Raw genomic sequence first — 288358 nt, forward strand, 5'->3', positions numbered from 1 at the left:
AGCTCTTAACCTCTACGCCATCAGGGTTTCCTGAAGCACAACAAGGGCGTAATAAATAGGGGCTAGATGAGTGAGGAAAGGAATGAAAGAAGAACTGAATGGCATTTTCCTGTGAGGTATGCGAAGAGCAAGGGCCAACAGGGAGTGAGTGACGTTGTTTCAGAACTAACTTCCACCCAGAGCTGGTAGCTCAGAACTGCCAGGTAGTGAGGTCACAGTGTCTAACGAACCCCACACCTCTGCAAAAAGGGGTGCAGGCATGTGGTCCAACTCTTGCCCAGACAGAAGGACTCCCCAGTCTGGGGCAAGACAATAGGGGCCCACCTCCTCTACAAGGGTCTCAGTGACCTAAGTGGATGTTGGGAGGTTTTGGGGGGGCTGTGGTCCCTATGAGTCAGAATTGACTCGATGGCAATGGGTTTGGGTTTTTGGTTTGGGAGAAGAGTGATGCTTTTTCCTTTTCCCCCACCAACCCAGACACCCTTGGATCTTCACTTCTGTCTTTTGGTTAGACTTCCTCCGGGCTTTCTCATCTCTCCTCCTGGTGAGCTACCAGGGGCTGGATTCCTGGTCCCCATCTCGGCACCTGAAAAGTGCCCAGTAAATGTTCCATGAGTGAACGAAATAAAGTAATGAAGAATTGAGGGGGTGAGGTGGGGGAAGAGAATCTTTCCATCCTTAGGACTTGTCCCCAAGGATCCAGAAGGCCACATTTGCATACAAATAATTGATATTCTAATTACAAATCATTCGTATTGATTTATTAAGCAGATCCCCTAAGGATCTGTGGAAGATAATTAGATTCCGAGCTCCTTAGGGTAAGGACGGCATATTTACCTCATTGTTCTTTCTCGGCAGAGTGAGGCAGAGGAACTACGTGATAAATGTTTGATGAGCCAAAGAGTGAGCATGGTCTTAATTGTGGGGAGAGTTTATAGGGTCCCCGCAGATCATTTCCAGTGCATTGGAGGGGAGGGACTGCACAACTCCTCTTCTCCCCAAGTCCTGGTGACCTTCCATCATGCAAACTTAACTCATGGAGCAGACATTCATGGAGGAACACATTGGCCAAGCACTGGGGACTGAGATACAAAAGACAGCAGCCCCCAGTCCCTCTGGTCCAGCCTGGGTACAAAGCAAAGGAAGACAGAGTCTCGAGTGGCCTTTCCAGGGACCAGCCCCGCCCCCCATCATCTCTGTCTGCCCCTCCCCACGCCACCTCAAACAAATAAAAATAATTCATAAAAAAAGATTATGCAAACTGTAAGTAAAAGCACGGTTAGAAAACTTTGCTGTTTTCATTGATGCGTGGAAAACTCCTTTGTTCTGTGAACGCAGCTAAGATTCCCCCCACTGTCTCTCTGATGGGTCAGCCACCCCCAAGGTCCTCCTAGAAATTATGTGGTCTCCACTGGTCACAGGGTCTGAAGAAAAGATGACTCCCCTGCAGCCGAACCTTGCGGGGGAGGGGCTGGGGAGATGGGAGGGAAGGAGAGAGGAGGGGGCAGTGGGGCAGGGTGGGGGCCAGTGAGGGAGGGAGGGGCAGTGAGGCAGGGTGGGGGCCAGCGAGGGAGGCAGGGAGCAAGGGGCAGTGGGGCAAGGTAGGGGGCCAGCGAGGGGGGCAGGGAGCAGGGGGCAGTGCGGGGGTGGGGCCAGCGAGGGATGCAGGGAGCAGGGGGCAGTGGGGCAGGGGAGGCTGTTCACTGGCATTTCCAAGGAGTTTGGTTTCTTGATTTAAAACATTTTTCTGCCCCTACTTCCGGGAAAGCTTCAGGCCATGGATTCTCAAGTGACTGTCTCGACTTTGCCTTTTGAGCTGGGGGAAAAATACAAGGAGCAGTAAAATATGTAAAGTAAATGCAGTGTTCTCATGAAATCCAAATTGTGGCCGTGGGCTCTGTCTTTTGACGCTGGGGAAAAGGAACACAGGCTTTAGCTATTACCTTGTCTAGGGTGGCGGGGGCGGGTAGGGGGGCTGCCTGCCTGAGTCACCACCTGCCCTTGGTGACTCAGCAATGCACCGGGTGTGTGGCCTGGGCAAGCTCCTTACGCTGTAGTCTGTGCCCTCCAGCCAGAGACCACTGGGAAGACACTTCTTGTTGGACACCTTGGGCTTATCATCATTGCAGTGGGGGAAAACGCATACTTGTGGGGGGTGTCAGTTAGAGGGTTTTAGAAAGCATTTCGGATATGATTTGGGCTGTGGTAAGTGATATGATATGGGGGAGGGTTAAGGACAAGGGGCTTTGCTCTGGATCAGATGCTATCAGGATAATTGGGTATGTAGGAAGACTAGAGGGAGGCTCCAATCCTCAGCCCCATCAGTCTGACCTACTGTGCTGGTGGCTTGCGTGTTGCTATGCTGCTAGAAGCTATGCCACCAGTATTTCAAATACCAGTAGGGTCACCCATGGTGGACAGGTTTCAGCAGAGCTTCCAGAAGAAAGGTCTGGAGATTTACTTCTGAATATCAGACAGAGAAAACCCTATGGAGCACAGTGGTCCAATCTCATGGTGCATGGGGTCACAGTGAGTCAGAGCAGACTGGACAGAATTGACTCAACAGCAAGGATCAACAGAGCAAGGCTAAAGCTGTTATCAGTAGAGCAGCAGCCATCAGTCTGATTAGCCAGGAGAGGTGATGTTTGCTCATTTTGGGGGTTTGGACAGTGTTCTGGTTTTTGTCTGGGCTCATGACATGACTGTGGAGTGGTCTTGTTTGTATCTTGATTTATCCCATTCACAGAGTGGCCTGGTCTGATGTGGCTGTCCTGTGACATTGCTTCTGTTCAACAGGAGAGAGAACACGACAGCCCTGCAGATAGCACCAGGCCAGCTCTTGAGTGTCAGGGGCTGTTTTTGTCTTTCTCACTGTCTATGCCCTAGTCTCCTCATCTGTAAGATAGGCATAATAAACATCTTCGCTTCTTGGGTTTTGGTAGGTATTCGGTGGACGAGTGCAAGTAAAGTTCTTAGCTCTGAGGGCCTGGCGCTTGGTGAGCCCTCAATAAAATATTAACTCATGGAGTCTCGTTATCTCACCAGAGAGACCTGGCCTTTGCCCTTGGCTACTGGGAGGTGATCTCTGTTGTTGTTAGTGGTGGTCAAGTTGGCCCTGCATTGGCAATTCCCAGCTAATGCACCTCATGGGCAGCTACCACCTGTCTGTTGGTGGAGGGTTGCGTGTTGCTATGATGCTGAGCAGTCTTCAGCGAAGCTTCCAGGCTAAGATGGACTAGGAAGAAAGGCCTGGTCATCTCTTCTATAAATTAGCCAATGAAAGCCCTATGGATCATAATGGTCCCATCCTCAACTGATCGTGGGGATGGCACAGGGCCGGGCAGCATTTTGTTCCATTGTGCATGGGTTCGCCATGCGTTGAAGGCTGACTTGATGGTAGTTAACGAGAAGAAGAATAGCAAATGGAAAATGTAGTGAATACCTTCTGTTATTTCCTGCTATGGAGAAGGTCTCACAAAGATCATCACCCGCCCCCCTCAGAAGATCAATTTCCTCCCACAGTGGAATTGATTTGTGCTGTGACGATGCCTGGAGTGCCCTAACCCCATTGCTGTTGACTCGATTCTCACCAGAGCAGCCCCATGTGACAGAGTAGAACTGCCCCATTGGGTTTCCTAGGCTGTGATCTTTACAGGAGCAGATCACTGGGTCTTTCTCCTGCAGAGCTGCTGGTTGGGTTTGAACCACCAACCTTTCAATTAGCAGCTGAGTGCTTAACCATATATGAGTGTTTTACTTTTTTTTTCCTAATAATTTTTATTGAGGTTTAAATGAATGTTTACAAATCAAGTCAGACTGTCACATATAAGCTTATATACACCTTACTGCATACTCCCACTTACTCTCCCCCTAATGAGTCAGCCCTTCCAGTCTCTCCTTTCGTGACAATTTTGTCAGTTTCTAACCCTCTCTACCCTCCTATCTCCCCTCCAGACAGGAGATGCCAACACAGTCTCAAGTGTCCACCTGATACAAGTAGCTCACTCTTCATCAGCATCTCTCTCCAACCCACTGTCCAGTCCCTTCCATGTCTGATGAGTTGTCTTCGGGAATGGTTCCTGTCCTGTGCCAACAGAAGGTTTGGGGACTATGACCGCTGGGATTCCTCTAGTCTCAGTCAGACCATTAAGTATGGTCTCTTTATGCGAATTTGGGGTCTGCATCCCACTGATCTCCTGCTCCCTCAGGGGTTGTTTTGCTCTTTTTTTTTTTTTTTAACAACACTGTTATAAAAACATAAAGACAAGCTTTGTGTATTTTTTTAAGGCTGTAATGTAGAAATAGGAGTCCCTGGGTGGTGCAAAGGGCTAAGCACTGGGCTGCTAACCAAAAAGTTGGTGGTTCAAACTCATCCAAAGCACCTCAGAAGAAAGGCCTGGCCATCTGTTTCTGAAAGGTGATGGCCATTGAAAATCCTACGTAGCACAGCTCTGTTCTAACACACATGGGGTCACCATGAGTCTGAATCGACTAGATGGCAATTGGTTTTTATAGAAACAATAAAGAAGTCCCAAACGAGCCACAGGGAGAGAAAAAGGAAGCTCTCAATGTGTGTGGTTTTGTAACAGGTAGCCGTATGCTAGGAACCAATAGTGGACTATAAATGTTTGTTATAGGTGTGATGAATAATATGGATTTATACAGCTTGACTGTTTGCAATCATTAGCTAGTCACCGTTGTTGTTGCTGCTAGGGGTAGCCACATAAAATCTGTCATTACCATTTAGCAAATAAAATCACACATGAGCTCACAGAGGAGGCAGCCAAAGTGTAACCGCATTCACTAAGTCATCTGAATACAAAGCAATGTGTTCAGGCTGCCTTGGAGCTCTCGTTAAAAACGAGTCCTGATACCCTGAGACCAGAAGAGCTAGATGGTGCCCGGCTACCACTACTGACTGTTCTGATCAAGGCCACAATAGATGGATCCTGTTAGAATGGGAGAAAAATGTGGAAAAGAACTCAAATTCTTTTCAAAAAGTCCATACTTAATGAACCATTTGAGACTAGAGGACTCCCCGAGACTATTGCTCTGAGATACTCCATTACCCTTAAGCTGAAGCTACCCCGAGACCACCTTTTAGCTGAATCACTGATTAGTTCATAAAATAAATAATATCACCCTTAAGTGCTGCGCCCCTTTAAAAAGTCATCTATATGAGACCAAATGGTCAACAGTTGCTCCAAAACAAATGTGAGAAGGTAAGGGGGCAGCAAAACTAGATTGCTGGAAACAGAGCAACCAGAAGTAATGAGAACATTGACACACTGTGAAAAGTATAACCAATGTCACTGAACAATTTGTGTAGAAATTGTTAAATGGGAACCCAGTTTACTGTGTAAACTTTCACCAAAAACACAACAAAATATTTTTTTTTTTTAAAAAAAGTGACATTTCGTTCATTTCAGAGGTAATCCCAGGTAAACAGCATTTCATCCCACTTCTTGAAATGTTCAAGATTTCTCGATCACTTAAATCAGCACAGCGCTGAACCCAGCCCACGCCAAAGAGCAGGCAGCCATATCTTTTGGGGGAGAGTTTGATATACACAATACCCATTGCCGTCGAATTGATTCCCACTCCTGGCGACCGCATGTATTACAGAGTACAACTGTTTTCTGTAATCTTTTACAGAAGCGGTTCAGTAGTCCCTTCTTCCTCGGCGCCACTGGGTGTGTTTGAACCACCAACCTTTTGGATAGTGGATAAGCACAAATAATTCGTGCCACCCAGGGACATTGATATACACAATAATCACCTTCACATAGTTTCTATAGGAAACTTGCCGTCCTCTCCATTCCCACAAGGTCGTAAACATGTCGTTTATAAAAACTGCCACTTGGACACCTACACCCATGTCTCCTATTACATTCTGAAGGAGATTTCTTTTGGGGAGAAGAAATTTAAGAATAAGGAGCCCTGGGAGTATAGTGGTTAAGTGCTCAGCTGCCAACTGAAAGGTCAGTGGTTTGAACCCACCAGCCGCTCCGTGGGAGAAAGATGTGGCAGTCTGCTTCTGTAAAGATTAAACCCAGCGAGTCGCCTTGGAAACCCTATGGGGCAGTTCTGCTCTGTTCTATAGGGTCGCTGAGAGTTGGAACTGGGTTTGGTTTGTTTTTTTTAATTTAAGTACAAAGAGCCCTGGCAGCGCAACAGTTAAGCACTCAGCTGCTAACCAAAAGATTGAAGGTTCAAGTCCTCTCAGTGGCTCTGCGGAAGAAAAGGCCTTACAATCTGCTCCTGTAAAGATTACAGCCTAGGAAAACATATGGGCCAGTTCTACTCCATCACATGGGGTCACCATCAGTCAGAATGGACTTGATGGCACCCAACAACAACAATTTAAGAACAGAGAAAGGAAACCCACAGGGATCCTACTTCCTTTCCTAACATGGAATTATCATCTTTGAAATAGAAAAATAAACTCAAGCAAAACATTCTTGGTGAGACATTTTTATAATTCGATGCCCTGAGTCTGAAAAACAAACTGGCTCAAGAACAATCCACCCAGTTGGGGAATTGTACAAGCTGCAGTCAGTGTCTGCTTTTTCTCCCCTTGGACTATGGATGTGTTCTCATTTATATGCAAAGAAGACATGACCTGACCCATCCTCGGAGCAGATTACTGAGATTCTAATGTTGGTGATAGTATACCACCCTGCGCAGGTTCTGGGCACTAATACTGCATGTCAACCTCAAGCTTACATTCACGACCTCACAATTTTCTTCTTAAAAAACGCCCTTTTCCTAATGGAGTGAGTCCTCGTAGCTTTCCCATTCCAGTTGTCGGAGGTTTTAGTTAGCACAGGCCTGCATGTCCACTCTACGCTGTGTTAATACAGGGAAATTGGGTCCCCTGGTTCTTTTGTCTCTAGCCCCCTTCATACCTGCATCTCAGGTTACATAGTCTTCATGAGAATTCCCTCAAAGGTGGTCTCTGGATTCTTATGTGGTATCCTGGAAAATGCTGAAAATAAAACATCTAAATGGTTAAAATCATCATTAACAAACTGATTCATTTTGACCAGTAGTCAGCTGTAAAAAAAATTTTTTTTTCCTCTGACAAGCTCTGCTAGTGATCCCTCTAAAAGGGAAAAAAGAAGTGATAACCAAATGCCAGAAGGCGGGTGATTTGAGCCCATCCAGAGGCGCTTCGGGAGATAGACCTGGCAATCTTGAAAACCCTATGAAAGAGTTTTACTCTATACCCATGGGGTCGCCATGAGTCAGAATCGACTGGAGGGCAACTCACAACAACAATAAACCTAATGCTCTTGGTGGGTCCTAGAAGTCTTAGATGTTTGGCTTCCCGACCAATACTGACATGTTAAACGGAGAACCATGCTGTAGGCCAGTATTATTACAAGCCAAACAACTAAAACTTTAAAAGGTGCTACATATTATTTTCTAATTTACCATCTCAATGGAAATCTGGCTGTTAAATGCTAATGGGGGAAAAAATCTGCCATAAACTTTGAGGTGGTTTCAAAACATGGATCTATAATTTAGTTCTTATATGCTCGAAGGCAAGCAGCCAGTTGCTTGTAGAAAAACAAAGTTGTTCCGTGTATGCACGTAGAATGTCCCTGTTAGTTTTGAGCGTGCGCTAATTTATTTCTTCCTTTTTGGCACAGAGTTCTGTTCTTCCTCTTGGCATCTGTGAATGAGACTGGCTTTCTCAATAATACTATTTTGACAGGCCATGGAGTAATATTATCCTCTTTAACATATCATTATTTATACCTCCTCTTTCTTCTAAGAGGATTTAGGGCAGGTTAAAAAGATATGTCAAATAAAAAACAAAACAAAAACTAAACCCATTGCTCTCACAGCGATTTCGACTCATGGTGACCCAATAGGCTACAGAGTAGGACTACTCCATAGGGCTTTCTTGTTTTATTTTGTTGTTGCTGAGAACATACACAGCAGAACACACGTGAAGTCAACCATTTCTACACATACAACTCAGTGACACCGATTACAGTCTTCTAGTTGTGCAGCCATTCTCACCCTCCTTCTCCACGTTGTTCTTCCACTGTTAACACAAACTCACCGCCCCCTGTGCATCCTATCTAACTTCCGGAGATGCTGTTGTCAGTTTGATCCCATATAGATAGTTCTTAATAGACCACAATGCTCAAGGCATTCTTTTTCTTTTTTTTTTAAATTGTGTTTTAGGTGAAAGTTTACAGCTCAAGTTAATTTCTTATGCAAAATTTATACACATATTGTTTTGTGTCATTAGTTGCAATCCCCACACTGTGATAGCACACTCCGCCTTTCTACTCTGGGTTTCCTGTGTCCATTGAACCAGTTCCTGTCCCTTCCTGCCTTCTCATTCTGTCTCCAGACAGAAGCCGCCCATTTGGTCTCCTACATTTGATTGAAATAAGAAGCACACTCCTCAAGTGTATTATTTTTTGTTTTATAGTCCTGTTTAATCTGTCTAAAGAGTGGGCTTCAGGAATGGTTTCAGTTCTGGGTTAACAGAGCATCCAGGGTTTCCTCCAGTCTCTGTCAGACCATTAAGTCTGGTCTTTCTACGGAATTTGAGCTCTGCTCTGCACTCTTCTCCCACTCCGTCTGGGACTGTCTGTTGTGTTCCCCGTCAGGGCGGTCATTGGTGGTAGCCAGGCACCATCTAGTTCTTCTGTTTGCAGGCTGGTAGAGCCTCCGGTTTATGTGGTCCTTTAGTATCTTGGGCTAACATTTAACTTGTATCTTTGGTTTTCTTCATTCTTCTTTGCTTCAAGTAGGATGGGACCAATTGATGCATCTTAGATGGACACTGGGAAGTTTTTAAGACCTCAGATGCCACTCATGAAAGTGGGATGCAGAACATTTTCTTCATAAACTTTGTTATGACCTAGATGTCCCCCAAAACTATGGTCCCCAGGACCCAGCCCTAGCTACTCTGTTCCTCAAAGTGTTTGGATATGTCCAGGAAACTTCTTAGCTTTTGCTTTAGTCTAGTTGCGCTGACTTCCCCTGCATTGTGTGTCGTTCTTCTTTCACTGAAGTCGATCCTTGTCTACTACCTAGTTAGTGATTGCACCTCCCCTTCCCTCCCAACCCTCGTAACCATCAAAGAATGCTTTTTTTCTGTGTTTAAACCTTACCCTGAGTTCTTATAACAGTGGTCTCATACAATATTTGTCCTTTTGTGACTAATTTCACTCATCTATACTGTAAGAAGTTTCATAGATTCATCATTGTTCTTTATCATTGCATAGTATTCCGTTACGTGTATGTACCACAATTTGTTTATTCATTCATCTGTTGAGGGGCACCTAGGTTGTTTCCCTCTTTTTGCTATTGTGAATAATCCTGCAACGAACATGGGCATGTATATGTCTTTTCATGTGGCGGCTCTTATTTCTCTAGGATATATTCTTAGGAGTGGTATTGCTGGATTGTATAGTATTTCTAACTTTTTAAGGAAGCGCCATATTGTTTTCCATATGTTTACCTTCCCACCAGCAGTGCATAAGAGTTCCAATCTCCCCGTAACCTCTCCAACATTTGTTATTTTCTGGATTTTTTAAAAAAAATTACTACCTGTAATGTTGGGGTAAGATGGTATCTCATTGTAGTTTTGATTTGCGTTTCTCTAATGGCTAATGATCACGAGCACGTCTTTATATGTCTGTTAGCCACCTGAATGTCGTCTTTGGTGAAGTGTCTGTTCATATCCTTTGCTCCTTTTTAAATTCGGTTGTCTTTTTGTTGTTGAGGTGTTGCAGTATCTTGCAGATTTTAGAGATTAGAACCCTATTGGATATGTCGTAGCCAAATGTTTTTCCCCCAGTATGTAGGTTCTCTTTTAATTCTTTTGGTAAAATCTTTTGATGAGCGTGTTTGATTTTTAGGAGCTCCCAGTTACCTAGTTTCTCTTCTGGTGTTTGTGCATTGTTAGTTATGGTTTATATACTATTTATGCCATGTATTAGAGCTCCTAGCTTTGTCCCTATTTTTTCTTCCATGATCTTTACCATGTTAGATTTTATATTTAGGTCTTTGATCCATTTTGAGTTAGTTTTTATACATGGAGTGAGGTATGGGTCTGGTTTCATTTTTTTGCAGATGGATATTCAGTTATGTCAGCACCATTTACTAAAGAGACTGTCTTTTTCCTATTTAATGGACTTTGGGCCTTTGTCAAATATCAGCTGCTCATAGGTGGATGATTATACATCTGGGATCTCAATTCTGTTCCAGTGGACTATGTAACTGTTGTTGTACCAGTACCACCTTGTTTTGACTACCATGGTGGTATAATAGGTTCTAAAATCAGGTGGTGTGAGGCCTCCCACTTTGTTCTTCTTCAGTAATGCTTTACTTATCTGGGGCCTTTTCCCTTTTCATATTAAGTTGGTGATTTTTTTCCCTATCGCATTAAAAATGCCATTGGGATTTGGATCGGGATTGCATTGTATCTGTAGCTTGCTTTGGTTAGAATAGACATTTTCACAATGTTGAGTCTTGCTATCCATGAGCATGGTATGTTTTCCACTTGTGTAGGTCTGTTTTGGTTTCTTGCAGTAGTGTCTTGTAGTTTTCTTTGTACAGGTCTTTTAAATCTCTGGATAGATTTATTCCTAAGTACTTTATCTTCCTGGGGGTTATTATAAGTGGTATTGATTTGATGATTTCCTTTTCAAAGTTCTCTTTGTTGGTGTAGAGAAATCCAACTGATTTTTGTATGTTTATTTTGTATCCTGATACTTTGCTGAAATCTTCTATTAGTTCTAGTGGTTTTCTTGTGGATTCTTTGCAGTTTTCTGTGTAAGGCAGACCTTCGTTACTTGTTAAGCTATTGTTTGGTTTTAAGAAGACTTTAGGGTATATTTTGGTTTTAAGTTTTAAAGATTATCTCAGGACAATAGTTTCAGGGGCTCATCTAGCTTCTGTGACTCCAGAAAGTCTGGATTCCATGAGAATTTTAAATTCTGTGCTGCACTTTCTCCTTTTTGATCAAGACTCTTCTACAGAATCTTCGATCAAAATGTTCAGTAATGGTAACCAGGCACCATCCAGGTCTTCTGGTCTCCCGGCAAAGGGGGCAGTTGTTCTTGGAGGCAATTAGCTACATGTTCCATTTCCTCCTCCTATTCCTGACTCTCCTTCTTCCTCTGTTGTTCCAGGTGAATAAAGACCAATTGTCATGCATTGGATGGTCACTTGCAAACTTTTAAGATCCCAGACACACATTGAACTAGGAGGTAGAACAGAAACACTAATCACATTAGTAGGCCAATTAACTGGGATGTCCCATGACACTATGACCCTGAAACTTCCAAACCAAGGAGCCAAATCCATGAGGTATTTGGTTGTACCTAAGCAGCCTCAGCAGCAAATCTTCTTTTGGATAATCAATAATCATCCCTTTTCCCCTCCCTCCCACGTCTGGTAACCACTAATAAACTTGGGTCTGTATACACTTGCCTGTTCTTGTCTTTTTATATAAGTGGGGTCATACAATATTTGCCCTTTTCTGATCGACTTATTTCACTCAGCATAATGTCTTCAAGCTTCATCCTTATTGTAGCATGTATCAAGACTTCATTTCTTTTCTTGGCTGAGTAGTATTCCATTGTATGTTTTGTACCACACTTTATTTATCCATTCATCCACTGATGGACATTTAGGTTGTTTCCACCTTTTGGCTATTGTGAATAGTGCTGCAATGAACATTCACGTATTAGTATCTGTTTGAGTCTCTGCTTTCTTTTGGGTCTACACCTAGAAGTGGAATTGCTGGGTCATATGGTAGTTCAATTTTTTAAGGATCTATAGGGTTTTCTTGGCTGTAATCTTTACAGAGCATGGAGCCCTGGTGGTGCGGTGATAAAGAGCTTGGCTGCTAACCAAAAGGTAAGCAGTTCAAATCCACCAGCTGCTCCTTAGAAACCCTGTGCGGCAGCTCTACGCCATTCTACAGGGTTGCTGAGTTGGAATCAACTCGACAGCAAGATTTAGTTTTTTAGGTTAGTTTCTATTAGTGTAATTCAGCCTCTTTTATTTGTTGATTTAGTTATCTGTATTTTCTTTTTTAGGATGATATATACATAAATTCATTTTTTAAATGGTATTTTCTTTTCTGTGAATTGCCCTTTCATGTAACGGGTCCTTTTATTTTCCTTTCTGAGGGTTGTTCTTTTGCTTTGTAGCCATCCTTCATAGACTATGGATAGTAATCTGCTCTGCTCTGTGTGTAGCAAACATTTCCCCTCAGTTCTGGGCTCATCTTTCAACTTCTTTTATGGTCTTAGTTGGATTTGGTCTTATCTATTAAATTTTCAGGTAGCCAAATATGCCAATCTCTTCCTGTATGGCTTCTATGCCTATCCTCAACACAGTAGGTGGGGTGATCCTTTCAAAACATTGGGTTCCAGTCAGTAGAAGCCAAAGTCCTTAAGTGTGGTAGACTCTCATTGGGCTCTCCCTCTCATTCGGAGCGCCCTTTCATGGGGACCTCACTAGGTCCTCCCTTTTACTGGAATGCCCCTCTTATGGGGATCTTGTTGAGATACCCTTCTCATGGGGCACTCACACTGGGCTCTCCCTGTCACTCAGACCTTGCTGTCATTGGGACCTCTCATTGGGATTTTACTGGCACCTGTGCTCAGCGGGAGCTCACTTATCCTAGCACCGAGCTAGCACATTTGCACCTCAAGGTGTTTGCACTGCTCTTCCCTCTGCCTGGGGTGATCTTCCCTCTGATTGGACTCTTGAAAAGCTGGACTGACTTCTCACATGACTAGGAAGATCTGGAGACTTGACTCTTCTGGGATTTCAGGACTCATCATGTAGTTACCCTCCTGCATGAAGGAGAAGTTTTCTTGAAGCAATCACAGGACCTCACACCTTCCTCTGGTCCTAGCCCTCTTTGGCAGTCCTCTGCCCTCAGGACCTTTGGCCGCTTACCACCTCCCATACCCCAGTGTTAATTGACTACACGAAGAAAACAGGTACTTTCCTCCCTCCCAGTTTGTGAAGAATTTAAAGAGCAGATTTGTGGCACCTTCTATCATGCTCTCCCATCTTTCCGCTTTCCCTTCTTCCTTCCCCACTAGTCTCTGCTTGTTACTGCCATAGGCTTCTCCATGGCTCCCCATGGACCCACCTGACACATGGCTGCAGTTCCTGTTTAGGGCTCAGCCAATGTCATGTTCTCTCAGACAGGCTGGCTGTTCCAGCGAACTGTGTCATTTGGAGTATCACGTTTGCTGACCGTGCTTTCGTGCACATGAATGGCAGCTGCCACTTCTGACTTCTGTATGCCACAAATGGCATTATGGGATTCCAGAGATAAGGTCAACCCTCTGATAGAAATACTGGCATCTTTGCCGAAATTCCCAAAATAATGGGAAGTTTTTCTTCCATGAACCACGACACCTTGCTGCTCCTTTCTTAGGGGGGAAGCAGCAGTCTCGAGATGGTCATTGGTGGCACCGTTCCCCATCTTAAATATTGAATGCTACGAAGAGGGATGTCATGGACTGAATTGCTTCAACTTGGCTAGGCCATGATTCCCAGTATTGTGTGGTTGTCCAGCGTTTTGTCATCTGAAGTGATTTTTCTATGTGTTGTAAATCGTACCTTTAGGATGTTAATGAGGTAAGATTAGAAGCAGTTATGTTAATGAGGCAGGACTCAATCTACAATATTAGGTTGTGTCTTAAGCCAATCTCTTCTGAGATATAAAAGAGAGAAGTGAGCAGAAAGATATGGGGACCTCATATCACCAAGAAAGCAATGCTGAGAACAGAGCATGTCCTTTGGACCTGGGGTCCCCACGCTGAGAAGCTCCAAGTCCAGGCAAGATTGATGATAAGGTCCTTCCTCCACAGCCGACAGAGAAAGCAAGCCTTCCTTCGGAGCTGACGCCCTAAATTTGGACTTTTTTTTTTTTTTTTAGCCTACTATACCGTGAGAGAATAAACTTCTGTTTGTCAAAGCCATCTACTTGCGGTATTTCTGTTATAGCAGAACTACGTGACTAAGACAAGGGAGGGGGAGCTGTGTAAGATAAAGGTGCAGTAAGCTGGGGAGGCTGGTTCAACTGATATAAACACCATGTTACTCGCCAGAATCTATAGCTATCAAAGCTCTGGTACTTCAGTTGTCAAAACTCATTTTGAAGTGACTTTGAAATATTGGGCTGAGGAAAACATGTGATGAAGGATATCACAAGGGAAACCATTTGAGAGGCCAAGGCATGTATTTGTAAACATAGCATTTTATTAATAAAATGTTTACACCCTTTCTTACAGCACCACAAATTTTGTAGTGATTTAGCATGTTATACTCTATAAAAGTTTATTATAGAATATTTAGGCTAAAATAATAGAGTTTAAAGTATGCCAAATCAACCTTCATTTGCAAACTATCTATATAATCAGCATAAGTATAAAAAGAAAAATCTTACAAGAATCAAAAGGTCTAGTTTTCTTCTGTCAGCATCTACGAACAATACAGGTATCATATGATTTACAGAGACTTAGGTCCAGCCCAAGGTTAAGACTGCAAAAATAACATCTTCAAACATCCATATAAGCTTGGCAAACCATCATTACAATATTTCATCACAGGTAATCAGGCGATGTATCATGCAGTGAAGCCACGGGTATAAATTTGGGCTGTTTATAGTGCTACGAAGCAGCCAAAACTGTAAGCAACTTAATTTTATTTTTTCATAATAGAAGCTATTATCAAAAGGCACAAATGTCTTACTCCTTGCATCAGGTCTTGAAAAGGCATAGAAATAAGAATTGCTGGTACGACAACTTAGCTTTTTTAACATCTAGGCTCATCTCCGTAGAGGTTTCTCTCCAAGATTTTTGATTTGGATTTTTACCCACTGTAACAAATGCTCTATTACAAACTAAGTGATGTTCTAACACTTTAGCCAACAGTCAAAAATTGCTCTGTAAGTCAGGCATGTTACCATGGTAACCTCATGGTTCCCGTTCCCCCTCTGAAACTATGGGAATGCCTCACCTAAAGGTCGTCTTTCCGGTTTCTGACTATGCTCGTGCGTCCTGACTCTCAAGCTGGGTGCAGTGGGCAAACCCTACAGCTCGGGCTCGGGTAAGACGGCATGGGAAGGAAGGTCAAGGGCTGGGGGCACGCATCTTTAAGGGAGAGTCCACGTGAATGTTCAGCAAGGAGCAATAAGCCAAGAAGTCGGCTTCACTCACAGAGGCGGCAAGACATAAATTCCCAAGAATGTCAGAGGAGTGACGGACAATTATGTGCGTGACTCACAAAGTGAAATGATGGGAAGATTGAGCCGAGTAAGAGCGCAAAAGAATTTTCTAGGGTAACGCAGCTCTGTCTACATGACACAAGTGGTTGGAAACAGTCGCTGTCTGCCCCTCCTTGAGCTGACGGGTCAAGAGAAAAATCTGAAACCTTCCGTCTATCTGTGGGACGACGGTCTGTAGGTTACGTAATAATCTCCTATGCAAAATAAGCCAGGGTAAGCAAATCCAAGAGCTGCTTTCGAAATTTTCTAGGGGGTACAACTGATTGTTCAAGTATACATTTCCTTACAAATTAACAATGGACAAATGATACTAGGATTAAAGCCTAAAGGAAAGGCGGACGCGGCTGTGGGCAGGGAGGGCTGACAAGGCTCTGACGTGGGAGTGGGGTGTGGGGCTGCCCGCAGGGCCCTCCTGTCAGTGGGATGCCTCACTCCAGCTGGGTGGCTGGTGGGCTCGGGACTCCCCTTGGGATATGAGGCCTGCCCAGCTTTTACATAACATGGCAGAAGATGCCATGAGAATTTCTTGAAAGTTCCAGCTCTCAGTAAAGATAATTGGCCCTGTGCATAAAGTGCTATTTGAAAGGTGATTTTCCCTAAGGTCCTGCACAAAGCAATTTGATTTACAAGGATAAGGCCCTGGACCAACAAGTGGCATCACTGAAACTGGCCTGTTTTGTTTGTTGCACGATTAAGGAGCACGTCCGGGTCACAGTCTAAAGCTGTCAATTAAGAGCCCCCTTCAAATAAATCATTAGTCTCCTAGGACTGCCCATTAATTGGCTGATAGAACTCGGCACTTGGATTCCTGTTTGTGGAAAGCTACCCAGAATTCTGTTTGTTCCAGTTATGAAGTATTTTGATAAGGCACTGGGTACCATACAGATCTAAAAACAAACAAATGAAAAAGTTTTTTGTTCTATTTGTCAGGCTCATGGTTTTAATTTCAGCATCTGTTGACGGCATAGCCTAACCTTCCTGCTACCTAAAATGTATCATAAAAGGAGGAGATGGAAGGTTTCAGATTTTTCTTTTTATTAAAGTTCCGAATCCTTTTGTTTTGAAGCCAGAAATACTCTAGCACATCTCTAATCGATTATACTCCAAAAGGAAAGCACACAGATTATTAGTTATTTCCGAGGGTACAAACCATCAAATTAAACTTGACCTGTACTACCAGAAGTCCTTCTAGACTTGGAGAGTAAAGAGTTTTCCTGTAAGCTAAGAGAATCCCGGAGAACAAATAGAAATACGCAGTCTTGGTTCTATTTATTCACTTTCCTCATCATCTAATGAATCTTCATCACAATAGGCTTCTCACTTTTCAGTCTCTTACATTAAAAAAATGGAGGCTCCTGAAAGATGGAATGCCCTTTTGGTATCTTTTAGACTTTCAATTTCCACATAAAACAGGACAAATGCCCCAGAATTCGATGAATGTTTCTTGTAAATCGGATCTTCAAATTGCCTGGATTTCTATTACTGGAAGGGAAGACCAGCAACTCTGCCGTCGAGAGAAATGGGCAGAGGTTGTATCTTTAAGTCCGAAAATAAATTCCCCACCCCCAACTCCTAAACTACACAGTATAATGTTTATCTCCTGGATAAATGTGTTGCCTGAAACTATTTTTTATCATAGTACCTAAGCTATGGAGTTTAGAAAATCTGCTAAACATTCCCTTGAATCATTTATTTTTTGATGAACCCAGCTAACTGAAGGCAGGTAACAGCTTGCCCCTGGAAGGGACATTCCATTTCTTCCTTTAAAGGGTTGTTTGTTTTGGGTTAAGTGTTAAGAGGTAGAGTGTCTCTTGAACTCAAACAGTAAACAGTCATGCTGCTAGTCCCTTTGAAGTAAATTTAAATAACGATGCATTTCACAGGTTCACATACTCTGTCACTTAACCTTCCTTATGTTGCTAGAGAGTGCCCTTGAGTAGATTCCACTCATTGTGACCCCGTATGACAGATCAGAACTACCCCTTAGGGTTTCCTAGGCTGTACTCCTTATGGGAGATCAACAGGTTCTTCTCCCGTGGCGCCCCTGGTGGGTTTGAACCACTGACCTTTTAGTTAGTGCTGGAGTGCTTAACTGTTGTGCCACCAGGGCTCCTTACCTTCCCTTATAGAGCTAAGCATTTCCTCATGGAGCCAGGTACCTACGGCCCACCCAGTGGGTTTGGAGAAGAGGACCAGCCTGGGCTTGTGGGCTGCCAATTCCCCCGCTCCCAAATGCTCTCAAGTGGGTGCGCTGGATAGATGAGTGGTGAGGGACTTGCAATCACTCTTCTCCAGAAGGAAAGGCTCGGTGTATCACTCACACAGGCTCCAGCAAAGGCATCTGGAAGTTGAGGAGGCGCATCTGTTATCTCTACACCACACTGTGCGCCCCCATGTCATGCTAAGAGCCCCCAAGTCAATTCTCATGTGTTCTGAAGAAGTGAGGGGGAAAATGCTGTGAAGAATTTATAGATTACTTCTTTTGCAACTCATGCTCAGAATATAGAACAGCAATGAACAAATGCCTTTCCCAGCTCTGAGGCTGATGTACCTGTTAATACAGAAAAATATGAATTAAACCTGCTGATGGAAGAGCCCATTCGAACAGAATGCAGAAAGACACAGATATCCTGCTCTAACATCTCCGTAACAGCCACGGAATCATTACCCCAGGACATTTCCATCAGCACTCTCGGAGTTTAACAGACTCTCTTATACCTATTTTCCTCCATGAGAACAGAAAAGACATAAACAGCGAGATTTAGGAGAATTTCTGAAATTAAATGTGGTTTTCTTTCCCTTTATGTGTCTAAAAATAAGAAGAACTGACAACCAGCCCGTGTGAAGATCAATCAATCAAGCCTCTGATACCCAAGCGTGGGTCCATGGTCACGGGTGGCTTCCAGAAAAGTGTGCGCACAGTGGGAAGTCACTTCACACAAAATCATCAACGGGTAACAAGAAAGCAGATTACTTTAAAAGGAACTGAACGTTCCAGCCACGATGTGAGGCGTGTGTCCTGCTGTGAGGGACGAGCAGGTGACAGCGGTTCCACTTGGATCCAGAAGGGCTGGCAGTAGGTACTTCTCCCCAATCACTTCTTAAAGAGCGTGTAAAATGAAGGGCACTTCATCAGACTCTCACTTTATGTTCTTTAAATCACCAAATTATAGTTAATTAGTTAACGCATCATCAGAAAACACTTGGGTGAAAGGAGAGTTCTGGAGACCGACGGTTTCTGGGATTAGACACCTAAAAAGAGCTCATTTCAATTTCTCGGAAAGGAATCCATACATACTTGTGGCCAGTTCATGACTCTTCTCTTCACAGTCCCGAAAGTTTTATTAAAAATGGCCCTGCGTCATGAGGGAACCAAAAGATGATTTTTGAAAATAGATTTCTTGAAAATTTATTCCTTTGAAATCTAGCTTTCTCTTACAATAAAAAAATAACAATAAAGAAAATATGAAATGTGTACGAGATTATGGCTTAGTCAAGTTAATAATCCAAAGTGTTTTCAAAACAAAACACTGCTTCTGACTTGAACATTCATCTTTGTATTTTAGAAACAAACAAAATAAATGAAGACATTTTCGGCCCTGTTTCCGATGAGTATGGGGTTATGGAACGGAGATGGCAGTACTTTTAAGTGCTGCAAAGATCACCCCAAGAAGCCAGGCCGTATCCATCTAATGTGGTGATGAAAAGGAGGGGAGGAGAGAGAGGCCCCAGAATGCCTGAGGAATGAGGGTGTGGCGAAGCTGTCGGGCATCCATTCTGTTGGAAAAACCCATGGCCATGACAAAACAGGATCACTGTCAGCCTGTGGAGGGGGCGTGAGGGATTGTGAAGAAGAACCAGTTGCAATTGGCTTAAGAGATCTGCCCACATTGGGCAAGACGTAGCATGGATGCCACAGTAAGATGAGAGAGAATCAGATGCCTTCCTGTGGAGATGTGGCTCGGAAGCACCTTGCCCTTCCGTGGACAACCAAGACACCAAGAAGCCAGCATCACCCATGTGTTTGATGGAAAAAATGTGAAGGTCACAGGCCAGCGCTGACTCTTGGTAAAATAAGACAGAAAGGCCCATGCTGGCATCCTCTCTGCATCGACCTCTGTTTGTGTCTTGGTGTCGTGGCAAGGGAGGCCCTATGGTGGGAATGCTAGGGACACACCATGGTGATGGCAGTGCCCCATGCATCTCTATATAATGAGAGAAAGTCAAACCACCTCAGGTGCAAAGAGCCCAGTCCTTCGAAGCCTATCTTTTCCCCTCAAGCTTGCTCACCGATGTTAGGACAGAAACAAGGTGCTGGGGGTGGGGGGTGGGGTGGGGGGGAGCAGGGGTAGGGGTTGGGGGTCCACATGTATGTTAAACAGCGACATTAGAACTCTCACTGACCACATCCTTTCTGTTTGATTTCAGTAAGAAAGAAATTTCAAGTGCTTGAGATACACAACAGGGAAACAAACGGGAATGTATTTTATTTGAGTTATAACTTTCCCATTAAAATCTATCCCCATCAGGTGGGGGAGGGGGGCGCAGAGAAAGAACACTTATTTGTAAAAGTTTTGACTGTTCAGTTTAAGGATAGCTCTGAAAACACTATTTAGTTTGAAATTCAAGCTGTTTCATTTCCTATTTAATCTTGTAAATTTCCTTCCCTTACAATACTCAGGTTGGAAGGGTGCCAGATTAGACCAGGAACAAATTTTCACCAACTTCACTTCAGTGCTTTATTTTTAGATTATCTTAAAAACCTCATTAGGCTCCCTGAGGGAAAAGAGTGTTAACCATTAAGGGGCAGGAGAAAATAGAGTAAACTGAAAGATAAGCTCAGTTGGTAATGAGGAAAGACCCCTTAAAACAGTCGGACTGAGGTCACTGTGAGAGAGAAAAGAAACTTAGAACCAAGGCCGGGGAGCTGGCTCGGGTGGGAGCTTCCCCTTTTGCCCTGGGGCTAGTGAGGACCGGTCAGGCTCGTCAGGGGGCGCACGTCTTTATCACGACCTCCAGGTGGGAGCTGGGGGTCCAGAGGAACCTCTAAAGACTGGCACCGAAGGCTCGATGCCGCTGCACACGTGGACCTGCAGGGCACACAGGGCAGGCTGGGCAACAGGCGGGCACGTCGAGACGGGGTGCAAGACCACATGAAGCGCCGGGTGAAACTCTGAATTCATTAAAGTATTTACACAATTTATAACACTTTAAGCACTGGTCTCATAAATATAGACTACAACTTTATATATGCTCAGCAACAGAAAATGCTTTTCCCCACCAAAATGTTTGGATTAAATAAAAAATGGACAGCATTTACACTGCTTTCTCCACCCACCTCCCCTTTTTTTTTTTAACTATTGCCAGTCAGTTTAGAACATAGGAAATTCTATTTCTTCCAGACAGGTTCTCTGCCACCGTCACCATGAGCGCTTAGTTAAGAAAGTGCCAATAAAGTTTGGTGACTCGTACGTGACAAGGTCGAGTGCAAACCTAGGGTGAGCTGCCTATCTGGCTGTGGTTGTTAATTACTGTCTGCATTGCTGGCCAATACTGTCAACGAAAAGTGCGTTAGAGATGGTCGGGGAGGGGTGAAATCTTTTCCATCCGTCCTATAAATGGCCCATTTTAGCTTCAAATAGTAACTGCCATTTCTCCACTTTCAACAGACAGCCTACCACATTTTAAATAGTACAACTCCCTAAAACAGTGGCAATGAGAATCCAAGGAAATTATCATCTCCACAAGGTCTTTTTTACCCCCCCGAAAAACCACGAAAGTGCTAATTTTCCCTTTACAAATGGAACATAAAATCTTGATTACAAAACTACTCAACAATTTAATCCTATCGTCCATACGATGATACGCTCCTTTCCAGCAAGGTCAAATACCAACGATGTTGTCCTTTTGCACACCAGAGGTTCTTTACAGAAGTCCACAGACTGAAATATCATTGCTGCAGTCACCAAGAGAACAGAACTGGTCCATTTCTGTGAATCCTTTTTGCACGAAGAAGACCCAAGACTGGCCAGGTGAAAACCTGTGGCAGGGACCCCAACCCTCCTGCTAAGGACCACCTACTTCCTCATCAAGTCTGAGTGGCTGAGGCTCGGTCAGCAGCAGCTTCGCTTCGCCTCTGAAGGCTGCCTTCGGAGTTTGAAGCCCTTACTGCCAGATGGCGGGTTGGCGTCAGTGGATGGAATTCTTCGACCTAAACCAAGGCGAGAGGGGGGAAGGGAGTGAATTTTAACTTTCTGAATCTGTTCATTCTCAGTCACAACAATTTTGTACATACAATTTGATGTGTTTCGTTTAAAAAAATAAATAAAAATTTTATTTTGGAATAATTTTTAGATTTACTGGCAAGTTGCAAAGATAATATAGAGAGTTCCTGTGTACCCCTTACCCAGTTTCCCCTAAGGTTAACATCTTGTATTTCCATGGGATGGCTGTCAAAATGAAGAATTTAACCATGGCACATTGCTATTATCTAAGCTCCAGGCTTTATTTGATGTCACCAGTGTTTCCATCAATGCCTTGTTTCTGTTCCAGGATTACATTGCATTTAATAAAAACATTTCAATTAAAAAATTGCATGTTAGAAACATTTTGTTTTGAATAAGTAACACATACACATGTTAAAAACAAATTTGACTGCCTTCTCTGCCATGAGACCAGAAGAACTGGATGGTGCCCAGCTACCACTACTGAATGTTAAGATCAAAGACACCATGGAAGAATTTTTGATCCAAAGGGAGAAAATGCAGAACAGAGTTCCAAATTCTCATGGAATCCAGACTTTCTGGAGTCAGGGAGGCTGGATGAACCCTTGAAACTACTGCCCTGAGATTATCTTTAAACCTTCAACCTTCAACCACAAACACCCGCTGAAGTCTCCTTTAAACTGAACAGTAGTTTAGCTTAATTTGTAAAGAATGTCTGCCTTGAGCATTGTGCTCTTTTAAGATTTATCTATATGGATCAAACTGACAACTGCAACTTGAAAGGCTACATAGGAAGCTTAGGGGACAGTGAGCTTATGTTAACGCAGGAGGAACAACGGGTGAGAAATGGTTGCACAACTTGATGAATGTAATCAATGTCACTGAATTGTACATGAAGAAACCATTGAACTGGTGTACGTCCTGCCATGTGTATTCTCAACAATAAAAACACAAAAAACCAAATTCAAGCAGTACACACCTGTTTCTGCCACAGGCAACCACTGGGGTCCATTTCCTGAGCAGTGTTGTAGAGGTAGGTATGCAGAAACACACACGTGTGCACACGTATCCCCACCCCCCCTTCTTAAAACCCCAATGGGAGCCAACTCTATGTACTGCTCTTTGCCTTGATGTTTTCACGTAACACTTCTTTGGGGTTGATTCCCTGTAAGTATGTGCAAAGCTGCCACATCCTTTTTAATAGTTCTATAGCACTACACTGTAGAGTTCACCATAACCTATTCGACACTTCCCTTATTGATGGGTATTTAGTTTGACGCCAATACTTTGATGTTATTAACAATGATGCAAACGATAGCCTTGGACATCTATCTTTGTGAACCTGCGAGTGTACGTGTATGGGATAAACGGGCAGAGTGGGGTAGCTGGTCACGCTATTCTACACCTGGGTGTTTATCTGACTCATATGTTGTACTCCCAGGGGCTGTCTAGCACAAATGCAAGAAGGGCGGGCCATTTAAATTTTGACAGATGCTGCCAAATGGCTCTCTGAAGAGGCTGTGCCACTTTATTCTTCAAATGACAATGTATGAGAATGAACAGGTTTCACTTTATTGCTCTGTGAAGCATAATGTCAATTTCGAGAGGAACCTTAAAATCACCTGTCCACCTACCTGGCTGATGACTCGAGAACTGCTTCTCCTCAAAGGCTCTCAGACCCCTCTACTTCCTGACTCTCTCCAAGGTCTCTGACACTGAAATCAGCCAGGGCATCAGATCCCTCACTACACACTCGTTTACCAGACTGTCTCCCGCGCATTGACATATGCTCTTGGAGGGGAGATCCTAGCTCTCCATCTCTGTGTTTTCAGTACCTAAGAGCACAGTACCTGGCATGGAGATATTTTATAAACATTAAATGATATGACACAGGCATCCTGGAAATGACTGAGGCTAGGACAGCGTCTTTGCTGACTCTTAGGCCCTTGGCCTCTGACCCCTACCCACACCATCCGAGCAGTCTGCAAACCCTCATGGGTCGTGCAAAGCCTGGTTTCTACAGAGACTAGAAACGTGCTCCCTAGTAGGTCAAACAGCTGTTTTCCCAATGCTGAGAGATCCTGCTGTGGATAATTACAAATATATTTAAAAGCTTTACTGAAGCTTTCTTATTTCAAATTTCTCAATACTGGATACTGAAAATATACAGCTGGCATTATAGAGGCATTGTTGGAATTTGACTTAAAAAAGCTGGGAACTACTAAAACTTCTAGAAGGAAGAAGAGGAGAACATCTCATGACTCGGGAGCAGGCCATGATTTCTCAAACAGGAACAAAAAGTGCCAACTGCAAAGGGAAACAGGGATAAACTGGACTATATTAAGATGAAAACCTTTAGTTCATCATAAAAACTAAAAGTCAAGTCACAGAGTAGAAGGTATTTCCGATCCACAAGGAACTCACATCTAAACAATAGAAAGAACTAGAGAACACTGAAGAAAAGGCACATAACCCATTAGGAAAGCAGGCAAAAGATGTTAACAGGCGCTTCGCCAAGAAGCATATCCAGGTACCACATAAATGAAAATAAATGCATGGAAAGGCACTCAAGCTGAGGAACGGTCCTGGAAATACAGATCTCCTGATCTAGTGCCACCTACCCACCAGGTGGGCGCAGCCAGCATTCTCACACACCACTGGGGTGAGTGGGAGCTGGTGGAACCACTTGGAAAACTGTGAGGCAATACTCCTGGGTATAACTATACCTGACAAAAATGTGTTCATATGTTCACCAAAGGACACGAACCAGAATATTCAGGGCAGTACTATTTATAGCAGCTCCAAACTAGAAACAACCACCCAAAGACTTATCCATGGCAGAATGGATTAATACTTTGTGGCTACTGTGTCCCCCTGCCCATTGGGGGTTGTGTGTGTGGGTGTGTGTCTGTCTTACACACACACGCACACACACACTCTACAGCGGTAAGAATCAATCGCCTGCAGCTACATGCAATGATATGAACCTCACAAATGTAAAGTAGAGACGAAAGCAGCCAGAAACAGTATGCCTCTAAAAAAAAGTGCAAAACCAATCTGAAGACTGAGCCACTGCGATGCTGGTGACCCCTGGGGGGTAAGGGGCACAAGGGAGGCTCCTGAGGGTACGATTATAGGCATGTATTCAGTTTGTGAAAATTCATCAAGCTTTGTATTTTGATACGTGCACTTTTCTGTAAGGATATTACAGTAATAAAAAGTGAGCGTGCCAGACACTGTGCTGATGCACCTTTATAACATCCAGTGAACAATAAACCATTAACATCTCTCTACACTGCTCTAACCTTTGCTGATAGACATTTTTTATTTTTCAGTTGACGTGAATACATACATCCTAGTCTTCACATGAGGAGTTTCACTGTTGGTATGTTCGCCACCTTCCTGTTTTTAATACTGCTGTTGCAAAGAACATTTTGTTAATGGGGAGAACTTTAACACACTCAGGACATCACACACTTGGGGGTACTGTCACTTGAACTATAATCACTTCCCAACAGGCTTTCATATGTGGCCTTTCAAGAATCCATCTGGTTAACTATTTTATCAACTAGCAAGGCAGTAAATAGCATGACTTTTTAATACTGAAATGAAGGGGTCGGACTCGAGTTCGCAAACCCGCAGTCCACTGGCCCTATCTGGCTGGTGAATGGGTTCTGTACTCCTGCACGACTCTGAGAACGTCTGAGTTAGTGGCTACATGTAAACAACAGGGGCATGTTACATAAATATCCAGATTTCTGGATTCCCTGAATAAATGAACTAAAAACATGAAAATAAAACAAAACCAACCAAGCACCATCCCCCAGCAATCTGACCACCAGGGGTACACACTCCAGTGGGGCCCTGACTGGCTGGAGCTGGGCGTGCACCTGCAGGTGTCAGGGTCCCCTGTGCAGTCTGCCGATTCTGAGTCCCAGCACTTGCCCTGGCCAGTTCCACTCATGGCCCCCTGCCTGGCCCTGGTGGACACTGAGCTTGTGCCCCTTTGTCGATGTGGTGGCCAATAGCCCTTCCAGCTGCAATAATCTCCACTCTCGACCAAATGGTGCATCCCAATGAGCAAGCCCACCGAGTCCTGCTGGCAGCTCGCTCCCCACAGGGAGAGCCCAAAGTCTGGTAACTTAAACCCTAAATCCCTGCATGTCCTGCTCCATCAGATCTCAGCTCCGCAGAGGGCCCCCCTCCCCGCATCAGCCTGCAGACACTCTTCATCTCGTCCTCTGTGGCTTTCTTCATTGCCCTCAGCACTATCTGAAATGACCTTCTGTACTGCCAAGCTTCCTGTCTGCCTCAGTGCAGTGTGTGCTCCAGAGAGCCGGGCTACGTCTATCTGGTTCACGGCTGTCTCCCCTGAGCCTGGAACTGATCTCTTGATGAATTCGAATGAAATGACTTAACACAGATACACTCTGTAGAGGATCCCAAAGGCAGCTTCCTCCCACCAGCATCACAGTACTACCACAGAAAGGGGGGAGGGGGGTGGGAAAGGAGCTCTGACCTTTCCTCTGGCGTCGTGCTGAGATCTGAGGTTCTCCTTACTATGGAATTACATCTGCATGCTATTTCTCTTTATTTATTCTGCTCATTTTCAATGACTCTGGACAACTAATTGAAGCATATTTAAAGGCAGGAAGAGGGAGAGATGGCAGCTTCTGTGACCAAAGGCCTTGTACATTATTTAGTCAGTAACCAGTCTTCACAGAAGGGCCATACTGCCAGTCAGCAGCTCACCAGCAATTACAGCATGACAGCAAGTGGCTGTTCCTCTTCCATTCTCATGTCTTATTCTACTGAGGACAGTATCAGACTAGCCTCCTCTAAGCAAGGCGAGGATTCTAAGCAGCAAGACGGTGGCTCTGCACAGAGGAAACCTGCCAGGCACAGAGATACTCACTAATTTCTATAAAGAGTTCATTTATGTTTATCGCATTTTTTGCGCTGGTCTCTACAAAGACTGCGTGGATGGAGTCAGCGTAGTCCTTGGCATCTCTCTCCATGACTTCTCTGGAAGACAACAATTGCAAATCAGAAACTTCACCTGCCAAGACCTCAAGGTTGTCCCCACCTACCTAGTAATTAACCAGATTTACGACACCACTGCCACAATTAACCTGCAAAACTCAGCACGGCCAGCTAGGTGGCCAAAGGACGATCAAAAAAAAAAGGGGGTTTCTTTCCCTCCAAAAGTATTCCCTCTCCCTTCACCCAAGTTAGCAGATATCTACTATTTAGTTAGGATTCTCCCACCCCCACCCAATCTCTGGTAACTATCAAAGAACGTTCCTGTCAGTGTGAAAACTTTTCCTTGACTTTTTTAATAGTGGTTTCATACAATATTTGTCCTCTTGTGGTTGATTTATTGCACTCAGCATAATGTCCTCCAGGTCCATCCCTGTTGTGAGATTCCTCCAAAAGTAAAACCCTTGCTTTGGGAACCATGTAGGTGATCCAGGGAAATGGCTGAATAACGGCCTTTCCTCACTTAAGCATCCTAAGCCATGGGAGGCTGGGGCGACACTCTCTTGATAGCGTCAAGTGTTCGGAGACCAGCATCTGAACAAATCACATGCCTCTCCATGGACAGCGTGTAATGAGCCCCAAGTGCCCGAAGTCTCCATTTTAGTTTAAAACTTCAGAGCTCAAACCGTAAAACAAAAAGGAATTTTTCAACGTCAGAGATCAAATAAAAGGGAGATGCTTATACTGGATATTTCCCAGGGAGAGAAGGAACACCTCATTGGCGCTGTTACCTCCTGCTCTGATACCTGCCTGACATCGATAAGATCGCACTTATTTCCGGCAATGGCCACTACGATGTCAGGTGGGCCATGCTGCCGCAGCTCTTTCACCCAGTTCTTTAAGGTTGAAAATGTTTCCTGTAAGACAACGGAGGAAAGCAACTGCAGACATAAGCAACCAGAGGAGGGTTTGTAAAACAGCTGAAAGAAAACTCTGGATGGTCTTACTTCCTTTGTGATGTCATAGACAATTATAGCTGCCGCTGACCCTCGGTAATACATGGGTGCTAAGGCACGGAACTGTGGAGAAGGGGGAAAAATAAACAACAAAATTAGGAAAACTGGTTAAATATGTTTGTCATTAGACTTTGAAGCCCATTATCCCTGAACAAAAAGGTAATGTTTCTCTTAATCCAAAGAAGATGACACGATGCTTTAAAGCAAATGAACCAGTAATTACTAAAGGCAAACTTTTAATGTGACACTGAAATGTCTCTCAGAAGGAGTTCAGAATACAGTTTTATAGGAATTAAATATGGTGCTATAAACAACTGTTTCAGCTAAAAAGGCTTTTTAATTGAACTCAGTGTTATAATTCCCAAATTCATTTGTTCAATAGTCCTTTAAACTTTGGCTCCCCAAACTATCACTGAGATAAAAATAATGCCTCCAATCGTTCTCCAGAGAAGTGGATGCATTTGGGTGTCGTAAAGATAACCTTGTAATCTAAATGCTGATTGTACTACAGAAATGAATACACATTTACATTCACTACTTGGATGAGTTTGCAACTTGCTTTTTTGATATCTCCTCGAGTGCAGCATTTCCCCAAATGCTGGGTACATAGCTCATTCCATTTATATGAATTTAACTCTGTTCACGCAGCTCTTTCCCAATCAATCACCTATGCCCCTCACTCCTGCCCCAACACACACAAAAGGGAGGGACGAGAAGGAAAAGGAGAGAAAGAACAATTTCAGTAGCAAGGGTGGTTTAGCCGGCCATTGCTCTGGACAACAGTATGAGATGCAAAACAGAAGCTTTCTGCTCGCTCAGCCTCAGTTCCTGGGCGGGTACCTATCGTGGTGTGAGCCCCTCACCCGCCAAATGTGAAGCCAACATTTAAAGGCAAGGACTTTATCTACACTTGATCTTCGTCTTACACACCCACTTTGAAAGCAACTCCTGTGCATACGGGACACCCTGTACTCCTGTCCTGATCTTAGCTCCTGTGGCCTACCCCCAAAGTCAGGTAGGAATTGTCACACAGGTGACCATTTGCTCCACAGTACAGCCAGTATACTTCTTATCCAGTGAGGTTAACCTTTTGGCTTTTAGACCTTCATGTTAATCTCAGCTTTACAAAAGACAGGGAAATGAGTTTAAGCGCCACGAGGGAAGACAGCATTTAGCTTACCTACCAGTTTACTGCAGGGCCTAGCTCCATACCTGACGCACTGAGGTATTCGATCTACATTCGGTGAATAAATGGATAAAAACCGTGTAAGCACGGGGTCATGTCAAACCAAACGCCGGATTCACACATCTTATTAGACTTCGTGAGAAAAATCCCTGCTTCTGAGGTGAAAGCCTGCCAACTTCCAATAACGTGATGTTAGGTTTTAGAGAGAAGAAAACAAAACAAAAATAAAGACTGTAAGCAAGAGAGAGCACTCCAGAAAAGGAAGCTACCATCATTAGGAGAAATAGACTTAGAGTCCTGGATTATCAACTTCCGTAGGGTAAGAGAAAACGAGACAGGAGTGTATGGACAGCACAAAGGTTATGGTACTAGATTTCGTTTTTGATGCACTTACACTGGGAATGCCCTTTACAAGGTCTTGGACTTTTTTTTTGTTTTGTTTTAAGCATTCAGAGTTGTAAGGTGAAATTCACAGAGAGAAATGCAAAGGTCTTAAGTCTACAACTTGATGGAGTTACACATCCACGTAACGTTACTGCCATTCCACCAGGATGTAAAACACTTCGCTCACAAGGTGTACGACACCACTACAATGACTTATATTCATATACACTTCCATCCTCCTACTGCTTGGATTATGCACCTCGTTATCTCCGATGACAGTCCTTGTCTTCAAGACTAAGTTAACAACCACAACAGCTGTCTTTTGCATACCATCTGCCTAGAATACCTTTTTCTGTTCTCTTCTTTTCGACCTCTGTTTTTACATTTAAGGTGATCCTCTTAAAACCAGCATATAGTTGGGTCTTGCTTTTTGATCCAGTCTGACCATCTCTGCCTTTGAAGTGGAATGTTCATTTCTTTGATACCTAGGGTAGTTCCTGGTATATACTGTTTGGCTTAGCCATTCCATTTTTTTTTTTTTAACTCCTCTGTTCTTCATTTCCTCTCCTGTGTTAACTGAGTATTTCCTCTATTGGCTTTTGAGCCATAGCTTCCAATATTACTTTTCAAGTGGCGGCCCTTGTATCTACAATACACATTTTTATTAGTCTCAGAGTTTAGGCTGCCCTACTTCTTCATGTAAAACATAAGAACTTTGCAAGAATCAAATTCCATCCTTCGTACACTGTTGTCACGTATTTTAAACCTACATACACTACACAAAATCCAAAATCAAACCCACTGCCATTGAGTTGATGCCGACTCATAGCGTCCCTAAAAACTCTATAACCCAGTGCTACATACAACCTTTGTATTAGCCAGTTGTCTTTAAAATGAGAAGGAAAAAATACAGTTTTTCATATTTACTCTTTACAGTGGTTATTATTCCTATGGATCTGAGTTACCATCTGGTGTCATTTTCCTTTGGAGCCCTGGTGATGCATTGGTTAAGAGCTGGGCTGCTAGCCAAAGAGTTGGCAGTTCAAACTTGGAAACCCTATGGGGCAGGTCTACTCCGCCCTATAGGGTCACTATGAGTTGGAATTGACTCAACAGCAATGGGTTTGGTTTGGTTTTTTGTTCATTTGCCTTCTACCTGGAAATTTTTCATTGCCTTTCTTGTAATGCGGGGACTGCTGCTGCTGCTGAATTCTCTTAGCTTTTGGTTTTCCAAAAAGGTTACTGACTTCACGTTTGAAGGATAATTCTGACTTTTTTTTTTTTTTTTTTTTGCTTTGAGCACTTTAAAGATGTTGCTCCACTGCTATCTGGCCTCCATTGTTTCTGTGTTAAGTTAACCTTCATCCATACTGTTGTTTCCCTGTATACAATGTTTTGTATCTCTGGCTGCTTTTTAGTATTTTCTCTTTATCTTTGGTTTTTACAAGTCTGACTATGATGTGCCTAGATGAGGTTTTCTTTGTGTTTATTTTGCTTGGGTTTGTGAGCTGATGTTTCACCAAGTTTGGGTAAACATCAGCCATTCATTTTTGAAATATCTTGCTTTCTGTTCTTTTCTCTTCATGACTTCTGGGTCTCCAATTATACGTGTCAGACTCTCTGAATTTGTCCTTACCGTACTGAGTGGGGCTCTGTCCACGCTCCCACTCTTCTTCCCTGTGTCCTTCTGGCCGGCTAACCTGCTCCGTCAGGTGTCTGGAGAACGTTCCTCTCGGACACTGCGGCCCGCAGTCTCCGCATTTCCACTTGATTCTCTTAGTTTCTGCTTCTCTGCAGGATTCTCCATCTGTTAAGACTGCTTTTCCTTTAAATTTCTGAACATATTTAAATTTTTTGCTTTAAATTCTTTTGAGCCTGCCAATTCCAACATCTGGGTCACCTTGGGGTTTGTCTCTATCCACTGGCTCACACTTTCCTCTTTTTTTTTTTTATAATGACTTTTATTAAGCTTCAAGTGAACGTTTACAAATCCAATCAGTCTGTCACATATAAGTTTACATACATCTCACTCCCTACTCCCACTTACTCTCCCCGTCTTGAGTCAGCCCTTTCAGTCTCTCCTTTCTTGACAATTTTGCCGGCTTCCCTCTCTCTCTATCCTCCCATCCCCCCTCCAGACAAGAGTTGCCAACACAATCTCAAGTGTACACCTGATATAATTAGCTCACTCTTCATCAGCGTCTCTCTCCCACCCGCTGACCAGTCCCTTTCATGTCTGATGAGTTGTCTTCAGGGATGGTTCCTGTCCTGTGTCAACAGAAGGTCTGGAGAGCATGACCGCCGGGATTCCTCCAGTCTCAGTCAGACCATTAAGTTTGGTCTTCTTATGAGAATTTGGGGTCTGCATCCCACTGCTCTCCTGCTCCCTCAGGGGTCCTCTGCTGAGCTCCCTGTCAGGGCAGTCATCGATTGTGGCCGGGCACCAACTAGTTCTTCTGGTCTCAGGATGATGTAGGTCTCTGGTTCATGTGGCCCTTTCTGTCTCTTGGGCTCTTAGTTGTCATGTGGGCTTGGTGTTCTTCATTTTCCTTTGCTCCAGGTGGGTTGAGACCAATTGCTGCATCTTAGATGGCTGCTTGTTAGCATTTAAGACCCCAGACGCCACATTTCAAAGTGGGATGCAGAATGATTTCATAATAGAATTATTTTGCCAATTGACTTAGAAGTCCCCGCAAACCATGTTCCCCAGACCCCCGCGCTTGCTCCGCTGAGCTTTGAAGCATTCATTTTATCCCGGAAACTTCTTTGCTTTTGGTCCAGTCCAATTGAGCTGACCTTCCATGTATTGAGTGTTGTCTTTCCCTTCACCTAAAGCAGTTCTTATCTACTGATTAATCAATAAAAAAACCCTCTCCCACCCTCCCTCCCTCCCCCCCTCGTAACCACAAAAGTATGTGTTCTTCTCAGGTTTACTATTTCTCAAGATCTTATAATAGTGGTCTTATACAGTATTTGTCCTTTTGCCTCTGACTCATTTCGCTCAGCATAATGCCTTCCAGGTTCCTCCACTTTCCTCTTTTTTTTATATGTGTAGTAATTTTGACTGTAAACTGGCCATTGTGGATGATACGCTGTGGACTCTTTTCTGTTACCTTCTCTGAAGAGTGTTAAATTACTGGCTCATCACCCTGAAGACCCGTTTTACACATTTTTAGGGTAGGTTTATTTGGGTTTGCCCTTAGTCCTAGGACATGGTCTCTATTCCTAAGGCATGGCCCTTTTGAGGTTTTAACAGAATGCTCAAAGTGACCCAATCTCCAGGAACATGGCAGGATTCAAGCTCCACACTCCATCCCTTCTGTCGGAAGCAGCAGCTGAAATCTCTGTCCAGCTGTTGCTTTGTGCTGGGTTCCTTAACACCTCATCCGTGCATGTGCAACTCAGGACTCAGCCAAAAGCTTGAGGGGGATGTACAGATTTTGGGGGTCCTCTGGCTCCCTCCTTTCTTGGATTTGCCTCTTCTTTTTCCAGATGCTCTAGCAGCCCCAACTCTGCCCTCAAATACCTCCAGCTAGAAAGACAGGTTTTCTTCTTCAGTTCTAGTAGCCTGAGCCACATATACTAGGGTGTGCCCATTGAGGAAAAGCTGTATAAACGTGGATCTCGCCCAGTTTAATTCCTTTCTTTAGTCCCTGACTACATCTGGTTGTTCAGCAGTACCTTCAAAAAGTGTTTTAATATTATAACCAGTTTATATATAGTTGTTACATATGGGTGGGTTAGTGGCAATGGAACTCTTTCCATGTCTTTGCGGTAAAAAGAAAGGAGGTGGCAGCATATGAAGAGACTCCAAGGATGTCAGCACGTATCAGGCTCCAAATCTAGCTCTCAATCAAGGGTTGCAAACCTTTTCTGTAAAATGCCCAAAAAACCAAACCCATTGCTGTTGAGTTGATTCTGACTCATAGTGACCCTACAGGACAGAGCAGAGTTGCCCCCACAGGGTTTCTAATGCTGTAATCTTTATGAAAGCTAGTAGGTCCGAACTGCCAACCTTTCGGTTAGCAGCTAAGTGTTTAACCGTTGTTCCACCATGGCTCCTTTGTAAAAGGCCAGGGAGTAAGTACTATAACATTGTGAACAAATCTGTCTCGGAAGAAGTACAGCCAGAATGCTCCTTAGAAGCAAAGATGGCGAGACTTCGTCTCCCTTACTTTAGACATGTTATCAGGAGGGACCATTCCCTGGAGAAGGACATCATGCTTGGTAAAGCAGAGGGTCAGTGAAAAAGAGGAAAACCCTCAATGAGATGGATTAACACACTGGCTGCTACAATGGGCTCAAACACAGCAATGATACTAAGGATGTCACAGGACCAAGCAGTGCTTCATTCTGCTGTACACAGGGTTGCTATGAGTAGGAACCAATTCAATGGAACCTAAGAACAACAGAAAATACTTTAGGCTTTATGGGTCATATGTTCTTAGTTTCAACTACTTATCTCTATTAACTGCTATTGTACTCAACTGCTATTGTAGCGTGAAAGCAGCCATAGACAATATGTCAACAAGTAAGTGTGGCTGTGGTCCGATAAAACTTTATTTACCAGAACAGGCAGTGGGCTGGATTTGGCCTGTGGGCCACAGTTTGCCAACCTCAGCTTTAGATGATACTAAGCTACTACACTTCTGATTTTAGAAACAAGCACAATTCCTTACATGACTACTGTGACAGTAAATGCATCTGTGCCATCCTGGTGCTGTGGCCTCTGTGGAGATGGTCATCAGGAGAAAGCACATTACCACTCAGGGACAGACATCTGCGAGCACCAGATGCTTATAAAGCCTTCTTTTAGATCTCCATGTACATGTGGGGAGTACCTGAAATGCTTTCTGCTACATTTATGGTGTATTTACAGCACTTAATTACGCACGGTCCTGTAACTGGCTCAGCGCTTAGTGACGGATAACTGGCGGTGGAAAAAGGTTGCGTAAAATGAATTCATTTGGGATAGCAAATAATAGGGACCGAACAGTCTGACAAAGGGTCTATCTTGAGAAAATAAATGTAAAATCATGAAAACAAGTTTCATTTTATCTGGTATTTGGGAAAAAAAACAACAAAAAAAAAGGTTTATAATTGCAACCAGGAGCTAGTTATTGGGATGGAGACTGAATCAAAGCTGGCTGGTACTTTGGCTGTGATCCTTCTGATGGAGCTGTATGCCAGCACAATGTGATATCTTCCATCTCATGTTTGACTTGCACGGCCGCATCATAAAAAGGGTCATTTTTACACAAATATTTGAGGACTCCATCAATTTTCCTTCGGTCTCTCTTCATCCTTTCATACGCAAATCATCCTTTTCTGAAGCACTTATGCCATCATTCTGATGATAATAAGATCCTTGCCATCAAAGGCTTTTGCATGACATTTGAGAAGTTCTCCAAAATCACTTTTAACGACTTAATGACTTCACTTTGTAATCAATTTTAACTAGACCATCAGGAAGACAACCCACCTGTTGAAACTATATGCAGCAACAGATGCTAGGGTTAAAAGGGGAGGATGCTGAAAAAAAAAAAGATCATCAAAAAGGGATCTCATTTTGTGATGACTTCTGGCTCCATAGTAAGTCTCTTGCTTACAGAGAACTGAAATGATAAATACCAAATACCAGAAAATTGTAATTTGAGGCATGCAATACTCACATGGCATGAGTAGGTAGAGGATCTGTCTTTATCTCTGCCAAAGAAGTTGACGAATCTACTGGCATCACTACTGTATGCCAGTGGCTGAGAGCAGAGACGTGAGGGAGACAGAACCTGCCCCTCAAGGAGCTCACAGTCTAACAAAGACAGACAAGTAAGGAAACAGGAGACAATCCTGTGGATGAGGACAATCAAAGTCTGCTCAGGGTACAAAGGTCTACCCCACTCATTGATTCATCCAACCAGTATGTGAGTATCAGGTCTATGTCAAGCACTGTGCTAGACTCTGGTAATACAGCTGTGAACAATACAGATGTGGTCTCACTCTCCAAGTTTACCATCTGGTGGGAGTGACCACTGATACACAGGGAAGAAGACAGATACCTAATGTAACTGGCGATAACTGTCCAGAGAGAAATGAATACGGGGCAGTGATGGAGAATGAACCGGGGGGTCTGCTTAGACATGGTGGGCCAGAGCAAACTCTGAGGCTATCAGGTCATCAGGGAGCCAGCTGGCCAGGTGCAAGTGGAGGGAAGAGTTTTCCAGAGAGAGGAAACGCCACATATGAGAAGGGCTGACTGGAGAGGACCTGATGTCTGAGGAGCTGGGTGGGGCCGGAGGGGCTAGACTCTCTGGGTCAGAGGGTGGATGGCATGGGAGGGCACTGAGGGGAGAGGCTTTTGAGGCCACTGCTCAGGGCTGGGCTGTGATGAGAGGGGCGGGGGAAGTTGTGGAAGGGTTGTTGCCGTTAGGTCCCGGTCAAGTCGGTTCCGACTCATAGTGACCCCACGCACAACAGAATAAAACACTGCTTGGTCCTGCGCCATCCTCATAATCGTTGTTATGCTTGAGCTCATTGTTGCAGCCACTATGTCAATCCACCTCATTGAGGGTCTTCCTCTTTTCTGTTGACCCTGTACTTTGCCAAGCATGATGTCCTTCTCCAGGGACTGATCCCTCCTGACAACATGTCCAAAGTATGTAAGATGCAGTCTCGCCATCCTTGCTTCCAAGGAGCATTCTGGTTGTGCTTCTTCCAGGACAGATTTGTTCGTTCTTTTGGCAGTCCATGGTATATTCAATATTCTTCGCCAACACCACAATTCAAAGACGTCAATTCTTCTTCAGTCTTCCTTATTCGCTGTCTAGCTTTCACATGCATCTGGTGCTACTGAAAATACCATGGCTTGGGTCAGGTGCACCTTAGTCTTCAAGGTGACATCTTTGCTTTTCAACACTTTAAAGAGGTCCTTTGCAGCAAATTTGCCCAATGTGGTGCATCGTTTGATTTCTTGACTGCTACTTCCATGGCTCTTGGTTGTGGATCCAAGTAAAATGAAATCCTTGACAACTTCAATCCTTTCTCCATTTATCATGATGTTGCTCATTGGTCCAGTTGTGAGGATTTTTGTTTTCTTTATGTTGAGGTGCGATCCATACTGAAGGCTGTGGCCTTTGATCTTCATTAGTAAGTGCTTCAGGTCCTCTTCACTTAGCAAGCAAGGTTGTATCATCTGCATAACACAGGTTGTTAATGAGTCTTCCTCCAATCCTGATGCCCCATTCTTCTTCATATAGTCCAGCTTCTCGGATTATTTGCTCAGCATACAGATTGAATAGGTATGGTGAAAGGATACAACCCTGGCGCACACCTTTCCCGACTTTAAACCAATCAGTATCTCCTTGTTCTGTCTGAACGACCACCTCTTGATCTATGTAAAAGTTCCTCATGAGCACAATTAAGTGTTCTGGAATTCCCATTCTTCCCAACGTTAGCCATAATTTGTTATGATCCACACAGTCGAATGCCTTTGTATAGTCAATAAAACACAGGTAAACATCCTTCTGGTATTCTCTGCTTTCAGCCAGGATCCATCTGACATCAGCAATGATATCCCTGGTTCCATGTCCTCTTCTGAAACCGGCCTGAATTTCTGGCAGTTCCCTGTCGATATACTGCTGCAGCCGTTTTTGAATGATCTTCACCAAATTTTGCTTGCATGTGATATTAATAATATTGTTCGATAATTTCCACATGTGGTTGGATCACCTTTCTTGGGAATAGGCATAAATATGGATCTTTTCCAGTCAGTTGGCCAGGAAGCCGTCTTCCATATTTCTTGGCACAGACGAGTGACCACCTCCAGCACTACATCTGTTTGTTGAAACATCTCAATTGAGATGCTGTCAATTCCTGGAGCCTTGCTTTTCACCAATGCCTTCAGAGCAGCTTGGACTTCCTTCCTTCATCGTGGAAGGGTACTGGCAGGAAAATGACCTTGTCTAGTGTATGCTCCCCAAGGATTCCTCTGAGTCCTGTGAGGAGAGGGGACATTCCAAGGCCAGGGGAAGGGAAGGCAAGAAAAATAGTTAAAAGGCTACAGGAGTGAGTTATAGGCAGCTAGGAGCAAGGTGCTGGTAGTGGACGCAGAGAAAAGGCTGCTGGTAGTGGACACAGAGAGAAAGGAACGTACCCGAGACATATTTAGAAAGGAGGAGGGCTTAGAGTGAGGGAGCTGTCAAAGCTGACCTCCGGATCCACGGGTGGCAGTGTGGTCCCCTATCTGAGAACAGCAGGGATGGCTAGGAAAGCCCCCTTGAAGTCAAACAGAGGTGGGCTCTGAAGGCTACATATGAGTTTTCTAGGCCAAAGAAAGGATCGTAGGGAGGCAATCAAGGCCAAGGGGACACTACATACAAGGGGATGAGGGTGAGAAAATGTACTGCCTGCTTGGGGAACGACGGGCAGGTGAGCACGGGAGGGCAAACAGGCAGGCGGTACACACAGCGCTGAGGCAGGCACACTCAGAGCCTTGAATGCTGCACCCAAGACATACTGGTGGTCCTTGAGCCAGGACCAGCTCATAGCTGCATCTGGTATGGCTCTCCTGGCATTTCAAACACTTTGTGATTGGCTGTCAGATTTAAAATGAGGAGCATTTACTGAGATCCAGGCCTTGAGCTTTTCTTAAACGTTGCAGTCTGGCAGCCCTGGATGTGTGCTCTTGCCTGGCAACAAGAGGGTGCAGTGAGTGCTCCTCAGCTGGTGCTCCCATCTCAGCGCCCCCACACCCTGCTCCCCGGGCAGCTCTCCTTTGGCCCAGGCTGCCCACCTGTCTCCACTCCCTGCCAGGTTAGGCATCTCCCCTGCAAGCCCTGTGCTAAGTGCATCTTAGAGCTACGAGTCCTGGTGCAGAATCAATCAGAAGTGGGAAAACACGAGGCCGGCCAACCAGTTAATTACAAAACTTAACAGGCTCCTGCTATTCTCCTCGCAGTATGGGAGAGGCACAAACCCTGGTGTCATTATTCTCTTTTCATGTTCTTGAAAAAAGGTGTTATACATCACCGTGTATCCCAGCGAATGGTTCTGCTTTAAAGTGTAATGGGCTCTGTCTTACAGCATGATTCTTTACGATGCAGGTGTTGTGGTAGCATCTGCGATGTGTGAGGGGGTAACTGAAACTTGGCATTTAGTGGAAAGGCCCATATATTACTGGCCTAAGAGCCACACTGGTGGTGGTGTGGTTAAGTGCTGCGGCTGCTAACCAAAGGGTCAGCAGTTCAAATCTACCAGGTGCTCCTTGGAAACTCTATGGGGCAGTTCTACTCTGTTCTATAGGGTCTCTATCAGTCGGAATCGACTCCACGGCACAGGGTTTGGTTTTTTTTTTTTTTAAGAGCCACACAAGTTCTTGGCTAACAGGGCAGACCTCAGGGCTGCAGCTACAGGTAACATTCAGGATGACTCTGTGGGAAGCAACCCTTCTGAAGGACAAAGAGTGATGACCACTGAGTCTAGCCGTCCCAAATGCTCCATCTCACAGGCACAGCCCAACCCGAGAAGAGGGCAGCAGGTGAAGGTAACCGGATGCATCTCAGATGAGCAATGGGGCTTGGGGCATGGCATCTGGTGTTCACAAAATGGGGGACACCAAACACAGCAAGCCGGAGACGTTTAATCTGTACAAACGTGTGGTGTCTGCATCTAGGGCAACAGTGCCGTAATGGCTGGTTTTGTTTCCCTTCATTTTTCTGCAATGATTCTTGTCAGACTTTATGCCGCGTGCAGCATCTAGGCTGTCTTAGATAAGACCGTGATGACAATTTTCCTGATTACTGCTGGTTTACTTTTAAGAGCTGAAGATAGCCCTGGGCATCTATCAGCTGTTCTGTTCTGATAGTGCTGCTTGAGAACAAAACTAAAAGGCAGTTAAATGATGAGGTGGCTGCCAAGTGCCCCTGGGGGTCGGACTCAGTGTCCAGAGGGAAGGGAGGCAGCAGCACAGGGCTGTTCCCTTTCCTGCCCCTGGGGCCCTTCCTATCTGGGGGCATCACTGAATCCCATTCCGCACTGTGCTGCTGCGGCCCAAGCCTCATTTATGGTTCGGGCCCTTCCTCAAGCAGATAACCATCTTGGACAATTTTATCATTGGGCATTTATTAAGTACCTATTGCAGGGCACCATGTTAGCTCATCCATTTCACTTAAACCTCAAACTTTATATGCTGTTAAGCTCCTTCTTTAGCTTTTAAAAGGCAGCTATAGATGAGATGTGCTTCACTCTCCCTTTCTACCACGACTTCTTTGATGTTGTAGCTGAAGAACAGACCCCATCACACACCACGCTCTGAGCAGGGCTGGATGGGGCCCATTAGCCAGCACTTACTTTAAGATGCTAAAACGTATAAAAACATCCTCAATGCCCATGATCACTTTCTCCATCAGTGGACTCTGAGGCTCTAATTGAAAAGAAAAAGGCTGGCCTACGCAAATGGAAATAGATGTGTCTCTGGCACATACAACAGGAATAAGGAACGAGAAGACGCAAGGGATGCCGACAGCTCAGTTGGAGCCTTAATTGGGGCCTCAGAAAAACACGTAGTAAATTAAAGAGTGACTTACTCGTTCTTGTCCAGCCGTATCCCAGATTAGGAATTTATGTAGCTCATTTTGGTACTGGACAGTCTTGGTCATAAAAGATGCCCTATAAAGAGAGACCTAAATGATCAGAACACAAGGACTGAAAGCACACGTCCAGCCCCAGCTAGAAACATCCCTTAGATGTAATGCTGACACTCCCAGCTCCACACCACATCCTAACTGTGCTCCTCTCCGGAGTACTGGTGGGATGTTTGGGCGTTGGCTGCACGTTCCACGTCACTGAAGCAGCAGCACATCCACCCAATGCAAAAAAGGGAGAAGTCTCTGGCTTCCGACTGCCTGAGCTCGGCGTCAAAAGAACCAAGAGGTATTCTGGTAATCCAGGTGTTGCCCTCCCTTGTGAAATTAAAACAAACAAAAACAACCCGTTGCTGTTGAGTAGATGCCGATTCACAGTGACCCTATGGTACAGAGTAGAACTGCCCCACAGGGTTTCCAAGGCTGTCACCTTTACAGGAGCAGACTGCTACATCTTTCTCCTGGGGAGTGGCTGGCGTGTTCAAATTACCAACCTTATGGTTAGTAGCCACCAGGGCTCCTTTTCGTAAAATACAGAAGCTGTTATTTAAGAAGATGTCAAAATGGGGAAAGTTTCCAAACAAGCTTTGTGTCCAGGCTGTGTGTGCACTGGTGAAAATCATTAAGCCATTTGTGTTTGTCCTCCCTGCACTCCCCAGTCACATGTACATAAACAGCTGAGTAGGAGCTGGTGTCAGGCTGTCAGGCTGAAGTTCACAAAATTAAGATTCTAAACAAAGAGAAGGGAGACGGTGGAGAGGCAGCCACGGCTGCACCAAGGTGAACTGATTCACTGGCAGCACCCACCTCTGGTCTTTAGGAACGGAAAAGGCCTTGCAGCGGGGGCCCACAGCAGACCCAGGTCCTTGCCAAGTCCCGGGATGGGGGAGGGGAGAGGAGTGATGGTACACAGGCCACGCTGGTCACCTGGACGGGCCCAGGGTACTTGGAAGGCAGGGTTCCTATGCTTTTTCGGGTTCCATACTTTTTGGAGGTGTTCCAGTGAGATCCCCCAATCTGGCCTATTCTCTGAGGAGCTCTGATGGCCCATTATGCATACTTGGAGCTCCAGGGGCTGGTGCAGGTTCAAGTATCCTGCCTAGGGGCTGACCCAGCTACTGGAGTACCTTCCACTCCCCACCTTGCCCGCAGAGCAGTCTCCTGGGAAGTCTTCTGACTCCGAGTCTCCTCAGTGCATCCCAGGCTGGCTTGTAGAGCCTGGGAGTAACTACACGGTCTTTCCTACTGGGTAATGAGCCCTCTGGGGCCAGGCCAACCTGTGCTCTTGGAATCACGCCCCATCACACCCATGAGGACATGGAACTCAATGGCTAGGCATTTTCAGATATGCTGAACACTTGCTTTCGTTGAAATTCAAGTACAGATAACATAGTCTTTAAGAAAGTGTAAGTTAAAATCAACAGAACGACTTTTTGAAGACTCACTGAGCTTAGGTAAGTATCAGAGTCTTAAGTTTTGAAAACTTAAACTCTGAGACAATGAATTCCTGGCAGTACCGATATAAACTAATGGCTTAGCGAGCAGCCTCCAAAATGGAAGCTGCAACGAGGAGGGGAAGATGAGTTAGGAGGCAAGATGACACTTACTGGAAAGCAATATTTACTGGGTATTTATTTACTAGAAACTTCCCCCTCGGTGCCCTCAGTAAAGTGCTATGTGCACAGAAGGTGCTCGATAAGTGGTTATTCTATCAAGAACTTCTGGCAACTCACCACTAGGATTAAATCAGGATGGGCAACAAGGCTTCTCACTTAGGAAAGACCTAAGCATTCAAAAAACATTGCTTATTGTGAGGACTAAATGGGAAGATGTATGTGAAAGTGCTTTGCAAATTGTAAAGCACTATACCTATACAAGGTATTATTATTATTATTTAAAGGCAGCTCCAGGAAATGTTTTTAGCTTAGACTTTGCAATTAGTCCTAAAAGCTTGCAACTAAACTCTCCATCAATTATGGCTGTGGTGTTACACTTAAGAGTGACAACAGGCATCCAACAGAAGCCTATTAACACAGCCAGTGCATCCAACACATCCATTTCGGCTACACACAGGATAAGAAAAAAATCTGCTTCAAGTAGACAAAAAGCAGAGGAAGGTATATGCAACAATTAGGAAATTTTTGTTAGAGGGTTACAACTCACTCAAGTTCAGCCTACCTGTCGACCATTTCCCCTTTAAGGAAAACGAAGATTCATTACTCAGGCAGGAGAAATGAAAACAAAATGGCAGCTGCAACGCAATGACAGTTTCCTTAAGGATTAAACCTGGATTCCTGTCTCTGACCCTCCACTCATCCTTCTGCTTTCCCACCTCATCATTCTCACCACACCTCCTTTCTCCCTACAATGAGGTCTTCTTGTGCCCTAAGCTTTCTTTGGGGGTCCATGTCTATGTCTGTTGGCTTCTTCTCCTTTCGTCACCAATATCACTGCCCCCATAAGCAGTTCGTTAGGAGTATTGTCTGCCCATCTGTCTCTACCACCTAGAAAAGACCCAAGCCACCATTTGACCTGCTTTCCCTATCCAATGGTGGAGTCGCTACCTGCTGGAGGAAGTTACCAAGCATGTGGAGTGAAGACGCTGTCCACCCTCGGCTGGGACGGGCTCTTAGACATTCTCCCATTCTACACAGCGATGACTCCACACTCCCACCACTCCTTTCCAGCTCCCTACCACCTCCCGCTACCCTCCTTTTGGGGGCAACAGCTTGTTTCAGTCTTCTCAGAGAAAACAAAGATTATAAGCCCTAGGTCCCTCAACGTGCTCCCCATGCCAATCCTCCCAACTGCAGAATAAACAGATTTCCAGTCACACTGGCCGTGATTCCACCTGACTCTGGCTAAGCCAGAGATGTCTTATCTTTGGTTCATTCGACACTGCTGCCCTGGTTGATGACCTCAGTGCATACTGCACGGGCCACTGTAGTAGACAAACTGATCTCCTCCCCCAGTCTCACATCCTTCCAGTTGTCCCTATACCTGCTGGTCCTTTTTCTTGGATGCTTTCCACTGGCTCTCCCCTGGCCAGATGCTCCTCATTTTTCAAGTCTCAGCTCAAATGTCAACAATCGCAGAAGTCTGTGCTGCCCACCCAGCTTCATTCCAACATATCGCCCCGCTTCTGTCTTCAAAGTCCGTCCCACAATTCCTGACTAGCTTATTTATGGCTCACTGGTTCAATGTCTAACTCAACTTTGAGAAATATAAGCTCCATGAGGGAAGAGACCTTGCTGTATTCCTCCTCTGTAATAGGGTGGCTTCCTCATTTCTCGCCTCCTTGTAGCCTACGACTCTTACAAAACATCCACCATGGTGACTCCAAGTTATTTCGCTTTCTGTTATTCCAGTAGTTCTAGGGCGTCTTGGATAAACACTTCCCGAAGCATGAAAAGAAAAACTATGGGAGTGCAGGTCCAGAGCTCTTTAACGGTAGCCAGGTGTGTGGCCTCTAGGGTATGAGAGATGTGGTTCAACTAGCAGGGCTGACTATGCCCAGGGAATGTCCTTCCTGTCCCCTCCTGCTCAGCTACCAGCTCTAAACCCCACCCTTGCCAACAAGCAACAGGAAAATTCCATAAGTTACAACTGAAGGTCACTGTGTTTATCCATCACTCAGAATTCTTCTAAGAAGTCTTGCAGTACTTTCCTCTTTGAGGGTCTCTTTTTGCCACCCACTTACATGTTGAATCCAGTCCCATCTTGGATGGCCATGGTGAGATGACCACTACTCCCTTCCTCCCATATTCTCCTGAGCCTCAAAATGTCTCTTTATAGTAGCAATTGTCTTTGGTGATTTTTGAGAGACTTTGAACTCTCAGCCTATCACACTTGTGAGAACCACTTCCTCCTCCCTCAGCATTTGGGATCCAGTTCTTCTCTGCAGAAAATGCCTGGACTCCGGGGTTTGACTCAGCAGGGGTACTGCCCGTTGTCCTTCCCTGATGGCATCCGGCCTCTTCTGAGATCTGGGCTAGTCCTGGGGCAGAAGGCCGCCTTCACTACCAGCAATCCCTTCCCGTAGCTTCAGGGTCTTATCTGCTGAGGATAGCACATTCTGCATTTGGCTGACTTTAGACAAGCTAGATACCTCATCACCATTTCAAATTTAACTTGGTGAAGGCAGGACTCATTTTTATTACCCACCCTCCACTGTCCCTCACTCCAAGTTCTCAATCATAGTACATTATGTCTACCTTCCACATAACAGAAACTGATCCATAACTATTCTTTGTTCTTTCTTGCTTGCATCCAATTTTGCAGTAGAGCTGTCTGGTTCTTCATTTTACATTTAATCTACACTTGAACCTCAACCCCTGACATAAATTCATAAATGGGACCTAATCTTTGAGCGGGACTACTACAATTTTTTCCCTTCCCTTGTCACTCCAACTCTAGGATCACTTCTTTAATGTTCGAGTTAAAATGACGTGGAAGGTCTGATAACTTCAATATCTTGCTTTCTGAAAAACAGGCAATGGCTTCCTGCCATCCAAATGATACATTTTTATTTTCCAGCCTGCTGTTTACTTGTCTGATAACCTTATTTTTCACTACTAAACCATCTCTCTTCCCTCTGCCTAGGCAGATCTTATTACCTCTTTAATCTAAAATCCCTACCAGCATTATTTCCTAAAGCTAGAATGCCTTTCATATACTACTCCATTTTTCATGACATTCTAAAAATACGACTTCAACGTGCACCAAGCAGTCACGATCTTTGGGCAGAGTACGTGTCCCCAATGAAAATACTCGCCCACAAGGTGTCGTAACATTTTCCTTTAACTGCAGTGCACTTGTTAGTTCTCTTGGAGCGTAGGTGCACTCTGACGGCTCATCCCAGTACCTTTCTTGACCAAAAACCCTTTTCTTTGGAGGGCACAGGGGATGCTGTCACTCTCACAATGATATCATACCCATTTGAGGATGAACAACTCAGTCCATTTTAACATTAATGAAGGAGCACAATTTTTAAAGAACCCCTTGCGGTGGAGTTGATTCCGACTCATAGCGACTCTATATGGCAGAGTAGAATTGTCCCATAGGATTTCCAAGGCTGTGATCTTTACAGAAGCGGACTGCCACATCTTTCTCCTGCAGAGATGGCTGGTGGGTTTGAACCACCAACGTTTAGGTCATCTGTCGAGCGCTTAACCACTGTGCCACCAAGGTTCCTATAATGTCTGTTGTTGTTGTTAGGTGCTGTTGAGTCAGTTCTGACTCATAGTGACCTTATGTACAGCAGAATGAAACAATGCTCAGTTCTGTGCCATCCTCACATCTGTTGCTATGTTTGAGTCCACTCTTACAGCCACTGTATCAATTGATCTCATGGAAGGTGTTCTCTTTCACTGACCCTCTACCAAGCATGATGTCCTTCTCCAGGGACTGGTTCCTCCTGATGGCATGTCCAAAGTACGTGAGACAAAGTCTTGCCATCCTTGCTTCCAGGGAGCACTCCTGCCTGTTCTTCTTCCAAGACAGATGGTTTGTTCTTCTAGCAGTCTACAGTATATTCAATATTCTTTGCCAAGACCATAATTTAAAGGCATCAGTTCTTTGGTCTTCTTTATCCATTTTCCAGCTTTCACATGCATAGGAGGAGACTGAAAATATCATGGCTTGAGTCAGGCGCACCTTAGTCCTCAAAGTGACATCTTTGCTTTTGAATACTTTAAAGAGGTCTTTTGCAGAAGATTTGCCCAACGCAATGCATCTTTTGATTTCTTGACTGCTGCTTCCACAGGTGTTGATTGTGGATCCAAGTAAAATGAAATCCTTGACAACTTCAATCTTTTCTCCATTCATCACAATGTTCCTTATTGGTCTAGTTCTGAGAGTTTTTTTTTTTCTTCTTCTTTATGTTGAGGTGTAATCCATACTGAAGACTGTGGTCTTTGATCTTCATCAGTAAGTGCTTCAAGTCTTCTTCATTTTCACCAAACTACGTTGTGTTGTCTGCATACAGCAGGTTGTTAATGAGTCCTCCTCCAATCCTGATGCCCCGTGCTTCTTCATATAGTCCAGGCTCTTGGCTTATCTGCTCAAGGTACAGACTGAAGAGGTATGGTGAAAGGATACAACCCTGATGCATAACTTTCCTGACTTTAAAACAGACAGTATCCCCTTGTTCTGTTCAAATGACTGCCTCTTGATCTTTGTACAGGTTCCTCATGAGTACAATTAAGTGTTACAGAATTCCCATTCTCTGCAATGTTATCCATAATTTGTTATGTATGATCCACACAGCTGAATGCCTTAACATAGTCAATAAAACACAGGTAAACATCTTTCTGGTATTTCAGGCAAGATCCATCTGACATCAGCAATGATATCCCTGGTTCCACATACTCTTCTAAATCTGGCTTGAATTTCTGGCAGTTTCCTGTCGATATACTGCTGCAGCCGCTTTTGAATGATCTTCAGCAAAATTTTGCTTGCGTGTGGTATTAACGATATTGTTCAATAACTTCCATGTTCAGTTGGATCATCTTTCTTGGGAATACACATAAATATGGGTCTCTTCCAATTGGTTGGCCAGACAGCTATCTTTCAAATTTCTTGGCCTCGATGAACATGTACTTCCAGCACTGCATCTGTTTGTTAAAACATCTCAATTGGTATTCCGTCAATTCCTGGAGCCTTTTTTTTTTGCCAATGCCTTCAGTGCAGCTTGGACTTCTTTCTTCAGTACCATCGGTTCTTGATCATGTTACCTTCTCAAATGGTTGAATGTCCACCAATTCTTTTTGTTTTAGTGACTCTGTGCATTTCTTCCACCTTCTTTTTTTTTTTTAATTAATTTTTATTAAGCTTCAAGTGAACATTTACCATTCCAATCAGTCTGTCACATGTAGGTTTACATACATCATACTCCCTTCTCCCACTTGCTCTCCCCCTATTGAGTCAGCCCTTTCAGTCTCTCGTTTCGTGCCAATTTTGCCATCTTCCCTCTCTCTCTATCTTCCCATCCCCCCTCCAGTCAAGAGTTGCCAACACACTCTCCAGTGTCCACCTAATTTAATTGGCTCACTCTTCAACAGCATCTCTCTCCCCCCCGCTGACCAGTCCTTTTCATGCCTGATGAGTTGTCTTCGGGGATGGTTCCTGTCCTGTGCCATCAGAAGTTCTGGGGAGCATTGTCTCTGGGATTCCTCTAGTCGCATTCCTATCATTAGGTATAGTCTTTTTATGAGAATTTGGGGTCTGTATCCCATTGGCCTCCTGCTCCCTCAGGAGTTGTCTGTTGTGCTCCCTAGCAGGGCAGACATCAATTGTGGCCGGGCACCAACTAGTTTTTCTGGTCTCAGGATAATGTAGGTCTCTGGTTCATGTGGCCCTCTTCCATCTTCTTTTGATGTTTCCTGTGTTGTTTAATATTTTCCCTGTAGAATCCTTCAGTATTGCAACTCAAAGCTTGAATTTTTTCTTTGGTTCTTTCAGCTTGAGAAATGCTGAGTGTGTTCTTCCCTTTTGGTGCTCTAGCTCTAGCTCTTTGCACATGTCATCATAATACTTTGTCTTCTCAAGCCGCCCTTTGAAATCTTCTGTTCAGCTCTCTTACTTCATCATTTTTTCCTTTTGCTTTAGTTACTTGACATTCAAGAGCAAGTTTCAGAGTCTCTTCTGACATCCATTTTGGTCTTTTCTTTCTCTCTTGTCTTTTTAATAAACTCTTGCTTTCTTCACATATGATGTCCTTGATGTCATTCCACAACTCATCTGGTCTTTGGTCATTAGTGCTGAACTTTTCAAATCTATTCTTGAGATGGTCTCTAAATTCAGGTGGTACTTTCGCTCAGGTCGTACTTTGGCTCTTGTGGACTTGTTCTAATTTTCTTCAGTTTCAACTTGAATTGCATATGAGTAGTTGATGGTCTGATCTGCAGTCAGCCCCTGGCCTTGTTCTGACTGATGATATCGAGGTTTTCCATCGTCTCTTTCCACAGATGTAGTTGATTTGATTCTTGTGTATTCCATGTGGCAAGGTCCACATATATAGTTGCCGTTTATGTTGCTGAATAAAGGTATCTGCAGTGAAGAAGTCGTTGGCCTTGCAAAATTCTATCATGCGATCTCTGGCATCGTTTCTATCACCAAGGCCATATTTTCCAACTACTGATCCTTCTTTGTTTCCAACTTTCACATTCCAATCGACGTTAATTATAAGTGCATCCTGATTACATGCTTGATCAATTTCAGACTGCAGAAGTTGGTAAAAATCTTCAGTTTCTTCATCTTTGGCCTTAGTGGTTGGTGCATAAATTTCAATAATGGTCACATTAACTAGTCTTCCTTGTATGTGGATGGATATTATCCTATCACTGACAGCAATGTACTTTAGGACAGATCTTGAAATGTTCTTTTTGACGATGAATACAATGCCATTCCTCTTCAAGTTGTCATTCCCGGCATAGTAGACCGTATGATTTCCTGATTCCGGATGACCAAAACCAGTCCATTTCATCTTACTAATGCCTACGATATCAATGTTTATGTGTTCCATTGCAGTTTTGATGACTTCCAATTTTTCTAGATTCATACTTTGTACATTCCAGGTCCCAATTATTGACAGACGTTTGCAGCTGTTTCTTCTCATTTTGAGTGGTGCCACACCTGCAAATGAAGGCCTCAAAAACTTGACTCCATCCATGTCATAAAGGTTGACTCTAAGGGGGCAGCTCTCTCCTAGTCGTATTTGGAGTGCCTTCCAGCCTGAGGGGCTCATCTTCCAGCACTGTATCAGACAATGTTCCACTGCCATTGGTAAGGTTTTTAATGACTAATTCTTTTCAGAATTAGACCACCAGTTTCTTAGCCTAGACGTTCAGCTGAAACCTGTCCACCATGGGTGACCCTGCTGGTATTTGAATATTGTGGCACAGCTTCCAGCATCACAGCAACACACAAGCCCCCACAGTACAACAAACTGACAGACAAGTGTGGGGAGGGCAATGGAGAGTGACCAAAAGAAGGTAAAAGTGTTGGAGATTCAATCTTTGAAAGAAGAAAATCTCAAACAGGAAGAAGTGCATTTATAAGGTTTTTTCCTGAGGGCATCACCAGTCTACAGTGCTGGATGGCTAGAAGTCAAACCGAAAACCAGTCCTACTGGCTGAAAGTATCAGAGGATGAGATTCAGGGCCACCAGTGTGGCTGGAAATAGAGGAGGATGTCCTGAAAGGAAGGTAGCTACAAATATGTACACAACTCCTCTCAAATTCACAGTTGGCTCCAAAACTGCACATGCTGGGGGGGGGGGGGGACTTGATGGAGTCCAATAGACAGTAAGAGCAGAAACACTGAAAAAAGTTGAGCAGAGACTTTAGTTGCCACTAACTACAGGCGAGAAAGAATTGGGAGTTTGAATCCTGACAAGTTACAGTGGTCAGTGAATGTTTTGGGTGAATACCCAGGTAGTCATACCTACCTCATCCCAAGACTAAGACAATGTCCCAAGACTAAGGATTTACCATAAGGCTAAAGGCAACACTCCAGCACATCTATTCTAACAACGTGTAACACCAAGCTCCCGCTACTTCAAGGTGATAAGCCTGTAATTTAACTTTGTTACAACAAAACTCAGTACTCTTCAGCAGAAGAGAACTTAAAATCTCTAAAACATATCATCTGTACAATCCAATATAAAATTAAAAAATGACTAGATATACAAACAAATGGAACCCAAAGTCAAAAGAAAAAACAGTAAATAGCAACAAATTCCAAGATAACCTAGATGTTGGAATTCGCAGCCTAGGATTTAAAAGCAGCTATTATAAATATGGAGTCCCTGGGTGGTACAAATGATTAACATGTTTGGCTGCTAACTGAGCAGATGTAGGTTTGAGTCCACCCAGAGGCATCTCAGAAGAAAGGCCTGGTGATCTATTTCCAAGAAACCAGCCACTGAAAACCCTATGAAGCATAGTTCTACACTGACACACATGAGGTAGCCATGAATGGGAATATACTGGATGGTAACTGGTATTATAATCAGGACTTAATGAAGAAAACAGTCATATTGAGTGAAAAGACAGGGAATCTACACAGAGAAATATAAAATATAAAAAAAAAATCAAATGGAAATTCTAGAATTAAGAACAGTGCTTAAAGTGAAAAAAAATTTACTAGATGTGCTTAAGAGAAGACTAGAGACAGCAGAAGGAAGGGTCAGTTGGACTAAAAGACAGATCAATAGCAATTATGAGATTCTAAGAACAGAGAGAGAAAGATGAAAGCCAAACAAAACAAAATAGAGACTCAGTGACTCAGGATAATAGCTAGTGGTCTTATATATGTGTAATTGGAAACCTGTAAGTATAATAAGAGAATGAGGCAGAAAAAATATTTAAAGAAATAATGACCGAAAATGCCCCAAATTTTGTTAAAAATGATCAAATTTCAGATTCAAAAGTTCAATGAACCTGGAGTATATTACACAACTAGCATAACAAATTGCTAAAATTGAAAGATAAGGAGAGGATCTTAAAAGCAGCTGGCGAATAAAAAGATACAGGGGACAACGATAAGGATGATGACAGGCTACTCAACAGAAACAATGGAGGCCAAAAACAACATATAACGTTATTTAAAGTGCTGTAAGAAAAAAACAAACAAAAGAACCCCCTGCCCCCCAAATCTACACTGAGCAAAAATATCCTTCAAAAGTGAGGATAAAATAAAGACATATTCAGGTAAACAAAACTGAGGAACTGGTCACTAGTAGGTATGAATACCCCATGCAACTGTCAGTGTATTGTACTGTGGTGGCTTGCATCTTGCTGTGACACTAGGGGCTATGCCACCGGTATTTCAAATACCAGCAAGGTCACCCATGGTGGACAGGTTTCAGTGGAGCTTCCAGACTAAGAAAGATTAGGAAAGAGGACCTAGCGGTCTGCTTCTAAAAAACTGGCCAGTGAAAACCTTATAAATAGCAGAGGAACACTGTCTGATATACTGCTTGAAGATGAGCCCATCAGGTTGGAAGGCACTCAAATGAGGACTGGGGAAGAGCTGCCTCCTCAAAGTAGAGTCGTCCTTAATGATGTGGATGGAGTCAAGCTTTCGGGAAGTTCATCTGCCAATGTGGCACCACTCGAAATGATAAGAAACAGCTGTAAACATCCATTAATAATCAGAAACCGGGATATAAGAAGCATGAATCTAGGAAAATTGGAAGCCATCAAGAATGAAATGGAACACATAAAGATTGATGTCCTAGGCACTAGTGAGCTGAAAAGGAATGGTACTGGCCATTTTGAATCAGACAATCATATAGTCTACTATGCCAGGAATGATAAATTAAAGAGCAATCGTGTCTCATTCATCGTCAAGATCTACCCTGAAGTACAGTGATGGGATGATATCCACATGCATACAAGGAAGAGCTAGTTAAACAGGACTATTATTCAAATTTATACACCAGTCACTAATGCCAAAGATGAGGAAATCAAAGATTTTTACCAACCTCTGCAGTCTGAAATGGATCAAACATGCACTCAAGATGCATTCCTAATTACTGGTGATTGGAATGCAAAAGTTGGGAACGAAGAAGAAGGATCAATAGTTGGAAAATACAGCCTTGATGACAAAAACCACACCAGAGAATGCATGACAGAATTTTATAAGACCAAAGACTTATTCACTGCAAATATCTTTTTTTCAACAACATAAATGGTGATTACACATGTGAGCCTCAGACATGAATGAAATCAAATACATCTGTGGAAAGAGATGATGGAAAATCTCAATATTAGTCAGAACAAGGACAGGGGCTGACTGCGGAAGAGATCATTAATTGCTCATACGTGAGTTCAAGCTGAAGCTGAAGAAAATTAAAACAAGTCCAAGACCCTTGCCATCAAGTCGATTCCAACTCATAGCAACCTTATAAGACAAAATAGAACTGCCCCATAGGGTTTCCAAGGAGCAACTGGTAGATTTGAAGTGCTGACCTTTTGATGCAGCCAAGCTCTTAACCACTGTCCCACCAGGTCTCTATGTCCAGAGAACCAAAATACAACTTTTGGTATATCCCTCATGAATTTGGAGGCCATCTTAAGAATAGATTTGACTAACTGAACACTAATGACTGAAGACCAGACGAGTTGTCAGATGACATGATACATGAAGAAAGGTCATTAAAAAGATAGGAAAAAGAAAAGACCAAAATGGATGTCAGAAGAAACTCTGCAATTTGCCCCTCAACATAGAGTAGTTAAAGCAAATGGAAGAAATGATGAAGTAAAAGAGCTGAACAGAAGATTTCAAAGGGCAGCTCAAGAAGACAAAGTATTATAATGAAACGTGCAAAGACCTGGAGTTAGAAAACCAAAAGGGAAGAATGAGCTCAGCATTTCTCAAGCTGAAAGAACTGAAGAGAAAATTCAAGCCTTGAGTTGCAGAAGTGAAGGATTCTACGGGGAAAATATTAAATGACCAAGGAAGCATCAAAAGAAGAAGGAAGGAATACAGAGTCACTATACCAAAAAGAATGGGTCAACGTTCAACCATTTCAGGAGGTAGCATACGATCAGGAACCGATGGTACTGAAGCAACAGGCCCAAGCTGCACTGAAGGCACTGGCGAAAAACAAGGCTCCAAGAATTGATGGAACACCAGTTGAGGTGTTTCAACAAATGGATGCAGCACTGGAGTTGCTCGCTCATCTATGCCAAGAAGTTTGGAAGACAGCTACCTGGCCAACCAACTAGAAGAGATCCATATTTGTGCCCCTTCCAAAGCAAGATGATCCAACTGAATGCAGAAATTATTGAACAGTACCATTAATATCAGACACAACTAAAATTTTGCTGAAGATCATTCAAAAATCAGTTGCTATAGTATGCTGACAGGGGACTACCAGAAATTCAAGCCAGATTCAGCAGAAGATGTGGAACAAGGGACATCACTGTTGATGTCAGATAGATCTTGGCTGAAAGCAGAGAATACCAGAAAGATGTTTACCTGTGTTTTAATGACTAGAAAAGGCATTTGACTGTGTGGATCATAACAAATTATGGATAACATTGTGAAGAATGGGAATTCCAGAACACTTACTTGTGCTCTTGTGGAACCTACACATACACAGAGAGGTAGTCATTCAAACAGAATAAAGGGAAACTGCATGGTTTAAAGTCAGGAAAGGTGTGCGTCAGGGTTGTATATTTTTACTATACTTACTTGATCTGTGTGCTGACCAAGTAATCAGAGAAGCTGGACTATATGAAAAAAGAATGGGGCAAAAGGATTGCAAGAAGACTTATTAACAACTATGCAGATGACATAACCTTTCTTGCTGAAAGTGAAGAGGACTTGAAGCACTTAATGATGAAGATCGAACATAAAAACATGAAAAGATCGAACATAAAAAACACACACACACAAAAATCCTCACAAGTGGTCCAAGAAGCAAAATCATGATAAACAAAGAAAATACTGAAGTTGTCAAGCAATTCATTTTACCTGGATCCACAATCAATGCCCACAGAAGCAGCAGTCAAGAAGTCAAATGACATACTGCATTGGGAAATTTGCTGCAAAAGATCTCTTTGAAATGTAAAAAACAAAGGTGTCACTTTGAGGACTAAGGTGCACCCGCCTGAAGCTATGATATTTTCAGTTGCCTTATATGTATGTGAAAGCTGGGCTATGAACAAGGAACACCAAAGAAGAATTGATGTCTTTGAATTACGGTGTTGGCAAAGAATATTGAATATACTATGGGCTACTGAAGAACGAAGAACAAGTAATTCTGTCTTGGAAGAAGTACAGCCACAGCGCTCCTCGAATGGCAAGATAGTCACACTTTCATCTCAGGTACTTTGGACATGTTATCAGAAGTGACCGGTCCCTGGAGAAGGACATCATTCTTGGTAAGGCAGAGGGTCAGTGAAGAGGATGACCCTTAACGAGATGGACTGACACAGCGGCTGCAATGATGGGCTCAAACTTAGTAACAATTGTGAAGATGCGCAGGACCAGGTTCTGTTGTACATGGGGTTGCGGTGAGCTGGAACTGACTCCACAGCACCCAGCAACAACAGCAACAACAGATCCGAATACAGGAAATGCTAAAAGCAGGTCTTCAGGCTGAAGGGAAATGACAGCAGATGAAAACTCAATTCCACAGCAAGGAATGAAAAAGCAGTGGAAATGGTAATACGTGTGTAACATAAAATGGAATTATTTCTGCTCCTCCTCTTTTCTTCCTGCCCTGAATAATTATTAAAGTCCAAATCCACCATTAGGTATTCACAGTGTGGTGGGTGTTCATGGTTTGGAAGGTTAGCATGGGAAGCCTTGGTGGACCAAGATAGGCTGACAAAGGTTGAAAAAGTAGAGTGTCCACACGGGGAAAGTAAGGCAATTGGGTGTGGACTATAGAGTTGTGCAGAATGAAGAGGGAATCAACAATTATGGTTGTTGTTGTCAGTGTTGTATTTTTTTTTTTTTGTATTAAAATCAGTTGTCTTTTAAAGAAATTAGGGAAAAAGAATGTTTTATAATGAGATAGTTATCTTTTTTTAACAAACAATTACCAATTTACAGAAACATTCCAAGTACAATACAAAGGATTTATTTTTCCTCAAACACCTGAGAAAAGTTGCAAATACAAAATCTATTTCTCCCGAACCATTTTATAGTAAGCTGCCAAAATGTCTCATCATCCCTGAATGCTCATGTGCATTTCCTAAAAGCAAGGACATTCTCCTACATAAGCAGAATTAAGATCCACAGAATTTTTGACAAAGGCGCCAAGGCTATTCAACGGGCAAAGGAAAGTCTTTGAACAAATGATGCTAGGACAACTGGATCAACACTTGGGAAAATAATGAACCTCACACTACAGAGAAAAACTAATTTGAGATGGATCAAAAAAACAAATGTAAAACTAATACTGTGAAGATCTTAGAAGAAAACACAGAGGACATCTTTGACACTTTAGGGCAAGCAGAGATTTTTTTTAGAGAGGACAAAGAGAGCATGAAACAAATGAAGCAAAATTGACAGAATGGATTTCATGAAATTTAAAACTCCCCCTCATCAAAAGATATCATTAAGAAAATGAAAAGGGAAGTCACAGACTAGGAGAAAAGTCACAATACATATATCTGAAAAAGGACATACAGCTGGAATATGCAAAGACTTCCTATAGATCAGTAAGAAATAAGAACAAAAAAAGAAAAAAGATTAAAAATGGCCAACTTGAATACTGACTTAATGAAAGATAAACGACAAATAAGAACATGCAAAGATGCTCAACATTATTAGTCATCTGGGAAATGCAAATTAAAAAAAATAAGACACTACTTACTACATCCACAGACTGACCAGTTACACAGGCCGAGTAATGCATGTGGTGAGGGCTGCAGAGCAACTAGAACCGTACACATTGCCAGAGGGAGGGCAAATGACACAACCACTTTGGACAAAGTGTTCGGCGACTTCTGAACTGGCAATTCTACTTCTGGTTATTTACTCAAAGGAAATAAAAAACATATGTCCACAAAATGAGTTGTAAAAAGAATTTCATACCGTCTTTATTCATATACTGGCAACAACCCGGACATCTATAACCAGGAAAATAGATAAACAAATTGTGGTATAATCATTTAAGAAAATATTACTCAGCTAAAAAAACAACATAAAAAACAACTATGATACATGCAGCAACATGGCTGAACCTCCAAAACAATGCTTTGTTGTGAAGTATACACAAAAGTATATACTGTATTATTCCATTTACGTAAAACTCAAGAATAGGCAAATTCATCTATAGTAACTGAAATCACAACAGTCATTGCTTATGGAGAGTAGGGATTCACAGAAGCGGGGCATCAGGGAATTTTCTGAGGTGATGGAAACGTCTGGATCTTGAGCAGGGTGGTGGTTATACAAAATATGCTTTATCAAAACCAAATCATAAGCTGCTTACAACAGACCCAGCTTCAATAAAAAGATACAGAAAGGTTAAGAACAAGAGAATGGGAAAAGACACGCTGTGCAAATACTACCAAAGGAAATCGTGCTATTACGCTGATAATAAGACAAATTAGACTTCAAGGCAAAAGTGTTCCCAGAGATAAAGAATACATTTCAAAGTGTTATAAGATTTATCAGCAAGATATAACACTCTAAATTTGTCAGTTCCTAGTGTAGCTGCAGAATATTAAAGCAAAATCAACAGAATTAAAAAGAGAAATAGACAAATACATAATCATAGTTGGAGATTTTAACCTACTTTCGCTTAGTAACTGATGGATTTAGGTAGGCCAAAAAATCAGCACGGATAACAGAAAAATTGAACAACAAAATTAATAAATTTAACCTAACACTATTCGTAGAACACGACACCTAACAGTTGCAGAGTATACGATCTTTTCAAATACACCTGAAACACTGACCGAAATTGACCATAACCTTGGCCATATAATAAGTTCGTGTCAGATTTCAAAGGATTTAAATCATGTAATATATGTTCTTCCATCTCGATATAATTATGTCAGAAATCATTAACAAAAAGATAACTATAAAATTTCTCATATGACTAGATGGTGCCCTGACAGGGAACACAACAGGGAACCCCTGACGGGGCAGGAGAGCAGTGGGATGCAGATCTCAAATTCTAGTAAAAAGACCAGACTTAATGGTCTGACTGAGACTAGAAGGACTCCAGAGGTCATGGTCCCCACACCTTCTGTTAGCCCAAGACAGGTACCATTCCCTGGACCATGGGATAGGAAATGATATTGGTGAAGAGTGAGCTTCCTGGATCAAGCAGACACATGAGACTATGTGGGGAGCTCCTGTCTGGAGGGGAGATGAGAAGGCAGAGGTGGTCAGAAGTTGGCTGAATGGACAGGAAAATAAAGGGTGGAAAGAAGGAGTGTGCTGTCTCATTAGGAGTAGAGAAACCAGAAATATATAGCAAGGTATATATAAATTTTTGTATGAGAGACTGACTTGATTTGTAAACGCTCACTGAAAGCACACACACACAAAAAAAATTTCCCATCTGTTCGGAAACTTAGAAACACACATCTGAGTGATGCTTGGATTAATGATTAATCATAATAGAAATCGCATCTATTAATCATAATAGAATATGCAAAAGCATTCAATTGTGGGGATCATAACAAATTATGGATAAGACTTTGAAGAATGGGAATTCCAGAAGACTTAACTGTGTTCATGAGGAACTTGTACATAGACCAAGAGGCAGTCATTCAAACAGAAGAGGGGGGATAGCACGTGGTTTAAAGCGGGAAAGGTGTGCATCAGGGTTGTATCCTTTCACCATACTTATTCAATCTGTATGCTGAGCAAATAATCCGAGAAGCTGGACTATATGAAGAAGAATGCGGCATCAGGATCGGAGGAGGACTCATCAACAACCTGCAATATGCCGATGACACAACTTTGCTGAAAGTGAAGAGGACTTAAGCACTTACTGATGAAGACCAAGGACCACGGCCTTCAGTATGGATTGTACCTCAATGTAAAGAAAAGAAAAATCCTCACAACTGGACCAATAAGCAACATCATGATAAATGGAGAAAGGATTGAAGTTGTCAAGGATTTCATTTTACTTGGATCCACAAGCAGTAGTCAAAAAATCAAAGGACATATTGCATTGAGCGAATCTGCTGCAAAAGACCTCTTCAAAGTGTTCAAAAGCAAAGTTGTCACTTTGAGAATTAAGATGCATCTTTTTCAATCACCTCCTATGCATGTGAATGCTGGACAACGAATAAGGAGGACCGAAGAAGAACTGATGCCTCTGAATTACGATGCTGGCGAAGAATACTGAATACACCATGGACTGCCAGAAGAACAAAGAAATCTGTCTTGGAAGAAGTATAGGCAGATGTTCCTCAGAAGCAAGGATGGTGAGACTTCGTCTCACATACTCTGGACATATTATCAGGAAGGACCAGTCTCTGGAGAAGGATATCATCCTTGGTAAAGTAAGAGGGTCAGTGAAAAAGAGGAAGACCCTCAATGAGATGGACTCACACAGTGGCTGCAACAATGGGCTCAAGCATAACAACTGTGAGGGTGGTGCAGGACAGGGCAGTGTTTGTTCTGCTGTACACAGGGTCACTATGAGTTGGAACCAACTTGACGGCACCTAACAACAACAATCATAATAGAAATAAATATTTTGAACTGAATAATAATGAAACAGCACTATATAAAAACTTGTTGGATCCAGCAAGAGCCATGCTGAAGGTTATAAAATATAAAAAGAACTGAAAAGAGTGAAAATCAATGATACAACTATCTCAAGAAGCTAGAAAAAGAACAGCACACTGAACCCAAGTAAGGAAGAACAGAATTAATAAAGAGAAGAGAAGAAATTAATGCAATGGATAAATATACCATAGAATTGATCAAAGACAAAAATAATATAATTAAAATTAGAAATGAAAAAGGACAGCAGTATAGAATCTTAACATATTTAGGCCAATAAATTTGAAAATGTGTATGAAAGAGTAAAAGTCCCTTGGGAAAAAAAGCACACATACACACACACACACACAACCAAAACACTAGCAAAACTGATAGAAATAGAAAAATCTTAGGATGAATAATTTATAACATGGAAGAAACTGAATCCTCATTCAACACCACTAACAAGGACAACCTGGAGCCCAGATGGCATCACTAGTGAAGTTTACTAAGCATTTAAGAAGAAATCTGCACAATTTTACACAAACTCTTCCACAGAAGAGTCAACTCATTCTATGAGGTAAGCATAAGTTTCATACCAAACTTGACATGAACACTGAAAGGAGGATTATATGACATTCTCACTTACAAACGTACACAAAAATCCTAAATGTAATAGCAAAACTAACCCCAGTGATATGTCAAAAGAATATCACCTCACAATTAAGTGGATTTATTCTATGAAAATGCAACAATGCAATTACCCACACTGAGAGTATAAGAAAGAATAATTACGTGATCATCCCAATAGATGTAGAAAATTCTTTTTACCAAATTCAACACTTACTAATGGGAAAACAAAACAAAACAAAACCCCTCTCAGCAAATGACAAAAAGAAGGGCATTCCTATAATGTGATAATGGTGTGTACAAAACACTGCAAACATTATTTAATGATAATATAGTGAAAGCTTTCTTGCTGAAGTTAGAATAAGATAAGAACTCCCACTATCATTGTTTCTATTTGGCATTGTACTGGAGATCTTACTCACCCAATAAAACAAAAGTAAAAAAATTTAAGGATTGTGAATAAAGACACAGGAGAGCCTGGGTGGTGCCAAGGGTTCAGTGCTCAATCACTAGTGGCAAGGCTGGCTGCTGGAACTCATGCAGAGGCTTCCTGGCAGACAGGCCTGGCAAGCTGCTTCTGAAAGGTGCAGTTCTCTGCACGCATGGGGTTACCAGGAGTCGGAATCGGCTCGCCGGCAGCTAACAACAACAGGAAAGGCAGATTTAAAAAAAAAAAAACAGTCATTCCCAGACGGTATAAAAGGGTATCTATAAAACCCAAGAGGATCCACATACATGAGCTGCATGGATTAGTGAGTTAACTCGGCCAGGTCACTGGACACAAGCACAACTAAAACACAAACAAACAAAACGCAGCCCTGTATACCAGCAACAAACAAAAAGAAAACAAAAAGGTCTAAACAGTACCATTTATCAAATTAACAGCAAAAAAAAAAAAAAAAGCATTAAAAACATCAAGTTTCTTGGAATAAATCTAAAGAAAGATGTGCAAGACCACTACACAGAGAAGTAAAACACAAACACAGAAATGAAGCCTAGGAAGCACAAGGATAATCTATGTTCGCAGATTGGAAGGTTCAATGTTATAAAGAGGCCATTCCTCTCCAAACCAATCTGTAAAGCCAATGCAATCCAAATCAAAAACACACTTGGGCTATAGAAAAAAATCAAGTACTGATATATGCTACTGCTTAGACAAACCTCAAAAACGTTACTGTAGGGAAAGAAGCCAGACAAGAGAGGTCCGTATTGTATGGTTCCACTTGTATGGAATATTCAGAATAGGTAAATCAAGAGAGATAGTAAGTGGGTTGATGGGTGCCAGGGGCTGGAGAAGGGAGAAGGCAAGATAATTGCTCAATGGGTATTGCTGCTTGGTGCTGTTCAATTGATTTTCAACTCATAGCAATCCCATGTGACACAGCAGAGCTGCCCCATGGGGTTTTGCAGGCTGTAATCTTTACGGGATGAGCCCTAGTTAGGTGCTCAGCTGCCAACCAAAGGTCGGTGATTAGAACCCACCAGTCACTTCGTGGGAGAAAGATATGGCAGTCTACTTCCATAAAGATAACAGCTTTGGAAACCCTACAGGGCTTTATTCTGTTTATTCTTTCCTACAGGGTCGCTATGAGTTGGAACTGACTCAGGGGCCAAGAGGTTTGGTTTTTGTAATCTTCACGGGAGCAGATGGCCAGGTTTTTTCTCGGAGCTGTTGGGTGGGTTCAAACTATCTTCTGGTTAGCAGTCAAGCATTTTAGCCATTGCGCCACCAAGGCTCCTGCTTAATGGGTGCTGGGTGTTATTTTGGGGTGATAACAAAGTTTTGGAATTAGAGGGAGCAGTTGTGTAACAGTTTGTGTACTAAATGCCTCTGAGTTGTTCAGGCTGAAACAGTTAATTTTATGTTATGGGACATTCACCTCAATAAAAACCAAACAGTGGGGATGAGTGCGTTGGTGTGTGAAAATGGATAAGATGATTTTTAACGTTTATATACAAATTCGACAGGCCAAGAACAGCCATGACACTCTTGAAGAATACTGCAAACTCACACCACTGTACAATGAGGACTTATTCCAAAGATAAAGAAATGAAGAAACTGTGATACGGTCATGAAACAAAAAACCCAGCACTGTCGAGTTGATTCCAACTCACAGCAACCCTATAGGACAGGGCAGAACTGCCCCATAGAGCTTCCAAGGAGCACCTGGTGGATTTGAACTGCTGACCGTTTGGCTAGCAGCTGTAGCACTTAACTACTATGCCACCACGGTTTCCGATACAGGCTAGAGAAAAAAGGCTAATAGTCTCTTTAAAGACCAATGACTGTGTAAAAAAAAAAAAAAAAAAAGTAATATTAAGGATTTTGTAACATATTTCATAGAGGTAAAACAACTGACGATAGCATTAAGGACAGGAGAAGGGAAATGGATGTGTACTCTTGGAAGCTTCCTATATTCTATATGAAACAGTATACTATTTAAAGGTAGACTAGTCAATTAAAGACTATGTAAACCCTAGTATCTTAGTTATCTAGTGCTGCTGTAACAGAAATACCATAAGTGGGTGGCTTTAAAGAACAGAAATTTATTCTCTTACCATTTAGGATGCTAGAAGCCCAAATTCAGTTTGCAGGCTCCAGGAAAAGGCTTTCTCTCTCTGTGGGCTCTGGAGGAACATCCCTGTCTCTTTAAGCTTGTGCTCCTGGGTGACCTTCATGTGCCTTGGCATCTCTTTGCCCCCATCTCTTGCTTTCTTGATCATTTGTTTAATCTCTTATACCTCAAAAGAGACTCACTCAAGACACACCCTACACTAATACTGTCATTAACATAACAAAGAAAACCCATTCTCAGATGGGATTATAACCACAAGTATATGGATTAAGATTTACAACACATATTTTGAGGGGGACACAATGCAATCCATAACACCTGGGGGTACCCACTAAAATAACAGAATAAAATAATAGAAAAAAGTAGACCTAACAAGCCAGTACCCAAGGAAAACCCACTGCCATCAAGTTGATTCCGACTCATAGAGGCCCTGTAGGACAAAGTAGAACTGCCCCATGGGGTTTCCAAGGTTGTGAATCTTTACCGAAGCAGACTGCCATATCTTTCTCTCGCAAAGTGGCTGTTAGGCTCGAACCGCCGACCTTTCAGTTAGCAGCTGAGTGCTTTAAACACTGTATCATGAGGGCCCTTAACAAGCTAGTAGTGGAGATAAAATGGAATCATTTACATGGGACAAATTAAAAAAAAAAAAAAAAGATGGTAGATTTAAACCAAACTATATATTTTCTTTTTTTATATAATTATAATAAATAAAAATGACCTAAACCAGTGCTATATTCAGAACTTTCTGCAATAAGGACTGAAATGTAGCTAGTGGGCTGAGGAAATGAATTTTAAATTAAAACTTAAACAGCTTCCCGTGGCTAGCAGCAACTGTATTGGACAGCACAGGTCTAGGCACTCCAATTTAAAGGCAGATTACATTGAAAAGCTGTCTACAAGAAACCCATTTTAAAATCTATAGATACAAATAGATTAAACAAATTGATGGAAAAAGATATGCAGACACTAACCAACAGAAAGCTGAGAGAGCCTATATTAATATCAGACAAAGTAGAATTCAGAACCAGGACTGTTACCAGAGAAAAGACAAATTTCATGATGGCAAAGGGGTCAAGATGTTAAAAAAAGACAAAAATGCTACATGCACATACACACCTAATAATAAAGCTTCAAAATTGATGAATTAAAAACTGCTGCAACTAAAAAGAAAAAAAAAGACAAATCCTCAATTAGGGTTGGATTTCAAACATCCCTCTCACTGCAAATAAGAGAAAAAAAACCAGTAAAGATATAGAAGACACGACAATGCTATCAACCAAGTTGACTTATTTAACATTTATATCATACTCTTCACAAATGTGTCAGAACACATGTTCTTTTCAAGTGCACACAGGACATTTACAAAGACAGACAATTTTTTTTAAAGCAAATGTCAAATGTAAAAGGTTTGAAATAATACTATGTTCTCTGACCATGGGTTAAACCAGAATTCAATAATAAAAAAATCTCTGGAAAACTCCAAATAATTGAAAATTAGAAAACATACTTCTAAACAGCCAACAGATCAAAACAGAAGCCACAAGGGAAATTAGAAACACTTAGAACAGAACGAAAATGAAAACACAACATATCAAAATCTGTGGAATTCATTTAAACCAGTACTTACAGGGAAATTTAAAGTTCTACATGCTTATATACGTACATATTTAAAAAAAAAAGATAGGCCTTAAATTAGTGATCTAAGCTTCCACCTTAAGAAGCTAGAATAAATTACGTCAAAATAAGCAAAAGTAGGGAAAATAATAAAGGTAAAATAGAAATCAGTGAAATAGAAAATAGACAAATATCAATGAAAACAAAGACTGCTTCTTGAAAAGAGCAATGAAACAAAAACTTATGTCCAGACAGCAGGAGAAAGAGACGACACAAATTACTAACATCAAGAATGGAAGAGGGGCTACCACTACAGATCCTACACACACTAAAAGGATAACAAAAAAATATTATGAATAATTTTATGCTAATAAAAATTTAAAAATATAGATACAATGGATAACTTCCTCCAAAAACAAACTACCAAAGCTTCTTCACGAAGAAAAAATAGATACCTGAATGGTCCTATTAAAGAAACTGAAGCTGCAGCTAAAAATTCTCCCACAAGGAAACAAACTCCCCACTCAGATGGCTTCATCTATAAAATTTATCTAACATTTAAGGAAGAAATAATACCTACTCTACCTAAACTCTTCATAAAAAAACAGAACACAAAACACTTCCCAATTCTCTTTATGAGGTCAGCATTATCTTGACACCAAAACTAGACAAAGATGATATAGAAAACTACAAACTAACATGCCTCATGAACATGGAGCAAAAGTTCTTAAGACAATTTCAGTAAATCAAATCCAGCAATGTGTAAGAAAAATAATACAGTGACCAATTGAAGATCATCCTAGGAAAGCAAGATTGGTTTAATATTTTAATACCAATCGCAATTTACCATTTTAACAGACTAAAAAAGATAAAAGCATATGAATAACTCATAAGATGTATAAAAAATGCTTAACAAAATTCATCAGAATTGTACAATTCTTGATTTGTAATCCATGAATTAATGAAAAAAATCTCATCAATTTAGGGATAGAAGGGAACATCCTCAACCTGATAGAGGGTAAAGGGTACCCATGAAAAATCTAGAGCCACCTACCACATTCAATGGTAAAAACTAAATACTTTCCCCCTAAGGTCAGGATCAGTCTGCTCTCATCATTTCTTAACACATATTGAAGGTCCTAGCTAGTATAATAAGGCAAGTAAAGGAAATAAGAAGCATACAGATTGGAAAGAAAGAAGTGAATTGTCTATTTACAGATGACATGATTGTGTACAAAGGAAAAGTCCAAGGAATCTACAAAGGCTACCTGAACTAACTGTATTTAGCAAAATCACAGGATACAAAGGTCAATATGTAAAAATCAACTTTATATCTATGTATACCCCACTGCGGTCGAGTTGATTCTGACTCAAACAGCGACCCTATAGGACAGAGTAGAACTGCCCCATAGAGTTTCCAAGGAGCGCCTGTTGGATTTGAGCTGCCGGCCTTTTGGTTAGCAGCTGTAGCTCTTAACCACTAAGCCACCAGGGTTTCCATCATTAGTCATTAGGGAAATGCCAATAAAACCTAGTGAGATGCCAGTACACATCCAGTGGAATGGCTAAAATTAAAAACACTAATAATACAAAGTGTTGGCAAGGATGTCAGGCAATTGCAACTTTCATATATTGCTGAAGCAAATGAAAACTGGCATACAGTCACTTTGGAAAATAGTTTGACAGTTTCTTATAAAATTAAACATGTTACTACATGACCCAGCAATTCTACTTCTACATACTCAAAAGTAAACAGTATGTCCACACAAAGACATGCATATGAATGTCCATGGCAGCTTCACTCATAACAGAAAAAATTGTAAACAACCCAAATGTTCATCAAATAATGAATGAACAAATTGTGGTATATCTCACATAATGGAATACTACTCAGTAATAAAAAGAAATGAATTGCTAACATATATTTTTTTGTAATAACACAGATAAATCTCAAAAAGCATTACCCATACACAAAAAAGTACGTATGTTAACAGTAGTTCCATTTATATGAAAGTCTAGAAAATACAAGCGTAATTGATAGTGACAGAAAGCTTATCTGGTTGCCTGGAAAGGGCAAATGCAGCTGCAGTGATGGAAATGTTCTATATCTTGATCATGGTGGTGGTTTTATAGATGTACAAATTTGTGAAAATTCATCAAAATGCTAAATTAAAACGGGTACATTTTATTGCATGTAAACTACAGCTTAAAAAAGTTGACTAAAAATACAATGTAATAGAACAGAGTATCCATAAACAGAGTCTTATAAATATGGATGCTCAACTTACAACAGCCATGGCCTTGGAAAAAACTGGCACCAGGACTATTGGATATCCTGATGGAATAAGAAAAATTTAAGAGAGAAGTTTAATCTCTTACAACTTACTCAGACATCAATTCCAGGTGAATTTTACATCCAAATCTGAAAACCATGACAAGGTTTCTGTAACAGGAGAATATCTTCATGACCTTGGTAAGTCAGTTTCTTAAAACAGGACTAAAAAACACTAACCACAAAGGAAACAAATAAAACACGCAAAACTGGTGCCGTCGAGTCAATTCCAACTCATGGCAGCCCGACAGGACAGAGTAGAACTGCCCTACAGGGGTTCCAAGGAGTGGCTGGTGGATTTGAACTGCTGACCTTTTGGTTAGCAGCTAAGCTCTTAACCACTGTGTCACCAGAGCTCAAATGGACTACATTAAATGTAAGAACTTCTTTCTGTTCACTAAAAGACACCTTTAGCGAATGAAAAGGCCACCCAACCATCTGCAATACACAGAACCAACAAATAACTAGTATTCAGAATGTACAAAGACTGCACACAAATCAATAAGAAAAAGAGGAAGATTCCTAAACAGGTACTTTACAAAAGTAGATATCCAAATGGCCAATAAACACAAGAAAAAAGTGTTCAATAACTACCGTCATCAGGGAAATGAAAATTAAAACCAGAATGAGCTACTACCACATACCCTCCAAAAGGCTAAAATTAATGACTGAAAATCTAAATGTCGTGGAGAATATGAAGCAACTGAAACTACCACAAGCTGCTGGTGGGCGTGTAAGTTGGTGCAATATCTGGAAGCTAACTATTAGAGTTGAGGATACACACTCCCTCTGACCCAGCAATTACATCGTCACCTACATACATCTCCAAAAGAAATTCATACATACAGGCACGAAAGACAAGTACGCGAATGTTCATAGCAAAATTATTTACAATAACTCCAAATTGGAACCAACCAAAACGTCCTGTAGTATATGGATGAGTAAATGGTGGCAATTTCGCCCAAAAGGACAGTTACTATACAGTGCTGGGAATGAAAAAGTCTATAGTGATGAAAAGGAATAAATGATGAAGCAACATAGATGAATTTCACAGTGTTGGAATCAAAGAAGCGGACTTAAAACAATATGTACTCTCTAATTCTGTTTACATAATGTTTAAAAAAAACTAGCAAACTATAATTTTAGAAGTTTATTAAAAAATAACTGCTAAGAAATAACATACCATATATCAAGCTCCATTCTGAGTAATTTACCTGTTTTAACACAATTTTCACAACAATCCTATGAGCTAGAAGCAATGCGATGGCATGCCAACTGGCTTAGCTTGTAATATTCCCAAATGAGCAAATAAATAACTTGCTCAAGGCCACACGGCAACTAAGTCACCGGGCTGAGTGTGAACACAGGCAGTCTGGCTGAAGAGCTGCCTTCTGAAAACCATGCTGTAGTGATTCTCAACGGTGTAACTCTGCTGGGAAGATGGAGGAAGGGCAGATGTGCAGATGGAGGTGGGAGGGGAAGGGTAGCTAAATCTCCATCTTCCAAGATAGAAGTCAATGTCTAAAATGGAAGGGTGGTAGAGCTGTGGAGGCACAATGGTTAAGTGCTCGGCTGCTAACCGAAAGGTCGGCGGTTCGAACCCACACAGAGGCTCCATCCTGTGAAGACATTATGGGGCAGTTCTACTCTGTCACGTGGGGCTGTTATGAGTTGCTGGTACCTGACAACATAGGATTTCACAGAAATGGAATCATATAGTAAAATGGTGGAGTGATGAGGAGAAAATCAAGAATTAGCGGTATTTGTAGACATGAAAAGATCTGCAGGAAAGATCAGAAAAAAAAAAAAGCTAAATGCCACTGCAATAGTGGTTGCCTACAGGGATAAAGAGCCCAAGTGGACCAGGGAACTGCTATACTTAAAATCCCTGTGACACTCTTTGGTGTTATAAAAACCACACCTACAAATTACTTTGATAAAAATTTAAAAAGAAAATTTTATTTAAAGACCTAAATATTTTAAAAAGCACAATGGCGACCATTTACTGAGCCCCAGTGGTCCAGGAACCGTGCTAAGTGTTTTACACTTGATCTTAGCTCAAAGGCCAAGAAGCCCTGTGCTATGCATTTTAAATGGATTATCTCCTGGAGTTCTCCTAATGACAGGAACTTGACCCTATCATTATCCTGACAGGATACTGGAGATGTGGACACAGACTCAGAGGTTAAACTGCTCAGGGTTAAATGGAGAACAAGTGGCAGAACTGTGGCCAGTCTGGCTCCAGCATCCTTGTTCTCACCACAAGAGTAACTGAGGCCAAGAAGTCAGACAGGGCAAGAGGGATGGAAGGATGTTTAAGTGGTGGCCTGAGCAGTAGCTCCTGACTCACTGCTGGCAGGGGGAGAGGCTGCCCAGGTTTCTAGCTTGGTACCTGAGGGAAGGTGGGGCCTTTTTTCTACAACAGGGTATACAGAAAGAGGATCAGGGATACAAACCTCTGAGGGAAAGTCTTGTTCAGTTACAGACATGTGAGTCCCTAGGCGTCTGTGGCACAAATGGGTACAGACCCTGTGGTGAGTGGAGACTCCGTGCTGAGTGCTTAGGAGAGAATCTGGCACTCATGGTGTAGGACGCATCCACACGCAGGCAGTGATTCTAGTCCAAACAGTCCAACTTTTCTGGGCCCCAGCTCTTTCCTTCTACAGGACACAGTTGGGCCATTGGAGGAGAGCATGCATATGGGAGCAGGGAGGGACAGATAGCTGCAGGGGGCTAGGTCCAAATCCTAAGTTGGCAATGGATCTAAGGAGAAAGGCTGCAGAAGTAGGCTTTGAGCCTGCCTTATCCCGGGAGGTGGAGCTGCAGGAGGGGATTAGAGCACCAATGTATGAAACAGAGGTGAGAAGATGGCATTTACAAAATAAGTGGGAGGAGGCATGGCCAGGAGGGAACAGATAGAGTGGTCACGGACATAGGAAGGGAACCAGGGATGAGGCTGAAGCTGTGGGTGTGTCCTGCAGAAGTGACGGCAGATTCTCAGCTGGTCCCTGCTGCCTCACCAGCCACCTGCTCACCACTTGCCCTCTGGCTCTCCATCCTCCAGCCACACTGCCTCTTGCTTGCTACTCCCACAGTCTCTGTTGACCCCCTGGCCTGGATCACCTCTCTCTTACTCACTGTCTCTCACCATCACCAACAAGTTCACTTCCTTCTTTCAACATTCTTTTTTTTTTTTTTTAAGATTTTGTTGTTGTTCTTGAGAACCTACACACCAAAACATACACCTGCTCAACAGTTTCTACATGTACAATTCACTGACATTGACTGCATTCTTTGAGTTGTGCAACCATTCTCACCCTCTTTTGCTGAGTTGTCCTCCCCCATTAATGTAAATTCACTGCCCCCTAAGTTTCCTATCTAATTATTCAAGTTGTCATCAATTTGATCCCATTGTCATTGCTGTTAGCTGCCGTTGATTCAGTTCTGACTGACAGCGACCCTACGTACAACAGAATGAAACACTGCCCGGGCCCGCGCCATGCCCACAGTCGCTGTTATGCTTGAGCCCATTGTTGTAGCTACTGTGTCAATCCATCTCACTGAGGGTCTTGCTCTTTTTCGTTGACCCTGTGCTTCACCAAGCATGACGTCCTTCTCCAGGGACCGATCTCTCCTGACAACATGTCCAAAATATGTTAAGATGCAGTCTCGCCATCCTTGCTTCTAAGGAGTATTCTGGTTGTACTTCTTCCAAGACAGATTTGTTCGTTCTTTTGACAGTCCCTGGTAGAGTCAACATACTTCACCAACACCACAATTCAAAGGCATCAATTCTTATTCTGTCTTCCTTATTCATTGTCCAGCTTTTGCATGCATTCGATGATTAAAAATACTATAGCTTGGGTCAGGTGCACCTTAGATTTCAAGGTGACATCTTTGCTTTTCAACACTTTAAAGAGGTTTCTAGCAGCAGATTTGCCCAATGCGTCTTTTGATTTCTTGACTGCTGTTTCCATGGGTGTAGACTGTGGATCCAAGTAACATGAAATCCTTGACAAACTCAATTCTTTCTCCATGTATCATGTTGTTGCTTATTGGTCCAGTTGTGAAGATTTTTGTTTTCTTTATGTTGAGGTACGATCCATACTGAAGGCTGTGGTCTTTGATCTTCATCAGTAAGTGCTTCAAGTCCTCTTCACCTTCAGCAAGCAAGGCTGTGTCGTCTGCATAATGCATGTTGTTAATGAGTCTTCCTCCAATCCTGATGACACGTTCTTCTTCATATAGTCAGGTTTCTTGTATTATTTGTTCAGCATAGGGTTGCCATGAGTCGCAATTAACTCGACGGCAGTGGGTTTGGTTTTTTTGGTTCAAACAGGTATGGTGAAAGGATACAACCTTGACACACCTTTCCTGATTTTAAACCAATCAGTATCCCCTTGTTCTGCCTGAACAACTGACTCTTGATCTATGTACAGGTTCCTCATGAGCAAAATTAAGTGTTCCGGAATTCCCATTCTTCGCAGTGTTATCCATAATTTGTTATGATCCACACAGTCAAATTCCTTTGCACAGTCAATAAAACACAGGTAAATATTTTCTGGTATTCTCTGTTTTTAGCCAGGATCCATCTGACAACAGCAATGATATCCCTGGTTCCACATCCTCTTCTGAACCCAGCTTGAATTTCTGGCAGTTCCCTGTCAAGATACTGCTGCAGCCACTTTTGAATGATCTTCAGCAAAATTTTACTTGCATATGATATTGTTTGATAATTTCCACATTCAGTTGGATCACCTTTCTTGGGAATAGGCATAAATATGGATCTCTTCCAGTCGGTTGGCCAGGTAGTTGTCTTCCAAATTTCTTGGCATAGACAAGTGAGCACTTCCAGTGGTGCATCCATTTGTTGAAACATCTCAGTTGGTCTCCCATCGATTCCTGGAGCCTAGTTTTTTGCCAATGCCTTCAGTGCAGCTTGAACTTCTTCCTTCAGTACCATCAGTTTCTGATCATATGCTACCTCTTGAAATGGTTGAATGTTGACCAGTTCTTTTTGGTATAATGACTCTGTGTATTCCTTCCATCTTCTTTTGATGCTTCCTGCATCGTTTAATATTTTCCCCATAGAATCCTTCACTATTGTAACTCGAGGCTTGAATTTTTTCTTCAGTTCTTTCAGCTTGAGAAATGCTGAGCATGTTCCTCCCTTCTGGTTTTCTTTCTTCAGCTCTTTGCACAAGTCATTATAATCTTTGTCTTTTCGACAAAGTAAATCTTTGAAATCTTCTGTTCAGTTCTTTTACTTCATCATTTCTTCTTCTTGCTTTAGCTACTCAACGTTCAAGTTTCAGAGTCTCTTCTGACATCCATTCAGGTCTTTTCTTTCTCTCCTGTCTTTTTAATGACCTCTTGCTTTCTTCATGTACGACGTCCTTGATGTCATTCCCCAACTCGTCTGGTCTTCGGTTATTAACGTTCAGCACATCAAATCTGTTTCTGAGACAGTCTCTAAATTCAAGTGGGATATACTCAAGGTTGTATTTTGGCTCTTGTGGACTTGTTCTAATTTTCTTCAGTTTCAACTTGAACTTGCATATGAGCAATTGATGATCTGTTCTGCAGCTGGTCCCTGGCCTCGTTCTGACTTATATTGAGCTTTTCCATTGTCTCTTTCCACAGATGTAGTTAATTTGATTCCTGTGTATTCCATCTGGCGAGGTCCATGCGTATAGTTGCCGTTTATGTTGGTGAAAAAAGGTATCTGCGATGAAGAAGTCCTCAGTCTTGCAAAATTCTATCATGTGATCTCTGGTATCGTTTCTATCACCAAGGTCATATTTTCCAACTAATGATCCTTCTTCTTTGTTTCCAACTTTCACATTCCAATCATCAGTAATTATCAATGCATCCTGATTGCATTTTCAAACAATTTCAGTCTGCAGAAGTAGGTAAAAACTTCAATTTCTTCATCTTTGGCCTTACTGGTTGGTAAGTTAATTCGAATAATAGTCATATTACCTGGTCTTCCTTGTAGGCATATGGATATTATCCTATCACTGACAGCACCGTACTTTAGGATAGCTCTTGAAATGTTCCTGTTGATGATGAATGGAATGCCATTCCTCTTCAAGTTGTCATTCCCCATTCCCAGCATAGCAGACCACATGTTTGTCTGATTCAAAATGGCCAATATCAGTCCATTTTAGCTCACTATTGTCTAGGATATCACAGTTTATGTGTTCCGTTTCATTTTTGATGAGTTCCAATTTTTGTAGAGTCAGACTTTGTACATTCCATGTTCCAAGTATTAATGGATGTTTGTAGGTGTTTCTTCTCATCTTGAGTCGTGCCACATCAGCAGATGAAGGTTTCGAAAGCTTGACGTTATCCACGTCATTAAAGTCAACTCTACTTTGAAGAGGCAGCTCTTTCCACAGTTGTATTTTGAATGCCTTCCAAGCTGCGGGGAGCACATCTTCCAGCACTGTATCAGATAATGTTCTGTTGTTATTCCAGAGGTTTTCACTGGCTAACTCTTTTCAGGAGTAGACTGCCAGCTCCTTCTTCCTAGTCTGTGTTAGTCTGGAAGCTCAGCTGAAACCTGTCTGCTATGCGTGACCCTGCTGGTATCTGAATACCAGTGGCATAGCTTCCAGCATCACAGCAACACACAAACCCCCACAGTGTGACAAACCGATAGACACGTGAGGGTGATTCCATACTGACAGATCTTAAAAGAGCACAATGCTCAAGGCAAACTTTATTAGTTACGTTAAACTATTGTTTAGTTTTGAGAAGACTTCAGGACATAGTTTGGTTTAAGGTTTAAAGATTATCTCAGGGCAACAGTTTCAAGGGTTCATCCAAACTTCATGGCTCTAGGATGCCTGGAGTCCATGAGAATTTGAAATTGTTTTGCATTTCTTCCCCTTTTGATCAGGATTCTTCCATCGAATCTTCGATCAAAATGTTCAATAACACTAGCTGGGCACCATCTAGTTCTTCTGGTCTCATGGCAAAGGAGGCAACTGACTCTCCTTCTTCCTCTGTTGCTCCAGGTGAATAAAGATCAATTGTTGTGTCTTGAATGGCCACTTTTAAGCTTTTAAGACCCCAGGCACTACACAACGAACTAGGAAGTAAAACAGAAGCACTAAACATATGCTTCTATTCTAGGCCAATTTACTTGGCTGTCCAATGTAAACCATGACCCTAAACCTCCAAACCAAGAAACCAAATCCCATGAGGTTTTGGGCTGCAGAGTCATGTGCTATATTAATGTCCATTTGGGCAATGTCTGACTACATCCTTGTCCATCTTAGTATACAGTGTACCTTTTTATGCATAAAAAAATCAAACACTTTCAGATACCCTAAAACATCTTTAGTATAACATAACAATAACATTTTGACGTGTGTTGCAAAGTAGCACCCATTTGTTATTTATTACAAACCATTATACGTATCTTGAATTTTTATATAATAGGCTTTAAAGGGGTTGGTTTGCAACTACGGGTTATAAGTCAAGTCAGACGTTCGTAACTTGGGGGCTGCCTATATATAACATGGTATTCACACAACATGCGAATCACATAATGTCCTATTTCACAGACTGTATTGTAGACATTAAGCAACACATGACTGCACATGAGTAGCCTCAGCAGCTACTCGTTTTTTTTTTTGGTGATTGTTGTAAATATATCTATTACACTTTTGCCAATTTGATTTTTTACAGATGTACAAATTATTGACAGCAATTACAATAATTACCTGGGCAAACTTACTCTTAATCAATGCAATTATTTCCGTCACTGTTAATTTCCCCTTCTCCCCTCCCTCCAGTTCCTGGTAACCATTAATAAACTTTGGTCTCTATACATTTCCCTCTTCTCGTCTTTTTATATAAGTGAGGTCATGCAGTATTTGTCCTTTTGTGACTGACTTATTTCACTTAGGCTACTGTCTTCCAGCTCCCTCCATACTGCACATGTATCAAGACTTCACTTCCCCTACTGGCTGCGTAGTATTCCATTATATGCATGCACACTTTGTATTCATCTGTGGATGGGCATTTCTTTCTACCTTTTGGCTATTGTGAATACTGCTGCAATGAACTCTGGTGTACAAGTCTCTGAGTCTCTGCTTTCAAGTCTTTTGGGTATATGCCTAAAAGTAGAATTGCCGGATCACATGGTAGTTCTATTTCCAGTTTTTTGAGGAACTGCCACACTGTTTTCCAATGTTCTTTTTTCTTAAACTTTTTTTTAAATTGTCTTATTGTGCTTTAGATGAAGGCTTACAGAACAAAATAGTTTCTCATTAAACAATTAAACTTTTTCAAAAACTAAACTAATAAACTTTTATTAAACTTCTAAATCCACTCATCCTTCAAATACTTAAACGTCAGCGCTTCCAACCTTCTTTGCGTCCCCTAAGCTTAGGTCGGGCCCCTGTAACGCACTCTTAACATCTCTCCTTTGTAGCACATAATACAGTCAATTAAATAATTTCCTGTACATTAGTTATAGAATGTGTCTCTCTTCCTTGTTGGTAAGGCAGGAACAGCGTTTGGCTAATTCAGGGGTTGGTAAGGCAGGTGAGGCAGAAGAGTGTTTGGCTAACTCAGGGGTTGCTGAACTTTTTCTGAAAAAGGCCAGATGGTAAATATTTTTGGGTTTGTGAGCCATACAGCCCCAGTCGCAACTACTCAGCTCTGCCATGGTAGCCCGAAACAGCCCTTGACGAGACGTAAATGAACAGGTACGTTCCAATAAAACTTTATTTACAAAAACAGGTGGTGGGCCAAAAGGCCATACTATCATGACTGCTCATCTAAATCACTAACAGTCTAGCACTGGGCTTATAGTAGGCACTCAATGAATGAAGCTAAAAAATGCCACTGAGGTTGGCAATCAGATGGAAATCGGAACCCAGTGAAGGTGGTTTTAGTGGAATGGTGTGGGTAGAATAGAGATGACAATGGATTGAGGAGTGAGCAGAAGTTGAGGAAGTAGGAACTTCTCTTTCGAGAGTTCTACAGTTTGCGGGACAGGGTTGGGGAATGATATGTTGCTGTGGCGTGGGGTAGATCATGAGCACGGTTGTGGGTTATGATAGGAACGTAGGGCTGGGGTAAGCAAAGGAATAACTGATGAAGTGTGGGGGGCATGGGCTCCAGAGCTCAAGACTGTGCCTGGGGTGGGAAGTGGGTCATTTCCATTGCTGAGGAAAGACAAGAAAAGGTTGTTGTCGTGTACTATTGAGTTGATTCCGATTCATAAGACCCTACAGGACAGAGCAGAACTGCCCCATAGGGTTTCCTAGGTTGTAATCTTTATTGGAGCAGATCGCCAAGTCTTTTGTCCCACAGAGCTGCTGCGTGAGTGTGAACCACCGACCATTTGGTTAACAGCCAAGTGCTTAACCATTGTGCTATAAGGGTTCCTTCAAAGAAAAGTAGAAAGAAGGAAATGAAAGGAAAACCTTGTATTCTTCCCTGTGAAATGTGAAGCAAGACCATGTGGTGAAGAGAGTAGGACCAAAGAGGCTCAGAACCAAGGATGTCTGTCAGGTTAGGAGCTACGGGCAAACAAGGGGCAGTGGCAGCTCAGGACAGGGTCATAGGCCTCTCCAGGAAGGACAGCACCAGACTCTTCATCTTCTTCTCTCTGAGAGGAACATGTGAGAGAACATTTCTTACCGAGGTGGTGCCCGGGTGTTTTGTGGGTTCTGCGCTTCCAGTTCTGACTCAGTGTGAAGTGTGTCACTCACTGAGTCACCAGCACGACCTACTGTCCCTTCCTACTGTTTTACTTTCCCATGCAGGTAGCAACAGGCAGGCCCCAAGGAGAATGAGGTCATGCCTAAACATGTGGACATAGCCAGTTCTTTCCTGAAGGGTATCAAAAGCCATTTTAATTTCAGAAATAGCCAGTGGTGGATTTCATCCCCATGTCCACGCAGGAGACCCACAGAATTTAATAAAGCAGGTACCAAAAATATCCAGCACATAAACAGAAAACAGGAGCTTGTAATTTCTCAAGGGACAATTCTATGGCAGTTTCCCACACACGCTGTAAAACACAACTTATCTGCTATTTCTCTCTTACACAGGTGATCCACATAGAGCGTAAAGGCACATTTTACCCAAATGATGGATAATAAAGGATTCTTTAAATGGAGGAAAACATGTGATCGGGCATTTAACAATAAAGAATTACAGCAGCTTAGTTTTACAAGCATAACACAGAATTAAAAACTATAAGATACAACTTTGCATATAAAACCAAACCAAACCTGTTGCCATGGAGTCAATTCTGACTCATGGTGACCCTACAGGACAGAGTAGAACTGCCCCATAGGATTTCCAAGGAGTGGCTGGTGGATTTGAACTGCTGAGCTCTTAACCACTGTGAGGTATTTGGCACTGCAATATTTAAATACCTTGAAAAGTTTTCTCAGGGTCAAAAGTCTATAAGACAGTCAATTTCACTTATCCAAAAAGCCAGAGGCCTGAAAAAAAAAAATCTCACATTTCAACATTAATTTATTAACTCATTATTACGACCACTGCTGGCATGTGTGAAAAAGATTCGGACCCCACTCTACTTTTCGGGAAGGCCTAAAACCACCTAAGAACCTTTTAGTTGACAGACCTGAAAGAATAGTATCAGGACTTGTTTTCTTCTATCTCATTTTAAGGTATAACTGCTGCTGATATTTATAGACTGAAAGATAACATTATATAAGTAATAAGTAAAACTCTAATTCACATTTTCATTTTAACATCTTTCACTTCTTACTACTCAAAAGTATGTTTCCTAAAACACAGCAATGCTTACAGCATTCTTCCAAACGCTTCCTGAGAAGAAAGGAATCAGCATCTCAGAACTCACTGAGCTTCAAATGGCAATGCCTACACCTGTATGGGACACCCTGGCGGTATAATGGTTAAGTGCTACAGCTGCAAACCAAAAGGTTGGCAGTTTGAATCCACCAGGTGCTCCTTGGAAACCCTATGGGGCAGTCCTACCCTGTCCTATACGGTCGCTATGAATCTGAACCAACTTGATGGCAACGGGTTTGGTTTTTTTAGTTTACACCTGCATGACCTTTTTATTTGGAAGGCTTCTCATTGTACCTTTTTTTTAACAAGAAAATCTTATTTAATTTTTATTGTGCTTTAAACCAAAACCAAAAACCAAACCCAGTGCTGTCGAGTCAATTTCGACTCATAGCGACCCTATAGGACAGAGTAGAACCGCCCCATAGAGTTTCCAAAGAGTGCCTGGTGGATTTAAACCGCCCACCCTTTGGTTAGCAGCCACAGCACTTAACCACTATGCCACCCGGGTTTCCACTGTGCTTTAAGTGAAAGTTTATAAATCAAGTCAGTCTCTCACACAAAAATTTATATACACCTTCTATATACTTCTAGTTGCTCTCCCCCTAACGAGATAGCACACTCCTTCCCTCCACTCACCCTTTTCGTGTCCATTCCGCCAGCTTCTGACCCCCTCTGCCCTCTCATCTCCCCTCCAGACGGGAGCTGCCCACATAGTTTCATGTGTCTACTTGAGCCAAGAAGCTCACTCCTCACCAGTATCATTTTCTATCCCATAGTCAATGGACCTTTTGATGTGTATTAAATAAACTTAATTTCTTACCCTATAGTTGGGTTGATGTTCGGATCAAAACTGTCTTCCACAAACCGCCACACAATACTCGATTTACCTACACCTGTATCCTGAAAGGGAATGAGATGGTCCAATAAGAGAACGTTTATCTGTCTGCAGATACTGAAAACTATCTGTGGCTTAAGCGGAGGACTTTAGAAAAATCACCTCAAGTATGCAAATTTTAGAAGTTAAGGGATATAAAGGAGACTTTCATAAAAGTTCTGTAATTATTGTTGTTGTTAGTTGCAGTCAAATTGATCTGGACTCATGGCGACTCCATGTGTGCAGAGTAGAACTGCTCCATAGGGTTTTCGAGGCGGTGACCTTTCAGAAGCAGATCACCAGGCTTGCTGTGGGATTTCTGAAGTTTTAAAAAGACATTAAGACTTTTTGAAAAGACCCAGAGTTTCTGCTTAGTGTGAAAAGTGACAAACCCACTTGCTTTTTTGACATGTATAAGCAAATTATGAACTCCAGAAATAGTTCTGAGTAATCCCAGATAAATTCTGGCCGCACCCTATGGCGGGGGGGGGGGCGGGGGGGGAGAACTAGTTGAAATCATTCTCAATCTTTAAGGCGGCAATTTGGGAAATAGAGCATTAACCTCAAAAAGAATGCTTTGAAATGGCAGTTGTCCTGACAATACAGGAAGCTAAAACTTCAACTAGTCTTAGGGGTTTTCAACACGATGGTTAAGTTTCTTAGACTTGAGCCACGCCCCTTTAGCACCCACCTCCCCGCCCCTCCCCCCCCCCCCCCCCGCCGCGCAAAACCACACCTTCACAGAGTAACTCTGCAAGAAGCGTCAGGGGCATCCCACAGGTTAAAAAACAACAAACAGGAGGCTAATATGGCTTGTAAAACCTAAAGACCTGTTACTGCTTTTACTCTGGAAGACTTGGCTAACTCCCAATTCTGAGAAACTATTTAAGAGCTACTTTTAATCTAGGTGCAATGAAAAGGTCAGGAGAACTCCTTACACTTTGGGGGCTGAAAGAGTCAGGGTTCAGGGACTCTGGAACCCCTCCCTGGGCTCCACGAAAGGAACGGGAAGGGTCCCTCCTGCCAACTAGGGGATGCAGCAAGGTGGGCAGGACGGCCAGAGAACGAGAGAGAGGGATCTGCGGGACAGGTAGAAAGTGCCCCCGACACAGGCTGGGGGCACAAGGGATGTGGGTACACCGGGAGCTACCTGGGTCCCCAGCCCCGCCGGCTTGCCGCCCCCGCGGCCCCCCCGGCCCGGCGCGCCACCACTCACCCCCAGCAGACACACTTTGAGCTCCCTCAGCGCCATGGCCCGGGAGCCAGAGCCGCGGGCCCGCCGCCGCCCTAAGTTGAGGAGGGAGAGGCCGGGCCCAGCACCAGCGTGCCCGGCGCCGTCGCCGCAGGACCCAGCCCCGGCCGCCGGGCGTGCAGAGGCAACGACGGCTGCCTGTTCGTCGGCCCTCTGCCCGGCTCGCCCGCCGCCAGCCGCGCCGGGTCCGCCTCAGCAACCGGGACCGTGCCACGGCTTCCGAAGCGCCGCCGCCGTCGCCATCTTGGGACGCCGGTCGGGTCACATGACCTCCCCGCCCACCTCGGCAGCCACCTTCCCGGCGAGGGAGGGGTCTGGCCCGCGCGGAAAAGCTCTCCGGGAGGTGCGGACCGGAGGGGCGGGGCCTGAAGAGGGGCGGGGCCGGAGCAAGAGACCCCGCCCTTTCCCCCGCCCCCTCAGCCTCAGGCCCAGCCCCCCCGGGGCCCCGGCCCCGCCTCCAGGTTTATCTCAAGATGGCGGGTGAGTGGGGTAGGGCTCCCGGGGCGCCGGGACAGCTACCCCTCCCCCTCCCGAGACCACCGCGCGAGGCCTGGGGAGCCCCCTGCCCGCCCGACCCGCCTGCTGCAGCCCCCTTGTAACTACTTGTGTGTGTCTTGGTTTTCAGAGATCCCCTTGTACTTTGTGGACTTGCAGGATGACTTAGACGATTGTAAGTAACAGTTGGGGCGCCTCCGCCCCTCCCTGGGTCCCTCTCACAGAATTCCGGGTGCACGGACCGTGAGGGGTGGCTACGGAGTGGGCCCTCCATGTTGAATCCGGAACAGCGGGACCCCCACCTGCCTTCCTTCCCATGTGGTGGTCCCTCACCCCTGGGGGGGGCAAGCTGAGGATGGGGGGCCGAGCTGAGGATGGGGAGCCCTCTCCCTTGGGGGGAAGGACTTTTGATTGTAGTTGGGAGACTTTTGACTCCCTGTCTCTTTCTCTTCCTCCTCTCCTCCCTCCAGCTGCCCCTGGAGGGGCGGGTTGGGGCCAGTCTCTGGTCCCAGTTGATTGGGGAGAGGCAAGGCACAGCGCCTGGGTGTACCGACTTCCGCCCCAGGGCTTCGCCTTTTCCCTGGGGCTTCTCAGAGTGCCAGGAGTTTGGGAAGTCCAGCTCCATGTGGCCGGCCACAGAGTTGGAGACTTCTCAAGTGTCCTGGCCACAAGCCCAGCTTCATCTCTGATCCCAAGGAGCTCAATGGCCACATGTTTCGTGGGTAGATTTCTTTTCCTGTGGCCCCTCCTGCCCTCCGATTTCTTCAGTCACTTTAGGGGCTGATGTCATCCTGGAAATGAAAGTTCCATTTGCATTTCCTGTCCACTCGATAGACATTTCTTCATCGCCTACTTGTGGGTCAGGCCATGTGCTGGGTGCTTGACGCACAAAGAGGAACCAGGAAGACAGTCTGCCCTCAAGGAGCTCCCAGGCTGGGGGAGCCGGGGTGGGCGATGGGGCGCAGACCTGTGAATAGAAAATTACCGAGGGCTTCCTATGTACCAGGTGTCTGCTTCCTTTCTTCTTCCTTCTCCCCAACTGCAGGTTTCACATAATAGTTGGTGTTTACTGAAAGCCCATCATCTGCCAGGCACAGTGTTAAAACCTTTACACACGCTATCTCTTTTAAAGGGGGCTGCTTTACTAAACCCTCACATGCGGACTGATAAGGCAAGACAAGCCGATAATTAAGAGCATGGGATCTGGGGTCAGATGGCCCGGGTTGAAGTCTAGTGCTGCTATTTACTGGCTGTGTGTTCCTGGACAAGTCAATACACTACTCTGAGCCTCGTCTGTAAAACGGACATAATATTGGCTTACCTCAAAAGGCTTCAGTGAAGGTTAAGTGAGTAAAGGGTTTATAGCACGAAGCCTAGTACAAAATAAACAGTCGGTAAATATTGGCTGGCACGATTGTTATTAATATGATCATTATGGAGCCCTGGTGGCGCAGTGGTTAAGAACTTGACTGCTAACCAAAAGGTTGGTAGTTTGACTCTACCAGCTGCTCCTTGGAAACCCTATGGGACGGCTCTACTCTGTGCTATAGGGTTGCCATGAGTTGGAACCAACTCGACGGCAGTGGGTTTGAATGATCATTATTAACTTTTATTGAACACTGAAGGAGCCCTGGTGACCCAGTGGTTAAGGAATCAGCTGCTAGCCAAAAAGTCAGTGGTTCTAACCCACCAGCCTCTCCGTGGGAGGAAGAGGAGCCTGTCAGCTTCTGTGAAGATTACAGCCTTGGAAACCCTTTGGGGCAGTCCTACTCTGTCCTATAGGGTCTCTGAGTCGGAATCGACTTGGCTTGGTTTTGTTGAGCCAGGTACAACGTAGGCCCCCGGTTTACAGAGCTGAATGTTTCAGCCAGTGGCCACCCTTGAAAAAGAAGGAATGCAGCATTCCTGTTGATAAACAATGTTGAGCTGCCTTCAACGTGGTTTCATATTTGGTATTTGGCCTTGCAGGAAAAGCCGATTTCTGGCTGTTTCAGTTATTCAGCAAATCACCCCAAAACTTAGTGGCTTAAAACCACAGCATTTTATTATTTCTTAAAATTCTGTGGATTGATTAGGTGGTGCTTCTGCCTCATGGAGTCCCAGGTAGGATGGTGGGAAGGCTGGAAGGTCCAAATGGCATCACTCATTGTCTTGGCTCTACCCCATGTGCCTTTTCCACTTGGCTAGGTCAGGCTTCTCATAGCATGGTGACCATAGGATAATTGGACCTCTTTCCTGGTCCAATTGTATGTATGTTAAAAAGGAAGTAAAAGATTATATAGGAAGATGTGAACAAATATTCTGTATTTGAGACATGTAATAAGGAAGGCTTTAAATACTCCTTAGTAGATGGCTGAAGACTTGCTGCCAGAAGGAAGGAAACCACCATTATGGTTCTAACCATACCCATGCCTTGGGTAGGACAGCCTTGGAATCCTCCTGGGACTTCCCCTTATAGGTAGAGATAGGGGCTGTGGGGGAGGGAGGAAGGCCTGTACCTTATAACTACATTATAGTTGGTCTAGCCATAATAGGAGTCCGTCCACACTTCCCCAGTACTTAAGCTGCTGCCCTGGGTTCCACCCTTCCAAAAAAAACCAAACCAGTAGCCTGCAGTCCATTCCAACTCCTGGCGACCCCACGTGTTGCAGAGTAGAACTGTTCCATAGGTTTTTTTTTTTTTTTTAAATAATTTTTATTGTGCTTTAAGTGAAAATTTTACAAATAAGTCAGTCTCTCACATAAAAACTTATATACACCTTGCTACATACTCCCAGTTACTCTCCCCCTAATGAGACAGCCCGCTCTCTCCCTCCACTCTCTCTTTTCGTGTCCATTTCGCCAGCTTCTAACCCCCCTACCCTCTCATCTCCCCTCCAGGCAGGAGATGCCAACATAGTCTCAAGTGTCCACCTGATCCAAGAAACTCACTCCTCACCAGCATCCCTCTCTACCCCATTGTCCAGTCCAATCCATGTCTGAAGAGTTTGCTTCGGGAATGGTTCCTGTCCTGGGCCAACACAAGGTCTGGGGGCCATGACCACCGGGGTCCTTCTAGTCTCAGTCAGACCATTAAGTCTGGTCTTATGAGAATTTGGGGTCTGCATCCCACTGCTCTCTTGCCCCCTCGTGGTTCCTGTCAGGGCAGTCATCAGTTGTAGCTGGACACCATCTAGTTCTTCGGGTCTCAGGATGATGTAGGTCTCAGGTTCATGTGGCCCTTTCTGTCTCTTGGGCTCGTAATTACCTTGTGTCCTTGGTGTTCTTCATTCTCCTTTGATCCAGGTGGGTTGAGACCAATTGATGCATCTTAGATGGCTGCTTGCTAGCATTTAAGACCCCAGACTCCACTCTTCAAAGTGGGATGCAGAATGTTTTCTTAATAGATTTTATTATGCCAATTCCCTTAGATGTCCCCTGAAATCATGGTCCCCAAACCCCTGCCCCTGCTACACTGGCCTTTGAAGCATTCAGTTTATTCAGGAAACTTCTTTGCTTTTGGTTTAGTCCAGTTGTGCTGACCTCTTCTGTATTGTGTGTTGTCTTTCCCTTCACCTAAAGTAGTTCTTATCTACCAACTAATTAGTGAATACCCCTCTCCCACCCTCTCACCCTCCCTCTTCTTGTAACCACAAAAGAATGTTTTCTTCTCAGTTTAAACTATTTCTCAAGTTCTTATAATAGTGGTCTTATACAATATTTGTCTTTTTGCAACTAATTTCACTCAGCATAATGCCTTCCAGGTTCCTCCATGCTATGAAATGTTTCACAGATTCCTCACTGTTCTTTATCCATGCATAGTATTCAATTGTGTGAATATACCAAAATTTATTTATCCATTCATCTGTTGATGGGCACCTTGGTTGCTTCCAGCTTTTTGCTGTTGTAAACAGTGCTGCAATAAACATGGGTGTGCATATATCTGTTTGTGTAAAGGCTGTTATTTCTCTAGGATATATTCCAAGGAGTGGGATTGCTGGATCGTATGGTAGTCCTATTTCTAGCTTTTGAAAAAAAAAAAAAAAAATGCGCCAAATCGATTTCCAAAGTGGTTGTACCATTTGACATTCCCACCAGCAGCGTATAAGTGTTCCAATCTCTCCACAGCCTCTCCAACATTTATTATTTTGTGTTTTTCGGATTAATGCCAGCCTTGTTGGCATGAGATGAAATCTCATTGTAGTTTTGATCTGCATTTCTCTAATGGCTGACGATCGTGAACATTTCTTCATATATCTGTTAGCTACCTGAATGTCTTCTTTAGTGAAGTGTCTATTCATATTATTGGCCCCTTATTTAATAGAGTTATTTGTCTTTTTGTAGTTGAGTTTTTACAGTATCATGTAGATTTTAGAGATCAGGTGCTGATCAGAAATGTCATAGCTAAAACCTTTTTCCCAGCCTGTAGGTAATCTTTTTACTCTTTTGGTGAAGTCTTTGGATGAGCATAGGTGTTTGATTTTTAGGAGCTCCCAGTTACCTAGTTTTTATTCTGCATTCTTAATAATGTTTTGTATACTGTTTTTTGTATTATGTTTTTGTGCATGGCGTGAGGTATGGGTCTTGTTGCATTTTTTTGCAGATGGATATCCAGTTATGCCAGCACCATTTGTTAAAAAGACTGTCTTTTCCCCTTTTAACTGTTTTGGGGCCTTTGTCAAATATCAGCTGCTCATATGTGGATGGATTTATGTCTGGATTCTCAATTGTGTTCCATTGGTCTATGTATCTGTTACTGTACCAGCACCAGGCTGTTTTGACTACTGCGGCGGTATGATAGGTTCCAAAATCAGGTAATGTAAGGCCTCCCACTTTGTTCTTCTTTTTCATAATGCCTTATTTATCCAGGGCCTCTCTCCCTTCCATATGAAGTTGGTGATTTGTTTCTCCATCTCATTAAAAAATGTCGTTGGGACTTGGATTGGAATTGCATTAAATGTATAGATGGCTTTAGGTACAATACAGATTTTTATAATGTTAAGTCTTCCTATCCATTCCATAGGGTTTTGAAGGCTGTGACCTTTCGGAAACAGATCACGGGCCTTTCTTGGGTCCTGCCCTTCATCCTTATGGTATGGCATTTGGGAGGCCTTATCACGCACTATTGACAAGAGAACCCTGAAGTCTCGTCACTGACTTCCTGTTCTCTTGTGCTCTTTGCTGTGTCCACTTGAGGCAGATGACTGGACTCACTCTGTTTAATTCCTTTAGCTGGAAAGGGTGCGATCACAGGAGCTGTCTCATGGCTGGTGTGAGGATTGCGTGAGATAATATCTAGCCCAACGCCTGGCACAGTATTATATCCCGTGACTTTATCAACATCACCATCATCATTGCTAGGCTTTTTGTGTTGGTGTTGAGAATATGCACAGCAAAACATACAGCAGTTCAACAGCTTCTGCATGTACAACTCAGTGAGATGGATTATATTCTGCGGGTTGTCCAACCATTCTCACTTTCCTTTTCTGAGTTGTTCCTCCCCAATTAGCATTAACTCACTTACCCCTAAGTTTACTACCTAATCTTTCTAGTTGCTATTGTCAGTTGGATCCCATATAGATCTTAAAACAGAGCGTAACGCTTAAGGCAGACATTCTTTACCGTTGTTGTTGTTAGGTGCCATTGAGTTGATTCCAACTCATAGCGACCCTGTGTACAAACAGAACAAAACACCGCCTGGTCCTGCAGTATCTTCACAATTATTGTTATGCTTGGACTCACTGTTGTAGCCACTGTCAAGAACAGTCAGTCCTTTACTAGTTAAACTAAACTATTGTTTGGTTTTAAGAAGACTTCAGGGGATATTTTTGGTTTAAAGTTTAAAGATTATCTCAGGGCAATAGTTTCAGGAGTTCATCCAGTTTGCTAGGCTTTCATATGAGATTTTCCAGTTCATTGTATTTGTATTTCACAAATGATAAAACTGAGATTCAGAGAGGTAAAGTAACTTCTCCAGTGTGGCACAGCTCGTAAATGATAGCATTAGCACTCAAACTCTGGTCCTTCTGTCTCTTGTTCTTTTTATTACCCCACACAGATCGACCACACAAATATTCCTAGCCCAGTGGTAGGGGCCTGGATGTCAGTGTGGGCGATACTGTATCTCTATTCTTCTTGGGCGTTTTTGTCTAAATGGCAGGGTGATATCTGCATTTAGACTGTAAGTCCCTTCCTGCAGGGATGCAAACCGGGCGTCTTGTGCCCCAAGGTCCCGCCTGACCTAGGTGTCCAGTTAATGTATCACTGTTCACAGGAACGGATTACGAGGCTCGTCTGATGGACTTTGTGATTCTTGATTAGATTTCGCTGACTTCAGAAAGCAGCCATAATGAATGGGTGTCTTGTTTTTTAAATCATTCAGAGTCTTTGAGCCATCGCAGCATAGAAAAGATTTAATTTTAGAGAATTGGCTTGCTGAAACAATCTAAATTCCTTCTCTGAGAGCAGAAAGTGTCTAGGATGGCTTGGCATATAGGTCTTGGTATTGGATCACACATGGAAGGTGGAGCTGTATGGGTCTGTTCCTAGGGGCTTAAAGACCTCTGACTGGGTTAGTTTAGAGCGTATGGAGACCCTAGAGATATTACTGTTGGTAAGAAAATTGAGTTATGGTATTGGTGAAGAATATTGAATATACCATGGACTGCCAGGAGAACAAACAAGTCTGTCTTAGAAGTACAGCCAGAATGCTCCTTAGAAGCGAGGATGGCAAGCTTCATCTCATGTACTTTGGACATGTTATCAGGAGGGACCAGCCACTGAAAAAGGACATCATGCCTGGTAAAGTAGAGGGTTAGTTAAAAAGAGGAATACCCTCAATGAGATGGACTGACACAGTGCCTGCAAAAACGGGTTGAAACATACCAATGATTGTGAGGATGGCACAGGACCTGGTAGGATTTCTTCAGTTGTACATAGGGTCGCTATGAATTGAAATCGACTCGACGGCACCTAACAGCAACAGCAACAAGGTTTACTTGGTTAATTAGGATGTAAATGTGTGCTAGTGATAGGTGAAAAAAATGATGTATCTTTATAGAGAATAAGACATCTATCAACAAAATACAATGTGTGTTGATATTTGAATCCTTAGGTAAACCAGCTATAAAAAGATGTTTTTGAGACAACTGGGGAAAACTGAACTTGGCCTGGGTATTAGGTACTATTTAGAATTAATTTTGTTGTATGTGATAATGCTGTCATGGTTTTGTTCCAAGGAAAAGGCGCTTATCTGTTAGCAATGCCAAGAAGCATTTATGGGTGAAATGATTTGATGGGTGAGGCCTGCTTTCAAATACTACACCGAACGATCGACGAAGAAGCTGGCAGAGATGGATTGATGGCAAAAGAATGGTAGAACGTTGAAAATCGTTGAAGCTGGTTGTTGGGGACGTACAGATTTATTATCCTCTTTTTCTCTATTTTTGTGTGTATTTGAAAAATTCTATAATGAAAAGTTATTTATTTATTTATTTTAATGAGTTAAATGTTTCATGTATGATCAAGTACCTGCAGGAACAGCTGGAGGCTGGGTTTCAGTCCTAAAGTCTGCTGCAAAGATGTTGTAAAATGTGTTTATTTTTAAGAGACTGACTCAAAGAGTATGTTAATATTGGGGAACAGTGTACTTCTTTTCATATGTTTTTTTTTAAGAGGCACCTATGGAAGAACTTTGAAGAGGGTATACTTTTATTGATAAGAAAAGGTAAACTCCAAAACCAAACTCATTGCTGTCAATTCTGACTCATAGCGGCCCTGCATGACAGAGTAAAACCGCCCCATAGGGTTTCCAGGATGGTAATCTTTATGGAAGCAGACTGCCATGACTTTCTCCCACAGAGCAGTTGGTGAGTTTGTACTGCTGGTCTCTCAGTTAGCATCCAAGTGCTTAACCACTGTGCCACCAGGGCTCCAGTGAGAAAAGCTAGGTGCCACCAAATGATATCTGGATGTTTGTAGGAAATAGGATTAGCTTAGCTGGTGGAACATAGGTAGATTCTTGGAATCTTGATGCCAGAAGGAGCAGTGTCTGTTCAAGCTTGAATGAAAGAAATCAATCCTCCAGAGCATAAAACAGCCCATCTCACCTGCCTACTTATTGCCAGGTTTTTAAAAATGTTCTGCTCAAGGACCACTACCGAGCCGTGTGCCCCGAAAGCAGAGAAACTTCATTAATTTGAGCCCTAAACCAAACCATTAAACTTTTTTCTCTGAATTATAAACTTCAATCAAAGATGGTCAGTTTTTTAAATATAAACATTCCTACGAAGTGAAATAGTTTGAACAGGATCTAGTTAAGTATTCTAATACTTGCAAAATACCACAGAGCCCAGAAGTCAACCAGTTGCCATTAAGTTGATTACGACTCATGGTGACCCCATGTGTATCAGAGTAGAGCTGTGCTCCACAGGGTTTTCGATGACTGATTCTTCAGAAGTAGATTGCCAGGCCTTTTTTCTATGATGCTTCTGGGTGGACTTGAACCTCCAACCTTTTGGTTAGCAGCTGAGCGTGTTAACTGTTTGCATCACCCAGGGATTCCCCAGATGTTAAACTGTTTTCTGAATCCAAGGCAGCCAGTTTTATTTTAGGGCCGGAAGGTCTCTGTTGAAACTACTCAACTCTGCTGTTGTGGTATGTCTTAGTTATCTACTCCTGCTATAACAGAAATACCACCACTGCATGGCTTTAACAAAGAGAAATTTCTTCTCTTGCAGCCTAGAAGTCTGAATTCAGGGTTTCAGCTCCAGGGGAAGACTTTGTCTCTCTGTCGGCTCTGGGGGAAGGTCCTTGTCATCAGTCTTCCCTAGTCGAGGAGCTTCTCAGCACAGGGACCCTTGGTCTAAAGGATGTGCTATTCTCCTGGCTCTTGTTTCTTGGTAGTATGAGGTCCCATGTCTCTCTGCTGGCTTCTTGCTTTTATATCTCAAGAGGTTGATTTAAAACACAACCTAATCTTGTAGATTGAGTCCTGCTTCATTAACATAACTGCCGATAATCTCACCTCATTAACATCGTAGAGGTAGGATTTATAACGCGTAGGTAAATCACATCAGATGACAAAATGGTAGACAGTCACACAGTGCTGGGAATCATGGCCTAGCCAACTTGACATGCCTTTTGGGGCGGGGGTGCGCAGTTCAATCCATAACATGGTATGAAAGCAGCCTTAGACAGTAGGTAATTGAATGGGTGTGGCTGTGTTTCAGTAAAGCTTTGTTTACAAAAATAGGCAGTAGGCCAGATTTGGCTGGGTGGATTGTAGTTTACCCACCCTTTTCGAAATCAAACTTGATTTCACTTGATTAGCATCTCTAATTCTGTTGGTTAGGTGAGCCAGCCAGACATAGTATATTTCATACTGGCCGTAGGTAGAACATCCTGGCTTTTTACTAGGACAACCCCTGTTTTGTTGACTAGCCCTTGGCAAGCTGCTCAGCCTTCACATCTCATTTTCCCTGTCTGTGTGTTGGGGATCAAAACATGTACCGATTTCCTCCCAGCGGGATGAGGGTGGCAAGGAACAAAAGAGTCAGCGTGGTGGAGCCGAATCGACTTGTTTCCCTCTGATGCGCGTAATGCATTTTACTGTTGTTGCTTCGTATTTTCCATTTCCTGTGAGGCAAACAGATGAACATCAGAAATTCCCAGAAATTATCTTTTTTTTTTTTTTTAAAAGCTTGAAATGGCTTTCTTTCTTCATCTCAAATTAAGATCTTCAAAACAGAAATTTTGCAGCAAAACCCAGCGAATGAAAGAGAAAGGGTTTGGGCTTTTGTCTCAAGCCTGCTGGGAAAAAAATCAGAAATGAGGGCAAGTGGTTGGTTTCCATGATTGGAAAATCCTTTGTCCACGTAACAGATATTTCTCCAGCTCCTCCAAGAGGCCAGCCCCACGCCAGGTGCTAGGGATATCGGGATGAATAAGAAAGATGGTTTGTCAAGGGCTCCAGCTGCAGCATGAACAAAGAGCTGGGGTACTCGGTCTGCCACGTGTAGGACGAGCAGGCTCCTGTCTAGGGCTGGGCTGAGGGCCCTCTGCCCTGCGTGTGAGAAGGCAGAGCTGAGAGAGCCTGGTGTGTGGGGGCCTGGTGAGAAGGCAGAGAGTTGGAAACGAGGGGTGTATGGGAGAGAAGGGCTATATGGGGTGAGAGAGTTGGAGCCCTTCAGTGAAGACTGCTTCACTCAGCCAGGGGCTTGGGCTTAATCTGGGAAACAGCAGGGTGTCCCTATATGTTTTGCTCAGGCTTGGGAAAGCAATCCAGGCAGTGGTACAAAATCAAAAAACCAAAGCCGTTGCCGCCACATCAATTCCAACTCATAGTGCTCCTATAGGGCAGAGGAGAACGCCCTACAGGAGTTCCCAGGCCGAGATGTTTACAGAAGCAGGCTACACGTCTTTCTCCCGTGCAGTGGCTGGTGGGTTGTAACCGCTGACCTTTCGGTTGGCATCTGAGCACTTTAACCACTGCGTCACCAGGGCTCTGTGTAGCATACAAGCTACCATGAATTGAGGACTCATTCATGGGGTCACTGTAAGTCAGAATCGACAGCAACTAACAATGACGGTAATATGCCAAGCTCTGTTCTGAGTACTCCTAGTATTTGGCTCAAGTATAAAAATCCTACAAGGCAAGCATATTTAACCCCATCTAACAGCTAGTGAGGCTCACTAAGGGCCCAGAAAGGCTAAGTAACTTGCCCAGCTAGCACGTGGTGGAGGTGGAATTTAAATCCAGCAGTCTGACTGCAGAATTTACGCTCTCAGCCGCTGCACTTTGGAGGATGCATCATTCATTCGTTAAGGACTAATATTCATTATGTCTCAGGTGCTATAGTGAGCATTATAAACGTAGAGGTGAAGAAAACAAACCCAGTATCTGCTCTCATGGAGCTTTCAGTCCAGTGACAGAGACAGACTTAAACAAGGAAACATAAATAAACAAGGTGATTTCAGGTTGTGGGTGCTGTGAAGGATTTGTCACAGGACCAAAACAAAAAAATCCCAAACCTGTTGTCACTGAGTCGATTCCGACTCATAACAACCCTACAGGACAGAGTAGAACTGCCCCATGGGGCTTCCAAGGAGTGGCTGATGAACTTGAACTGCCGACCTTTTGGTTAGCAGCCGTAGCTCGCTGTAGCTCCTAACCGTTGTGCCAAGTGCCAGAACAGTGTCGAGTGGGTGGGCGGGGGTCCTGCTTGGCATTGGGTGGCCAGAGAAGGCCTCTCTGATGCTCCAAGGGTTGACATTGAGTTGATTTGAGGAACAAGATGGAGGTGGTCCCGTGAAGAGCCTGAGGAATCATCCATGGCAGAGCCGACAGCAAGGGCTGAGGCTCTGAGGTAAGAGTGAGCTCATCTAGAAAGCAGGCCTGTGTCTGGAGTGCAGTGAGTGATAGACAACCAGGGGAGTGACTAGAGCTGAGTTATGTTTTAAAGAAGGGCTGGATGGTGGAGAAACAAGTCAGAGCTGGGAAGACCAACTTGTTCAGAGGTCCAGGCAAGGGGAGTGGGTGTGAGAGCAGGGGATGAAATTGATAGGTATTTCCGATGGTCAGGGGATAGTCAACTCAGAGACGAGACATGTCCTGGGGGAAACTTTCTTTTGATGACTCCTCTCCCTTCCACCGAGGCTGGGTTGGGTGGCCCTTTGTGTTCCCTGCACACCCTGCACTCACCCCCATGGCAGCATTTAACATAGTGTACAGTCAGTTGGCTGTTACTTGTCCACTAGGCTGGGTTCTGTCTACCTTTGGATCACTAAGGTCTATCATAGTGAATAACACATGATAGATAAAGTACAGGAAGCATGGTACATTTCTGGGGCATGGGGTAGAGTGGTGGAGTTAAAGTTTTCCATTGAGACAGTGACTTTTAAGGTGCTTGTAGGAGACTCTGGTGGCACCATCCAGGAGGCCATTGACAAACCCCCTTGTTGGGTTCTGGAGTACAGTCAGGACCAGAGGTTAGATTTGAGAGCCATTAGTGGTCCATGACAGGAGCCCCTGGGTGACGGGAACAGTTAGTGCTCAACTGCTAGCTGAAAGGTTAGCAGTTGGAACCCATCCAGAATCACTTAGGAAGATAGGTTTGGCAGTTCTACCCTGCACACAAAAGGTCACCATGAGTTGGAATCGACTTGAGGGAAACAACAGCAATGGTCCATGGCAGCTGGAGCCCTGGGAGTAAATGAGAGCATCAGAAGGTGGGTGATGGAGAAGTTAAGCAGTGGGATCCCTGGGTGCTGGCAGCTTCTAGTAGTTGGCCGCAGAAGAGCAAACTGCCTGGAGCTAAGAAACCAGAAGCCCTTGAAGCCAAGGTTTTGTGTAGGGTGACCGTCTATGTCAGTTGCCACAGCGGAGTCAGCTAAGAGGAGGACAGAAGACAGGCCGTGGGATTTGGTGGGGAGGAGGTCTTCAGTGACTTCAGTGAGAAATTCTGAAGAGCAGAAGCCTGATGGGACAACACTGGGAGTGAGGAAGTGTAGCATGAAGTTCAGTATTTCAGTGAGCACCACTGTATTCCAGGCGCTGGCTGGACATTGGGAACTTGGGGGAATGGTCACTGCCCTTTGGGGCTCAGAGCCTAGCGGGAAGAAGGAACCAGAGGAGTTGCAGTCGGTTGCTTCTCTTCTTGGATGGAAGAGCCCAGAACAAATTCATATTATTTATACTACTACGAAAACCTTAAAAAAAAAAAAAAAAAAAGAATTTGACCGAGCAAATTCCACTCCTGGTTATATGCCCAACAGAAACAAGAATATATGTAGCACTACTCTTAACAGTCAAAAACTAGAACCTACCCAGATGTCCATCTTGAGAACAATGGATAATTGTGGTGTGTTTGCACAATGGAAAACTATGCAACTATAAGAATGAGTGATCTACAACTCTACTCAATGATAAGGGTGAATCTCACAAACATAACAACAAGCCAGAGAAACTAGACGAAAAAGGTATATACTGTGTGATTCTGTTTTTATAAAGTACAAAGTCCAGGTGGTGAGACTACAGGAAAGTGGTTACCCTTGTGTGTGTGTGGCAGGGGTGGGGAGCGCATAGTAAGTGGAAGCGAACATGAAGGGGTTTTGGAGATGCTCAACGATGGTTAATTCAATTTGTTGATCTGGGTGCTGGTGTGTTCATTTAGCTAAAATTCATCATGTGGCACACTATTTTCTGTGTGCTTTTTGGTACGTATGTTATACTTCGATTTCAAAGAAGGATTTGAGACAGCTTAAATGATGAAGAATTGATTAAAATCAGGGCAAAAGGGTGACCATAACTGTGGGCTCCGGTGAAGGAACCTGAAGAGAACAGAAATGATGACTGGTGGGGTTGGATTGTAGAGATAGGGAGGAGTTTGCTCCTTTCTAGAAGGAGGAAGGCGACCTTCCTGGCAGTTTGACCAAGGTGGCCAGTAGAGAAATGACTTTATTTTACTCAGCATTGCTTGATTGAAATATTTTGAACACGGGGAAGATACAGACCTAGGTGCACATACACTCAACCCAAAGATTGCTTTTCTTTTGCAACATTTTTTTTTCTTTTTAAATCTTCCCTAAGACTGACAGAAGTCATTGCATTTTTAAGTAATATTGTTCCACTCTTTAATACTATATCAGTTTGTACCACCCTCACCCCACCTTCTCCAAGCCTACCCACCCCCCCCCCGCCCGCCAGTGAATTGGCAAAAAAACTTGAGTTGTGTAATATCAAAATGGAGCATACCCCACACTGCTGTGAGCTGCACCGTGTTTTCCTGTCAGGTAACCCAGCAAATGTTTCTTGTCGACCATCAGTGTAAAAGGCAGAGTCATAAATAATGACAGGTTTTGGAAGCAGTGATTAAAGCCACAAATCAAAGAGCAATTTCCATGTATGCATGGTGTAGAAAGGACAGCTGCTCATGAATTAAGTTGATCTTTTCAGCCAGCCCATTGGCGTAGTGCCAGTAATAACCATCAGTAGCCCACAAAGATTTGCAATACAAAACATTATGCATCGGACTGATCTGCGTATATGAGACCTAGTAAATCAGTGTGGGTCTTGTTAGAGAATGACATTTATACAGAGAGTTTGCCTGTGCAACTTGCTGTTAAAATTTAGTTAAATCAACAAGAATCTGCCGTGTGTGGATACCCACTTCCCCCCAAAAGCTGGTGAAGAATCGGGTGTTTTTTATCTTTTACATGGGTCAGGTTTCTCTAGTCTGTTAGAAATAGTGCCAATTTAGGAGTATGCATTGGTAATTGTAAGTCCCTTAGTGAGAAAAAACTAAACCACACAAAACAAAACAAAAACCGACTCCTGGTGACCCTACAGGACAGAGTAGAACTGCCCCATAGGGTTTCCAAGGCTGTAATCTTTATGGAAGCAGGCCGTCACAGCCTTCTGCCTTGGAGCAGCTGGTGGGTTAGAACTGCCCACCTTTCGATTCGCAGCTCAGCGCTTAAGGAATGCACTATCGAGGGTCCTTATTATGAGAATAAACCACCAAACCAAACCTGTTGCTGTCAAGTAGACTTCGACTTGTAGCGACCCTATAGCAGAGTAGGGTTTCCAAGGAATGGCTAGTGGATTTGAACTGCCGACCTTTTGGTTAGCAGCCGAGCTCTTAACCACTGTGCCACCATATTATAGCTGACTCTAATTCCCTCAGAATCATTTAAGGCCTTCCAAAGACTTAGCTGTTATTCACCAAAGACTGGGTAATGAGAAAATGTAAAAAATTACCAACTACCTATGTTCTACATGAATACATTCTGCTGTTTTTTTGTTTTGTTTGTTTTTAAAGTACAGATTTTGCAAATGAGGCTCAACTCCCTCTTGGTCCCTATCACCAGTCTTCTGAGATTTGAGATGGACATAGTGGGCCACATCTATCATATTCTCCCATCCAGTGTCCCCTAGTGCTGTGTCAGAGACGGGATATTGGATTGTATGGATAATTGGTCTGGCCCAGGGTCGTGTATCTCACGTAGAGTTATGGTGACAAGATGACATGGTGAATGGAGAATCGTAAATATTGGGAACGCCTAGAGAACGGTTCTTAATGAAAGTGCTTGCTGGGGCAGACGTGCCCTACCATGCTGCCTCTGTCTCCGGCTCTGTCATGTCTGGTCCCATAAAGGTATTTCATTGTGTATGTTTTATCTTGTTTATTTTTTCTCACCTTTCCACTTAAAACCAATTACAGTGTGGCCACTCGGTCAGGACCTGGTGGCTGTGTGAACCAGTCAGAGGCAGCGGGCACCCAGTGTGTCTTCATCTGCTCCTTCTTTCATCTGGGATGTCCTTTTTCCCTTTCCCAGATCTACTCTCTCCTCTAGGTAGTGAACTCCTACTTGATCTTCAAGGCCCAACTTAAGCATCACTTCTTTTTGAGGGAAGCCTTCTCTGGTATCATCCATCCTTTTTCAAACAGAACGTTGTTTTCTTCTAGCTTGTTTGTACCTGGTCCCTGTGGCTTTGGCCACAGTGGCATTGCGGGTTGTTAAGTATATGACTATCACATTCCTTTGGGAACTTTTGAAGTCCAGAGGCCATGTCTTCCTCATCTATGAGTGTCAAATATTTTGTTTAATATTGAATTATGGTTCACTGTGCTTATGTAAAGGAGCCCTGGTTATGCAGTGGTTAAGAGCTTGGCTGCCAACCGAAAGTTGGGCTGTTCAAACCCACCAGCTGCTCTGCAGGAGAAAGATGTGGCAGTCTGATTCCGTAAAGATTACGGCCTTGGGAACCCTATGGGGCAGTTCTACTCTATCCTATACGGTCACTATGAGTGAGAATCAACTTGTTGGCAAGGGATTTTTTTTTTCAAGGGTCATTATCTAAAGAAGCCCTGGTGGTCCAGTTAAGAGCCTGGCAGCTAACCGAAAGTTTGGTGGTTTGAATCCACCATTCTCTCCGAGGGAGAAAGATGTGGCAGTCGGCTTCCATAGAGATTTACAAGATTGGAAAGCCTATGGGCAGTTCTACTCTGTCCTACTGGGTCGTCGTGAGTTGAAATCGACTCGAAGGCAAGAGTTTGGTTTGTTTTGGGGTTTTACCTAAAGTTAACCATGGAGTGAAGAGAGTTTGTTCAAGGTGGGTTTGCTGTTAGCATGCTTTCTGTTTTTGTTATGTTACTGGATCTTTTGAATCTTTTCTTGATGCACAATAACCAGTAAAGCTTCTTTCCTTTTCTTTTTTATTAGATTATATCTACTGTATTTTTAAAAATGTTTATTTTTGGTGATAATATTCATAGCAGACCCCATACCCATGCAACCATTTCTACATGTACAGTACAATGACATTGCATTCTTTTTTCTTCTTTTCTAAATTTTATTTATTTTGCTGTTGAAAATAAACAAGTAAAATATACATCAGTACAACAGTTTCTACATGTACAACTTGTGACATTGATTACATTCTTTGAGTTGTGCAACCATTATCACCCTCCTTTACTGACTTGTTCCTCCCTTATTGATGTAAACTCACTGCCCCCTAAGACTCCTATCTAATCTTTTGAGTTGCTGTTGTCAGTTTGATCCCATGTAGATAGTTCTTAAAACAATGTAATGCTCAAGGCAGACCTTTGTTGCTAGTTAACCTAAACTAGTTGTTCAGTTTTAAGTTGACTTCAGGGAATATTTTTGGTTTAAGGTTTAAAGCTTATCTCAGGGCAATAGTTTCAAGGGTTCATCTACCCTCTGTGGCCAGGGGTTCATCCACCCTCCCTGTCTCCAGAAAGTCTAGAGTCCATGAGAATTTGAAATTATGTTCTACATTTTCCCCCTTTTGATCAGGATTCTTCTATGGAATCTTTGATCAAAATGTTCAGTAATGGTAGCTGGGCACCATCCATTTCATTTGGTATCATGGCAAAGGAGGCAGTTGTTCATGGAGCCAGTTAGCCACACATTCCATATCTTCCTCCTGTTCCTGACTCTTTTTCTTCCTCTGTTGCTCCAGGTGAGTAGAGACCAATTCTTGTGCCTTGGATGGCCTCTTGTAAGCTTTTAAGACCCCAGGCACTATACAACGAAGTTCGTAGGAATTAGAAGAGATACGCCAAATACATTATTAGGCCAATTAACTGGGATGTCCCATGAAACCGTGACCCTGAACCTCCAAACCAAGGAAGCAAATCCCATGAGTTGTTTGGCTTTACAAAAGCAGCCACAACAGCTACTCTTTTGTTGTTGTTGTAAATACATCTATCTTACAACTTTTGCCAATTCACCATTTTACAGATGTGGGACTTATTGACAGCAGTTTACAATAATCGGCTGTGCAATGCTACCCTTAACCAATGCAATTTTTCCATCGCTGTGAAACCACCTTTTCCCACTCCCTCCCGCCCCTGGTAATCACTAATAAATTTGTTCTGTATACATTTGCCTTTTCTTATCTTTTTATTGAGGCCTGGTGGTGCTCAGCAGCTAACTGAAAGGTCAGTGGTTTGAACCCACCAGCCACTCCTCGGGAGAAGGATGTGGCAGTCTGCTTCTATAAGGATTTACAGCCTTGGAAACCTTATGGGATAGCTCTGCTCTGACCTCTAGGGTTGCTATGAGTCAATGCCAATGGGTTTTGAGTTTGTCGTTTTATATAAGGGAGGTCATGCAATATTTGTCCTTTTGTGGTTGGCTTATTTTGCTCAGCATAATACCTTCAAACTCCATCCATACTGTAGCATGTATCAAGGCTTCATTTCTCCTGCTGGCTGAGTAGTATTCCATAGTATGTACGTACCACATTTTGTTTATCCATTCGTTCACTGATGGGCATTTAGGTTGTTTCCACCTTTTGGCTATTGTGAATAGTGCTGCAGTGAATATTAGTGTACAAGTCCATTTTTGAGTTTCTGCTTTCAAGACTTTTGGGTATATACCTAGGAGTGGAATTGCTGGGCCACATGGTAGTTCTAACTAGTTTTTTGAGGAATTGAAACACTGTTTTCCACAATGACTGTACCATTTTGTATTCTTAGCAGTAATGTATAAGGGTTCTAATTGCCCCACATCCTTGCCAATGTTTGTTATTGTGTGTGTGTGTTTTTAATCTTAGCCATCTTGTTGTTGTTAGGTGCTGTTGAGTAGGTTCTGACTCATAGCGACCCTGTGCACAACAGAACGAAACACTGCCTGGTCCTGTGCTAGCCATCTTAAAAAAAGAAAAGTGGGAGTGAAATGGCATCTCTTTGTGGATTATGATTTGCGTCTCTCTTATGGCTAATGATGCTGAGTGTATTTTAATGCATTTGGTGGCCATTTGAATGTCCCCTTTGGTGAAATGTCCGTTCAAGTCCTTTGCCCATTTTATGATTGGGTTACTTGTCTTTTCATTGCTAAGTTGTCAAAGTTTTATATATATTTGGGTTATTAGATTCTTGTCAGATATATGGTTTCCGAAGGTATTATCCCAGCCAGTAGCTTGTCTTTTCACTTTTTTTGGTAAAGTCTTTTAATTTTTATGAGGTCCCATTTATTTATTTTGTCTTTTGCTCTTTGTGCTTTTGTTATCATTTAGATCATCCATTGTTGAAAGCTAGGCCTGACATCATTGCCCCTGCTTATTCTTCTAAGAATTTTATGATTTGAGCTTGCAGGTTTGGGTCCTTAATCCATTTTCAATTTGTTTTTGTGTGTGGTGTGAGGCATGGATCCTGTTTCATTTTTCTGCATGTAGAAATCCCATTTTCCCAGTAACATTTATTGAAGAGACTCTTCTTTCCCCATCAAATGGACTTAGCACCTTTCTCAAAAGTCAGTTAACCGTAGATATGTGGGTTTATTTCTGGACTCTCTATTCTGTTCTATTGGTCTGTGTGTCTATTGCTATATCAGTACCAGATGTTTTGATTACTGTAGCTGTATAGTATGTTTTCATCTTTTCTGATAAAGAAATGGAGTAAAAGAGCTGAACAGAAGTATTATAAGGAAATGTGCAAAGACCTAGAGTTAGAAAACCAAGAGGGAAGAACGCGCCCAACATTTCTTAAGCTGAAAGAACTGAAAATTTAAGTCTCAAGCTGCAATATTAAAGAATTCTACAGAAAATGTTAAACAACCTAAACGAAAACCAAAAACCAAACCCAGTGCCGTCGAGTCAATTCCGTCTCATAGCGACCCTATAGGACAGAGTAGAACTGCCCCATAGAGTTTCCAAGGAGTGCCTGGCGGGTGTGAACTGCTGACCCTTTGGTTAGCAGCTGTAGCACTTAACCGCTGCACCACCAGGGTTTCCTTAAACAACTTAGGAAGCGTCAAAAGAAGATAGAGGGAATTTACAGAGTCACTGTGCCAAAAAGAATTGGTTGACTGTCAACAATTTTAGGAGGTAGCATATGATCAAGAATCTATGGTACTGAAGGAAGAAGTCCCAGCTGCACTGAAGGCATTGGTGAAAAACAAGACTGCAGGAAATTGATAGAATACCAGTTGAGATGTTTCAGCAAATGGATGCTGCTCTGGAAGTGCTCACTCGTTTATGCCAAGAAATTTAAAAGATAGCTACCTGGCGAACCAACTGACAGAAATCCATATTTGTGTCCATTCCAAAGAAAGGTGATCCAACAGAATGCGGAAATTATTGAATAATATCATTGTTATCACACACAAGTAAAATTTTGCTGAACATCATTCAAAAGCGGTTGCAGTAGTACAATGACAGGTAACTGCCAGAAATTCAAACTGGATTCAGAAGAGGACATGGATCAAGAGATATCATTGCTGATGTCGGATGGATCTTGACTGAAAGCAGAGAAGACCAGAACGATGTTTACCTGTGTTTTTTTGACTATGCAAAGGTGTTCGACTATGTGGATCATAACAAATTATGGATAACATTGTGAAGAATGGGAATTCCAGAACACTTAATTGTGCTCATGTGGACCCTGTGCATAGATCAAGAGGCAGTCATTCACACAGAACTAGGGGATATTGCATGGTTTAAAATCAGGCAAGGTGTGCATCAGGGTTGTATCCTTTCACCGTACTTATTCAGTCTGTATGCTGAGCAAATAATCAGAGAAGCTGGACTATATGAAGAAGAACACAGCATCAAGATTGGAAGAAAATTGATTAACAACCTGAGCTATGCAGATGACACAACCTTCGTTGCTAAAAGTGAAAAGGACTTGAAGTACTTACTGAGGAAGATCCAAGGCTATAGCCTTCAGTATAGATTATACCTTAATATAAAGGAAAAAATTCATACAACTGCACTGGTAAACAACATCATGATGGATGGAGAAAAGATTGAAGCTATCAAGGATTTCATTTTACTTGGACCCATAATCAAGACCTATGGAATCAGCAGTCAAGAAATCAAAGGATGCATTGCATTGGGCAAATCTGCTGCAGAAGAGCTCATTAAAGTGTTCAAAAGCAAAGATATCGCTTTGACGACTAAGGTGTGCCTGACTCAAGCCATGGTGTTTTCAGTTGCCTTGCATGTATGCGAAAGCTTGATGATGAATAAATACCGGAGAAGAATCAATGCCTTTGAATTATGGTGTTGCTGAAGAATATTGAATATACCACGGACTGCCAGAAGAAGTAACAAATCTGTCTTGGAAGAAGTACAACTAGAATGCTCCTTAGAAGCAAGGATGGCAATACTTTGTCTTACATACTTGGGACATGTTATCAGGAGGGACCATTCCCTGGAGAAGGACATCATGCTTGATAAAGTGGACGGTCAGCGAAAAAGAGGAAGACCCACAATGAGATGGATTGACACAATGGCTGCAACAGTGGGCTCAAGCATAAAAACAATTGTGAAGATGAGGCAGGACCAGATGGTGTTTCCTCCTGTTGTACATAGGGTCGCTGTGATTTGGAACCTACTTGACGACACCTAAAAAAAACAGCATAATAAAAAGTGTGAGTCCTCCTAATTTGTTCTTTTCATTCAACATTGCTTTAATTATTCGGGGTCCTCTTGCCATTCCATATGAGGTTGAAGATTGGTTTTTCTATTTCGGTGAAGAAGACTGTTGGAGTTTTGATAGGGATTGTGTTGAATCTGTAGATTACTTTTGGTAGTATTGACATCATAACAATATGAAGTCCTTCAGTCCATAAACATGGAACATCTTTCCATTTATTTAAGTTTTTAAAATTCTCTTTCTGTGTGTTATAGTTTTCATTGTGTAAGTCCTTGAAGTCCCTGGTTAGATTTATCCCTAGGTATTTCATTTTTTTATTTACTATTGTAAATGGAATTGTTTCCCTAATTTCTCCTTCAGATTTCTCATTGCTGGTGTATAGAAACCCAACTGATTTTTGTTTGTTGACCTTGTACCCTGCAACTTTGCTAAATTCCTATATTAGCTCTAGAAGTTTTCTTGTGGACTCTGGGATTTTCTGTGTATAGATTCATATCATAATTTTACTTTTTTTCCTATCTGGATACCTTTTATTTCTTTTTCTTGTCTTATTGCTCTGGCTAGGACTGCTAATACAATATTGAATAGAAGTGGTGAGAGTGCACAACCTTGTTCCTGATTTCAAGTGGAAAGCTCCCAGTCTTTTCCTGTTAAGTATAGTGTTGGCTGTTGGATTTTCTTCTATACCCTGAATCATACTGAGGAATTTCCCTTGTATTCCAGTATTCTTTAGGGTTTTCATTAAGAAGTGGTGCAGTATTTTATCAAATGGGTTTTCTGTATCCATAGAGGTGACCGCGTGGTTCTTTTCCTTTTTTCTTTTGATGCGGTGTATTAACGTTGTTTGATTTTCTAAAGTTGAACCAACCATACATTCCTGGAATAAAGTCCACTTAGTCATGGTGTAATGACTCTTTTAATATGCTTTTGGATTCTGTTTGCTAGTATTTTGTTGAGGATTTTTGCATCTATATTCATAAGAGATATTGCCCTTTAATTTTCTTTTCTTGTAGTGTCTTTTTCTAGTTTTGTTATCTGGGTTATGTTTGCTTCGTAGAATGAATTAGATAGTATTCCTTCCTTTGCTATCTTTTGGAAGAGCTTAAGTAGCATTGGTGTTAATTCTTCTCTAAATGTTTGGTGGAATTCCCCAGTGAAGCCATCTGGTCCAGGGCTTTTTTTGTTGGGAGGTTTTTGATCACTGATTTGATATCTTCACTTGTTATGGGTCTATTGAGACTTTCTATTTCTTCTTGAGTCAGTTTAGGTAGGTAGTGTGCTTCTAAAAATTTGTCCGTTTCATCTAGGTTATCCACTTTGTTGGCATACAGTTGTTCATAATATTCTTCATAATTTTATTTCTGTTGAGTCAGTTGTAATGTCTCCTCTTTCATTTTTTAATTTTCATTATTTGCATCTTTTTTCTTTGTCAGTCTAGCTACAGGTTTGTCAGTTCTATTGATCTTTTCAGAGAACCAACTTCTGGTTTTACTGATTCTCTCTATTGTTTTTCTGTTTTTGATTTTATTTCTTTATCCTCTGAACTTTGTGATTTCCTTTATTCTGGTAGGTTTAGACCTAGTTTACTCTTCTGAGTTCCTGGAGTTGTTGAGTTAGGCTATTAATTTGAGATCTTTCTTCTTTTTTTATGTAGGCATTTGTTGCTGTAAGTTTCCCTCTGAGCACTGCCTTCATGGCATTCTCTAAGTTTTGTTGTGTGTGCTTTTGTTTTCATTTGACTCTAAGAAATTTGTGTTTTCTCTTTTGATTTCTTCCTTGACCCTATTGGTATTTTAATAGTGTGTTATTTTATTTCCATATGTTTGTGTATCTTCCAGGTTTTTTTTTTTTTTTCCTGTTAATTGATTTCTAGCTATGCACCATTGTGGTCAGAGAAAATACTTTGTATGATTTCAGTCTTTTAAAATTTACCCCCCCCCCCTTTTTTTTTCATTATTTGGTAATCCCTAGATTTGCTTTCACTCCCTTTGTCATGTTCATTTGGATGGACCATTGTTGCTCTGTTTTTTGTACATCTTGTGATTTTTTGTTGGGGCGTTAGAATTTTTGAGGATGTTAACTTTCTCAGCTTTCCCCAGTGTTTAGTGATTTTGCCTGCACTACTTTCTGCAAGAAACTCTCAGGTGGGCAGATTCTTCAGCCTTTGCTTACCATTTCCTCTCCCTCTGTGTGATAGCTATTTCTCCCTCCTTGGTTTAATTGACATTTGGAAGTTACAGATCTTGTTTTTCAAATTTAAGTCTCTCCCAAACATGCCAGAGGGCACGCTGTGGTCAGTCTGTTCACTACCACTCAGGTGAGACATCATGTACTAATGAATCTGTCCACCAGGGGTGCGGTTCCCTCTCTCTGGTTATAACTCCCTTCCTTTCCCTTTCCCTGTTTCTGCAATCATGTTTTTAGTTATAAAACCATACCCATACTTTGGGGCTGGGTGTTTCCCTCAGTTTTTGCCTATGGTTTCTTTCCTTGCTCTGTGGGGGTTGCTTATACCTGAGCTGTCATTCAGGGGAAACACAGGTAGACTTTCCTCCATTTCAGGAGGAGGAGGGGCTGGCACTCCCCAGAAGGACCACTGAGAGATTTATCTTGTTGGTTTCAGAGTCACAGTGGCCCTGTGGTAGTTGGGGCGGGGGGCAATTTCCACATAGGTGGCCTACCTCCTGACTCCACTGTACAGAACCTTCTCTAGCAGTTTATATCAATCCAGCAGCTAGCAGTTACCGGTTGGGGAAGGGGTCATCCACACTCTGAACGGACCTCCAGGGAGCTCTGTCTTGTTGCTGTCAGAGCCTGCCCTTCAGTTTGTTGGCTGTGAGTGTAGCCTCCACTCAAGATGCCTGTTTCTTAGCACATAGCAGCCTCAGTCAACAGTCCTCAGTGCCGACTGTAAGGGGGAGCAGACAGACCCAAACTGATTCCCAGGGAGGTCTATCCTGTTGGTTTCAGAGGCCTGAGCTATGGGGTGCACAGGGAGGCAGGCAGATTGCTGAGTATGGGAGCAGACTCCACTGCAGGGGTCTCTGTAGCAGTTTGCAGCAGCCTGGCAATCAACAGTTACCAGGTGGGGGAGGGGGTGTTATGCTCTAGTCATATCTCCATAGGGGTCTGCCTTGTTGCTATCAGAGTCCCCCAGTAGGTTGTTGGCTGTGAGTACAGCCTCCACTCAAGACTCCTGCTTCATAACACTCAGTGGTCCTCAGCACCGACTGGAAGTGGGGACAGACTGACATTGGTTACCTTCTTCATGTTGTGTCTCCATTCCCTCTGTTTCTCCCCATATCTTTCACCACCACTGAGTTAGACTCACTGCCCCATAAACTACTCAACTATGCTTTAAAGTTACAGTTGTCAACTTGATCTGATAAAGATAATTCTTTAAGAGAGCACATGCTCATGGTGAACATCCTTTACTAATTCAGCCAAAGTGTTGTGTTGTTCAAAGATGACTTCAGGGGATAGTTTCAGTTCAAGGTTGAAAAATTTTCTCAAGGCAAGAGATTCAGAGGTTTCTCCAACGCCAGTGGGTTCACTAAGTCTGGATTCTATAAGAAATTTGAAATTCTGTTCCAAATTTTCCCCACTTCTGATCAGGACTCACCTATTGAGTCTCTGATCAAAACATTCTGTAATGGTAGTTGGACACCATCCATTTCTTCTGGTCTCATGGCAAAGGAGCCAGTAGTTCATGGAGGGTGTTAGACCTGGTTGCACAGTGGTTAAAGCGCTTGGCTGCTAACTGAAATGTCACCAGTTCAAACCCACTAGCTGCTCTGTGGGAGAAAGATGCGGCAGCCCGCTTCTGTAAAGAAGCCTTGAAAACCTTACGGGGGAGTTCTACTCCATTCTCTGAGGTCACTATGAGTGAGAAGCGACTTGACGGCAGTGGCTTTGGTTTTTTGGGTTTATTAGACCTGTAGTCCAACTCCTCTGATTCCTGGGTTTCCTTCTTCCTCTGCTGCTCCAGGCGAGCAGAGACCAGTTGTCATATCTTGGATGGTTGCTTGCAAGCTATTAAGACCCCAGGCACTACTCACCAAGCTGGGGGGTAGAACAGAAACGAAAAACAGTGCTAGCCTGATCGACTGGACAGCCCCGTGAAGCCACAACCCTACACCTTAGAACCAAGAGAACTACTCCCATGCAATGTGTGTTTGTAATTTCAGCTACTGCATCCTCCATTTTTTTTTCCTAGCTGCTGCTGTTGTAAAATTACATATAACACGTTTGCCATTTCATCCTTTTTTCTGGTGTACAACTTAGTAATATCAGTTACATTAGTCAAGTTGTGTAACTACTACCCATAATCGATGCCAATTTTCTGTATCTACTGTATTTTGAGCCTGTAAAGCACATTTGCCTGACATTATATTGAGAACATGAATTCATGCTTAACCTGTTTTAAGACAGCTTGATGTTGTGAAAAGCATCAAATCATAGCCAAGTAATCAGGGCCCATAGTGTGTTTGCACTAGAGTATCCTCACCCAATTTATTTATTGCCTTGGCCTGGTTTACACAGTGAAGATACTCATGCTGTTCATTATTTTTGGTAGATAACCCTGGAGTAACTAGTTAGTATGTTGTTGTTGTTAGTTGCTGTTAAGTCGGCTCTGACACGTGGTGCCTTTATGTATAATGAATGACACCTTGCCCGGTCCTGTACCATCTCTATGATCTTGGATATGTTTGAGCCCATTGTTGTGGCTCTAATGTCAGTCCATCTCATGGAGGGTTTCCCTCGTTTTTGCTGACCCTCTTACTTTACCACACATGATGTCCTTTTGTAGTAATTGGCCTTTCCTAATGATGTGTCCCAAGTAAGCTAGACAAAATCTAGCCATCCTCGCTTCTAAGGAACATTCCGGTCGTATTTCTTCAAAGATTGATTTATTCATTCTTCTATCAGTCCGTGGAATGTTTAATATTCAATATCAGTTAACATACCAAAAAAACCTATTTCCGTTGAGACTATTCTGACTCATAGCAACCCTATAGGACAGGGTAGAACTGCCCCATAGGGTTTCCAAGGCTATAAATCTATGTGGAAGCAGACTGCCACATCTTTCTCCCACAGAGGGGCTGGTGGGTTCGAACCACTGACGTTTTGGTTAGCAGCCTAGTGCTTTAATCACTATGCCACCAGGGCTCCCTCATTATTTAGCATAAAGGAGGGTAAATCGTTTTTTACCCGGAGTTGTACCTTCTAGAAATGTGACTTTCTGAGGGGCCTTTAATCAGGGAAGAGCTCTTCCAGAGTCAAAGGATAGACGATTCCGTTACTCCTTGCAGACTGATCAGGATCTCACTGAAGAGGAGCCGATCTCTGGCTGTGTGAGCTCAAGGCTGCTGTTTCAGGACCGGCCACTCTGTGTTTTGGTTGGCTGGGAGAGGGGAGCTGTATACCTCTTAGCTCATTAGCTGGGTTTTTAAACTTCGACTGTTTGCCTGGAGGGCAGGTAGCCACCGTAGGCACTGACTGATGTAACAGAGCTGTGGGGACATTGGTCCCACAGCCCAGGAAACACGGTGGGCACATGTGTATACAGCAGGGGATGGGGTGCTGAGCATAAGGTATGGTGGGGGCCGCCACCAGCCCCTAAGGATCAAATCAGCAGCTCTTACAAGCTCTTCCCCTGGCATTCTTTGCTAGCTTTGGATCATTAACCCTTTCTGGAATTCGTTAGCAGTGTCCTGTGTAAACATGCTGGAAAACATAATGTTTGGCGGGAACTTAGAAAGTAGCTTCAGCTCAAAAGTTTTCTCATAGCATAACTAACAGAAGAAGTCAAATCACAGTCAATACTGGTTTATTTTCTATTCTGAATTGGGCCAAGCAGGCACCAAGATATTAGAAGCCACTTTCTTAAGAAAGCTTTGCTTTTTTGCATTATATTACGCTTTCATGAATGGAGTAGGTAACTTTTTTCCCCCCAAATATAGGAAAATACAGTGAAAAAGTTTGAACAGGGAACAATATGCTACGTCGTGCTTCATTTCTAATTTGAATTCTTAAGATTGCTGATGTTTCCAGGTGGCTTGGGCTTGTTGGGGTGCAGAGACGACTGCTTATGATGTCATCATGTAGCCCACCGTCTTAGTCAACTAGTGCTGCAATAACAGAAATACCACAAGTGGGTGTCTTTACCAAATAAAAATGTATTTCCTTGCAGTTTAGGAGGCTAGAAGTCCGAATTCAGGGAGCCGGCTCCAAGGGAAGGCTTTCTGCCTCTGTTGGCTCTGGGAGAAGGTCCTTATCTCTTCAGCTTCTATTTCCTGGTTCCTTGGTGATCTCTGTGTAGTGTAGCTTCTCTCTTCCCTCATCTCGGCTTGATTGATTGCTTGTTTAATCTCTCTAATATCTCAAAGTAGATTGAGTCAAGACACATCCTATACTAATACTGCCTCAATAACATAATAAGGAAAACTCATCTGCAAATGGGATTATAACCACAGGTATAGGGGTAAGGGATTACCCCACCTCTTTTGGGAGACATAATTCAATCCATAACAACCCCCATCTTGTGCACTCTCTCCAGACAGCATGACCTCTTAGCAGTGGCCAGAAATGTAAATTGTGGACAAATGTTCAAGAGTGTGACTTTGAGGGCACTAGTCATTTTATATGCCATTCCCACTGTCAGGGAACAGCATAAGCTAGCTCAGCAGATCTTTACGATTCATTCATTCATTCAGCAACTTCTTTTGAGTGCTTACTGTGTGCCAGGAGTCCCTAGGTGGTACACACAGTTAGCATGCTGGACTGCTAACCAAATGTCTGGAGGTTCTAGTCCACACAAAGTTGCCTTGGAAGAAAAGCCTGGTAATCTACATCTGAAAAATGAGCTGTTGAAAACCCTATAGAGCACAATTCTACTCCGACACCCATGGGGCCACCTGCCATGAATTGAATTTGATTCTGTAGCAACTGGTTTTTGTTTTTGTTTTTAATATGTGCCAGACAAGTCAGTTAGCCAATCCGACTAAGATTATTGCCCTGGCAGGGAGGCATGATGGAGTGGAGGCAGAGGATAAATAGTAAACATAAAGTAAACAATCTGTGTATTAGAGGTAATACATCTCTGGGAAAATAAAAGAGTAACTCACAGTGAGGGGGGGGTCCAGGTGGGGGCTTGCAGTTTCAAAAGAAGGTGGTCAGGGAAGTGCTCCTTGAGAAGGTGAGGGTTGAGCCAAGGCTCACAAAGGAGAGGGAAGTCATCGGAGAGGACGTCTCGGGTAGGACAGTTTCAGGCCAGGGAACCTCCAGTGCAAAGGCTCTTAGCCAGACAAGTGACCGAGCGTTTGGGGTCTAGAGGGGAGTGTTTGTGGCCAGAGATGGTGAAGGAGGAAGGAGTAGTTGGAGATGCGGTCAGAGGGCTCAGGGTGGGCCAGCCCATATGGGACCACCCACTCCACAGGGGCTGCTCAGGCAACCACACCAAGTACGTTTCTCTTTTTACAGTGACTCTCAACCAGGCGATTTGGGCCCCCAGGGGACATCTGGTAATGTCTAGAGATGTTTTTGATTATCACAGCTTGCAGAGAGAGTGGTCTGGGCATCTAGTGGGTAGAGGCTGGGAGGCTGGTAAACATCTCACAATGCACAGCCCTCACAACAAAGAACTATTCGGCCCGGAATGTCAATAGTGCCGAGCTTGAGAAACCCTGCTCTGTTATTACATAGTTCATCAGCTGTTGATTGATTCAGTTTGTCTTTGAAAGCTTAATAAAGAACAAACATTAAAACGTCATAGAAAGAGGTTATCAATCACCATACCTGGTCAGAATGACTGAACAAGTGACATTGACAGTAATGGCGGTGATTTTCATTCCCGCAGAGGGAAGGAGGTCCAAGCCTCGCTTGCTTGTACGTTTCAGGGAACCTCACACTCTTAAAGAGTAAGTCCAAAAATCAAATAGAGCATTTACAAGTCCACAGTAATAATCTCACTGATAATCTCATTAATTGGATTTAGGATTTCCTAACTTTGAATGGGGCTAGAATGTTGATCCACACGAGGGAAAATGTTTACCTGTATAAAAAAACCAAACTGATTTCCGGTACTTGGAGTGAAGGCACTGTTTGCATCTGAATGTGACCTTATTAGTAGGAATGTTTTCCTTGGAATGCGCTTATCCAGTATTTTTCAGAAATCAGACAGTTGTGTACTACTTTTCCTATTTTTACTTCAGCAATATGCCGCCCATATTTTTCTTTATATCAAATAACTTATTTAAATACATTTTGGAAAACTTGTTGCTCTAAGTGACATTTAACCAAAATATCATAAAACAAAAATAAAATTAGCGCCATTAAATTCTGGATACAAACAGTTACCTAAAGAAGGTTCTGAGCCTAAGACCTGCTCTGTGCTAACCAGGAAGACAACCAGTGTTGGGGAAATGTTCAAGATACCCAGCCCCGAAAGGAAGCGTTGATTCAGTTAGAGAACGAGGAAGGGGATACCTTTCTTACTGTGTGGTTTAGTGATATTTAACATGCCTGTCCATGTGTCAAGAGCCCTGGTGGTACACTAGTCAAAGCGCGTGGCTGTTAAAAAAAAATAAAGTGCTTAGCCGCTAAGAGAAAGGTCAGCGGTTGGAACCCACCAGCCGTTCCTCGGAAGGAAGATGTGGCAGGGTGCTTCTGTAAAGATTACGGCCTTGGGAACCCTGTGGGGCAGCTCTGCTCTGTCCTGTAGGGTCGCTGTGAGTTGAAATTGACTCGATGGCAGTGGATTTGTAGGTTTTGGTCCATGTGTCACACGTGGGGTGTGGCGCCCTAAGCTGCCGAGAGTTGGAGGCCAGGTGGCGTTGGCGACCAGGCTGTGCCGCCGAGAGCGGGAGGCCAGGTGGCGTTGGCGACCAGGCTGTGCCGCCGAGAGCGGGAGGCCAGGTGGCGTTGGCGACCAGGCTGTGCCGCCGAGAGTGGGAGGCCAGGTGGCGTTGGCGACCAGGCTGTGCGTTTGTTTGCGACATGATCCGCTGGGGCGCAGGACCAAGTGGTGACATCATGGAGCCACTTCTCTTCGGCTTTGATGGGCCACCATCAAGTCTTTTAATGCAAAACTCTCCCAGGAAGGTATTAACTAGACAACTTAGTTCTTTTTCTGTGCAGGACTAAAATTGTAATTCCATTCCTGAAACACAACAAAACAGACATCTCTTTAAATTTGGATTTCTTAATCTTTCGGATGGATTTTACACATCTCTCCTCTCTGCCCCTCCCTATGCATGTATTATGTATCACTAAAATTTATATGTGTGGTTAGGGTAATTGAATAATTTTGATAACTGTAACTGAAAATTTTATTTCAACAGTTACATGATGTTATAGTTTCTCTCATTTTTGAACCTAAGATGTCATATTTTTGCAGGCAGAAGTGAATTATTTAATGACTTTGGTTGCTTGGTAACTCACATTTTGAGGACAGCTCCAGGTGGCTTCAGGTTAGGTGCTATATCGAAGGCTTGTTTTTGTGGAGACTAGATTTTCTCGGCTTTCTCAGGCCTGAATTGAGTCCTGCTAATCAAAGTTTTTTACTGGGTTTTTCCAGGCTAGGTGCTATATTGAAGGCTTGTTTTTGTGGAGACTAGATTTTCTCGGCTTTCTCAGGGGCTAGTAGGCCCTCCTGAATTGAGTCCTGCTTCGACTCAACGGCACTGGGTTTTTTAATCAAAGTCATAGGAGACTGATTTCTACAGAAGCCAATCTTTATTAAATGCCACCTATGTTCCAGGTGTTATACGATGTGGCCTGGCATTTACAGAGGATGTAGGAAGTGTCTATTCAGAGTTAAAATCGTACGTCTCTGAACCACTAGTGATAGTGGTTGCCCTGAACCCTGGAGAGAGAAGCATAAATAATATCAGTAATATAATGTGGTCAGTGACAGAATAATACCAGAGTGCCTATGTGTGTTAAATGCTATATCTCTGTCTTTTTATCTGTCTCTATATATGTCATTTAATCTACACTACAACAACTATCTCAGGTAGGCACTGTTGTACCTATTTTAAGTCCAGGAAACAGCCATGGGGTAATATAATTTACTGAAGAGTACACAGCTAGTAAGAGGCAGAGCTTGATTTCAGAATCAGGTATTCTGATTCAAGGCATGACACTCCTAATTGATTACATAGTTACGCTTCTGACATCTTTTAAGTGGGAGATTTGGGATTGAATCTTTAATTTTTCTTCATTTAAGAAAAAAGTTCTTTCCCTTTTATGCATTTAGATGTATACTTGTTTTTAACTATTCATTCTAGATTTGTACTTCTTCAAATTGGATATTCACCTTTTTTTCAGTTTTAGAAAATAGTTAGCCATTATCTCTTTAAATATTGCCTCTTTCACATTTTCATTAATCCTTTCTGGAATTCCTATTGGATTCATATTAAACCTTAGCATTCTGTTCTTCCTATGTCTTAATTGCTATCTTGTGTTTTCCATCTCTGTTACTCTGCGCAGCGTTGTGAGTGATTTCTCAGGTCAGTCTTCCAGCTCACTAACTCTTTCTTGAGCTGTGTTTAGCTGTGTCTAAACTGCTATTTAAATCAGCTCCTGAATTTTTAATTACATTGTCTCAATTAATTCATTTCTACTTGTGAGCCAGTCTCACAAAATATTTAGCTACAAGGTGGCCTCAGTGGTTAGTTTTGGTTCAAAGCCTGAAGACTATCTTAGGACAATAATCTTGGGGAATCCTCCAGTCTCAACCACTCCAGAAGGTCTGTTTTTGTTTTTTAGGAATTTGAGGTTCCATTTCACATTTTTCTTCCATTCTATCAGGGTCCATCTATTGTAGCTCTTGATTAGAACAGTTGGTAGTGGTTGCTGGGCACCATCTGGTTCTTCTGATCTCATGATAGGTGAGGTCATGGTTCGTGTAGACTATTTGTCCTCTAGATTAGTTTCTTCTTTGAATTAGTTCATTCTTTGTTGTTGTTGATAAGTACTCCGTGGTATAGGATAAACAATTTGTTTATCTGTTTGTCAGTTGATGGTTATCTTTGTAATTTCCAGCTTTTGGCTGTTATGAAGAAAGTTGCTGTGAACATACAAGTACAAATCTTTGTGTAAACATATGTTTTCATTTCTCTTGGGTAAATACCTAGGAGTGGGATTGCTGGGTCATGTGGTAAGTATATGTTTAACTTCTTAAGAAATTGCCAAACTGTTTTAATGGTTGTACCATTTTGCATTCCCACCAGCAATGTATGAGGGTTCCATTTTCTTCACATCCTTGCCAATGCTTATTTTCCTTTTTAATTATAATCATTTTAGTGGATATGTATTGTTATTTTGGTTTTAACTGATATTTCTCTAATTATTAATGATATCGAACATCTTTTCCTGTGTTTAACTGTCGTTTGTTTATCTTCTTTGCTGAAATAGCTATTAAAACCTTTTGCCTAATAACGTAGTTTATAATGAAAATGCCCTACATTCTACTTTGGTGAGTAGCATCTGGGCTTTTAAAAGCTTGTAAGTGGCCATCCTTAAACACTGGTCTCACCCTGTTGGGAGCAAGAGAGAATGAAGAAAACCAGAGACATAAGGAAAAGATTAGTCTGAAGGACCAATGAACCACAACCACCACAGCATCCAGCACACTAAGTCTAGCACAACTAGATGGTGCTTGGCTACTACCAGTGACTGCTTCGACAGGGATTACAATATAGAGTCCTGGACAGAGCTGGAGAAAAATGTAGAATAAAATTCTAACTCACAAAAAAAGACCAGACTTACTGGCCTGACAGATACTGGAGAAACCCTGAGGGTATGGCCTCTGGATACCATTTTAAATCAGTACTGAAGTTACTCCTGAGGTTCACTCTTCAGCCAAAGATTAGGTAGGCCCATAAAACAAAATGAGACAAAAGGGGCACACCTGCTCAGGGGCAAGGACTAGAAGGCAGGAGGGGACAGCAAAGCTGGTAATAGGGAACCCAAGGTCGAGAAGGGACAATGCTGACACGTCTTAGGGTTGGTAACCGATGTCACAAAACAATGTGTGTACTGATTGCTTAATCAGAAGCTAACTTGTTCTGTAAACTTTCATCTAAAGTACAATAATAATAATAAAAAATCTTTAGCCTGATGTTTAAGTCGACTTCTTTTATTGAGTTCTGAGAATTCTTTATGTGTTCTGGATACAGATCCTTTATTAGATAGGTGTTTTGAAAATCTTTTCTTCCCAGTCTGTAGATTGGTCATCTTACAGTGTCTTTTGAAGGTGAAAGTTCTGAATTTTGATGAAGTTTGGCTCATCAGTATTTTCTCTTACGGCACATGCTTTTTGTGTGCACTCTAAGAAATCTTTCCTAACCCGAGAGCATGTGGGGTAGGTATATAAAGGGTGGTGGCCAGAGGATGAGCGGTCAGTTCAGTTTTTCAGTCATCTTTTTCATTCGTTTAAGTTTCTTTGGGTGGTGTCATTCCTTCATTTCACTACTCTTTGTTGAGCACCTCCAGCTTATCAGGTGTTACGCTGGGTGCTTCATGGAGCTTGCAGGGTGGCTGGAGACAGACATCGAACAATCACAAAACCCCAGACCAGCACCGTCATGGTGCGAGTTAGGCAGGACGAGCCCACGGCTCCAGGAGAGGCTGCAGCAGGAGACTGGACTTCTCCGGAGAGGCAGGGAGCCCCTCTCGGATCCCAGCCCTCAATGGGGATGGCAGGGGTGCAAGAGGTGAGGGTGTCCTGGGCGATGGGAGCAGCACGTGCAGAAACACGGAGATGAAAGATGTCGGTGCAATGGGAGGACTAAGGGGAGTTAGTGCGCCTGAAGCCCAGGGAGGGAGGTGGAGGGTTGTTTAAAAATTAAAAGCTAAAATTAAAATTGAGGTTTTCTCTCCGGCAGCGTAGCGTAACGCAGCATCTGCAATCTGAGTCAAATTCTGACTCTGCTACTCTCTACTGTGTGGCCTTAGACAAGTTTCTCAACCTCCCTTAGCTTCCTTTTCCTTAACAGAAACCCGGGATCACATGGCTGTTGTAAAGATGAACTACCACTGTACAGAAAGCTCTTTGCACAGTTCCTAGCTTAGAGGAAGTAACCAGTAAGGGTTAGTTGTTATCCAGTATTTTAAGGCATACAGCTTTTTTTTTCCCTTATATATAGTTAGTATAGTTTTTGTTATTTTTAATCATTAATGTTCACGAATAACAACTATTCCTTGGTGGCACTAATTGCTAAGTTGTTCAGCTCTCTGATAAATAGTTTCTTGAAGCGTGTCTGGGTATTTTCTGTCACTTTAAAGTTGCAGTTCTGAACTCAGGAAGGGCAGGAGGTGGGCCTCGGAGGGTCTTCTGACGTCCTGTGTGAAAAGTTTCGAGCGTATCTACCTCTGAGTATTTTCAGTTCTGGAAGTTTCCAGACCACTGCTTTAAGCCTTCATGTTTTTGTGCCTGCTATGCTCCGGGCTGAATGGGCAGGTCCTCTGTAAACATCTGTGGGGTGCAGGCGGCAGGCTTCCCCGGGCCTGAGGTGCATGGAGAGTCGCTCCCACAAGTGCCTGTGGCTGCGGGGCTCAGCTGTGCTGAGTGTGACCCCTTCTCCCAAGCAGGGGTCACGCAGAGAAACGGTGGATTTGATTGTACCACATGTATTTTTCCTACAAATGGACAATTCTTTATTAAAATTCTCTGAGTGGCTATTAAAAAAAAATGATACAGGGTAAATTTTTAATAAGCTTTCATTATTAGCCTTAAAAAAATTAGTTGAGAAAAAAAACTGTGGTTGGGTTTTCAAAGAAAAGTAAGCACCTAGACACACATTAAGGAGCCCTGGTGGTACGATAGGCGCTCAGCTGCCAGCCGAAAGGTTGGCGGTTTGAATTTACCCAGTGGCCTGGCAATCTCTTGTAAAGATTACAGCCCAGGAAACCTATGGGGGGAGTTCTGCTCTGTCACATGGGGTCGCTATGAGTCGGAATTGACTCAACAGCATGTAACAACAACAACAGGCACATATTTGTCATCGCCTAATTTAAAATTGGAGCCCTGGTGGCACAGTGGTTAAGAGCTACAGCAAGCTACGGCTGCTAGCCAAAAGATGGGCAGTTCAAACCCACCAGCTGCTCCTTGGAAGCCCTGTCTGCTCCTTGGAAGCCCTGTGGGGCAGTTCTACTCTGTTCTATGGGGTCACTATGAGTTGGAATTGACTCGACGGCAATGAGGTTTTTTTTTTTCGATTTAAACTTATCAGTTATTACCCAAATTATCCCTGGTCTCCCTGTCTTCTGGGGTCAGAGGGACCTGTTAGACATCCATGTGGATGTGTCTGGTTGGCAGTTGCTGGACTGGAGGTGTGGGTGGATGGGAATTGGTGGCACGGAGTAGATGATATGGGGTGGACTGGCAGCTTCTCGCTAATGGAGCCAAACTTCTTTTTTTCCCATTAGCTACTGACACCTGTTTGAATGGAGCTTTACGGTAGTTATTGCTTAGGGGCGAGCCTCTTGTTCACTTGCCTCTGAGTCTGGAGGGAGGAGTGGTTGCCAGGGAGATTGATTAGAGGTGACCTATCATGTGACAGACAGACAGCATTAAAAGAAGAGTGTCCATTTTTTCTTGAAGACCCTGGCCCTTACCACCCCTCTCTTGGCTCATCAATGCATTTAGATGCCTTCTCAAGGTTGCAGTTCTCAGAAGGCTTCTGTTGGAAGGAGCCGCAAAGGTAGAAAGCATGCAGCCAGGTCACATCTCCCCAAGGGTGACTTTTCACAACTGATGCACGCTTATGTGTGTGTTTGATTTTTCTTTTCTCCTTCCCTTCAGATGGATTTGAAGACTATGGTCCAGACTGTGATAGCATGAGGGTGACTGCCTTCTTGGACGTGCCAGGCCAGGACAACCTGCCTCCACTCACTCGCCTGGAAAAGTATGCTTTTAGTGACAACATCTTCAACCGGTAAGTGTGTGAGCCACGTGCGTGGGCACAGCCCTCTGCTGGGTCTCTTACACGACTCTGGATGGCCACGTCTCTGTGAGGGCTTCAGGGGGACTCAGGTGTGAAGTTGGATACTGACCGTCTCCAGGATTCTGGGATTCTGTTTGAGTGGCCCCATTTTATTAGGTTTTTCCATTGTTTTTTTTGTTACTGTTTTACTGACCACCTGGTAAGCCAGGAAGGAAGTGGTGATCAAACTTAATGATGTTTAAATAATGAGAATTGCTAACTGGGTTTCTTTCACACATACCGTACTCGGGAAAGTGAAACCGATGGCTTGACTGACACGCGCTGAGAAGCATCAGTTGAAAGCCTGGTTTGCTCGTTGTGTTTTTTCGCTGCAGTGCTACAGAGACCTTTGCGGCAACCTCTCCTGCCCTCTTGTCATGTCACTCTTTATGGTGCTGGCAGGATTCCACTCCAGGCTCGCATTGTGGGTCTTCCTTCCAGCAGATGATCTTGACTTGTTCTTCATGAAGAAAGCAGAAATCAAAGCAGCTCTTTCATTTTATAGTCTACCTGAATGCACCTGAATCTGATAGCATTCTTCCCCCCTGTCTCTGAGGAACAAGTACCTCTCTTCTTGACCAGCCCCTGTGGCTGGCCTGCCATTCCCACCTGATATCTCACCTCCATCAGGCGTGCCTTCTGCCTTCTGTATCCTCCTTCTCTCCCAGTCCACACACCCTTTCATTTCCTTGCACTCACAGACACTTGCCATCTCTCATTCTGTAAGTCCCCTGAGCCTCTCTAACTGCATCCTTCGCTCACATCTATATCTGTCTGCAGCTATTCCTGTAAAGACTGGATGAAACTCATGGACTCTCCTTACCTTCCAGTCACTTCTTGTTGTGTGCCATCGAGTCGATTCCATCTCATAATCTATGCCAAGCATAGGCCTAAGCCCTTTACATCTGTTGGCTCATAGAAAGCTCACAACAGTGTTAATGGGTAAGTTGAATTATTATCCCCATTTTACAGATAGGAAGATGGAGGCACTGTGAATGGTGTCTTTGATGAACGGTTCTTAATTGAAACGTAGTTCTCTGTCAGTGTTTTTCTTTTGTGGTTAGCGCTTTACATGTCCTGTATATGAAAAGTGTGCCTCTTCCAAGGCCACCAAGATATTCTCTTATGTTATGTTCTAGAAGTTTTATTATTTCCCCCTCACCTTTGGATCTGCAATGTACCTGGGATGTCATTTGTTGTTTGTGTGTAATGTTTCCTTCCATGTGGTGTCCAGTTGACCCAGCACCATGTGTTAAAAATACTGTGTTTTATCCACTGCTCTGCAGTGCTGCCTTTGTCTTAAATCAGGGGTCCATGTATGTGTGGTCTGTTTCTGGACTTTCTAATCTTTCTAATCTATTCCTTTGGTCTGTTTGTCATTGCAGCAGTACCACAACACATTGTCTTAATGACTGTAACTTTATAATCAGAAGTCTTGATATCAGGTAGAATAAGTCCACCCACTTAGTTCTTCTTCAGAATCGTTTTGGCTATTCTTGGCCCTTTGTGTTTCCAAATACGTTTTAGCCACCAGTTCATCAAGTTTCTAGCAAAAACCTGCTGAGATCTTCACTGGGATTGCATTCTGTCTATAAATCAATTTGGAAAGAATTGACATCTGTACAGCTTTTAGTTTTCCAATCCTTCCATTTATTTAGATTTTCTTTGATTTATATTGTTGGGTTTAAATCTACCATCTTGCTATTTGTTTTCTATTTGTCCCTAACGTTCTTGTTCCCTTCTTCCAACCCCTGCCTTTAAAAAGAAATTAAATAAATGTTTTTAAAAAATTGAAAAGTATTTTTTATAATTCCATCTTTACTACATTGACTTAGAGTTAAATCTTTTTTCTTTTCAATTTAATTTTTTTTGGGTTGTTCTAGGGTTTATAGTATACTTCTTTAACTTATCACAACAAATCTTCCAATAAAATTATACCACATCACGCATAGTATAAGATGCAGCGTAAGAACCTGGCAACGATGTGCTCCGTTTCCTCACCCACCTCCCCGCCCCCCACTCCCTGTCTTTCCTGCAGCAGATGTGCTGCATTTTCCTACAAACCCCATGATACATTGTCACTTTATTTCCTCTGGATAGTCAACTATCTTTTAAAACAATTAAAAGTAGGAAAAATGTCTTTTGTATTTATCATCATTTTTACCATTTTTGGTGCTTTTTATTTCTATTTGTAAATGCACATTTTCACCTCATACCATACTCCTTTTGCCTGAAGGCACTCTGGTGGTGCTTCGGTTAAGCATTTGGCTGCTAACCCAAAGGTTGGTGGTTCGAACCCACCAGCTGCTCTGTGGGAGAAAAATGTGACAGTCTGCTTTTGTAAAGATTTACAACCTTGGAAACCTTCTGGGTCAATTCTTTCTCTGTCCCATAGGGTTGCTATGAGTCAAAATCAACTCGAGGGCAACGGGTTTGATTTTCTTTTTTTGCCTGAAGAATTTCCTTTAACAGTTCTTGTTAGTACAAGACTACTGCCCATGAATCCTCTCAGCTTTTGTTTGTCTGAAAAAGTCTATTTCACCTTCATTTTTCAGAGATATTTTTGCTGGGTATAGAATTGTGGGATGTTAATTTTATTTTTAATTTTAGAACTTTAAAGATGTTGTTGCATTATCTTCTGGCTTGACTAGTTTCTGATTAGAAAAAAAAAAGTCAGCTATAATTCTTATTCTTGTTCCTCTGTATGTAGTGTGTCATTTTCTCTGGCTGCTTTAGAGATTTTCTTTTCAATCTTTGGTTCTTAGCAGATTGTTTATGATATGCTTAGGGGTGTGTGTGTGTGTGTGAAATTTTGTAATTTTGAAAAATTCTCAGCCATTATCTTTTCAAATATTTCTTCTTCCTTATTCTTTGTTTCGTCTCCTTGGACTTCACTTACATTTCTCTGCTGAAATTCCTTAACTATTCAAGCATGTCTCACGTTTCCCCTAGACCTTTAGCATGTTAATCACACATATTTTAAAGTCCTTGTCTGATGGTTCCAACACATAGGCCTGATGTTCTCAGGCTTCCACGACTGTATACCTGGCCCTGCTCTTCCTCTCACACTCACCCCTTTGGCTAGCTCTTTTATGTTTTTCTTTTTCTGGCTAGTTCTTTTATGTTTTTCTTCTCTGTTCCTATAGTCCCCTGTAGGCACTCTCTTGAGGATCTCATTGCTGTCAGTCAGCACTGATTTTCTCGCTTCCCTCTGGGCCTGAATTGGAAGCTCTTTCAGGGCACGGCCTGGGCTGAGCTTCTTGTACTAGGTCTACAGCTAGGTGGCCTCAACAGGTTATTGTAGCTGAATGAGCAGGTGAGGGAAAGAAGGAACAAAGACATGAAGGGTTACTTCCATGGTTACATTTTCAGGAAACGTTGGTTACATTGCCATATGAAATGGAACCAGCCTTTTTTCTTCATATTGAAAAAATAAATCACAAAGCATATAGCAGTTTTGGGAGTGTAAGTAGTAAGAGCTCCCCTCTCTCCTCCATTGTAATCTTAAGTAATAGCTGTAAAAGCTGTGGTGAATACCTTTTAGGCTTTTTCCTAAATGAGTGTATGTGTATATGAATGTGTATATGTACACATGTGTTGCACATGTGTACATAAATATAATCTCTGTTAAGAAATGCCCTCCTACTGTCCATAAAGTTCTTCACTTTGTTTTGTCACCTAGGATATCGTGGGCATCTTTATAACTCAGTACATACCTAGAGGTACCTTTAAACAATGGCTGTATAGCATTCCAGTGTATAGCTATATGATAATTTATCTCAGTTTTCTTGTATTGATAAACACTTGGGTTGTTTTCAGTTCTTTGCTTATATTAGGACGCTAACGACTGACTTGGTAGAGGAGTTAACATGTGCCAAGTTCTGTGCTGGGGACTTTCAGTGCGTAATCTTACTGGCCCACAGGACACTCCCTAAGGAAGGCACTGTCACTGTCTCTAGAGGATGTCTCTCTTCCTTCATCCCATCAGCATAGCTGACAGGGAGGAGTGTTGAGTGATGCTTCTGAACTCTACTTGTCTTATCCCCTGTGGTCTTTTCAGGTTGTTCAGATACAAAGCAGCCAGGTTCTCCAAAGTGATATTGCACTAATTTGTAGCTTGCTCCTGTTCTGTATTCATTGTGTGAATTTGTTCCTGCTTCAGGGGACCTCTCTTATCCCTTTCCTCTCTTTCCTTAAGAGGGCAGGTCCCCTGTGACCACTTGAGGCTGGATGCGGATTTGTCTGTCCGTTCTACGGCCCTAGAAACAGATTGGAGACCTTGGTTGCCTGATTTCCCCCGGGAGGCTGACATGAATGTGGTCCAGTGAAATGTAATCAGTGACTTCGTCCACAGTGAGTGACTTTCTCAAACCTCCTGGCTGCCAGATCTGGATCTTTCATCCCAAGGGTGGTATAAGTCTCCCTCTGTACAGGCTTAAGCTGATGGGTTTCTTCCTATAGTGTTCTAGGCCGGAGGACTGCCTCTTTGAAATCCTCGTTTCTAGTGTTTTTTTTTTTTCCTGCAAATCAGGGTGGGTTTTTGACTTCAGCTAATTCTCCTGATGTATGGCCAGAAATGGAGTGCATTGTTTCTGGACTGCCGGTTGCTAGGAGGAACAGAGAGAGACAAGCAGGGGCTCCTTTCCTCTTGGGCAAAGAAACCTCCGGGAGCTCCTGTTCCTCTTGTTGCACAGAGTCCTCCGAGCCACTGTAGGCCACTGGTGATCACATTGACTTTTCCTTGTCAGTGTCCTTTTTGTTTCTTTTTTTTAACAGCTTAATTGAGGTATATGTTAGAAAAAAATAAAATTTACCCATCTTAAATGTACAAAAAGTTGAATGAGTTTTGGTCAAAGTATACAGTCATGCAGCCACCACCACAACCAAGTTTTGAGCATTTCCATCACCCCAGCGGGTTCCCTTGTTTGCCACTTTGCTGTCAATCCTGCACCGTGCCCTAGTTCCAGGCAACCACTTGTTTTCTGATGTTAAGGTTTTGCTCCTAGAGTTTCATATATATGTATTCTTTTGCATTTGGCTTCTTTTACTTAGTGAAATGTATCTGAGATTCATCACCATTATTCTCAGTAGTTTGTTTCTTTTTATTGCTGTGTGGTATTCCATCACATGGATAGTTCACATTTTGCTTCTCCATTCATCAGTTGATGAACATTGGGGTTTTTCTGTTTTGTGGCTATCATGAATAATGCTTCTGTGAACTTTTACATACAAGTCTTTGTGTGGAGCTATGTTTTCATTTCTTTTGGGTACATACCAAAGAGTGGAATTGCTGGGTTAATGATAAGTGTATATTTAGCTTTTTAAGAAACTGCCAAACTGTTGTCCAAATCACCTGTGCTATTTTATAACCGCCATTGATGTATGTGGGTTCTTGTTGCTCCATGTCTTCCTATCTTTGCCAGTACTTTACTCGGATTTTACCAATTTTTCTACCGATGTTCTTTTTCTGTTTTAGGATCCACATTGGATGCCAAGTTGCCTTTCGCAGTTGCGTCTCTTTAATCTGCTCCAGCCTGTGACAGTTTCTGGGTCTCACTTTATCTCTTACGACCTTGACACTCTCGGTGAATGATGATCAGCTTTTTGTGGAATCTCTGTCAGTTCTAGTTTGTCTCATGTGTTCTCATGTTTAGACTGATGCTTTGGGTTTTTGGGAAGAATGCCCCAGAGGTAGCGTACCCTTCTTATCACATCATATCCAGGGTTCATGATATCAACATGACTTACTACTGGTGGCGTTAACCTTGATCACTTGGTTAAGGTAGTATCTGTCAGAGTCATTGTGATTTGTATTTTCCTAAAGCCCTGGGGGCACAGTGATTAAGAACTCAGCTTCTGACCAAAAGGTCGACAGTTCGAATCTACCATCTACTCCTTGGAAACCCTATGTGGCAGTTCTACTGTATCCTATAGGGTCGCCATGAGTAGGAATCAACTGAATGGCAGTGGGTTTGGTTTGGTTTTAAAGACGTGGACCACCACTCATCTATCCATTTATCATACTGTGTTGGCTTGTGTGTTGCTGGAAGCTATGCCACCAGTATTTCAAATACCAGCAGGGTTACCTGTGGTAGACAGATTTCAGTGGAGCTTCCAGACTAAGGCAGACTAGGAAGAAGGACCCAACAGTCTACATGTAAAAAAAATTGGCCAGGGAATACTTTGTGAATAGCAGCAGAACATTGTCTGATATAGTGCTGAAAGATGATCCTCTCAGGTTGGAACACACTCAAGAAGCAGCTGCAAACACCCATTAATATCGGAACATGGAATGTAAGTGGAATCTAGGAAAATTGAAGGTTGTCAAAAATGAAATGGAACGTATAAAGATTGATATCCTAGGTGTTAGTGAGCTGAAATGGACTGCTGTTGGCCATTATGAATCAGACAACCATATAGTCTGCTATTCCAGGAATGACAAATTGAAGCAGAATGGCGTCACATTCATCATCAAAAGAAAATTTTCAAGATCTATCCTGAAGTACAGTGCTGTCAATGATAGGATGATATCCATATACCTACAAGGAAGACCAGTTAATACGACTATTGAAATTTATGTACCAACCACTAAGGTCAAAGATGAAGAAATTGAAGATTTTTACCAACTTCTGCAGACTGAAATTGATCAAACCGGCAATCAAGATAAATTGATAATTATTGGCAATTGGAGTGAGAAAGTTGGAAAGAAGAAAGAGATCAGTAGTTGGAAAATATAGCCTTGGTAATAAAAATGATATCCGAGATTGCATGACAGAATTTTGCCAGACCGATGTCTTACTTCTTCATTGCAAATACCTTTTTTCACCAACATAAATGGTGACAATACACGTGGACCTCACCAGATGGATTACTCAGGAATCAAACTGACTACATCTGTGGAGAAACTATCAGTCAGAACAAGGCCAGGGGCTGACTGCATAAACAGACCATCAGTTGCTCTTATGCAAGCTCAAGTTGAAGCTGAAGAAAATTAGAGGAAATTCATGAGAGTCAAAATACGACCTTGAGTATATCCCGCCTGAATTTAGAGACCATCTCAAGAATAAATATGATGCATTGAACACTAATAACCGAAGACCAGATGAGTTGTGGAGTGACATCAAGGACGTCATACTTGAAGAAAGCAAGAGGTCGTTAAAAAGACAGAAAGAAAGAAAAGACCAAAATGGATTTCAGAAGAGAATCTGAAACTTGCTCTTGAGCATAGAGTAGCTAAAGAGAAAGGAAGAAATGACGACGTAAAACAGCTGAACAGAAGATTTCAAAGGGCGGCTCGAGAAGATAGAGTGAAGTACTTTAATGAAATATGCAAAGACCTGGAGTTAGAAAGCCAAAAGGGAAGACAAGCTCAGCATTTCTGAAACTGAAAGAACTGAAGAAAAAAAAATTCAAGCCTCAAATTGCAAAATTGAAGGATTCTATGGGCAAAATGGAGCTTTGGTAGTGTAGTGGTTAAGAGCTTAGCTGCCTACCAGAAGTTCAGCAGTTCAAATCCACCAGCCACTCCTTGGAAACCCTTTGAGGCAGTTCTACCCTGTCTTAATTATAGGGTCACCATCAGTCGGAGCTGATTTGATAGCACCTAACAACAACATTTTTTTTTTTTTTTTAACAACAACGTAACATGGCAAAATATTGAATGACATAGGAAACATCAAAAACAGTTGGAAGGAACACACAGAGTCACTGTACGAGAAAGAACTGGTCGACTTTCAACCATTTCAGGAGATAGTGTATGATCAAGAGCTGATGGTACTGAAGTAAGAAGTTCAAGCTGCACTGAAGGCATTGGTGAAAAACAAGGCTTCAGGAATTGATGGAATACCAATTGAGATATTTCAACAAATGGATGCAGCACTGGAAGCGCTCACTCATCTATGCCAAGAGATTTGGAGGATAGCTGCCTGGCCGGCAGACTGAAAGAGATCCATATTTGTGCCCATTCCAAAGAATTGTGGAAATTATTGGACAACATCAAGTAAAATTTTGCTGAAAATCATTCAGAAGTGGTTGCAGCAGTACAAGGTGATACTGTGTGGTTTAAAGCCAGGAACGGTGTGCGTCAGTGTTGCTTCCTTTCACCATACTTGTTCAATCTGTATGCTGAGGAAATAATCTGAGAAGCTGGACTGTGGGAATAATGCAGCATTAGAATTGGAGGAAGATACATTAATAACCTGCAATATGCAGATGACACAACCTTGCTTGTTGAAAGCTAAGAGGACTTGAAGCACTTACTGATGAAGACCAAGGACTACAGACTTCAGTATGGATTACACCTCAAAATAAAACAAAAATCCTCACAAGTGGGCCAATAAGCCACATCATGTTAAATGGAGAAAATGTTGAAGTTGTCAAGGATTTCATTTTACTTAGATCTATAGTCAACACCCATGGAAGCAGCAGTCAGGAAATCACACAACATATTGCGTTGGGCAAATCTGCTGCAAAAGACCTGTTTAAAGTGTTCAAAAGCAGAGATGTCACTTTGAGGACTAAGGTGTGCCTGACCCAAGCCACAGTATTTTTGATTGCATTACATGCATGTGAAAGCTGGACAATGAATAAGGAAGATTGAAGAAGAATTTATGCCTTTGAATTGTGGTGTTGGTGAAGAATATTGAATATGCTATGGACTGCCAGAAGAACAAACAAATCTGTCTTGGAAGAAGTACAGCCGAAATGCTCCTTGGAATTGAGGATTGCAAGACTTCATTTCACATACCTTGGACATGTTATTAGGAGGGACCAGGCCCTGGAGAAGGACATAAACCACACAACTAAAGTAGAGGGTCATCGAAAAAGAGGAAGACACTCAATGAGATGGATTGACACAGTGGCTGCAACAATGATCTTAGCATAACAGTGATTGTGAGGATGGAGCAGGACCAGGCAGTGTTTCATTCTGAGGTACATAGGGTTGCTGTGAGTCAGAACTGAGTCCTTGGCACCTAACAACTAACAACAACAAAGACCTGGACTAAGGAGCATTTTTTTCTTGTGTTTATTGGCCATTTGTGTATCTTTTTTGGTCATGTTTCTGTTAAAATCTTTTGGCCCCTTTTTTTTAAATCGGGCTGTTTGTCTCATTATTGTGTTATAAATGTTCTTTATATATTCTGAATGCAAGTCAGATATTTTCTCCAGTTTATGGCTTGTCTTTGTCATTTTCTTTTTTTCAAATTTTACATGTACAATTTAGTAACATTGGTTACATTCTTCACGTTGTGTCACCATCGTTGCTATCTCTACCCATATTGTTTCACCACCATTGACTTAGACTCACTACCCCCTAAACATCTCATCTATGCTTTAGAGTTACTGTTCATAATTTGATTTCATATAGAAGATTCTTTAAGAGTTTGCAGTTCTCATGGCAAACATTCTCTACTAGCTTAGCTAAATAGTTCTGTGGTTTAAAGATGACTTCAGGGGATAATTTCAGTTCATGGTTTGAAGATTTATCAGAGCTATAGATGTGGAGATTTCTTCAGCCTCATTAAGTCTGGATTCTGTAAGAATTTCAGATTCTCTTGCCCATTTTTTTTTTTTGTTCTTTTGATCAGGATTCCTTGATGGAAACATTCAGAAATGATAGCCAGGCACCATCCATTTTTTCTGTTCTCATAGCTAAGGAGACAGTAGTTCATAGAGGGAGTTAGACCTTAGTCTAGTTTCTTGTCTGATTCCTGGGTTTCCTTCTTCCTCGGCTGCTCTAGCTAAATAGAGACCAATTATTGTATCTTGGATGGACGCCTGAAAGCTTTTAAGAGGTAGGGTGTAGTTTTGAACAAAGTTTTTCTGATACCAAATTCCATGTATTCTACAGTACCAGGTTGAAAAGGCAGCCAGGATTAATGTCTTTAGTTCCTCAAGCCTGCAAGGTATAGGTGGTCCCCCCTCTGGTTGCCATCAAACAACACCATTAACAAAATGAAGATGAAGATACATCTACAAGCCAAGGGACATCAGGAAATGCCTGGGCTTCCAGAAGCTGGAGAAAACAAGGAAGGATCTTCTCTCAGAAGTGACAGAGAGAGAGCGTGGCACAACCAACACACTGATTTGGGTGGACCTCTAGTTTCTAGCACTGTGTGTGAGACAAGAACAACGCAATGACAAGATCTCATACTTAGACATGCTGGCAGAGTGGTTTTCCTTACAGCTGTGGAAATTTCCAACAATTTTCCATTTCCCAACAGAATGGGACTATATTGCTTCACCACATAGCCTAGAGATTCTTTAACTCATCATGGTGCAAGACAGGGCTGTCTGTTCAAAACTCCAAACGGTTTCTAAAACAGTAGCCACATGGATCCCCAGATGCCACACCTTCTAGTGGGGATATGCAAAAGAGTGAAACTGGAACAGACTCGAATTTTTACAATTTGGGTGAATTGGAACGATAACTGGAATGGGAAAAATTATGGGTTGAAGCCCTGGAATGGGAGACTCAGAAGAGGCGTAGTGAGCACTTTCAGGAGCCTGACGTGTGAGATTGGATTATTGGCAGGACTGTGGAGAGCAACACACACTCAAAGTGGTGCAGTCAGCTGCCATCTTTGAGCGGGTCACCGCTGTTTTTGACTCTTCAAAATCTGACGGGCAAGAGATTTGGTTGCTATGCAGTGTGTTTAGTAAGAGGAAGATTAGGTTTTTAGCAGGGCTTCAACTTGTAATTTTTCCCATTCCAGTTCACCAAATTCAAAAAAATTGGGTCAACCAGAATTTAAAAAATTTGGTTCTGTTCCAGTTTCACTCCCTTGGCCATGACTGAACCAGGAAGAATCAGTTTGAAGCCCTGGCTTGGACTCTTACACTGACTTTTGTCTATTTCTCCTTGCAGTTCTGTTGATTTTTGTTTTGTAAATTTTTGAAGCTGTATTGCTAGATACATAAATATTTAGAATTATTATGCCTCCTTGATGAGTTTACCCCTTTATCATTGACTTTACTTATTCTTGGTGATAATTCTTTGCTCTAAAATTTAATTTGTTTGACATTAATATAACCACTCCTGCTTTCTTTTGACTACTGTTAGCGTAGTATATATTTTTCTATTCTTTTATTTTTAACCTGTTTGCATCTTCATGTTTAAAATGTGTTTCATGTAAACAGTATATACTTGGGTCTTGCTTTTTTATCCTTTCTGACAGTCTCTGTCTTTTAATTGGAATGTTTAGACCATTTACATTTAATGTGATTATTCAAATGGTTACATATAAGTCTACCATCTTGCTGTTTGTTTTCTATTTGTCACATCTCTTTTATTCCCTTTTTACTCTATATCTGCCTTCTCTTGGATTAACTGAATTTTTTTTAAATGAATTTCTCTTCTTAATTAGCTTATTAGCTATAGCCCATTGTTCTTTTATTTTAGTGGTTGCCTTAGAGTGTGTAGTATACTTATTTAATTTATCACAGTCTACCTTCAAGTGCTACTTTACCACTTCACGTACAGTACGAGAGTCTTATGATAATATACCCCCATGTCCCCTCTTCTGGTCTGTATGCTATTTTTGTTAATGCATTTTACTTATACATATGTTATAAATGCATCATACATTGTAACTATTTTTGTTTAAACTATTTTTGTGCAATTATTTTTCAGAGAGGTTTCAATAAGAAGATAAAATCTTGTGTATTTACCCATGTAGCTGCCATTTCCAGTGCTCTTCATTCCTTTACGTAGATCCAGGTTCTGTCTACTGTCATTTTATTTCTGCCCGAAGGACTTCTTTTATCATTTCCTGTAATGCAGGTCTGTGATGGTTAAGATTGTGTGTCAACTTGGAGAGAACCCAGACTAAGAGAAGCTCTGATGGTAATGAGTTCTTTAAATGTTTGCATGTCTGAAAAGGTCTTTATTTTGCCTTATTTTTGGTTTCCTGTCCTTGGGTGGTCCAGTCGCAGTTCACGTTGGCCTTGTGAGCCTGTGGGTCTGTTCTCGCAGAAAGTTCCACATCTTCTGGGCACCTCCTCCACTGATCACTAACTTTAAGGGTAGAAGTCTCTCCTTAATATGTCTGCAGTGGTTAAGATCACGCTTGGCAAGTGGGATATGGTCACTTGGTCCTGCAGTGACAACCATGTTTTCTTCCCTGTCTGGAATGCCCAAAGAGTATTCAGTTCTGCTGTTGCTTGTCGTCTCGGGGGGCAACTGACCCAGCCTTGCTCTGATGAGTCCAGGCCTGCTCCTCATCCCCAGGCTGGCTCGCTGGTGTCCTCCTGTTCTTTGCCGCAGGCCCCGGAGCCCAGTGGGGCTTCTCTTTCCTCTTGGTGACTCCCACTATCCCCTTGCCACCAAGCCTGCCTATGTAGTGGGATGTGGTCTCCCAGCTCCTCCTTTCCCTTAAAGCAAGCATTACAGGCGTTCCTGTCTTAAAGGTTTTTTCATCAGTACAGGATGTTGGGAAAATAAAAATGGGAAGTGTGAGGAAATGCCTGAACTTTAAAACAGCCGCTAACGACTCTTACAGTTCCTAGTTCCCCATTCAGTCTTAGAGGGGGCCACTGGATGCCTCTTTGGGCCTTCTCCTTCTGTACTTACTGGTTACTTAACCCCAGTGTCCACCCCCTCTGCTGTGGGGCCTTTTTAGGCCCGAAGAATCAGTCAGAAAAGGAGAAAAAGGTTTCGTTGGCAAGCGAACTGTTTTGACCTCTAACAACGGTCAGACTGGAGGACACAGCTTCCCATTCCTGTAGGGTTTTGACCCACTTTGGAATGACCATTTTTGGACGTTCCTTGATTGTCTCTCTTCTCTGTCTAGACAGAGGTTGTTGACTCTCTTTGGCTCCGTGGTTATATTATCTGCTCTTATCACAATGCCTGTTAGTCAGTGCTGCCCAGGTAACTGTATGGGTCATTTCTCATTTCCACAGTCAGATTATTGCCAGAGGACTACTTGATATCTTCCGGGACTTCAGTAGCAATGAAGAAGACTTTGTAACAGTAATGGAGATTGTGGTCAGATTATCAGAAGATGCAGGTTTGTATGATTGTATAATTTAATTTTTCACTTGTGCATTTCCAAGAAGTTACATACAACCGATGGTAGCTAATTTTTAAAAACCTGCGTGTTAATCGATAAGTTTTAAGCACTGTCTAACAATGAATGGGCTTGTCATGAAGAGTGGGCCTCTTACTTGAATGTGACTCAAATTACGCGCTGTTTTAGAAAAGTAGAATGACTAATGGCCATGGATGCCATTTGCCCGGCAGTTAGACCTTTCTTATTTCATAAGTTTTGTCAGACTGCTGGTTACTGTTGTTGTTGTTAGGTGCTGTCGAGCTGGTTCCAGCTTACAGCGACCCTACATACAACAGAATGAAATGCTGCCCAGTCTTGCACCATCCTCACAATTGTAACTGTGCTTGAGCCCATTGTTGGAGCCACCATTGTCAATCCATCGCATCGAGGGTCTTCCTCTTTTTCACTGACCCTGTACCTTACCAAGCATGATGTCCTTAGCTGCTTGGTAAGAAATATCAAATCAAAAATACCAAATTAAAAGAAGCTTTTTGGATTAGAACAATCCTGGTCATTAATTTTCCTTATTTATGATCTTCGTCAGTTAATCCTGATTTTTCTTTCTCTTTCTACCTCTCCATGATGGCTGTTCTGGAAGAGAAGCACATTGCTGTATGGCAGACACTGGGGTCCCCTCCCCCAATAAACATGCACAGTAAAGATGAGTGAGTGGTGGAGTTGCCAGTACCGACAGCTGCTCTGACATACCTCTTCCCTGCATCCATAATGAACGATGAGCAGCTTCAGGAAGTTTCAGGAATCTTAGGCCTGCTTTAGAATTCGATCGTTTTAGCTGAAAATAGAAAAACAAGTCTTCCTTTTCCATTTCGCCTGTATTAGTTTAAAATATTCTTTTGAATGTGACACAAAGCTTTTAAAAAGGCCTACACGGACGTTTTGAGTCTTTAAATGGATTCTCTTTGTAAGCGAGGTACCGTTTTACAGTGCTGCAGCAATTATATATTTGTGTTAAATTTAATGTGGTATTTTGGAGCTAGAGCCACTCTTTTGTTTAATGCTTTGCCTCAGAAATAATTGGGATGCGTGGATTGTGGGGGAGTGCGTTTATGAAAGAATTATTTATAATGTATACATTCTGGCTGGAATTTAAATAAGCACAACCCATAGGTCTGGCATATAGGCCATTAGCTCTAATAGCTTTTGGAGGCTGGCCCAGAGTGCAGACTTCTTCTCCCGCCTCGATTTATATATGGCTTGTTATAATGGAGTTGTCATTCTCTCTGCTTTTTATGTTTTTAAACTGCTGTATAGCTTATTAGCTTTTTAAGCCTGCCTGTAGCATAAATACTCTGAATGGGAAATGATTTTTAAACTGCATTTGTCTAATTTTCTTGATGAAGTATTTTAGTAAGAAAAGCTAGAAACTATCGGTATATACTCTATAAGATGCTTGGCTTATTTGTAATGTATTTCTTTTTCTGTTTTTTACTGCTGCAGAACCTACAGTGCGGACTGAGCTGATGGAACAGATTCCTCCTGTTGCCATGTTTTTACAAGAAAATACATCAAATTTTCCCGTGGTGCTGTCCGATTATCTCATACCTGTCGTAGTGAGGTACCTCACAGACCCAAACAATCAGGTTTGAAAACTTGTGGCCTTCAGATCTCTTTAGCAAATCCGCTCTAGTTTTGTTTCAGCTGTTAGTGCCTAATTCAGAAAAGATCTTCTTTGAGTTACGTGATTCAAGAGCAAAATGCCCGTACCCGTTTCCTCTCATCTTGTAGGGTCCGTGCCTACTTCCTCTCACATGTAGGAAGACAGTGCTCATTCTGATCATATTTCATTTTTTAAACATTTGTTATGGAAATTTTCAAGCACACGTAGAAGTAGAGAGAATGTTGATGTGGACACCCACGTGCCCCTCACCCAGTCTAAACCATCATTCGTATTTGGCTCCTTTCATTCATGGTATCCGGATAAACTCAGGCCAGATGGAAGCAATCCCCAGACAGCGTATCGGTTCAACTATAAAAACTTTAGTATTGCTCTCTAAGAAATAGACTCTTTTTAAAAAGCATAATGACAGTACCATTATCATACCTGCTAACATTATCAGTAGCTCTTAGTATTATCCTTTTTTTTTAATACCTAGTCACTGTTCAAATTTTCTCACTTTTCTCAGAAATATGTTGTTTGTAGATGGGTTGTTCTAATCAGAATCCAAATGAGGACTATACATTGCATTTGGTTGATGTCTCTTAAATCTCTTTTCATTTAGGACAGTTCCTTTTTCTCTTCCTCCCCCTTACTATTTATTTGTTGAAGAAGCCAGCCAGGTCATTCATCCTGTAGAATTTCCACCATTTTGAATCTGGCTGATTGGGTCCCCATGGTGTTGTTTAAGATGTTGCTCTATCCCCCAGTATTTCCTATACCAAAACTTATTGCCATCAAGTCGATTCTGACACATAGTGATCTCACGTGACAGGGTAGAACTGCCCCATAGGGTTTTCTAGGCTGTAATCTCTATGGAAGCAGACTACCATATCTTTCTCCCACGGAGCAGCTGGTGGATTCACACCACCAACCTTTCAGTTAGCAGCCGTGCAATTAACCACTGTGCCACCAAGGCTCCTATTTCCTACACACTGGTAGTTAAATCAGAAACCTTGGTGATGTAGTGGTTAAGTGCTATGGCTGCTAACCAAAGGTTCGGCAGTTCAGATCCGCCAGGTGTTCCTTGGAAACTCTATGGGGCAGTTCTACTCTGTCCTATAGGGTCGCTATGAGTCGGAATCGACTCACCGGCACTGGGTTTGTTTTTTTGTTTTGTTTTGGTAGTTAAATCTTGAGGCTTAATCAGATTCCAATAATCTGTTTTAGCAAGACTATGTAGAAGGTGGTGGGGCCCTGGTGGCGCAGTGGTTAAGCGTTTGGCTGCTAACCAAAAGGTCCTCAGTTTGAATCCACCAGCCGCTCCTTGGAAATTTTGTGGGGCAGTTCTATTCTGCCCTGTAGGGTCGCTACGGGTCGGAATTGACTCAACAGCAACGGGTTTTTAGTTTGGGTAGGAGGTGGCACTGTGTTTTCCTGTTGTGCCCAGTCAGGAAGCACCAAAGCTTGGGGTGGCTTTCTCTTCCTGAGGTTGAGTTTGACTGCTGGATTCAGGTGCTCTCTGCCTGACCCTTTTGTTATAAAGTCCTGTCAACCATTCACCTAAAGATACGGGCAGCCATCGATGATCAATGCCTATCCAGTGTTTCATTAGAGGCTGTAAAATTGTGATAATTGAACTCCATCATTCTTTCCAAAGTAAATAGCTGAAATTCTTCTATAAAGAACTCCTTCTCTTCCGCTGACTGTTTGGTAACTCCAAAATCCTGTTTGCATGAGAAAAATAGAATAAATACTTAATTTTTTTCCTTTATTTACAAGCGTACAGAATCATTAGTTGGAACCCTAATAATCTGTAAAGTTTACCAATCAAGTTTTTAAAAACTTGTTTGTTTTGAGTGTTATTGTTAATTCCTGAATTTTAACCTACTTTTTCTATGTTCAGCTCATTGTGGCCATTATTCTGTTTGGTGATTAGATTGTCCCAGCTTTGGCCAGTGGGAGCCCTTCAAAAGTGGGCTCCAGAGTCTTTTCAGCATAACCTGGTAGACTTTGACAGCTCACCTCCACCTGGAATCAGCAATTTCTCTGGGGAGCCTGGCTCTGTCTTGAGAGAAATGACCATAAGAGACCAGAGCAGAGATGGTGGGGTGCTTATCACAACGGGGTTCAGTGCTCTAGTGACAGAGCAGCTTATTTGTTTGAAAAGGAAAAATTCCTTGTGAGTTTATATTGAAATTTCCAATTCCAATTTGGGAATGTAGGGCTTTTACTTCTTTCATTTTATATCTGTATCCTTTTTTTATGACATAGAATTTGCTTAATTACATTAATGTGTGTGTATATATCCATCCATCCACCCACCCACCCGCCCTCCCGTCCACATCCATCCATCCATCCGTCCGTCCACCCACCCAACCATTCACCCACCCAATCATCCACCCATCCATCCATCCACCCACGCAACCACCCACCCATCCACTCATCCACCTACCCAACCAACCATCCACACATCCAACCACCTACCCATCCACCCATCTACCCACCCACCCATCTAACCACCTACCCATCCACACATCCAACCAACCACCTACACACCCAACCACCCCACTATACATCCATCTACCCATCCATTCATCTGTTCTTTTCAAAATAAAAATACCAGTATTATTATTATTGCATTGTTCCTAACAATGCGATGGGATCACTGACAACATTTTAATTGCATTATCACTATCAGTGTGACAGGATTAGCCTATGAGGATTTCTCTGCAGCTCTTTTTGCCTTTAGGACATACCCCACTGGAGAGGCACAGGCACCTTCATGTTACTGTGTTTTAAAGTTGCTCTCATGAACACCCCCCACGTGTCTGTCAGTTTGTCGTACTATGGGGGCTTGTGTATTGCCATGATGCCGGAAGCTATGCCACCGGTATTCAGATACCAGCAGGGTCACCCATGGAGGACAGGTTTCAGCTGAGCTCCCAAACTAAGACAGACTGGGAAGAAGGACCCAGCAGTCTACTTCTGAAAAGTGTTAGCCAGTGAAAACCTTATGAATAGCAGCGGAACATTGTCCGATATAGTGCTGGAAGATGAGCTCCCCAGATTGGAAGGCACTCAGAAGATGACTGAAAGTAGAGTTGACCTTAATGACGTGGACAGAGTAAAGCTTTCATGACCTTGATTTGCTGATGTGGCACAACTCAAAATGAGAAGAAACAGCTGCAAACATCCATTAATAATCAGAACCTGGAATGTACGAAGTATGAATCTAGGAAAATTAGAAATCATCAAAAATGAAATGGAACGCATAAACATCGATATCCTAGGCGCTAGTGAACTGAAATGAACTGTTATTGGTCATTTGGAATCAGACAATCATATAGTCTACTATGCTGGAAATGACAGCTTGAAGAGGAATGGTGTTGCATTCATCGTCAAAGAGAACATTTCAAGATCTATCCTGAAGTACAGCGCTGTCAGTAATAGGATAATATCCATACTCCTACAAGGAGGACCAGCTTAATACGACTATTATTCAAATATACGCACCAACCACTAGGGCCAAAGATGAAGAAATAGAAGATTTTTATCAGCTGCTGCAGTCTGAAATTGATCAAACATGCAATCAAGATACATTGATAATTACTGGTGATTATAATGTGAAAGTTGGAAACAAGAAGGATTGGTAGTTGGAAAACATGGCCTTGGTGATAAAAACAATGCTGGAGATCGAATGATAGAATTTTGCAAGACCAACGGCTTCTCATTGCAAATACCTTCTTTCACCAACATAAACGGCGACTATACACATACACATGGACCTTGCCAGATGGAGCACACAGAAATCAAATTGACTACATCTGTGGAAAGAGACGATGGAAAAGCTCAACATCATCAGTCAGAACAAGGCCAGGGGCTGACTGTGGGACAGACCGTCAATTGTTCGTATGCAAGTTCAAGCTGAAACTGAAGAAAATCAAAGCAAGTCCACGAGATCTAAAATATGACCTTGAGTATATCCCACCTGAATTTAGAGACCATCTCAAGAATAGATTTGACGCATTGAATACTAGTGACAGAAGACCAGATGAGTTGTGGAAGGACATCAAGGACATCATCCATGAAGAAAGCAAGAGGTCACTGAAAAGACAGGAAAGAAAGAAAAGACCAAGATGGATGTCAGAGGAGACTCTGAAACTCGCTCTTGAGCGTTGAGCAGCTAAAGCAAAAGGAAGAACTGATGAAGTAAAAGAACTGAACGGAAGATTTCAAAGGGCTTCTCGAGAAGACAAAGTAAAGTATTATAATAACATGTGCAAAGAGCTGGAGATGGAAAACCAAAAGGGAAGAACATGCTCGGTGTTTCTCAAGCTGAAAGAACTGAAGAAAAAATTCAAGCCTCGAGTTGCAATAGTGAAGGATTCCATGGGGAAAATATTAAACGACTCAAGAAGCATCAAAAGAAGATGGAAGGAATACACAGAGTCATTATACCAAAAAGAATTAGTCGATATTCAACCATTTCAAGAGGTGGCATATGATCAGGAACCGATGGTACTGAAGGAAGAAGTCCAAGCTGCTCTGAAGGCAATGGCAAAAAACAAGGCTCCAGGAATTGATGGAATATCAATTGAGATGTTTCAAGAAACAGATGCAGCGCTGGAGACGCTCACTCGCCTATGCCAGGAAATATGGAGGAAAGCTTCCTGGCCAACTGACTGGACAAGATCCATATTTATGCCTATTCCCAAGAAAGGTGATCCAACCGAATGTGGAAGTTATAGAACAATATTATTAATATTATATGCAAGTAAAATTTTGCTGAAGATCATTCAAAAACGGCTGTAGCAGTATATCGACAGGGAACTGCCAGAAATTCAGGCCAGTTTCAGAAGAGGACATGGAACCAGGGATATCATTGCTGATGTCAGATGGATCCTGGCTGAAAGCAGAGAATACCAGAAGGATGTTTACCTGTGTTTTATTGACTAGGCAAAGGCATTCGACTGTGTGGATCATAACAAATTATGGATAACGTTGGGAAGAATGGGAATTCCAGAACACTTAATTGTGCTCATGAGGAACCTTTACATAGATCAAGAGGTGGTCGTTCGGACAGAACAAGGAGATACTGATTGGTTTAAAGTCAGGAAAGGTGTGCGTCAGGGTTGTATTCTTCCACCATACCTATTCAATCTGTATGCGGAGCAGATAATCCGAGAAGCTGGACTATTTGAAGAAGAATGGGGCATCAGGATTGGAGGAAGACTCATTAACAACCTGTGTTATGCAGATGACACAGCCTTGCTTGCTGAAAGTGAAGAGGACTTGAAGCACTTACTAAAGAAGATCGAAGACCAGAGACTTCGGTATGGATTGCACCTCAACATAAAACAAAATCCTCACAACTGGACCAATGCGAAACATGATAAACGGAGAAAGGATCGAAGTTGTCAAGGATTTCATTTTACTTGGATCCACAATCAACAGCCATGGAAGCAACAGTCGAGAAATCAAAAGACGCATTGCATTGGGTAAATCTGCTGCAAAGGACCTCTTTAAAGTGTTGAAGAACAAAGATGTCACCTTGAAGACTAAGGTGCTCCTGACCCAAGCCATGGTATTTTCAATCGCATCATATGCACGTGAAAGCTGGAAGGAAGATCGAAGAAGAATTGATGCCTTTGAATTGTGGTGTTGGCGAAGAATATTGAATATACCATGGACTGCCGGAAGAATGAATAAATCTGTCTTGGAAGAAGTACAACCTGAATGCGCCTTAGAAGCAAGGATGGTGAGACTGTGTCTTACATACTTTGGACATGTTGTCAGGAGGGATCAGTCTCTGGAGATGGACATCATGCTTGTCAAAGTACAGGGTCAGTGGAAAAGAGGAAGACCCTCAATGAGGTGGATTGACACAGTGGCTCCAACAATGGGCTCAAGCATAACAACGATTGTGAGGATGGTGCATGACCGGGCATTGTTTCGTTCTGTTGTGCATAGGGTCGCTATGAGTCGGAACCGACTCGACGGCAGCTAACAACAACAACTCATGAACACAGGTTCATTTGTTTCTGTGTATTTTTTATTTTGGGAATTGCTTTGGTTTTTACATTTTGATTTATTATGTAATAATTATCATGTAATAATAGTAAATGATTCCAAAGTCAAAAGTACAAGCAGTATGTTCAGGGAAGTCTGCCTTCCATCCCTGCCCACCCTCACCAGTCTGTCCTCTCCTCCCCCTGTAGATAACCATTTTTGTTATGGTTTGGTTTATTTTCATCTTTTTTAAAAAAAAAAGGCAGAAACAAACAACAACTCTAAGCAAATACGTGTATGCCCTTGCGTTCTCTCGGTGTGGCTGTGCCCCTTGTCATTAGGAGACCACGTGCTTCACCCTGGTGCTGTGCCTTGCTCTTCTTGCTGCCTGTTGTGGCCTGGAGACCAGTCGCAGCCATGTGTGGGGATCTTTCTCATTCTTCTGGATAACGTGGGGCCCCGCTGGGACACGGAGTGGTTTACTGATGGACATTGGGCTATTTCTTGTCCTGTGCCACTTTAAAACCACAGCAACAAGTCACCTTGTCACCTGGCAGCCTTTCTCTGCCAGTTGTGGTCAGCCTGGCCATTTGATGACAAAGCTCACCCCAAGTACCAGTCAGTGTATTTAGGGGATGGGTTTCCACAAAGGGCAAATGCATCAGTAAGCTTTATGATCTGTTGTGTTTTCATTATTGTTATTTTGAAGGAATTCGGAAATGTTGGGTTGCAGTTCTCCCTTTTGCCAAACATTTTTAAAAGAGCAAGCAGTCACTTTTAAAGGTTAAGCAGTGATGGGGTTAAAGGAGTTTTCAAATAAGGAAAAGAAATTGCCCTCGTCCCACTCTCCGGACATCAGTGCTGTGATGATTTTTGCATCTTTCTCTCCGGACAAGTACGTTTTCCCACATGGGCCCCATCACACTCCAGTGCAGCTCTCTCATCGTTCATTTGTCCCAATAGTTTCTGAGTGCCTGGCCTGCGCCAAGCATGGTGCTCGGCACTGGGGAGAGAGAGGTGAGCAGGATGGATGTTTACCTCGGACAGCTCGTGTAGGTCTTAGACATTCTCCCAGCACCGTTAGCTGTGCTGATGCTCACATTTCCTCTGGTCTGTGGTCCTGCAGGGGCAGTGAGGCCGGGATGGCTCGCTCGGCACTCTTCTTCCATCGACTCTCCTTCTCCTTTGGAGAAATCCTTGAAAATAAGATTACCCTGCATCCAGGGACCTGGCATTTTCTTGGCCTTTGTCATCTGTTATGGCTGTATACTCTGCTTCTGAAGGGTGGAGGCAGGGACTGCTGTCTGGACCTCACTCTGCGTTTGCTGAGGAGTTGTGTCCATGGTCAAGAGCAGGCTCCCCACTGTCAGCTGAGCTGTTTCCGTACCTCAGCACTGCCCACCCACCCACCCCTGCCATGGCTGTTCTCGTCCCCTATGCCCCACCCAACTGCCGTGAGTCTGGATCAACCTTACTGGCCCTACCCCTGAGACCCCAAAGGTGGCTTCCCCGACCTTTACCTCCTGTTCCTCCTCAGTGCCGCCTCCCCGAGCCTGTCCAGGCCATCCCTCCACCAGCCTCCATTTTCTGTCCTGTCAGTGCTCCCACCCCAGGGCCCTTCTCCCACCCCACCCATGACTCCTCCACCACCCGCTACTGATCCCTGTGGGGGAGGTGTGCCCTGCATTGATTGGTGCCCTTGCAGATTTATGAATTCCCATTGCGACTGCACTTGCAGGCTGCACGGCAACCCTTTCCCTTGTCCCTCATCAGCTGCTTTTCACGTCACCCTTGGCAGCTCTCTGAGACTTTTGCCACCATTATTGAGCCTCCTCCCATACCTGCCTCGCTCCGAGTAGGTGACCTGGCCTTTTACTTCACAGAGAAAATAGGAACCTTCAGTCTTCCTCCCCACCTCAGTGAGCGGAACCACCGTCTGGTCCATGCAGTTCCCCAGAGCCACACATTGGGAGCCATCGAAATCCTTCCGTCTCTCACCTCTGTCTGCTTAGACCCAGCCAAGCTTCCCGCGTCTCCGTGATGAATCCCAGTCTCCCAAGTGTGTCCCTCCTCTCCATTCCTGTCGTCTCGAAACACAGAAACCTGACGGAGTCACACCTTCTTCTGACTTCCCAGAGTCCTGAGTACCCTCAGGTCCAGCCCTGCTCCTCTGTGAGGCTGCCCACCCCCACCCCACCCCAAATTCTTCCCTGCTGCTCATCCAGGCCTTCCTGCTCTCTCCAAAGGCCCCCTCCTCCCTCTCTCTGGTGCTCACCCATCCAGGTCCACAGTGTGGCCCCCAAGAGTGTCCTGGTGTACCGAGGAGTAGGTCCCTCGATTCAGCAAAAGTACACAGAGTGTCGTGCATTGTGTCTTCTCTAGTCCAGCGTCAGGAGCTTTTCATGGTCAGTGGACACCCTGCGAACTCACGTGATGTATGCCGTTCATGTGTTTGGAGGTGACACCAGTATTACTACTATGACTGCCAATGCTCCTAGCAGCTTCCACGTGCTGACTGTGAGGAAGACACCGTGCTCCAGGGGTAGCTGGATTGGCACACAAGCTCTTCTTGAGCCCATTGTGAGGTGTGGGAACACTGATGCATTCATTCTTGTTTTAGAGGTGAGGAAACTGCGGGGCAGGGCTGTATGGCCAAGTGCCGGGCTGGAGCAGAGCCCAGGGCGTCTCCTCAGCCTCAGGAAGGCTATCCGTTGCATATTTGGGGATTGGCAAGGCTCTACCTATATTGTAAGTGATAGTTTCTCTCTGATTCTAAACTGTGAGCCCCTGACGATACCAGCTGGGTCTTACTTCTCTCCATGACCTAGCGCAGGGCCTGGCTGCTGATAGATTGTGGGTTCAGATTTATGGGATAGAACCAGCTGTTGCGTCCAGGCTCTTCATTGTGTACCCGACCATGTTTCCGCCGCCTTCTCACCCCTTTTCAAGTCAGACATCTCCATGTCTGCCTTTGGTCCCATCTCCTTACCTGCTGGTTTCTCAGCCTCTCCTTGGCCTTTCTGTCTCTGGCTTCATCATGCCTACAGCTCCCTTATCCTCCTTGCCTGGTCTGGACCGTGACCATGGACTCACCACCCTGACCCACCCTCCTCTCACTGACCTGTGGCCGGCGCTCCAGGAAGCTGGCTGGGAGGGCTGTCCCCAAGGTCTGTCTGCTTAGTGTGAAATCCAGTGCTTTTCTCTCTTTTTAATAGCTTTAATTTTTAAAATAGTATGAAACATTTTAATGACACAGAGGCTTGTCTGATAAACACCCAGTATCTACTGCTCATATTCAGCAAATGTTGGCATTTTGCAGTTGTTTTTTTTTTAATAATTTTTATTGTGCTTTAAGTGAAAGTTTACAAATCAAGTCAGTCTCTCACACAAAAACCCATATGCACCTTGCTACACACTCCCAATTACTCTCCCCCTAATGAGACAGCCCGCTGTCTCCCTCCACTCTCTTTTCGTGTCCATTTCAGCAGCTTCTAACCCCCTCCACCCTCTCATCTCCCCTCCGGGCAGGAGATGCCAACATAGTCTGAAGTGTCCACCTGATCCAAGAAGCTCACTCCTTACCAGCATCCCTCTCCAACCCCTTGTCCAGTCCAATCAATGTCTGAAGAGTTTGCTTCAGGAATGGTTCCTGTCCTGGGCCAACAGAAAGTCTGGGGGCCATGACCACCAGGGTCCTTCTAGTCTCAGTCAGACCATTAAGTCTGGTCTTACGAGAATTTGGGGTCTGCGTCCCACTGCTCTCCTGCTCCCTCAGGGGTTCTCTGTTGTGGTCCCTGTCAGGGCAGTCATCAGTTGTAGCCAGGCACCATCTAGTTCTTCTGGTCTCAGGATGATGTAGTCTCTGGTTCATGTGGCCCTTTCTATCTCTTGGGCTCGTAATTACCTTGTGTCCTTGGGGTTCTTCATTCTCCTTTGCTCCAGGTGGGTTGAGACCAATTGATGCATCTTAGATGGCTGCTTGCTAGCATTTAAGACCCCAGACGCCACTCTTCAAAGTGGGATGCAGAATGTTTTCTTAATAGATTTTATTATGCCGATTGACTTAGATGTCCACTGAAACCATGGTCCCCAGGCCTCTGCACCTGCTACGCTGGCCTTCGAAGCATTCAGTTTATTCAGGAAACTTCTTTGCTTTTGGTTTAGTCCAATTGTGCTGACCTCCCCTGTATTGTGTGCTGTCTTTCCCTTCACCTAAAGTAGTTCTTATCTACTATCTAATTAGCCAATACCCCTCTCCCACCCTCCCTCCCTCCCCACTCTCGTAACCACAAAAGAATGTTTTCTTCTCAGTTTAAACTATTTCTCATGTTCTTACAATAGTGGTCTTATACAATATTTGTCTTTTTGCAACTGACTAATTTCACTCAGCAAAATGCCTTCCAGGTTCCTCCACGTTATGAGATGTTTCACAGATTCCTCACTGTTTCTTATCGATGCATAGTATTCCATTGTGTGAATATACCATAATTTATCCATTCATCCGTTGATGGGCACCTTGGTTGCATCCATCTTTTTGCTATTGTAAGCAGTGCTACAATAAACATGGGAGTGCGTATATCTGTTCGTGTAAAGGCTCTTATTTCTCTAGGATATATTCCAAGGAGTGGGATTGCTGGATCGTATGGTAGTTCTATTTCTAGCTTTTGAAGGAAGCGCCAAATCGATTTCCAAAGTGGTTGTACCATTTGACATTCCCACCAGCAGCATATAAGTGTTCCAGTCTCTCCACAGCCTCTCCAACATTTGTTATTTTGTTTTTTGGATTAATGCCAGCCTTGTTGGCATGAGATGAAATCTCATTGTAGTTTTGATCTGCATTTCTCTAATGGCTAACGATCGTGAACATTTCCTCATATACCTGTTAGCTACCTGAATGTCTTCTTTAGTGAAGTGTCTATTCATATTATTGGCCCATTATTTGATAGGGTTATTTGTCTTTTTGCAGTTGAGTTTTTCCAGTATCATGTAGATTTTAGAGATCAGGCGCTGATCAGAAATGTCATAGCTAAAAACTTTTTCCCAGCCTGTAGGTAATCTTTTTACTCTTTTGGTGAAGTCTTTGGATGAGCATAGGTGTTTGATTTTTAGGAGCTCCCAGTTATCTAGTTTTTCTTCTACATTCTTTAGAATGTTTTATATACTGTTTATGCCATGTGTTAGGGCTCCTAACGTTGTCCCTATTTTTCTTCCATGATCTTTAATCGTTTTAGATTTTATATTTAGGTCTTTGATCCATTTTGAGTTAGTTTTTGTGCATGGAGTTAGGTATGGGTCTTGTCTCATTTTTTTTGCGGATGGATATCCAGTTATGCCAGCACCATTTGTTAAAAAGACTGTCTTTTCCCCATTTAACTGTTTTGGGGCCTTTGTCAAATATCAACTGCTCATGTGTCTGGATTCTCAATTCTGTTCAATTGGTCCCTGTATCTGTTGTTGTACCAGTACCAGGCTGTTTTGACTACTGTGGCAGTATAATAAGTCCTAAAATCAGGTGACGTTCTTCTTTTTCAGTAATGCCTTATTTATCCGGGGCCTCTTTCCCTTCCACATGAAGTTGGTGATTTGTTTCTCCATCTCATTAAAGAATGTTGTTGGGATTTGGATCGGAATTGCGTTAACTGTATAGATCGCTTTTGGTAGAATAGACATTTTTATAATGTTAAGTCTTCCTATCCACGAGCAAGGGATGTTCTTCCACTTATGTAAGTCTCTTTTGGCTTCTTGCAGAAGTGTACTGTAGTTTTCTTTGTATGAGTCTTTTACATATCTGTTAAGATTTATTCCAAAGTATTTTATTTTCTTGGGGGCTACTGTAAATGGCATTGATTTGGTGATTTCCTCTTTGATGTTCTTTTTGTTGGTGTAGAGGAATCCAACTGATTTTTGTATGTTTATCTTGTATCCTGATACTCTGCTGGACTCTTCTGTTAGTTTCAGTAGCTTTCTGGAGGATTCCTTAGGGTTTTCTGTGTATAAGATCATGTCATCTGCAAATAGAGATACTTTGACTTTTTCCTTGCCAATCTGGATGCCCTTTATTTCTTTACCTAGCCTAATTGCTCTGGCTAGGACTTCCAGCACAATGTTGAATAAGAGTGGTTATAAAGGGCATCCTTGTCTGGTTCCCGATCTCATTGGGAATGTTTTCAGGCTCTCTCCATTTAGGGTGATGTTGGCTGTTGGCTTGGTGTAAATGCCCTTTATTATATTGGGGAATTTTCCTTCTATTCCTATTTTGCTGAGAGTTTTTATCATGAATGAGTGTTAAACTTTGTCAAATGCCTTTTCTGCATCAATTGATAAAATCATGTGATTCTCGTCTTATGTTTTATTTATGTGGTGGATTACATTAATTGTTTTTCTAATGTTGAACCATCCCCCATTTGGTTATGGTGAATTATTTTTTTGATATGTTGTTGAATTCTATTGGCTAGAATTTTGTTGAGGATTTTTGCATCTACATTCATGAGGGATATAGGTCTATAATTTTCTTTTCTCGTGGTGTCTTTACCTGTTTTTGGTATCAGGGATATGGTAGCTTCATAGAATGAGTTCGGTAGTATTCTGTCCTTTTCTATGCTCTGAAATACCTTTAGTAGCAGTGGTGTTAACTCTTCTCCGAATGATTGGTAGAACTCTGCAGTGAAGCAGTCTGGACCAGGGCTTTTTTTTGTTGAGAGTTTTTTGATTACCTTTTCAATCTGTTCTTTTGTTATGGGTCTATTTAGTTCTACCTCTGTTTCTGTTAGTTTAGGTAGGTAGTGTGTTTCTCAGAATTCTTCCATTTCTTCTATGTTTTCAAATTTGAGTATAGTTTTTCATAGTAATCTGATATGATTCTTTAAATTTCAGTTGGGTCTGTTGTAATATCGCCCCTCTCATTTCTTATTTGGGTTATTTGCTTCCTCTCCTGTTTTTCTTTTGTCATTTTGGCCAGTGGTTTATCAATTTTGTTGATTTTTTTTAAAAAACCAGCTTTTGGTCTTGTTAATTCTTTCAATTGTTTTTCTGTTTTCTGTTTCATTTAGTTCAGCTCTAATCTTTATTATTTGTTTTCTTCTAGTGCCTGTGGGTTTCTTCTGTTGCTCTCCTTCTGTCTGTTCAAGTTTGTAGGGATAATTCTTTAATTTTGGCCCTTTCTTCTTTTTGGATGTGTGCATTTATTCATATAAATTGGCCTCTGAGCACCACTTTTCCTGTGTCCCAAAGGTTCTGATAGGAAGTGTTTTCATTCTCATTGGATTCTCTGAATGTCTTTATTCCATCCTTAATGTCTTCTATAATCCAGTCTTTTTTGAGCAAGGTATTTTTCGGTTTCCAAGTGTTTGATTTCTTTTCCCTGCTTTTCCTGTTACTGATTTCCACTTTTATGGCCTTATGGTCAGAGAAGATGCTTTGTAATATTTCAGTGTTTTGGATTCTGCTAAGGCTTGCTTTGTGACCTAATATGTGGTCTATTCTAGAGAATGTTCCATGTTCACTAGACATGAAAGTATACTTGGTTGCTGTGGGGCGGAGCGTTCTGTGTAGGTCTACGAGGTCAAGTTGGTTGATTGTGGCATTTGGATCCCCCGTGGCTTTATTGAGCTTCTTTCTTGATGTCCTGTCCTTCACCGAAAGTGGTGTGTTGAACTCTCCTACTATTATTGTGGAGCTGTCTATCTTACTTTTCAATGCTGATAGAGTTTGTTTTATGTATCTTGCAGCCCTGTCATTGGGTGCATAAATATTTAATATGGTTATATCTTTTTGGTGTAACCCAAATTAAAGGTACAGTACACCATCTTCTTGGTGTATTGTCCCTTTAATCATTATATAGTGTCCTTCCTTATCCTTTCCGATGGATTTGACTGTAAAGTGTATTTCGTCAGAAATTAATATTGCCACTCCCGCTCTTTTTTGATTGTTGTTTACTTGATATATTTTTTTTCCATCCTTTGAGTTTTAGTTTGTTTTTGTCTCTACGTCTAAGGTGTGTCCCTTGTAGGCAGCATAGAGACGGATCTTGTTTTTTCATCCATTCTGCCACTCTCTGTTTCTTTATTGGTGCATTTAGTCCGTTGACATTCAGGGTAATTATGGATAGGTATGAATTTAGTGCTATCATCTTGATTTTTTAAAAAAAAAATTTTTTTTTTTATCTTGATGTCTTTTTTTGTCTGTTGACAGTTTCTTTTTCCCACTTGATTTTATGTGCTGAGTAGATTTTCTTTATATATTATCCTTTCCTCATATTTGTTTTTGTTGATTTTGTTTCTGCTGAGCCTGTATTCTTCCCTTGTATTTTATTTTGATGAGTAGGATAGTTTGTCTGCTTTGTGGTTACCTTATTATTTACCCCTGTTTTTCTAAATTTAAAACTTTTATTTCTTCGTATCGCCATATCTTCCTCTCCATATGGAAGGTGTATGATTACATTTCATAGTTCCTCTTTATTATTTTAATGTTGTCTTCTTTTATATAATATCGTCGCTGTTACCCTGTTTTTGGCTTTTTGTATATATAATCCTGCTTTGTTTTTTTGGATTTCTCTGTCTGGGTTGACTCCTGGTTGCTCTGCCCAGTGTTCTAGTCTTGGGTTGATACCTGATATTATTGATTTTCTAACCAAAGAACTCCCTTTAGTATTTCTTGTAGTTTTGGTTTGGTTTTTATGAAGTCCCTAAACTTGTGTTTTTCTGGAAATGTCTTAATTTCACCTTCATATTTAAGAGACAGTTTTGCTGAGTATATGATTCTTGGCGGGCAATTTTTTTCCTTCAGTTTTTTAAATATGTCATTCCATTGCCTTTTGCCTGCATGGTTTCTGTCGAGTAGTCTGAGCTTATTCTTATTGGCTGCCCTTTGGAGGTGACTTTTTGTTTATCCCTCGCTGCTCTTATAATTCTCTCTTTATCTTTGGTTTTGGAAAGTTTGATTATGTCTTGGTGACTTTCTTTTAACATCTACTTTATGTGGAGTTCGATGAGCATCTTGGATAGATACCTTCTCATCTTTCACAATACCAGGGAAGTTAGCTGCCAACAAATCTTCAACAATTTTCTCTGTATTTTCTGTTATCCCTCCCTGTTCTGGTACTCCAATCACTCGCAGGTTATTTCTTTTGATAGAGTCCCACATGATTCTGAAGACTTCTTCATTTTTTTGAATTCTTTTATCTAATTTTTCTTCAATTATATTAGTGCCAAATGATTTATCTTTGAGTTGAGAAATTCTAGCTTCTACTTGCTCAATTCTGCTCCTCTGACTTTCTTATGAGTTGTCTAAATTTGTAATGTTATTGTTAATCTTCTGAATTTCTGATTGCTGTCTGTGGATTTTTCCAGCTTATTAAACTTTTCATTATGTCCCTTAATAATCTTTCTAATTTCTTCAATTGCTTTATCTGTGTGTTCTGTGGCTTGTTCTGCATAATGCCTCATTTCCTTCTTGATGTCTTGAAGGTTCTGTATATTAAACTTTTGTATACTGCATCTGGTAATTCCAGGAATGCACTTTCATCTAGAAGATCCCTGGATTCTTTGTTTTGAGAGCCTGTTGAGGTGATCATGGTCTTTTTCTTTATGTGACTTGATGCTGACTGTTGTCACCGAGCCATCTATAAGTTATTATATTAGTTTATGCTTGCTTACTGTGTCGTAGCTCCTTGCTTTGTTTTGTTTTGGTATACCCCAGTGGGCTGCTTGAGTGAGCTAGGTTGATTATTTTTGCCTTTGGAGCTCTGGTGTCCTGTCCCCAGCTGGCTAGAGCTGTTATCAGGTATATCAGTCAAGGAGTCCATTCAGTTTTCTTGTATGAATTCAGCTCAGGTTTCCAGGTAGCTGATCATCAAGTGTGTGGTACAGGCTCTGTCCTACAGTCTTAGAGGGGCAGGGGTGATTGGCGTATATACCGGTATCTGATTGTAGCAGGGGCTGCACTCTGAACAAGGCAGGGGGCTGAGAACTGACCCCCAAGTGTCTTTGAGGAAAACACGTCTCTGTTCCCTAGAGTGTGCTGGTGGGTTGGTTCTGCAGAGGGACCATGGGCACCCAAAGTTTTTGGTTGTAAGGACTGGGAGGTACCAGTTATCTTTGGACCCCTGTCGCAGGTGGCTGTGTCACCTGAGTGGAGCTACCAGTCCTTGGGTCCCTGATGTGGGTAGGCGAGGACCTTGTTTAATAGGCAAACCAGTGTCAAATGTCAAATACCCATCTCTCCATCGCACAGCTGAAATGGTTGGAGTCTGCCAACGAGGGCCTATTCTCCCGAAGTAGGCCCACACAGGTCCGTGCAGAAGTGAAAAGTACTCAAGGTCCATGGACGGTTTATGCCTGGACAGGAGCCGCTTCTGTCCTGAGCTCCCCTGGTTAATGGAGCTAACAAATTACCTTTTCCCCTCGGTTGCAAATTTTTTCAGTCCCCAAGGCCGGGGTGATGGCTCTAGGTGTTCACCAGGGTCTATCTCAGGCCCAGGGATTCAGCCGCTGAAGCCGGCTTAGGGGCGGGGAGAGGGTGCTGCAAAAGATACACAAGTACTTAGCTTTTGCTGAGAGCGCCGTTCTTCTCAGGTTCTAGAGGTGTGAGTAGGCTGTGTGGCTGGCTGCTTCTCCCTGAGGGGATAGCAGCTGAACACTAGTACCAGCCTGCAGCCGCTGCCGCAGCTCACGGAATGATGCCTGAGGGCTCCCCGTGATTCGGGTCCGGTAATTCCTCTCCACTTCTGAATGGTCTCTTCCTCCCCCTGCCCCTCAGTTTATTGTCTACGCTTGCCTTTGATGCTCAGGGCTCCCAGCTTGTCACAAATATACTCATTCCACTTGTTTTTTCGGGTCTTTGTTGTAAAGAGGGCTCGCTGGAAGCATCTGTCTATTCTGCCATCTTGGGTCCGTCTCCAGCATTTTGCAGTTTTGCTTCAACCTTTTTTGTTTTGTGTTTGGGGGTTATAGATATGGGTTTAATTGCGTTTGTACCCCTCCTCCATCCCATTCTTCTCTCTTCTTCCACAGGGAGCCGCCATCCTGAGTTTGGCTGGTCTCCTTTCCAGCCAGGTTTTCACATTGCACTAGTGTGAGTGCCCTGAGTGACCTAGGGTCTCATTTGGGGCCCTCGTGGCCTTACATAGAGGGCATTACACTGTCCTGTCCAGGCTGTGCTCACCCTCCCTCATCCGTGGTTTAGCTCTGTCCGCATTGATCTGGCCAGCTCTTGCTCATTTAATTTAACTGGTTTATAGTGTTGCATTTCTTTCTTTTTCCCCCACAGTTTATCTGTTTGGCCACCTCCTCTCCTTTTCTTCTTTGCTTGATCCATTTATACCGTTTCTCCCTGCTGTTTTTGGGTTTTTGAAGACACTTTTATTGGTTGCCCACCAGGCACTTCATTTTGTTCTGCCCCGGATAAGGGGATGTAAAGGTGACAGGAACACATTATCTACCCTTCATGGGCTCATTGTCAGGCGGGTCTGGACTGGGGTCCTCTTCAACTTTCCCCCCTGGCTGCTGACAGTGTCGGGGCTCACACCTGTCCTAAGCCCTGTTTGTATGTTGGGTCATTTTGTCTCCATAACTACCCTTTGAGTTAGGTTCTGTAAGTTCAGAGATGAGAAAAACAACCCTGATCCAGAGGCGGGGATGTGGAATAGAATTTCAAATTCTCATGGATCCGTGGAGGCTGGAAGAATCCCCGAAACTATTACTCTGAGATAATTTTTAAACTTTGAACCCAAAATATCCCCTGAAGTTTTAATTAGCTTAATTAGTAAAGAATGTCTGCCTCGAGCATTGTGCTCTCTTTAAAAAACCAGAAAAAAAAAAAAAAAGGAATCTGTTGCTGTCAAGTCAGTTTTGACTCATTGGTCTCTTAAAAAATTGTCTATATGGGAGCAAATCGACAACAGTAACCTGAAAGGTTAGATGGGAAGCCTAGGGGGCAGTGAGTTCATGTTAATGGGGGAGGAACAGTTGGGAAAAGGAGGGTGAGATTGGTTGCATGACTTGAAGAATATAACCCGTGTCACTGAATTGCACATGTAGAAATTGTTGAATGGGTGTATGTTCTACTGTGTATATTTCCAACAGCAAAATTTTAATAATAAAGAACGTAAATAAAGATGAGAAAACCAAGGCTCTCAGAAGCTAAGTCACTTGCTCAAGGTGGCTGGGCTAGTACGTTGCAGACGCCAGGTGGGGCACAGCCTAAGATTCCATGGCCAGAACTCGTGACCACCTCACTTCCTGCCTGCGATTCTGCAGTCATCGTCTTTAGCCTCCTATTCTAGACTCTGAGCCCCTGATGGTAGGAACTGGGTCTCATTTATCTCTACCACCTGGTGAGGGGCCTAGCACCTGGTAGATGCCTGCCCCAAGGGTGATATGCTTCAGGGTGCCATTGTTGGTCCCTGGATGGTCTCACCTGCTTCCATGGCCCCAGGAGAATCTGCCTGCAAGTGGCCGCCAGACCACCCTCTCACCAAGCATGTGGAGCGCTGGAGTCGTTGAGCCTGTTTCACAGCCCGTGGGCTCAGAAGTCAAGAGCCCGTGTAACCCTGTCTCTTTACCCTCTGTCTGGCTTGTCCTTCCATCTCCTCCAGGTCGGTGGTTGGGGGTCTGAGGCAGAGACACCAGCGTTGCTTTGATTTAGTGCTCCTCGTGGTTTCTCTCAGATCCCTTCTCCTTTCTGTCCCCAGCCCCTGACGTCATGCCTGGGTCACAGCCTGCAGCATCTCCATCCAGGAGCCCCTATCTTGCTCTCCTGGCTTTTGGGACCACTTTATGTTTCCAAACTGACACCAAGTCTGGCCTTGTCACTCCTTTGCTTTAAACCCACGGTGACGTCCCATTGCACCTGGAATAGTCACCGGAGTTCTTAGTGTACATTGAAAACCTTTCCTAATCTGGCCTCAGCTGCCCCCTCAGCATCCTATCTGCCTTGCCTCTGCCCCCTGGCGCGTCCCATGCTTCTCCAGGGTGTCTGTCCCCTCAGCCTCCTGTCTGCCTTGCCTCTGCCCTCTGGAATGTCCCATACTTCTCCAGGGTGTCTGTCCCCTCAGCCTCCTGTCTGCCTTGCCTCTGACCTCCAGAACATCCTATGCTTCTGTAGGGTGTCTGTCCCCTCAGCCTCCTGTCTGCCTTGCCCCTGACCTCCAGAATATCCCATGCTTCTCAAGGGTGTCTGGCCCTGGGCTCATCTCTACCTTTGAACATGCTGTTCTCTGAGTCTGGGAGACCTGCCTCTCTTTTCCTTGCTTGATGTATCCGTTTCCTAGGATTGCCAGAAATATACATTCTCTGTCAGTTCTGGAGGCCAGAAGGCTGAAATCAAGGCAGGCAGGAACTTGCTCCCTCCTTGCCTCTTCCAGCTTCTAGTGATCCATGGCTTCCTCGGCTTCTTCAGTGGCCGCCTCCTCTTCTGTCTTCTGTAAGGGCACTTGTCATTGGATGTAGCACCCACCTGGATAATCCAGGATGGTCTCATTGCAAGATCCCTAGTTACATCTGGAAAGGCCCTTCTTCCAAGTAAGGGAGCATTCGTAGGTTCCAGGGGCTTGACGAGAACATACCTTTTTTGGGGGACCATGATTCAGCCGACCACCCTTGGCAAGCTCTGTCTGTTGACCCCTCCCCACCCAGCACATCCCATCCATCTAGCTGCCCTCGGCACCCTCGGCACCACCTGGGATGGCGTGGCACAGTGACCGTGGCTGGCGGTTTGTCTCTTGCCTGTGTCTTCACGTGTGCTCAGCCCCCGCCTGTGCCGAGTGGTCTGTCAGTGCCCGACACCTTTGTGTCAGCACGGGCTTTTGCTGCTTCCCGCCGGCTGCAAGTCCTGTCAGCTGTGCCGGGGTAATATTTCTGGGCGCCACCTCCTCTCTGCACCGTCAGCCAGGCCAGGCCTCATTCCTCCCACCTGGATTGTTGGGAGAGCTGCCTCGCTGACCTTTCCACGTCAGTCTTCCGTCGCCTCCAATTTACTCTGAGCACTGCTGCCAGATGATCTTTCTAAAGTGCCATTTTCCTCCTGTCACCTGGTCAGGAGCTTTAATAAGTTGGCCTCCCCGACATCAGTCTCACAGGCCGGCGATGTGACCCCTGCTGTCTTGTAGAACCTGCTGCTACCTAATCATCTGTGGCTCCATCCACACACTGCTGGGTCCCACTGGTATTTCCTGCCTTGCCATCGCGCTAGGTGACTTACGTATTTCATTACTTGCTCTACGTGTTGGAATTTTATGCACTTTCATCTTCCCCAGAATGTTTCTTCAGCTTCTGGTGGCTTTTCTTTGGGGCCCTGTCCTGTGGCCTTCTGTCACACCCGAGATAGCACACATTCAGGTGTGGTGCGTCATGGATCCCAGGTGGGATGGGAATGGCGAGGTGTTTCCCAGTCCCTGTGCCTGTGGAGGGGAAACGCAGTAAGCCATCCATTCATTCCACAAACAACAATTGGAGGCATAATTTTGTGCTCGGTGCTGCCAGGTCCTGGAGGTTCACTCTGCAGTGGAGAGCTGCAGTGACTAAGTGGTCACACAGAACATGCCCCTACACATACATACACACACAAAGATGTGGGCATGTACATTTCACATATATGTACCTGCAGACACATTCATGTGTAGAAGTCTGGGGTAAGGGCCATGAAGGGAATGTCCAGGGTGCTGTTAGGCTTTAGAATGGGGGACTGACCTGAGGGCTGGGGGATCCAGGGAAGGAAGGGACACTTCTCCTGAGAGTGGAAGAATGGGTAGGAGTCAGTGAGGCAAAGGGAAAGAGGCGTCTTGGGCCAAGGAGCGGCCTCATTAGAGGCCTCAGGAAGGAAGTACGTGGGATGGACAAGAAGACCAGCGTGGGTCACAAGGGGAGGTCGGCAGGGCCAACTGGGCAGTGTCTGCCTGGGAGTCTGGTCTGGACCCTGAGAGTAGCTCTGCTCATTTTCTCTTCTAGGTTAGAAAGTCCAGTCAGGAAGTGCTGCTGATTCTTCTGGAACAGGATCTAATTTTCCAGCATGACATTGAGAACAAAGTGTGTCCGCTCCTGCTTCATCTCTCTGCCGCAGACAGTAACGACGAGTACAAGGCGGAAGCGGTGAACGTGAGTCTGTCAGGGGCTGGCTCTCAACACCTTTGTGAGACTTTGCTGCAAATGGCTTTCCTCCTGCCTTAGATTTTGGTCAGTGCTGTCTCCCTAAATGAGGTAGCTGGTGATGGGCCTTGGGCAGAGAGAGCTCACGGTTCAACTCTGGCTGTGCTTTGGAAATGCTCATTCTTCTATCAGCAGTGGTTTTAGGAGGCAGAGCGTGGGAAAACAGCCACGCGGGTGTAGCGGAGGCAGCTGGCTTAGACATCTGCAGGCAGGGTCCTGAGCTGTGTGCTGCAGCCTGGTGGGCTGGGGGCCTCGTTTCCCAGAGTAAGGGGCCAGGTGGCCATGTGAGATGCTTCTAGGTGGCAGACAATTAAAAAAATTTTTTTTTAATAGACATGTATGTTGATCTATTTTATAGATTCAGACAAGACTTAAGTATATAAGCAAACACAAAGAAGAGTTTTGAAGAATGCAGATATGGCAAAAATGTTTGCAGCACTTTGGGAAGTGCCATGCTAAAGTATTTGCGCTCATATCAAGGATACACAGTTCAAGGAGTCATATAAATACCGTTTCTTCTGCACTGAATGATTAGTATTGTGGGGTCCTTGGGTTAGTAAGATTCCATGTCCAATGGGAAATGAATTGTACAATCACAGACTTTGTACTTACTTCTAGAATCCTCGCCGAGCCAGTGCTGGCTTTCCTCTACCACGTTCCAGGTATCCCCAGTTAGTTCTCTGGCCTTTGTCTTTGTGGCTCAAGGCAAGGTGCTCCGTCATCAGGGGCACCTGGCTTTCTTTAGCCGCGTCTCCTCCGTTGACCCGAGTGTAAATGACACCATCCAGCCCTTCCCTCCTATTTGCGTTATAGCAGTAAAGAGAGTTCCAGGATGATTCCGACATATTAGGAAAACTCTGTACCTAAAGGGTTTAAAAACCAAAAGCCTTAATTGTGAATACAGTAAAAGATATGGAAGGGAGTCGTTTTCTTGGTTGGAAAAGACCAGCGTCAGAGAAGGGCATGTTTTTCTAATTCAAAGTGCAGAAACATTATTCACCGTGGGGCTAAGAAATTGTATTAGGGCATCAGAACATTTGGCAATTACTCTTCATTTATGTAAAAGTTTTCCTCAACTGCGCGTTAAAGGTCTGGCTTTTTAAACTAATTTAATTTTTTTGCATATTCTATACGCTTATAAGATGAATCAGGTCGAAGAATAATTGATTATTAAAATTCAAATTCTCCAGGGTTCTTTTATAAATTTCAAGTTTCCCTACAAGAAATTAAATTTATTTTGCAAAATGAACCTGGATGATATCATTTAGTTGGGGTTTTTGGCAGCTGATCAGTGAACTTTGCCAGCTAGATCCTCTTTTTTGTTTGGAAGTTGGTTACGACTGACAACCAAATATCTTATCCCTAAAGACTGATAACATCGTGAAAAATAAGGCCAATGACATTTTTGCTTGATTTTTTTTATTTGATTTTGTTTCCAAACCCTCCATTCTTGTCAGCACTATTCTTCTTCTTCTTTTTTTTTTTTGGTAGAATTATTTGGAAAGTATAACAAGCCTTCAAAAAGCTATCTTCACAAATCGCTTGCAGAACAAATTAGTTCACATAAATTGCATTTTTTTTCATTGAAAGTGAGTTGCTGGTATCATTACTTGAATGTGTAAGCTTTTAAATGTGACTGCGAAGAACAAGAGTGGTCTTGAGACCCTCCCCAGGCCCTGCACACATCTGTCTTCTCTGGGGTGTCCTTGAAGGTGCTCTGCTTCTTTCCCCGTCGGGCTGTGATGGGAGAAGTATTTGGGGTGTCTCATCTGGCCCATGCGTACTCTGATCTGACTCAGAATCTGTTCTGCCTTCCTCCCTCCCTGGCGCCTATAGGCCAAGGGGCCTTGGAGGGGATATTCCTTTGGTACCTTGGAGCTATTTTGTACAGATGGAGCTGGGACTGTAGGTGGAGAGTGGGTTTCCTTACTTGAGGATGAGAAGGCCGTACGTGTACTGGCTAGAACTCCCCCTGGAGGGTAGAGATCTGATGTAGCTGGTCTGTGAGTGATACCCCAGATGTTACAGGCACCCACATTAGCAGATGGTCCAGGGAGCGGTAGGCTTGAAGTATTGTTGTTAGGTGCCGTTGAGTCACTTCTCACTCATAGCGACCCTGTATACAGCAAAAGCAAACACTGCCTGCTTCTGTGCCATCCTAACAGTCCTTGCTATGTTTGAGCCCTTTGTTGTAGCTACTGTGTCAGCCCGTCTCGTTGAGGGTCTTCCTCTTTTTCTCTGACCCCCTACTTTACCAAGTGTGGTGTCCTTCTTCAGGGACTAGTCCCTGCTGATAACACGTCCAAAGTAGGTAAGGTGAAGTCTCACCATCCTCGCTTCCAAGGAGCATCCTGGCTGTAGTTCTACCAAGACAGATTTCTTTCTTCTTCTGGTAGTCCGTAGTATGTTCAGTATTCTTCGCCAGCACCATAATTCAAAGGCATCAACTCTTTTTGGTCTTCCTTATTCATCATCCAGCTTTTGCATGCATATGAGGCGATTGAAAATACGATGGCTTGGGGTCAGGTGCACCTTAGTCCTCAAAGTGACATTTTTGCTTTTGAACACTTTAAAGATGTCTTTTGCAGCAGATTTGCCCAGTGCAATATGTCCTTTGATATCTTGACTGCTGCTTCCGTGGGTATTGATTGTGGATGCAGGTAAAATGAAATCCTTGACAACTTCAGTCTTTTCTCCATTTATTGTGATGTTGCTTATAGGACCAGTTGTGAGGAATTTTTTGTTGTTGTTGTTGTTGAGATGTTATCCATACTGAAGGCTGTAGTCTTTGATCTTCATCAGTAAGCACTTGAAGTGTAGTTGCTGAGAAACAAAGCCAGTTGGGCTGGTCTCTGAACCTCTTTGTGTCTGGCTCTCTCTGCAGCTCTGTGGTGTGAACTTTGCTGCATCTCTGTGTTCATAAGCTCACACACCCGATCCGTGCCACTTTGATGGTATTGCTTCTCAGTCCAGAAGAAACTGCATGCCCACATGAGCAAAATGTATGCCTGTTCACTCAACTTTTCACTCTCAGGAGAAGTTACCATCTGTTGGTTCTGATGCTAGCTAGCATCTCTAGCGGCTCTGTGGTGGGAAAATCACCCAATGGGCCCCGAACATTTTACACTGAGTTGTGCAGCCCAGCATACATTTTGGGGCAGGGGACATGGTTCCTAACAGCTGCTGAGAATTTGCATTTTCAGATGTACTGAATCAGAATCTACAGTTTCACAAGATCCCCAGGTGATTCTTATGTATAGTAGATTTTGAGAACTCCTGCTTTACTAGTGGCTCTCAGAATTGGTCCCTAACCAGCAGCATTAGCATAGCCTGGGAACTTGTTAGAAAGGCAAATTCTCAGCAGGGACTTGAACCAAGAACGAACTGGTTCGAAGGCCTGCTGGCTCCATATGTGAGTGGGTAGGTGTATTCACCTCCTTTGTGGAGTTAGTGACTTGGTTCATGCCTGTCTTCTTTCACTTAGCAGTTGAGTTGCGAAGCTCTGTTTTTTTTCTTCTCCCTCAAGATGGTGAATGCCATGTCACCTTCACATTATTGGCTCCCAGCACAGCGCCAGGCCCCGAGTCAGCCCTAAGTAAATGTTAGTTGTTGAATGAATGAATGGGTGGGAACTGGGAGAGCTGTATCTTGTAATTATACCCAGACAGGATAAACAAGCCACCAGAGACCAGTTGTAACTCCCCTTGCTTGCAAGGAGGCTATTAACATTCTGAGGTTGTAACTCATTGCCAGAAGCCTGTTTCTCCCAACATGCTTTCACATTAAGGCTTCCTCATTTTTTGTCATCATTCCTATTTTTAAGTTGATTTTTAATTGTACATTTATTTAAGAAGAATGTTGTGGTTATGTACTGTGAGGAATAGTTGGCCCAGAGCGACTCAGTGAAGATCGTCGTTTCATCCAAGTGGTTCCCAGGGCCACGACGCTGTTGTTCCATGCCATTTGGTGTGTGGACTTCTAATGATTCTGGATTTGATTTCCACTGTGCAATAATACGGTCACATGGGTGTGGCAGGTGGAGGGGGTGGGTGGAGACACTGGGAACTTCTTAGTTGCCTGTTACACTGGCTACGGATGCTTCCCATTGTCCCTGTTTATTGAGGCTGTCACTTCATACACCTCTGCAGAGAAATAGGGGTCCCATCAGTCTTGAAGACAGCCTTTCCATGTCTGTGCTGCGGGATGGTTCCCCCACCACTGGCTTTCTTTCCCTTCTTTTCTGCTTATGTGCAGTTCCCAGCGGTGTAGGGATGGAGTGTTGACCCAGGTCCTTTTCTGCTGTGAAAAGGCAGTGCTGCCTGGTGGGAGGGCCACAGATTGAGCAACAGCAAGAACTGCCCGTGTCTTCCACCCCTCCTTCCCTCCCTCTCTCCTCCTTCCCTATCTCTTTCCCTCCTTTTTCTTTTTTTGAGGGGGTGGGGAGGGGAGGGAGTAGAATAGTTCTTTATAAGTTTTTATGGGTAACTTTTGATTTTGTTTTAATTTCAAACTCACAGATAGGTTGTGAGAACAGTAAAATGAACTCTTGTAAACCCTTTACCCAACTTCTCCAGTAGTTTAGATTTTGCTCCATTTGTTGTATGGGATTCTTTCTATCTACACACACACACAAACACACATGCACATTTTTTCCTGAACCATTGAGTGTAAGTTGGAGACATTATGATTCTTTATCCCTAAATACCTTGTGTGTATTTCCTAAAGGAAATCCTCTCCTACACAACCATAACACAGTGGTCGAAATCAGGAAGTTGAATACTGATGCAGTACTAGTGTCTCATCCATGGTCCATATTGGAATGTTGTCAGTTGTCCCAATAATGTTCTTTTTTTTTTTACTTTTATTGAGCTTCAAGTGAACGTTTACAAATCAAGTCAGTCTGTCACATATAAGTTTATATACATCTTACTCCTTACTCCCACTTGCTCTCCCCCTAATGAGCCAGCCCTTCCAGTCTCTCCTTTCGTGACAATTTTGCCAGCCTCCAACTCTCTCCATCCTCCCATCCCCCCTCCAGACAGGAGATGCCAACACAGTCTCAAGTGTCCACCTGATACAATTAGCTCACTCTTCTTCAGCATCTCTCTCCTACCCACTGTCCAGTCCTTTTCATGTCTGATGAGTTGTCTTCGGGGATGGTTCCTGTCCTGTGCCAACAGAAGGCTTGGGGACCATGCCCGCCGGGATTCTTCTAGTCACAGTCAGACCATTAAGTATGGTCCCTTAATGAGAATTTGGGGTCTGCATCCCATTGATCTCCTGCTCCCTCAGGGGTTCTCTGTTGTGCTCCCTGTCAGGGCAGTCATCGGTTGTGGCTGGGCACCAACTAGTTCTTCTGGTCTCAGGATAATGTAGGTCTCTGGTTCATGTGGCCCTTTCTGTCTCTTGGGCTCTTAGTTGTCGTGTGACCTTGGTGTTCTTCATTCTCCTTTGCTCCAGGTGGGTTGAGACCAATTGATGCATCCTAGATGGCCGCTTGCTAGCATTTAAGACCCCAGACGCCACATTTCAAAGTGGGATGCAGAATGTTTTCATAACAGAATTATTTTTCCAATCGACTTAGAAGTCCCCTTAGAGCATGGTTCCCAAACCCCCGCCCTTGCTCCGCTGACCTTTGAAGCATTCATTTTATCCCAGAAACTTATTTGCTTTTGGTCCAGTCCAGTTGCGCTGACCTTCCATGTATTGAGTGTTGTCCTTCCCTTCACCTAAAGCAGTTCTTATCTACTAATTAATCAGTAAAAAACCCTCTCCCTCCCTCCCTCCCCCCACTCCTCGTAACCACAAAAGTATGTGTTCTTCTCAGTTTATACTTCTCAAGATCTTATAATAGTGGTCGGATACAATATTTGTCCTTTTGCCTCTGACTGATTTCGCTCAGCATAATGCCTTCCAGGTTCCTCCATGTTATGAAATGTTTCACAGATTCGTCACTGTTCTTTATCGATGCGTAGTATTCCATTGTGTGAATATACCACAATTTATTTACCCATTCATCCGTTGATGGACACCTTGGTTGCTTCCAGCTTTTTGCTATTGTAAACAGAGCTGCAATAAACATGGGTGTGCATATATCTGTTTGTGTGAAGGCTCTTATTTCTCTAGGGTATATTCCAAGGAGTGGGATTTCTGGGTTGTATGGTAGTTCTATTTCTAACTGTTTAAGATAACGCCAGATAGATTTCCAAAGTGGTTGTACCATTTGACATTCCCACCAGCAGTGTATAAGAGTTCCACTCCCTCCTCAGCCTCTCCAGCATTTATTATTTTGTGTTTTTTTGGATTAATGCCAGCCTTGTTGGAGTGAAATGGAATCTCATCGTAGTTTTAATTTGCATTTCTCTAATGGCTAATGATCGAGATCATTTTCTCATGTGTCTGTTAGCTGCCTGAATATCTTCTTTAGTGAAGTGTGTGTTCATTTCCTTTGCCCACTTCTTGATTGGGTTGTTTGTCTTTTTGTGGTTGAGTTTTGACAGAATCATGTAGATTTTAGAGATCAGGCGCTGGTCGGAGATGTCATAACTGAAAATTAGGGCTCCTAGGGTTGTCCCTATTTTTTCTTCCATGATCTTTATCGTTTTAGTCTAAAGATAGTTTAGGTCTTTGATCCACTTGGAGTTAGTTTTTGTGCTTGGTGTGAGGTATGGATCCTGTTTCATTTTTTTGCAAATGGATATCCAATTATGCCAGCACCATTTGTTAAAAAGACTATCTTTTCCCCAATTAACTGACACTGGGCCTTTGTCAAATATCAGGTGCTCATATGTGGTTGGATTTATATCTGAGTTCTCAATTCTCTTCCACTGGTCTATGTGCCTGTTGTTGTACCAATACCAGGCTGTTTTGACTCCTGTGGCTGTATGATAGGTTCTGAACCATTAATGTTCTTGACAAATGTTTTTTCACCCAGTCCAGATTCGGTCTGGGAGCGGGCACTGTACTTGGTCCTCATGTCTCTTCAGTCTCCTTTTATCTCGAATAGTTCCTGAATCTTTCTTTGAGTCATACCATTAAGGTTTTTGAAGAGCCCAGACTGGTCTGTTTGTCCGGTCCTTTTGAGGATGTCTGCCAGTTTGAGCTTGTCCAATGTTTCTTCATGATTAGATGCAGGCTCTGTATTTCTGGCAGGAACACCCCAGAAGTGCACTGTGTACTCAGTGCATCTTGTCAGGAATCATGAGACTTCAGTTTGTCCCAGCCTTGGGGATGCTCACTTGCTGGCTTGGCTCCCCAATGTGCGGTTACTGTTTCTCCCCCTTGGACATGATAGGGGGAGTTACTCTGAGACTATGTGAACAGGCTTCTCTTCAGCAGACTTTCTCCTGCTAATTTAGCATTCCCTGATGATTCCTGGCTGGCACTCTGCTGTGCAGAAGAGAGCTCCTGTCTCCATTATTTGCTGACATTTTATTGAGGATTTTTACATCTATATTCAAGAGCTCTGTTGTAGGCAATTTTCTTTTCTATTATGTCTTTGTCAGGTTTTGGAATCAGGGCTATACTGGCCTCAAGAAATGAGTTGGCAAATATTCCCTCCTGTTCTATTTTCTGAAAGATTTTAAGATTGCTGTTCTTTTTCCCTTAAATATTTGTTAGAATTTACCAGTGAAACCTCTGGTCTTAGAATTTTCTTTGTGAGATGGTTTTTGTTAATAGATTTAATTCAGATATAGGCCTATTCAGATTTGTTGTTTTGTCTGTCATTTTGATAAAGTTGTGTTTTTTAGGGCACTTATTAATTTCATCTGAGTCGTCCCATTTATTGAAATTAAGTTGTAATATTCCGTTAAACCCAGTGTCATTGAGTCGACTCCGACTCATAGCGACCCTGTAGGACAGAGTAGAACTGCTCCGTATAGTTTCCAAGGAGCGCCCGGTGGACTTGAACTGCCAGCCCTTTGGTTAACAGCCGTAGCACTTAACCACTACGCCACCAGGGTTTCCAGGGAGCAGTCCCGTATCATCCTTTTAATGTTTATAGGATCTGTAGTGTTAGCTCTTCTCATTTCTGATATTGGTAATTTGTGTTTTCTCTGTCTTTTTCTTTCTTGATCAGTCTTGCTAGGGGCTTGTCAGTTTTATTAATGGTTCCTGATTTGATGGAGGAACCCAGGTACTGGGTGTGTTACTCCACAAACTGTGAAAAGGCATGGCACTCCTACTGCTCTGCTGAGTTCGATAATTCACTGCAGTGACCACACAGAGCTCACAGACAGCACTCAGGATTATGGGCTTATTAGGGAAGTAACAGGTTACAGGTCAGGTCTGGGAATGCTCAGGATGCAGTTCTTCTGTCAGGAGATCCCCTTCTCAGCCGTGCTCACAGGCACGCCTCTCTCTGGCCATCAGCTCTGCCCTGCATAGGCAAGTGTTACAAAGCTCCTTTAGCTCTTCCAGCAAGTACCCGCGAGGTACCCCACTCAAACAATAAGCCTCATCCTGAAGATGCTCAGCTCTAATTCCATGGGTCAGCAAACCTTCCTTGCAGAAAGTGAAGAGGACTTGAAGCACTTACTGATGAAGATCAAAGACTGCAGCCTTCAGTATGGATTGCATCTCAATATAAAGATAACAAAAATCCTCACAACTGGGCCAATAAGCAACATCATGATAAATGGAGAAAACATTGAAGTTGTCAAGGATTTTGTTTTACTTGGATCCACAGTCAATGCTCATGGAAGCAGCAGTCGAGAAATCAAATGATGCATTGCCTTGGGCACATCTGCTGCAAAAGATGTCTTTAAAGTGTCGAAAAGCAAAGATGTCACTTTGAGGACTAAGGTGCACCTAACCCAAGCCATGGTATTTTCAGTTGCCTCACATGCATGTGAAAGCTGGACAATGAATAAAGAAGACTGAAGGAGAATTGATGCCTTTGAATTATGGTGTTATTGAAGAATATTGAATATACCATGGACTGCCAGAAGAACAAAGAAATCTGTCTTGGAAGAAGTACAGCCAGAATGCTCCTTAGAAGCAAGGATGGTGAGACTTCGTCTCACTTACTTTGAGCATGTTATCAGGAGGGACCATTTCCTGGAGAAGGACATCATGCTTGGTAAAGTAGAGGGTCAACAAAAAAGAAGATGACCCTCAATGAGATGGACTGACACAGTGGCTGCAGCAATGAGCTCAAGCATAACAGGGATTGTGACGATAGCGCAGGACTGGGCAGTGTCTCGTTCTGTTGTATGCAGGGTCACTGAGTCAGAACCGACTTGATGGCACATAACAACAACAAGAACATGATATATTGACCCTTTTATCATTAAATATCTTTCATTATCTCTCATAATCATAAATATCTTAAAGTCTGCTTTAATATTAATATAGCCACTCCATTGTTCTTATGTTTACTGTTTGTTTAGTATATTTGTTTGCATCTTTTATTTTCAACCTGTATTTCTTTACATTTAAAAGGTTTCTACTTATGTCAGCATATATTTGGGTCTTGCTTTTATATCCAGACTGACAGTTTCTGCCTTTTAATTGAAGGCTTAGTCCATTTACATTTAATGTAATTATTGATAAGCTTGGATTTATTTCTGCCATTTTGTTGTTTGTTTTCCATTTGTCTCATCTGTTTTTGTTCCCCTGTTCCTTTTTTCCTGCCTTCTTTTGGGCTAGTTGAGTATTTTTTAGCATTGCATTTTAATTTCTCTATTGAAGATTTTCAATTTTCAGCTATACCTATTTTTTTTCTTTTGGTGTTTACTCTAGGGATTACACAAGGCATCTTTAACTTAACAGGCTTTATTTAGAGTCAGTATTGTACTACTTTATATAAAATATAGGTACCTGGCAACAGTATAGGCCCATATATCCCCTTTGTGCCATTGTCTTTATATATTACATTGTCTTTATATATTATATTATGGACCTGACAGTATTATAATTTTTGTCTTAAACAGTTATGTAAATTTTGAAGAAATAAAGAGAAGACAAAAAAATATAGCCTTTTATACCCATATTTTTACCATTTTTGGTTATCTTTCATTCCTTCATTTAGATCTGAGTTACTATCTGATATCATTTTCCTTCAGCCTGAAGGACTTCCATTGGTATTTTCTACTAGGTCTTTTAGTGATACAGTCTCTGTTTTTGTTTATCTGAAAATATCTTTATTTTGCCTTCAGTTTTGAGTAATAGTTTTAACAGATTTTATTTATTTCAGCACTTTAAAGATGCCATCCCTTTGTCTTCTGGCCTCCTTTGTTTCTCATGAGAAGTCAGCTGTCATTCATATCGTATTCCTGTATATAAATCTCCTTTTTTCTCTGGCTGCTTTCAAAACTTTTCCCTTTATCTTTGGTTTTCAGCAGAGTGAGTGTTTATCCTGCCGTGAGATCACAGAGCTTCTTGGATTTATGTGTTGATACCGTCACCTAATTTGAGAGGTTTTTGGCTTTTGTTCCTTCCAACATTCTTTTTTCTGTGCTGTTCTCTCTCTCTTCTTTCCATCTGGGACTTCAGTTACACAACTGTTGGGCCACTTGGTATTATCCCACAGGTCTTTGTGGCCTTGTTCATTTTTCGTCAATTATTTTTCTCTCTGATATTCAGATTTGATAATTTTTAAGTTCAGTGACCCTTTTTGTCATCTTCAATCTTCTGTCCTACCCAGTAAATTTTTATTTCAGTTATCGTACTTTTCAGCTCTAGAATTTCCATTTTGATCTTTTTTTAGTTTCTATTTATCTGATAAGAGTCCCTACCTGTTCTTCTTTATGCATATACTTTCCTTTTTATCCTTGAACATACTTATGTTAGCTTCTTTAAAGTCCTTGTTTAGTAGTTGCAACATCTGGATCATCTTGACATTGTTTTCTATTGACTGCTTTCTTCTTTATTTTCATTTTTTCCTGTTAATACATGTGTAGTGATTTTTGATTGGACACTGGACATTATAAGTGATACATTGCAGAGACTCCGGATTTCGTTATATTTCTCTAAAGTGATTTTTGGACTTGAAAGGTCTGCAACTCCAGACTGTCTCCCTTGTGGTGAGCAGCTTCTGAAGTCCCTTCTGTTTATCTTCTAGCTGCTACTTTTTTGCAGAGTCCTCTGGGATATCATCCATGCATGTGTAGTTTGGCAGTCAGCTGAAGATTTAAGCAGATTTTGGGCACAGATTTTGGGTCTTACTTCCAGGTGTCCTCCATTGCAGTTCATCTTTTAAGTTTCTGCCTTTTGATTGCTCTCCAGTGCCTTCGATTGGTTGTTTTTTATGTTTTGTCAAGGTTCTTTAATTGTTATCTGCAGGTGGGTTAGTGTGACCAAGCTATTCTGCTATTGCCGGAAATCTTTTTTCTTTTTTATAGTTCCCATTTCTTTGTTGAGATTCCCAATCTGTTAATTCATTATGGCCCTATTGTACTTTTAGTCCTTGCACATATTTATAATTGCTGCTTTAAAGTCCTTTTGAAGTGTGCTGATTATAACACCTGGGTCTTCTGTGGTTTGTTTCTACTGATTGTATTTTTCTTGAGTATAGGTCACATTTTTCTGTTTCTTCTCATGTCTGTGGATTTTTAATTGTCTGTTGGACCTTGCTGATGAGTGTTGTAGAAACTCTGGATTCTGTTAGTTTCTCCTGAAGAGTGTTGGTTTTGATCTGGCAAGCGGTTAACTTGGCCAGGTTCAAACTTCAGCTTCTGTTTCCCTGCAGTGGAGAGCAGTGGAAACTACACAGTTCTTTCTGCCTTCAAGCTATTGCTTGTCTTTCTTCCACCCTCACTCTCCAGCTGCTCTTGTGGCCTAAACTCTCTCCTCTGACTTCTCAAGGCAATTAAACTGTAGCTCTTGTTGAGGTCTAGTTACACTGACAGCCATGCAGAATGGAAGTGACCTCAGGCAAAAAGCAGCATAAATGCAAACTTTACCCTTCTTTGAAGGAGAAACTCCCTCCTTTAGTTTCTGCCTGCTTTAAATCCTCTCCCCCATTGCCACCTGATGTCGTCAAGTTGATTCCAACTCATAGTGACCCTACAGGACAGAGTAGACCTGCCCATAGGATTTCCAGGGAGCAGCTGGTGGATTCGAACTGCTGACCTTTTGGTTAGCATTCCAGCTCTTAACCACTGTGTCACCAGGGCTCCAGATTCTCTCTAGTGCCCACAAATCATTGTTTAGACTTTGCTACCATGTATAATTGGTATTTGTTTAAGGGCAGTACACCCTTCTCTGCTCTTACTGCATGTCCCACCTCAGCACTATTTGTTTTTGGTCACATCACTCAACCTCTTTGAGCCTGAGATGCCTCATCTGGAAAATGAGGATAAATAATACCCATGTCATAAGATTTGTGGGAAGGTAAAATCAGCTGACACATGCTAGTTGTACCGGGCTCACGGTGGGCACCTGGCAAGCAGTGACTCTTGAGCATCAAGAAAACTCTTATCTGAGTAAAAGTTGAGAAATATCTGGCCTTGCATTGATTATATAACTTAACAAAAAGCTCAGAAGAAGGTGTTCTGTATTTGTACTTCCTGCATGTTTTGCCAGCATGTTGAATGTCTGCTTTTTGAATATTCCTCGTTAGTGTTACCTGAGACTCATATGCCCTCACATGATTCTCACTGTCTTGTTATTTTAGATAATCTGCAAAATGGCTCCAATGCTGAGCAAGAGCACAGTTGTACGCCTGCTGCTGCCTCGATTCTGTGAGCTGTGTGGTGACAGGAAGCTCTTTCAAGTCCGGAAGGTTGGATCATTTAGCTTCAAAATTCTTAAGTTAAAAAAACAGGAACAAAAACATAAAAATTGATTCCTCTAAAGTTTCTGTTTCAGTAGAAACAGTCTGGAGGGAAAAATGTGGCCTGGGTGAACCACGTCAGGAAAACATCTGAAGTATGTTGTCAGTTTTCACTGCTGGGGAATGCAGAGACCTGCGGGGAGGAGTCTGCCTGAGTCAACCTGTTGCTTTTAGGCACAGGCGGATGAGTCATGGGACCGCTGCTGGCTTGTTGTTAGCCACCTCGGCAACTGACCTTGAGAGTCATTAGTGGGGTGATTTGCCCCAGGGGCCTCTCTTATCTTTGCAGTCCCAATCCTGCATGCCTTTTGGTCACTGGCCACTCGGAGTTGAGCTCTTCCTTTCGAAGGCCATGGCCTTCCCTCCCTTAGCGGCCTCATCTTCCAGCTTGCTCTTTGTGGCTTGACTGTCCGACTCCCCCTGATGTCTCATCATGACTCATAGGCAAGACGATTGATCTCGTTTACAGCCCGGAGAACATTAAGGTCTCTTTTGCCCTATTGCTAACTGAATGTATTGTGTATCAAGATCAATTTGGAACAAGAAAGATCTCGAATCTGGTTACCCTCTTGTAAATCTCCTGTTCTGGATGCACTAGCAGCACCTGGTGTGGTGCCGTGGGTGGCGGGCACAGCAAGTGCTCGTTAGCGGTCTGGCTGCTGGTTAGTGGTGTGACGACTGTCACGCGGCTTACTCATTTTCATAATTTGTTAAGACAAAAAGACAACTAAGACTAATGGGTATGCCTTTTGCCTTTTTAAGGTGTGTGCTACAAATTTTGGTGATATTTGTTGTGCCGTTGGACAAGAAGCCACTGAGAAGTTTTTGGTATGTGAAGTTTTGCAAGTTGTAATTGCTGACTCGCGTCTTAGCGGAGTTTCAAAGTCAGTTGTAAAGTCTTACCTTTACAATTCTGTTGCTTTGAAATGCTAGCTCAATTTTGCATTTCTCTGATTGAAATTCTGTGACTCCTGAAGTTAACATTTTTCATTAGGCAGCTGCTCTGTGGAGTGGAAGGTCTTCCCTGTGGACTTTTGCTGTTGCCCCCTCGCTGGTCACTCTCCCCGATTCTCTTTTCATGGTCAAGCCCCTTTTGACTGCTCTTTCTGGAACACTGCTCTACCACCTCACTCCAGGGCTCAAAAACGTTTGGGATTTTTCCTCAGTCTGTAGGTTAAAATACAGACCCTTAGTGCATTTTCTCAGCTCCCTTTCCTGCCTCACCATCCTAAGTTCTGAACCCGGCCTGGTCCAGTCTCACCTCTGGCTGTACAGCTGAATTATGGGTAGGGCTGGTGCCCCATTGCTACAGATTCTAATTCAGCAGGTCAGGGTAGGGCCCGGACATCTCTGTTTCTTATAAGGTCCCTCATGATTTGGACGAACCACTTCTCTAGCCACATCAGGTAATTTTTCAGCCCCCTCAAGTAACCTTGCTCATTACTGCCCTCTCCCTCAATGGACCCCTACCTGGCAGGACCCTCACTTGAGGTCTTCCTCAGGACAGGACCCATTGTTTTCATCTCTGTCCCCAGTGTCTAGCCCAGTCCTAGAGAGCTGCATAAATGTTTGTAACTTTTATTTGAGAGGATACACTACCTATTGATCGGAAGTTAACCTCAGAAAGTGGAATCTTCAAGTTGATTTTTAAGGTTATGTTTAGAAGCTCGTTTTATTATAAACCATGTCAGTCTACTTCTAACCCAAGAATAATTTTTAATGGGCTGGTGCTCTGAATGTCCTTCTAGTTACTGAGGAACAGCAATGGCCCACATGGTAATCTTTCTATGGATGAACATGTTCATGATCACGTAATATTTCCACGTGTGAAGCATTTTAGTCTACTTATTTTATGTTAGGATGTTAAAAACAAAGATCCTATTCAAGGATAGATTTTAGAAGAGAACATAATCATGACTGGCATGCAGACAGAAAATGAACTCCTGCCAAAGACTTGACCTCACTCGTTTATTAATGAGAGAACCAGTTAAGATATCACAGCTACGTTAATGGAGAAGTGATTGTACCACACGTTTATGGTCAGACCAAGGGTGCTGAAGTGGGTTTACACACGGATTCAAAACTGGTCAGTATCGAGGGTGATAATCAACTGTACCCGCGAGCACGGTTTGCATTTCTGTGGACAGGGATTATTTGCAGTACTCTCAGTTTGTAACAGCTTGCCTTCTATCACTACAGAGTTGTAAGGTACTCTAAAGACAGTGATACCCTGAATGGGAGAGCTAGTGGGGATACCCACTCAATTTTAAAGTTTTTCTCTATACTTCATGTAACAGTGATCCATCATTCAGACTTTTTTGGGGGGTTTTCTCTATTATTCTATTAAATTTAACCAAGCTGTTTACTAAAATTATCTTAAAGGAATGTTTATCTCTTTTACTTACCTTGATTTCCATTTGCTTCAAATGATTCCCTTTATACCATTATATTTTCCCCCTTCTTTGTTATTAATTCATGGGTATGCCTTAACTCCAGCATTGAGACGGGCCCCACCCAGTTTTGAGTAGCACTATTTTTTTTTTAAATAATACTTTGTTGTGTTTTTGGTGAGGGTTTACATAGTAGTTTAGGTTCCCATTCAACAATTTCTACACAAATTGTTCAGTGACATTGGTTGCATTTTTTGAAATGCTTGAACATTCTCATTATTTCCATTCTGGTTGTTCTGTTTCCCTTAATCTAGTTTCTCTGTCCTCTTACCTTCTCATTTTTGCTTTAATTTTTGATGATTTGGTTTCACATAGATGATATTTTAAAGGAACACAGTACCACAGGTAATATTATTTATTTTATGAGCCAGTCTGTTATTTAGCTAAAAGGCGACCTCACGGGGTAGTTTTGCTTCTTAAAGAGTATCTCAGGGCAATAGTCTTGGGGAGTCCTTCAGTCTCAGCCTGTCCAGTGCGTCTGAATTTTTTAAAGAATTTGAGTTCTGCTCTGCATTTTTCTCCTGTTCTATCTGGATCCACCTATTGTGGCTCTGGTCTTGAGTAGCACTATTTTATTTGCTTTGGTAGATCCCAAAGTTTTTTGAGCTCTGCTCAGATAATGTTTGGGGGATGCGAAAAGCTTGTGCGGAGTGCTTCATGGCTGTGTCCTATACCACGTCACCTGAGGTCCGGAGGGCCAGGCTCTCGCCGCTCTTTATCAGGCTCATCAGTGACCCCTGTCGATGGGTAAGTCAGCACTTGACTGTGTATTGCACCTGTGAGTCCATAGCAAGGTCACAGGCCTCACGTGGGTGTCCACATGTGTGCCCATGGACTTGGCGCATGCGGTAACAGATTGGCATCATTAGGTGTAGGACTAAACCCATTGCTGTCAAGTCCATTCTGACTCATAGCAACCCTGTAGCACAGAGCAGAACTGTCCCATAGAGTTTCCAAGGCTGTAGTCTTTACAGAAGCAGACTGCCACATCCTTCTCCTGCAGAGTGGCTGGTGAGTTTGAACTACCAACTTGTTGGTTAGGAGCCAAGCGCTTTAACCACTGCACCACCAGGGATCTTGGTATAGAATTAGGGCTCCTAAGAATCTGAAAAGCTTTGGGGGATATTAAGACAGCGCCGTGGACCTTCACACTCTTAGAGCATGGAGGTCATGGCCAGTGGAACTCAGGAGGAAAGAACCACAGTTGTGGATTGTTGCCTTTTCTGTTATGGTCAGGAATTTGCCTCGGCATGATTAATAAGATCTGTTCAAACACTTTACCAAGCCTGGTGTTACCTGATGCGGACTAACATTCTGGAAGAATCAGAAACATAGAGTGGGGCCTGGCGCTCCCTCGTTTTCTGTTTAAGTCCGGGAGACGACTTAGGAAGCAGGAGTTATGCTTAGACGTCTCATCTGGGCCGATGCTATACTCAGCTTGCTGCTCCCTCCGGTTTCAGGTGCGCCAGGCCGCCTTCCAGTCCCTGGGCCCCTTCATTTCCACCTTTGCAAACCCCTCCCGGGCTGGCCTGTATATCCGAGAAGATGGGATCCTGAGCATCCGACCCCCAGCCCAGGCCCGAGGCTCAAGTTCTCCTCCTCCAGGCAGCTGTGCTGACACCTCCTCAGCCTGGTAAGGTCCCGCCAGCATGGGCACCTGGACCCCTGCTTCATCTCCAGCGTCCACCTCAAACACTAGCAGTTATCTCCTCCCGAGGTTTAGTAACAGTGACCTTCTGGGCAAGATGGGATATTAACGCTTTAATTATGTAAAGAAGCAAAAAGTAATTGCAATAATGATTTTGAGACGTGACTACTGGGTTATAAATAATGAAGCTACTGTGTCTCCTAAATTTAGATAAAATATTCATTGAGAGCAGTGATTAAATAACCTGTAAAGAGAATTTTCTCTCACTTTTCAATTAATGAAGTTCTTTGGATAATTTACAAGAAGAAAGTCGGCAGGTCTCCCAAACACACTTTTGTGATGTAGGATATTCTGTGCCCTAACCTACCATTAGTAGGTTCTGCTCCGTGTTTCTAGTGTGGTGACTGACGTGGGAGTTTTTATCCCAGCCCCAGGCACTTTATGGGCATCTCTCCATTGTTGCTCTTAGTCAGGAGAGTAGCAGTGGACAGTTTGACATCTCAGGTGATACAAATCCTTTTTAAGACGAGTCCATCCTTCCTGATCCTTCCCCCATGAGAAGGTACCGAGTTCCCGCTCGGTGTCAGGCCCACATGCAGCATTCCCTTCTCGGAGGCTTTCCCAGTAGCTAACAAGTAGCCCACTCGTAGGCAGTTTGCACCTTTATTTCCTAATGCCTGCCCACTGGTGGATGTGTTGGTCAGCAGTGGATCTCGCACCTGGGGGTGTGTCTTCAGAAGATGGGGCTCCTGCTCCCCTTGAGTAACTGCATAGTAGAGGGGTTGGCCGAGCCTCCATGTGGGGCTTTCAGGGCACAGAACACCCCCGGGGAGTGAAGGGGGCTGACGGGAAGCTCCTCTCGCTGCCCGCTGGCACTAGGAGACGCAAGGCGGGTCAGGTGGCTGGGTGGGGGAGGAGGCCCGGAGGTGCGAGGATGTGGGTCCTATGTTTTTCCCAGTCTGTTACGCAGTGCTCAAGGTTTGCCTCCACCGATTCCACCTAGTTCAAGGAAGCCTGTGCAGAGAGAGCCAGATGTGCCGCTGGAAGGGACGTTCTTGGAAACCAGCCATTCCCCGCATGTCAGTCGCTCCCCTAATGGCCCAACAGAAGACCCAACGGAAGGCTGTGCCGTGGCTGTAGACAGGTTGCCCAGGCTTTCCCCCGGGCCCAGTGCCTTCTCCAAGCTCCCTGATTTGAGCGATCGCCCTGCCAACAGCCACCCTGGACCAGGTTCTTCAGCCTGCCCAGGCAGTCCCGAGGATGTATTCAGCAACTTGCTGTACTGGCAGACCCCTCTCCCTGACATAAGCAAGGACTTGGAGCTGCTTCTGGGCAAGGCTGGGCAGCAGGAAGACATCTGCTGTGGCTCCAAGACGGTGCCTAGCAGCTGTGTGCCCAGTAGTGAGATTCAGAAAGTCCTTGATAGCTTGCAGGAGGACATGATGAACGACCCAGACATCCAAGGTAAACGTCGCCTTTGTGACTAAAGAGCAGGTGGGTTGGTCTGTGCTGTGTACAGCCTGCCGCCACTCTCACTTGCCCAGGTGTGCATGTGGGTTAGCACTTACGTGTGAGCCATGTAGCTATTTATTTTTATTTTTTTTGTTGTCTCAAGAGGAGACACCTGTTCAGTCTTACCACACCTGGGACAGAGAGGTCTCTGTGCAGGGACCTGCACAAGGAGCTTGTCTCCTTGTCTGCCATCGTGCCCATGGGCAGAAGTGGGGAGTCCCTGGCATCTCTGCTGCAGTGGATGTGTCACTAGCTCTTTGCACACCATTCATTGCTCCGCATGTTATCAGGCCCTTTGTAGTTACCAGCAGCCAAGGATGCAGCTTGTTCTGGACCCTGTTAACTCAGCCCTCAGGCAAACTTTAAGGCTTTGGTCTTGGTACAGAAGGAAAATTACAACTTCTTCTTTGGGGTGTTTTTCATTTTCTGACTAGTGCCCCCACCGAGTGTCTCATCTGGGGACAGACCTTGCAATCCATATCCACTGTCACGGCTCTTCTTGTTCCCTGAGTGGTGCTATATTTGTATTCTTCCTTGAGCCTGAGAGATGGGGAAAACAACACGCACCGCTGTTGCTGGGCAGAGTCTTGTCAGGCTTTTGGGAAGGAGATGTGGAAATCCAGTTCACCCTCTGATTAGTCTTTGTCCTTAAATTTATAAAGGATATTAGGTACATGTTTGCTGAAGGGGCGAGCTCACGTAACATGCCACTTATAAGAGCTACAGACAAAGATCTGATTTTGGAAAACACGTCTCTAAAATGCACGGACCCCCAAGGCCATCGCAGGCTCAGTGCTGGGGGCTGAGACCACTGACCCAAACCCAGCACTGACCCAGGGGTGTACAACTACCCAGAGGGGTGGGTAGGGCTGTGACAGTGTGGCTGTGACACGCCCTGGAGGCTCAGGGGAGCAAGCTGGTGGTCCCTGGGAGCAGAGGGGATGGATGTCTGGGGAGGACCTCACAGAGGGGGTGACATTTGACATGGTTTAGGGGGTGACTGGTAACCCGCTGGCTAGAGAAGGAGGGGGGTGGTGAGCTTCAGAGGTTCTGTCTGTTCCCTGAGGTAATTGCCAGTCAGATCTGGTGTGTATGCGCACACATAATTTTTTTTTTGTAAGAAAGGGTCTGCAGCTTTCATCAGAGCTCAGAGAGATCTGTGACCCAGAAGATTCAGAAATAAATGACTTGGAGGGTATTTGCGAGCCGGTTGTGGCTGGAACCATCGCTTGGGCCATGGGGAGGGTGTGCTGCCAGTGGGGGGCCAGCTAGAAGCTGTGAACGTCATCATGAGTCGTGGGGCCTACTGCATGTAACTGGTAGAAAGCAGGATGCAGGGAGCATGGTGTATGTGTGTGTACGTGCGCACGTGTGTGCGAGCGTGCATGGGAGGTGGGAGGCGTGGAAACATCTGGTTTATTTTTACAGAAAGGGGTGTGAAATATGTGACCTTGACTCTTTAGGAGGATCATCAGTCAGGATACTGTGCATGGGAAGAAAGAATAGTCCTCGGGGCTTGGTGAGCGAGACCTTTACTATCTGTGCAGAAGTGGATTTACACTACAGGAGTGTGCGTGTGTGTGTGTTCACAGGCATGTGCGCGTACACGTGCGTGTGTGTGGCTGGTGGAGAAGGTAGCCATCCTGCTTTATAAATGGGGGAGCAGGGCGCCCCTCCTCCAGTCATGAACTGCCCAGATGACCTGGTGGTTCAGGAACATCACGTCTTTCTGTGAAAGGTGACAGAAGGAGCGTGGTTTTCCTAATTGAGGCTTCTAGAGTTGAGGTTTGATGCTCTGTGCGAGGTGTCTGGCTGAGACAGTTAACGCTAATAGCCGGAAGTACCCCACCTTGCCGAGGGCTTGTTCAGAGGCTCCAGAGCACGATCTCTGCCTTCTCTAGGCCGGGTGCAGACGTGCGGAGTGTGTGTCTGTGTGGCTCACCTGCATCATGTGGCTTCATGCACACTGCGCTGTTTTGAAGAAAGACGTCTCTGAAGTGAGTCCCCAAACCAAATAAAGTTATTAAAATTCTGGAAACTTCCCTCCCTCCAGCTCAAGTTCAGGTCTTATCAGCCGCTCTGAGAGCCGCCCAGCTTGACTCCGAGAATGCGTCAGAGAGCCAACCGACAGGAGATCTAAATGAAGTGCCCGCAGCAGACCCCCCCTCTGCCTCTGGAAATCAGATCGCGCTGTCTGCCTCCTCCTCCCCGGACACGCTTGCCGCGGCCAGGATATTACAAAGCACAGTGAGTGTCTGCCTGGTGCCTCAGCCACCGAGGATGTGACAGAAATCACAAAGCTGCACTTGCTTTTATTAACATATCCTGGCAGAGATGATAAATGGCAAATTTAATTTTATTCTTAAGGTCATGTTTTGGATAACTAGACAACCAATCAATCAGGTGATTGATAACCCTGAGTCTCTTCCACAGAAAGAAGAGTGGGGAGACCAAAAAGTGCCTTCCCTCTTCTCCAAAGATGGCGAGAATGGGCTCTTTGGGCGGATTGACCATATAAATGCTCTGTTTCACTGCTGGCAGACGTTTACGTCTCTTAATAGTGGAGAGTGAATGCATGTAGTTCGTAGAAGTTAAGGCTGACAGAGGCTTTGCAATGGATCACCTCATTTCATGGAGCTCTTTAACACATGGCTGCTCCAGTAGTGATACCACACGTTTCTTCTCAGAGACAAGGGTTTGAAACCCAGCAATGACTACCAACCAGCTCGCCATCTCTCCCTCTGCAGCGTGGAGCTGGGCCCTATGAGACCTGGGCCCTGTGAGATCAGGGCCCTGTGAGACCTCAGCCCTGTGAGCCCTGGGCCCTGTGAGACCTGAGCCTTGTGAGACCTGGGCCCTGTGAGACCTGGGCCCTATGTGACTGAGGCCCTGGCAGTGGGTGAGGAGGGAGCCTTGTTTTCTTACTTGGAGTTTCTCCAGAAGCTTTCTCGTGCCTTCATGGTTGGATGCTTCTGTGCCTTCCTGATTCCTACCAAGCATCTGCTTGGCCACTCTGAGCTGAGGCCTTTCATGACGGGGCGGTGGAGGGGGGGATGGGAGAGGGTCAGGGTTAAGAAGAAAACAAAACAAAAAAACCCACTGCTATCGAGTTGATTCTAACTCCTAGTGACTCCATGTGACAGAGTAGAACTGCCCCATAGGGTTTCCAAGGCTGTCATCTTTATCTAAAACATGACCTTAAGAATAAAATTAAATTTGCCACATCTTTCTCCTGCAGAGTGGCTGGTGGGTTTGAACTGCCAACCTTTTGGTTAGCACCCCAGTGCTTAACCGCCACGTCACCAAGGCTCCTTGGGTTAAGAAGAGGAAGTTAAAGTTCGAGTGGCAGCCGTGATCTGAAAGCTCTCAGTTCCTTGGTTCCTCACCTCACCACGTGCTGTGAGGGTTAATGCCTACCAACTCATGGGTCTCCAGGGCCAGAACCTCAGCTGTTTATCCGTGTACAAACTTTAATTTATTATAGTGATTGGACTGACTCATCACCTTCCTTGCCCCCTAGGCTTGCTCCAATAAAGCAAAGCAACACAAATATTTAAAAAGCCCAAATGTAAAATATTTAAGAGTTCTTTAAGATTGACTAGTAAAAAATGCAGCGATGTCCTGTTTTGCTTCTTTATTTTGGAAAAAAATGGCAAGAATACTCAAGTTGTCCTCGTGAGCTGGAATGGGAGTGTCCCACATATGAGGTAGAAAGGTGTGGGTGCATTTACCTCAGTGAGGGATGTGCTAAATATGTGGGCCTCTTTATCATAAACGGACGTGAAACTGAAGAGTAGGTTCCATGGAGCCGCTCTTTTGAGTTCCGTGTCATAAAAGGACATGTTCAGTTGAGCCTTGGTGTCATGGTGCAGGAAGTCTGGGCTCCTGAGCTGGCCTGTTTGCCGCCAGGGCTCTGGTGGTGTCAGTCAGGATGCTCCCAGTTGTGAAAGAAGGGACAGGAAGCAAAAAAAACTTACAGAGGCTTAAACACTGAGGAAAGTGTCCCCTCACGTGGAAGACAGGAAGAAGGAAGAGGTTGGCAGGCCTAGGGCTGGTCAGCTCCATGTTGACACCATCACCCCCCCCCTCCCCGCCCCGGCCAGCCCAGGCCACCTCTGGTATGTTGATTTTGTCCTGACTATTTCCTGTGGGCATGAAAATGCCCAGTGGAAGGAGAGGGACCATTTCTTCCCATTTGCCCCTTTGAAGAACAAGGAAAACCTTGGCCAGAAACACTTCACACCCTGTCTCAGGCCCCTTCCCAGTCTTCCCCCCACCCCTCATCACTGGCCTCATGTGGTTATGGGGTCAGCATGGCAGGCTGGGTAGAGAACATGCCCCTGTGGGCAGGGTGAGTCACTGCCTGGAGTCGGGATTCAGTCAGAGACAGGAGACGCAGCGTCAGGGTAGTGCCGCCATGGTGGGGATTTACTGGGGAGATGAACTCAATACCTTTTGGGGTTGCCTTGACTTGTGGCTTAAAAACCAAATACCGGTTGCCGTCGAGTCTATTCTGACTCATAGCGACCCTGTAGGACGGAGGAGAACTGCCCCATAGAGTTTGCAGGGAGCGCCTGGTGGATTCGAACTGCCGACCTTTTGGTTAGCAGCTGTAGCACTTAATTGCTATGCCACCAGGGGTTCCTGTAGTGGCTTACTTATGCCTTAGTTTAGCTCCTGGAATGAGCATTATACCTAACAGTTGCACTGAAGACTTGGAAATAAAATTAATTCCTAAAATGGATAACAACGGATTCCAGCGGCACAGTTTATTAGCATATGTGAATTACTGTTAAGTTGGAGGAATTGAGGTCTGAGGTCCTCAGACCAACATCTTGGCATTCTATCACGTGCTCTGTTAAACAGCACGTTTCACTGAAATCCTTGGTAACGGAAGGGTCTGGTGGCATGCCTCCGGGCAGACGAGGCGTCTATCGGTATATTAATCGACTTTCCTGGGTCACGTACTGAGCTGATTTGTCGGAACCTGTTAAGCTGGTAGACAGTATGACATTTCAAGTGCAAGTAGGAAATCCATGTCATGGCTGAAGGAGAAGGTCAGGTCCTTGCCAGTTAATGTTAATCAACGATCAGAGACCAATATGTTACCATTGAATGTTCCCGCTCATTTTAATTGTTAACCTAATGCAAAGAAAGGTTTATCAGCAAGTATTAGTAGTGTTTGTATATATGAAAGTCGACCACAGTTTTTCAAATGAATACTTTTTCACCAGTCACATCTTCTCCCTCACATTAAATGGGCTTCTCCCCCTGCGTCCCCTCTCCCTGGCCCAGCGCAGCTGCCAACTCTGGTTCCCGGGAAGGGCTGGAGCTGCTTGCCTCGCCATTTCTGCAAGCCCCATCCTTCCTTCTGGAGTTGGTTGTCTGTGCCTTACACATGTGGCTGTTACTTGAGGGCAGTAGTTAACCCTCAGAAAACAGTATACTACAAAACAGTACATGCCGACTGAAGTGGACGATACTCAGCAATTGTGCCTTTGTGGTTTTGTAAGGGCCTTAAGCAGTCTTGAAATTAAAACATACAATGTCTGTTTTCCTTGGCATTTACAATGACTGGTTATACAGCATCATATATAGCTGTGCAAATGGGTTTTTTAGCATCTGGGAAGATACCATTGACTTCTTCCAGGGAAGCTCTGGTCTAGGTTGTCAATGCCAGAAGTTGTTGCTGGCACTGAAAGAGGGCTCATTGAAGGGGGAGCAGCTGGGCAGCGTCCACTTTTGGAGTAAGTTGGTAACATGCCAGATTAACTCTGCAGGGTCCAGACAAAGATCACGATGGGACCAGCGACCCTCTGCAGGCTGAGCAGAGGCACAACCCAACCCCACATGAAGAGAATAAATCTAAACTACAGGTTTGTGAAAATATCATGTATGTTTGTTGAAAGAAAAGCAGCTCAAAACATTGCATCTCTTGAAAGTTACATTTAAGAATGGCCATTGGAACCAAAGTACTTTCCTTCCATCATTAATTACATCTCTTAGTTTATAATCTCTGCTGCTAATATTACCTCTCAACTTGAAAAAAAAAAAGTTCTAAAATATGTGTTTAAAGTCTTCTGAACAATCTAGAATGATATTCTAGTAAACCAAATAGGAGAAAAAAATTGGTGTCTATACATGAATATTTAGCATCTGTTCACCCAAGTTATTTACCCTTTTCTTCTCCAAAAAGTTTTTGACAGCTTCTTTTGTTAACATCGGACCTTGCTCTGTCTTGTGGATTGGTTTCTTGAACCACATACATCCTCTTGGATGCTTTGTAATTGCTGTATCCCATTGCCCTCATGGAGGTAAACATCAGTGGGATGATGTTTTATGAAGGAGGCGTCCCATCATTGGGAAAAAGCAGTGATGACTCAGTTTAGGGTCTTGGGCCTTCTGGGGACAGTTACAAGAAAAGTGAAGACTATCTCCATCCTCAAGAGCCGTGTGCACTAGTGTGACTAAACATTGCTCTTTAGACTTTCCTAAAAGATACCAAACACTGATTCTAAAAAGGCGAGTGGCGGGCACTGCTTCAACTTCATCCCAAGTTTATACCCCACCTGCATCCCTGACCCCACGGCCGTAAGCAGCTCACCACTTTAGGGGAAAGTGGCTTTAGGAAGGCCTTGTAGCCGACACGTTTCTGCTTGGTTGTTTTCCCCTTGAACCTTCGTGCTCCCCTGTTCTTTGGCCTTCTCTCCCACCAGCACGGTGGTTTTCCTGTCTCTCCCATCGCCCAGGACATCATCCCTCAGCCCCTCCTTGACCAGTATGTGTCCATGACTGACCCAGCTCGTGCCCAGACCGTGGACACCGACATAGCCAAGCATTGTGCCTACAGCCTCCCAGGGGTGGCACTTGCCCTGGGCCGGCAGAACTGGCATTGCCTGAAAGACACCTATGAAACGCTGGCTTCTGACGTGCAGGTAAAGTGGCTTGCACAGCGGTGCACCCAGAAGTAGGGTGGGTCCCCCGCTGGGAAGGAAAGGGCAGCGGGCACAGGGTCACTGCCCCCTGCTTTATGTGGGTACAAACTGGGTATTGACTGGTCTCGGATGAAATCAAGCCTCACGTGGCCAACACCTGCCAGTATTAGTTGGGCTCTAGAAATGCCATTTAAGATCTCAATAAACACAGACCTCAGCTTGGTCTCTGTGATTGTCTGTCTGTCTGCCGCATGCTGACAGTGGAAGGTGCGTCGGACCCTGGCCTTCTCCATTCATGAGCTGGCTGTGATTCTCGGGGACCAGTTAACGGCAGCCGACTTGGTGCCCATCTTCAACGGATTCTTAAAGGACCTGGATGAAGTGCGCATCGGGGTCCTTAAACACCTGTACGATTTCCTAAAGGTAGGAAGAGGGTGAGAAGCAAAACAGAAACCTCTTGTCTTCCCACATTCTTAAAACCCTGGATATGTAAGGTGTGAATGAAAAAAAAAAAATACAGCGTCTCGGTTTCTTCATGAAAACATACCATCCCAAATCTTAAACTCTTACCCTTCCCCCAGTGAAGGCTGAGTATTTTTATGTCTTTCCTCCTAATCTTCCTGTCTTTGAGAGTTTCAGTTCTAGGGAGGATGCCAGTTACATAACCTCGCGTGCTCTGTGAAAAAGGAGAAACCGAGGCTGGGGTAATGACGTGATGTGCCCAGAGGGCACCCGGGGACAAGCCCCAGCCAAATCCAATCTCAGTTCCTCATGAAGGGCTTTTTCTGCAAGACACTGCTGGTTCTCTTCTTGCTGCCTTTTTTTCCCCCCTCCTTCTAAAGGAATAATGAGTTTGAAAATAAGAGTTTAAAAATGACCTAGAGAAACTAATGAGTTGCATCCACACTAGCCAGAGCTGCCCTTGAAGGACTCGGGTGTGTGGCTGCACTGGTCCAGGCTTTGTCCCCAATGCAGAGGGTGATAGCCACGCCGACGATCTGGGAAGCAGCCTCTGCCCGTGACACAGCAGGATTTCTGAGCATACACATGCTTGTTTGATTTAGGCAGGAAATTATGAAAGAAAGGGTCCTAGGGGTATTTAGGAATTCAAACGCACATGCTTGTGCTAGCCAGGGGAAAAGGGCGGAAGTATTCATTTAACGCTGTGTTGATTCACAGCCACGCCGCCGGTGACAGACGACGAGGTCCTAGGAAATGCAGAGTTCCTGCCAGTGACCAGTGTCTCATCAGAAATGCAGTGACAGTGGGCAGTTGCGGGGTCTTGAGGGAGTACACGTGCTCATTTACATACACCTGTTTTTCAAACAGTTGCTTCACGCAGACAAGAGGAGAGAATATCTTTATCAGCTTCAAGAATTTGTAGTGACTGATAACAACAGGAATTGGAGGTTTCGATATGAACTAGCAGAGTAAGTAAAGCCTGTTTGGGGAGAGGAGAAGGCAAATGAGACCGAATAATAATTTTCCTACCTAATAATTGATTTCTAAACTAGGAGTAATGGTGTTCTTTTGGTAAAAGAGACTATGCCTTTATTTAGGGATAAACTGAATTCCACACTCATGTAACAAATACCATGGTCTCCGGGGAGACACTGATTTCCAGACGAAGACAGGGCTCGAGACACTTTTGAATCAGAGTGTTCTGCTGCTCTGGAAGGCAATTTATTTGAACCAAATACAAGATGAATCACCTGCTCTTCAATATTTTCCTATTAATCAGAGCAGTTTTTTGCCAGAGCTTTCTTGAACATTCTGAGTGCAGTCCTCTCTGAAGGGTACAGTGTGGTCTACGCACTTCAGCTCCTAAAGAAAATCACGCTGTCGTCAGTGGTATGAAAAGATCTAACCCAGCTCAGACAATTATGAAATAAAAATGTCCCCAAAGGTGGCTCGTATCTGTACATCATTGTGTCTGTAAAGGAGTTATTTAACTCCTGTTGTGCCAGCAAAAAGGAAATGACAAAGGTTTCACCGCTTCTAAAAGAATGAAAAACATCACTGAACTAATAATTCTCCTCCCTGATATGTACAGGGTGCTTTCTGGGAGGCTGCGTGGCCGTGTGTGCGGCGGTGGTGGTTTGGGTTTTGGTTCTCACCGTGTGGGGGTTCATTTCTGTCTCCTTTTCGTGTGCATCTTTGTTCTCTCTCAGATGGTCATCTCCCCCGCAGAAATTCGTCAGGCTTTTGCAGCTATTCAGGATGTGATTTGGCCGATGCCAGGGGCAAACTAAAAGATCTTTTCTTTGCAGTGATCTTTAATCATTATGCTTAATCTGAGAGATTGAGGTTTTCAGTCATTGTGCCCTGTTCCCAGCTCAGTGTTCTAGAAGAACAGAGAAAAACAGGCCCGAGAGTTCCATGAAAGCTTTGCGACCTCTGGTGGCCACTTGCGGGACCGCGGGCGAGTCGCCTGGTGCTTGGCGAGGCCAGGAAGGGTGCCCATCCCGGCATTATCTCGGAGGGCGCCCTATCTCCCATCTCTGCCTGGTTATTGAAACCAAAGCTGCTGATATGAATTCCGTGTCCCCATGCCCACAATATTGGTATCATTTTTCTGAGAACAGTGCTTTTTGATATGAGAGTATTCACCGGCACTCCTGGCTTCTGGTTCTAACTTCCTCCCGATAGCTTTTTCATTTCCTTTAGTTGCCTGTGTGGAAATAATGCCATTTATTTTTCTCCCCTTCTCCCCCAGCCCCATTTAGCAAACAGCAAAAGCTGCGGAGGTAGGTGGCCTCGCCCAGCTAGCTTATGAATTTTTCTTTGTATTTTTGGAAGGCTGCAGGTCTCTGGGTGAACTTGCCAGGTTTCAGAAGACCCTAGTGCAGGGCTCTGAGCAGACAAGCCGAAGCAAAAAATTTAATTTGCAGTTTCAGGAACTCCAAGAGGGTGTGAAAGAAATCTCATCTGAGTTTTCCCTGATCAGCCAATCTTTGGGAGCCTCGGCCTCCTGGCTATTTTTATGTTATCTGATTCTAAACAGTTTTATGTGCTTTCAAGATGATAACCTAACATTGAAATATTAAGTCCATCTACATAAATTTCTCAGCCTCTGTTTTTTGAAGTTTAATTCATTTCCTTTTTATTTTTATTTTTTGGTGAGGGAGAGTTAAAAATTTCTTTTCTCCCATACTTCCTGGCATGTACTTTCCACGGAGCTTTCTGCTCTTGTATTTTTCCATTGCCAGCCTCACCGGGCCCCAGTGCCAGCCACCCCCAGCCTGGTGGTTTTTATCTGTAAGACGAAATGAGAATAATGAGAAATAAATAAGGTGTTTTTTGTTGTTGTTTTTGCCAAAAGAATGATTTCTGATTTCCATTTCAGACAGCTGATACTGATTTTGGAACTCTATAACCCCCAGGATGTTTATGATTACCTAACGCATATTGCTTTAAAGCTGTGTGCAGATAAAGTTTCTGAAGTTCGGTGGATCTCCTTCAGACTAGTAAGGCATCAAGGCTTTTTTCTCTTTGTGGTTTTTGGAAATAGAAATGCTTATGTATCTTCCATTTTCATTCCTTTATTTTTTCTGGGCTTAATTCGGCAGCTTTACCTATGAAACCAGCTTTTAAATTTCGAAACGAAGAACTTTATTGTAGCTGTATCAGTTTGAAAAACAGCTTTTTGTTAAGTTGTATGCTTCATTGATGGAAATTATAGATCAATCACTTTGAATGGGAAACCCTTGAAATACTGGCTTTTTTTTTTTTTTTTTTAATATGGGTTGGGTTTGCTGTTGAGCATGTTTTTGTAGAGAAGTATTTAGTGAGCAAAGACTCCAGCACAGAGAACCCAATTCTGTTTTATGTGAGCTTACCCCAACTGAATACAGAGAAAAACATCCCTTTTGAAAACATTGATTTGCCAAGGGACTCTGATGTTATTAAACTTGTATAAAAATGACATGTTCTGGAAGTTGATGATTATTCTGCAAGGGGACGTGCTCTAAAATTTGGAACCTTAATATTAGTCATGTATTTTTCCAGTGTCAATTCCTTTGTAAATTTCACTTTTATGAAGGGGTCTGTGCGTGCAAGTGTGTGCCTGTGTGTGTAGCCATATACAAAGCATCTTTTTTCTCTGTGTTCTAATGATTACCATGACAGAAATGTGTGTCCCTCATCCTTATAAATCCATTTTAAAGGAGGAAGGGTGCATGACAATGTCTGGTTTCCACGTGGAGTGGTATTTGTAATGCAAGTAGAGGGCAGTGTTTCACATCTGCTCTTCTGATCTTTTCACAGGCCGTGGCGATTCTGCACAAATTCTACTCCCACAGCCAAAGTGCCTTGGGGTTAAATTTCATCAATGAACTCATCGTAAGGTTCCGGCACTGCCCTAAGTGGGTTGGAAGGCAAGCTTTCGCTTTCATCTGTCAGGTTAGCATGGCCCCTGGGTGTACATCTGCCATGTGCTGATGTCACGTTCACCAGAGAGAGAATCCCAGCCCTTGGGCACTAGCCGGAAACTGGGGATCAGTGGGCCCACCCTCCTTATCTTACTGGAGAGTGTGACCCACCCAGTGAGCTGAAGGGACTTGCCCAAGGTTACCCAGCTGGCACAGTCATCCATTCCATAGCAGCGATTGAGCGCCTACTGTGTGCAGACGGGCTCTGGATGGTAGAGACTGAGAGTGGACAAGGCCCTGGTCTTCTAGCACCTTCTGTCTGGTCAGGGGATGACCAGTCCAGGGCTGTGTCTCCCACTGCCCCTCACTTTAGTCAGCTGCCTTGGAGGGAGGGGGTGGGCGTGAAGGACAGAGCAATAACTTCAGGCAGCGATGACTTAACGTCTGTAAACGTGTGGAATGGCGGGTTTCTAGCCAGTAGTAATAGTTGTGCTAAAGGGAATGAGGAGTTGGTGTAGCCTGCCCAGCAGCCTCCACTCCGTCTGCGGATGAAGGCAGCAGCGGTGGCTGCCACTTCTTGAATGCCTCCTTAGTGCCTGGGATCTCATCGCACATGGCACCCTCGACACTAAGAGCCACCATGTGTCGAGCATGGCACAGCCATTCACCTTTGGACCAGCTTTTGTCACAGGAAGCATTTGAAGCCCAGAGAGGCTGAGTAAAGTGCTCTAGCTCACACAGGAGGTGTAAAGCCATTATTCTTTTTTTCTGCTAAAGTGTTAACTTTTGAAGTTTTAACTTTTGATCCCGCTCACATTCTCAAGCATGTATGAAAGTAGAGGGAACACTAAATGAGTCTTTGTGGAGCCATTTCCCAGCTTTGCCGGTTGTACGGTGCTGTGGAGGCGGACGTACCTCGCCCCAGGCCCCAAAGCCTTCTTCCTCTCCCACCTAACCACCCCTACAAAGGACTCACCACCGCCCCCTGTTGGGCTCGAGAGGCACCACAGGGATCATTTGACTCGCCAACCCCAGACCTGACGCCACACCCTTCAGTAAGGAAAGAGTCAGCGCCCCAGGTCACTGCGTGGAGAAGGCCTAAATGAAATGATGTTTGTTTTTCCTAAACCTGAAATTTAGAGAACCCACAGTAAGACACGCAGAAGGAAAAGACACCAACTAATTTTGTTCAAGCAAGTAAAAGTTTTTTTTGTTCTTTTGCTTTCACTAATTATTAAAGATTTAGAAAACCTAGGCTAACACAAACAAAAGGAAGTGGTATCCACCAGGGGTACTTCCTAAAGGGCCCTGTTAATTATCATTTAAATGCAGCTCTAGGGAGGGGCCCTCACCTGGCGGGGAAGAAGGCAGATGCCTGCTGCAGTCAAACCTCTGGCTTGAAACCCGACTCCACTGCTTCTGCACAATGAGTGGCCGGGGCGCCTCAACCCCTGGCCTGCGTTTCATTGTCCAGACGCTCAGTGGGGTGACAGTGTGCACACCTGCCTGGCAGTGCCATCTCCCGGCTTTAACGGGAAAACACACCTGACTGAGTTCCCACCCAGTGCCTGCCACGGTATCCGCCGCTGCAGCCTGCAGGTCACCGTTCAGCGGAAGGGCCCACAGGACGGAGAAGCCACACAGCTGCAGTCTGCCACTGCCCTTGGTCAGGAGGCTTCTGGGTCGCTAACACACTGGACTCGAATTTTCCCACCCATAAGACTGGGCTCGCTCTGTTCTGAGTTTGGGGGTGAGAGTTAAATGAGATGATGGATGAAAACTCGGTGAGCTGAGAAGCCTTGTGCGGGTGCTGGGGGCTGTCGCGGGGCAGGACTCAGCAGCTCCTTACTAAGGACTGGGCTCTGGGTCGCCCCTTACCTTCTTGCCGTCAAGTCGATTCCAACTCATAGCGACTCTACAGGCAGAGTACAGCTGCCCCATAGGGTTTTCAAGGCTGTCGTCTTTATGGAAGCAGACTGCCAGGTCTTTCTCCTAAGGAGTGGCTGGTGGGTGTGAGCCTCTGACCTTTAGGTTAGCAGCTGAGTGCCTAACCAGTGTGCCACCAGGGCTCCTCAGGGCACTGGACTAGGCTCCAGGACTGGCTGGCACTTGACAGGCACAGCCCCACCCTCGGAGCAGAGGTCGGGGCTCTTCCCTTCCTGGCAGGTGCTTTGGGTAAATGACCTGCCATCCTCAAAAAATCCCCATTGTGCAGATGAGGATACCGAGGCTCGGAAGGCTAAACCACTTCCCCAAAGCAACCTAGCTGTAAGTGACCAAGGTAGGCTTTGAACCTAGACCGGTCTGGCTGCAAAGATTCTGCTTTCCCCATGGAGAGTTAACCACGTGTAACCCACCCAGTGCTTGGAAAGGAACTGTAATGATTCCCCAATCAAATTCAGTTGTTGAGATTTTTAAATTCACATACGTACATACACATACATGCACACATACCCCAGACCTACAGATTCTGAAATTACTTTTTTGGAATTACACAGATGTACATTTCTTAGAAGGAGGCCTGGTGGTGCAATGGTTAAGTGCTCGGCTGCTAACCAAAAGGTTGGCGGTTGAACTACTGAGTGGCTGTGCGGCAGAAAGGCCTGGAGATCTGCTCCCACAAAGAAAAGCCTGTGGGGCAGCTCTCTTCTGTCACATGGGATCACTATGAGTCGGAATCGCCTCCAGGACACCCAGCAAGATATTTAGAACGGCCGTGCCAGTCCCTACTGAAAATGTCGACTCTGGTTTTCCTCCCAGGCGGCGGTGAGTGAGGAGTGTGTCCCTGTGGACCAATTTGTTGAACACTTACTCCCCAGCCTCCTGAGCCTAGCATCGGATCCTGTGCCCAACGTACGGGTTTTGCTAGCCAAAGCCCTAAAGCAGACACTATTGGAAAAGGGTACGTGGGCTCCGTTCCTGAGTTTACACGTTTTAAACTTTACCCGTTTGTTAGGCAGCAGCTAGATTTTCCCCTTTCGAAGGGTATTGTGGCAGACTGGGTGATGGCAGACCTAAGATACATGAACGTCAATTACTGTGTTACGTTTTAGGCACAGTGACTTGTAGAAATGAACGTAGCTCTGTTGACATTCATAATCCTTTGTGGAAAGGCAAAATATGACATAGTCTTCTGGAAATGAGGGAAACTTTTATAAATTCCAAGTGACCAGACAGGAAGAGAGATTAGGAAAGGTTGTAGACTCTGGCCTTAACTACTATTAGCTTTTTTAATGGTATTATTTTGTAGTCAAAAAAACATTTACAGCCCAACCTAGTCAGTTATTTTAAACCTGAACAGGACTTAGTGTGAGATCGGTTTCCCTCGACTAGTTCATTTCTACACCACGTACCTGGGAAAACACCTTCCACCTGCCCTAGAAATACATTTCCTGCCATCCCACCCCCTCTACCCTGCCAGCAGCCCACTCCTCCTCGAGTCCACATGTTGCCAGCCCTGTTGTATGATAAAAAAAAAAAGGGAAGAAAAAATGATTTAAAATTTTTTTAGTTACTCTAATTTTATAAGATACGCATACTTGTTCTTGAGAGCCCACCTCTAAAATTTAAGATATACTCTTTGGTTAAAGTAGTTTTATCATCTTAGGGGGCTTAGGCACACACTTATTCCGTGAATAGTGACTTCTTGCCCTGAGATGTGGTTTTAAGAAAAAAAAAACAGAGTACGTTTTAGAACACAGTTCATGGCACATGTGACTCAAGCTCGTGTTTTCTCTTCAGCATATTTTAGAAATGTAGGTAACCCTCATCTTAAAGTCGTGGAAGAGACCGTCTTAGCTCTGCAGTCAGATCGGGACCAAGACGTTTCCTTTTTTGCCACCCTCGAGCCAAAGCGGCGGAATATCATAGACACCACTGTGCTAGAAAAACAGGATTAGCTACTCTGGTCAACTGCAGTCTGGTCATTTGTGCTGGACACGTTCGGCTTAGCGTAACTTGAAGGGAACTAATGATTGTATCATACCTGCTGAGAGAGAACGGATTTCTTAAACTTTCCTGACAAGCACTCACATGACCCTTTTTCCTCCGTCTGCAGCCTCAGGGGCTGACCCAGGGATCCTGGGCCTATTCTGGGCTCCCTCTCTCTGAAAGTCTCATCTGGAATGGCCTGGGAAAAGGTTACAGCACTAGGTGGCTCGGTGTGTGTGGGGAGCCATAAGTTATCAGATGGTCTGCTAGCGAACGGCCTTTCTCCATGACATAAAGTTTTATTTAAAGCCTTCCCCCTCAATAAAGTAGTTTATTATAAGCTTTAAAGCCTTTCACAGACATCCATATTCGGCTTCCCTATAAAATATGGTTTATGGTGTTATCTTTTATCTTTAACTGAAATACCATACATATGTAAATAACGCTGCACAGGAAGAAATATATTAATGTAATATTAGCCCCCTATCAGTATCAGTATCAGTGAACAGAACAAATACATCATTTAAATTTATGCTCTACTTGGAGTTGCTGGAAATTATAGCCCAATTTGTTTATTTTGAAAAATGCAATATTTTTTTTTTAAATCTACTACAGAGCGATTTATGGCAGTCCTTCTGATACTGTGCTTTGATTATAAACTGTACTTGGGACTTCAAGCACGTTCCCTCTTCTCTCTTCTTCTACAGCATATGTATGGGCTCTTGATAGAGGCTTCCGCCAAAAGGCTTTTCCCTTTCATATGGATACATTGTATGTCTGAGAGGGAAATTGATGAATGGAAATGCATGGGCACTGACTTTGCATCTCCTGCTTCAGAATCTTCACACAAACAGGAAGCCGCAGCTCCATCAGTCCCTTACTTGTTCCACAAACACCAGTGGTCTGGGGTGTTAAATTATCATACTCTTCAAATTGACTTAAGTGCACGGAACTTATTTTCTGCTTTTAAATTTTAGACAAAGAGAAAGATGCTCTAGAATTTAAACAGGTTTGTCACTAATTACTACTTCAAGATTCTGTAAACATGTGGTTGATTTTTGCATACATGTGTGCTCAGATTACTTGGCTTATTTCTGTTGCCATGTTCTCAGAGGTGGGGACAAGGGAGGAAAAAGAACAAGCCATTTGGGGTTCACGAGCTAGCTGCAAAGGGCATGGAAGCTATTTGCATTCTTCTCTTAGTTTTTTGTCCCCTTGTCTTTTATTTCTTATTTTTTGTTTTTATAATATTTCTGAAGCTATATATTGAACTTCCCGGAAAACAGGATGTTATCTCCCCTCCCCCAAATTCCATTGAGCTCATTCTTTCTTTTAAAAGAAAGGAAGGAATCTATACTGTGCCAAAGAAAATAAGGTCCCTGGGTGAGAATTTCAAATTGTAGCCCAGGAGCATTTGGGCAGCTTCACAAAGAGGGAGTTAATAAACTGGAGGCTGTCTATTTAAAAAAAGAAAAGAAAAGAAAATTCATCCATCTCATTTCAGTAGTTGCCAAAAGTGAAGAGATGGAGATACTGTTTTGCTTTGGTAACAAGCCATTTTACTTTTGTTCATTGCCTAGAAATTGAGATTGTCGAGTTGTTAAAAGCTGTCGACCTAGCAGCAAACAGAATTATTCAACTGGAATCTTGTATTCCGTGCAGAACTTAATTTTCCAATAAGGAAAAAAAAATTAGCTTCAGTTTGTGTTGCCGTGTGTGGAATCTGTACACTGAATCACAACGGGCTCCTAGAGCTTGTAGGCAAAAACAGGACTCTATGGTAAAAATAGTTTTTTTTTTTTTTTATGGTAAAAATACCCCAAATTCCAGTGTATGCGTTAGCGGTTTTCTATAATTTCATACGAACGCTGCGCCAATGTAAAGGTTTTTTTTTTTTTTAATCACATTTCTTTACAAAAAAAGTCTTTTTTTAAGGCTTACATTTTACTGTTTTTTGTTAACAACTGAGATTTTTCGAAGATCTTTCCGCCCCAGCCCCCGCCACGGTTTTATCTTTTGTGTGTCGTTCCTTTCTCATCACTGGTAGGTAGAGCTTTTGTGTGCTTGTTGTCCGACCGTCCGTGTAAGCTTCCTGTTAACTTCAACTCTTGTCCTCCTCTGGGTGAAAGAATAGCAAAGCCCAGATGCGGTTCCCACCCACAGAGCTGCTGGAAAAGCACCTGAACGATGAACAGGACAGCCGCAGCCTCTCCCCAGTGGACGTTTCCCCCTTTCTCACTCCAAACGTTCGAGAGCATTTTCAAACGTGATGGATTTCCTTACAGCTCTCGGCTCGGACGTGACGGTGTCGCTCCCTGCCTCGGGGTGGCCCCGGTGTCGGGCGTTCACCGTCCGCCTGCTGCCCAGATTTGCTGGAGTGAGGAGGCGTATTTCTGAAATGGTGGTGTCTTCATTCGTGCCGGAAATAGGACTTTGAAGCCTGACTAAAAAAAAAAAAAATTTTTTTTTTTTTTAAAGACTGCACTTCACAACTCTCGGTAGAATGCACGCGATGGTGATTTAGAGCATTATTCGCGCATAGTTCCTCTGGGTGTTTTGCTCCGAATTATGCAAAAATTGTATTTTAAACAGGGAAAAAAGGTAACGTTTTCCTAACAGCGGCAACAATTGTCCGTCCGTTCGAGGAGCTGGGGACGCGCGCTTGGCCTGCGCAGGGGCGCCAGGCTGGAGCCGGGCGGGCCCGGGTCGTCGGAGCGCGGCCCCTCGGCGACTGCCTCTGTGTTTCTCAATAAATCTCCCGATTGTTTTATGACGTGTCCGTGCCCTCTGCCGTTATTCAAGCGCCGGCTCCAGTGTCCACGGTCCTGTTCATTGCAGGGCCGCCCGGGGGACGCGTTGGCGCCCGGGCGCTGGGCGTTAAGGGGCTGCTGGGCCTTGAGAGCCGTCTGTCCGTCTGCCCACGCGGCTCGTGAGCCTCGCCGTGTCTCCCGGTGGGGGCGGCCGGGCTGGGCCGGGGTCGGAGGCCGGCTGGGCGGGGGCGCGCGGGCAGGGTGGCGATGACGCGGGGCCACCGCACAGGGCCCGGGTTGACGCTCTGCGGGCCCTGCGGGGGCCATGCGGCGGACGGCGGAGGACGCGGGCTGCAGCGGGGCACCACCGGCGGCAGGGCGCGGGAAGCCAGGAGCGGGCTTCGCCGGCCGGCCGCCTAGCCCCACGCAGCCTCTGGCCCGGGCGCGCGGCTGGAAGGCACAGCTCGCCCGCAACCCGCGGGCCGCGAGCCCGTCGCCCAACCGGGCCCCCGACGCCTTCTCCATGCGGGTGCGGCTGGAGGAGACCGGGGAGGTGTTCCGTGTGACCAACTGCCGCAGCGACATGACCGTGCGGGAGCTCAAGGAGGAGCTGGACCTCATGGTCGGCGTCCCCTTCAACCTCCAGCGGCTCCAGTACCTGGACCAAGGTGGCCCCTGTCCGGACCCTGCCCCTGCCACAGCCCTCCTCCCACCCAGGGGCCACCCAGCCCAGATCCGAACCGGAAGCCCCAAGGGGAAGCTGCCAACTTGAGGACTCCCAAACCCCTTTAGTTAGGACTCTGATCTCAAAATTAGTGTTCCTTCCCTCTCAAATCCCCAGATCCCTTGGCCATGTAGGATTGTCCCAGCCCCTCACAAACCCGGTTCACATTAGACCCCACATCTCAGGGCAAACCCTGTCCATAGCAGGATCCTAATCCACGAAAGAAATCCTGCAAGTACCAGGACCCCAGTCACAAGGTAGACTGTCTCCATCAGAGCTGCCCCCCCTGACTGAGCAAATGCTGCCTGGGACAGGACCCAAATCCCAAAGATGGCCACCACAGCAGGACCCCTGAACCTCAGATCTTATGCTCTCCATGTCTTCATTAGGACCCCAAGTCCTAAAGCCAATCATGTCTGCATCAGACTGCAAAGCCGGAAAGAAAGCCTATTCTTAGCAGGGCCCCAAAACCCAGGGCAAACTTGTCTGCCAGGACCGCAAACTCAAAACAAATCTCATATCCCCAAGATGAACATTGAACATCACAACCCCAACTCCTCCAGCCAGCCATTCCCATACAAGGACACCAAGGCCTGAAACAAATTCTGCCCATCTCAGGATCCCCAAACCTACAACATACCTGCCCCAGACTGAACCCCACATTTCTAAGCTGACCATGACTCCCCCTGAACCCCAAATTCTCCAGCACCTTTGTCCACACAAGGCCGCCAAAGCCTAAAATAAACCTTGCCTACCTCAGGACCCCAAAACCCACAATATACCTGCCCTCAGACTGAACCCCAAATCTCTAAGCTGACCATGAGTCCCTCTGAACCCCAAGTCCCCCTACACCTTTGTCCACACAAGGACGCCAAAGTCTGAAACCCCGCCCACCTCAGGACCCCAAAACGTACAACATAGCTGCCCCAGACTGGACCTCAAATCTCCAAACTGACCATGCATCCCTCTGAACCCCGAATTCTTCAGCAAATTTATAGGGACGCCAGTGCTTAAATCCTTCCCCAGTCCTCAGACTAACCATGTGAATGTTAGAACCCCAGATCCGCCAGCAACTCTGTGTACACAGGGCCATCAGAGCCCACCTCAGGACCCCAGATCTCTAAGCAAAACCTGCCCACACTGGAACCTCAAATCTCCAAGCTACCCCTGGCTGCAGGGTAGAAGTGGACTCTACCCACACCATGATCCTAAATTCCAGGGCAGTGGTGCCCAGTTCTGAGCCCCCAATCTCCAAACTATTTGGGCACCGGGACCAAATGAACCTCGCCCACATCTGGACCCCCAAACTCAAAGCCAACTCTGCCCAGATCTAAAAGCCAGTTCCCCAAGCTCACCATGACTACCCCAGAAGCCCAACCCCAAAGAAGTGCCTTCATAAGGACTCCAAAAGATAAGACAAACCCTGCCCACATCAGGACTCCAAAACGCAAGCTGAACCTACCCATGTCTGAATCCCTTACCCCTGCACAAACCCTGTCTACATAAGCTCCCCAAAGTTAAAGGTAATTTTGTTCATGTGAAGAAGCCAAGGGTCAAAATAAGCCTTGCCTACACGAGGACCCCCCCCCCAAACTCAAAGCAAACCGCTCATATTTGAAACTCAAATCCCTTAGTCAACCTTATTCATATCAGGACTCCAAATTCCAGAGCAAAGCCTACCTATATCAGGACCCCAATCTCAGAGAAAATCCTGTCACCATCAGGAACCCCAAATCCCGAGGCAGACTTGCCCTATTCTTGCCCCCCAGTTACCACACTATGTCTATATCAGAACCCCAAATCCCCAAACAAGCCCTTCTCGCAAAAGGACTCCAAATTCCAGAACCAACCCTCCCCACACCAGTACCCCCGAACCCAAAGCAAACCTTGCCTTCATCAGAACCCCCAATCCAGAGCAAACTCTGCCCTCATCAGGACCCCAAGTCTCATGTCTGAACCTCAAGTCAGTCAGTCAGTCTCAGAATCCAGGTCCCCAGCTGTGTTCTAGTTCATAGCAGGAGCTGAGAGCTAGCCCATCCGGAATCAGAACCCAGCACCCAAGGCTCCCCATGGCTAAGTCAGGACCCCAAAGCTTCCTGTGCAGACAAACCCCACATGGTAGCTGCCCAGTGGAGGTCAAGGACTCTAGAGCCCGTCTCTGCATCAGTCTCCTTCCCTAGCCTGAGGACTATGGCTGTCCGTGTCCCCATTCCTTACAATATTTAGGATATGAGAATAGGAGCAAAGCCCCTGGGCTCCATCATCTCCCTACCCGGTAGAAATCAACACAAAATACTTCAAGAAAATGAAGATTAAAAAAAAAAAAAAATCTCTGGGCTGCTGCACAGAGAATGTGAACAGCTGATATTGCAGAGAGACTGCAGTGGTACTGCAGGGGCCGGGAAGAAATGGAGACAGACCGAGATCTGAGAGCTGCCTGTCTCCACACCCTGCCCTTGCCCAGATTGCCTTCCAGGGCTCAGTTTCCTAATCTGTACAGCAGAGCCCTTTCCATGAGCGGATGCTCAGTCCTAGTCCCCCTGCAGATAGGGATGACTTGAGAAACACAAACATGTCTATTGAAGGCCAAAATACCTTCCCTTGCTCTCTTTGATATAGGCTAAGTATTTTTAATGATATGCTTTTTTTCCTATATGAGTATTTGAAAGATGCACCGGGGCATTTTTGAGGCTTCATTTGGAAAGAAATGTACTGTATACTGAGCCTAGTCTGTATTTAACTGTTAAAAATGAAGTGAATTATTTAAAGACTTAGTAGGAGTCCTAAAACAAATAATTTGATAATTATGCATCCTGAACTGCAAATGTCTGGCACCCCTTCTGCTAATTTATTTACATGGATGAGCTATGCTGAGCAATAAATTCAGGAATACTAAGAGGGAGTTAAGGAGCTGGGGTAACTTAACACTGATGTCACAATCCTACCACTCAACAAGCACTTAGCAACTGTGAGACGGTTGACCCCTCTCTGCTGTTGCAATCCTTACTGTTGATGGCAAATGAGAGAAGGTGCTACTACTATGTTGTTAGAAGAAATTTAGGCTACTGCTCTAAATAATCAGCTAGTGCCTCTACTACCCACTCTAAGGTTGCTGGGAGGACCGGATGAGATAATGTGTGTGAGAACCTTGAGACAGACAAATCTAGAGGGGGTTAGCAGATTCGTAGACGAGGGTCAACCTTACACGTCTCTCGCTAACACTAATAATTTATTTAGCTGGTGATAATTAGTATTTGTCTAAGCCGAAGGCAGTTGCTGCCTGCCTGTGCAAAGAGAATGTGCTCTGATTTCTGTAAGAAATAACTCTTGTGTTTCTTGGGGAAACATAGCTTTACTCAATGTTTTCAAAGTGGTTAGGCTGTGAAATTGTCTGACTTAGACTAATTACTGATTATCCTTCATGTTGGAACCACAGATAGGAGTTTATGAGTCAGTGTTCCCTGTCTACATCCACCCTCATGAGCTCTGGTAACCCAGTGGTGCCAACCAAGAGATGAACATGAAAAAAGAGGGGTGCTGCAGGGAGGCAGGTCTGGGTGCAATCCCAGCTTACTAGCTGTGAGAGCCACTTCCTAGCCACGGGAGCCTCAGGCTGCTCATCAGCAAATGGAGATACAAACCTACTTCTTAAGAACATAGGTAAAGTACTTAGTAGCAGGCACTGAAGTACCTAGAACAAGTACTAAAGTACTTAGCACAAGTGCTAAAGTGCTTAGCACAAGTGCTAAAGTACTTAGCATAAGTGCTAAAGTACTTAGCACAAGTACTAAAATACTTAGCAGAGAGCAATCATTCAATCATGAAACCAAGAGATTTATAAATTCCATTCACTTGGAATATGTGATCATTAAACCTGGGCATAGCTGAACCTTTATCCTTGTGGCGTTGCTTATGAAAAAAGCAAATTATACCATTATTCTTAAGCAAGATTATAGGTGGCCATGTAAGACAATGTGTACGTGTGTGTATTTAAAAAGGTCAACTAAATACAGTTATACTTTCTTGAAATGTTCTGTAATTTCCTCCTACTAATTCTGATGGTCTTCCCCACAGAGTAGGAATTTATGAAGTCTGAGTAGATCCGTTATCCTTTTCCAGTAAGGTTATGTCGTAGACAAAAGGAGCTCGAACACCCCAAGTTCCAATGATGGTGAAGGTCAACATTAGCTTCTGACATTGCCATAAATTCTCAGCTGGGATGATTTTGTCAATGTCTGCAGACATTCTTGTTCGTCATGACTGGGAAAGGGATGCTATTGGCATCTAGTAGGTACAGACCAGAGATGCTGTTAAACATCCTACAGTGTGCAGGACTCCCCCTCCGCCACGAAAAACTATCAATTTCCAAATGTCAGCAGTGCGGAGGTTGAGAAACCACATGGTAGCTAGGATTCGGAAGAGCCAACAAATTTTTGTCATTGTTACCCTTTTAGCCAGCTAATGACGACATTACGCATAGTGAGTACTTTAGTTCAACGTATATAACTTGTATAACAACATTGTGTTGTATCTGTAATATACAGTTACTTCAAGTTTAAGTAGTTCTATTTGTAGAGTTTGCCTTATAAAAGGACTTTCCCGACTCATGTATTTTTTTCTCAGCAGAACAAGTTATAATTACAGAATTTTATAAATCATTGCCATTGTTTTGTTGTTGTTTGGCTTCTATTTGAGCTGAGCCAAATTAATATTGTAAAAGGCATTAACAACAACACACCGGCTCATGCGGAAACATCAAATGAGATTGGTGTTCATGGTTCTAAAATTATCTTTGTGGTTTCCAAGGTCAGATAACCTCTTAACTTAAACAGTGTAATGGTTTATCTTTAATACCCTTTTTTTTTTTTTAAAGAAAAAAATTATCCCCGTAGGAGTTTTGATGGATGACGCTACATTAAAGTTCCATGATGTTGTTCCTGGCGGGATTATTTCATTATGTATCTGGCATTATGATGGATGGACAGAACTGGTTCTGGCGTCTGTGGAAGGGGACCCCAGTAAGGTATTTTCATGCTTCTTTAAAAGGGTATTATATTTTATGAAGCAACTTAAGCTGGGGAGGGGAGGAGACCCACATAGTCTTTCGTGTGACTATCTGAGCAAATAAAAGTTTCAGAGTAGGGAAAAAAGATAACAGGGACTCGCGTTCTAATGATCAAATCCATTCAACCGGTCTGTTTGTGGTTTCACCGTGTTGGTTTATTTATGATTCATAACCCACCCCAAAGGAACCCAGCAGTGCATTTTCTATTCATGCGTATGTTTTGTAAAGTTGAAAGCTCAATTTAACATTTAGTGAAGAACTGCAAATGCGGATAACTCAGAAATGCACGGCCCCAAGCTGGGCTTCATGTGCAGGGCTAGGACGGTGAAGAGATGGGAATCCCAGGTAAACGGGCAGCAGGCACTGCCAGGCCTCCTGCTCACTTCTCAGCTGGGCTCAGGGGATGAGTGGGGGGTGGTGGCAAAGAAAACATTGAGTATTTACCCAACCGTGAGGATGACTCACTTCCATAAGAGGTGGCGTAAAACATCTTTCTATAAAAGGTTCAGACGCAAAGCTATGAGGTTGTAGAGAAGAGGAGACAGAGTCTACTTCCAGCTGGGAAAGTGGTCAGGGAAGGCAGAGTGCAGGAGGGGTGTTGGGTTAGGTCTGGGAAGGGTGGCTGGGTGAGTGATGGGGGAGGAGAGCTGGGATGGCAGCAACCTCTCTGTTGCTGTTGGTGTGCAAGAGGGTCTGGAAGGGAGGGAGGATCCCATGTCAGCTGTTTGCATACTCTTTCCATTCTTTCCCCACTTTCTCTCCTTTTCACCCTCCCCAGTCTTCTCCTACCAGTGGTTGAGTCCATCCCGGACATGGGTCAGAACTGCCATCTCCCTTGTCTTATCTCCTCCTACATTCTGCTCCTTCCGCTGCCCGCACACCTGACCCCAACATCTGGCACAGAGTTCCTCCTTGATAGAACCCATAGTCTTCCTCCCTTGCCCAAAGATGATTATCTTACGGGGCCATTATTCATCTGCGAGTGGAGTTCAGAGTGTTCCAAAAATTAAACAGAGACAATGGGTACAAAAATAGATCGGAAGGTCAGAATCCACCAAGTCTCCAAAGAATTTTGTTCCCCTCTGGGGAGGCCATTTCACGTAGGCTAGTGTCTTCCTTAATGGCCAGAATCACCTTCCTCTGGACACCCAGAAAAGCTATTTTCTGTCTTCAAAACATTGACAGGAAGAATTTCCTGCCTCCCAAGCCTGACGGGTGGTAAATTAGTATTTCCTGAACATGTGGAGAGCATTAGACAACGTCTTCCCCAACCCTTCCCTGGGTGTTTTCCAACCTTTCAGTTAGGGTTTGCACCTATCTGTTTCCATCATGGGTCTTAATCTGGTATTTGAATGAACCTTCTCCTGAAGGTCCAGCCATCCATCTAGCAAATATTTCTCTACTTCTCAAGAGAAACTTGAATTCAGGGTATGGTAATCCATGTCTTGCCCAGCTATCATGTCTAGGTATTACCGAAGATTCTTTGTACCGAACTACAAATTCGGAACATTTCAAAGGCAAGCAGTGGAAGAAATGGACATCTCAGAGAGCCTTCGTGGCATTGTATATTACATCACACAGAGGTCACTTCGATGCCGTACAATACCTTCTAGAACATGGTAATTTCCGTAGAAAGCTTAGCACGTGCAAAGGTTGGGGTCTGTTGGGGTAGAGAGAAGGGTGTGGTTTATCTGCCTGGTCACTTCAGTGCTGGTCTTCTGGCCCCACTTCTTATCAATCACCAGTCACGGTCTCCATTGAGAACTCTGGCTTGGGCACATTTCTTAGGATGTGCCAAGTAGAGGCTGTGTTTCCTTTAATGGCCCTGTTGCAACAAGATTCTTTCCGTTGCAGAGAGATGAAAGTTTCAGGACAATTAAGATACAGGGGGCAGCCAAAATGGTGTCTTGGGTCTTTCCGACCCAACACACTGCCAAGGATGTTCCCTTGTTGCCTGCATTATTTCCAGGCCCACCTAGAGTTGAGATCCTGCAATGGTCCAACAGGTGTTTACCCCAAGCTGGCATTGCTCTGTTGGTGGTTGGCAGGCTGGCCGGTCTCCTTTCTCTAAACATTCAATTATTTTCCTCTGGAGATATCTAGTCCAAACTCTCTGTTAACATCTCTTCCACCAAAGGGCAAGTTTCTTTCTCTGAAGAAACAGAGTTTTTGACAGCATTGTCTCTAAATTAAGGGGACTGGCATGAGAAACTCTGCGGGAGCACACTTCATCTTCCCTTGGTGTGGTATAATTTTTGGTGAGAGACGCCCACCGACTGAGGCATAGACTATATAAGAATATCAGTCAATAGTTGCAGACCGCCCACGCACCTGCTTCTCGGGAAAAAGGAAGAACGTGTTACATGATATTTGGCCACTGGTTTGGGGCTCAGGGGGCCTTACCCAAGGGTCTCCCATATCAACCTGCCTCCCGATTAGACCTGCTTCTTTCGCACCTGTGTGTGCCCTTGACTCAGCCTCTGTCTACTCAGCCTTTGCTTCTACCAAGCATGGTGGGAAGACTCTTGGGCAGAGGGAGATGGGGCCATGTGCTGGGCGCACTGACCTCTGCATTGGTTAAAGTTGCCCCAGCTGTATCCTTTCCCTTTCTTCCTCCCATGCCATCCTGTGCTCCCCTCGTTGGTAGACGAAATACGGGCTTTCCACAGCCCAGCAGTTCTTTAAGCTCATAAAAAGCCATTTTTTACACTGATGGAGCTGAGATGTATTTGAAAGCGCCCGTTAAAAAATTCCAGCTGGCCCTGCAAAGTTTTCTGTCCTCAGAAGATAGCCTGCTGAGCGGAGGCGCCATGGCCGACGCTGGTGTTACGAGGGCCTATTTAAAACTTTTGCCTCACCCACCAGCCATAGCTCATAAAAACTGTCTCCCGAAATGTCAGCTGGATTTAATTGAATTGCCTTGTTTTCTGTGTCATGGTATTTGTTACCCAGAATTTGATTCAATTCAACAAGTCTGTATCGGCCACCTGTCATTAGCCTGTCCACCTGCAGCAGGCGGTGAGGAATTCAATCGAAGTGGGATCCGACCATGAGTCAGCTGCCCGTCGTCTGTCATTTGCCAAGCGCCTGTCTTTTCTAGGCATTGCTCTACGTGCTGGGGGTGAAAGTAGCCGAGACCAAAACAAGTGTGTTCTCTGCCCCCCTGGAGCCCATAAGGGGCAGCCAGCAAATTATGACAAACATTTCCACAGTCCACCATGTACAGGGCGCTCGGAAGAAGTCGACTGAGCACAGACAGAGGTCTCGTGGGGGCAGGGTTAAGGACAGTTTGCTTGAGGAAGTGAATGAAATTTAAAGAAGGGTAATAGTCTGGAAAATAATGGGCGAGAGAGAGAGAGAGAGAGAGAGAGAGAGAGAGTGTGTGTTGCCAGCAAAGGGAACAGTGAGTGTGACGGGCCTGGGCTGGGATTTGTTGACGGAGTAAAGAGAGAAGGCTGGCATGATCGCAGAATGAGGTGGAGGGGCTTCAGGGGTGAGGCTGGACTTGTGAGGGGCCGTAGGGTAAGACAGAGCAGTAAGAACCTGGGCTGCTACCCCAAGGACAGTGGGAAGCCAGGGAGGGGATTTGAGCAGGAGCTCAATATGGGCAGTGGGTTGACGGTAAGGAAGCCTCCCCCCATTATTCTCAGCTCAGACAAGTGGTGCTGTTGCGGTCAAGTCAACTCCAACCCACAGCGACCCTACAGGACAGGGCAGAACTGCCCCACAGGGTCTCCAAGGCATTAATCTTTACGGAAGCAGACTGCCACATCTTCCTCCCTTGGAGAGGCTGGTGGGTTCGAACCACTGACCTTTCAGTTAGCAGCCGAGTGCTTAACCACTGCACAATCAGGCAGGGGATAGTTGCTTTTATGTAAATTTTTTTTTGTGGTCAATATGTATGTCACGAGATGTTTGACATTTCAGCCGTCTTCACTCACGCAGTTCACTGGCATTAAGTACATTCGTCACGTTGTTCAGCCATCACCCTGAATTGTCCCCAAATCATATGGTCACCCTGAACAGTGGCTCAGGGTCCCCTAAGTGCTGAGACCTCCAGGTAGGGGTGAGGTTTCAATTCTTCCAAGAACTCCCTTCACATCCTCGGCCTCCTTGGGTTTCTGTTCTTGAAGTGTATTCCACGGCCAGGATGGACCCCTCCCTCAGCCTGCTTTTTTGTCTTACAGGCGCCAACTGTTTGAGCAAATCACCCGTGGGCCGGACCCCCCTGCACGTGGCCGCAGCCATGGGCCGGGTGGACTGTATCAGCCTCCTCCTGGACCACGGCGCCTCCATCAACGACAAAGATGCCAGGGGGGAGACCCCCATCTCCATCGCCCGCCGTCTGAACCGCAAGCAGAGTGAGCGGCGGATGTTCCTCATCCACTGGGTGGCCAAATCAGGAGCCAAGGGCTCCGCGGACAAGGCCGCAAAGAAACCGTCCCAGCGAGCCAAGTCCCCACCGGGCTCCAAGAAGCCCCAAACATAGTCCCTATTGGGCACCGAGTCCCCATCGGGCATGTAGCCCCCACCGGGCACATCTGCCCATCAGCCTGGACTCGGGCAACTTTGCCGAGTTCAATTCCACAGTGGCCCTTGGTCGTCGGCACAGCAGGAAAACATGGCAATTCATCTGAATCAAGCACGAAATGATCTGTCCTGTTTGCAAATGACCCCAGGAGGGTGTTGATGCAGTGGGCCAGTTTGTGGTCATTTGGTAATCCATTACGGCCCTCACCGGCTCTGATGCTGGCCCTTAATGCTAAGCTATTTCTGTGTTGTATCCAGGAGCGCTGTTTGGGGTGATGGGAACCAATTACCTCCTTTCCCTTCTGGAGGTCGTCTAATGCATCTGTATAATAGGAGTAATAACAGTAATGATAATGGCACCATTGTTACTGCACAAAACTAGTGCCAGTGGATGTCAGAAGGTCCTGTGCACTGGGGGCTTGCGTTTCTGTTCGTCAGACCCAGGGGACGAGATGCTTCCACAGCTAATAATGTTCCAGAAGTTTCCTGGAGCCAAGTCTGAGGGGTCTGCTTCTTGAGTCGGGGGGCAGAAGGGAAGCTGGTGGTGGGGGCGGTGAGGAGCAGGGGGGAGCTTGGTTCTCCAAACGGGTCACCTATTACTGAAGAATCGGCAGTTGGAATCCATCAGCCATTCCGAGGCAGAAAGATGTAGCAGACTGCTTCTGTAAGGATTTACAGCCTGGGAAACGTTATGGGGCAGCTCTACCCTGTTCAATAGGGTCACTACGAGTCGGAATGGACTCGACAGCAACAGGTCTGGTTATTTGTTTAAGGAGCCCTGGTGGCGCAGTAGTTAAGTGCTCGGCTGCGAACTGAAAGGTTGGCAGTTTGAACTCACCACCTGTTCCTTGGGAGAAAGGCCTGGCAGTCTGCTTCCCATAGGAAACCCTATGGGGCAGTTCTACCCTGTCCTACAGGGTCACTACAAGTTGGATCGACTCAACAGCAATGGGTACACATTACAATAGCTCTTGGCTTTGTGGGTGTGCCTGAGGAGCCCTGCCTGCCATGTGGGTGCCAAAGTGAGCTGGCTGTGGGCGACAAGAGGGACCGGTGAGGACTAGGGTGAACTGAAGGACATGCCCTTGTCTGAAGAGTCTGCTAGATCTTTCCAGAACCAGAAATCTGGCTTTTTACATGACCACTCCTGGTTTTTGAACATTGACTTGAATTTTTGAAGAAAGTGGTGTGAACCGGAGTGAGAAGATGTGTGGAATGCTTATGGGGTTGCCGGTTCTGGTCACACTCAAATCTGTTTCACTGGGAAACGTGGTGGTTGCTGTTAGTTGCCATCGAGTCAATTCCAACTCATGGTGACCCCACGTGTACAGGGCTGAATGGTGGTCCATAGAGCTCTCAGTGCTGTGACCGTTCAGAAACAGATCACCAGGCCTTACTTCCGAGGCACCTCTGGGTGGGTTTGAACCAACGATTCACTGTTTGTGCCACCCAGGGACTCCTGGGAAAAGTGGTGGAGACAACGGAAGACTCACTGGAACATTCCATGGCTCTTCCTAGGTGATACGTATGGTCCACCCTCCAAACCTCCCAGAGCCCATTTAGATCCTAAGACAACAGCCAGAACCAGAATGTGCAGCCGTGGCCTCTTAAACAGCGCCGTTCCATGTTTAGGGTGATGGAGGACGGCACTGCCTCCTGGCTGTCTTCTCTCCGCTTTGTGTCCCAATAACTGGATTCCACTTTTTAAAATTAATTGGCCGAATTTCCTGCTGTCATAGCAAGTAAGATCTATGTTGATTATGTGGTTTTACACTCCGTAGATGTGGCCATACCTAGCTCAGCAATCTGTTTGACAAATAATAGTCGAGGGGAAAAAATAGCTCAGCATCAACTACGTCAAAACTGGGATCTTGTTTTTGGCAGACAGTCTCCAAAGTCGATAGGCAGCTATTAAATTACCCTGTCCACCAGGTCAATTCATTTAGCTAATGGGGCGTGCTGGGAGGGGCACTAGGGGCTCTCTTAACTGAACAAGTGGGGCTGCTCTACGTCGTGTGCTCGCCAGGAGCTTTGCTTATGCTGTCTTTGTGGTTAGGCAAGCCAACTGCCTGACACATGTCCCCAAAATTTTGGGGGCAAGCACTCTACTTCACGTGCCCCAATTCAATTCAGTGCTTGGCCAGACATCCGGGCAGGTTCGGAACTCTCTGTGGGCCGTTTGGCTTGCTCTGTGGCTGGGTGATTTGAATACTCTTGGAGGTCCTGGAGACTTGATTTTAGACAACCCTCTCCTAACACCCGTTCTGTTGTATTAAAACGAAGTTGTATCACACGCCAGGTAAAACATGTCCAGAAGCATGGAAGGGTTGACTTGCAACTGGTTGCACCATGTAACATTAACATTTTTTACTTCATTAAACGTTTTGATTTTGAAGGTTTTTCTTTTTTGTACGTTGGAGCCAGGAAAAAAACAAAATTATGGAGGGGAAGGTCTGTCTCATGCAATTTTGTAGGACTCTGATGACCTTGTAAACCCAGGGCCCTGGGCAATGGTGAGCCATCTCTGGCATCACCTTTGTGTGGAAGAGATAGGCTTCCTACTGGGCTGTAACAGTGTTACCAGGTGGAAACCCCAGATTCTTAATCCGCATGACTCGTATTGGCCAATGAACGAGAGACCGAGATGGGAGAACAAGAAAGGCACGTTTATTTCACTGTACAGCCTGTGCTTATTGCTGCCAGGACTGCTCACCAAGTGTGGACAGGCAGGTTACTTTTAAAGGGGTTGACAAGTAGGTAGGTAGTTCATACAAGTTATGTCAGCAACATTCTTAGTCATACTGCGCAGGCGCAATGGGTTTGCATATAACCTCCAAGCAAAAGCAGGATTCGAATGCAAAGCTGGGGTGGGGGAGCTCAGCAAAGAGAACGATTTTGCAGTACAACACTGCAGGAGAGAAAGCCAGGTAGAGAATATGGCACTGTGGGGGTTCTGTCTCAATACCCAGCTCTCCTCCCCTTATCTGGGATCCTCATGTGAGGCTGGTCTCTCAACCACCACAACAGCTCTCTGCCCACTGGTTCAAGGTTTAGGGTCAATGTAGACCTCAGACTCAACCTTGTGGCTCTGCCCTGTGGCCTTGAATGACTTACCTGCTGCTCTAAGCCAAGTCTCTTGTATAAAGGATGGAGGCCAATCATGGTATCTGGTCCCTACGGTGGTTGCGAGGACCTAGGAGGCAGGAGGCACTCAATGTATGCTAGCTACTATCGTCTGAGAGCTTGGCTGGGAACTCTTGCTGAAAACGTGGGTGAAATTTTTGATGTTTGAGAGCTATGGAAGACATGAGAAACTTCTGGTGCCTTCCCAGGTATCATGGGTTGAATTGTGTCCCCTAAAAACGTGTATCACTTGGCGAGGCCATGATTCCCAGTGTTGTGTGGTTGTCTACCATTTTGTCATCTGATGTGATTTTCCTGTGTGTTGTAAATCCTAACCTCTATGATGTTAATGAGGCAAGATTAGAGGCAGTTATGTTGATGAGGCAGGACTCAATCTACAGGATTAAGTTGTATCTTTAGTCAATCTCTTTTGAGATATAAAAGAGAGAATCGAACAGAGAGTACAGGGACTGCCTACCACCAAGAAGGAGCCCTGGTGGCATACTGGTTAAGAGCTATGACAGCTAACCAAGGGGTCAGCTGCTGAAATCCCCCAGCAGCTCCTTGGAAACCCTATGGTGCAGTTCTACTCTGTCCTATGGGGTTGCTATGAGTCAGAATCGACTCCATGGCAACAGGTTTGGGTTTTTTTGGTACCACCAACCAAGCAGAGATGGAAACAGCGTGTCCTTTGAACCCAGGGTTCCTGCTTTGAGAAGCTCCTAGACCAGGGGAAAATTGATGACAAGGACCTTCCCCAGAGCTGACATGGAGAGAAAGCTTTCCCCTGGAGCTGGCACCCTGAATTTGGACTTTTAGCCTCCTAGACTATGAGAATAAATTTCTTTTCGTTAAAGCTGTCTACTTGTGCTATTTCTGTGATAGCAACACTAGGTAACTGAGACACCTGGGTTCTGATCATCAGGAAACAATGATGACCTAGCTCTTTGGGCTCAGTGCCCCCATGAAAATGCTGTTGCATGTCCTGGGAATATTTGGAGGCCACACAAAGGATGGTTTCTCATGATGTCCTCATCACCTTCAGGGATGTTGCTTGTTAAGTTACTCAGGGAACCTTATATCAGCTTGAGAATCAGGCCTTGGAAACAGTTGGCCTCTCTGGAGACATGGACATGCCCACTTTAAGCAGATGATGATGGCCCTGTTGGCAACCGTGTTTCCATTTTGCCTTGGCTGCCAGGAAGCTCAGAGCCAAAGTTAGTGCCTACCTATCATAAGTAGCCAAATCATGTCCCCCTTCACCTTGTCTAGTCCCCTGAAAGAGTTATAATCTCTCTTTAAAACTTCAGCTGTCCTGTGTGTGTGCTTTATTGTAAGTTACCTCAGATTCTTTCTGGGAGTCAATGCTGTAGAGAGAAAAAAGTAGTAATGCAAGCTGTGGGTTCTCAAGGGCGACTTGCACCTCAGGGAATTTTAGGTGGCTGCTGACACTGTATTAAGTGACACCAAAAGTTATTTGCTTTTGAAACCTCTTTCAGTCATTTTAACTAAAGAAGAAAGTCACAGCCTGGGGTTGTTTGATTTAAACAAGTCCCTACACTCACCAATCTCCCTTTTACAAATACTCAGAGCAGGCTTGTATAGGCAGGAGTATTTGTTAGGGTTTCATAACATTGTCTTGTTTTCAGTGTATTTGTGGGCTAGGATTCTATTCCCTTCTCTACCCTTTACTGGTCCTGTGGCCCTGGGACAAACTTGTCAACTCCCAGGAGCCTCAGTTTTCTTGTCTATCACCTGGCTCCCATCCGTCTCCCGGTCAGGATGGGAAATGAAGGGACAAATGTGAACTGTGCTGCAAAGATGTGCAGCCTCATCAGCATGACCCCGCTGTGCAGGGGGGAGAGGCCCACCAGGTTCAGAGAATTCTACTCAGCTGTTGGGACGTGGCACTGGGCCAGGAGATTTCATGTCCCAGAGCCTCAGTTTCCTCATTTGGAACACTGGGGTACTAAAACTTGCCCTGTGACATGGCTGGAGGGCTGAAATGCCCAGCACAGAAACAAACGCTTGAGAAACAATAACTATTATTATTATTATTGTTACCACCACTTAACTTGCTGAAAATGTTCACTCACTGGGAATCAATACACTCTCAGATTCCAAACAGCCTCCTACGTTTTTAGCAAGCCTCATAGAATCAGTCTCCATCCAGAACTAATAATTCCCCAAAGTAGGAGAGAAATAATTTCCCTTGAACTTGCTGATTTGGGTGTTAAGGAAAGACTCCCCTAGCAACTTGTTCTGAACCTGAAAGTCCAGGCCAGCTCTGCGGCAGAGAGAGAAAAAAAGCTCTGCGCAGAGGAAAATTCCAGTTGCTGGGTTCTGCCTCCGCAGCGCCGCATTGCCCACGGAAGCTGCCAGCAGAGGGCACAGAAAGCCATTAACATTTAGACAAACGCCACTGTTTGTGTTCCTCAGAAATGTCAGGGATGCTGCAGTCTGCGCCACACTGAAGACGCCAGAGCTGAGCTCACCCCCCGGGTGTCTGTGAGCCCCTGAAATTGTCTGTAAAAGGTACAGGGCATGGGAGTGCATTTCTAGGGGGCAGATTCATAGTTCTCAACACATCCTGAAAGGGTCTGTGGACCCCCCCACCCTCAACTTCCCCAAGGTTCAGAAACCTGGCCCATAGCAAGGGGCTGGGCCACCCCAGGTGTCAAAGGAACAGAACCAACAGATCAGTAAAACGTCCCCCTGAGCCATCAGCTGGGTGTGCCTTATCAATTCGTAACTGAAAAAAATGATAAGTGCTGAGAACAGCTGGCACCATGACGTGTGTCTGTGTGTGTGTGTGTCTGGGGCTGGGGTCTCTTAGCCTGCACGGGGGAGCCTGCAGGAGGCAGATCTGACAATACGTATTCAAGATGCCCAGGAGCCAACCAGCCACCCCACTCTGATAAACCCATCCCATGGAGACAAAACCCTGGTTCCTAATGAGACATGCTTGCAGATGTTTGTGACAGCTGTTTATGGTGCCAAATGCCAGAAACACCCCAAATGCCCACCGGTGGGAATAATGGTGGCTCACTGCGTGGCTAACAGAAAATGCCTCGCAGTGACCGGGAGGGTGGTCTTCGATGTGCTATTTAAGTGAAAATCAGCAAGATGTCCAGGATAAAAAAAAAAAAAAAAAAAGATAACAAAATCTTATATAATACAAAAGAAGACAAAATCCAACCAATACATGTGTACATCAGCTTATATAAGCATAAAGAATGACGTCACAGGTACACTCAGACTCAGCCTGCTTACTCCAGGGGGGTGGGCTAACTTTATACACGCCTGAGTTGTCAAAACCAGCGTATCTTGCTTTTGTAATTAAAAAACAAATTAATATAAAAAAGAAATGGAAAGGAGAAGGAAACACAGCCCAAGCTCTCTGAAGTCTAAGGAAAATTATACATATACATGTTGGAGGCCTGGTGGTGCAGTGGTTAAGCATCTGGCTGCTAACCAAAAGTTGGCAATTCGAATCGATCAGCTGCTCCTTGGAAACCCTATGGGGGCAGTTCTACTCTGTCCTATAGGGTCACTATGAGTCAGAATCAACTTGATAGCAATGTGTTTGGGTTTTTTGGTTTATATAAAAAGGGGGGAAAAAATCCCAGAAAAACCAGTTGCTAGTTGAGTCAATTCGAACTCACGGCAACCCCACGTGTGTCAGAGTAGCAATATGCTTTGTGGGAGTTTCATGGCTGCGACCTATTGGAAGCAGGCTGCCAGGCCTTTCTTCTGAATCACCTCTAGGTAAACAAACCTCCAACCTTCAGCTAGTAGCCAAGCACTTAACCGTTTGCGCCACCTAGCGGCTGCTTAGGAGAAAATTACAGCTCTTGTTTATTGAATTTTCTTAAGTGCCTGGCATCTTAGATGATTTAATACTTAGCTCATTTAGCCTCCCAAAAGATGCCAGAAGTCAGAGGTTTCACAGAGGGGCTTGTTCACCACAGATTGCTGGGCCCCACCTCCCAGAGTTTCTGGGTTCGGTGCGTTTGGGAAAGAGCCCCAGATCTGAATTCCTAATAGATGCCCAGGAATGCTGGTGCTGAGCCACAGGGAGCCAGCTGTAACCCATAGCCATTTCTTGTGGAGGAAACTGAGGCTCAGAGAAACTCAGCCATTTGCCCAGGGTCACACAGCATGTAGGAGGCAAAGTGAGGATGTCCGGACCTGAAGCCGTGGTTTTAACAATTGCGGGACAGCACTGAGCTTGTCAGATCCCAGAGCCCCTCTGCCTTGGGGGCAACTCAGTGACCTTAGTTACTTCTAAGTCCCCTTGTTCCCCCTTGTAAGATGCAGAAGACACTGGCGCTGCTCACATTTCACGGCACTGCTTGAGGATTAAATGAGGGGACCCCGGGTGTCCCCAGCCAGAGCCGGGCAGGACAAGCACGTGGGTGGGCACCCCCAGGCGGTGCAAAGAGAAGGGCAGACAAACAGGTAGTCAAACCCCAAGGACGCCTCCTCCTGGGCAATCGTACCAAAACCCCGCGACCTTCAGGACAGATCCGGGAGTATCCTGGGCATTTTCTTCCGCGCTCAGCGTCGGACGCATATTGGCGACCCCAGGCCCCCCGGGCTCAGCCGACGCCCTTCTTCGCGGTCCGGTTGCTCCCGCCAGGGGGCGCTATGTGTCACTGCGTCCGCAGGTGGGCGAACGCGGCGGCCACCAGGTGGCGCAGCGAGACTACAGATCAGCTCCTGGAGCCGGAAACGTCCTTAGATCACCGCTTGGGGCCGCCCCAAATCCAAATTGTACATCCTGTTATTTTAATTCACTTTCTCCTCTCCTTTTAGACTGACAAATCCCAAGGATTTTCCACCCTTCACTCTGTTATGCTGTTTTCATCTTTGTATCAAAAAAACTTGTGCCGGGGAGCCCATTCCTACTCATAGCGACGCTATGGGACAGAGTATAGCCGCCCCATAGAGTTTTCAAGGAGCACCTGGTGGATTCGAACTCCCGATTCTTTGGTTAGCAGGCATAGCTCTTAAGCACCACCTCATCAGGGTTTCCAATCTTTGTAGAATATAGAATATTTTTTGGAAAATATGTAACTTTATGTGTGAGGATGACGAGACTCCATCTCAAATACTTTGGACATATTATCAGGAGGGACCAGTCCCTGGAGAAGGACTTCATGCTTGGTAAAGTAGAGGGTCATCGAAAAAGAGGAAGACCCTCAACGAGGTGGGTTGACACAGTGGCTACAACAGCGGGCCCAAACGTAACAACGATTGTGAGTATGGCGCAGGACCAGGCAGTGTTTCGTTCTGTTGTACATCAGGTCGCTATGAGCCGGAACTGATTTGAGAACAATGACAACATTATGTGCCTAGTGTTTTCATGTGAAATAAAGAGTTTGCGAATTTAGGTAGGGACACGGTCCTCCTATTCAAAGATTCTTCTTCCAGGGGCTCATGAGTTACGGTCTTGGGGTCAGGAACGAGAGCTAGCCAGCCTTAGAGATATACTCTTTTTTCTAACCCTAAAAAGGGAGGGAAAATTCAACAACACTCCTTCCAGCTCAAGCAAACATTTTAATTAACGTCTCCTCCAAGAGGGATGTACATGAAAAGCAAGAAGGAATTATGCTTAGATGTTTTGAAACTCACCATCCTCAACATTATTGCCACCCCTTGCCCTTTGAGAGCAAAGATGGAAACGCTGCATTTAGGGAAGGCTGTGATTTAAAACGAGCAGCACTCATTGGATCGACGATTTTTACCAAATTATGCTTCCAAAGAAGGTCATGATTTGTCTCCATCCTTCAGAGTATATTTCACACCTGCTTCATCCCACACACTGTTTAAAAATCACATTTAAATAATGAAAAAGAAAATGGATCGGGTATGGTGTTGCCAGTGCCGTAAAGCACCTCCCCACCACCTGTCTGTCAGTGGTCATGCTGCAGTGGCTTGTGTGGTACTGTGATGCTGGAAGCCAGGCTGCCACTATCTCGAATACCAGGAGGGTCACCCATGGTAGACTGGTTTCAGCAGAGCTTCCAGACTAAGACAGACTAGGAAGAAAGGCCTGGTGACCTAAAATCAACCGGTGAAAACCCTATGGATGACTACAGAATACTGTCCAATATCATGCTAGAAGATGAGCCCCTAGTTTGGAAGGCACTCAGAATACACAGTGGCTGCAGCAATGGCCCAGGACCAGGCAACGTTTCATTCTGTCACACACGGGGGTCACAGTGAGTGGGAGCTGACTCGCTGGCACCTAACAACAACAAGGTAAAACATCTCGTTTGATTCTTTCAGCAACACTGTAAGGTACGTTTATCCCCATTCCACGGGCAGAGACAGGCTCAGAGAGCCAGTGTTGCTTCCTCTGACAAGAAGTAAATCCACACCCTACCAAAAAATGGGGGGACTGGATTTTCGACAGACAGACAAATGCCATAGAAATGCCATGAGGCGTCTAACACACTACCCACCAGCCCATTCGATACATACATTTATTGCGCACTCCCAGGCAGAAAGGAGCCCTGGTGGCACAGTGGTTAAGCGCTGGGCTGCTAACTCAAAGGTCAGCAGTTCAAACCCACCAGCCGTTCCATGGGAGAAAGATGTGGCAGTCTGCTTCCATAAAGATTACAGCCTTGGGAACCCTGTGGGGCAGTTCTACTCTGTCTGGAGCCCTGGTGGTGTAGTAGTTAAGAGCTCTGCTGCTTAACAAAAGGTCGGCAGTTCAAATCCAGTGGCTGCTCCTTTGGGCAGTTCTACTCTGTCCTATAGTGTCACTAAGAGTCAATCGACTGATGGCACAACGCCAGGCTAGAAACCCTTCTGGGGCCAGCTACTCACCCAGGCACTGCCAGAAAATGGTTTGGTTTATTTCTCCCCACTGACCACTACGCCACCCGCCTGGCAGGTGGGCGCCCCTTCCCTGGATAAACAACAGACTTCTCACCATTTTCAGTACCAATAAACAGTCGTCTTTTTTAGATGGTAAAAAGTCAAAAACAAAAAACAAAACCTATCGCCTAAGTAGATTCCGGCTCATGGTGACCCTGTATGCTCCAGTGTAGTAGAACTGTCCCCCAGGGCTTTTTTGGAGGTCATCTTTATGGCTCTGCAACCTTTAGGTTAGTAACTGAGCCCAAACCATTTATGCCATCCACCAACCAAACCTGTTGCTATCGAGTCGATCATGACACATAGCGACCCTATAGGACAGGCTAGAACTGCCCCGTAGGGTTTCCAAGGCTGTAATCTTTATGGAAAGAGACTGCCCCATCTTTCTCCTGAGAAGTGGCTGGTGGGCTCAAGCTGCTGACCTTTTGGTTAGCAGCTGAGTGCTTAACCACTGTACCACCAGGGCTCCTCAGTACCACCCACCAAACAAACAAACCCCACTGCCATTGAGTCACTTCTGACTCATAGCGACCCTATAGGACAGAGTAGAAGTGCCCCATAGAGTTTCCAAGCAGTGCCTGGTGGATTTGAACTGCTGATCTCTTGGTTAGCAGCCATAGCACTTAACCACTACACCACCAGGGTTTCCGTACCACCCACGGCCAGGCCCAAATAAAACTGCACCCATCCTCTCATTTAGTACCCATCCCCACCGCAGCTCAGGGTGGCTTAGGCTTGGAGAGGCAGTGGAGTGGGGCGGGGATGCCACCCTCTCCACCTGCCCAGCTGTTCCTGCTGACCTCCCGCTGACCTCCCACTGACCTTCTGCTGACCTCCTGCCGACCTCCCGCTGACCTCCCACTGACCTTCTGCTGACCTCCTGCCGACCTCCTAGGTCCTCCTTGTCCTCCCTCCACCCAGTCACCCAGCCTCTGTGCGCTGGGCTGGGGCTCCTTGCACTGGCAGGCAGGACTCTTGGGTGGGGGCAGTTTCAGTGGGTGGTGGGGATTGACAGCAAATGACAAACCTGAAGCAGTGGAAATTCCGGCGTGGACAGCTTCTCCAAGAAGTTTGGTTGGATGGGAACATGGAGCCAAGGGAGACAGTCAGTTTAAAGATGGCAGGCAGGAGAGCTGGGTTCTGTGTTGATGGGAAGGGTCCAACAGAGGGGAGCCTGGTGATGCTCCAGGGAAGGCTGTCGGAGGGGAAGAGCCTTCTGGAAGGACCCACAGGTGGCGGGGGTGAGGGGGTTGCCCTTGATAGATTTGTGTTCACCAGTCTCTTCTGTGAGGAGCCATGGTGGTGAAATGGTTAAGCACTCAGCTGCTAGCAGAAAGATCAGTGGTTCTAACCCACCCAGGGGCTCCGTGGGAGAAAGATGTGGCAGCCTACTTCCATAAGGATTACAGCCTAGCAAGCCCTATGGGACAGTTCTACTCTGCCCTATAAGGTCACTGAGTCAGAATTGACTCGATGGAACAACAGCAAAGGGTGTCTGGGGAAGGAGGTAGCCTCTGTCTGACCTCCAGCTTTGGTCCATGTAGATGGTTACTAAATCATCCCACATGACATCTGAAAGATCCTGCCTGGTGGCATTCTCTCAGCCACTTTACATCTATTCTCAGGACACAGGCTGACTGGGCCACTCCCGTACCCCTGGAGGCCATTTGGGGGCCCAGGAAACTGCAAGGCTACCCTTGCTACTCCCGAGCCACCCACAGCTGACCCCAGCTGGGCCCCAGCATGCCTTCATCCTGCTGGACCCCAGCATTCCTGGACATGCTATAGCCCTGTCCTCTCGGGGTCCCCTTCCACAGGCTCTTCCTGGGAAATGAGGCCCAGATAAGTCTTACCCTCAGAGCCTACCTTCACTGTGACAAAGTCTACCCATTCCTTCCTTCCTTTTTTTTTTTTCTAAGCATTTTGGTTGACTTTTAATTTTTTTAATTATTTGTTTACATTTTCTAATTGTATTTTAGGTTAAAGTTTACAGGGCAAATTAGTTTCTCATTCAAAAATTTATACACAAATTGTTTTGTGACATTGGTTACAATTCCCGCGATGTGTCAGCACTCTCCCCCTTTCCACCCTGGGTTCCCCACGTCCATTCATCCAGTTTCTGTTGCTTCCTGCCTTCTCCTCTTTGCTTTTGGGCAGGTGTTGCCCATTTGTTCTTGTATATTTGATTGAACTAGGAAGCACGTTCCTCCCTTATGTTACTGTTTGTTTTGTAGGCCTGTCTAATCTTTGGCTGAAAGGTGGACTTCGGGAGTGGCTTCAGTTCTGAGCTAGCAGGGTGTCTGGGGGCCATAGTCTCGGGGTTCCGCCAGTCTCTGTCAGACCAGTAAGTCTGGTCTTTTTTTGCATCCACTTCGTTCTCACTTCCACTTCCCCTCTAGTCTCTCCTTGGCCGCCAGCTCACATGGAAAAAGTGTACCCAGGTGTGTTGGGAAGAAGCTGTACTCTCTCTTTTTTCCCACTCAACAATTTCTGTATGTACAGATCAATGCCACTGGCTACATTCTTCACATTGCATGTGTTCTCACTACCTCTGCCAGTATTGCTTTACCCCCACTAACTTTTACCCTCTGTGTCCCTTAAAGTTACTGTTGTCAGTTTGATCATGTAAAGAACTCTTGGAAGGGTGCAGATATTCTTTATTAGTTAAGCTAAACTGTTGTTTGATTTAAAGATGACTTTATGGGATTGTTTTGGTTCAAGGTTAAATGCTATTTCAGGACAATAGACTTGGGGTTCCCCCAGTCTCAGTGGATCTAGCAACTGTGGTTTCAATAAGAATTTGACCTTCTGTTCTGCATTTTCCTCCTTTTGATCAGGATCGATCTATTGGGTCCTTGATCAGTACATTCAGTAATGGTAGCCAGGCACCCATCCCGTTCTTCTGGTCTCATGGCAGAGGAGGCAGTAGTTCATGGAGGCAGTTAGACCTGAAGTCCAGTTCCTTCTCTGAATCCTGGGTCTCCTTCTCCTGAGAGCTTTGTTCTTGAGCAGACTTGTTCCCAGCTCTTTCTGTGACTGGAGTTCTTGCCCCTCCTCCAGCCTTATGAAATTCAAAGGCCAAGAACTAACTCTTAGTTTGCTCTACTTCTGGGAGCATCATTCCTTCTCTGAGGCAATGGCACCAAATGCTTGGCCTCCATATTAGGAGAAAGGTCAGGTGGAAAAAGAAGGAGGAAAACTATCACAGCCTTTTGGTACAAATTTAATTTTGACTTGGAGCCTCCTCCCTCTGGGCTTTGGTCAGTCTTGGGGACTCTGCCCCTCTGGGGGTGGGGTTTTAGTCATTGATCACATGTCCAGACACCTGTGGTCCTGGTATACTTGGTCCTCACATGATCTGATGGCACCAAGATGTATGTGCCCATTTAGGGGTCATAGGCATCCTTGGTAAGGCTAAGAGCCTGAGTATCTGGAGCCCCCTTCCCAGGCAATGATTGTCTGGGATAGAGTAGCAGCTGCCCCCTTCTGAAATTTGCCCCAGTCTACACCACTCCACACTACTGACCAAAGATCAGACCAGTTGTGGAATGACATCAAGGACATCATACATGAAGAAAGCAAGAGGTCATTAAAAAGACAGGAAAGAAAGAAAAGACCAAAATGGATGTCAGAAGAGACTCTGAAACTTGCTCTTGAATGTCGAGTAGCTAAAATGAATGGAAGAAATGATGAAGTAAAAGAACTGAACAGAAGATTCCAAAGGGTGGGCTCGAGAAGACAAAGTAAATTCTTATAATGACATGTGCAAAGACCTGGAGTTAGAAAACTGAAAGGGAAGAATATGCTTGGCATTTCTCAAGCTGAAAGAACTGAAGAAAAAATTAAAGCTTCAAGTTGTGATATTGAAGAATTCCATGGGCAATATACTGAGCAATGCAGGAAGCATCAAAAGAAGATGGAACGAATACGGAGAGTCACTGTATCAAAAAGGATTGGTTGATGTTCAATCATTTCAGAAGGTAGCATGTTATCAGGAGCTGATGGTACTCAAGGAAGAAGTTCAAGCTGCACTGAAGATACTAGTGAAAAACAAGGCTCCAGGAGTGGACAGAATACCAATTGAGATGTTTCAACAAATGTATGCAATGCTGGAAGTGCTCGATCATCTATGCCAAGAAATTTGGAAGACATCTACCTGGCCAACCAACTGGAAGAGATCAAATATTATGTCTATTCCAAAGAAAGGTGATCAAATCGAATGCAGAAATTACTGAACAATATCATTAATATCACAAAATATCACAGGCAAGCAAAATTTTGCTGAAATCATTCGAAAGTAGTTGTAGCAGTACATCAACAGGGAACTGCCAGAAATTCAAGCCAGATTCAAATGAGGACGTGGAACCAGGGATATCACTGCTGATGTCAGATGGGTCCTGGCTGAAAGCAGAGAATACCAGAAAGATGTTTACCTGTGCTTTATTGACTATGCAAAGGCATCCGACTGTGTGGATCATAACAAATTATGGATAAAATGTGAAGAACGGAAATTCTGCAACACTTAATTTTGCTTATGAGGAACCTGTACGTAGATCAAGAGGCAGTTGTTTGCACAGAACAAGGGGATACTGAGTAGCTTAAAGTCAGGAAAGGTGTGTGTCAGGGTTGTATCCTTTCACCATACCTATTTAATCTCTATGCTGAGCAAATAATCTGAGGAGCTAGACTATATAAAGAATAATGGGGCATCAGAATTGGAGGAAGACTCATTAACAACCTGCAATATGCAGATGACACAAACTTGCTTGCTGAAAGTGAAGAAGACTTGAAGCACTTACTGATGAAGATCAAAGAGCACAACCTTCAGTGTGGATTACCCCCTCAACATAAAGAGAAAAAAATTTTTTACAATTGGGCTAATAAGCAACATCATGATAAAAAGGTTGAAGTTGTCAAGGATTTCATTTTACTTGGATCCACAATCAATACCCATGGAAGCAGCATCAAGAAATCAAACAATGTATTACGTTGGGCAAATCTGCTGCAAAAGACCACTTTAAAGTATTGAAAAGCAAGGATGTCACTTTGAGGACTAAGATGCGCCTGACCCAAACCATGATGTTTTCAACCACCTTATATGCATGCGAAAGCTGGGCACTGAATAAGGAAGACTGAAGAAGAATTGATGCTTTTGAATTATGATGTTGGCAAAGAATATACCATGGACTGCCAAAATAATGAGCAAATGTGTCTTGGAAGAAGTACAACCAGAATGCTCCTTAGAAGCAAAAATGACAAGACTTCATCTCATGTACTTTGGACATATATCAGGAGAGACCAGTCCCTGGAGAAGGAATCATGCTTGGTAAAGTAGAGGGTCAGTGAAAAAGAGGAAGACCCTCAAGGAGATGGATTGACACAGTGGCTGCAACAGTGGGCTCACGCACAACGATTGTGAAGATGGCGCGGGACCGGGCAGCGTTTCATTCTGTCGTACACAGGGTTGCTATGAGTCAGAACCGACTCAACAGCACCTGACGACAACAATAACACGACTCCCTATTGCCTCTGCCACCCGTTGTCCTGACTTACCTGGTCCCTGAAGGCATTCAGTACTAGAAGAATGGTTTAGGCTTTTGAAAAGTTTAAAAGTTTTTTTTCCTGACTAGAGGGAGGGGGATGTGAAAAACCTGGAGCCACCAAGCCATTTAATATTTTAATGATGACGGCTGCCAAGAGCTGCTGTGATTTATTTTGAGAAAGGCTATAGATTGAGCAGAGCCTCCTCCAGGAAGTTTAGATTTAGAGCCAGAGGATATGATTCCATTGAACGTTTGCCAGAGCAAGTTCAAGAGGGAAGGCCTCCACCTCCTATGTCCACTTGTAGGCCCCATGACCCTCCTCCTGGAAGGAAAGAAAAATCTCTCTGGCATCTTTTTCTATTATTATTATTATTTTCTTAAGCAAAAGCTTAGCTAAATCCTTGGGAACAAGAAACCCCAACATCCTGTTTTTATATGTCGAGAGTGAAAGATAAGGCTCTAATTTAGACTCTGACCTCAGCACAGAAAGGCATGATTCGCACAGGGCACATGCACCTTCCCCTTCCCGGAGCCCAGCGCTGCCCAGATGGACGTAGAACCTTCGTACTCTGTCAAACTCTTCTTTCCCTGAGAACCCCGAGGTCAGGGCTGGCCCAGGGCAGGCGGGGGGCAAGGGCTGCAGCCCCCTTTGGGGACGCAGTGGGTGCCTTTGGCATCCAGGGGCCCCGGAAGGTCTCTGCATGGCCATTTGGATACTGAGGCTAGCTCCCCCTGCATCGGGGCAGGCCCATCAATTTCGAGGGGTGGTGTAGGGTGCACGGTGGTGCGAGAGCTGCATCTCCAGTCACCCCAGAAGTGTCTGCTTGCATAAATCAGACGCCTCTGTGGCTGAATCCCAGCCAGTATTGATTGAATTGAGCCTCGGTAATAAATTGGGTAGATAAATCAGTTGGGAATTAAAGCGGGCACGAGGAGCGCCAGTATAGAAAACATGTAAGTTTAATGCGTTGACCGTGAGCGGAGCATCATTTCACCATGGCGCCAGTTTGCGAAGGACGTGAAATAGTGCCGGCGTAGCCGCATGGTGGAGTGGCCAGGTGCATTCTAAATTATCTGGTGGAGGCAGTCGGGGGCTGATGAGTGGCCTGCCCATGGCGTTGCCGAGTGGCATTAGGTAATAAGGTAGGGGCCTCAAAGTCACCAGCGGCTCTGGCCCCAAATTGTTCAGAATACTGATCAGAGGCTGCCCAGGCCCTGGGCCCCCACCTGCAGCCCGTCCCATCTCAGAATAGCACTGACGCCATTCAGGACAGCTTCCACTCTGTCGGGCCTTCTGCATCCAAATGCCTCCAAGGCCTGTCCTAAATCTTCCCATTTCTCCTGCCCCGTGGTCTCTCGCCAACTCTGCAGGGCACCCTAAGTGTCTCCCCTCTGCTGCCCGCTCTCCACCCAGCAGCCACCGTGGTCTTTCAAAAAAAAAAAAAAGAAAAAGTGATCATGCCAATCCCTGGATAAAAGTTTCAATGGCCCTCCGGACCCCACTGATCTCTTTGCTGAGCTCACTCTGGCCCTGTCCTTCTCCTCTGGATGCAGGCTCCCAGCTTCTAGTTGATTTCCTTCCTGCATTAGACCTTTCACACATGCTGTTCCCTCTGCCTGGGGTGCTCTTCCCGTCTCCCTTGTCTGGTTGCCCCCTTCCTCCTCCTCTCATCCTCTCCCTCACATTTCCTGAGCTGCGCCCCTTGTTTGCCCTGGGTTTACTCCTGGAGTGCCTCCGACTGCTTGTTATCTCGGCTGTAGTCAGTCAGTCACGTGGCGTAGTGATCGTACCACTTCTGTTGCCTTCACAGATGGTGCTATGGATTGAATTGTGTCTCCCCATAAAGTATGTGTTGGGGCCCTGGCCCCTGAACCTGTGGACGTGAGCCTGTTTGGAAATAGGGTCTTCTTTTGTTGTGTTAATGAGACCATATCAGTGTAGGGTGGACCCTAAACCTAATCACCTCTGAGTTGTAGAAAAACCAGAACTGGACAAATGGAATCAGGGAACCCGGAGTGGAGAAGGGGAAAGTGTTGACGCATCTTACCGTGGAGCTGGCAACCGATGTCACAAAACAATCTGTGTATCGTCTAATGAGAAACTAAACTGATCTGTGAACTTTCACGTAAACCACAATTAAACAAAGAAAAAGCGATAAAAGATCAGAACAGACACAAAGACACACATGTGGGGGAAGACTGACGCTGTGTGGGAATGTCTACAAGCTGAGGTACGCCAAGGATCCAAGGAACACCTGGGGCTGCCAACAAGGAAGGATTCCAGGTGGCCGGGACCCTGATTCCGACTTTCAGCCTCCAGACTGTGGAAAAATAAACATCTGAGTTCTTTAAAGCCACTCACTTGTGGTATTCGTGTTACAGCGGCACCGGCTAACTCTGACAGGGAAGTGCTTCTTGAAAGAGGGGCAGGTCTTATCTAGTTTAACACTGTGTTTTCACGTGGGGCATCTAAAAGGCAGGGCCTCAGAAGCCTCGTGCTAGTGAAAGAAGCCACTCAGAGAGACCACATATTCTATGAATCCATTTATATGTAATGACCAGAAAAGGCAAATCCGCAGAGACAGAAAGGAGTCCAGTGTGATTGTTGGGGTGGGGAATGGGCAATGACTGCTAATTGGTATGGAGTTTCTTTTTGGGGTGATGAAAATGTTCCAATGCAAAGCTTTGTGGCTTCTCCCACTAAAGGAGGCTGTACACGCCCCAGCCCCTTGACTGTGGACTCAGCCATGTGGCTTGTCCTGGCAGAAGAGGCTCTGAGCCCAGGCCATAAGAGGCTTGCCCGTCTCCACTCACTGTCCTTGTGTTTCTGCCGTTGCTGGGAGAGGACCAGGCCCTGGCCTTTCTGGCAGTCCAGGGAGATGGGGAGAGAGACATGAGGAGGGGGCCTCCCAGCCAGGCCCGGCTGTAAGCAGCTGACCCCTAACCCATTGTTCTCAAGTCAGTTCCGACTCCTGGCAACCCCATGTACGGGCGGATTAACCAGTAAGCAAGGCTTTACTTGTGTTTCCTTACTAATCTGTAGTGAGCAATTTCACATGGCTTTCAAGATCAGATGAAATTGTTCACTTCAGATTAGTAAGTAAACACAAGTCAGTCTGTGTGTACCTTGCTCATTGGGTTATCTGTCCCAATGATGTATTACAGGGTAGAACTGCTCCATAGGGCTTTCACGGCTATTATCTTTACAGAAAGGAGCCCTGGTGGTGCAATGGTTAAGCGTTTGGTTGCTAACTAAAAGGTTGGTGGTTTGAACCGCAGCCCAGGGGAACTCCAACAGTGAAGATGGAGAAAACAGAAAAGGCAATGAGAACTGGAATTTCTGAGTCTTACTAGGAAGCAGTTCAGCCATAGGGGAAGGAGAAGCCCAGAAAGGCTCCTCAAAGGAAGGGGTCCTTGAGTTCACCTGTAAGGGCTGGGCAGATCCTGTCCAGGTGGAGGAGGGACTGGGTGGTGCTCCAGGAAGCAGGCACACAGGTGGCTTGTTTGGAGCAGAGAGGGGTCCGACCAGCAGCCTTCTTTGGCCATGACAAGGTTCCATCCCAGACTCACCACTGAGGCAGGGTTTCAGCTCTGCTCCTGCCAGTCCAGAAGCTGGGGTGGGGACCAATTCAGAGGAGTAACTAAGACATGGCAGGCAGGGTGCGTGTCCTGGGCGCCACTTGAGAAGGGCGCCAACCAGCAGTGTCTGCTGACTATTGCAGTTTCCATCGCCGGCTGTGAGAGACCATTCAGCAATTTAAAATTGCCATAGGCACTACTTCTCGTGGGTAGGCCCCTGGGGGTGTTCAAGGGCCCGGGCCAGGAGCGGACTGTAGGCTGGCTTGTCTGGCTTGCAACCCAGAGGAGGCATATGGCCGTGCGGTGGGAAGCGCCGGTGCTGTGAATTCCCGCTGCCCACCTGTGCCAGCCGAGTCCTTGGTCCGCCCGGCCCCGCCCCGCTGGTGTCTTGGCTGATCTTAAGTCTCTGGTCTCAGGTGTTCAAACGTCCAGGTGAGTGGAACTCACAGGAGGACTCTCACGTCCAGCTCCATGCACCTCCTCTCCCCCATCCCAGGCTGAACTCACACCACGTTCAGCGTGAGGAGGGCCGCCCGCCCATTCTCCTTGCTGCACCCCTTGCGTGCCCCATGCTCCTGGACCCTCCGGCTCTCCCATGGCTCTGGGCTGCTCTGTACCCCAGCAGGCCTCGAACGCTGCCCTTTCCTGGGTGCCCTCTTGTGTTCTGGGGGTCCCTCTCCCAACCTATACTCTCTAAAAAACCGGTTACCTGCCATCCAGTAGACCCCGACTCATGAAGACCCCATGTGTGTCAGAGTAGAAATGTACTTCAGAGGGTTTTCAGTGGCTGGTTTTTCTGAAGTAGATAGCCAGGCCTTTCTTCTGAGGCTCCCCTAGGAGGGACACAAATCTCCAGCCTTTCAGTCAGCGGCAGAGCACTTTAACTGTTTGCAATGTCCAGGGCTCCGTACTTCAGGTCCATTTTCTTCTGAAGATAGGGATACCGTTACTGAGGGGACTGGAGCTGTTTCTCACCCACCTGTGTGGGTACAAATGGGGCCACACTGATAGTTCTCGTGTCACTGAGACTTGCCCTGTCCCTGCTCACCTGGGACCCCAGAAAAGCTGCTGTCCCTTCCCCCAGGTCTTTCTGGGAGGGCCTGGTTGTCCCACAGGAGCTCATGAGCTGGTTGGTCTGTTGGCTGTCACTGCCCTCTGCTGGTGTCCCTGGGCACTGCCACCTGGCACAGCCCTCACATGGTCACATGGCCAGGTGGCTGTGGTGGGCTCAGGCCCAGCCATCCCGGGACCTGGGACCTGTTAGGGATCCACCGCAGGGCTGTGGGGCCCCGAGGCTGGCTGAGTTTTTAGGGAGTGTGCTTTTTCTGGTTTTGCCTTACCGATCTCTTGTTCTCTTTCTGGTCAGACCTGATATTTTTTTCTTGTTGTTCATCACCACGGCTAACCCTGTCCATCCTGTGCTGCTCTGGGGAGGCTGAGTGCCAGGCCCCGGGCTTCGGTGTCCTTTAACCCCATGTTGGTCCAGGGTGGTTGCTGGGAGACCTTGGGAAGGGACGGGGTCCTGGCAGATTCCATCTGATCACACTTCTTCCCACACGTATGGGGGTGCCGCCCGCTTGAGACAATAGTTGATGCTTCCAGCGAGCTCACAGTTTAATGAGAAGGCAGATGTGAGCTGAGTAGTTGCACTAAGTGTGGGTGGTGAGACAGCTTGTTCTCCAGACAAGGGGAGGGGTCCAGGACACAGGAGGAAGAGGCCTGTGAGGTCGAGTTCATGGAAAAAGAGGACTTCGTTCTGTTACCCCAGGTTGGGGCCAGCCAATCACGATCAGCAAGTGTAATTAAAATCAGTCTCCTCTCTCCTTTCCCTCCTTCCTCCTTCCCTCCTTCCTTCCTTCTTCCTCCCTCCCTCCTTCCTTTCTGTTATGGGGTGAATTTTGTCCCCCCAAAAGTGTGTGTCAGTTTGGCTAGGCCATGATTTCCAGTATTGTGTGGTTGTCCTCCATTTTGTGATCTGATGGAATTCTCCTATGTGCTGTAAATCCTAATCTCTATGATGTTATTGAGCCAGGATTAGAGGCAGTTATGTTAATGAGGCAGGACTCAATCTACAGGATTAGGTTGTATCTTGAGTCAGCTTCTTTTCAGATTTAAAAGAGAGAAGTGAACAGAGGAGGGGGACCTCAGTACCACCAAGCAAGAAGAACCAGGAGCAGAGCACATCCTTTGGATCCAGGTTCCCTGCACTGAGAAGCTCCTAGACCAAAGGAAGATTGATGACAAGGACCTTCTCCCAGAGCTGACAGAGAGAGAAAGCTTTCCCCTGTAGCTGGTGCCCTGAATTCAGACTTTTAGCCTCCTAAACTGTGAAAGAATAAATTTCTGTTTGTTAAAGCTATCCACTTGTATTTCTGTTATAGCAGCACTAGGTAACTAAGACATCTTCCTTCCTTCTTCCTCCCTCACTCCCTACTTTCTCCCTTCCTTCCTCTTCCTCTCTCCTTTCCTCCCTCCCTCCATCCCTCTCTCCCTTCCTTTTTCCTTCCTTCTTTCTTCTTTCCCCAGAGTAGCATCATGATGACTTTAGACCTCCATGAAGAAAATCCCCCGAACAAAACCAGCAGGTTTAGGAGCTATTTTTCAATATCACAGGTCACTTTCTTGAGAAGATGCCCTGAGCCCCCCATCAGGGCTGGGCCCTCCTTTGTCACCCCCTGAAGACTCTGGTTTTGCCTCTGTGGCATTTACCACAGAGTGTCATTGGCTAACGAGCTGGTGAATTATTTGTCTATTGTGTCCTCTGCTTGACCGAAAGCTCTGAGGGTCAGGAACTGTGTCTGTCTTGTTTGAATGAATGACAGAAATTCTCTGAATCGGTCTGGACATTTTTGGGTGAAACTGACAGAAATTCAACCCAAATTGGCTTAAGTCTAAAGAGCATTTTATTGGCTCATGAAATGGAAAAGTTCAGGAGTACTCTGGGTTTAGGGCCTCCCAGAACTCAAATGGTATCATCAGTGTTTCTCTCTCTCACACATCTCCATCAATCTCTACGTTTTCATACATGTTCGCCCCATTCTCATTTCCTGCAGATGGGAACAATGGTGGCAGGAAGCTCCAGCTTATGCAGTCTTCATAGCTCAAGACCCCAGAGAGAAGGAGACACACTCTCTGGGAGCATTAAGCCTCAGGGAAGTCCCTGATTGGCCTGGGTGGGTCACATGTCCATCTTGGAACCAATCCCTGTGACCCAGAAGGACAGAGTATTCTAACTGGCCAGCCTGGCTCATGGCCCACCCCTGCACACAGTGTTGGGGGCAGAGTATCATGATTTGACACCTAATTGCCAGATACTCAGGGACCACTGGAGTGGGGGAAGGGGTTTTCCTGAAGGAAAGGGTGTTGATCAGAAAGAATATATTTTTCTATTCATTTCATTCTTTTTCTATTCATTTTTCATGATGTGTCTATTTTATCTAACTTTGAAAACTCTCACAACTCTTGTGATATATGAAACTTAAAAAAAAAAAAAAGAAGAAGAGCATTTGACAGCATTTTCTTGCTGCTGCGTTTTAGCTCTTAGCTGTCCATATACTAAATGAGTAGGTATTGTTAACTCAAAATGTGGCCCCCAAATGGGCTTTCTCTGCTATTATGGTCAGAGAGTTAGGTTCCTGGGACACATTACCCCAAATACCACTGGGGACAGTAGATGGGCAAGATCTATGTGCACGTAACCTGGGAAATGAGAGGTGTATGGCCATTAAAACCTTATTCAAGGACATTTTTTTTTTTCCATTAACACAATTGAAATTGTGCTGAAAGCTGAGTTGCTATCTCTGGGAGGTGAGAGAGTTTCGGGCGGCCACTGAGTGCCAGCCCCTTAAGAGGGAAGTTTGTGGGAGGTTGAGGGGGGCCTTGGCCTTGCTGCCTGTGGCCACCTGGAGTGGTCTTGGCCAACTCCTCAGCCCTCCACAATGCCCAGGGCTACCTCTGCATGTCCTGGTCACCTGCCAGTTCCTGAGGGCCTAGAAACTCTCTTCTCTCCACATTTGTCTAGTGTAGTCGTAAAAGGATGGTCTTCGGATGGAACGTCATTGCTTTGTGTCTTGGCTGCTCTACTTCCAAGCTCTGACTCAATCCACATCTGGGAAACAGATGCTCATGAATTCGTTTACAACAAATACCACATATGCCTAAATATATGGGGACTCCAGCAAAGACATCACTTTGATGACTAAGGTGTGCCTGACCCAAGCCATGGTCTTTCCAATCACCTCATATGCATGTGAAAGATAAGTAATGAAAAAATAAGATGGAAGCAAAATTGAAACATTTGAACTGTGATGTTGGCAAAGAATACTGAATATTCCGTGGGCTTCCAGGAGAACAAAGATATCATTTTTCGAGGAAATACAACTGGAATGCTCCTTAGAAGAGAGGATGGAGAGACGTTGACTCACTTTCCTTGGACAGGTCATCAGGAAAGACCAATCGTAGAAAAGGACATCATGTCTGACAAAGTAGAAGAAACGGACATAATGCTTGACAAAGTAGAAGATCAGCAAAAATGAGGAGAAACCCTCAGTGAGGTGGATTGACACGATAGCTGCAATAATGGGCTCAAACATATCAATGACTGTGAAGACGGTCCAACGTTTTGAGCAATGTTTTGTTCTGCTGTACGTAAGGTGCCCGTGAGCTGGAGCTGACTTGATGGCAACTAACAACGACAAACATAAGGAGAGCCTCCCCACTTTTCTAATAGGATCTAAAAAGAAAGCATATTCCCAGACAAGGAGATGAAGTAGCAAATACCTTCTTGTGTTTATTTAGTTACACATGTGTGTTTAAAGTCACACAATATATGACCAAACCAAAGAGAACGAAACCTGTTGCCGTGCAGTCATTTCCGACTCATAGCAACCCTGTAGGACAGAGTAGAACTGCACCGCAGAGTTTCCAAGGAGTAGCTGGTGAATTTGAACTGCCGACCTTTGGGTTAGCAGCCAAGCTTCTAACCCCTGTGCCACCAGGGCTCCCATAATATATGACATGAGGTATTAATTTGAAAACGTGGCATTTTCCCTCTCAAAACCATGAAGCAATTTTGTCATTTCTTCCTGTAGATTTTCTCCAGGGTCTTTGTCATTACCGGGGCCTTCAAGAGTGTGAGTAACGTTTTCCAGAGCTTGGCATCTGCCCTCCCACCTGAGATACACGAGACACAGGGCTTTTCAAATCCCCTTTATGAGGCTGTCACTCAACATTGTATATTGTAAGGCACGTTTGCATAATATTAGGACAGTTTTCAACATTTGTCCTGTAGGTGTTAAGATCTTATAGTGCAACCTCTTACTCGATTGCATTTTAAAGTGATCTTAATAGGCTCATTGTATTCATTTTCTATGATCTCAAGGATGGTGCGGGACCAGGTACCGTTTCGTTGGATGGAAACCAACACCAACAACGTTAATTTTCTCTTGCTGCATAACAAATTACCACAAACTTGGTGACTAAATCTAACACCCATTTATTACTTCACAGTTGTCTGTAGGCGAGAAACTGGGCCCAGTCCAGCTGGATTCTGCACTTGGGGTCTCACAGGGTGGATGGATTAAAGTGTCAGCTGTGTTGTGTTCTCATCTGAAGGTTCAGCTAAGGAAGGATCTGCTCCCAAGCTCCCTTGGGTTGTTGGCAGAATTTCTTTTCTTGTGGTTGTAGAATTTTTATGACATCTTGCTTCTTCCAGCCCGGGCGGGGGAGGGGAAGGGGGGAGGGTGGGGAGGTGAGAATGTTGCTTTGAGTTTCTCACCTCTGAATCTTCTTTTAAAGGGCTCAGCAGATTGGATTAGGCCCAAGAAGGATAATAATCTCCGTTTACGAAACTGATTAGGGACTTAATTATACCCACAAAATCCATTCACCTGTGCTATATAACCTAACATAACCACGAGAGTGATAGTCTATCACTTTTGCCATGTATTGTTGGTTACAAAAAAGTTAAAGGTCCTGCCCACACTCAACAGGAAGGAATTACACAAAGGCGGTGGGGGGTATCACGGGACCATCTTAGACACCTGCTTCCCACACTCGCTGATAACGGCTCCCAGGAGCACCTTTGTCCCCCAGATAATGACTAAATCAATGATGGGCTTCTTCCTCCTTCGCCGTTAATAACAGGTAAACTTCCCAAAGAAGCATTTACTGAGAAAAGCACCCCCCCACCTTTTTAAGATAATACGTCTTGTGGCTGTAGAATACAGCTTTCCTGTGAAAAATAAAATATTTGCAAATGCATCCATGATATGAGAAACTTTGTAGAGTCCCAATAGCAGGCAAGTCCCTCGTCTCTGACAAATAATTTTGGGGAATTTTTTTTTTTTGCCTTATACTTAAACATGGAGAATTCCTTGAGCATCTCCTTTGGGAGTGAACAGTTTATGAAGAGGCATTTCCATCTTGGTAAATTCTCTTTCTCAAAGGGAAAGAAAGGGGGCGGCTCAGGAGAATGAAGGGAGTTTGTGGGTGTCTGCAAAAAAGGGGGCTGGGCTCTTCCTTCCCCAGTTGGATGTTCGCTGGGCCCTGGGGCCTCGTAGATGAGACACTGGGTGCAGCTACGCTGGACTCTCTGCTGGAGATCTCACAGAGTGGAAATTAATGTGTCAGCTGTGCTGTGTTCTCATCTGGAGGCTTGGCTAGGGAAGGATTCCCTCCCAAGCTCCCTCAGGTTGTTGGGAGAATTTTTTTCTCATGGCTGTAGAATTTTCATCACAACTTGCTTTCTCAAGGCCAGCAGGAGAGAGACACAGAGAGAGTTACGGATTGAATCGTGTCCCCCAAAATGAGTTTCAACTTGGCTAGGCCATGATTCCCAACATTATGTGACTGTCCTCCATTTTGTCATCTGACACGATTTTCCTACGAGTTGCAAATCCTAACCTTTATGATGTTAATAAGGCAGGATTAGAGACAGTTATGTTAATGAGGCAGGACTCAATCTACAGGACTAGGTTGTGTCTTAAACTAATCTTTTTTGCCAAATAAGTGAGGAGAGAGACAGGGGACCTCATACCACCAAGAAAACAGCCTGGTAGCAGAGCATGTCCTTTGGATCCAGGATTCCTGTGTGCAGAAGCTCCTAGACCAGGGGAAGATTGATGACAAGGACCTTCCCCCAGAGCCAACAGAGAGAGAAAGCCTTTTCTTGAAGCTGGTACCCTGAATTCAGACTTCTAGACTCCTAAACAGTGAGAGAATAAAATTTTCTTTGTTAAAGCCATCCACTTGTGGTGTTTCTGTTACAGTAGCACTAGACGCCTAAGACAGAGAGAGAGAGAGAGAGAGAAGGAGAAGGGAGAGAAGGAGAGGAAGAAAGAGAGGAGAGAGAGAAGAAAGAGGGAGGAAGAGAGAAAGAGGTGGAGAAGGGCCTGGTGCAGCTAGCTTCCCTTCCATGTTCCTGAGAGGATGGGAGATGGCCCCCTCACCCTGCACACCCTCGAGCAGGGCTCTGGGAGAGAAACAAACTTGGGGACATCAGCCCTACCAAGGACCCCTCAGTGTAGGGCACAGACGCACGCGTTCAAGGGGGATGGGGCAAGATGCTACCAGCTGAGAATCAGACAACAGACGTGGAGCTGACCACCATGAGAAAGGGCTGCTCCCGCCTACCCTCCCTGGCACCAGCCCAGAAGGGGAGTCTGGAGCAGAGAGGGGTGAACCGAGCAGACCGTGCCCCTCCCCTCCACTCCACTGGGGCCCACATCCAGCATTGGCTTTCAGGGTAGGTCCATGTGAATACCCACGAAGTTACTCCACCAATGATTGCGGGCTCACACTGCTCAAATGAGGTGGCTGCTCAGAAACTAATGGGCCTGAGTCTTATTCTTTCATTTATACTGTTATCAAAGTAACTAATACATTTAGGGTCAGATATTCCCACAAAGGTTGTAAGAAAAAGAGGCCACCATCCCTCCCCAAAAACAAACAAAACTGTTGCCGTTGAGTTGATTCCGACCCATAGTGACCCTGCAGGACAGACTAGAACTGCCCCATAGGGTTTCCAAGGAGCAGCTGGTGGATTCGAACTGCCATCCTTTTTTTTAGCAGCCAAGCGCTTAACCACTGCATCGCCAGGACCCCACCAGCCCTCCTCCCGCCAGGGCAATGTCTTCCATTACTTTCACCTGATTATTTGGGGGGTTTTCCTCTCTGTGTTGAAACCAAATGCTCACTTTGCTCCTTTTTCTTTTCTTTTTAAAATTGTGATAAAATATACATAAAAAGACATTTGCAATTCCAACCGCTTTTATGTGGACAGTTCACCTCTTCTAGCTATTTGCTTTGCTCTGTCTTGATCTGGTCCATTTAGGCATTACCCGTTAACTCTCTACTAGGAAACAAGGATTTAGCTCTTGTTCTCGCTGCCCTCCCCCTCCCCACTGACCGGCGATCGGTGGGGCCAGTACTCTGACTCCATAAATGGCACCCACAGCTGAGTCCTGTAGTCAACTAGGACGTTTTTTCATTCCTGCCAATTTTTTATTTTCACCGGGATTAATAACTACCATTTTTTCTTACGTGCTTTGTTTTTATATACTTCTGACTCATTCAACTCATTCAGCAGGTTACCAATTCCCTTTGGGTCCTAGGGCGCCCACCAACAACAGCCCCAGAGGTGGGGACAACAGGTGCTACAGCCTGCTGGTGGGCCTGGGGGGAGTCAGTTAGTGGGTCCTTTGTCATGGTGGGAAAAAAAGATATATAAAAATATGTGTGTGTATATGTATGTATGTGTGCATATACGTGTATGTACGTGGGTGTATGTGTGTGTGTATATATGTATATGTGTGTGTGTGTCTATGTTTTTGTGTATGTGTATATATATATATATATATATATATATATATATATATATATATATATATATATAAAATCTCCCCTGAGCTGGATGGGCCTGTCAACACTTTTCTTTGGAAATCAGCTCTGCAGAAATGATTTAGATATAATTTATATGTTCCCCTAAGTGATAAGGATTTGCACGTATAACTAGCAATAATGATAAATAAAAAAACAAAACATGGGATTATATATGGGCAATTATACACAATAAAGCTGTAATTCCATCTGCAGAGATGATAAACCACCACACCTGGGTGGGGAGCCCTGTGGGGTTAGCTCCTGTCACCAGAAATCACAGGAAATTACAGCTGAGCCTGTGAAATTATGATGCATCTCATATTTGGATGACGTGGGTGCCTGGGGCTTCAGGGAGCTGGGGAGGGGTGGGGGCCTGTATGTCAGTTTTCCACCACCTTCCCTGGGGTCATCTCCCTCCTTTGGGCAGCGGACAGAGGGCAGGATGCAGCATATGATCAAGAACTGATGGTACTGAAGGGAGAAGTCCAAGCTACACTGACGGCATTGGAGAAAAACAAGGCCGCGAGAATTGACGGATTACCAATTGAGATGTTTCAACAAAGAGATACAGCACTGGAAGTGCTCACTCGTCTATGTCAAGAAATTTGGAAGACAGCTACCTGCCCAGCCGACTGGAAGAGATCCATATTCCTGCCCATTCCAATGACAGGATACCCAACAGAATGCAGAAATTATTGAACAATATCATTAATATCACACACAAGTAAAATTTTGCTGAAGATCATTCGAAATCGATTGCAGCTGTATATCAACAGGGAACTGACAGAAATTCAAGCTGAATTCACAAGAGGAGCCAGGGATATCATTGCTGATGTCAGATGGATCCTGGCTGAAAGCAGAGAATACCAGAGAGATGTTTGCCTGTGTTTTATTGACTATGCAAAGGCATTCGACTGTGTGGATCATAAAAAATTATGGATAACATTGCGAAGAATGGGAATTCCAGAACACTTAATTGTGGTCATGGGGGACCTGTACATAGATCAAGAGGCGGTTGTTTGAACAGAACAAGGGGATACCACTTGGTTTAAAATATGTATGTATGTGTACATGGGTGTTGATTGTGAATCCAAGTGAAATGAAATCCTTGACAACTTCAATCTTTTCTCCATTTATCATGATGTTGCTTATTGGTCCAGTTGTGAGGATTTTTGTTTTCTTTATGTTGAGGTGTAATCCATACTGAAAGGTGTGCATCAGGGTTGTATCCTTTAACCATACTCACTCTGTGTGCTAAGCAAAAATAATCTGAGAAGCTGGACTATATGAAAAAGTACGGGTCATCAGGATTGGAGGAAGACTCATTATCAACCTGCAATATGCAGATGACACAACCTTGTTGCTGAAAGCAAAGAAGGCTTCAAGCCCTTATTTTGAAGACTAAAGACAACTGCTTTCAGTATGGATTATACCTCAGCATAAAGAAAACAAAAATCCTCACAACTGGACCAATAAGCAACATCACGATGAATGGAGAAAAGATTGAAGTCATCAAGGATTTCATTTCACTTGGATTCACAATCAACAGCCATGGAAACAGCAGTCAGGAAATGAAAGGATGTATTGCATTGGGCAAATCTGCTGCAAAAGACCTCTGTAAAGGGTTAAAAAGCAAAGATGTCACTTTGAGTACTAAGGTGCATCTGGCCCAAGCCGTGGTATTTTAAATTGCCTCTTGTGCATGTGAAAGCTGGACAATGAATAAGGAAGACCGAAGAAGAATTGATGCCTTTGAATTATGGTGTTGGCAAAGAATATTGAACACACCATGGACTGCTAGAAGAATAAACAAATCTGTCTTGGAAGAAGTACAGCCAGAATGCTCCTTAGAAGCCAGAATGGAGAGACTTCATGTCATGTACTTTGGATATGTTATCAAGAAGGGACCAGTCCCTGGAGAAGGATATCATGCTTGGTAAAGTAGAGGGTCTGGGAAAAAAAGGAAGACCTTCAATGAGATGGATTGACACAGTGGCTGCAACAACAGGCTGAAACATAGCAACAATTGTGAGGATGGCACAGGACCAGGCAGTGTTTCGTTCTACTGCACATAGGGTCACTCTTAGTTGGAACCGACTTGATGGCACCTAACAACAACAACATATATAAGTGTGGGAAATCGGCTCCGCAGCAATGATTTAAATACAATTTATATGCTTCCCTAAGTGACATAGGAGCCCTGATGGCACAGTGGTTAAGAGCTATGGCTGCTAACCAAAAAGTAAGCAGTTCAAATCCACCAACCACTCCCTGAAAACCATATGTGGCGGTTCTACTCTGTCCTATAGGGTTGCTATGAGTCAGAATCGACTCGATGTTTTTTGGTTTTCAAGTGACAAGGGTTTGCATGTATAATTAGCAATAATGATAAATAAAAACAAAACACGGGATTTTTTTTTTTTTTATTATACACAATAGGGTCGGCATGGAGCTGGGCCTTGTATGAGCACTATTTGAACGCCAAATGCATCATTTGGGTGTGGCCATCTCCCTGTTTCACAAACCGGGCAACCAAGGCTTGGAGACTTGAAGTGACGTGTCCAAGGCCACATTGCTGGCTGGGGCGTTGCAAAGACTGGCAGACACAGGGTGTCTGTCCCATGCTGTCAACCACCAAGGTCAATGATGGTTCCACCAATGAGAATGTTAACGCTAGCTCACATTTGTTGAGTGCTCTCCTGGTGCCAGGGCCTCTTCAATCGTGTGCTCACAGAGCCTGACGAGACAGACATGACCAAGATTTCTGCTGCAGAGGGGAGAAAACTGAGGTTAAAAAAGTCAAAGTCCCTTGTCCCCAGGGTCACAGACAGCCAGGGTTGAGTGTGGGTCTGCAGGGATGTCTGGCTATGAAACCTTTAACCACAGGGTTAGGTGCCGTTTCTCTCCTGTCCCAGGGTGCAGTTGGCACGTTATGGGGCCTGCAGTGGGCCCCATCAACGTAAAACTCCGTTGCCATTGAGTTGATTTTGACTCATAGCAACACTAAAGGATAACGGAGCAGAACTGTCCCTTAGGGTTTCCTAGGCTGTAATCTTTATGGAAGCAGACTGCCACATATTTCTCCGTCGGAGGGGCTGGTGGGTTCGTACTGCTGACCCTTAGGTTAACAGTCTAGCATTTCACTACCGCGCCACCAGGGCTTCTTAACCTGACTAAAACAGGCTCAAAACGGAGTCGCTTGTGCTCAGCCTCTGTCAGCAAACTGAAACCCCAGTTTCTAGTTCATGTAAACGCCTAACTTTCCCAGGAGCTGAAGTCGACTCAATCAGTCGACTGTCCCTGAAACAGAAACGTCAGCTAGCCGATCAGGACCCCAAAACAGAAACGTCTGCTGGCCGATCAGGACCATCTGCTGCCGCAAAAGCCCTTCCACCTGCAGGCGCCTCGTTACTTTCGCCTGACTTCCGGTTCATGAACTGCAAGATAAAAGTGTATGAGTTCACATACAAATGTAATGTTGTGAACATTTTATTCTTAACAAGCCCCAGGACACTCGTACTGGGCCCTCACAGAGTGAGGTCTGTGCAAACCTGCTCCCCGCCTTCTTTTCCCTTCAGAGTCACCACCCAGGCACAGGGACTCCAGCAGAGCACGTTGGAGGCCACTGCACAGGTTTCCTAAAGCTACTGTACCAAATCACTGCACCTTTTGTGACACATTTATTCTCGCACAGTTCTGGAGGTCGGAAGTCTGAAATGGTCGTGTGGGCTAATACCACGGTGTTGGCAGGGATGGCTCCTTCCTGGGTCCCAGAAGAATCCACTTTCTCCAGGTGTTCACTGCCCAAGCCAGGCCTCACCTGGGCTGCACCTGGCTGCGAGGCATGTGGGAACAAGCTTCCAGGGTTCGGGTAGGGAAGGTAGGCCTCACAGTGTGGACATGGGAGGCTCCGAATGCAGGGGTCCACTGCACTCAGTGCTGCCAATGTAGCAGATAAAAATACAGGTTGTCGTTTTTGTTGCTAGGTGTCATCCAGTCGATTTCGACGCATAGGCGACCCCATGTGACAGAGAACTGCCCATAAAAAAAAAAAAAAAAGCCCATGGCAGCACAAAAATATAGGACACCCAGTTAAATGTGAATAACAGAGAAGCAACGGGTGATGGCTGAGTATAAAAAAACTCACCAAATCCCGTTGCCGTTGATTCTGACTCAAAGCGGCCCTATAGGACAGGGTAGAACTGTCCCATAGGATTTCCAAAGAGGAGCTGGTGCATTCCAACTGTTGAGCTTTTAGTTAGCAGTAGAGCTCTTAACCACTGTGTCACCAGGGCTCCATTTGAGATATATTTATGCTAAAAAAAAAAAAAAAAATCATTTATTGTTTATATGAGATTCAATTTAATCAGTTTTTAGCTGAACTTGCGACTGGAACTGCACTTCCCAGGCTCCACTGGAAGTCCCGTGGTAGGACCACCTGGGCTGGAGGAGCAGAAGTGGGACCTCCCCTGGTAGAGATGATGGAGGGGTGAAGAGATGGAGGGCAGAGGAAGAGGGAGGGGGAGAGGGAGGAGGTGGGGAGGAGGTCCTGGCTCCTGGTCAGGTAGAGGGGGGTTCAGAATTGACCACTGAGTGACTGGACAGGAAAGGCAAGGGAGGCTTGGGGCCGGCATGCGCAGTACCCTTCTCTTTCTGCCAGCAGGCTGTGCCTACAAGCCTTCCAAACCCGTAGCCAGGTCCTGAAATGAGTCTTGTAAAAACAAGGCTGTCATTTCCAAGGCTTTTACAAAGATTCCTGCTTGGGCCTTTACCTCATTATTAGCTCATTTCATCCTCCTTACACTCTGTGTGACAGAAACGACTGTGACCCTCTCTATGTAGCAGACGAGGAAACCGAGGGTCAGAGAGGTTGGGTGATTTACCCCAGTGGCACCGATGGTGAGAGATGGACCACACAGGAACTCAGCCAGGCATGTCTGTCTGCAGAGCCCAAGGAGAGCACACACAGGGCAGCAGAAGCTAGGAGCAGGTGGCGAGGGGGCACAGCAAGGCTGGACTAGGGTGAGGAGAGTGAGGCAACTCAACTGGGGCGCAAAGTTTCAGGGAGCACTGAAAAACCCAGTCATCAAAAAATTGTTTTCATGCAATTAAAAAAAATCAAAATTAATGTAAAGAAACAAAAAATAAGCCATGATGAACCAAATATCAAAACTTCAACTAAAGAAAGACGGGATCAGTAACAGTGCCAGGCGGAGCCACGTCGGAGCCTGAGGCAAAAGGAAAAGCCAGTAATACTAATCTTGTCTTTATTTAAAATTTATGTATTTCGTTCATCATGGATACGTTTGTGTTAATTTCGAATTCTAAAAACCTTGCGTGAAAGTATTACTTATGTTGATGTTTCAGTGTGTTGGCGCCCCTTAAATATCGCGCCCCGCTTCACCCTAGCCTTTGCCTTAGGGAGCCGCTCACAAAAAGTGACCAGTTAACATGGGAGGAATGGACGTTGACATCTCCTGAGGCCACCACTTGGGGCGATCGCTTCTCTGAGCCCTTTCTGTCTGCCCTATGCCAGGAGGTCCTCCATCAGCGCTCTCCCAGCCCTGCGTCAACCCTGCCTTCTCCGTAAGGTGGGGGTTGGTCCTCAGTCTGACCATGGTGAGACCCCGGTGCTTGTCAGAAGTGGGCGCTTCGGCCTCTCAGGCGGGAGATGGGGGAGCCCAGCCTCAGCGCCCTCCCCTCCTCGGGGACCGGGTACCCCCGTTCCTGCAACTCCACGTCTGCCCAGCAGGGGGCGGCGTAGGTACGTGCACGTCCCAGCTTACGACTTGGAGGCTTTTTTTTTTAATGCACTTAATTTTTTTTTTAGAGCAATTTTCGTTTTGCAGGAAAAAAATGTGCAGAAAGTACAGAAAGTTACCATCTACTGCCTCTCGCCTCCGCACACACTCCTATTATTAACCTTTTACTTTCTTGTGGTGCATTTTTTACAACTGATGAACTAATATTGATGGAAGTCCATCTTTTAGGTTAGGGCCACTCTTTGTGTTTTACAGTCCCACGGGTTTTGACGAATGCCTGATGCTCTGTGTCCACTGTTACAATGTTGTGGTTGTTAGGTGCCGTGGAGTCGGTTCCGACTCATAGCGACCCTATACACAACAGAACGAAACACTGCCCGGTTGTTATGCTTGAGCTCATTGTTGCAGCCACTGTGTCAGTCCACCTCCTCGAGGGTCTTCCTCTTTTCTGCTGACCCTGTACTCTTCCATGCATGATAACCTTCTCCAGGGACTGATTCCTCCTGACAACATGTCCAAAGTATGTAAGATGCAGTCTCACCATCCTTGCTTCTAAGGAGCATTCTGGTTGTACTTTTAAGACAGATTTGTTCGTTCTTCTGGCAGTCCATAGTATATTCAATATTCTTTGCCAACACCACAATTCAAAGGCATTAATTCTTCCTCGGTCTTCCTTATTCATTGTCCAGCTTTTACATGCATATGATGCGATTGAAAATACCATGGCTTGGGTCAGGCGCACCTTAGTCTTCAAGGTGACATCTTTGCTCTTCAACACTTTAAAGAGGTCCTTTGTAGCAGATTTACCCAGTGCAATGCGTCTCTTGATTTCTTGACTGCTGCTTTCATGGCTGTTGATTGTGGATCCAAGTAAAATGAAATCCTTGACAGCTTCAATCTTTTCTCCGTTTATCATGATGTTGCTCATTGGTCCAGTTGTGAGGATTTTTGTTTCCTTTATGTTGAGGTGTAATCCATACTGAAGGCTGCGGTCTTTGATCTTCATTAGTAAGTGCTTCAAGTCCTTTTCACTTTCAGCAAGCAAGGCTGTGTTATCTGCATAACCCAGGTTGTTAATGAGTCTTCCTCCAATCCTGATGCCCCGTTCTTCTTCATATAGTCCAGCTTCTCGTATTATTTGCTCAGTATACAGGTTGAATAGGTATGGTGAAAGGATACAACCCTGACATACACCTTTGCTGACTTTAAACCAATCAGTATCCCCTGTTCTGTCTGAACAACTGCCTCTCGATCTATGTAAAGGTTCCTCATGAGCACAATTAAGCGTTCTGGAATTCCCATTCTTCACAATGTTATCCATAATATGTTATGATCCATACAGTCGAATGCCTTTGCATAATCAATAAAACACAGGTGTGCATCCTTCTGGTATTCTCTGCTTTCAGCCAGTCATCTTTTGAGTGCCTTCCAGCCTGGGGGGCTCATCTTCCAGCACTATATCAGACAGTGTTCCGCTGCTATTCGTAAGATTTTCACTGGCTAATGCTTTTCCGGAGTGACGGGTCCTTCTTCCTTGTCTGTCTTAGTCTGGAAGCTCAGCTGAAACCTGTCCTCCATGGGTGACCCTGCTGGTATCTGAATACCAGTGGCATAGTTTCCAGCAACACAGCAACATGCAAGCCGCCACAGTATGAGAAACTGACAGATATGTGGGGGACCGTTACAATATCACGCAGAATAGTTTCACTGCCCTAAGAATGCCTATGTGCCACCTATTCATTCCTCCCCATTGGGGGGCATTGTTCTTATCCCATTCGTTTCTTTTCCTCCCAGTAAACAGCCCCCCGACAAGGTGATGGAGCTGACAAGGCTGCTCTTTAACCCCTTGCTGCTCCCACCCTGCTTCTGGAGAGAGAAAGCAGGAAGAAGTCTCAGAGTTCTGGCCGTGGGGAGCAGCATATTTTCTTGGATTTTAATTGAAAAACATGAAAACACATAACATGAATACAATATTCAGTGCATGTGTCTATGTGCAGGCTCTTTACACATCTTTTCCTGCTGACTAAGGGGGTGACTACCATGGTCTCACTTGTGGATGTGACACTGAGCCTCAGGGTAGGGGGTGTTATGAATCGAATTGTGTCCCCCAAAATATGTGTTGTAAATCTTAACCCCTATACCTGTGGTTATAATCCCATTTGGGAAGGGTTTTTCTTTGTTAAGAGGCCGTATCAGTGTAGGGTATGTTTTAAGCCAATCACCTTTGAGAAATAAAAGAGCAGATTAGGTGCAGAGAAACCAGCAGAAATGGAGGAAGAGAGATACCATGCCAAGAAAGAGAAAGTCAAAAGAGACAAGGACCTTTCCCCAGAGCTAACAGACAGAAAGCCTTCCTCTAGAGCTGCTGCCCTGAATTTGGACTTCCAACCTCCTGTGAGAATGGCACCCTAGTGGTGCAATGGTTAAGCGTTTGGCTGCTAACCGAAAGGTCAGCGGTTCAAATACACCAGCCACTCCTTAGAAACTCTATGGGGCACTTCTACTCTGTAATCAATTCGACAGTAAGAAGTTGTTTGGTTTAACTGTGAGAATATAAGTTTGTTTCTTCAAGCCACCCGCTTGCGGTATTTCTGTTACAGCAGCACTAGAGAACGATGACGGGGTCTCTTGCCAAGGTCTCAGGACAAGTGCGATTCCCACTCGAGCCTCCCTGGTTCCAAGCCTGAGCTGTTCTGTCTTCCGAACAACACTGGTGTTGGCCCGTTCTGCGTGGTGCCCACTGCCCTGAACAACACTGGTGTTGGCCCGTTCTGCGTGGTGCCCACTGCCCTGAACAACACTGGTGTTGGCCCGTTCTGCGTGGTGCCCACTGCCCTGGTGGGTCTGGAGAGGCGGTGGCTGGGCGGACTGTGTTTGCAGTGTCTTGCTGCCCCTGGACACCTGTCCGGTTTGTGGCCGTGAGGAATGAGAGAGTGGATGTGTATTTTGTAAGGAGCTGCAGCAGTGTGAGTTTCCCTCCCCATCCCACCTCCCTTCTGCTCTCCAGGCAGGAGCCCCTGAGGGCATGGATTCTGTGCCGCCTCAGAGCAAGGATCCAGCCCTTACCAGCACCTGTGTGTGTCCGGCCCCTTTCTCCAGGGAGCTCACCATTCAATCACAGCTGACAGAGCCCAGGGCAGCCCCAGCGGCAGGGAGTTAATGTCCACCTGGGGCAGCCCCAGGCGATGAGATGGGAATGCAGGATAAACACCCCAGTTCCCTCCCCCGCAGGCCAGATGATCCTGCAAAGTCTGGCTCTGTCTCCTGGAGTTCTGGGTGGGTGGGGGAGCAGTGTTTGAACCTCTGAGGCTCCCAGCAGTTCATACCTCTCAGCCCCTGGCCCTGCATGTGGCCCCATGTGGCCCTGGCGGCTGATGGACTGCAGACTGCATTGGTGAGGGAGACAACAGGGCTTGTGAGAGCTGCTCTGGAATTTCTGGTGAGAGCTGAGGGCGGAACACGGAAACCCTGGAGCTGGGGCTGGAGAGGGGGCTCGGCTGCTGTGCTTCCAGGGTTTCCTTCCACACGGAGGGGCCGAGGGGCTGAACCTAGGCCATGGTTTTGCCCCCTGTAGGCACAGTGCAGGACTTCACCCCGCTGCTCCGGACCAGTCTGTCATGTCTGACCCAGGCCTTGGGGTCCAGGAGCCTCATGGGCGAGGACTGTGTCCTGAGCATCTCTGCCTGGTGGAGCTCTTCCTTTTGAATGGACAGAGGGATGAAGAAGGTCAGATGTGGGCCCCCAGGTGTGCTGTCTGTGGGTGTCTGGCTGGTGACCTTTTGGAGGAAGGGATTCAGAAGTGACTGCTGTTTGTCGAAGCCCAGTTCAGAGGCATCGGAGGGGGCCACTTCCTGGTGTTAAATGTCAGCCCTGCTGCGTCCAGAGGTGGGAAGCTCATTGCAGCGGCAGCTTGGGGCAGGTGGCTCCTGACCAACCCGTCCTACGAAAGCACATGGTGGCCACAGGACCCATCGGGCGTTCATTTGTGACTAGTTCGTCTTTTTTTTTTTTCCTTGTCCCCTTCCCAGAGGTAGCAGGGCTCTGGGTTTCTGTCCTTGGTCAGGGTGTTTGTGGCAGATTGGAGAAAATTTGCTGGGGGACAACCCCACTTCTGGTTTTTTACTTTCGAAAGGAGGGTGCCTTAGAGGGGGCGTGCCTGATGGTGGCAGAGGGGTTCTCAAGCTGGGGGCAGCCTCCTGGGGAGAGGCAACACCTGGGAAGGTACAGCCCCCAGGAGTTCCTGCCAGGCTGGACTGTAGATCCCAAGGCCCTGGCTTCTCCAAAGCCCTCTCTCCCCTACCTTGGCTACCACCCACAGGGACAGTGAAGGTCTGTGTAACTAAGGGCCCAGGGTGTGGAGCCAAATTGTTCTGGCAGCAAACTGGGGGTCCTGAACAGGGTTTAGGAAGTTTTTGTTTTCACAAAGAAGTTGCAATAAACATTGGAGATCCACCTACTGTTTGTTCAGTTTCCTTAAACAGTGTCTTAACGACAGCCCAAGGTACAGGGGCTCTGATCCAGGAACTTGTGGACCGGGAGCTTTGCAAGCTTCACCCGAGGCAGGGGCCTCCATTTCAAAGGTCTGGCAGGAAATGAAACACACCCTATGGATTTATGCATTTTTTATTTATTTTAGAGCTTTTAGAAAACATAAGTCTAGAATGTTGTAGGAAAACAGATGTGTCCAGCTCAATGAGTTTTAAAAACTGAATACGTCTGTGTAACCAGCAGATTAAGAACCGGGTGTGACCAGCCTCCCAAAGCCTCCTGGTGCCCCTCCTGTCCACCACACCCTGGGAGGACCACCTATCCTGACTTCTGGCTGCATGCATCTCTTTCGTCTGTTACTGCACTTCGTACACGTGGAACCACACAGCGTGTTCTCATTTGTGTCTGCCTTGTTGGCCCAGCATTCTGCAGGGTTATTTTTATCTCCAATCCCACCAGAACAGTCTTTCCACTAAGTGGGTCCCTTGGGTGGCGTTGGCGGACGGAAGTCATGCCACATGGCCACCAGGGGTGATCATGACCCCGTGTGGCACACTGGGGGCTCGAGGGCCTATCACAGCCCCCAGGGGCATAATTTGACCCATATATATACATGCAAGTGTTCAATTTCTCTTTTATGTATTGATATGCTGATATAGTTATACATTTTCCAATTTCTAATACATAAAAACACACACACATACACATGTATAAGTTATTCTTTTATATATTGATGTATTTACATAGATACATTTTTTCCAATTTTTAGCACACACACCTATATACATATATAAAAAAGTATATAGATACACATATACATTTATGTGTGTGTATTTTTTTATGTGTATATATGTGTACATATATGTGTGTGTGTTATATATATGTGTGTATGTGTATATATGTGTGTGTGTTAGAAACTGAAAAAATATTTTAAAATATATACATATATATGTAAATATATGTGTGTATATATGTTTATATATATGTGTAGGTATGTGTTAGAAATTGGAAATATATAAAAAATACAAATATATCAATATATATAAGAATAATTTAATAGATATGAAGGTGAACTTAAAAAATCTTGAAAAACTTCCAGTCAGTTTTTCTTAATTGAGGTGAAATTCGCATAACACACAACAAAGCATTTTACAGCAAACCATTGGGTGGCACCGAGTACGTGGACAACGTTGTGCAGCTACCTCGTCTTTCTAGTTCCAGCACATTTCCACCCCCCCACCCCCCCTCACACACACTGCCCCACTGTCTCTGTGGATTTGCCCTTCTGGACATCTCAGAATGGAATCACACACCACGTGACCTTCTGTGTCTGGCACCTCCCACATGGCATGGTGTCCTGGAGCTTCATCCATACTTTACTCCTCTGCATGGCTCCCAGGCATTCTAACTTCAAGTCTTTTTTTTTTTTATTTAAAAAAGAAACGGCCCATTAGTGATGAAGGTGAAGAACCCTTTTCCCCAGCAACGTTTCTGTTCCCCATTCCCCAGTCCCATCCCTAGGGGGATGGTCATGAAATCCGTCCTTCACCATGGTTTTAAGTTGGGAATTGGTTGGCAACAGCAGAATCTTGATTTCAAGCTTCTTTTGGCTGATCAGAAGGTCAGGCACGCTGGACCGTGCTCCATGGTGACCACTGGCCGCAACCGCGTGGTGGCCGCCCCTCTGGGAGGGGGTCCCCCAGACCTCCCTGGCCCACATGCTATCTGCAACTCCCTTCCAGCCTCTGATTTTGTGACCCCCTGAAGGATTCTGAAGTCCAGGCCCCCACAAACCCCTGTCCATGCTCCATGGCGGGTCTCTGGTGAGGTCTCAGTTTGCAGATGGATGAAGAAGTAAAGACATCACATGGAGTTTTCCAAGCGATCGAAGTTCAGGGATGGGCCCTACTCTGAGAGAATATCTTCTCCACTTTCCCAGCATTAACATGCTCTCTTATGAGACAATTGAACAAGTCAATGGCTTAGTCAGGGGTTGGCAAACCTTTAACGTAAAGGGTCAGATAGTAAATAGTCTCAGCTTTGCAGGCCATACGCTCTCTGTTGCAACTTCTCAACTCTGCCTTTTGTAGCACAAAGCAGCCACCGACAAAACAGAATCCTGTGGGGCAGTTCTACTGTCATATAGGGTCGCTGTGAGTCAGAACAGACTCTACGGCAATGGGGTGCCCTACAACATAACATAAACACAGCAGTGATAGCTCATCGTACTCACAGGTTCCAGGGATTAGGGTGTGGAATCTTGGGAGGGCGCGTTTCTAGAATCAGACCTACCATACCCAGCAAGATGTTTAGGAGTGTAAGAAGTCCATGGAGGAAGCATGGATCGTTGAGGGACCTGTCACGTGGTAGGCACTCAGGAAGATCACATGGTGGCTTTCTGGGGTCACACAGAGTAGGATTCGAGATCTGGTCCCACTTCTTTGTAGCTGTGTGACCCTGAGCAAGTCACTTCACCTTGTGTAGTTTCACTTTCTCCACCTGTGACAGGGGCTCATGTGGACGCTGGTTTGCAGGGTGTCGTAAAGACGAAATGAGTGTAGCACAGTATCTGTTGTTGTGTGCCGTCTAGTCAGTTCCAACTCCTAGCGACCCCATGTGACAGAGAAGAGCTGCCCAATAGGGTTTTCTATGCTGTAATCTTTACGGGAGTAGATTGCCAGGCCTTTCTCCCTCAGAGCTGCGGGGTAGGGCTGAACCACAAACCTATATCTTAGCAGCCAAGTGCTTAACTGTTGCACCACCAGGGTTCCTTTGTGGCCACCCTCAAATACAGAAGGGACCCCCACCCAAGATTTGGTTTGGCTATCGAGACTGATGAGCCCACACACGCACAGGAGGTCATGAAAAAGTTTATTACTTACATGATGAGGCTTCCTGGAGAGCAGGTCTGAGAGAAACAGGAAGGGAGACTGGACCGGAAGGAAGGGGGACTGGGGTGAGGGTTCCCATGTGTGGTTTGAACTTCCCACTGTCACCAAAGGAGAGAGCCTGGGGTTCATTATCAGTTTGCCCAGATGTGAGGCAGAGGGGCAGACGGGGGTGGGCGGTGAGGCTTAGAAGCTGTCAGCAGTCAAACATCCACACCCCACAGCCGTTGAGTCGATTCTGACTCATCGTGACCCTACAGGACAGAGTAGAACAGGCTCATTGGGTTTCCAGGGATCTGCTGGTGGATTCCATCTGCTGACCTTCTGGTTAGCAGCTGAGCTCTTAACCACTGCACCACCAGGGCTTCACAGACCCCAGAAACCAAACCCATTGCGGTCAAGTCGATTCCAACTCATAGCAGCCCCACATGTTACAGAGTAGAACTGTGCTCCACAGGGTTTTCTCGGCTGCAATCTTTAGGGAAGCAGTTCACCAGGACTTTCCTCCATGGCACTGCTGGGTGGGCTCGAACTGACAATCTTTAGGTTAGTAGTCGAGTGCAAACCATTTGCATCACCCAGCACTTAGTGAGGGCCAATAAACGCTAGTGTCCCTGGGTGGCACAAATGGTTGAGTGCTTGACTGCTTCCCAGAGTGCCTGGGAAGAAAGGCCTGGCAATCTGCTTCCAAAAAATCAGCCATTGAAAACCCTACGGAGCACAGTTCTACTCTGACATTCATGGGGCTGCCGTGAGTTGACGTTGACTTGCTGGCAACTTGTTTTAAGATAAATGTTGGCCATTGTTTTATCCCCTCCAAGCAGCTGTCCAGCTTCCGTTTCCCGAGGAGAGGCACCAGACAACCTCCGCTCCAGCCATGCCCCTTCCTGCAGAGCACCCCTCGGTCAGGCCTCTGGCAAGGCACACTGCCCCCTGGCGCTGTGTCTGCCACACGGCGTGGCGGCTCCTCCTTTGCCGGGTGTGCCCGGATCGATGTTCTCTGTGTATACTTGTGGGGATGTTTCAACCCTACTCTGGGAAGCTAGATTCATTTCCTAGTGAAAAGAGAATTTCCCGTACAGTGTATCAATTACCTGAACCCACACACGCACACACACAGACCACAGTTGCTTACACTAGTGACCCAGTTCTCTGGGGAGCAAGCAGCTTGTTTTCGTACCTGTAATTCAGAGTCTGCGGCCCCCAGGAGTTGTCATTTCGTCTAATTGGAATCGTTACGCCCATGCAGAATCCTGCTTATTAGCCACACGGTTTTCCCCTGAAACTAGAGCTCAGGCAAGCCAGCTCATAAAACCCATTGCCGTCGGGCAGCTCCGTATGACAGAATAGAACAGCCCCATAGGATTTCCAGCGCTATATTCTTTACACTGGGCCCCTCGTGGCACAGTGGTTAAGCATTTGGCTGCTAACCAAAAGGTCAACAGATTGAATCCACCGGCCTTACTTTCAGAGGTGGCTTACTGCTGGCACCTCATCTCATCTTCACCCTATTTCTGAATAATCTGCTTGCTGCAAAGGACAGGACGAACATTCCTGGTGTGTCCACATCTGCCCCGCCCTTTCCATCCCAATCCCCATAGCTCTTACACCACCCCAGTGAGAGTGGGTTTTGTGCCCACCTCACAGCGAGGAAGGCAGGGTCTGCGACGTCTGTGTGGCTGGGAGGGGAGAGCCGGATGGGGACACTGGGCTAGCGACTCTGGCCCGGCTCTAACCCTGCCCATTCTGCTGGTTCCGTTTCCACTGATTCCAGGGAAGATATCTCCACCCCTGGGAGGCCCCAAAAGACAGTTTTTAGGTGGTGACTTGGGTTAGAGGGGTTGTGAACTATTTTCTGGCTCTGCCCCCAAACTTAAAATGACCAGCAGTGTCTGGGGTGCTGACCCAGCGTTTGTAACTTAAGAAAATGTCTCCTACAAGGTATTGTCCCGCAGAAGGGCTCTGCTCCTTGTGAAGTTGATGTGGCCTCAGGGGATGCCCTGGGGCCCCAGAGCTCTTCAGAGCCCATGGGAAGTTCTGTGGGCCCTCCTGGAAACGACGGAGGCAGAGAGGGCTTGACACTTGGCAACGACAGGTATTGCTTACTGCTTGCTGTGTAACGGGGGTAGCAGTGGTTCAGGGGTAGACTTCTCACCCTCCACGCGGGAGACCTGGGTTCAATACCAGCCAACGCACCTCATGCGCAGCCACCACCCGTCTGTCAGCGGGGGCTTTCGTGCTGCTCTGATGCTGAACAGGCTTCATTGGAGCTTCCAGGCTGAGACAGGCTAGGAAGAAAGGCCTGGTGATTTACTTCTGAAAAATCAATCAGTGAAAACCCTACGGATCACAAAGATCCAATTTGCAGCCGGTCACGTGGATGACGCGGGGCCAGGCAGTGTTTCGTTCTGCACGCGGTCACCGTGAGTCAGGGGCCGAGTCCACGGCAGCTCACAACATGGCTGTGTGACACATTAGCCCCAAACTCAGTGGCTCCGAACAACAACCTTTATGATCTCGCAGTGTCTGTGGGTCGGGAATCCAGGTGTGGCTGTGCTGGGTCCTCTGGCCCAGGGTCTCTCCCAGGCTGCTGTCACCATAGGCTCCCCGGGAAGGAGCTGATACCTGGCTGGTTCATGTGACTATTGGCCGAATTCGGTTTCTCAAGAGCTGTTGGACTGAGGCCTCGGCTCCTCATGAGCTCTTGGCCGGAGGTTTCCCTCGGTTCGCTGCCTCCTGGGCCTCTCCATGAGCGTCTCACAACATGGCTTCATCAGAGAGAGAGAGAGAGAGGGAGAGAGAGAGGGAGAGTGACCCAGAGGAGGGGAGAGAGAGAGGAGAGATGGAAAGAGAAAGAGAGTTAGAGAGGGAGGCAAGTGAGAAAGCTAGAGTGAGAGAGCGAGAGGGAGAAAGAGAAGAAGCAGCAGTGCCTTTTGTAACCTAATATAGGAAGTGACGGCCCCTCACCTTTTGCCCTATTCTATTGGCTGGCCTAGTGGTTAAGTGCTAGGGCTGCTAACCAAGGGGTTGACAGTTCAAACCCGCCAGGCGCTCCTTGGAAACTCTATGGGGCAGTTCTACTCTGTCCTATAGGGTAGCTATGAGTCGGAATTGACTCCACGGCAGTGGGTTTGGTTTTTTTGGTTTTATTGGTTGGAAAGTCACTAGGTGCCGTCCACAGTCAAGCGGAGGGGTCACAGGAGGGTGTGACCACCAGAGGGTGGGGCCACAGGAGACTTCTCAGGCGTCACAGCCCGAAGTGAACTGGGGCCGTTTTGAAGTCCCAACAAGGCACAAGCCCCTAAAGCTTCAGTTCAGGTCTGGTTCTGTGATGGACGCTTGTTTTAGGCATTGTTTCTCCCACACGGCATCCACCGCCCCTCCTTCTGATAACCATCTCCAGGTCTCCTTCTGGAGAGACACCTTCCTCCCGCTTGAACTGTGTGTCCTGTGCTCATGACCCACCCACCTCAGGGGTGGCGCCGAGGCTTAAGCCAATCAGTGCACTTTGTTCCGTTCCTTGGGCCACAATGATTGTTCAGGTATGGGCATGGTATCCAGTCAGAGTCAATGCGGCACAGGGAGACTCTTGTAAGGGATCCTGTGAAACAGTCTCTGGCTGGCCCTTCTTCCTACCCAAAGCTGAGAGCAAGGAAAGACAGGAGCTGCTGCAGCCTTCTTGCGACCATGAAGAGTAAGCCTGTCTGTGAATGAAGTTGTAGTGTATATTATAGGACTCCCCACCGCCTTTTCCCTGCTCACCTTCTGAGTATTCTCAGTGCGGTAAAGGAGATAATCCGGTGATTGATGCAGAAATGGGCACACTGTCCGATTCTGGCCAATGAGACCCCAGGAGGGTTTGCCACTCCCTCTGTTTGCTGGCAGAGGTGAACAAGAAGGCACGTGGTCCTGACTGTGATGGCACCCATCCTACAGCCACGAGGGAAACCAGCCTTACGGTGACCTGACAATGGGAGTGGATCAGCTGAGAGGAAAGAAAAGGAATCTAGACCCTTGAAGACACTGTTAAGTTACTAAACTAACGCTGGAGATCAGCCTACCTCTGGGCCTCCTCTTTATGACCAAAGAAATGTCCTTATTGCTTAAATGACTCTGAGCCGTGTTATCTGCAATTGAAAGCAGCTAGATCGTCCAAACTGAAGGAAACCAGAGCAGAAGGATGCTGGGTCCTGGTGATATTGTTTGAATCCCTGATCAAGCTGTGCCTGAAGCTGCCCCTGAGCTTCTCAGTTACATGAGTCAGTGCATTCTCTTTGTACTTTGGCTAGCTGGGGTTGGGCTTTCTGCTCTTTACCACCCAGGAGTCCTTTTATGAGTTCATAATTTTTTTTTTTTTTTTTAACTAAAGGCAGATCCAAGAGAACAAGCCCTACAATATTTTCTGGGATGGCAACATTTTATGTCCAGAATCTCTGATCAATTCCAAATCCAAAATGCTCCAAAGCCCAAGAGTAATCTTATTAGTTTGGCATCAAAGATCACTTGGTGACAAAACCTGAACCAAACTGATGTGTGTGTGGTTCCTTAGTCTTGCTATTCCATTTAGTGTGCGTATTCAGAAGTTGTGCTCCAAAAATATTAATGGATTTAATTTTGTGCGGCTGCCCCAGACCTTGCCAGGGGGTATATAATATACAGTGTATGTGCTTCCTAAAGTCTACAAAGATCTAAATCCCCAAACCTATCTGGTACAAGCCTTAGATAGTCAAGGCCCAGTGTCTACTGGGACAGTTAAGCTCAGGTGTGCTTAAACACGGAGAAATTGGACCTGGGTTTTCCAATAGTTTTATTTTTCAACCAACCAGGTCACTTTCTTGTAATTCAAACATTAAACAAACAAAAAACAACAACTCACTGCCTTTGAGTCGATTTTGACTCATAGTGACCCTATAGGACAGAGTAGAACTGCCCCATAGGGCTTCCAAGCCTGTAATATTTGTGAGAGCAGACTGCCACATCTTTTTCTTGAGGAGCAGTTGGTGGGTTTGAACCACCGACCTTCTGGTTGGCAGATGAGCACTTTAGCCACTGCGTCACCAAAAACCCCACTGCTGTGAGGTTGATTCTAACTCGTAGCGACCATATACAGCAGAGTAGAACTGCCCCATAGGGTTTCCAAGGAGCAGCTGATCAATTCGAAAGGCAGACCTTTTGGTTAGCCACTGCACGACCAGGCCTCCACTGCGCCACCAAACCAAAAACCAAACCAAACCCATTGCTGCAGAGTCAATTCCAACTCATAGTGACCCTGTAGGACAGAGCAGAAATGCCCCATACGGTTTCCAAGGAGTGCCTCGTGGATTCAAACTGCTGACCTTTTGGTTAGCAGCCGTAGCTCTTAACCACTGTGCCACCAGGTCTCCTTAATTCAAATGTAGAAGTTTCTGATTTGTCTTGAACGTAGACTTGATTTTAACAGAACCCACTCTGAGCCCAGATGTCAGCCTGATTACATGGTGCATTATGTCAGAGCCCACTCACCCATATAGGGGCCCACTGCAAGGTTCATTGCCATGATGGATTTTGACACCAGGTGCCCGGGTTCACCAGCCTTGTCTCGACCTTGGAGATGTTGTGGTATTTTACAGTGTGTGGTGACATTTATGAGCCCGTTTGGACACCCACAGAGGATGATTTCCATAGATTAAATGTCAAGTTTGAAACTGTCCAGGGTAATTGCCTCCTCCAGTCCTGTCCACTTTGATTCTCAACTGGGGCCACTGACTGGACGTTTGTGCTCTATGACGAGCCCTCGAGGGCAGCCCATCCTGCCTAACGCTGAGAGGTTAGACTGCGAGTCAGGGGAGCGGTGGGGCCAGGGGATCAGGGCAGTGTAATGGGATCCCTGCAGAAACCTCGCTGGTTTCCTTCTGTCTTTTTAAATAAAAGCACATATGTGGTCAGCTGGTGAATAAATTATTGGAGGCCAAAACAAAACAAACAAACAAAAACCCTCACCAAGTGTGGTCTCCTAGATGCTGGTCAGTTTAAAAAAGTCTAACCATCTATGTATTGACAAGAGCAAAAAGGTAAAAAACAACAGAAAAATAGTCCGCTGAGAACACATGTCCATAAACTTGGAGGGAGGGTCACCTAAACGAAAGGGAGCAGAAGGCATGAGATGGTATCGCAGATGATGAAATGTATTTGTGTGCTCCTTGTCCGAAGGACACGCCCTCCCGCAGACGCTGACCTGAGTCTTTTGAGTTTTTATGCCACGAGGACCTGGGGTTAAGCGGATCAAACAAAAGTAGGGAAGTTCCTGGTGGTACGAGGATTTCTGTTCGACTACTAACCTAAATGTTGGTGGTTCCAACCTACCCGCAGCACCATGGGAAAAAGACCTGGCCGTCTGCTCCCATATTACAGCCAAAAAAAAAAACCTCAGGGAGCAGTTCTACTCTGTCACATTGGCTTGCCCATGAGTTGGAATCAACTTGATGGCAAAGGGTTTGGTGTTTTGTTTTTTTAACAAAGGTTGTAACGTGCCCATTTCGTCCACTGGCATACCACCAGCACAGAGGGTCAGAACAGCCGTGAGAAATCTCACAGCCGGGACTTCTGGTCTCCCTGAGAGCGCAGCAGGCTGGGGCAGCCACATGGCCTGCTCAGCTCCAGCCCAGCCTCGGCCATCGACAATATCTGTTGACCAAGTTTTCTGAGAGTCGGGGCTGCCCATCAACATGGGCCAGGCAGTGGAATCCAGAATGAAAGCCGTCCAGAATGAATCAAATGGGTCATGTGGGTTTGTTTTTGGAGCACTCGAGAGAACCCACCTTTTCTGCTAGACCTTTTGCGGCCACACTGCTGTGGCCAGGCAGACATGGGTGATGATGCCCAGATTCACTTGTGATCAAGAACTGGAACAAAATGCAAAAGCTGACCTTGGAAGTTCATCTCTGAGTGCAGGCACACACTGCCTCCCGCGTGGCCGTCAGACGGGAACGCCATCCTGAGATGGAGCCAAGAACTCAGTCTCCTGGCCCTGCTTGGCTGCGGCGGAGCCATCTGTTGACAAGAAGGGACACAGTTTCTTCAAGGGGCTGTGCTGTGCCTGCAGCTGTGATGCAAATGCCAAAACATCAGGATTTAAAAGGGCCAGGTTTGGCCAAGCATCCAGTTGTTTAGTCTATACCAGGCCAAACATCTGGATGACGGGAAACATCTTTAGACTTGAACGGGCTGCATGACCTGATCTCCGAGACAGCCCGGGGCAGGACCAATGAGAAACAGATTGTGGGCGGAGGGGATTTCCTGAGGAGAGGAGGCAGTTGTGTTCAGTACCTTGAACCCCACTTTCTCAGAACCTAAGCTGCCCAGGTGGCACAGTGGTTATACGCCCAGCTACTAGTCAAAAGGTCAGTGGTTCGAACCCACTCAGCTGCTCCCTGGAAGAAAGACATGGCGATCTGCTCCTGTAAAGATTACCCGTTGCTGTCGCGTTGATTCCGACTGGCAGTGACCCTATAGGCCAGAAGAGGGCTGCCCCATAGGATTTCCGAGGCTGTAATCTTTACAGGAGCAGATTGCCAGGTCTTTTCTCCTGCAGAGCAGCTGCTGGTTCAAACCACTGACCTTTTGGTTAGCAGCCAAGTGCTTAACCACTGCACCACCAGGGCGCCTCTGTAAACACTGCAGCCTAGAAAACCCTATGTGGCAGCTCTACTCTGTCACATGGGGTCACTATGAGTCGAAAATAGACTTGATGGTACCCAACAAGGAGTTCTAACATTTCCCCATTAAACATGCATGACTGTGAGGTGGTGAGTGGGCTGTCAGCCTTGGTGAGTGTGGAATCTCAGGGTGGCAGCAGCCATGTGGAGTCCCTGGGTGGTGCAAATGATGGACACACTGCGCTGCTAACTGAAAGGTTGGAGGTTCAAGTCTACCCAAAGGCACCTTGGAAGAAAGGTCTGGCAGTCTGCTCCCAAAAATCAGTCATTGAAAACCCTGTGGAGCACAGTTCTACTCTGACACGCATGGGGCCGCCATGAGTTGGAGTCAACGGAAAAATCAGTCATTGAAAACCCTGTGGAGCACAGTTCTACTCTGACACACATGGGGCCGCCATGAGTTGGAGTCAACGGCAACTGATCAGTGGCCCATACAGCAGGTGATGGGGCTGGGTGCCAGAAGGAATGTGGAAGTTTCCTAGAGGGCTGTTTCTCGTGTGTACTGGCTCTTCCAGGCTGCCAGCCCACGAGAAATCAAGCGGTTCCCACTCTGGGGTTCAGGGGGGCATGGGGAGACAGAACCATCTTGGTGGCCGGGAGGTGGCTCCTGCTGTGTGGCTCCATCCTCAGCCCCTGGGGAGCTGGCTCAGAAGGTGTCTGCAGTCAGCCCCCTGGAGCCACTGAGGCTGGTAGCCCAACCATGTTCTGGAGTCTTGCAGAAAACAAAGTCGCCAAATCAGAGGAGACCCTCTGCCAGGGGCTTCTGGGATCTGGAGGCTCCGGGCCCAGGACTGGCAGGGGATACCCAGGTTCAAAAGGAACCCTGCCCCCTGAAATTGGTGTCCCCAAAGTCCTGGAGTCCACTTAGGAGCTTGCCAGAGGAGTTGAGGCCAGTGTCTCTCAAATGGCTCTGAAGATGATGGGATCCGGGACTGACAGCTCACAGTGTAGCCACTCAGCCTGCACCGGACGGTGAACAGGGAGGGCTTGTGGGCAGGCCTGGGCAGTGGGTTCCAGCAACAAGAAGCCTCTCAGCCCCAGGCAGGCAGAGCACAGCAAGAACCAGGAAGAAGCAGTGCTTGGCCAATCAAAGTGAGGAAAGGAGGCGTCTCCATGGAGACCAGGTGCCTGAATGTGGCCAGCTCCGCCTCCTCCATCCTGCCTACACCGGTCTGAGAAGTCTAACTCCTCAGATGCTCAGAAGCCAAGCACAAACTCACTTCTATGGCTTCCCACAAACTCTCCACAATCCTGCCTTTGGGTCCAGTTCAAGGGTCTGAGGGGACGCTGGTTTTTCCGTCTGGCCCTTTTTGGGACGTGCCCCACTCGTAGAATCAGCAGAAAAGCCAAGGAGCTAAGCAGGACAGAAATGAAGTGGTACGGGACACTCTGGTCCATGAAAGATGGAGCGAGGCCTGGCTGGCCAGCCAGCTCCGTGTGTGCTGGGACAGGGTGGCTGGGAGGTTTTCTCAGAGAGCTTGGGAAGTCCCTTTCTTCCGGGAATCTACACTCAAGGGCAAATTGTGGGCTCATTTCTGCCTTCAGAGCTGTTAACTTATTGCAAATATCCTCCGAAAGGAGAATGAAGCTCCTAAAAGGCAGGGACATTTGGGTACAGAAACTGCTGGTCAACAATCATTATCGATACGGATGGCGGTGGGTGTGACTGAAAGCCTCATTAAAGGGTCTGTCGATGCTAGCTGCTGTTGCGTCAACGCCAACTCACGGCTACCCCATGTGTGCAGGGCAGAACTGCCCCGTAGGGTAGTGACCTTTCAGAAGCAGACTGCCAGGCCTGTCTTCCCAGGTGCCTCTGAGTGGGCTCGAACTGCCAACCTTTGGGCTTAACCGTTTGCCCCCCACACAGGGCCTAGACAAATAATTTTAAAATGAATCACTTACTGTTTTTCAAAAGCTACACCTAGAAGTTCTCAAAGTGTCTGAAAAAAATCAGAGAATCTAACTTTGCCTTATTTCTCACATTAGTCAAGGATGGGTGTTATCACCCAAACATTCCGAGAGAGGGGCGTGATGAACTGAAAATGTCTAAGGGTGTTTTGTGTTTTCTGCAACATTCCACAAGCAAGCGCAGAAGGGAAGAATGTCCTCAGAGGCGAGTTCCTGCTTCCCAAGGCATGAGCCCCCATGCCCAGTCCATGGCCCAGGGCCACCTTCAGTGTATGCCCTGCTTTGGCCAGCCCAGTTCCTTGGCATAGGCCCCCTTGCAGCTACGGATCTCTTGGTCATGTTCCAGGCACTTGTTGAGGCCCGGCTGCCCCGATCTCCAGCCAATGAAGCCCTGGGTAGTCTCTGGGACTGGGGGAGACGGGAGGACCTGGAACGGAAATACAGGGACTTTAGTCACAGCTGAGGCCCCGCGTGGTACAAACGGTGAATGCATTTAGTGGCTAACCAGAAGGTTGAAGGTTTGAGTCCACTCAGAGGTGCCTTGGAAGAAAGGCCTGGCAATCTCCTTCCAAAAAGTCAGTCATTGAGAACCCTACGGAGCACAGTTCTATTCTGGCACACATGGGGTCACCAGGAGGCAGAGTCGACTCCATGGCAACATGTTTAGTGACTTTGTGCCACAGCGACACACACATGCCCAAAACTGTAGACACCACAAGAATGGAAGGCAATAGAATTTAATGAAAAACCCAAAGGAAAACAGGATTTTAATGGAAATGCACAAACAGTTTAATCTGTCAATTCCACGGACAGATTTGAAGTTTCTGGAAGACGAGGGTAACCGTTTAGGCATTTTTCCCTCATCCATCCAAAATAACCCTCTGTCCTGCTCTTCCAAGGTGATTTAAACACAGACAGTGGTGAGGAAAATTTGTTGTAACAGAACTGAGATGAAGAGGTTTAATTTGCTCTGCGTTATGAGTTCACTCTTCGCTAAAGGCTTTTCAATGCGGGTGCGAGGGGAAGGTCTGGGTGGGTCGGTCGCCACTGGTGGATGAAGCCCTTTTAAGGATGTTCCTGATGAAGCATTAAAATGAGGGTCATCAGTGAACGCCAGAGGGGCCAGAGTTGCCTCAAGTCAGCTACAGAATTCAGCCCTGGTTCTGCAATGGTGGTTAAGAGCTTGGCTGCTAACCAAAAAGGTCGGCAGTTTGAATTCACCAGCCGCTCCTTGGAAACCCTATGGGGCAGTTCTGCTCTGTCCTATAAGGTCACTATGAGTTGGAATCGACTTGATGGCAAGGGGTTTGGTGTTTTTGGTTAAGTACTCGGCTGCTAACTGAAAGGTCGGTGGTTCGAACCCACGCACCAGCTCCACAGGAGAAAAGACCTGATGACTCAGAGCCCTACAGTTTCTGAGGCACCAACCCATGTCCACAGCTGACCAGGCTCTCAGGTGGGGATGCCATCCATGTCCACCCCATGCTGGGGTAGCCCAGTCACTCTTGTCCCCCAACTTCTGCCCACTCGTCACCTGCAACCAGAGGGATCTTGAAACGGGCAATGCCCACTATGTCACAGCCCTGCTCCCCGCTCTCCAGTGGCATCCGGCTGGCTCAGACCCAACCCCCAGCCCCCTCCTCTGACTCCTGTGGTCCAATGGGATCCGGCTCCTGCCCACTTCTCCATCCACCTCCCTGCTCTCCCCACCTCCACCCTAGCTCACTAAGCTCCAGCCACCTCGCCATCCCTTGCTGCTCCTGAACGGTGCCAACGTTGCTCTGCCTCAGGGCTTTTGCACATCCCTCTGCCAGGAACGCTTTTCCCAGTGCTAGTTCCTTGTCTTCCTGACGTCCATCCTTCCTGATCCTCTAACACGTTGCCTACATGTTTCCTTCATAGCATCTAGCACGGTGTAGACAGAGCTTGTTGATTTTCTTGTTTACTGTTGGTCTCCCGACCCCAGACATGTGGGCTAGGCTCTGGTCTTCTTGTTTATCACTGTTTCCCCAACCAGGCACCTGCACCTAATACCAGCCAACGGTCTTCAGCACCCTCTCAAAATGTGGGGTGCTGTTCTAAGTCCTTCACATCACTCCCTGAAGTAGGTGCGTGCATTAACCCCATGGTACAAGGGAGGAGATGGGACACAGAGAGGTCAAGCAGCTTGTCCACGGTCACACAGGAGGTGAGCAGCAGAGCAGGACTTGGACCTCACCCTCTGACTCCAGAGCCCTGGGGCTCTTTCCTGCCACATTTCGCTGCCACCCCTCGAAGGTGTTGGCTGAATTAATGGCCTGTACCTCTCTTCTTTTTGCCTTTCTTCCGCCTCTTTCTGCAGAGCTTAAGGCACAGACTTTTTGTGTAGAGATGTGTAGCCTGAAATGTCCCACGTCCGGGCTCGGAAAAGGGCATGGAAATTGGACTCCGTGCGAGCCAGTCTCCTGTGCTCTTACCTCTGGCAGGTGGTCTCCTACACCTGGGGTGGACACAATTTCCATAGGGGCTCGTTTCTTATTTAGGAAAACAAGTAATTAACAAATGACTTTGCGAACCTTGATGTATTTCTCCACTGGGGTCACAGGCCGGATTCGGAAACTCTCAGGTAGCTCGATTTTGGGCTTTGGGGTGGGGGGCTCTTCTCCTTCACACTCGAGCAACTGAAACAGAGTCCCCAGAGACAGAAACTTCAGGCAGAGCCAGGCCAAGGTGCCACCTTTTATGAAGGCAATAGCGAGACTCAGATGTTAACTGGCCAGTCCCAATGACACAGTTAGAAAGGAGTCTGTTCATCCGTCCATCCATCCATCCAACCATCCATCCACTCACCTATTTACCCTCCCGTTCTCCCACCCACCCACCATCCATTCACCCATCCATTCACCCATCCATCCGCCCATCCATCTACCCACCCACCCACTCATCCATCCATTCTCCTGCCCACCCAGGATCCATTCATCCATTCCTCCCTCTCTCCATCCATCCACCCATCCATCCACTCACCCATTTACCCTCCCGTTCTCCCACCCACTCACCATCCATTCACCCATCCACTCACCCATCCATCCACCCATCCACCCACCCACCCACTCACTCATCCACCCATTCTCCTGCCCACCCAGGATCCATTCATCCATTCCTCTCTCCCTCCCTCCCTCTCCACCCATCCATCCACCCACCCATTTACCCACCCACCCGTCCATCCATCCATCCATCCCTGCCACCATTGAGTCAGTCCCAGTTCATGGCAACACCATGTGTGTCAGAGGAGAACTGGGCTTCATAGGGTTTTCAGTGGCTGATTTTCCAGACGTACATGGCCAGGCCTTTCTTTCAAGGTGCCTCTGGGTGGACTCAAACCTCCAGCCTTTTGTAGCAGCCGAGTGCATTCACTGTTTGTACCCCCCAGGGCTCCTAGGAAGGAGTAGAGTGGGGATTTTAAGGCCGACATTGACAGGTGCACCCACGACTGCTTGTTGCCACTGCTGATTCACAGCCTCCGAGTGGTACTCTGAGAAAACCTCACAGGTTATGGACTCGCATGAAACAATGCCAGGGAGTTCCAGGACCAACTTTCAAAATATCACAGGAGAACCCCCTCCTTCTTTTTATATTTTAAAGCAATTTTGAACTCTTTGAAAACCCTATTTAATTACATATAAAGAATGTTAATATAGACTCCTTTATGCAGATCATATTAATAAAGACTCATTTTATGCATAAAATTTCAAATTGCATAGCTCCCTAAGAATTTTTTTAAAAACTCATTAAGAATGGCATAATTTCAAAGCTGGTGGGTTGGGGTGAATTATAAGTGGGGTTTGCACTGCCTTGAATCACGAATGTTTTGCGTTATGTGGTTCTGAACACTGCATCCCGCCCCCCCAAAGAAACAGGGCTTCCAAGAAATGGGGTTTCCTTGTGTTGGGTCCTGGAAAGAGTTTAAATGTTGCAAACCGGTGGCCCTCCACCCCACTGAGGCCCATACAAGCATTTTGTTTGCTAGTACAGTGTTTTGTAAATCTGAGTTGCCATTTGTTATGGATTTGGTGTGACCTCTAAAAACATGTGTTGTAAATCCTAACCCCATATCTGTGGGAAGGAACCCTGGTGGCGCAAGTTAAGTGCTCGGCTGTTAACCAAAAGATTCGCAGTTCGAACCCATCAGCGGCTCCACAGGAGAAATACTTGGCGATCTGCTCCCATAAAGGTTACAGCCTAGAAAACCCTATGGGGCAGTACTACTCTGTCACGTGGGGTCACTATGAGTCGGAATTGACTTGACAGCACCCAACAACAATAGCTTACCTGTGGATGTGATCTCATTTGGGAGGAAGATTTTCTTTCTTATGTTCATGAGGCCCTATCAGAGTAGGCTATGTTTGAAGCCAATCGCTTTTGAGATATAAAAGGACAGAGGAGGCAAAGGCACAAGCAAGCACAGATGGCGGAAGACAGATGCCACACCATGTGAAGATCACCAAGGAACCAAGGAATAGAAACTGACAAGAGACAAGGACCTTCCCCCACAACCGATAGAGAAAGAAAGCCTTCCCCTGGAGCCAGCACCCTAAATTTGGACTTCTAGCCTCCTGAGCTGTGAGAAAATAAATTTTTGTTTGTTTAAAGCCACCCACTGTGGTACTTCGGTTATAGCAGCCCTAGATGACCGAGACACCACTGTAAACGCCAAAGGCAGCGGATTTCATCTAAACGCCTGGTTTCTGCACTGTCTTGGATAACTGGGATACGTCGTTGGCATCCTGCAGGGTAACACTCAGCTGCGCTAATGGTGGCTGCCTCTCTGGACAGGACCAGTGGTCTCTTTGCCAGTGTCCCCATCACTCCCTATTAATTATGCCTGGCCCCTTCTCCTGTTGCTGTCACCTGTCTGGACCCTGTACACATCAGGACTTGTGATCCCTGGTTTAGGGAATGCCAAGAGTATATTACCAGTAATTCCTAACATATGACTAGGCTTCCATGCAGAGCTTCGAACTGGTTGGAACTGGTTCAGGCATGGCCAATGGAACGAAATTAGAACAGGTTTTGGGAACACTTGATCTGGAACCATAATCAGAACGAAAAAATTATGGCTGGAAGCCCTGGAACGGGAGACTTGGAAGAGGCACGGCGAGCCCTTTCAGGAGCCTGATACGTGCGATTGCGTTATTGCCAGGACTAAGGAGAGCAACATACATTAGAAGTGGTGTGGTTGGCTGCCGTATCTGAGCAGGGTACCACTGTTTCTGACTCTGTGCAAAATCCGATGAGCAAGGGATTTGGTTGCTATGCAACGCATATGCTGCCCTTGTTTTCTAAGAGGGAGATTAAGTTTCCAGCAGGGCTTCGACCCGTAATTTTTCCCATTCTGGTTATGGTTCCGGTCCACTCAAATTTAAAAAATTTGCATGTGTTCCAGCGTTGCTTCCTTGCCTGACTGAACCAGGAAGAGCTGGTTTGAAATCCTGCTTCCACATGCCTTCTCACCCCACATGAACCTCACAACCACTCAAGGAGGCAGGAGAGGACTATGGTCCCACTCTACAGATGGGAAATCTGAGGCCACATGGCTGCAGAGTCAGACAGGCCAGCTCCTCAGCTTGGTGCCTCCCTTTATTAGCCGTGTGCCTCTGCACTTCTTTGAGCTCAGTTGCCTAATCTGTAAAATGGGCATAAAACAGCACCCACCTCTGTACAGGGTGCTATTGTGAGATTTCAGTGAGATGGTCCAGATGAAGCACCAGACCATACCTGGCACGTACTGACAGCTCAGTGAATCCATGGGAGGAAAGACTCTCCTGGCTTCAGGTTTAGCTATCTTCACCTACAATGTGCTCAAAATAAGACTTTATTCTCAGGAGGCTCCGGGTGGTGCAAACAGTGAGTGTGCTTGGCTGCTAACTGAAAGGTCGGAGGTTCAAATCCACCCAGAGGTGCCTCAGAAGGACGTTCTGGCAATCTACTTCCAAGAAACCAGCCATTGAAGACCCTATGGAGCACAGTTCCACTCTGACACACATGGGGTCACCATGAGTCAGAATCCACCAAACGGCATCTGGTGAAAGTCTTATTCTTACAAATTATCCACTTCATAACTGTTTACTCTTCCAAGCAATTGATTTATAATCTACGGGCTCATAAAATGTGTATTTACCTGCTCGAGGGGGGTGGTTAAAAATCCCCAGTTCTGGGCCCAGTTTTTCCGTGCTTCGGTTTCAGCCTTCAGGCGGCATTTCCTGAAAAAGAAAGCTTTTAAGTGCCGGACAATATTTGAAAAAGGTTAAAGGAGCAAACCCTGAAAGGTTCATTGGGGAAAATGTTACCTTCTTTGACTGCACAGTCTGAGTAATAACTCTTTGAGGGACGGTGCTTGGTGCTAGAGGACGTATCTCTGTCACTGAGGAACCCACACGATTGTGTGGAGATCCATGTCTAAAGAACCAGGGGTGCTGGCTAACTGTTTCACTGGAGGAAGACACTCTGGGAGCACAGAAGACTGGGTCTGACTCCACCTGAGGGGTCTTCTAGGTACTAGACCCTCTTACTGGGAGGCCCTGTGACTCACAGTAGTGGGCACATGTTAAATAATTACAGAGGTATGTATTAAATCTCCTTGTGCTCAAGGCCGGGGTGGGGTGAGGCAAGTGAGGCACCCAGGGTGCAAAATTTAGGGAGGCACTCATTCTCAAGGTCCTGCAAGTGGCAATTCTGCACTTGCAGGATGTGAGACCCAGCACTTTCTTAAATTTTGAGCCCCAGGTGCCTCACTTGCCTCACCCTACTCCTGGCCATGCTTGTGCTCCACATTAAATACAATTTGTGTTTACCTGCAAGCCGGGAGCCCCTGAGTGGTGCAAATGGTGAACACGCTTGGCTGCTAACCAGAAGGCTGGGGGTTCCAGTTCACCCAGAGGCACGTTGGAAGAAAGGCCTGGCAATCGACTTCTGAAAAATCAGTCACTGAAAACCCCATGGAGCGCAGTTCTGCTCTGACACACATGGGGTCTTCGTGAGTCACGGCCAACTCAGTGGTGACTGGTTTTTATCTGCCAGCTGGGTGGGGTCACAGTTGAAGAGCTGGTATGTCATATTTTGCAAACATCTAATTAAACATTTATTTATTTTGATTTTTCAAGTTTCTTTCCCTGTTTTGGAATCAATATCCATACTCCCCCCTCCCCCCGCACCCCCCCCCACCCTTGTCTCTGAAGTTTATGAGGCTCTTGCAAGCTCTTTAACCCAGGGCACTGAACACATAAGGACAGTCAGGTTCCAACTTAAGTATAACATGAGCCACAGATATGAGCCACATACGTAATTTTAAGTTTTCTAGTAGCCACATTTAAAAAAAAAGGGAAAAGAAAACAGGTAAATTTAATTTTAAACATGTGGGTTTTGTGTGTGTACAAAATCTTTGAAATCTGGTGGGCATTTTACACTTACAGTGCATCTCAATTTGGTCTAACCGAAAAAAACCAAACCAAACCTCTTGCCGTAGAGTTGATTCTGACTCATAGGGACCCATTTCAAGTGCTCAGTAGCCACTTTGGACTTTGGAAAGCATAGACTCAGGTCTTAAATAGCTCTGTACACAGAAGAGGGGCTATCTGATTTGGGTCTTGAAGGATGAATAGGAGTTTGGTGAAGAAGGACGGGAAGGGCATTCCAGGCAGAGGGAACAGAACCTGCTGTGATAGTATTTTCTAATAGAGGTTCTTGGATTAAGATTAACAAAAAATTAATAGTGTATATTTTATGGTGGATGATTATTGATCATTCATCATAAATGATTATTTATGAGAGTGATACAAAATTTCTCAGAAAAATAAATTTAAGTGAGACAAAGCCAATTTAAAGAAAAATATTAAGTGACTCATCAAGGTTTTACAGGGAAATGGTAAAAATCATAAAGATGGCAAAAAGGATAACTGAAGTTTAGTAGGTAAGCAATTACCTTCTGTTCCTCAACTTTACCCATTCCCATCTAAATTAGCAAACTGCTATGTCAGCAACTTGCTATATTGGTTAGAACTTCAAAGAAATGGGATAATATTGTTTAGCAACCTGATAGAAGGCCAATTAAAAATATCCATTACAAACATCTGCTGAACACAACAAATCTTTTAGAAAATGCATCAATTTTAAATTAAATTCTCTTATTACTCTTATTTTTAAATTAAATTCTCTTATTACAAAAAACCAGGAAGATAAAACGATAACGTGAAGCACAGAGGTATGTCTCATTTAAATGGGACAAATATTGAGAAATTTTGTTTCTTCTTTTTAATTCGACAAATCTTAAAAATAAGAACACATTAGTAGGCCCTCAACACGCAAATATTTGCTTCTTGTTGTGCCACATGCAGAAGGTTTAGGACCTCGGGGTGGGCCTAGGAGAAGGGGCAAGGCTCGCCCACTGCCTGGTGTCCCTAACTCAGTCCCCTTTCCTCAAGGCCCCTGGCCTTGCCCACGCGCTTGGTTGGGACCCCGAGGCCGCCAGGTGTGCACAGGTGGGGCTGCCCAGCCCGCCTAGGGACTGAATCTCGCCCAGGAAGCCGCGTTACCAGATCTCGTCCTGAGCCACGAGGTTCATGCGCTCCGCCGCGGCGGTGCTGATCGGCTTCTGGGCCATGAGAAGGCCTTGGGCATGAGAAGGCCTTGGGTCTGGGTCCACCTGGTAGGCTCAGGTCCCCAGCTCCGCGTCTCGCGTTGCCCGGGAGACCGGTTGCCAGGCAACGGCGGACGCGGAGGCGCCGGCACCTGGCGTGGGTGGGGCCGCTGGTCTCCCGGGCCCAGAGCGCGACCTGGGGCCCCGGCCAGCCTCTACCCGCTCTGCGCCCTTCGACCACCTCCGTGCCTGCCTACCTGCCCTCCTCCTCTGTGGGAAACCTTGAGAGACCTCCAGACCTAATACTCCGCTCCCCTTTAAAAATGTAAACGTGTAGGGGAATTACACGTGCTGAAAAGTGTACAACTCTTACGCACACAACTTAATGACGTCAGAGCGCGCACCCCCGTACCCAGCACCTGGACTGCGGACGTCAGCAGGCTCCCCAGCTCTGCCTCCGGTCACCGCTCTCCCCTCCTGCCCCTGCCGACTGCCCCCAGCGGAAATTGGTCTCGCCACCATTTGAGCGTTGTGTAGATGGAACCATCCAGAACGTTTTCCTCTGTGCCTGGCTTTTTCTGCCCACGGTTGTGTTCAGAGGTCTGTCCATAGTGGTTCGTTTCCATTCGTGAAGAGTATTCCATCCTGCCGGTGGTGGACGCCGGGTTCCAGTTAGTGGCCGTAGTGCTGCTGTGAATATTACTGTCCGTGTCTTTGGGAGAGATACGTGGGCACCTACTCTTTATAACAACTCCTAAATGAAGTTCAAGGAACCCTGGTGGCGCAAAGGTTAAGCGTTCGGCTGCTAACCGAAAGATCGGCAGTTCGAATCCACCCAAGGGCTCAGCAGGAGCAAGACGATAAAGATTACAGCCTGGGAACCCAGGGGGCAGTTCTGCTCTTACCAATCACAGTGTTGCTATGAGTCCGAACCGACTTGATGACACGCAACAAAACGAAGTTCACAGACAAAAATCCCGTCCAGACCCCAGTGCGGTGTTCTTTCTGTTCACCCCTGTCAGCAACAATCACCCAATCATTGGGGTTTCAGTCGGTGTTTGTTGACGGACTCACTGACCGCTCCCAGGCTTCTACCCCACCATGTGGCCATAGGCCTGGGACTGGAAAGCTCGCCTAAGACACAGCAGCAAGGTGGGTGACTGACCAAGGTACAGGGACATTCTTGGGCTGAGCAGCCCTGGGACATGCGGGCGTCTGAGCCTGAGGGGCCTGAGGGAGGAGGCAGGTGTCTCAGCAGGTCACCTCTGGAGAAGTGCCCAGGCCCCACGAGGGGCGGGGGTGGATTTTATCCTTCGGTCCGGGAGTGTGATTCACCCGGGCTTGTCTCCTTCCCTTTCCCAGACAACCCCCCCCCCACCTTATCACTGGGCTTGTACTTTTTTTTTTCTTCTAAATTTTATGTATTTTGTTGTTGTTGAGAATATACACAGCAAAACATGCACCATTTCAACGGTTTCTACAATTTAGTGACAATTAAATTTAGGTACAATTTAGTGACATTGATTGATGACATTCTTTGAATTGTGCAACCATTCTCGCCCTCCTTTTCTGAGTTGTTCCTTCCTCATTAACATAAACTCACTGCCCCACCTAAGGTTCCTGTCTAATTTTTTGAGTTGCTGTTGTCAGTTTGATCCTACATAGATAGTTCTTAAAAGAGCATAATATTCAAGGCAGACCTTTGCTACTAGTTAAGCTATTGTTAGGTTTTAAGATGACTTCAGGGGATATTTTTGGTTTAAGGACTGTCTCAGGGCAGTAATTTCAGGAGTTCATCCACCCTCCATGGCTCCAGAAAGTCTAGAGTTCATGAGACTTTGAAATTCTGTGCTGCATTTTCCCCCTTTTGATCAGGATTCGTCTATGGAATCTTTGATCAAAATGTACAGTAATGGTAGCTGGGCATCATCCAGTTCTTCTGTCTCACGGCAAAGGAGGCAGTTGTTCATGGGGGCAATTAGCCACACATTCTGCACCCTCCTCCTATTCCTGACTATCCTTCCTCTGGTGCTCCAGGTGAGTACAGACCAATCGCCGTGCCCTGGGTGTCCACTTGCAAGCTTTTAAGACCCCAGGCACTAGGCAACGAACTAGGAGGTAGAATGGAGGCACTAAACATGTTATTAAGCCTATTAACTGGGATGCCCCATGAGACCATGACCCTAAGCCTCCAAGCCAATGAACCAAATCCCATGAGTTGTTTGGCGTACGATCTTCTTTAGGGTTTTCATCAAGAAAGGGTGTTGGATTTTGTCCAATGCTTTTCCTGCATCCATAGAGAGATGATCATGTGGTTCTTTTCCTTGGTTCTATTGAGATGGTGTATTATGTTGATTGATTTTCTAATGTTGAATCATCCATGCTTTCCTGGAATAAAGCCCACTTGGTTGTGGTGTATGACTCTTTTAATATGCTGTCGGGTTCTGTTTGCTAGTATTTTGTTAAGGATTTTTGCATTTATATTCATAAGAGATATTGGCCTGTAATGTTCTTTTCTTGTGGTGTCTTTGTCTGGTTTGGGTATCAGGGTTATGCTTGCTGCATAGAACTATTTAGGGAGTATTCCTTCCTCTCTCTTTTTTGGAAGAGTTTAAACAGTATTAGTGTCAGCTCTCCTTCAAATGTTTGGTAGAATTCCCCAGTGAAGCCATCTGTTCAGGACTTTTTTTGTTGGAGAGATTTTTGATCACTGATTTGATCTCTTCACTTGTTGTGGGTCTGTTGATACTTTCTATTTCCTCTTGAGTCAGTTTGTGTAGATTGTGTGCTTCTAAAAATTTGTCCATTCCGTCTAGCTTATCCAGTTTGTTGCCATACAGTTGTTCATAATATTCAGTCATTATTCTAGGCTTGTACTTTTGTGGGTGCTTGGAGGACGACACAGCTGGGTGTTTTCCTCTCATATGCAGTCCTCTCAATGATGCTCCCTGCTCAAGGCACATGTAGTCTCCCTGGCTGTTGGAAATGCCTGGTGGAGGCCCAGTGTTGGGGTGGTCCCAGCTCCCCACTTAGCCAAAACAGTGGGATTTGGATCCTTTCATGATGCATTGTAATACACTATGCCCATGGCTGAGCCCATAGCAAGCATGCATGTGGGACTGCAGATGGGTGAGGCTTTCTTCCCGACCCTTTCTCTGAGGTTGCTACTCCTACAGCAGGAGAGATATGCTGGGAAGTGTTATTAATAGTGGAGGGTTAAGAAGGGAGAACCACCACGTGTTTATCAGTTTGTCACACCGCGGTAGCTTGCGTGTTGCTCTGATGCTGGAAACTACGCCACCAGTTTTTCAAATACCAGCAGAATCACCTGTGGTGGACAGGTTTCAGTGGACCTTCCAGACTAAGACAGACTAGGAAGAAAGGCCTGGGGATCTACTTCCAAAAATCAGTAAGTGACCCTGTGGATCACAACAGGATATTGTCCGATACGGTGCTGGAAGATGAGCCCATAGGTTGGAAGACACTCAAAATACATGTGGCCACAACAATGAACTTGAGCGTATCAGTGATTATGAAGATGGTGTGGGGCCGGGCAATGTTTCATTCTGTTATAAATAACGTCACCATGAGTCGGAGCCGACTCGATGACAACTAACGACAACAACAAGGGAGAAAGATTGACCATGTTGTAAGGGCAAATTCTGCTTCCCCCTTGGGAGGTGTTCAAGATGATTCCGTCAAAATGATTAATAAGAATAAACCTGTTAACTGATGTCTGTTATATGCCTGACACTGAGGATTCAGTCATTCTACAAATGTTGATTCAGCTTCTACTCTGTGGCTGATGAGGAGCCCTGGTGGCACAGTGCTTAAGAGCTCAGCTGCTAACCAAAATGTCGAGTTCAAATCCATCAGCTGCTCCTTGGAAACCCTCTGGGGCAGTTCTACACTGTCCCGTAGGGTCACTATGAGTTGGAATCGACTTGACAGCAGTGGGTTTAGTTTTTTTTTAATGTGGCTGATAAGGAGCCCTGGTGGTGCAGTGGTTAAGTGCTTGACTGCTAACCGAAATGTCGGTGGTTTGAACCTAGCGGTCACTCCATGGAAGAAAGATGTGGCAGTCTGCTTCAGTAAAGATTTACAGCTTTGGAAACCCTATGGGACTGTCCCATAGGGTCGCTATGAGTCAGAATTGACATGATGGCAACTGGTTTTTTATGTGGCTGAGGCTGTTTAGGTGACAGACATGGTCCCTGCCCTCCTGGAGTGGACAGTCTAGTGGCCAGCAAGGACACAAACACACATACAGTATAATGCCAAGGGGGAGACCTGCCATGAAGAAAGTTAAATCAGGGTGGGAGGATAAAGGGGACAGAGAGACAGGTGAGGGGGGAATGTGGAGGGGGTTGTTTCAAATGGGTGGTTAGGGAAGACCTCCCTGTGGAGGGAACATTTGGGCACAGAGCTGGTCAGCTAGGGAGGGGCCATGGAAAGGGATTAAAAGAGTTTTCATTGGTGGGGAGTGGGGGCATGGGGCAAAGATCCTGAGATGGCGGGAAGAAAAGACTTCACAGAAGAGGTGATGAGTGAATTGGGTTTTGAGGGATGAATAAGAGTTTGCCAGTCCTCATTCTCCTCAAGAATATCTGCGTGGAGTACCTTGGGGAATAGGTCCCGGGCTAGAAATGGGTATTGTGGTTATGCACACAGATTTTGGGGTCTGATGTGGGTTCAACTCCAGCTCTGCCACATACCAGCTGAGTGACTGTGGGCAGGTTGCTTAACCTCTCTGAGCCCCAGTTTCCTCATTTGTAAGGTAAGATAATGATAGTTCCCCTACCTTGTAGGAATCTTAGGAGGCAGTGAGGGTGAGTGTAAATGCTCAGCACAGTGCCCACCCTGGCTCACCATCAGTGCTTGTGAAGGACGAAGGGCACCAGTCAGGGAGTCTCCATTGGCTGCCTTGATTCAGCCCAAGACACAGAGACTGGAGAATGAAATGGAGCTTTCAGTGAAATTGGGCTTTGTTCCTTGAGGGTGTCAGTTGTGGCTGTGGATGGCCGGGAGGCAAGGCTATCCCCTGGGAAGACTGGGTTCCTTTCCTCCTGAGAGGTGATGGGGGATGGGCTTTACTTGCCTGGGGACTGTGCTTCTGCACACCACCCTGAGGCCACCCTTAGCAACCATTGTGGAGCCCACCTTGGCAACCACCGTGCCTGGTTTCTTCCTCACAGCAACCCCGTGAGGAGGTACTATTTTGTGCCCACTTTGCAGATGGAAAAACTGACTCAGCCAATTAAGCAGCTTGCCCAAGGTTGTGGACCTGGTGAGTAGAAGAAAAAGGATTTGAACCAACCCTAGTGCCCACTGTCTCACCATCAACCATAGCCATGGAGGGTGGCCTTCCTTCCTGGGGATACAACCACTGAGGAAGAGGCAAGCGGACATATGCGTCTTCCCCTCCCCCCGACTAATGGACATACTTTTCTTCTCTACGTGTTTCTCAAGTGGTTGAAGCTTGGCGTGCATGTCGAACCTAAGCAGCAAGGGGCTGTTGGAGAAGAAGCTCAGTTGAGGCCCTTTCTGAGGTGATACCTGTGAGAGGCAAAGCTTGCCCACGCGGAGAACTTGTGAGGGAATGTCAGAACCTGCTGTGTTTCTTCTCAGCTGGTTCTAGGCGGCTGATGCTGGGAGGACCAAGAACTTGGGGGTCCCTGAGGTGCTGACCTCCCTGGACATCTCTGAAGACTCCCTCCTGACTGATGGGCAGGGGGCTTGTTTCAGCCAGCTATGAACACACCTGCAGCTTTGTCCTTACTTATCTAGCCACCAGTAGCTCCCCGTTTCTAGCACTTAAATACCGCCTCCCCTCAGTAGCACTGCCAGAGTTGGCAAAAAAAAAAAAACAGCAGGATACCCGGTGAAATTTGATTTCATATTTATAAGGTCCCTGGGTGGTGCAAGTGGGATTTGATCAGCTGCTAACTTAAAGGTTGGTGATTTCAACCCACCCGGCGGCACTGCGGAAGAAAGGCTTGGCGATCTACTTCTGTAAAGATTACCGCCAAGAAAACCCTATGATGCAGTTCTACTGTGTCACACATGGGGTCGCCATGAGTCGGAGAAGACTCAGCAGCAATGGGTATGGATACAGGCACTTTTACTAAGAAATTATTCATCGTTTATCGAAATTCAGATTTAATTGGGCGCTCTGTGTTTTATGTGGCCACCCTCCCTCGGTCGGCTTCTTGGTGGTGTGTGTATCATACTCATTAAGCACAGATATGGAACTCTGTTTTTTTTAGCTCTGGTTGTGCGTTGTTTCTTTGTTTTTTGATGTCCTTCTCCCGCCTTCCTGGTTCTAGGGGTTGAGACCTTCCCTCTAGGGAAGAATTTTTTCACTCGGTACTTTTTTGTTTTGTTTTAGGAAAAATCATTATTCAGCAGAGATTTCAAATGGGAAGAACTGAGGGGAAAAAAGGGTAGCCAGACTTGCTGGGTACACGTGGGCAACCAAGAAAACACTCCCGGCTTGGGGAAGGTTCGTCCTGTCCCAGTATATTAATATTTTTGGCCCTCTCTCAGCTCTCTGGGACAGTTTATTTTTCATTATTTTTTTCTCTCCATTTTGCTGTTGCTTTTTGTAAAACATTTCGGCAACTGGAGCCAAAAGCTGCTTTTTCGTTTTTAGACTTAAACAGTTTTCTCTTTTATGTTATGATTTTTTTTCCGCCTTAACCAAAGAATGCTTTGTACAGAGCGGCTCCCGCCAGCCGGAAGAAGCACGGGTGACTATTACCTCCGCTGCACCACAAAGGCTGGAGCTGAAAGCGCCAATTTGCAGGGACTGCATTTGATGGCTTCCCTGAGCTTCTGCGGAAGGAACTCACAGGTCCCCGTCTCTCCACGTGCATTATGCTCCCTAAAAAGTCACAGAAAAAGGGCTCCTCTCTTGCTTCGTAAACAGACCACACTTTGCACGCCTCAGCGACAATTAGCTTCGTTCCCTGAGTCGTAGGGAAGGAGAAACGCTGTCTCCCTCCCGCAGCACTTGAGAGACCTCCCTGGCGAGGCCCACCTCCATGTGGCCTAATGATCAATTATGTCTTCAATTAGAGGCTCTGCCAGGTGGAGGGCGAGCTCGGGGCCTGCTTGCCCCTTTCTCGGCGCTTCCCGCCTCTCTCCTGTCTGCCTCTTAGGACATGAGAAAAACTACCCCGGTGTGGAGGAAAAAGTCAGCTGAATGTGAGGAAACCAGGGCTTCCAACCGGTTAGTTCCAGTTAGAACCCTTGCTGAGAGTTTGCATTTCTAACAAGTTCCCAGGGACGCTAATACTGATGGTTAGAAACCACTTCTGAGAACCACTAGTAGAGCAGTGGTTGTCAAAATTTATTATACATAAGAATTGCCCAGGGATTAAAATGTAGATTCTGATTCAGTGCATCTGGGGTTGAAATGCAAGTACTTAGCACAGGTTTGGAACGAACTGTTAACTCAAAGGTTGATGGTTTGAACCTACCAGCTGCTCCACGGAAGAAAAGACCTGGTGATCTGCTCCCGTAAAGGTTGTTGTTGTTGTTGTTACTAGGTGCCTTCGAGCCAATTCTGACTCAAGGCGACCCCATGTGACAGAGTAGAGCTGCCCCATAGGGTTTCCTAGTCTGAGCGTTTAACCGTTGCACCACCAGGGCTTGGAAACCCTATGGGGCAGTCCTACTCTGTCCTATAGGGTCGTTATGAGTTAGAATCGACCCCATGATACACAACAACAACAACAATTAAGGTGGTAAGTGCCCAGGCAAAATTTAAGGAGAAAGAGCACCTGGAATATCCGTTGAGGCCTCTTAGGTAGATAAGATTCGGGAATATATTTTGAAAGTGATTTGTGTTCGGCTGCTACCTGAAAGGTTAGTGGTTCAAACCCACCCAGCAGTTCCATGGAAGAAAAGGCCTGGCAATCTGTTCTGGTAAAGATCATGTAACCTGACCTTACTAATGCCAGTACATTTCTATTAGTCCTTAAAGTAGCCCCAAAATCAGATTTGGCCAGCCCCAAATGCACAGAAGGGCCCCTGTGACGGCTAATTGACCTCAATAGAGGGTGCAGCAACAGGAGGAACGAATCAGACAGAAAATCATCACCCGGACCCGATTTTGAAGCAAGAGGCCTGACAACAACTACAACACCTCCTGTTTCCTGGCTGCCTTCTAGAGTTTTCCCTCCCCCAGATGGCCGCCATCTTGCTGCCCAAATCACATATAAGCTGTGCCTACCCGTAGCTACCAGAGCCCAGATCTGAGGAACTTCCTCCCGGCCCCTTGGTCTGCACATTACAATAAAGTTACTTCCTTTTTCTCAAAGATCGGTATTCAGAGAATTGGCAAGACTGAGCTTGCTAGACAAGGACCCACCTTTCCAAGCTCAGTAACAATCACAGCCTGGGAAACCCTATGGAGCAGCTCTGTGCTATAACACGTGGGGTCGCCAGGAGTCAGGGGCCTGACTTGATGGCAGCTAACAATGACAACAACGATGATTATAAGTGGTGATAGCATTGCTCTTTTTTGTGTTTGCTCCTGAGGCTTGATTGAAAGTCCCTCCTAATACATATTTGGGAGCCCTGATGACAGTGGTTAAGAGCTTGGCTGAACCAAAAGGTTGGCAGTTCGAATCCACCAGCTACTCCTCGAAAACCCTATGGGCAGTTCTACCCTGTTTTATAGTGTCGCCGTGAGTTGAAATGGACTCGATGTAATGGGTTTGGTTTGGGCTTGGAATCTATATTTAAGGACCTACTATGTGCCCTGCTTCCTGTGTGGTGCACAGCACACAGACGCTCATGGCATGGCTCTCTCAGAGTGGGGGTCTAGGGCCTTCATCGTCCCTCCAGACCCAGCTACCCGATCCGGCGCCTAGCTCACAGCAGGCCCTCTGCAGATTTGAAGGCTGTGTTGGGGATAGATGCCTCACCCAGGACATGAAACAGCCACGTGAGCGGTTGAAAAACGTGGTCCCAATCTCTGCGGCAGGGGCGGTGTTTTCACATCATGGTTGTTGAGACAAGACCCTTGGGGACGCTGCGTATTTGATCTAAAAGGCGAAGTGACTGTGGATTGATCTCTGCAGCATCCTTCACACTGAGCGTCTGGGGAGATGTCTCTTTGAGGCTTCTATTGTTCACGTTCAGATAAGTTCATATAAAATGGATTTTAAATGAAAGCTCGGGGGCTTGGTGAAACTTGGAGGGCTACGTTGGGAGTATCTTGGAATTCAGAAATTTGCTGGCGCTCTGATTTCTGAGGAGCTTTTTTTACGCATGGACCAGGCCGGTTAAAGCTGGTTAGTAACAAGAGTGGCTCCATGGAGACCATTGGTGCCAGCAGGCAAGCCCAGTGGATGTCCGCTGCACAGGGCGTGGAGGACGTGGGTGTCACAGGCCAGCTCTCGGAGGTGTGACCGGGGCACTGGGGGCGTTTCCCACCAACGGACCCCATGACAAAAAAAAAAAAACAAGGGGGTGGAAAATCAGGGAAGGCAACGGCAACGTTTGGACCAAATTAAAAACAAAACGAGAAAACAGCCCTCTGGCCTTGCTGGACTTAGATCTTCCCGCTTTACAGATTTGTGGTGATCTGGCCTTCGTGTGCCCATAACTCAGCTGTTGTCTCGACTTTAGCTCTTATCTAAGGTCTTGTCATCTGCTCTGGGCTCCTGATGACTATTCCTTGTTCAGCAAAAAAGAACTAACCGGCACAATTTGCTTTTAATCTCTCAGGACAATTATTTTATCAGATTATTTATCAGATTATTTTATCAGATTTATGATAATCAGGGTGGGTTTTACAGGATTTTTTTTTTTTTTTTGTCCAATACTGAAAACATTTTGCTGGTCAGTCAGCTGTACTGGGTTAGCTCTTGAGCTTGAGTTTAGGGATAATTTGGGGTTTGTAGAGGTGGGTATAGCCATTTGATTAAATGGTAAGCTTCCCCCACTTCCAGCCTACTCAGAGTCAGGGTGAGGCCTCTCCTGGGGACAGAGGCCCTGCCTGGGCTGACCCATCAGCCTTGACCCTCACCTCCACCCTCTCTCACCCCCTTCTCGAGACATGCCTCTGGCCACACTGGCCTGGTTTCCCTCTTGGAAACACTTCAGGCCAATTCCGACCTCAGGGCCTTTGTACTTGCCCGTCCTTGTGCCTGGAATGCTTTTTCCCTCTCTCCCTCCTTCCTGAGAATGTAATACTGCTGTCCCTTCCTCCAGGAAGCCCTCCTAGACTAGGCCGGATGCCCCCTTCCCTTTTGTAGCATCCTGTCCTTTCTCTTGGTAGCAATTCCCCAGGGATAACGCTTTCCAGATCCCTGGCTTCCCCTGCATCTGTTTTGCTCACCCCTGAACCTCTGAATCCAGCAGTCTCCAGGTGACACGCACCTGGCTGGTGCTCAATAAATATTTGTTAAACGAATGAATGAGACTGGGGGTGAGAAAATGGGAGGGGCTGGGAAAGGCCAGGCTTGTTACAGATTGCATTGTTTTCCAAAAATGTGTTGGAAATCCTAATCCCTATGCCTGTGGTTATAATTCCTTTTGGGAGTGGGTTGCCTTTGTTACATTAATGAGGCAGGATTAGTGTAGGGTGGGTTTTGAATCAATCTCTTTGGAGATATAAAAGAGATTAAACAAGCAAGAGAGAGAAGCAGAGACGGGAGAAGACAGTTGCCAAGCCATATGAGGGTCACCCAGGAGAAGAAGCTCAGAGACCAGGACCTTCCTCCAGAGCTAACAGAGAGAGAGAGCCTGCCCCTAGAGCTGACACCCTGAATGCTGACTTCTTGTCTCCTAACTGTGAGAAAACGAATTTCTCTTTGTTAAAGCCACCCCCTTGTGGCATTATAGCAGTACTAGGTGACTAACACACTGCTGTTCTTAGCACACGTTCATGCCACTTGCCCTGAAGGACCAACCAATCAATGGGATCCTGATTATACGTGAAAGTGTCTGTAGAACTCAAGACAAAACCAGGCACCTTTGAGTTGACTCCGACTCATGGCAGCCCCATGGGTGTCAGAGTAGAACTGGGCTCCAGCGGGTTTACCTTGTATTATTTATTTTATTGTTGTTGTTGAGAATGTACGCAGCAGATCATATGCCAATTCAACCACTTCTGCAAGTACAACTCAGTGACACTGATGACATTCTTCAAGTTGTGTAGCCATTCTTACCCTCCTTTTCCATATTGTTCCTCTGCCATTAACATAAACTTGCTGCCCCCTGAGGTTCCTATCTAATCTTTCGAGTTGCTGTTGACAATTTGATCCATATCACAGGGTTCTCAATGGCTGGTTTTTCAGAAGTCGATTGCCAGGCCTTTCTTCTGAGGTGCCTCTGAATAGACTCAAACCACCAACCTTTTGGCTAGCACCTGAGCGTGTTAACCATCTGTACCAGCCAGGACTCCAACTCACGACAACTCAAGATAGGAGCAAGCCAAGACTCTGTGTGCCTTTCTTCCTCTCTCCTTTGGGGTCTCAGGCTCCTTGCCTGAGTGCCCACTGACACAGAGGAGGGATACACCCTAGCTGGACCTTTGTAAGACCCCGGAGCTGCTCCCCAGCTCAGCATGCACGTGAAGGCAAGGGTACTGAGACCCAGCTTTGAGTTCCAGGCTCCTGTAGGTTTAAGTCAAGCTCTTCATGTTATTTCAAATTAGTTTTTTTTTTTTTGGTGGTATTTTTTATACGGAGCATGTTTCAGATCAGAGACAGCATTTTTCCCCTTCTCGTGAAAGGCAGGGGGCCTAAGACATTTTAATGGCTTTCATATTCCTCGTTCCAAATATATTATTTCAGCACAATAGTTTCTTTGCGGGAGAATTGCTTAAATGATTCAAAATGGATTTAAAAATATATTTCAAGTTTTAATTTTATGCGCAGAACATTAATGAGCGGAGCGCCTCGGAGACTGCCTGTCAGTTTAACATATTCACAATATTCTCAACACAGATGTTATTCCATCTAAATCCTTTTAGAGGGAAGAAACCGGTAATTTTTTTCCTTGGGGGATGTCAGAAAATATATTATTTTTGAAATTGTATTTTGATCCCGGAATGCTGTGCAAAATTTCCTGGCGAGGGCCTGGGCTTGTCAAGTCCATTGGACGCCACACTTTTAAAAAGTTAGGAATGCAAGAGCACTCAGAACTTTTGGTTGTTTCATGACACTGTCTTCTCTCCAGGAGGTATCTGAGTGGCAGTAAACCTCCCTGAGCAGGGTATTGGGAAGGTTCAACTTTTCCTAAGCTGTGGCAGGAAGTGGAGCAGAAATAACGGGACTTGGTGCAAAATCGTTTAGAAGGAGTGGCTCTCGCATTTCTGTTCAGTCTGGTAGAGGATGCTGTCTCCCATCACCAGTGTGGCTTTGGACTCTTTGATTCTTAAATGATTCAGACTCAGTCGCTTTTAAAAAATATTTTAAACCACACTTTTATTTATGTATAGTAAGAAAATGGCCCTTTTCGGTGCACAATCCTCTGAGTTTGGACAGATGCACAGTCATATACCCACAACCACTGTCTAGACAGGGAGTGTTCCTATCGTCCCCCAATTCCCTCATGCAGGACATGTTGTTTTTGTGCGTCTGTTTGCTAGCGTCGATTCACTTGTTTATAAGTATACATCCGTGAGAAAGATGAAGATGCGGAGACCAATATTTTCCTCCGGGATGGTGCCAGTGGCTTATTCTCTTACCACCACCTCCCCCCCCCACAAAGCCCCGGAATGGGTTTGGAGCCAACAGATGTGCTCGACGTGCCCGGAGCTGCGTGAAGCCAGGTAGGAGAACCCATCTATCTCAGGTACAGCTAGCTTATCTGTAAAATGCAGTGACACTGGAGTATTGGGGAGCTTTAGGGACTCAGGTACAGTACAGGGCCTGACACGCAGAGAGCCAGTGCACTTGAGCACCCTGTCCTTCATGTTCCGATGTACGAAGCCAGCCTTCTCCTCACTGGGCCTTCATGGGGGGTTACTTCCCAGCTGCAGCCCTCTGCTCAGTGAACTCGAGGAAGGCTGGCCCCGCCTCGGTTTCTCTGTAAGCCAGAGCAGATTCTCCTTCAAGCCAGCACCCTTTCCACTGAGTTCCAGCAAGAATGGTTTGGCTCCCAGCCAGGTCATAGAGCGTTCCCTTCAGAGTGGCCCCAGCTGTGGTGGCTCACCTGAGGGGCCCGCAGGAGGGAATAGATGCTGAGAGGAGGCATCTGGAGTTGGAGGCTTGGTCTTCCCCATCACCCCACTGACCTCCCCGTGCGGGGGGTTCAGGGGTGCTCCAAGGGGACCAGGTTCCAGGTTCCAGATGTCCCCTCGGCCACTTCCTGTTCAGAATGCTGGCATGTTTTAGTTCTTCGTGTGCAAAGAGGGGACATTAAACCACCCCTCTCCTTTTTTTTTCTTTTTAAATAAAAGGAATTTTATTTTGAAAATTATGAAAGTAATGCACCCTCAAATAAAAATATGACCTTAGAGGTCATGTGGAAGGACAAGTACTCCTCAAATAGCTAAGAAAATACGAACAACAAGCAAGGCAATGGTGACCTCCTTCTCCAGGTGCTAGCGCAAGCTCTAAAAACCCGAGCCCGTTGCCAACGAGTAGCTTCCCACTCATGTTTGGTTTTGGGTAGCGACCCTATAGGACAGAGTAGAACTGTCCTCCGGGGTTTCCTAGGCTGCTTTTTTTTTTTTTTTTTAATCTTTACAGAAGCAGGCTGCCACATCTTTCTCACACGGAGTGGCTGGTGGGTTCAAACCACCAACCTTGCAATTCGCAGCCGAGTGCTTTAACCACGGAGCCACCAGGGCTCCTTGCATGCTGTAAAACCCTGTAATTCAGTCAATACTGGGGTAGAAACAGGCAGTTACTCAAGCGAGGCAGCTAGTGATACGTAACTGCTGTTAAATCTCAGGAAGCAAGATAGGGCCAATGTGGTAGTTCGGTTTAGAGGGCCAAGAAAGTTCCCTTGAACAGACAAGAGAAGAATAAACTGGAACACTGCCTTCCACCACACACAGAAATTAATTCTGGAGGGGCTACAGACTTGCAGGGAATACAATCTTACTAACAGTAGTGCAAGAAATTTAGGAAGCTGCATATACAATCTGGGCTTTGGAGTTTCCCGACCAAGACTGGAAATCCAGAAGCTATAAAGAAAAGATTATGGTTTTTTTTGTGTGTGTGTTCATTTTGTTTTTTGATGATAGGAGATTGAAAAGCCTTGCATACCAAAAATATCACAAAGTCAAAAGACAAAGGATCAATCTGGAAAAAAATATTTAAAACCAAGATGTCAGACAAGGGTTAATTCTGCACAATGTAAAACTTCGGAGAGTCCAGATGTGTTTAAAGCAAAAAGGGAACGCTTTTCCCCTGCCCCCAGGCCCCTTCCGTAGGGGGAATCGCTTTTAATGGTTTGGTGAATTTCCTTCTGGAAGCTTTGTCTTCTCCATCACGTGGCAAAAGGAACTCATTTTAGTTTTCTTTTGAGCTGCAGCGATGGGAAAACAGGAGAACCAAGCTGGATTGTTTTTATCGATGGCAGTCTTTCCCAAGCCTATCTTTTCCATCCCAGCTACCACATCTGTGCCGTTATTTATTTCACCTTTGCTTTTTTTTTTCTTAAATTTACATACGTTAAAATGAACCATACATTTATTTTAAAAGGAAATTTTAGATGTCATAGCTAGAAAGCCAGTCGTTTGCCATATGGTGTGGGCAGTCACAAAAATAAACAGAATGGACACCAATGTTATTAAACTCCGGTTAGATGCTGTAATGGCTCTCTTTATTAAAAAGGGCAGTGGCAGTATTAGGAAGGTGTTAAAGATGGGCTAGCACCCAAGGGAGACACTCCCTGGCCGAATCAGAAGGATTGCAAAGGAATAGATTTGTCAGTGTGTGTTACCATGCTTTCTGATGTCACGTGTATTTCCAAAATCACCCGGCCACCTCCCCTTTGGGGTGTGCCCTCTCCAGGAACAGTGAGTTTGAGGGTTCAGGATGAAAGAAGGCGGCTGCTCTCCTTGAAGTCAGGACAGAGTAGAATTCAGGCCTCCATCTTCCAGATGATCACAGTTTGTCTTTAAAATGAACTCTCTCTCAGAGGAAAACTCAGATGGAGGGAAACTTGCATCTAAATTTTTCAGCACCCCAGCGCAGTGTTTTCCAACTTAAATCTCTGCAGGTAGCTTTTCAAGTTGCGCTGAAATATTCAGAGAAATTAGGCCCCAGCCAGTGACAATTAAACACTCTCATTCCCACCTCGCTTTTTTTTTTTTTAAAGTAAAGGAGGCGTAATAATTTGGTGAAGTTTCCAGGGTGGTTGCCAGTCCCTGCCAGGAAAGCCAGGGCTTGTTTCTGGTCAGTCAGAAAAGGAGGATGAAGGGTCTGATTGAGAGATTTCTTTTTCATCATCTTCCTGTCACTGAAAGGTTTGTCTTCTTGACAAATTGAGGTAGGAGGCAGCCCACCTGTGACCCGAAGAGAGGCTGGGAGATGCCTCTAACCATTGGGGTGCGGATGCCACCACTTTAGTGTGAATTTTGGCAACAGTCTCCCCAAAGTACACTTCTTTTTGAGCGAGTCCTGCAATCGGCCCAGGGCTGAGGCTGGGGACTGCAGGATGTGGTCTGTTAAGGAGAGGGACATTCAAACCCGCAACGGACCTCAGTGAGGAATGAATTTGATTTTCAAACAGTGTTTCAGAAGCACCGCTTAGTCTTGCTCTTAGGAGCCATGCTCGGAGCTGCTGTCTGCCAAAGAGCTTCCGAAAGAGAAGGCAAGATCGCAAAGCATTCCCCACAGCTGGTGATCGCCCGTGTGCGTGGGTTATTCCGTTTAACGTCTTGGGCCTCGCTGGTCCCATGAGGGCAGTGCTCACTGCGTGCCTTAGCGCCCAGCTCAGGGCCTGGCACAAGCCTCCCCATTAAAGAAAATGCAAACGAAGGCTTATAGCCCACAATCTACGTACAGGAGACAAGTGTGTTCCCAGCAGCTAGCTCCGTCATTGCAGGCAGACGGCGTCAGAGCTTCCGCTGGTCTCCAGGGGAGTGTTCAGTATCTAAAAATCTCCCAGCATTGTCCTGGGCCGGTGCTCTAATTAAGTTAATTCACCCAAGGCCAAGAGGGGAAAAATAAGACATTGTAGTTTGGATGTATCAAGGATGAAGATAAGAAAAGAATTCGCCAGAGGAACAAAACTGCAAACCCATCTGAATGAGGTTCTTATTTTCTCATGTTGCTTTCCCCCAGGAGCAGCGTTCAGCAGAATGACAGGAGGGCCCGCTGGACCCAGAGTGGAGGGCCAGGTGGGGGGCTGAAGGAGAAAAGTGAACTGACAGCACAGATATTCACTCACTCCTCACTCATTCATTTATTCATTCACTCATTTATTCACTCATTCATCCACTCACTCACTCACTCGTTTATTCATTCAGTCACTTACTCTATTGAACAAGCCTGGAAGGGTTTGATTTCGTGGTACAAAACCTTAGAGGGGAAAAGTTGGAAAAAGCCTTCAAAAATGCTTTAAAACTTCCCAAAGCCTGAATTTTTAAATTAACTTTTTATAAGATATGGTATTTTACATTTCCTTTTGAACATACCCAGAGTTAAAAAAAAAAAAAGAAAGAAAGGTGAAGAACTCCAATCGTAAGGGAAGTGTTCTCCAGCGTCTTTCCTCCTTCAGTCCTGCCAGGACTCCGGCAACAACAGAGGTAGCAGACTGGGGCCTGCGGGGAGATTCCAGCCACGGGCTTTGTTTGCTTTGCACAGGGTTTACAAACCAAAATTTAAGAAAGCTTCTTAAATGTGAATGCCTTAAGAGGGGCCTGCAGCTCCGGTTTCTGTCTGCACCGCTCATTCTGGCCTCTTCCTGCCGGCACAAGGCTGTGGCCGCACACAAACCCTGGCTGAATCGTGGTTCCAGCTCTCAGCTGCAGCACGGTCCTGGGCATGGTCTTCGCTTATCTGAGCCGCAGTGTGTCAGCTGTGGAACGGGGGTCACAGAGCCCGAGCCCCAGGGCTCTTGAAGGACCAATGAGGTGCTGCAGGCCAAGTCTTTACTCAGGGGCCGGCTCCTGGGCCGTGCTGTTCCTCAGTTACTTCTGGTAACCGATTCTAGAACTGACCTCTTGAAAGGAAGTTGTTGAGGGGAGGGAATACAGAGGAGACAAACCGAAACAGCAATGCAGAAATACTCTTCTGTTTTCTGTTGCAACTAATAGCACTAACAGCTCATGTTTATACTCTGCCTCAGGGGCAGTGCTGGTTCAGTGGTAGAATTCTCACCTACGCCAGAGACTCGGGTTCGATTCCCAGCCGATGCACCTCATGTGCAGCCACCAACCCGACTGTCCGTGGAGACCTGCATGGTGCTATGATGCTGAAGAGGTTTCAGCAGATCTTGCAGACTAAGAGGTCCTTTGGTAAGACTTTGCATACTCTACCCTGTAAAAGCCGCATTGCACTGGGCACATCTGCTGTAAAGGACCTCTGTAAAATGTTGAAAAGCAAAGATGTCACATTGAAGACTAAGGTGCGCCTGACCCCCGCCGTGGTATTTTCAGTCACCTCCTATGCATGTGAAAGCTGGACAATGAATAAGGAAGACCAAAGAAGAATCGACGCCTTTGAATTGCGGTGTTGGAGAAGAATATTGAATATTCCATGGACTGCCAAAGAATGAACAAATCTGTCTTGGAGGAAGTACAACCAGAATGCTCCTTAGAAGCAAGGACGGTGAGACTGTGTCTTACATACTTTGGACATGTTGTCAGGAGGGATCAGTCCCTGGAGAAGGACATCATGCTTGGTAAAGGAGAGGGTCAGCAGAAAAGAGGAAGACTCTCAATGAGATGGATTAACACAGTGGCTGCAACAATGGGCTTAGGCATAACAATGATTGTGAGGATGGCACATGACCGGGCAGTGTTTCGTTCTGTTGTGCATAGAGTCACTATGAGTCGGAACTGACTTGAGGGCACCTAGCAACAACCCTGTATAGTGGTTACACAACTTTTGGTGAAAGAAAGGAAAGGAGGAGAGAGGGAGAAAGAAAGGCCTGGTTACCTACTTCTGAAAGTCAGCCAATGAAAACCCTATGGGTCCGCCAGTAATCCTGGGAATGGCACAGGCCCGGGCAGTGTTTTCTTCCATTGTATACAGGTCACCATGAATTGGAGGCTGACCGCATGGCACGTAACAACAACAACAAATATTCTGCCTCAATTTACAAAGCGCTGTAACCCCTTATTTTGTTTACTTCTTGTGGGCATGTATGTGTGTGTGCACACGTGTGAACGTGTGTGTGCATGTGTATGCATGTGTGCGCACATGTGTGCATATGTGTACCTGTGTGTGTGCATGTGTGTGTGTGTGTGCGCGCATGCCCACTTTATACAGGAGGACATAAGGCTCAGAAAGGTTGAGATACTTACCTGAGGCTCCACAGTTAGAGAAAGCTTATCTCAATTGCCAGCCCTCCTGGCTCCTTACTCTCCCTGGCCCTAGGCCAGCCATCACAAGGTTGGTGGTTGGATCTCCTGAAGGTGGGGGCTCAGAGGAAGATGAAGTTTGCTTTAAAGAAAATGAAGGGTCCTGGCAGTTTGGGGACCTCATGGTTTGTGGCTACAGGTTCACACCTGCCCCATGCCGCGCCTCCAGGCAAGTGGCTTAACAAGCTGGGAGCATTCATTGGTGGCCTGCATGGGACAGAAAACAGGTCTCGGTTCCTGCCCTGGTGGGGCTCTGCGTGGTTAGAGGGAAGGAAGGGTGGCTCGTGGGGCAACAGAGACCCAGGTGAATCGGCAAGATATGAGCAGGTGTGGGTGATAAATGCCCAAATGGGGCCAAGTGATAAATGCTGAGGGGTTCCCACAGAGGCCAGGGGCCCCAGGGGTGCAGGGCTGAGCTGGGTGGTCTGAGAAAGGGAGGCAGTCCCCAGGAAGGAGCTGGGGCCTTGGGCTCCCTCTACATCTCTCTTGGCTGCCTGTTGAAGTTCCATGGCAACAGGCTCCCTGGTGAGCAGAGCAGGAAAACTCAGGGAACTTTTGGCTCAGTGAGATCCTGATTAACAGCTCAAAGTCAAACTTGAGTGTTGAGAGGGGTTGAAGGAAGGGCTGCGTTTTTAAGCTCGCTTCTCCTTATTCTGAGTCTGTCTCAGTGCTTGGGATGTGGAGGCAATTGAGATAATTCTGACCTGATATTGCGGGAAACCAACCTGTCTGTCAAGCAGACACCTCAGCAACGATCAGGCGAAGCCTGGGGGGAAGCACTTTTGACAAACAGGGTTGATGGGATGGAGTATTTTCTGTCTGGAATCCATGACTTTTTAGTCCCACCAATGGAGTGGGAAATAAACATTTGAGCAGATTCCAATCAGTGGCTCCATGTGGCTGCTCCATTCCTGTGTCAGCACGCTCCATATTGGAGCCATTCTGCTGGGACACGGGGGCATTGGGTGGTACCCGCCTGCCTGGTCGTTCAAGGTATTAAAAATGAAAACAGCTTTCATGGCACTGGATCTGGCCTGGGTTTTCTAGAGAATTCCACGGTGCCCTGAGATTTGGTCCTGTTAGGGCAGGTCTGATCGCAACCGCACCTGAAGTGATGTACCTGCTTCGGAGCTGTGTGCATGCTGAGGAGGGAGGGAGGGCACCTGAGGGAGACAGCTCATGTAGAAGGGGCGCTCATGCTGACATTAGTGGGCGTAAAGGCTGAGGGGTGCACACACAGCCAGGCGGGGTGTAGATGGTGAAATGGGTGTGACTATCATGGAGTGGATACTCTGAAGTTATATCCACCTGCTGGCGACTGGCTATAGAGTGAACCCGCTGAAGCAGTGGACGCCCTAGGACCTTGGCCAAACCAGCTGATACCAGTTCCCACCCACTGGCCCCTGTAGAACCCCCCTCGCCTTGGCTTTAGCCTGTGGTCACCCCAGTGAGGAGGCTCCTGGTGGTCATTTCTGTGAAGTGGGAGGATGCACATGGCTCCTTTTACTGGGCTTGATGGGCTCGGAGGGCAGCTGACCAAAGGTTCCCCCAACTGCTGTGCCTGAAACACCTGAAATGGTTGTTACATTTCTCTTCTTCCCTCCTTTCCTCTCTCCTTCCCTGAGCTCCTTCTTCCCCTCCCTTCTTCTCTCCCTCCTTTCCTCCTTCCCTCTCTCCCACCTAGCACTTGTGTAACCACTGTACAGGATTGCATAAACAAAGTCTTACTATGAGCTGGACCCCTTTGAGACGGCAACTGTACCTTATTTGTCAGCCCACGCATCTCTGTGTGGGGTTCTGTTATGTTCATCTATTCACTTATCCATCATCCATCTATTCATTCATCTCTTCATTCATTCCTTCTCCATCCGTCCATCCGTCTGTCCGTCCGTCCACCCAACCATTCATCATCTACCCATCCATTCACCCTCCCACTCACCCCCATCCATCCATCCACTCATTTACCCATCCATTCACCCTCCCACTCACTCCCATCCATCCACTCATCCACTCATCCACCCACCCACCCCCTCACACCCAACCACCCACCCATCCACCCATCCATCCATCCATCCATCCACGCATCCATCCATCCACCCAACCATTCATCATCTACCCATCCATTCACCCTCCCACTCACCCCCATCCATCCACTCATCCACCCACCCCCTCACACCCACCCACCCATCCACCCATCCATCCATCCATCCATCCATCCATCCATCCATCCATCCATCCATCCATCCATCCATCCATCCATCCATCCATCCATCCATCCATCCATCCATCCATCCATCCATCCATCCATCCATCCATCCATCCATCCATCCATCCATCCATCCATCCATCCATCCATCCAGCAAATACTTATTGAGCACTTACATGCCAGGCACTGGACTTGGCATTGGGGGAAAAAAAAAAAATAGAAATGATTCCTACTGGAACCCCAGTGCCTGCTACATGGTAGATACTCAGTTGAATCCATGTGTACAGAAATAACATTATACTTAGAACTCTGTTCTCTCCTGAAAGGTCTCCACGTCTTCAAACTATGGCTCATGGAAGATTTGGGAAAAGAAGGGCTTTGGAATTTTGAGGGTAGTCACTTGCCCAGCTATCAGGGACCTGTCCCTCCTTCGGCAGACACACAGGAAGGACATGCTGTGACCAAGTTGTATGAAACAACAAAGCCAGCAGTGAGGCACTTCCCACTCCGCCCGCCCAGCTGCCAGCACACGGCTGAGACTCTAGGGTTTAGAATAATGAATTCCATTCTGACTGTTCTGGTGACAGAACAGTGGTAGAGATTTCAGGCAAGCACATGTGAGGGCTGAGAGTGAAGGTGGGCAGATTGCCAGGGGTGGGCGAGACAAAGGAGAGGTCTTTGCGAGGGGGCGTCGTTTGGGGGAAATGAATAACATCCTTGGCAATAACTAGCTAACCACAATAAGCAGGGAGGAAGAGGGAGAGTGGGGAGCCTCCTGCCTGTGGGCAGAGGGGCCCCCATTTTCCGCCTGTGGGCAGAGAGGCCCCCATTTTCCACCTGTGGTGAGCCCAACTACATTGTCTTCACAATAAAGAAAAAGCTGGAACGTTTTCCTACCGAATATATTTTTGCTGCATGCATGTATGCCTTGAGTGTGTGTGTGTGTGTTCGTGCACACATGTGTGTGTATGTAGGGACAATGTTTCAGTGCACATGCAGTTAAATGTCCACGTATGTGAGCACCGTGTCTTTGGAGGTCTTAATATGTGATGTAATGTGCGTGGCAATGACTGTGCAATGCATCTCAAGAGCAGTGTGGGGTAGTGACTAAGAGTTTGAATGCCAGACAGGCCTGGGTTCAAACCCAGCTGTAATACCAGTTGTGGGATCTTGGCATATGACTTAACCACTCTTTGCCTTAGTTGACACCTCTGTAAAATAGGTCTAATAGTAGTACTAACCTCATCGAATGCTTACAACCACTACCTGCACATAAAATAGAAGATGTCTTTGGTGCCCTGACTCACAGCCTCTTGCTTTGCCTATAATTTCAGCTGTGTCTGCTGTGGGTTCCATGCAGGCTTTGACTCACCTCACCCTCTTAGTGTCTAGCCTTAAGGTGTGCCATACATCTTTAATGTCCTGCCCTGCGGATTCTTTGATGCTGCAGCCACTGGTGGGAACCTGCTCGTCAAGCACACTTGGGCAGACTGAAAGTGCGGGGGAACTAACACCCCAGGGGAAACCCTCAAGGAATGGGAGGATGGGAGCTGATGGATAAATAATTCTCCAGGCAGATTCTTGGGCAGACAACTCTGGGAGGTATTCTTTTTCAGCACTTTGAAGACATCAATCCATTTTCTTCTGACAGCCATTGTTTCTGACCGGATGTTAGATGTGATTCTTACCCTTGTTCCCCTAAACATAAAATATCTTTTTCCTCTGGTTGCTTTCAAGATTTTCTCTTTGTCTTTGATTTTCAGCAGTGCAACTAGGATGTGCCCAGGTGAGTTTTTTTGTATGCAGTTTGTTTGGGATTTGCTGAGCTTCTTGAATCCGTAAGTTTGTGTTTTCTGTCAAATTTGGGAATTTTTTTAGTCATTATTTCTTCAAGTATGTTTTCTGCTCCAGTCTAACTTTCTCGTCTTTTGGAACACCAAATACACATATGTTAGACTGCATGATATTGTCCTACAGATTTCTGAGTGCTGTTCATTTTCTTTAATCTTTTTTTCTTTCTTCTTTAGATTGGATAATTTTACTAATCTTTCTTCAAGTTTACTAGTTCTTCTGACATGTCCAGTGTGCTGTTAAGTACCCTGAGGGAATTTTAAATGTCAATTATTGTGGTTTTTATTCTAGCATTTCCATTTGGTTCTTTTTTTTTTTTATTTATTAACTTTTATTAAGCTTCAAGTGAACGTTTACAAATCCAATCAGTCTGTCACATATAAGTTTACATACATCTCACTCCCTACTCCCACTTGCTCTCCCCCTCTTGAGTCAGCCCTTTCAGTCTGTCCTTTCTTGACAATTTTGCCGGCTTCCCTCTCTCTCTATCCTCCCATCCCCCCTCCAGACAAGAGTTGCCAACAGAATCTCAAGTGTCCACCTGATATAATTAGCTCACTCTTCATCAGCGTCTCTCTCCCACCCGCTGACCAGTCCCTTTCATGTCTGATGAGTTATCTTCGGGGATGGTTCCTGTCCTGTGCCAACAGAAGGTCTGGGGAGCATGGCCGCCGGGATTCCTCTAGTCTCAGTCAGACCATTAAGTTTGGTCTTTTTATGAGAATTTGGGGTCTGTATCCCACTGATCTCCTGCTCCCTCAGGGGTCCTCTGCTGTGCTCCCTATCAGGGCAGTCATCTGTTGTGGCCAGGCACCAACTAGTTCTTCTGGTCTCAGGATGATGTAGGTCTCTGGTTCATGTGGCCCTTTCTGTCTCTTGGGCTCTTAGTTGTCGTGTGGCCTTGGTGCTCTTCATTTTCCTTTGCTCCAGGTGGGTTGAGACCAATTGATGCATCTTAGATGGCCGCTTGTTAGCATTTAAGACCCCAGACGCCACATTTCAAAGTGGGATGCAGAATGATTTCATAATAGAATTATTTTGCCAATTGACTTAGAAGTCCCCGCAAACCATGTTCCCCAGACCCCCGCCCTTGCTCCGCTGACCTTTGAAGCATTCATTTTATCCCGGAAACTTCTTTGCTTTTGGTCCAGTCCAATTGAGCTGACCTTCCATGTATTCAGTGTTGTCTTTCCCTTCACCTAAAGCAGTTCTTATCTACTAATTAATCAATAAAAAACCTCTCCCACCCTCCCTCCCTCCCCGCCTCGTGACCACAAAAGTATGTGTTCTTCTCAGGTTTACTATTTCTCAAGATCTTATAATAGTGGTCTTATTCAATATTTGTCCTTTTGCCTCTGACTAATTTCGCTCAGCATAATGCCTTCCAGGTTCCTCCACGTTATGAAATGTTTCACAGATTATTCACTGTTCTTTATCGATGCGTAGCATTCCATTGTGTGAATATACCACAATTTATTTACCCATTCATCCGTTGATGGACACCTTGGTTGCTTCCAGCTTTTTGCTATTGTAAACAGAGCTGCAATAAACATGGGTGTGCATATATCTGTTTGTGTGAAGGCTCTTATTTCTCTAGGGTATATTCCGAGGAGTGGGATTTCTGGGTTGTATGGTAGTTCTATTTCTAACTGTTTAAGATATCACCAGATAGATTTCCAAAGTGGTTGTACCATTTGACATTCCCACCAGCAGTGTATAAGAGTTCCAATCTCTCCGCAGCCTCTCCAACATTTATTATTTTGTGTTTTTTGGATTAATGCCAGCCTTGCTGGTGTGAGATGGAATCTCATCGTAGTTTTAATTTGCATTTCTCTAATGGCTAATGATCGAGAGCATTTTCTCATGTATCTGTTGGCTGCCTGAATATCTTCTTTAGTGAAGTGTGTGTTCATATCCTTTGCCCACTTTTTGATTGGGTTGTTTGTCTTTTTGTGGTTGAGTTTTGACAGAATCATGTAGATTTTAGAGTTCAGGTGCTGGTCAGAGATGTCATGGCTGAAAATTCTTTCCCAGTCTGTAGGTGGTCTTTTTACTCTTTTGGTGAAGTCTTTAGATGAGCATAGGTGTTTGATTTTTAGGAGCTCCCAGTTATCGGGTTTCCCTTCATCATTTTTGGTAATATTTTGTATTCTGTTTATGCCTTGTATTAGGGCTCCTAGGGTTGTCCCAATTTTTTCTTCCATGATCTTTATCGTTTTAGTCTTTATGTTTAGGTCTTTGATCCACTTGGAGTTAGTTTTTGTGCATGGTGTAAGATATGGGTCCTGTTTCATTTTTTTGCAAATGGATATCCAGTTATGCCAGCACCATTTGTTAAAAAGGCTATCTTTTCCCCAATTAATTGACACTGGTCCTTTGTCAAATATCAGCTGCTCATACGTTGATGGATCTATGTCTGGATTCTCAATTCTGTTCCATTGGTCTATGTGCCTGTTGTTGTACCAGTACCAGGCTGTTTTGACTACAGTGGCTGTATAATAGGTTCTGAAATCAGGTAGAGTGAGGCCTCCCACTTTCTTCTTCTTTTTCAGTAGTGCTTTGCTTATCCGGGGCTGCTTTCCCTTCCATATGAAATTGGTGATTTGTTTCTCTATCCCCTTAAAATATGACATTGGAATTTGGATTGGAAGTGCATTAAATGTATAGATGGCTTTTGGTAGAATAGACATTTTTACTATGTTAAGTCTTCCTATCCATGAGCAAGGTATGTTTTTCCACTTAAGTATGTCCTTTTGAATTTCTTGTAGTAGAGCTTTGTAGTTTTCTTTGTATAGGTCTTTTACATCCTTGGTAAGATTTATTCCTAAGTATCTTATCTTCTTGGGGGCTACTGTGAATGGTATTGATTTGGTGATTTCCTCTTCGGTGTTCTTTTTGTTGATGTAGAGGAATCCAAGTGATTTTAGTATGTTTGTTTTATAACCTGAGACTCTGCCAAACTCTTCTATTAGTTTCAGTAGTTTTCTGGAGGATCCCTTAGGGTTTTCTGTGTATATAATCATGTCATCTGCAAATAGTGATAACTTTACTTCTTCCTTGCCAATCCGGATACCTTTTATTTCATTGTCTAGCCTAATTGCCCTGGCTAGGACTTCCAGCATGATATTGAATAAGAGCGGTGATAAAGGGCGTCCTTGTCTGGTTCCCGTTCTCAAGGGAAATGCTTTCAGGTTCTCTCCATTTAGAGTGATATTGGCTGTTGGCTTTGCATAGATGCCCTTTATTATGTTGAGGAATTTTCCTTCAATTCCTATTTTGGTAAGAGTTTTTATGTTGGACTTTGTCAAATGCCTTTTCTGCATCAATTGATAAGATCATGTGGTTTTTGTCTTTTGTTTTATTTATGTGATGGATTACATTAATGGTTTTTCTGATATTAAACCAGCCTTGCATACCTGGTATAAATCCCACTTGATCATGGTGAGTTATTTTTTTGATGTGTTGTTGGATTCTATTGGCTAGAATTTTGTTCAGGATTTTTGCATCTATGTTCATGAGGGATATAGGTCTATAATTTTCTTTTTTTGTAATGTCTTTATCTGGTTTTGTTATCAGGGAGATGGTGGCTTCATAGAATGAGTTGGGTAGTATTCCGTCATTTTCTATGCTTTGGAATACCTTCAGAAGTAGTGGTGTTAACTCTTCTCTGAAAGTTTTGTAGAACTCTGCAGTGAAGCCATCCGGGCCAGGGCTTTTTTTTGTTGGGAGTTTTTTGATTACCGTTTCAATCTCTTTTTTTGTTATGGGTCTATTTAGTTGTTCTACTTCTGAGTGTGTTAGTTTAGGTAGGTAGTGTTTTTCCAGGAATTCATCCATTTCTTCTAGGTTTGCAAATTTGTTAGAGTACACTTTTTCATAATAATCTGAAATGATTCTTTTAATTTCATTTGGTTCTGTTGTGATGTGGTCCTTCTCGTTTCTTATTCGGGTTATTTGTTTCCTTTCCTGTATTTCTTTAGTCAGTCTAGCCAATGGTTTATCAATTTTGTTAATTTTTTCAAAGAACCAGCTTTTGGCTTTGTTAATTCTTTCAATTGTTTTTCTGTTCTCTAATTCATTTAGTTCAGCTCTAATTTTTATTATTTGTTTTCTTCTGGTGCCTGATGGATTCTTTTGTTGCTCACTTTCTATTTGTTCAAGTTGTAGGGACAGTTCTCTGATTTTGGCTCTTTCTTCTTTTTGTATGTGTGCATTTATGGATATAAATTGACCTCTGAGCACTGCTTTTGCTGTGTCCCAGAGGTTTTGATAGGAAGTATTTTCATTCTCATTGCTTTCTAAGAATTTCGTTATTCCCTCCTTGATGTCTTCTATAACCCAGTCTTTTTTCAGGAGGGTATTGTTCATTTTCTAAGTATTTGATTTCTTTTCCCTAGTTTTTCTGTTATTGATCTCTAGTTTTATTGCCTTGTGGTCTGAGAAGATTCTTTGTAATATTTCGATGTTTTGGACTCTGCAAAGGTTTGTTTTATGACCTAATATGTGGTCTATTCTAGAGAATGTTCCATGTGCACTAGAAAAAAAAGTATATTTTGCAGCAGTTGGGTGGAGAGTTCTGTATAAGTCAATGAGGTCAAGTTGGTTGATTGTTGTAATTAGATCTTCCGTGTCTCTATTGAGCTTCTTACTGGATGTCCTGTCCTTCTCCGCAAGTGGTGTGTTGAAGTCTCCTACTATAATTGTGGAGGTGTGTATCTCACTTTTCAATTCTGTTAAAATTTGTTTTATGTATCTTGCAGCCCTGTCATTGGGTGCATAAATATTTAATATGGTTATGTCTTCCTGATCAATTGTCCCTTTTATCATTATATAGTGTCCCTCTTTATCCTTTGTGGTGGATTTAAGTCTAAAGTCTATTTTGTCAGAAATTAATATTGCTACTCCTCTTCTTTTTTGCTTATTGTTTGCTAGATATATGTTTTTCCATCCTTTGAGTTTTAGTTTGTTTGTGTCTCTAAGTCTAAGGTGTGTCTCTTGTAGGCAGCATATAGATGGATCGTGTTTCTTTATCCAGTCTGTGACTCTCTGTCTCTTTATTGGTGCATTTAGTCCATTTACATTCAGCATAATTATAGATAAATAAGTTTTTAGTGATGTCATTTTGATACCTTTTTATGTGTGTTGTTGACAATTTCATTTTTCCACATACTTTTTTGTGCTGAGACGTTTTTCTTAGTAAATTGTGAGATCCTCATTTTCATAGTGTTTGACTTTATGTTAGTTGAATCGTTACGTTTTTCTTGGCTTTTATCTTGAGTTATACAGTTCAATGCCTCCTGTATTTAGTCCCTCTTTTTGATTATTGTGATCTTTTACCTATTGACTTCCATGATTCCCTGTTATGTGTATTTTTTTTAATTAATCTTAATTTGTTTGTTTTTGTGATTTCCCTATTTGAGTTGATATCAGGATGTTCTGTTTTGTGACCTTGTGTTGTGCTGATATCTGATATTATTGGTTCTCTGACCAAACAATATCCTTTAGTATTTCTTGTAGCTTTGGTTTGGTTTTTGCAAGTTCTCTAAACTTGTGTTTATCTGTAAATATCTTAATTTCGCCTTCATATTTCAGAGAGAGTTTTGCTGGATATATGATCCTTGGCTGGCAGTTTTTCTCCTTCAGTGCTCTGTATATGTCGTCCCATTCCCTTCTTGCCTGCATGGTTTCTGCTGAGTAATCTGAACTTATTCTTATTGATTCTCCCTTGAAGGAAACCTTTCGCTTCTCCCTGGCTGCTTTTAAAATTTTCTGTTTATCTTTGGTTTTGGTGAGTTTGATGATAATATGTCTTGGTGTTTTTCTTTTTGGATCAATCTTAAATGAGGTTCAATGAGCATCTTGGATAGATATCCTTTCGTCTTTCATGATGTCAGGGAAGTTTTGTGTCAGCAGATCTTCAACTATTTTCTCTGTGTTTTCTGTCCCCCCTCCCTGTTATGGGACTCCAATCACCCGCAGGTTATCCTTCTTGATAGAGTCCCACATGATTCTTAGGTTCTTCATTTTTTTAAATTCTTTTATCTGATTTTTTTTCAGCTACGTTGGTGTTGATTCCCTGGTCCTCCAGATGTCCCAGTCTGCATTCTAATTGCTCGAGTCTGCTCCTCTGACTTCCTATTGCTTTGTCTAATTCTGTAATTTTATTGTTAATCTTTTGGATTTCTACGTGCTGTCTCTCTATGGATTCTTGCAACTTATTAATTTTTCCACTATGTTCTTGAATAATCTTTTTGAGTTCTTGAACAGTTTTATCAGTGTGTTCCTTGGCTTTTTCTGCAGTTTGCCTTATTTCATTTGTGATGTCTTGAAGCATTCTGTAAATTAGTTTTTTATATTCTGTATCTGATAATTCCAGGATTGTATCTTCATTTGGGAAAGATTTTGATTCTTTTGTTTGGGAGGTTGTAGAAGCTGTCATGGTCTGCTTCTTTAAGTGGTTTGATATGGATTGTTGTCTCCGAGCCATCACTGGGAAACTAATTTTTCTAGAAAATCTGCTAAAAAAAAATGCAGTCAGATCCCTGTCAGAGTTCTCCCTCTGGCTCAGGCTATTCGGATGTTAATGAAGCCGCCTGGGGAGGGTGGGGGAGGGAACAGAGAGATAGGAGAGTAGCACCTCAGAATATAGCCAGAGTTGCTTGTCTTGCTTGGAATGACTATTATATCTGGGATTCCCGCGGGGCGTGTCGCCTATGTGTGCTGGCTGTGTGGAGATTGACCCCGGGGGGTCTGGCCCGCTGGAGTCACGGTCAGATCCTCTGCTTCCAGCCCCACGCCCAGCGTCAAGGCTCCCCTGCTGGGACAGTGCACTCTCGACTCCAAAATCAGTCACTGCCTCCCGGGGACTTCTCCTCCCTCCAGCTGCGTTGCCGTGCCACCTCCGTGAACCGGTTGGGCCCCCTCCCGGGGTTAGTTCAGGTGGGTGGAGCAGCTCCCCGTGCTTGTGCCGTGACCGAGTGTCCCGGCTGGGACGCTGTTCTCCCTGCTCCAATACCAGTCGCTGCCTCCCGGGGGCTTCTCCTACCGGCTGCGTCCCATGCCGCCTGTGGAACCGGCTGGTCCCCTCCCGGGGTTAGTTCAGGGGGGTGGAGCAGCTCTCCGTGTTTATGCCGTACCTGCGTCCAGTCCAAATCCCGGCAGGACAGTTCCCCGGCTGGGACGCTGCTCTCCCCGTTCCAAGACCAGCCACTGCCTCTCGGGGACTTCTCCCACCGGCTGCGTCCCACGCCGCCCGCGCGAACCGGCTGGGCCCCCTCCTGGGGTTAGTTCAGGGGGGTGGAGCAGCTCTCTGTGCTTGTGCCGTACCTGACTGGTACTCTGGCTCCAGGCTCTGAAAACAATTGCTGCTTCCCCGTATTAGTTCGTTCTCCGTCTCTAAATCTGTGTTTGTTGTTCAGGGTTCATAGATTGGTATGTATGTGATTGATTCACTTGTTTTTCCGTGTCTTTGTTGCAAGAGGGATCCGAGGTAGCGTCTGCCTAGTCCGCCATCTTGGCTCCGCCTCTGGTTCTTTTTTTTATAATTTTCGTTTGCTACTGAGATTCCCTACTGGTTCACTCATTAAGACCATATTTTCCTTCACTTCTTTTAACATATTTATACAAGCTGGTTTAAAGTCAAACCTCTGGGCCATCTTGTTTTGATTTCTATTAACTAATTTTATTATTATTATTATGAATTGCATTCCCCCTGGAGAGTAGGCCATTGGTGTGGAAAATGTTTGGGCATATTTCACAGTGAGTACTCTGCTTCTCTCTCTGCCTGAGTCACAGAGGATCTTCCTAGGATCTTCACAGTGAGAAGATGTTGAATTTCTTGGAGATAAAGCCCATGAAAGTGTGAGATTTCCCACAATTGCAGCCCCAAGAAGTTTTTCACTTTCATACTAGCCTACACTCCCCCTTCCAGAAATTTGTAAAATTATCATTTGAGTGTTCCTATCAGTTCTTGGCTCTGGCAGCTTCTGATTCAGGTAAGCAGATCTCAGCAATGACTCTCTGGATTTACATGTCTCTACATATTTTAGGATGATGGTTTTCCCTGAAAACTATGTTCTCTGATAGATCCAAGAAAAGTTGTTGATTTTCAGTTTGTCCAGCTTTTTCCTGTTGAAAGGATGGGAGTGACAACTCCCAAGTTCTTTATATATTGGAGCTGAAACAGGAAGTCCACAGTATTTTTCATATAGTGGAATGATTATTTTCTTTTGGTTCATTCTCTTTTTCTATAGCCCACAAAGGCAAACTTCAGAAAGAGAGAACCAACAAATATCTACCAGTGATGTGTCTGGTCATTTGTACTAGGGATCATAACAACACAGTACCAAAGAGATTACTATGTCCAATTTACAGAAGGGAAATTTGAGGGTTGGCAATGTTAGGTCTCCAGGCCAGAGTCATGCAACCTGGGCTGTCGAGCTGGGATTCAAACACAGCTTCCTCTGGCTCCAGTAATAGGGTCTTTTCCATGAATCCAAGCCATAGCTCCTCTTGGCAATTGCGTTTGGTTGGGATGTAACTGAACTAATAAAAACATCTGCCTTTCTAATTCCTCCTCATATCCATCTTAGTAGGTCATGCCTTGGGATTTTCAACATCAACTGCATGATTAGACCCAAACTTCCAAAGACATTGGTTTCATTCCCTAGAGCAGGGGGGTAGCAAACTTTTTCTGTAAGAGCTACCTAGCAAACATTTTCAGCATTGCAGGTCATTTGGTGTTTGTCACAACTATTCAATGCTGCTGTTCTAGCTCAAAAGCATAGATAACACGTAAATGAATGGACATTGTTGTGCTTCAATAAAAAATATTTATGGACACTGAAATTCGAATGTCACAGAATAATATTCTTCTTTTAAATTTTTCCCTAACCATTAAAGATTGTAAAAACCATTCTTCCCTCACAGGGTGTACAAAAACAGGTATCAAGCTGGATTTGGCCCTCAGGTTGTAGTTTGCTGACCCCTGCCCTGCAGCCACACAGACATCAGTGCCAGGTTTCAAATGAGGGCCAAGGGCTGCATTGGAAAGGGTAACTTAAGCTTTGAAAGTATCTAATGTAATAGTGGCAGAGATATAACAGTGATGACAATGATGGATGTTAATAAGGCAAGCTCTGTGCTAAATCCTTTATGTGTATTATCTCCTCAGTCCTGTCCACTGCCATATGAAGGAGGTATTATCATTGTGCCCACTTCACAGATAAGAAACCTGAGGCTCAGAGAGTCACATACTTATCAAGTGGCAGAGCAGAGGTTTGGGCTGTCTGCCTTCATGGCTCCAATCAGCCAGCTTAGGAGCCCTGGTGGCACAGTGGTTAAATGCTCACTGCTAACCGAAAGGTTGGCAGGTCAAACCCAGGAGCCACTCTGTGGGGGAAAGATGTGGCAGTCTGCTTCGGCAAATGTTACAGCCTTGGAAACCCTATAGGGCAGTTCAGCTCTGTCCTATACAATCTCCATGAGTTGGAATCAACTCAACGGCAAAGGGTCAGGGGTGGGTTGGGAATTTAATTGGCTTGTGCAA

The 288358-nt window shown here is 45.0% G+C and overlaps 4 protein-coding genes across 14 annotated transcripts; 2 read left to right on the top strand and 2 right to left on the bottom strand.

The window, feature by feature from the left end:
* Positions 1 to 14290: 14290 nt before the first annotated feature.
* On the bottom strand, positions 14291 to 78280 carry RAB22A (RAB22A, member RAS oncogene family). Of its 2 annotated transcripts, XM_049870073.1 has the most exons (8): positions 77969 to 78280; positions 76699 to 76778; positions 39663 to 39744; positions 27504 to 27575; positions 27307 to 27413; positions 26432 to 26541; positions 21374 to 21503; positions 14291 to 17633 (listed from the first exon to the last, which is right to left on the bottom strand). In XM_049870073.1, the coding sequence occupies exons 1-7, from the start codon at positions 78002 to 78004 to the stop codon at positions 21406 to 21408; spliced, it is 585 nt and encodes a 194-aa protein (XP_049726030.1). In that variant the 5' UTR covers positions 78005 to 78280; the 3' UTR covers positions 14291 to 17633; positions 21374 to 21405. The 2 variants fall into 2 exon arrangements, with proteins under 2 accessions (XP_049726030.1, XP_049726029.1); XM_049870072.1 differs by lacking the exon at positions 14291 to 17633 and having other exon boundaries at positions 19647 to 21503.
* Positions 78281 to 78431: 151 nt separating this feature from the next.
* LOC126067813 (serine/threonine-protein phosphatase 4 regulatory subunit 1-like) lies at positions 78432 to 185621 on the top strand. Of its 6 annotated transcripts, none has more exons than XM_049870061.1 (20): positions 78432 to 78484; positions 78630 to 78674; positions 114194 to 114326; positions 127278 to 127384; positions 128885 to 129027; positions 149996 to 150142; positions 162813 to 162920; positions 163734 to 163799; positions 166010 to 166168; positions 166882 to 167054; positions 168028 to 168533; positions 170635 to 170828; positions 174362 to 174457; positions 175298 to 175516; positions 175778 to 175939; positions 176846 to 176946; positions 178863 to 178983; positions 179783 to 179917; positions 182647 to 182788; positions 183628 to 185621. In XM_049870061.1, exons 1-20 carry the CDS (start codon positions 78478 to 78480, stop codon positions 183783 to 183785), a joined length of 2922 nt encoding a protein of 973 aa, XP_049726018.1. In that variant the 5' UTR covers positions 78432 to 78477; the 3' UTR covers positions 183786 to 185621. The 6 variants fall into 6 exon arrangements, with proteins under 6 accessions (XP_049726018.1, XP_049726021.1, XP_049726023.1 ...); XM_049870062.1 differs by having other exon boundaries at positions 78433 to 78484; positions 175331 to 175516; XM_049870063.1 differs by having other exon boundaries at positions 78433 to 78484; positions 168073 to 168533.
* A 1270-nt stretch (positions 185622 to 186891) lies between these two features.
* ANKRD60 (ankyrin repeat domain 60) lies at positions 186892 to 196844 on the top strand. Its single transcript, XM_049870084.1, has 4 exons — positions 186892 to 187234; positions 192183 to 192313; positions 193809 to 193974; positions 196543 to 196844. The coding sequence occupies exons 1-4, from the start codon at positions 186892 to 186894 to the stop codon at positions 196842 to 196844; spliced, it is 942 nt and encodes a 313-aa protein (XP_049726041.1).
* A 40443-nt stretch (positions 196845 to 237287) lies between these two features.
* On the bottom strand, positions 237288 to 256345 carry C25H20orf85 (chromosome 25 C20orf85 homolog). 5 transcript variants are annotated; one of them, XR_007515465.1, is made up of 6 exons: positions 256209 to 256345; positions 253799 to 253880; positions 250197 to 250301; positions 244945 to 245068; positions 238034 to 238293; positions 237288 to 237339 (listed from the first exon to the last, which is right to left on the bottom strand). XR_007515465.1 is itself a non-coding variant. In XM_049870067.1 (6 exons), the coding sequence occupies exons 1-6, from the start codon at positions 256274 to 256276 to the stop codon at positions 240261 to 240263; spliced, it is 648 nt and encodes a 215-aa protein (XP_049726024.1). In that variant the 5' UTR covers positions 256277 to 256345; the 3' UTR covers positions 240146 to 240260. The 5 variants fall into 5 exon arrangements, 4 of the variants coding, with proteins under 4 accessions (XP_049726028.1, XP_049726024.1, XP_049726026.1 ...); XM_049870067.1 differs by lacking the exons at positions 237288 to 237339; positions 238034 to 238293 and adding exons at positions 240146 to 240327; positions 241802 to 242003; XM_049870071.1 differs by lacking the exon at positions 237288 to 237339 and having other exon boundaries at positions 237974 to 238293.
* Positions 256346 to 288358: the final 32013 nt, after the last annotated feature.

The sequence above is a fragment of the Elephas maximus genome, chromosome 25 (genome assembly GCF_024166365.1).
Source record: "Elephas maximus indicus isolate mEleMax1 chromosome 25, mEleMax1 primary haplotype, whole genome shotgun sequence".
In the NCBI taxonomy this organism is placed as follows: Eukaryota; Metazoa; Chordata; class Mammalia; order Proboscidea; family Elephantidae; genus Elephas; species Elephas maximus.

Coding starts and splice junctions, on each gene's coding strand:
- LOC126067813 (XM_049870061.1), top strand. Junction 114,327..127,277: donor AGTGACAACATCTTCAACCG/GTAAGTGTGTGA, acceptor TCATTTCCACAG/TCAGATTATTGCCAGAGGAC. Junction 178,984..179,782: donor GGTGGATCTCCTTCAGACTA/GTAAGGCATCAA, acceptor ATCTTTTCACAG/GCCGTGGCGATTCTGCACAA.
- C25H20orf85 (XM_049870067.1), bottom strand. CDS start 256,276: ATGGCCCAGAAGCCGATCAGCACCGCCGCGGCGGAGCGCATGAACCTC. Junction 242,004..244,944: donor CTCAGAGATGAACTTCCAAG/GTCAGCTTTTGC, acceptor TCCCATTGTCAG/GTCACCGTAAGGCTGGTTTC. Junction 240,328..241,801: donor GCACTGAGAATACTCAGAAG/GTGAGCAGGGAA, acceptor CTTTCTTCCTAG/CCTGTCTCAGCCTGGAAGCT.
- RAB22A (XM_049870073.1), bottom strand. CDS start 78,004: ATGGCGCTGAGGGAGCTCAAAGTGTGTCTGCTGGGG. Junction 76,779..77,968: donor TCAAAGTGTGTCTGCTGGGG/GTGAGTGGTGGC, acceptor ATTCCCTTTCAG/GATACAGGTGTAGGTAAATC. Junction 39,745..76,698: donor AACATCAACCCAACTATAGG/GTAAGAAATTAA, acceptor CTCTCTTTATAG/GGCATCTTTTATGACCAAGA.
- ANKRD60 (XM_049870084.1), top strand. CDS start 186,892: ATGCGGCGGACGGCGGAGGACGCGGGCTGCAGCGGGGCACCACCGGCG. Junction 187,235..192,182: donor GCTCCAGTACCTGGACCAAG/GTGGCCCCTGTC, acceptor TTATCCCCGTAG/GAGTTTTGATGGATGACGCT. Junction 193,975..196,542: donor ACAATACCTTCTAGAACATG/GTAATTTCCGTA, acceptor TTTGTCTTACAG/GCGCCAACTGTTTGAGCAAA.